Source organism: Biomphalaria glabrata, chromosome 6 (assembly GCF_947242115.1).
Source record: "Biomphalaria glabrata chromosome 6, xgBioGlab47.1, whole genome shotgun sequence".
In the NCBI taxonomy this organism is placed as follows: domain Eukaryota; kingdom Metazoa; phylum Mollusca; class Gastropoda; family Planorbidae; genus Biomphalaria; species Biomphalaria glabrata.
In genome coordinates this window covers 14,175,887-14,464,244 of record NC_074716.1, presented here as the reverse complement: position 1 = coordinate 14,464,244, position 288,358 = coordinate 14,175,887, and the positions used below count along the sequence as shown (strand labels likewise).

The following is a 288,358-nucleotide window of genomic DNA, read 5'->3' as shown; positions in this document are numbered from 1 at the left end:
TAGTCATTGAATCTGTGTTCCTGTTTGGTACCTGTTCATTCTTGTGGCGGATGTCATAATAAGGAAACTCGCAATTGTAATACACTCAACAAGGTACGCACGCACTTAGTATGATTTAACATCGTTAGAAATACTTCAACTACATCTGATTTACATATGCCTCCGTTACAATACGCAATTAATGTGTACATTTTCTCCTATAGTCTAATAAACAATCAATACTGTTGGCTTGCAGTATTTTTATGGGTAAAAAGGGGAAGTCGGACTTTTTTTTTGTTTTGAAAATGGCTCTAATGATTCTCCTAGAAAATGGATAGTTTATTATACTAGTCGACCCGCGGCGTAGCATACGCTGCTATTTGCAGGGTGGTCTTAGGCCACTGCAACCAATGGGACCGAGGGATCCGCACTTTCATGGGACCCGCGCTAATTCAAGGTGTATACATTATTAAATTAAACCCTTTTATAACTTGAAAAAGGTTTCCCGCGCCCTCCTGTCGATTAACCAGGAGCTCCTGGAAATCTCCCGAAATTGCAAAATATACGAAAAAGTCCTTAAAATATACGGAAATATATAGAAAAAAATTGTCATTTCGGGGTGTCATTCAATATGGCAAACGCCAATCCTACGCGCTATTACTAAAAACGGCATTATACATTAGCCGTAATTGTGTAATCAGGTGAAAGAAGCTTCTCGCGCCTCAAACTAATGAAGAATTACTTGAGTTCAACAATTCTTAAAGATTGATTGTAACATTTGGTAATCCTTGCTATTAAGCGGGATCTATGTAGGAAACAGAATTATTATGATTATGACACCCAAGGATCGTAAAGTAATTCTGTATGTAGTAAAAAATGAATAAAATGCATAGACGAATTTAGTTTCTAATACAAACTCTTAAATTTCACTTATTGTCTGCTTCCCAACCCAAACTTGGCCCCGCGAAATCCGTTTCGAATAGGGCCCCAGAATGCTTAAGTCCGGCCCTGCTATATAGTGTTTGTAAAATGTTTGTTTATAAAAAGTTTTACATGTTTCGGATGTTCCTTCAGAGTTGACGATAGTTTACATCCTAGTCCAAACCTCCCGCAAGACGAAGGGGGATGGGAGGGGCAGGGTTTGGCAGTCCAGCGCGCAGCCATCCGTAGCAAGCCGTGAAAACGTGAGGGAAGAAGAGAATTATATATATATATATATATATAGATAGATAGATAGATAAAATAGTTAACTGGCCACGCAGTGAAAACTCTGGTTTGACCGTTATAAGTGTGAGCTGGCGCTCCTAGATCTAATTTTTTATCTATTTTTATATGTATTTTAATTTGTAATTCATATAGGCCAGGGCTATGATGTTTGTAATTTAGTGTCTTTTTAGTTTATATAGTTCAGTGCTGAGTATTTTGTAGTTTCCGCTATTTATAACTTTCTGCTAGTTTTAGTCTTTTACTGTTATTTGTGTTTTACTCGTAGAGGAAAAGTAGTTTTTAAAATAGTTAACTAGTCTTAAAGCTGTCTGTGTTCTTTCCTATTTTTTGTCCCTGGTTAGTTCTGCTTATTTTTGTCTTTGGCATTAGTGTTGGATTGGTTGTTATTTTTTTATTTCAGTTTATGTGCAGGTCTGTAAACGGTATAGAGCCCCCATATGAGTTTAGAATAGAAATAACCTTTTATCTTCCTTTTTGTATTTTTGTAAAATTAAATTTTAAGATTTTCTTTTTAATGCTGTTTAATTTGGTATATAATGTTGTGTAGTCCGTGTCTTTAGTGATTTGCTAGATTTTATTATAGCTTACGGCTAGGTACAAATTAGGGAAATCAGTAGTCCAGTTTAGTTTTAGGTAATTAGCTTGACGTCATGCTCTCCGATATGTTCGCGCTGACCAGTTATAGCTTGTTCCGGAACCACGTTGAGCTCTCTTTTGTCTTGACCAGTGGTCAGTGCTGACAGTAGTGCCTGTGTAAAGTTAATTGTGTGTAGTGTGATTTCAGCTGGGACCGCCTGTAAGTTGGAAAATGTTTTTATTTTTACTTTGTTTAGTTTGTATTTATATTAATAATTCCTACATCTACTGTTATAGTCTAGATGTAGACTGATTAGCGTAGTGGCATCACTGGCTAGTTAATTAGCCATGATTACCTCTGATGGAACCGGAAGTTCCGTACTTGGGTAGCGTCACCCCCTTTTAGCCAGCCTTAATGATTGTTTGTCCATGTGTAAATATTTTATGTTCCCTAAGTATTTTTATTACTACAATATTGTTAGGATAATGGCTTTAGCAAGTTGGCAGGTTCCTAATTTTAATTTTTTTAATCTAAATGAGGGCTGCGTCCTGAGCATCGCTGTCATGGCGGCTTTGTTCAGTTTGTTGAGCCTAGACTTAGATTTATGTTATTGTTGTCTAGCCCAACTGGTGTTGTGGCACAGACATTAACTTTTACTCATGTATTGCTTTCATTAGCTACAGGCTGGTAGTGAATATTACCTTATGTCTGTATTATTTTGTATGTGTCTGTCTAGATCTAATTCATTATTATTTTGTTATTATGTCTTATATTTTATGTATTTGTAATTGCAGGCTATAATTCCTGCCTGACTGCCAACTGTTTGCCGCAGTTATTACTGCCAACTGTTTGCCGCAGTTATTACTGTCGCTATTTCTACTGCCTAACTGTGCGGTAGTACTGCCTGTCTGCCAACTGTTTGCCGCAGTTATTACTGTCATCATTTCTGCTGCTTTACTGCTGCTAGTAGCTTACTGTTTAGTGTTGGGGTAATTTAGGTTATTTGAGTGGTTTATTGTTTTGTAGTGGGTATATTTGTTTTATTACTGTGTTTTTTGTGTCCATGTAAATAAAGTGTATATACGTTTCTTTTTATAAATTTTAGTTGGCTGTTTTACTTTTAGTTAGCTAGTTTAGTTTAGTTTAGTCTAATTGTGCTGTCTGGTTGCTTAGGTGACTCTAGCCCCTTGGTCGCAGACCGAGGTGCACAGATTGGGCCCACCCAGTAGAGCTACCACCTGCCTACTGTTATAAATGAATTAATGTTGAGCAGCAGAAACAAAAAGGCCTCACTCAGTTGCGCCACCCTGACTTGCTCATATAAGGGATAAGTGAAGGGTGTAAGAGTAGATAAATATATAAACTTTCAATAATATTCTCCGCACCGTCTTATGTAAACACGAAATTCCATTAGCAGGACTGTTCCTAAAACTAGACTGTGCAAAGTTTACTGCAATAATGGAGCATCACAAAAAATAAATAAAATGAGAAATGATACACCGCCATTAACTTCATCAAGTTAGTATTAATTATTATGCAGTTGTAAAAAAGTACAATTAATTAGAATTTGATTACACGCAGTTTAGGTGTTATAGTAAGAGATGGTAATGTGGATATTTAAAATGAGTTTTACTTTACTTTTTTCAAACCAATGTATAAACATGATATATATATATATATATATATATATATATATATATATATATATATATATATATATATATATATGTATATATATATATATATATATATATATATATATATATATATATATATATATATATATATATATATATGAATTGATAATGTACATGTTATGTGACATATTTGATATCAAACAAAATAATTAATTACCGATAACTAATTGACTAATTGAGTATTTTTGCTTATTGATTCATGTTTTGTTAGGTACAATAAATAATTGTTTAAAGTATCAACTTGATCGGAGAATGCTTGAGAGAGAAACAGCGTTAACAATTATTTAAAGGGACTAAACCCAACAAATTTAGCCCTATCTGTGAATTTGAAGTATTAGTTTCCCTTGTTGCTATTAAACACAATAATTTATGTCTTATCTATGTTAATGAATAATAGTTTCAGCTTGATCCAAACATGGATGTGGGTACAATAATGTGTACACAGACTGACAGACAGACAGACAGATTGGGTGAGTTCATATAAGCTTTGAAAAAAATATTAAAGTAGATAATTATTTACTGGTGAAATAAAAGTAATAAAAAAAAAAAGAAGACAAAAGCTTAAATCGGCTTACACAAATTCCTTTCATAGCGTTTTTTTGCTTTTGGAAATATTGAAATTCAATGGGAGAACTCCTCAAGCATGTCGTCCTCAGGGATCAATTAGTTGTCTTTGCCATCAGGGTCTGACTCCTTAAAAATTAAAATCTAAATTTACATTTTTTTAAAGGTTTAAAAAATAAATAAATACCAAAGCTTGTCAAAATATGTTTTTTTTAAATCATAAGCTAGCAGTCTTGGTCACTAGGTTTTTAACTAATTTCGTAATTTTAGTTAGGTCTGTTTATTTCTTATTTTTAGCGGCTCCCGAAAGGGGAAAGGACGCTATTAGTTTTGTGTCGCCTGTCTGTCAGTCTGTCCGTCCGTCCCGTTTAGATCTCAGAAACTAGAAGATAAAATGAAAATCGGACATCATGATATTGTAGATTGTAGATCATTCAAAGTTCTGATGCAACGGCCACATTTTTCTTTTCTGAAAGCGAAAAATCTAATTTTTTAAATCAATTAGCAAGAAGTTTTTTCATAAAAATACACCATTTTTACAACTATTCACTATTAATAGTAACAAACACTGAAGGCTTTTTTTTAGAAAGGGAAACAATCATTCGCCATTTTTTAAACAATCGTTTTAGATTTTTGATTTAAAAAAATATTTTGTACAATTGTATTGCTAAGTTATGTAATTCTCTCATACTAAATTTTTTAAGAGAAAAAAATCTATTTACTATGAAAGTAAGTTGGACATAATTTAAAACAGCAATTAATAAGTAGTTTTTCACAATATCGCGTGAACTACGAAATGTACAGAATACCATGGAATACATAACTAATGGAATAATTTTATATTAAGGAAGCATAACATTCGTGAGTCTCTGAATAGGAGATTGACTCATTACAAAACAATTAGATCAATGAGATACTCATTATAAGACATCAGTTAGGCCAGGTTCACATCTAACATCACATTCACTTTCACCGATCCCTTGGACTGCTGGACCTTTTTGGGGCACCACACAGGATCTTTCAACCTTCTTTCTCCATTCTTCTCTGTCATTTGCCTTTGATAGAATTTCATTATGATATTCTTTCTGAAAATATTAAAACCTGCCTTTTTACCTGCCTGGGTGGATCACTTCTGATACAATTTAATACCAATATTCTTCTGAAAATATTGAAACCTGCCTTTTTTCCTGCCTGGGTGGACAACTTCGGGGGCCGATTTTAAGTTTGTGTTTCCACACAAACTGTTTGTGTTTCCACACAAACTGTCTTTGTAACCTTGTTCTATTTCGTTTGGGGCCTCCAAATTCACTTAGCTTCGGGCCTCCATCATCTAAAGCCTGCCCTGGTCCACGGTACGTGACGTTTTGGCGCCGCCGTTTTGGCGACGCCGTTTTGGCACCGCCGTTTTGGCGACGGGACGTTTTGGCGCGAGCCGTTTTGGCGACGGGACGTTTTGGCGCGAGATATCATTTGACGATAACTTAATAAGCACGTAGCTTTTTTTTAATGAACCCTTGAATTCCAGCGACTTAGGCAAATAACCATGGTGTCTATGTATACTTAACTTACAGAATTTTGAGAAACATGGTACATGTATTATATTTTTATTTATATTAGCAAGAGTTTGGTATGTATAGCTGGAGATACCATACAGTTATTAAATAAACCAATGTTAATATAAACAAATAATTGCATCAATTTTTAGTCTATCATCGTTTCATTTTGTCTTTAATTTTAAAGTAATATCTTTAAAAACTTTTTTGAAAATAAAAGTGTGCCTCTTAATAAACACACAAACACAGGCCAAAATGTTTATTAAAGAAAATGGTGTGAAAAATAAACACACATTTACATTTAGTACGTGAAAAATATGTCTTAACACAAACACTCATGCAAAACATAGATATGAATAATTCTTTTAAAAGAAATAATACAATAAACGTACATAATGTATTTCGCGCCAAAACGTCCCGTCGCCAAAACGGCGGGGCCAAAACGGCGTCGCCAAAACGGCGGCGCCAAAACGTCCTGCTTCGCCTGGTCCAATACCAATTGTGAACAATCGAGCGGGTGTGGGGGTTTGTCAGATATTTTGAGAGTTTTTGGTTTCTTTATACTCTATAGAAACAGAACTCAGTTCGAGTTAAACCACTCAAATAAAATACTAATTAGCCCACATCTATAGTCCAAATTCTCCACCTCTCTCTCTCTCTCTCTCTCTCTCTCTCTCTCTCTCTCAAGCTCACACTTTATTTTAGCTGGACCTCGAGGCGGTTCTATTGCTTTTGGTATTCTAAATCTTCGTATATTAGCATTTTACTATTAATAGTTTTTCTGTATAGCTAGCTAGCAATGTGTTTTTAACCAGCTCGCTGTGGAAAGGTATGTTTGAGCAGCTAGCTTTGGAAATGTGAATTTGACCAGCTAGGTATGGAAAGGTATGTTTGAACAGCTAGCTATGGAAATGTGAATTTGACCAGCCAGGTATAGAAAGGTATGTTTGAACTGAACAGCTAGCTATGGAAATGTGAATTTGACCAGCCAGGTATAGAAAGGTATGTTTGAACTGAACAGCTAGCTATGGAAATGTGAATTTGACCAGCCAGGTATAGAAAGGTATGTTTGAACTGAACAGCTAGCTATGGAAATGTGAATTTGACTAGCCAGGTATAGAAAGGTATGTTTGAACTGAACAGCTAGCTATGAAAATGTGAATTTGACCAGCTAGGTATAAAAAGGTATGTTTGAACAGCTAGCTATGGAAAGGTATGTTTGACCAGCTAGCTATTGAATGGTACGTTTGAACAGCTAGCTATGTCCATGTGAGTTTGACCAGCTAGCTATTGAAAGGTATGTTTGACCAGCTAGCCATGTCCATGTGAGTTTGACAAGCTAGCTATTGAAAGGTATGTTTGACCAGCTAGCCATGTCCATGTGAGTTTGACCAGCTAGCTATTGAAAGGTATGTTTGACCAGCTAGCCATGTCCATGTGAGTTTGACCAGCTAGCTATTGAAAGGTATGTTTGACCAGCTAGCCATGTCCATGTGAGTTTGACCAGCTAGCTATTGAAAGGTATGTTTGACCAGCTAGCCATGTCCAAGTGAGTTTGACCAGCTAGCTATTGAAAGGTATGTTTGACCAGCTAGCCATGTCCATGTGAGTTTGACCAGCTAGCTATTGAAAGGTATGTTTGACCAGCTAGCCATGTCCATGTGAGTTTGACCAGCTAGCTATTGAAAGGTATGTTTGACCAGCTAGCTATGTTCATGTGAGTTTGACCAGCTAGCTATGTTCATGTGTGTTTGAACAACTAACTATGTCACTTAGTGTAAATGATGGTAACATTCTGACTTAGCTTTTGACTTGAGCTCTATATTTCAAACTTATACTGTCATCTTATTTCCGAGGTGCGCTTCAGACAACTAAAGGGAAATAAATATTTAGCTCCAATTTGTTGGTGCCTCATGCTGGCAATGGAGCAAGTTGATTGGTGCACCCTTACGTTAATAAGACATTGGTAAGCTTAATTAATGGCACCCCCCTCTTTTGATTTCTCTGTCATCAACTCATGTCTAGTATTCTTTTCTCTTTTGTTTATATATTACAGACGTTGCTTCAAAACAGAAAATAATTACATCCTACGCCTATAGGCCTACATGTGACGACCTAGTAAATAACAAATAAAATATGTTAATAATCTATAGGCCTAATAAGCTATTAACATAGTTGCATCCTACTGTTATGTTAGTAGCTCTGTTTTGTATTGTTGGAGTAGTCTCTCCTGACTTTGTGTTTTGGTTTCGTCCTAAAATGGCAGCTGCTAAAAGAGATCTGCTAATAACCTGTTGTTCGTTTTATTCTAAAATTGTGTTTATTCAATTCTTACTTTTCTTGATAATAACATACCTAAGACTCGTAGGTAAAAATAATAATTAAATACTTTAGCTATTGATTTCCTTCTTTCTCAAGAACGTAGCTGATCAAGCTTGAAAATAATGGACATTTTTTTACGGTTTAATGTTTTCTTAAAGCCTTGGGGACTTTTGTTGGTGATTCTGTCAAGGCAGAGTAATTACTTTGTTTCTTTTTCTTTTTATTAAACTAATTACAGATTTAAAAAAAAAAAAAAAGTCCGCCTGTCAGAAGATCAACCACAACATAAAACTTGAGATTTATTCCCTCCCTCGCCCAAGCGCGCAAATTACCTCCCCTCCTTCTTAGTCTTCTTTTACGTGTGGTCTTAACCTCCCCCCCCCCTTTCTATGAGTTGATGGTGAATGGTGAGCAGCTTTGTTTGGGAGTGCACTGCTCACCTCCATAGCATGAGGACAGGGCTAGAATAGGTGCCCCAAAAATTGCCTGCTCTAAACTGCCCTAGCCATCCTACCGCAGTTGACGGGAACAGCACAAGATGTCGAAATTCAAAGAAAAAGACGAGGATAGTTCCTCTTACCATAGGAGCATGGAATGTGCACACACTTCTTGACAACGACACATCTGATAGACCACAAAGACGAACTGCACTAGTAGCCAGGGAGCTCCACAGATACAACATTCCGGGCTCACATAGGTCTCACCAGCCACACGAGGAGGCATAAAACCTCAGTGCAAAGCCCTCAGCCCCCTGGATGACAAAGTGGTCATCATTGAACCACAATGGATGAACTATACACTAGAATAGCAAGGTCGAGAGTAAAGCGTTTGACTTACAAACGGAGGAGTTCTCTGGTTCGAATCCTGGTGGAGAATGGAGTTTTGAAATTCGTGATTTTTACCCACATGATCCTGAAACTTAGCTCAATACTTGACTAATGCTATAGCATTAATAAGTTTGTCATGTCTGTTTAGTCTGTCTGTACTTGACTGAAGATGATGGACGCTTCTTTCATACACTGTCTTCTAGTGGTAGTAGTTTCCAGTTCTGTTTTTCCAGAAGAGAGATAATCTAAAGGGAGGTGATAGGTGCATAGTATTATTGAGAACACTCGATTTCTGAGTTTAAAAACTTATAAAGAAGCAAGACTTATTTAAGGGTAAAAAAAATCTGTCTGTTCCATTTATAAGTTTCAAATCTTTTATAAAATGTATTTTTTTAGTGTAAATGACGTGTTTTTAAAATTAAGATTTGCTTACACTAAACGTTCATTTCATCTCAAGTTGAACTTGTCTATATGGTAATAAAAGTTATATTTGTTCACAAAGAAGTCATTAAAGTTGTTTCAAGTTTTATAAGTTAAAATATAATACACCTACAAGCGGTTTAGTTGTCTACCAGCAGCTTGGTGCTACAAGTCAACGACCATCAACAACAATTTGGATTATCAGATTTAACTTCCAAATAAATACTGGACAGACATTGTGTTTGTATCTATAGTTCACTATAAATTGAAGTTAGATGATTAAATGTATCTCTGTAGTCAAAGTCTTTATTATTAACACATATTTGGTTTGTATATGATGTTACTTTGATGTATCGATATTTTTGTACTTGATAGACTGAATTGAAGTTAGATGATTAAATGTATCTCTGTAGTCAAAGTCTTTATTTATTATTAACACATATTTGGTTTGTATATGGTGTTACTTTGATGTATCGATATTTTTGTACTTGATAGACTACGATTACAACACAACTCTTTAACTACCTTCAAGTCTGCCACCCCAGTGAACCTTGGTATCGATCTACTTCGTCGCTTTAAAAAGAATCCCCAACAAGCAATGAATAGAAAGATGTTATGTCAGATATACTCTCACGTCTCGTAGTTTGCTTTAGCTCTTAATGGCCGCTCTGTATCAATGAGTGGACACGTGACCTCTGTATCAATGGGTGGACACGTGACCTTCAGCTCACATCCATTCACGTCTCTATTTCATACACGATTCTATTTTTAAATTCGGCATCTAAAAGAAAGCCACCTTAACAGACACTATAAAGCCTAGGCAAAGAAGCTTACATTGGGCAGACCTTTGGTAACGAAGAGCTGAATTTAGAAAACATCCTTTAGTAAGGTCCTTATCTTTTTGATGACCTTTGTTCTGCAAAGCCTGTAGGTCTGCATTGTATTGTGCACCAAACAAACTTTGAGCCCATTATAAAAATACCAACTTTAGACCTTCCACTTTTCTCAAAGCTGTAGCAACAATCTGGCTTTGAAATAAGTACTGCTAACTCTTAAAGAGTTAATCTACAAGACAGCGTAGAAACATGGGCGTAGAAACACGAGGAGTAAAAGGGGGCGCTGGGGGGGGGGGGCGTGTTCACAGAGCACGTTGTCCTGGGTGCAGGTGTGCACTATCCAGCGCCTCTTTCCTTACCCACACTTGCGTCCACACAACATAATTTTTTCCACTCCCGATGTGTAGTTGTCATTACTCGGAAATAGTAGTGTATTCTCTCTGTTCCATATTAAACTTCTCTTTCGACGACTGCACTTGTACCAGTCTTTGGTCCGATAAGTGGTCGTGGTCCGCCAACTCGTGGTCTGTTCCCTAGAGACCACCATCTAGAAGTGGTCGTCTAATGAGGAACAAGAGCTCCTTGAACAAGCTTGTCACCCAGCGAGGCTATGATCTTCCACCGACGTCAAATAGCCAGGAGCTTAAGTCCATCCTCATTAAAACATTTTATCTTTTTTAGCTCTTTTTCCCCCTCTATCTCTTTTCACCTCTCTCTCTCTCTCTCTTTTCTCTCTCTCTCTCTCTCTCTCTCTCTCTCATGTTGCTATTAATATTTATTTGACATTTTGAAATTGGGGTTAAAGAGTCTTTTTTGCCCCTTGATTTGTCTCTAAAAGGAAACTAACAAAAATATCGATCGATGAGGCTATTAACAATTATTGTTAGCCTATATTTTAACATCTAGATATAAACACCTAGATTTTAAGTTTTCCATATCTCATTTCAGCTTCTTTTAGTTCTAGATATACATTTAACAATAAAAAAGTTGACAGCTTTCAAACAAGCTGTTTAGACGTTAGTGTATAGATCTGTGTTCAAGTGTTCAAGACCTCGTGTATATGTGTGTGTTCATGTTAGGGGCGTCGCTAGGAATTTTTCATCGTTTTGGGGGGCCGGCGGCTTGACCTCTTTGTTGGCCCCTGCATTTTGCGTAATATTTAATTTTTAATGTAAAAAAACACCCATTTGGGGCCCGGGGGATTTTCTAATGCTCCCCCCCCCATCCTAGCTACGCCACTGGCTCATGTTCAAGACCTCGTGTATAGGTCTGTGTTCAAGATCTCGTGTATAGGTCTGTGTTCAATACCTCGTGTATAGGTCTGTGTTCAAGTGTTTAATATCTCGTGTATAGGCCTGTGTTCAAGTGTTCAAGATCTCGTGTATAGGTCTGTGTTCAAGTGTTCAAGATCTCGTGTATAGGTCTGTGTTCAAGTGTTCAAGATCTCGTGTATATGTCTCTGTTCAAGTGTCTAAGACAATGTGTTGTGTTTTTTGAATTTTTATTGAACTAACATACAATTTTTTTAGATTCAATAAAATCAAGTTGTTGTTTTTTTTTTTTGTGTGGATTTTTTCATGACATTAAATTGCTTTAAAATAAAGTTACTAAAACTCAAACACTTTTAAACACGCCCCAAAGACATGAAACAAAAAAGGGTCAAAAACGACAACTATGTATCTTCATATTGTCCAAAAAGTTTTAGAACGATTTCTTTTTTTTTTAGTCAAAAAAGATCATAACTTAAGCCAATCGATCACCAACGATCATAACTTAAGCCAATCGATCACCAACGATCATAACTTAAGCCAATCGTCACCAACGATCATAACTTAAGCCAATCGATCACCAACGATCATAACTTAAGCCAATCGATCACCAACGATCATAACTTAAGCCAATCGATCACCTGTGACAAGTCAAAAACTCGCTGTCAGAGCCACTCAAATTTATCACAGCATTAATTATTATTTTTCATTATTTATTTATTTTATTTTAATTATTTCCCCATCCTACCCCTAAATTCTCCACCCGCACCACCTTTTCCGCTCCAGGCTAGACTTAGTTGACCACATTGGAGATAGCTAAAGCGCGTCCTTTCATTTATCTGCCCTTGATCGGGGAAAGGTAAACACACAATCTCTTTTGTCTTGCCCGCCGGATGTCTGAAGGACGGTCGCGGTTGACACCACCTTGGTTTGAATGCAAGCTAATCCTTCTCCCCCCCCCCTTCTCTCACGTCTCTCTTTGATCTAAGAGATTACCCTGGTCAACACACCGCGTGATATTCCAAGGGGCGGCTCCCACCTCGAGTCAAATCCACCCACGTGTAAGATAAATCTTAGCCTAGGGCATTTCCTGTGTCCGCCCGCACTTTTCAGTCTTATATAAAGTAAACCAACTCAAATCAGACTCTCCTTCATTCTCATTCGAGGTGAGCTATCGAGTCTGGACTATATCATTTATTCTCACTCCTAGAGGAATACCTGGTGGTAAGCCGAACTTAATCGCAAGTTCCATCTTAATTACTCTGTGTATATTTCCATTGGATTTTATCATGTGTATTTTGCCTAGTTCATTTATATTTAATTAGTGCATTGTGTATTTCTCACTGGCGTAAGTAGAAAACATAAACATGTCCTATGTATTTATTTATGTATTGCATTAATCTATTAATGCTACGTTGCTCAATTGATCGTTGATGCAACCATGTATAAATTTGTACATCTTAGTCTATTTCCTTTATCTCGGCTGACAACCGTGATAATTTTACTAGCGCACTAATACTGCGTCTAGAAAAGAGATACGAGTTATCTCCCCTGTAGTGAATTGTCTCCCCTGTACTCATTTTACTCTAATGAGAGTTGCGCCGCTTGAAGGGACACCATCTCCATTCAAGCACGCTTCATTGTTCTCGACCCACTGTCATATGTAAACAAACCATCTGGGTCGCTGACCACCACCCATCCTCCCCCCTTCTTTCTCTATCCACCTGTGTTGTTTATTTGAGATTATTATTTCCCCTTCTATGTACATTTTTATATTATTATTTCCCCTTTTATGTACATTTCTATATTGCTACTATCTGCCATCTATTTTCCCATATCCCATTTGTCATCATCTCCTCATTGTGCTCTAAAGCAATTTCACCAATCTGACGAATGCACCTCAGTCGAGGGCATCGATAAGATGCATGAGAAACTATATCACCGGCGTCCCTCTATCCGCTAGAGCGCCACCTCCAGCTGCAGAACCTCAAGCCAGGACACAGCCAGCTGCGACATCAACAGGAATACCAGCTAAGTCAGAGGACAAAGTGACATACTCTCTTATTAGGTGCAAGAGTGATGATTAAACATAGAATATATTAGAGATAGATTGCAAACCCTCCCCCATTTTATTCTTATATGAAAAGAGATACGAGTTATCTCCCCTGTAGTGAATTGTCTCCCCTGTACTCATTTTACTCTAATGAGAGTTGCGCCGCTTGAAGGGACACCCTCTCCATTCAAGCACGCTTCATTGTTCTCGACCCACTGTCATATGTAAACAAACCATCTGGGTCGCTGACCACCACCCATCCTCCCCCCTTCTTTCTCTATCCACCTGTGTTGTTTATTTGAGATTATTATTTCCCCTTCTATGTACATTTTTATATTATTATTTCCCCTTTTATGTACATTTCTATATTGCTACTATCTGCCATCTATTTTCCCAAATCCCATTTGTCATCATCTCCTCATTGTGCTCTAAAGCAATTTCACCAATCTGACGAATGCACCTCAGTCGAGGGCATCGATAAGATGCATGAGAGACATGTCCTAACTTGTCTTTATTTATCCGCAGCCTCCCTCAGGTGTCTGCCTATTTATCTATTGGATTAATCACCTATTTGCTATCAAGAACTATTTACCTGCCTATTTAGGTGCTTAGTGCTATTCAGCACTGTATTTGCTATCGAGAACCTTCTACTGCCTATTTATTCATCGGATCAACGATCTATTTACCTGCATCTGTGCTTAGTGCTATTCAGCACTGCACTTGCCTACTGAGATCTACTCAACTCTACCACTTGGCGCTATCGGCATTGCCCGCCTATTCGACAGCCCACCTGTCAAGCTATTAGGTGCGACGTCCCTATAGATTCAGATCTGTGTGAGACGTCATAGCTACGCCAACCCTCTGCAACTCACTGGACATATCCTGTCAACTACGCTGCCCACGGCAGATCAGCTCTGCCCGCAGTAACCTTGTGCCCACGGTAGCCGGCCACCCGCTCTACTGTGCCCACTACAGATATTAGATTTTGGGGATTGAGACTCCACAAGAACTATATCACCGGCGTCCCTCTATCCGCTAGAGCGCCACCTCCAGCTGCAGAACCTCAAGCCAGGACACAGCCAGCTGCGACATCAACAGGAATACCAGCTAAGTCAGAGGACAAAGTGACATACTCTCTTATTAGGTGCAAGAATGATGATTAAACATAGAATATATTAGAGATAGATTGCAAACCCTCCCCCTTTTTATTCTTATATGTATATTTATGTAAATAAATATTCTTTATTTTAATTTTTGTATCTATCTTTCATTGCTTCGTCTCGTTGCGTGTCTGCTCCCGATTCATATGCTGATAGGTTGGTGTGTGATAGCTTTAAAAATAATCATCCCCTAGACATTAAACGCGCCAAACACACGTCACATTTCACCACATGTCACATCACCAACGATCATAACTTAAGCCAAACGATCACCAACGATCATAACTTAAGCCAATCGATCACCAACGATCATAACTTAAGCCAATCGTCACCAACGATCATAACTTAAGCCAATCGATCACCTAAAAACATATTTTAAATCCTCAATTCTTTTTTTTTTAATAAATAATTTACTTAACTTCCCTTCTGTTCCTCTCCTTTTTTTCTCTCTCTCTGATTTTCTCTCTCTTTCTCTATTTCTCCTACTCTCTCTCCTGCACTCTTACATTTTCTCTTGCTCAATTTCTTTCTCTCTTTCTGATTCTAACTCTCCTCGTTTTAACGTATCTGATGACATCTTCAAAACAAAACACTCTCTCGGGATGTCACTAAGCATCTGATGACATCTTCAAAACAAAACCATGTCTCAAGATGTCACTAGGCATCTGATGTCCTCTTCAAAACAAAACTCTCTTTCAGGATGTCACTAGGCATCTGATGACATCTTCAAAACACTCTCTCAAGATGTCACTAAGCATCTGATCACATCTTCAAAACAAAACACTCTTTCAGTATGTCACTAGGCATCTGATGACGTCTTCAAAACAAAGAATTTCTCTCAAGACGTCACTACGAAACTAATGTCGTCCTTAACACAACAATATAACGTAGAAAAGTATTTGTTTGCGACTGAATCGAAAGGGAAAAAAAATTACTTTGTACAAAACTCCTCGTCGTTTAAATCCCCCTCCCCCTAATCAAACCTTACACAAAGTTTTATTTTTGTTTGTTTGTTTCAAGAAAAACAATTCATCGTCACGTGATCTGCTTTCAACTGTCAACTACGCATCTTTATAGAAGAAGAAACAAAACTCCAAACTAATTCTCAAGAAGTAAACTACTTTAAGTGATGTACATAGACCCTCTACGTGTTTGTTTGTCTGTTTGTCTGTGTGTACATAGCATATTTAATAGCTACATACACTCCCACACACTCACACACACATCTCTCTCTTTGCCTATTGTTGAAATAAATACTCGATACTAATATCATTTCAAAAGTAAAAACAATTTTGATTCTAGGCCTTAGAAAACAAGACATAATAGGTCAAGAACAATTTAAACACTGGCTAGATAGTTACATATTTAAACACTGGTTAGGTCTGGATAGTAACATATTCAAATCCTGGCTAGGTCTAGATAGTATCATAGTAACATATTTAAACACTGGCTAGATAGTAACATATTTAAACACTGGCAAGTAACATATATAAACAATGGTTAGGCCAAGATAGTAACATATTTAAACACTGGCTAGATAGTAACATATTTAAACACTGGCTAGATAGTAACATATTTAAACACTAGCTAAATAGTAACATATTTAAACACTGGCTAGATAGTAACATATTTAAACACTAGCTAAATAGTAACATATTTAAACACTGGCTAGATAGTAGCATATATTTGAACACTGGCTAGATAGTAACATATTTGAACTGATTGAACACTGGCTAGATATTAATATATTTGGCTAGATAGTAACATATTCGAACACTGGTTTGAGGGCATAAAATTGATATATAGATGACAAATTAACACATTAGATCAAAGTTCTATAACTCTGAGGAAGAGATGTAGGTTTAGTTGCCTATAATTTTTGTGTTTTTTAGGCTGCAATTTACTCAAAATCTAGCAACATTTTTGAATCAAAGAAGTCCACACTGAAAGAAATAAATCAGTTCTAAGAACGGTAATGAGTAGTAACACGCTGAGATACACAAACATCTGCTTGTCTCCCTTCGATCACATCTAAAGAGTCGCTTTTGAGTAACCAAAGATTTTATTTTCACAAATGGATAGAATCCAAATAATCGTGCAGTCTGTATCCTACGGCTCTTTTGCAGAGATGTGGCGTTTTTTTTTTATAATAATTATTATTTGTTAATTTTTTGGTTTCGTTTTCGCTGTTTATTTTAATGAGACTTTGGTTTCATCTCATATCATTATGGAACTTATAGGAAAGACAAGCGAGGACTCATGTTCATGAAAGTACATGAGAAAGTGTTTTATGGCACAAAGTGGGTTTTAGTATATTATGTAAGATTTTAACGAAACTCGAAGTCCAAATCAAGTACCCCCTCTATGTCTGGTCCATCAAAGTCCAACAAGTCGGTCATTGTCAGTAACAATATACCAAGATTGTTCTGCACCTGTCGTCGAAGATTGGTCGGGAGGCGATGGGGAGTAGCAGAAGCGGTCATGGAAGCGTAAGGATTCCTGCCAGCAGCTGAGTGAATCACAGGTCTGGGTCTATTGAAATTTGGTCCAAGAACCGACGCCAACATCAACCAGCCAACTTTTCTCACGTGTTCGGGGTCCAGGAACCCCGAGCCCGAGCTGCTGACTACGTCACTCAGTTTCCCGGATGCATCTTTAACTCCATCGGCGACCTGGCCTGTTGCTTCTTTTGCAGCCTCAGCGACATTCTTCATGGCGTTGCCAGCTAACTCGCCAGCCTTACTCACAATCTCTTTCGTTCCGTCGCCAACATTTTCAGCCGCGTCTTTTGCCCCGGTGGCTAATTTCTCCGACACTTCCTTGGCTGCACTGCCCAACACATCCCCTGCATTCTTGGCGTCGTCGACAACGTCAAAGTCGTCAAGGGCGTCGCTCAACTCCAGAAGATCAATATCGGATGATTCTTGTGGATCCATGTCTTCAGCAGCATCAAGCACTTTCTCGGCGACAACGTCAAGGTCTTCAAGGGTGTCGCTCAACTCCAGGAGATCAGCATCCGATGATTCTTGTGGATCTATGTCTTCATCGGCATCAAGCACTTTCTCGGCGACAACGTCAAGGTCTTCAAGGGTGTCGCTCAACTCCAGGAGATCAACGTCGGATGATTCTTGTGGATCCATGTCTTCAGCAGCATCAAGCACTTTCTCGGCGACATCTTTGGCTGAATCCACAATGTCGTCAGAAACACTGGCCATCGCCGCGATAATGTCGCCAAGCTCATCCTCATCGTCAATATCCATATCGCCATCGACACTATCTGCTACACTTTCTCCCACATCAGGTATTGATTCCTTTATGTTGTCCCCAAGACTTGATAAAGTGTCTTTCACGCTGTCCCCAGCATTTGAAAGGGCATCATTTATATTGCCGCCAACATCGGACAAGGCGTCATGTACATCGCCCCCAACATCGGACAAAGCGTCATGCACATCTCCACCAAGATCGGACAAGGTGTCGTGCACATCTCCCCCAAGATCGGACAAGGTGTCATGTGTATCGCTCCCTGCGTCAAAAAGAGCTTCTTGAACACTTCCTAAATCTGGAAGGGCGTCTTTGATATTTCCTACAGCGTCAGATGCCGCATCCTTCACTGGATCAAGCTGCTAAGAAAGAAGAAATGCAAAGACCTATATTACTTGAGAATTAAAAAAAAATGTCTACAAAGATATGTGAAACCTATAAGACTAATAAGGAACTGCACAAAGTATCTAGGGATACTGTCATCCGGTGCGATACATTTATGATGTCGCTTTTCCTTTCAAATAGAAATGAAAAATCATGATACAAACGTTGAATTCTTTTTTAATTATTTTGTTTTACATATTATCACAGGGGTTCTCAACGTGTGGCTCGTGACCCCCTAGGGGCTCGATTGACGATTTGCCAGGGGTCGCCAGAGACCATCGAAAAAATAAATAGTTTTGTCTATTCTTCTATTGCTGTGTCTTTGAGTGGGGGGGGGGGGGTCGAGGCAGAGTGTGGGATTGTAAAGAGGGGTCGCCGAGCTTAAAGGGTTGAGAATCGCTGTAATAATTATCACTTTGCGGTCCGCGTCCTTTTGGCGTAGATGCTAGTGGTGATTTTTGTAATGAATAGTTGTTCCAATTAGAGTGAAGTACAAATCATTACATAGTGAGTAAACAAACTCGTGATTGAGAAGTAATAACGATTGACTCTGTTAATTAAGAGCATCCAAAATAAGGTGTTAATTCAATTATTCTATTCTTTGAAATTTTAACTATAAATAAATAATGGTCTTCAATTATATTTTTGTTACAAGTAGACGATTTCAATTTTCTTTAAAGATATTAGAATCTATTTTGCATTTCATTTACGAAAGTATTAACGTTAAAATATATATGAAATATATTATTTACAAAGTGTTTTTATTTACTGATGATAGAGTCAGTAACACTTGTACTAGAGTGGACTAGAACATTTCATTGGAAACTTAATACAAAAGGGCTGACACAAGGAATAATGCAAACATATAATAGATGTACAAGGCAGCATCAACATTGTGAAATAAGGGAGAGCATTGACCTGGACACGAACCAGTGACCCTCCGATTCACCTCCTAGTAGCAACGCAGAGCCAAGAAACTATCCGGATCTCAAAAATATATATAAAAAATCTTTCTGATCAATGGCGTTCGCAAGAAGAGCCTATCACCCAAAGGTCAACTGTCAAATGCCCGAGCCAGTCGCCAGCCCCGAAATAACTTCCTTCACCAACAATCCAAACAGAGCCAACACATACATAACCTTTAGGCAAATATTAGATTGTATTCCAATGCCCGGATTATAACACTTGTATTGATTGGTGTAACAATCTCCCCTAAATGTCTAGTTCTACTTTTTTTTTTTTTGCAATAGATTTTAAATTAATGTAAAAAAAAAAAAAAACGTGTTTAATGCCGTCAGTATATTTATTAAACACATTCAATTCTTCTAGACTTAGCTAAGGTTGGGCTGTCGCCGGTGCGACTGGCATATAATATCATTTCCCCCTCCTATCAAAACTAACTTTTCGTTAAATTCTTTTTTTAAAGCATAATTAAATATATAAATTTAATGAACTGTAATCATTTTGTTTTTAATTTCCTTGCTTCTGACATTTTTATAATTTGGTGTTACCCCCCTGTTACCATGTAAAGTCCAGATCGAATGGACTTTGAGGATGTGGCCACTGTCATTCTCACGCTGGATAGTTTGGTTTAAGACTGTCATAATTTTCACTTGAAGATGCGAACAATAACTTTCAGAACAAGGGGAAATCTTCAATCCAGAGGCGGTGAGCAAAACGTGCGCCCTGGGCAAGAAACTTTATAGACGCCCCCTTCCTCCCATGAACATCACATAAAAATATAGGCCTATAAATATAAAGTATTTAATAGTAATATAATACAAATAACCGTAGAATGTATTACCTAACTAAAATATCTACAATAATGTTTTGGCGCATTTCTGCTGTGTGGCGCCCCCACCCCTCCCCGAGGGTGGCGCCTGGTGCATCGTGCTCCCTTGCCCCCCTCACTACGCCTCTGCTTTCCCCTACCCCTTTCGTCTCTAGCGAAGCCACTAACTGTCATCAAATTCAATTATGATCAAACCATGACAAAGAAGAAAAAAAAAGTCTGAATGTACTTTTCTATTGATAACTAAATGAAAGAGTATGGACCGTAGTTCTGCTGTTTAGAACACTTACAGCAGCAATCAGCGCTGTGTTTATCATGTTACTTGCAGACTCCAATGGCTGGCCCTCGAGAGCAGATTGACTTCCTTTAGTCTGCATAATTAGGAGAAAAGAAAGGGGACATCATTATTATTTCATTTCAGGATTTTGGAATACAAGTCTATTTAAGTTAATAGGTCATCTGTTTTTTTTTTGTTTTTTTTTACAATTTAAAAACTAATTTAAACACACGCAATAATGAGTGCTTCTGTTGTTTTTCTTTTTCACACTTTATTGTAACAGAGATTTTGACCAAATATTTTACACAATCCTTTCCATTTTACCTTTTTTACAGTGCTTCTTTCGTGCAATTAAAGCTGGAAAAAGCAAAGTTCTCCATCAAACAAACTATACTGTATGGCTGATGATGTAATGGTCATCAGTTTCTGTGGCCTACGACTAACAAGGCTGTCATATGGCCAGCACAACGACCAACCACCTTTACTTTCCCCAAATAATGTCAGATACCCTTTAGAGCTGGGTACAAACGCTGTACAAAATGTCACTGAACTCGTTCTCCTTTTGTATAATGATAAACAGGAGAAAGTAACTCTCTATATATACATTAACTAATCAAAAATGTAATCTTAAAATATTTTTGATATGTGACACATAGTTGGCAAATTATTTACTACTAGTCGACCGGCGGCATAGCATACGCCGTTATTTTGCAGGGCCGGTCTTAGGCCACTGCAACCTATGTGACCGAAGGATCCGCACTTTCATGGAACCCGCGCTAATTTAAGGTGTATAAATTATTAAATTAAACCATTTTATAACTTAAAACAGATTTCCCGCGCACTCCTGTCGATTTACCAGGAGCTCCTAGAAATCTCCCGAAATTGCAAAATATACGAAAAAGTTCTTAAAATATACGGAAATACATAAAAAAAAAATGTCATTTTGGGGTGTCATTCAATATGGAAAACGTCAATCCTACGCGCTATTAATAAAAACAGCATTATGCATTAACCGTAATTGTGTAATCAGTTGAAAGAAGCTTCTTGCGCCTCAAACTAATGAAGAATTACTTAATGTCAAAATTTCTCAAAGCTAGATTGAAACATTGGGTAATTCTAGCTATTGAGAGGGATCTATGTGGGAAACAGAATTATTATGATATACTGTATGACTTTGCTACACGCAAGGTTCGTAAAGTAATTCTGTACGTAGTAAAGAATGAATAAAATGCATAGACGAATTTATTTTCTAATACAAACTCTTAAATTTGACTTATTGTCCGCTTCCCTACCCAAACTTGGTCCCGCGAAATCCGTTTCGAATGTGTCGCCACAATACTTAAGTCCGGCCCTACTATTTAGTGTTTGTAAAATGTTTAACATGTTTCGTATGTTCCTTCAGAGTTGACGATAGTTTACTTCCTAGTCCAAACCTCCCGCATGGGATGGGAGCGGGCAGGGCTTGACAGTCCAGCGCGCAGCCATCCGTAGCGAGCTGTGAAAACGTGTTCTCTCCCCCCCCCCCTCTCTTGTTTTTTTTTGAGGGGTGACTATCCGCAGAGAGTGATCTTTGCTTTACTTCTTGTTTGACCTGATTAGGGAAGAAGAGAATTATATATATAGAATAGATAATGCAAAAAATAAAGTTAAATATCCGCTTGATTTAAAAGTATAATTTATTTGCACAAATGTGTAAATAATATTTCCAGACGATCGAAAATGTAATGTTAACCCCGTCATAAAATAAACAGTGCAAGAAGCTGATTAAAAGACATACAGAAAGTTATTTCCTTGCCGACAAATTTTTACAGTTCAACCAACAAAGTCGACAAAAGAAAAATGGATCAGTGACCAATGCACTATAATGAGCAGTAGCTTGAACATTAGCAATAGCAAAAAAGCTTTAACTAACACAAGAGAAATAGTCTAGAACCACAGTCTTTGAAGGGACGAAGACTGAGCTGGTTCGGTCAGGATGTAAGACACGACTCAGCCCGAATAGTCAATTCTTCAAGGTACAGTCGCTGGCACATGCCACAAAGGGTCGTCCAAAGAAAAGAAATGTAAAAGAATGGACCCGGCCTTTTTCATCTTGCTATCCTGGTAAGAACATCTGCAGACAGGGACAACTGAAGGCATCAGTCACAGCATCACTACGACGAAAGTCAAGAGACAAATGATGATGATGAGGCAACAATCAGGGAAATTAAATTGACTTTATGAACAGGGCCGGATTTTGTTAAAACAGTGACTTACAGTGACTTATCTTATCTTATCTTAACTTATATAATACAGACGTTACTTCAAAAAAGAAGATGATTACGCCCTACGCGTCATGCATTCAGTCATGAATATTAACCAATGACTTAAATTCTGCCAAGTCACTGGTCTTCCTGGCTAGCTCAGGCAACCCATTCCATGCTCTAATAGCACTAGGGAAGAAGGAGCATTTGTACACATTTGTCCTAGCCTATGGGACGAGGAATGTGCCTTTATCTTTGTGTCTTTCTGGGCATCTCATTAAATTTTGTTCTCGTATTGCTACTTTTAATTTTTATTATTGTGTCATGAATTAACTAAAGTACTAATGGTGTTACTCCAGTGAAATGCCAATATTCATAATTAAAAGGACTGACATAGATCCTAAGTATCTATAATTTTAAACCATTAGAAAAACCATGCAGCCATAGAAAAATGTTTAAATTTAGCAGCACTTGAATAAAATATCTAAATTGTGACATGTCTTGTTAGAAGTTAGGACAAGTTGTTTTATATTTTTATTTTTAATTTATGCGATGGATGCTATTTTTAGTAAGGGGATTGTGACGTCATAGTACGCGTTCTTGTTTCGTCCCTTCGTGCTTCCTGTTTCCTAGATAATACTTACAGTTTCTGGTGTTAAATTTCCCGTGGCGTGTAGGCCCACGAGAACGCCCGCAGTGCCTAACAGGCCAACCAGTCCACTGATGATGGCCCACTTCAGGGCTGTGTTGGAGCAGGTACTAGCCGCTGCTAAAGCCGGGGAAGCCTTGAGTACAGCAAAAAAAAAAAGAGTTGAACAAATTTGATAATAATAACTCAATAACTCATAATATAAATCAAAATAAAGATGATTTTATTTTTATATCAGTTTCTCATTTTAATACTTAGCTAAGTCATGTGGGCCTATACATATCGAATTTAGACTACTATGTTACAATTTTGGTACTCCTCAACTAATGTAAACTTTGGGAAATTTAAACAAATGCGAATAGTCCCGAGGAGTCAATAACGAATAAATATTCGCATTTGAATATAGTTAACACCATTAGCATTTCAGACAGGAGAATAAAAAGCAAAATAAAAATAAAAAAATTTTTATAAGGAAAAGAACAGCAGATTTACAACCATATATCTCAATAATTGTAAGACTGGTTTCCCTTATTCTATATCAAACAAAATTAATTTAATTAACTAGTTTATTTTTTAAATGGTTCATACTTTGTCAGGGACGATAAATAATTGTGCAAAGTTGTATGGGAAGTGGGAGATAGAACTTGTACGAGATTTGTACCAGACAGACAGACGGAGTGAGATGGTATAAGCTTTGTAATTAAAAAAAAAAGTAAAGTAGCAATAATACATGAAATACTGAACCAGAAGTTGCATATACAAAAAACATAGCCTATCAAAACACTCAGACACTAATTTCGTAGCGTATTTATGTAATATTGCGTCGATGTATTATGTGTAAAAGTGCTATTTCTTCCCTATGGCCATTACAATGTGAAACAGGTTGCCTGAATCAGCCAGAAAAAACAATGATTTAGTAGAGTTTACATCTCTAGCTAATATGCAAATCTAGAACTTTGAAACACGTGAAAGATAATTAACTTTTTTTAAGAACGTCTCTAGCTTATAAGATAAGATGATTGATGGATAAAAGAAGATTGAAGTCTAGAACGCAGATAACAAATATTCTCCCCTTACAATTAACGTTCCCTGTTATAATAAAACGCATTCTCCCATGTGAAAGTCAAATATCTATTTCTTTTCACAAAACTAATATGAACTTTGTCAGCCTGGTAACACGTGATTTCTCCCACACCCAATCTTGGATCAGGCTGAAATGTTGCACAATTATTTTTTTTTACATTCCAGCGCATATATAGTTCGTCCATTGTGGTTCGATGATGACCACTTTTGTAATCCAGTGGACTTGACTAATAAGTTGGTATAAGTTGAATGAGTTATTGTTCGTAGAAAGAAACGTTTGTGAATAACTATAAAACTTATTTTCATAACAGCACCATGGCACAGTGGTTAGTGTGTTGGATTGACGAGGTCTTACCCCTCGAGTTCGATTCAGGCCATGCACTTTTTTTTAGAAATGCATTTAAAAAGCGATCACCAAGATACCCCCTTCTTTCTCCGACTGGTACAGACAAATGATAGGATCATAGTGTATTGAGAAAGCTAAAAGCATGAAACAACAAAAACAATTGGTACAAATATTTGTAACCGCACAGATGTATTAATGTTCTAGATCTATTACACATTTAATTACATCACTGATCCAAACTACTTCATACAATTACACTTTTAGTAAGCTTTGTTGTTGTTTTTTTTAGAAAGTATTTTCTTTTTTTAGTATTATGAAAATCTAAAAATCCACGTTTGATTCTTTGGGAGTGTTTTAGAAATTATTAAGATTATCGGAATGGATTATAATCTGCAAAAATAGAATTAAAAAAAAATAAATATAATATAACTCAGAACTCTCATTATCAATAATAGGTTGTTTCATTTTGTTTTTTTTTCAAGTGAATAACAATGCTAAATGATCCTTCATTATCAAGTCTCATTGACTCCACAATAATTCTTCATGGAAAAAGAAAAGAGGCAAAGTTTTGCTTCTATGATTTGTAATCAAAACAAATTCGCTTGAATTTGAGTTTTTTGTTTTGTAGCCATATTGAGCTTCTGTTACCCACCATAGGTTCGCCTCTGCAAAACATACAGCAATCTCTCAAGACGCGTCATTGCACATTATTCTTAAGTGTGAACAAATCAATAACAGAACTCTGTTTTTTTGGCCGCTTTGAAATAACTAAAGCGTAATAAAAAGTGTCGTAATAATAAGTATGTATTTACGAAACAATATTTCTGAATCTTAAAGCTAGTTTGATCTCCTTGAGCTGCTCGTGATAATCTGTTGCTTTAATAAATGTCGCATCTGTTTTCATTGTCTTCTGTATAAAGACAGAATGTAAATGTATTTGACTCACTTATTACAAGTAAAGTTTTCAAACACTACAGAGACTTCATTAGAAATCTACTTGTGACACTCATTATGTCTTTGAAAGTGGCAAACATTTTATTGATTTTTGTCCTATTGGTTTGCGGAGATACTGGCCAGGGTGTTGAAAAACAGAAGAGAGGCGTTCGCAGTTCACAGCCAGGCCTGACGCTACCTGAGATAAGTTTTGACTTGACGCACGTCATGGCGTTTTGCAAAGATCTCATTGAAGAAGTGCAGAAGTTGATCTATCAGCAATGTCCCATGATAGCCCCTGGAGGACAAGAGAAAGGAAAGACTGACAAGTCGGAGGGTTGCCTCAAAGACATGACACCTGACAACCCAATCTGTGGTCTGTTGAAAGCATTGAATGGTCTGTTAGAACAGGGCAAACAATCTTTGGGATGATTGTGACAAGAGAAACTCATTTTATGTAAAAAAAACAACAACACAGCTCTAAGTTGTTGTATGTTTATTATATCAATCAGAGTTGTCCACTTTTAATTAATGTGTGAATAATTTAGAGAAAACAAAAAGACTATTTCATGAAGCAATAAAAACCAAGACCTATTTACCTGTTGATGATATTTTTCAATTGTTGCCAATGCGAAAATTAATCCACTGATAAAAGTTCCTGTATTATTGTTCTTAGAGAAATACAAAATTTGTTTTTTAACATTTCACGAAACAAAACCTTAACAGTCTTTATAGAACAATAAATGAACCCATTAAAACAGAGACAAAACAAAACAAAAACATGTTGTCAACAAAAACAAAGCACACTAAAATTTACTCTGGAAATGATAATAGAGGTTTCTCTTTTAAATCAAAGGGTCTGACAGGGAAGGAATAAAACGCTTACGAGGAAGTCATGTGGCTAACACAATGACCTACAGCCTTTACTTTCCCCTACTTGTATCAGGTACCTTGTAGCAGAGTGGTCTTAAGGATGCAATGTTCCAAAACAAAAACTGCTATTATCGGCATTGGAACTCACCGGTTTTTAAGTAAATAGTGATTAAAACTTTAAACATTCTTTGTTTCTTCTGTTACATTATACCATGACCTATATACAAAACATAGCATTCATAAATAAGAATATACAATGATCTGAAATTAATCAAACTAGCGTGTAGAGCAAGCATCAGAGAACCAACTGTTACAAAAATATTAGAGCTTTGAAGTGCAGAAGTCAGTGAGCGTTTCAAAGTTTATTAAATTTTTCATTTTCTAAATTTAATAATAATATTTTTTAAGCTAAATACCGACCTCCCTTGTTCATATCTTTGTACATAGTGAATTTGGGATATGTCTCCTTCTGTCTTAAGAGACAATGGACGCGCACAGAATGTAATATATGGCTCCTTCTGTCTTAAGAGACACGCGCCCAGACTTTGAGACCTTTTCTAGGTACTATATATAGGAATCGTGGCTTGCCTATGAAGCTTTCTTAAGTTTGCTGGTTTGATCCTAAACGTTACTACGTCTGGCACCAAATCATTTTAGGAAGCCGATGTAGGGAATGCCTTTGTTAATAGCCCAAACGTCCAAATGGCTCCAGATTTTTCCTCGAAGTTGACTCTGGGAGTTTTAGCAGCGAAGGCAGAGAAGGTTTAAAAGTACTCCCTTTCTAGATGCATTGCTTTACTTGGCTGACAAGTTCTATAAGCCCAAATGTTCCGGTTTTAGAGAGCCCAGCGATCTATCTCACCTTTGTGCCTATCAGTACATTTGCCAGGTTGAAAATCTAAGCCACATAAGGAAAACAAGTTCTGAGCTTTATCATCAGAGGCTATATAATTATGTTTTGACTTTAAAAAGTCATAATAAAAAAAAAAAACATAATGATATTAACATAACATATAGCCAATAATGGTTTAACAAAGCTGCATCCCATAGACGCTTAAAGACCATCTGAGATGGACCAGACATCTAGAAACAAACATTTGAGACCAAAAACAAGCAAAATATAAGATACTTAAAAAACAAAGCTTCTCTAAGGGGATGTACTCCACATTTACAACTATGACTCTCAGTAATGTAGAATGTATTTCCCTGTTTCGATATCAATGACGTAATATATAAATATTACCATCTCATTAACGTACTATACTGTGTAGAAACTGGAAGCTACTAGAATGTAAACAATTTCATGTTTGTATCTTTAAAATCGGTTTCTTTTTTTTTTTGTTAATACTTCTTTGTAATTTTCTGTTCGTACCGACATTTCAATGGTCTTGAGATTAAGTACATTTCAGTACTTCGTCCCTCGGCGTCTTTGTCCCTCGGCGTCTTTGTCCCTCGTACTCTCTTATCTCTTTCACTGTTTCTACTTTCTTTACTTTAACTCTTTCGTTATTTGCTTTTTCAATCGCTCTATTCAAGTGAGAACTTCATGGAGGAACCTGAGTGGAACCTGGACACGGATCTCAAAAACGGCTCTAACGATTTTCCTAGAAATTTAACACCAGGTGTGTATCATTGGGAAAAGAATGACTAGCTCGTTGGCCACACATGGAAAGCTCTAGTGACCGTTTTAATTTTTCAAAGTAAAAAACAGAAATAAATGTAAATTTGGCTAGAGAAGAAGGAAATATTTATTCATTCTTCCCACAAACAAACGACATGGGACACCCAATACAGAATTGTCTCACGATACAAAACTCATGGCAATCCATCGCGTGTGTGTTTTTCTATTTATTTTTTTATATATTTTTCCAAAATAACTTTTAATGAACTACTATCGTTGTTTTTCAAAGGTACTAATTACAATCTATTATGTATTACACTAAACATTTATAGAATAAAGGTAATCTTGGAAAAGTCATATTGATATGGTCGCCACTTAAATGCACACATTGCACAATAGGCAGGGGCGGACTGGCTAAATGGGCATTCGGGCAAATGCCCGGTGGGCCGGTATTCAAATGGACCGGTAGAACCACAGTAACACTCTTCGTTTTTGAAGTCACGTCAGCATTTTGTAAGATAGGGGCCGTATGAATGCCACTATGGCACGTTATTCAAATCTTAAAGGTTTTATAGTATTCACTTACAAAAAGGGCCCTCTCTGAGCGACGTATTGAAAACAAAATCTTTTACAGACTCTACTAGGGCCTACTAATTTAATCGTACACATTTTCCGAAATAATGTAATAGCCTACATCTGTCGACATTGCTGCTAGTAGGCTTCATTCTGGTATGGACCCGATGGTACAGAAATGCCCTGGCCGAATTTTGACACCCAGTCCGCCCCTGACACTAGGCAGCGGCGACCCTGGTAACTGATAAAAGGAATAGTAAGTAGAAAAAGGGATTTTCTTTTAAAAGAAGAAAGATTAGGAATGAAAGGTACGGAGAGTATGCTTCCTATTTGTGATCTATCCATAACACGGTTTTCCCTTGTTATTTGTCTCATTTTGTTTGTTACATTGAGGTGAAAGGCTCCGGAATAATTATCTGAACATCCCTTTGTCTCTATAACACGTAGAAGTGTTGACTGTGCTATGAATACATTTCAAGTCTCCCTATGCCAATGTCGTAAAGTTGGTTGCGGCATTTGATTCATCGTGATGTCAATCTTGGGTTTAAAAATAGAACACCTCGTGTCAAGTGGAAACCAGTGTATACAGTGTTATTGTCTAGGTCAAACGACGCATTGCCTCCCCTGACCTCGTCGCTCTTGCGTAATTGTGTTTAAATAATGCAAAGTGAGGGGGAAAAAACCCAAACGCTGGATTTCAATGTATGCTTTATATTCTGAGCTAATTAATCAAAATTATGTCGACAGAAAGCAGAATGTTCAAGAAGTGAAGAGGCCGGCTTGCACTGTGTGTACGGGGACAACAATGGATAGAGCCCCAGGGAATTTTCTAAAATTTACAATTTGTTTCAAAAATAAGAAAATTGTTATTTGACAGGTTCATTTTTTTTTCTATGGCGTCATTATTTTTCTTGATCTAAGGTATGTGTGGCTGAGTGTCATAAACCGTTTGGCTGTCAAGGGGGCTCGAGCTCGAACCTTGACATGAAGCTTCTGCCAGATGCCCCTCCCCCTCGAAAGCAATTTTTTAAAAAAGGTATATGAAGCTACCTCTAGACTAGTTTGGGGTATCTCACTCTAGTCTAGATCTTCATTTTGTTTTTAAAAAGGTATATGAAGCTACCTCTAGACTAGTTTGGGGTATCTCACTCTAGTCTAGATCTTCATTTTGTTTTTAAAAAGGTATATGAAGCTACCTCTAGACTAGTTTGGGGTATCTCACTCTAGTCTAGATCTTCATTTTGTTTTTAAAAAGGTATATGAAGCTACCTCTAGACTAGTTTGGGGTATCTCACTCTAGTCTAGATCTTCATTTTGTTTTTAAAAAGGTATATGAAGCTACCTCTAGACTAGTTTGGGGGTATCTCACTCTAGTCTAGATCTTCATTTTGTTTTTAAAAAGGTATATGAAGCTACCTCTAGACTAGTTTGGGGTATCTCACTCTAGTCTAGATCTTCATTTTGTTTATCAACATCGACGCAATCGAGGCTAGTGTGGACTTACAGCGTGATGAACAGTAGAAAATAGTGCAAGAGTAAGCACTAGACTGGAACCTACAGGGTAAGAGAAAGCCTGGAGATCAGTTGAACAAGCGGCAGAGACGGACATGGACACAACAGAGGGGAATAACCCAGGATAGAACCCGATGGCAAGGTACTCTCGCCACTGTATGCTCCATTGGAAGTCTAAAGGATTAGTTCAAGCTAGTGGAGGTACAAGCAAAGCAGAACAGATAAACAGCTCTATATTTTATATCCCGGATTTTTTTTTTAGGTCTGTTGTCCAGATTAAGTTATCAAAATGTTGACTTACTTGTTCTTTCAAAGTTTGTTTCGATAAAACACAAACTGATAACACATAGACCATGCATAGACCATATAGACCATAGACATAAATAAATATAGACTGGCCGAAGGAAGTAACTTCATGTAACTTGAAAACATGTATATCTATTGTATTCTGATTTCCGAATTATGAAAAGTTGCATGATCTTCATTCTTAGAGATTAAACAAAACTATTGTAATACTTATATAGGTTATGGCTGAAATAGATATGAATACTTAACCTTTATACTGCTCATAAATGCTGTATAATAAAGTACACAAAATTGCAAGTCACAAATTTTCGTTTCATAAAACTCTTTAATCGGCCAGTCTATATTTATTTATGTCTATGATGTAGACATAATTCGTGTTTTGAATGGAAGTATTTCCTTCAGAAATGAAGATTATAACCTCTAACCTCAAACCTTGTCTAGGATGACAAGAACGAGAAATAGAAAGTATAGTTCTGATAGTCTGGTCAAATTTAATACCCTACAACTAATTTATATAACCCATGGGCGTAGCCAGAATTTTTTTTCGGGGAGGGTTTTGGGGGGGGGGATCCCCCCCCCCGACCCCGACCCCCGCCGCGGAAAAAATGATATATATATATATATATATATACATGTATGTGTGTGTGTGTGTGTGTGTGTACATAATTAATCTTTATTACATTCTGACCCTTTCGGAAGACGTTTCTTGTTTATTGTAGACTCCACGCAAGGGGGTCTGGGGGAGTTCGCAGCGCTCCCCCAGCGTGGGGCGAAGCCCCGCCGCCGAGCACTGTTTCTGGTATTGAAAGACAACAAAATGCATATTCTGAGGTATCTACAGTGCATTATCTTGCTATTAAAAAGTTTTATTTCAAAAACCTAATGTGCTATTCTTACTGACTTAGACCCTCTCGCGCCGTTCGGCGCATTTTCCGGCAAGCTCTCATTTTGTGTGAGAACATGTCCCGCAAAACCTCATGCGACGCTCTGTCACAACCTTACTAAGGATTCGACTCCCAGTTCGGCATATGATTTCTTTGATTTAGACCCGATCTCTATGACTGACTCCTAAAATCTGTCTTAGCCATCTTTGTTGGGACACATTTAATGATTTTCAATTTCGGCAGAAGACTATTCACACTTTATTAATGGAGCCCAAGCCACTGGTAGAAATTTGTAACCTTTCTTGACTACGCTCTTGGAATTACATGCCTGTATTTCGCTTTAGATTTTATATCGAAAAGGAAAGTTTTTTCGTCAAATCATCTGTTGAGGGGTTTTAAACTAAGAAATCTCTGGAGTTTTGTTTTGTTTTCAATTCAAAACCCCATTTAGCTACGATCATAGAATTTGGTGACTGTAGTTTGCTTTAAAATAATATTGAAGAGAGAGGTTTTCAACTCTAAACGCTCTGTAAGGGAATTTTAAACTCAAAACCATCTGGAGGGGTTTTAAACTTTAAAGAAAAAGCCATCTGGAGGAGGGGGATTTAAACTCAAAACCCCTTTGGCTACGCTCATAGAGTTTATAGTGTGTAATTTGCTTTTTTTTATATTGAAGAGGTACTTTTTAGCTTCAGACCCCAACTGGAGAGGGGGGGGGGGTTAAACTCAAAACCCCTTTGGCTACGCTCATAGAATTTTGAGAGTTTAATTTGCTTTTTTTATATTGAAGATGGGGTTTATCGTAAATTTTGGAGGGGGTTTTAAAATCAAAATCTTCCTCAACTGTGCTGTTGGAATTTGGGGATTGTTGTTTGCATTTTGTTTTATTTTGTTTTATAGAAGAGGGGGATTTAACTGCAAAAACCTCTGGTAGTGGGTTTAAAATTCAAAAACCCCTGTAGGGGGTTTTAAACTCAAAGCCCCCTGGTAGAGGGATTTGTATCTCAAAACCCCCTGATAGGGGTTTTTTAAATCTCAAAACCCCCTGGTAGGGGGATTTAAACTCAAAACCCCCTGGTAGAGGGTTTTTAACTAAAAACTGCCTCGGCTGTGCTGTGGTAAGTGATGATTTAGTATTAAAATCTCACCTAAAATAAACAAAATGAAAGCAAAAATCAGTCACTTAATTCCGTTCCCCCCCCCCGCAGGGGGGGGATTTCATTTCGGGGGGGGGGTTTGAACCCCAAGAACCCCCCCTGGCTACGCCCATGAATATAACCTATATATATAAATGTGGGAAGCGTGGTCGAGAGGCTATGTACGCTTGAACTTGGCTTGGATACCTATGAAGGGGGCTCGAGGTTCGACACCCGACTCGGGTTGTGTTTACTGAGCGCCCATAGGCAGCACGGAAAACCTTAAGATACTCCCTCCCGCCACTGCCACACAAACGAGATTGGACCAAAGCGCTCCGAGCATGCTATAAGCATGAAGTAGCGCTGTATAAAAGAGATAATTATTATATAGGCCCTATACCCTCCTTCGTCGTCGAAGATGAGCTAATCTCTCATTTCTCATGGACTCGAAGAATGCTATAAAGTCCAAGCCTAGTTTTAAAATGCCGGCCACACGCATGACCAGCATATTACACATGCGTTGTTGATCTATTCTATATAGATCTAGAATAATGTTTGACGTATCAGTAAAATTAGAGTTCTCCTTTATAAAAGGACACCAAAGTTTCAGACCCCAAATATTGCACAGGGGCGTGAAGCCAATATACCAACATGATTGCTAGATATTTCTAAGCGAAGGTCAGGTAAATGAATTGCTAGAACGTGCCACAATATAGATCATACTCACTGACGCATGTAAAAAAAAATAACATAAGAATTTTATTACGCAACAGTCCTTATATCTTGATATGTGATGTGATGTGTGATATATCTGATATGTCTGCTTAGGTGATAATCTCTGCCACTAATTATCGAAACATTTGGTAGTAGCACAAACAACAGACACTTGTATAAATACTGAGCGTATTCTTACAATCTTTACTCTGTCATAGAACTGAACGTCTCAGTTACACGAAACATTGGCAGCTCTGAATTTCACGAGTCAAGGTGAACATGTCCTTTGCCTTTACGACAGCACTGGTAGTTATCTCCCTGTTGGCCTGCTCTGATGCTGCGCCCAGTGGCCATGACGAGAAACGAGAAGCAGTGAGCTTACTCAGTGGCACACCACTGGAAAACCTTAACTTGGATTTGCAAAATCTTTTGATGTTTCTGAAGCCGCTGATTATTAAGGTTCAGAGGTTGATTCGTCAAATATGTCCTAAAGTAGACAATGGGGGCTACAATGGAATGGCCTACTACAGCTCAGAAGGAGGCTACAATCGACAAGGCGACTACAATCCACAAGGCGACTACTTTGGCGACTACAGACCACCGAGCTACTCCGAACCTTCCCGAACATACAGAGACTACATGCCAGACGGTAACTACAAGGTAGATGGCGACTACAATGTAGACGGTAGCTACAAAGGAGACGCTGGCAAAGAGAACCCATTATGTCCCCTTCTAGAAGCAGTGTATAAGGTGCTAGAAAATCTCAAGAACGCTCTCTCTTCTGGTCAGGGGGGAAAACAAGGCACTGGAAACTACGACGCCAAAAAAGTTTACTACTGAACTCAAACAGATGAACAAAATAGTTCAATTTAAAAGATGAACATGAATGTTGATGTTCATTTTAATTTTGAATGGAATGGAATGTTGAACAAAGAAACTAAAAGATTAAAACTGAAAACTTATCAACGTGGTGTTGTTGTTTTTATTTTTTAGATTTTTTAAAAACATATGTTTCATCTTAGTAAATAATGATTTCATTTCTGTGACTTTAAATCAATGTGTAACATTGGAATTTTTGGAGATGTAAATAGAACTTATTTATGTCTTGCGGGATCCACTTGTTTATCACATTCCAAATAGTTTAACAAGCTACAAACTATATTTTTAAATATAGTACATATATCTATGCTTATGTAATTAAAAAAAAAAGCTTACTCGAAAGACGGGAAAAAACGAGAAAAAATTTTTGCTAACATTATTATTTCTCTCTTTCCTAATCGACGATGCCAACGTTGATTTGATTCCCATTAAACTAAATGGATTTTTGGATTTATAAACTTTAATTTGTGTTGTGTAAAAAGAGCATGCATTCTGATATAATTGAATACCAAACATAACATTTTCTGATGACAAACAACAAAAAGTTATTGAAGCTTAATCCTAACATGATAGTGAAATATAAATGAGCAAAATGAATAATTCTATCGGAACGAGAAAAAAACAATAACGGAGAGAAAGAGTTAATACTTTTAGCTAACAAGGTTTGAAGGATACGTACATTGTGCAAAGAGAATTAGATGAATTACAGAACTGGGAATCAATGTCTTTCCACCCAGAGAAATGACAGTTATTGAGAGTAATAAAAAAAAACTAAAACAAATCAATTCCACTTATCTTATTCACGGTAAACCAGTAGCACAGACTAAAAACGCAAAATACCTAGGTGTTATAGTAAATGAAAAACTGTCATGGAATCCCCATATTAATGAAAATATTTTTTAAAATCAAACAAAGCATTAGGGTTTATTAGAAGAAATTTCTATAAATCAAATAAGAACATAAAACTAAAATGTTATTTAACCTTTGTTAGGTCAATAATAGAATATGCATCCTCCGTTTTGGACCCCTCAACCCCTCAACTCAAGAAAACATTAAACAAAATAGAGCAGAAAGATTCATAACAAACTAATATTCACATTTGACTAGAGTAACACCTTTAGTAAAATCACTAAATTTAGAAAGCCTTCAGGATAGAAGACTTAAAAGTAAAGTAGCAATTATACATAAAACACTGAACCATAATCTTCAAATGCAAAAACAAAATTTAATAAAATACTTAGAAAGACACAAAGATTAAGCCACATCACTTGTTCCTTGAGCTAGGACTAATTTGTACAAATACTCCTTCTTCCCTAGTGCTATTAGAGCATGGAATGGGTTGCCTGAGTCAACCAGGAAAATCAGCGACTTGGCAGAATTTAAGTCATTGATTAATATGCATGTCTAGATTGATCTAGGGACACGAGTAGGACGTAATAATCTTCTATTTTGAAGTAACGTCTGCATTTCATAAGATAAGATAAGATAAGATACAGCCATATGCAAATTTTCGAAAGCACTGAGAAACGAAGAAGAGGAACTCGGAAACAAGAGTTACACTAGTCAATTATTAATAAACAATTCATAATAGAATAAACTATAATTCCGTAATAGAGGAATGTTAATTTTGTCGTGAAACTGAAGTAGTAAAATATTGAAAAATTATAAATTGCAGTGTGAATTAATTGGTTTTATTGTTTTGTTTTTGTATCATGGACAAATGTTTGAACTACAAGATTTCACTGACTTGATTCAAAAGTAATTGTATATTTCAAGAGATAACGTTCAGATATCTCAAAGTTATTTGTCATGAAACAAAACAACATGTACCACGCATATGGAGAGACTTTGTTCAAATAGTTATTGAAACCAACACATTCATTGCCTGCAGTTTAACCCTTGCTGGACCAGTTCGAACATATGTTTCTCTAACATGAGATTCCGTCATACAAGATTTATAAAGACTTAAATCAGTGTTTATCAAACTTATGCCGGTGGCGCCCCCCACCCCCACCCCCGAGAGAAAAGAACTGTGTCCCTCTTCGTACCCCATTTTGAGAGGACACAGCGCTCCCCAAAGTCCCCGTATAGTTAAGGGGAGGGGAAAGGGGCTTTAAGGATGTAATGAAAATCTTAAAGCCATAATTATAGCAACATTTTGTAATTTTATTTTACATAAATATTGACAATAAGTTTACAATAAAAACAAGGTTACAAAGAGAGTTTGTGTGGAAACACAAACTCAAAATCGGCCCCCGAAGTGGTCCACCCAGGTAGGCTTCAATATTTTCAGAAAAAACATCCGAATGAAATTATATCAAAGACAAATGAGAGATAAGAATGGAGAAAGAAGGTTGACAGATCTTGTGTGGTGCCCCAACGGTCCAGCAGATCAAAGGATAGGTGCAAGTGAATGCAAAGTTAGATGAGAACCTAGTCTAACTAGATCCCCTTTCAGACCTTGTGGTCTATAGGGCAGATGATGTAAAGTTCATCTGTTTTTTGTGGCCTACGGTTAACGAGGGTGTCATGTAGCCAGCACAACGACCAACCGCCATTACTTTTCCCCAACTAATGTCAGGTACTGGGTAGATTCAGATTTTCACTATCTTTTCTAGTTTACGAGATCTATACCCGACAGACGGACAGACGTACAGACGAACAGACATTTCACACAAAACTAATAGCGTCTTTTCCACTTTTGGGGCAGCTAAAAATTATGTTCTTTACATCTAGTCCATTTAGACTTTTTTTTTCAGAAATAGATGATTTTTAAGTGTTTTGTTACAGAAAAAGGTTCTGCCTGGAGATAGTATTTTAGAAAAGCAGGTTCCCCCTCCATCTAGCAATGGAGACTATTGGAGTGTTGTAAGCTCCTACTGCGGGCTCAGAGACGGAGCTTCAGGGCTCACAATTTACAAAGAAGATCACAAGTAAAAAAAAACGTTAAAGTAAAAAAAAAAATTAAAATTAGACCTTGAATTGAAAAGAGGCCACTCAGCCAGCCCACTCAGCCCACTCAGCCCACTATTCCATCAAGTCAATCTATAAACAGTCAAACAGATCAAATGAAGTGATAATCGCAAGATCATCTTCATGTTAAGTAAGACGTCTTACCGTGAAACCTTTTCAGTTTGGTCACACATAACGACCTAAAACAATCGGGAGAATTTTGAGAATTCTATCATAAACAAGAAAATAACAAAAAATTCTTTTTACAAAACAAAACTCACTCTGTCTGTCTGTCTGTCTGTCTATCTGTCTATGATTCTGTCTGGCCAATCGTTTGTACACGTTATTTCTCCGGCACCCAATCTCGGTTGAAGCTGAAATTCGCACAGATATTTCTCTTACCTGACAACAATGAAATCAATTTTGAAAAATTAATTATTGGAAATAAATTACATTTGTTTGGTATCTCAAACAAGGGAAAGAAATAGTACTTGACTGAAGTGGAGGCTTCAGCTGAATTAGTCCCATTTATACAACTCCCCCAGCCCCCCGAAAAAAAAAACTGGCGATGGCCATGCTATGTGCAAAGCTGAGCAAATCTAAAAGGGAAACAACAAATAATTAATTGTCAATACTAATAAATTATCAATGCTTCTGTATTCTGTGGACACACCATATACTCCATTGATGACAACTTCTTATACTATTTTCTCAAGGCACAGATTGTACACGAGCTCATACACAAACACAAAACACACACACACAAACAACTGGCCAGTTGAGCAGTCGAAGAGGAACAGAAGCTCGTGTTTGGTTTTGAATGACACTGTGAATACGTGACGTTAGTTTTACTTCAGTTTGTTGACAGCTATGTCAGGTTGACCACAATTATTTCATCCTTCTGCTCGAGATTGACTTTTATTCTAATACAGACTTAAAGCGTCCAAAAACAAGACGATAAAATGGGACATTTAAAAGTAACATCTTGTGGTTTAGCAAGAAAAACAATTTTAAAATTCTTTTAAAAACAAGATTACAAAGAGAGTTTGTGTTACACAAACTCAGAGGCGGCCCCCGTCGAAGTCGGATCCGTGTCGGATCTGCATATTCGCAAATAATATTCAAGAGGTGATTTAATTTTGATGGTCAAAAGTAATAATGTTTCAAAGATTCAATTACCGTAAATTTAAATTTAAATTAAATAAAAAATAGTAGATTAGTTTTAGTTTATAATAGCATTGCAATATTGATCAAAACGTTTGGAAATGAAAATCTACACTTTTTTTTTTACACTTTAAGTTTAGAAATTAAAATTCTACATCTTAATCTAGTCTATTTTAGTCTAAAATAGATCTAGAAATTCTAGATCTAGACTCTAAAATAATTTTAATTAGAATATAAATCCAGATCTAGATATACTGTAATAAAAATCTAGATCTAGTTTAAAAAATCTAGATTAGATCTAAATCTAGATATCATTCCTTTTTTAAACGCGAGTCACATAACGAGGCTTAATAAACATTACTATACCGAGTTCTTTTTTCATTTCTTTTGAAGAATTAATTCCATATAACGTCAGAGGGAAAAAAAACAACACTACGTCACACGGCCTAGCTAGACTAAAAATCGCATTCATCAATACGAGCCATTTATCGAGTGTTCATAGACATTGGTGCACCGAGTGCGTTCTTTTAGCATTTCATTTAAAGAATTCATTCCATATGACGTCAAAGAAAAAAAAACACTACGTCACACGGCTTAGTTAGACTAAAATATGTTTTCATCAATACGAGCAATTTTTCGAGGGTTAATAGACATTGGTGCACAGAGTGCGTTCTTTTAGCATTACATTTAAAGAGTCCATTCATATGACGTCGTGGAAAAAAAATTCCATTACCTCACAAAAGCGTAGTAGTACCGGTACCATAAAAAAAATGTCTTTATTTACACGAGATATTTAACGAGGGTTCATAGACATTGGTGCACTGAGTTCTAATAGAATTTATTTAAAGAGGATCAAAGCCGCGTTGTTTTTGCGTTTTGTCTGTCAGTCAGTCTGTCAGTCATCTTGATATAAAAAAATCAACAACTAAAAGTTATTAAAAATTGATTAACCATTAATTAAAGTTTCAAAACATCGCAAAAATTTTTAGGTATGAACACAATTGAAAAGTTTATATAATAGATTGTTCCGGATGTTTGTATAAATAGTAAAAGAAAAAGAGAATTTCAGATAAATGTAATACCGTTAATTAAATTTTTTGGATGGTTTCGTATAAATATTAGATGTACTACAGCCATGTGGAGAGATTTTCATACCTTACTTTGGTGTTTGGATTCTGTTTTCCTTAAAAATCGGAACATAATATTAAAGATAATTAGATTTTTTAATGTTTTAGGTAGAAAGTTAAATGTACTGTAAGAGAGAAGTGAGTTAAAATATTTTTCATAAAAATCCGTAAAAAGATTATTTCGTAAATGAGAAGATTATTTGTTTATTAATTAGAAGAGGGAGTTCAAACAATTATGTGGCGTTAGTAGATTTTTAAATAAATTCGGAAATTTCTGGCGACGATTTGTAAGAAACAAAATCCGGAACATTCTTTATCGATTACAAAACTTCTATGTTATGTTTCAGCAAGAAAATTAAGTCTAAAAAGTAATTTTCAGTAATCAATTCTAGTAAATTACTTTTTTTTAAAGCCCTGAACAACCTATTGTCGATATTTTTAAAATTTGTTTAAAGATGAAAATACGGAACAATTTGATATTGATAACCAAATTATAGTGACGCATTGTCAAATAATATAAGTGTAATATTAATAAATTATGCGATTTCAAACAATCATTAGGCATAATTCATGTTTTATAAAACAATATCCGGAACATTTTTACACTTAATGAAATATAAAAATTATTGTCCATCTTTGTTAGCATATTGTAACATTGCCTCCCTTACATTTACGTAATTTTTTAGAATTGGTGTATTTTTATGAAAAAATCGCTTGCATAATTAATTTTATAAATTAAACGGTTTGCTTTTAGAAAACCAAAAGTAGCCGTTGCACCTAAACTTTTCAAGCCGCATTTAATGATGAAATAATATTTTTCATATCTCTTCTAGTTTTCGAGATCTGAGTGTGACAGACGGACAGACGGACATTTTGCACAAACCTAATAGCGGCTTTTTCCCCTTACGGGGGCCGCTAAAAAACAAAGCTTATACGAAGTGTAATTGTATGAATTACTTTGGATAAGTCATGTCATTAAATTTGTTATAGATCTAGACCATCAACAATAAATCTGTGCGATTAATAATACTTTTACCAATTGTTTTTATTTAGCGCTATTTCATGTGTTTAGCTTTCTCACTACGCTATGATTCTATCACTGGTCTAGACCGGTTGGGAACGGGAGGGGGGTGGAAAGAAAGAAAGAAATCTTTGGGTGAATTTTAAAAGCATTTGTAAAAAAAAAAGGGGGGGTGGGGACGGCCTGAATTCGAACTTATGGCTCACTGTAGACAGTGTAGAGTCTGTGAAAGATGTTTTTAAACACGACGCTCAGAGGGTCTTTTTATAAGAGAATATTATAAAAACTTTAACAATTTGATATATAACATAGTGGCATCAATGCGGCCATTTCGGTGGCCTACCGGCCCATTTGGGTACCTGCCCACCGGGCATTAGCCCAAATGCCCATATAGCCAGTCCGCCACTGTTTACAATTAAGAATTTTCTTTGGTACGGAATCACCAATAATGCTGCAAACCAGATTGATAATATCGGTAAATCTGTACGTAGTAACGTACAGCAGTACAGACGAGGTGATGGAGATGTAGGAATGGCCTTAGTGGAATGGAACTCATCATTAACTCCACCTTCTTTAGTACATTGGTTTTTTTTTTTAAAGATAGAAACAATTGGGGATGGCATTTCCATGCCTAGACTTCTAATGGTTGAGAATAATCATAGTTGAGATGTTCGACCACACTCCCAGTAGATCATACTCTACGGATAAAGTTTACATTTTTTAATTATACAAATTATCGTTAAATATCAAGATCGCTATTACATTAATGAGCCCTTTTTCCGATGGCCATTTTTTTCGCTTTGTAAAAAAAAAAAGTAATTTTTTCTTGTGGCCATTTTTTCGGAAGCCAATTTAACGTTGTCAAATTTTCTAGAGGTATTTTTCCAGACACCCATAAAACTACAATGGCAACCCCTGCAGCCACGTTAGGGACTGTGGATAAAGGTTTCGATGGGTCGATTATGTCACGCGGGATCTGGGGAACTGGTATTTATTTTTTTATAAATTACAAACATTCTTTCTAATCTTATCTTATAAATTACAGCCTTTCATTCTTATCTTTTCTTTTAAATTACAAATTTTCTTTCTAATCTTATCTAATACATTACAGATTTTCTTTCGAAGACTAAGACTGCTTTATTGATCCTTACGGAAATGTGTAGTGATTACAAGGACTCTTGTACCATATAAAGACAACACAACAGAAAAATACACAGAAATACAACAGACACAACAAAAAGAGTTCATTCAGCGACTACAAATAGTCATCTTGGTCCTTTTCATGTTTCCTGATCAACGAGTGGCGTTGATATAGTCTTATCTTATAAATACATTTTTTCTTTCTTATCTTATCTTTCCTTCAGAGAAGAAGATAGTCACGTCCAACGTGTATCCATGTGTCAATCTAGTCGCGCGTGTTTATTAGGGACTTAAGGCATTAGGAAATAGCTCCAATATCAATTATGTTTTCTATTGAACATCATTTTTTTAATTTCTCAATACATCAAATGTATAGAAGTCGTAAGTTTAAATATCTATTCTTAACTACACAATTTTAAAGTCTTCGCATCTTTCAAGTATCTGCAAAGTATCTGCAAAGTATCTGCAAAGTATCTGCAAAGTATCTGCAAAGTATCTGCAAAGTATCTGCAAAGTATCTGCAAAGTATCTGCAAAGTATCTGCAAAGTGCGTGATTTTGTATCAATGTTTATTTCACTCATTTCTATTTTAAATTAAATAGAAACTTTCGTCACAACATGTTGGCCTAATACTGTAGGGTAAGTAAATATACAACATGTTGGCCTAATACTGTAGGGTAAGTTAATATACAACATGTTGGCCTAATACTGTAGGGTAAGTAAATATACAACATGTTGGCCTAATACTGTAGGGTAAGTTAATATACAACATGTTGGCCTAATACTGTAGGGTAAGTTAATATACAACATGTTGGCCTAATACTGTAGGGTAAGTAAATATACAACATGTTGGCCTAATACTGTAGGGTAAGTTAATATACAACATGTTGGCCTAATACTGTAGGGTAAGTAAATATACAACATGTTGGCCTAATACTGTAGGGTAAGTTAATATACAACATGTTGGCCTAATACTGTAGGGTAAGTAAATATACAACATGTTGGCCTAATACTGTAGGGTAAGTAAATATACAACATGTTGGCCTAATACTGTAGGGTAAGTAAATATACAACATGTTGGCCTAATACTGTAGGGTAAGTAAATATACAACATGTTGGCCTAATACTGTAGGGTAAGTTAATATACAACATGTTGGCCTAATACTGTAGGGTAAGTTAATATACAACATGTTGGCCTAATACTGTAGGGTAAGTAAATATACAACATGTTGGCCTAATACTGTAGGGTAAGTAAATATACAACATGTTGGCCTAATACTGTAGGGTAAGTAAATATACAACATGTTGGCCTAATACTGTAGGGTAAGTAAATATACAACATGTTGGCCTAATACTGTAGGGTAAGTAAATATACAACATGTTGGCCTAATACTGTAGGGTAAGTAAATATACAACATGTTGGCCTAATACTGTAGGGTAAGTAAATATACAACATGTTGGCCTAATACTGTAGGGTAAGTTAATATACAACATGTTGGCCTAATACTGTAGGGTAAGTAAATATACAACATGTTGGCCTAATACTGTAGGGTAAGTAAATATACAACATGTTGGCCTAATACTGTAGGGTAAGTAAATATACAACATGTTGGCCTAATACTGTAGGGTAAGTTAATATACAACATGTTGGCCTAATACTGTAGGGTAAGTAAATATACAACATGTTGGCCTAATACTGTAGGGTAAGTAAATATACAACATGTTGGCCTAATACTGTAGGGTAAGTTAATATACAACATGTTGGCCTAATACTGTAGGGTAAGTTAATATACAACATGTTGGCCTAATACTGTAGGGTAAGTTAATATACAACATGTTGGCCTAATACTGTAGGGTAAGTTAATATACAACATGTTGGCCTAATACTGTAGGGTAAGTTAATATACAACATGTTGGCCTAATACTGTAGGGTAAGTTAATATACAACATGTTGGCCTAATACTGTAGGGTAAGTTAATATACAACATGTTGGCCTAATACTGTAGGGTAAGTTAATATACAACATGTTGGCCTAATACTGTAGGGTAAGTTAATATACAACATGTTGGCCTAATACTGTAGGGTAAGTAAATATACAACATGTTTGCCTAATACTGTAGGGTAAGTAAATATACAACATGTTGGCCTAATACTGTAGGGTAAGTTAATATACAACATGTTGGCCTAATACTGTAGGGTAAGTTAATATACAACATGTTGGCCTAATACTGTAGGGTAAGTTAATATACAACATGTTGGCCTAATACTGTAGGGTAAGTTAATATACAACATGTTGGCCTAATACTGTAGGGTAAGTAAATATACAACATGTTGGCCTAATACTGTAGGGTAAGTAAATATACAACATGTTGGCCTAATACTGTAGGGTAAGTTAATATACAACATGTTGGCCTAATACTGTAGGGTAAGTAAATATACAACATGTTGGCCTAATACTGTAGGGTAAGTAAATATACAACATGTTGGCCTAATACTGTAGGGTAAGTTAATATACAACATGTTGGCCTAATACTGTAGGGTAAGTTAATATACAACATGTTGGCCTAATACTGTAGGGTAAGTAAATATACAACATGTTGGCCTAATACTGTAGGGTAAGTAAATATACAACATGTTGGCCTAATACTGTAGGGTAAGTAAATATACAACATGTTGGCCTAATACTGTAGGGTAAGTAAATATACAACATGTTGGCCTAATACTGTAGGGTAAGTAAATATACAACATGTTGGCCTAATACTGTAGGGTAAGTTAATATACAACATGTTGGCCTAATACTGTAGGGTAAGTAAATATACAACATGTTGGCCTAATACTGTAGGGTAAGTAAATATACAACATGTTGGCCTAATACTGTAGGGTAAGTTAATATACAACATGTTGGCCTAATACTGTAGGGTAAGTAAATATACAACATGTTGGCCTAATACTGTAGGGTAAGTAAATATACAACATGTTGGCCTAATACTGTAGGGTAAGTTAATATACAACATGTTGGCCTAATACTGTAGGGTAAGTTAATATACAACATGTTGGCCTAATACTGTAGGGTAAGTAAATATACAACATGTTGGCCTAATACTGTAGGGTAAGTAAATATACAACATGTTGGCCTAATACTGTAGGGTAAGTAAATATACAACATGTTGGCCTAATACTGTAGGGTAAGTAAATATACAACATGTTGGCCTAATACTGTAGGGTAAGTAAATATACAACATGTTGGCCTAATACTGTAGGGTAAGTTAATATACAACATGTTGGCCTAATACTGTAGGGTAAGTTAATATACAACATGTTGGCCTAATACTGTAGGGTAAGTTAATATACAACATGTTGGCCTAATACTGTAGGGTAAGTTAATATACAACATGTTGGCCTAATACTGTAGGGTAAGTTAATATACAACATGTTGGCCTAATACTGTAGGGTAAGTTAATATACAACATGTTGGCCTAATACTGTAGGGTAAGTTAATATACAACATGTTGGCCTAATACTGTAGGGTAAGTAAATATACAACATGTTGGCCTAATACTGTAGGGTAAGTAAATATACAACATGTTGACCTAATACTGTAGGGTAAGTTAATATACAACATGTTGGCCTAATACTGTAGGGTAAGTTAATATACAACATGTTGGCCTAATACTGTAGGGTAAGTTAATATACAACATGTTGGCCTAATACTGTAGGGTAAGTTAATATACAACATGTTGGCCTAATACTGTAGGGTAAGTTAATATACAACATGTTGGCCTAATACTGTAGGGTAAGTAAATATACAACATGTTGGCCTAATACTGTAGGGTAAGTAAATATACAACATGTTGGCCTAATACTGTAGGGTAAGTTAATATACAACATGTTGGCCTAATACTGTAGGGTAAGTAAATATACAACATGTTGGCCTAATACTGTAGGGTAAGTAAATATACAACATGTTGGCCTAATACTGTAGGGTAAGTTAATATACAACATGTTGGCCTAATACTGTAGGGTAAGTTAATATACAACATGTTGGCCTTCTACTGTAGGGTAAGTAAATATACAACATGTTGGCCTAATACTGTAGGGTAAGTTAATATACAACATGTTGGCCTAATACTGTAGGGTAAGTAAATATAGTTTAAGTAAATGTAGTGTCAGTCACTATAGCACCCTACTGGACAATAACGTTTAGATATAGAATCTATATGATAACTATTAATGTTTTGAAGACACTCAGAAACAATGTCTGGAATCCTACTTATGTATAGTTACAAGACGCAACTTGCGAGTGTGTACATTCGAAACATGAATATGAACAATCGGAACCATATGCTTTTAGATGAATCAGTTTCAAAGTAACTTTTTACAAAAATGTCAACAAAATAGCCAACGTCTTTTAGGATAATACCTCTTTCACACATATTGCTTTATGCGGACTCAATTAGGCTCCAAGATTACTTTGAACTTTTAGATATACGTCAGTTAATAAAGACACGTCTGATGACATCTGTTTGAGTCGAGATTCGGCTCAATGATGTGAGCTAATATGGAATGATATCATTTTGTAATATTCCTTCTAAAGTGATAATCTCTGCCTCTAATTAACGAAACATTTGGTAGTAGCACAAACAACAGACACTTGTATAAATACTGAGCGTATTCTTACAATCTTTACTGTCATAGAACTGAACGTCTCAGTTACACGAAACATTGGCAGCTCTGAATTTCACGAGTCATGGTGAACATGTCCTTTGCCTTTACGACAGCACTGGTAGTTATCTCTCTGTTGGCCTGCTCTGATGCTGCGCCCAGTGGCCATGACGAGAAACGAGAACCAGTGAGCTTACTCAGTGGCACACCACTGGAAAACCTTAACTTGGATTTGCAAAATCTTTTGATGTTTCTGAAGCCGCTGATTATTAAGGTTCAGAGGTTGATTCGTCAAATATGTCCTAAAGTAGACAATGGGGGCTACAATGGAATGGCCTACTACAGCTCAGAAGGAGGCTACAATCGACAAGGCGACTACAATCCACAAGGCGACTACTTTGGCGACTACAGACCACCGAGCTACTCCGAACCTTCCAGAACATACAGAGACTACATGCCAGACGGTAACTACAAGGTAGATGGCGACTACAATGTAGACGGTAGCTACAAAGGAGACGCTGGCAAAGAGAACCCATTATGTCCCCTTCTAGAAGCAGTGTATAAGGTGCTAGAAAATCTCAAGAACGCTCTCTCTTCTGGTCATGGGGGAAAACAAGGCACTGGAAACTACGACGCCAAAAAAGTTTACTACTGAACTCAAACAGATGAACAAAATGGTTCAATTTAAAAGATGAACTTGAATGTTGATGTTCATTTTAATTTTGAATGGAATGGAATGTTGAACAAAGAAGCTGAAAGCTGAAAGATTAAAACTGAAAACTTATCAACGTGAGTTTGTTGGTTTTATTTTATTTTATAATTTGTTTTTTATTCATAGACAAATGATATTCATTTCATCTCTGTGCCTTAATGCAAATCAATCTGTAACATTTAGAATTTGTTAGCAGTAATTAGAAATATGTCTATATCTGCTTGATGATCACATTCAAAGTAATAATAATAATGAGGCTTGGCTTGTTTTTGAGTCCGAAGATTAATGAGGAATGCAGTATTTCCCGTGGCTACGCAGCCCCAGCTGCGACCAACATATTTTGCCACCTGTAGCGCAGGCATAACTATTGTCCGCCGGTGGTCGATTTAGATTTTTTTTCCCAAATAGTTCAACGAAAAATAACTACAAATTATATTCTAAACAAGTTTACAAAGACAGTTTGTACGGACATATAAACTCAAAATCGGCCCCGGAAGTGGTCACCCAGGCAGGTAAAAAGGCAGGTATCAATATTTTCAGAAAGAACATCAGAATTAAATCATATCAAAGACAAATGACAGAGAAAAGAATGGAGAAAGAAGGTTAACATATCTTGTGTGCTGCCCCATCGGTCCAGCAGACCAAAGGATAGGTGTAGGTCTATACAAAGTTAAATCGAACCTGGCCTAACTGATGTTTTATAATTGATAATTGTTTTGTAAATGGTCAATCTCTTATTCAAATCCTCAAAAAAAGAAAAAAACATTTCTGAAAAAAAAAAAATTCCTTTAGTTAAGTGTTCTATGGGTGTAATATAGCATTGCAATTCACGCGATAATATGAAAACCTACTTATTAATTGTTGTTTTAAATTATGTTTAATTTATATACACACTAAATAGATTTTTTTCTCTAAAAAAAAAGTAAACATTATTTATGAGCAAATGTAGCAGTTAGTAGGACAGAACTTACATAACGTAGCAATACAAATGTAAAAAAAAAATATTTTTAACAGAAGTCTAAAACCATTTGCATAAATGTGTTAAAAATATGGTTCCTATCTTAATTCTCCTACTAAAGAGCCTACAGTGTTTGTTACTACTAATAGTGAATAGTTGTAAAAGTGGTGAATTTTTATGAAAAAAAACTGCTAGCATAAGTGATTTAAAAAAATTAAAATTTTCGCTTTTAGAAAAGAAAAAAGTAGCCGTTGCATCAGAACTTTGAATGCACTAAAATATTATGATGTCGGATATTCACTATCTTTTCTAGTTTACGAGATCTAATCGGGACGGACAGACAAACAGACAGATGGACAGACATTTCACACAAAACTTATAGCGTCTTTTCCCCTTTCGGAGCCGCTAAAAATAATAGAAGTAAAAGATTAATCTGCGATTATGAAATTTTGGTCTTGGGTTCCTCTAGAAAAGAAATACTTGAAAGATGATACAAATCCGAGGGAAAATATTAAAATATTTAGTAACATTATTAATACTATTGTTAACAAAGATGCAGTCATATCCAAATTTTCGAAAGCACTTCGAAACATTATTTAAATTTTGATAGATATAAAAAAAAAATAATAATAGCATTTAGAAAAATACAAACGTATATAGGCTATATGTATATATATATATATATATATAATATATATATATATCATGGGCGTAGCCAGGGGGGGGTTCTTGGGGTTCAAACCCCCCCCCCGAAATGAAATCCCCCCGGGGGGGGGGAATTGAATTAAGTGACTGATTTTTGCTTTCATTTTGTTTATTTTAGGTGAGATTTTAATACTAAATCATCACTTACCACAGCACAGCCGAGGCAGTTTTGAGTTAAAAACCCTCTACCAGGGGGTTTTGAGTTTAAATCCCCCTACCAGGGGGTTTTGAGATTTAAAAAACCCCTATCAGGGGGTTTTGAAATACAAATCCCTCCACCAGGGGGCTTTGAGTTTAAAACCCCCTACAGGGGGTTTTGAATTTTAAACCCCCTACCAGAGGTTTTTGCAGTTTAATCCCCCTCTTCTATAAAACAAAACAAAAAAATGCAAACAACAATCCCCAGATTCCAACAGCACAGTTCAGGAAGATTTTGATTTTAAACCCCCCTCCAAAATTTACGATAAACCCCATCTTCAATATAAAAAAAGCAAATTACACACTCAAAATTCTATGAGCGTAGCGAAAGGGGTTTTGAGTTTAACCCCCCCCCCCTCCAGTTGGGGTTTGAAGCTAAAAAGCACCTCTTCTATATAAAAAAAAAGCAAATTACACACTATAAAATCTATGAGCGTAGCCAAAGGGGTTTTGAGTTTAAATCCCCCTCCTACAGAGCGTTTAGAGTTGAAAACCTCTCTCTTCAATATTATTTTAAAGCAAACTACAGTCACCAAATTCTAAGATCGTAGCTAAATGGGGTTTTGAATTAAAAACAAAACAAACAAAAAACTCCAGAGATTTCTTAGTTCAAAACCCCTCAACAGATGATTTGACAAAAAAACTTTCCTTTGCGATATAAAATCTAAAGCGAAATACAGCCATGTAATTCCAAGAGCGTAGTCAAGAAAGGTTACTAATTTCTACCAGTGGCTTGGGCTCCATTAATAAAGTGTGAATATTGAAAATCATTAAATGTGTCTCAACAAAGATGGTTAAGACAGATTTTAGGAGTCAGTCATAGAGATCGGGTCTAAATCAAAGAAATCATATGCCGAACTGGGAGTCGAATCCTTAGTAAGATTGTGACAGAGCGTCGCATGAGGTTTTGCGGGACATGTTCTCACACAAAATGAATTACGCAAAATAAGAGTTGCGGAAACAGCATTTATAAGATAAGATCTCGAATTTCAAGCCTGGCGTCGATATCTTGGTGGTTTTGCTGTGTATGTCTGCTTTGGAATGGGGCGTGCAAAAGACATTTTACACCTTAGAGTCGGATTGAAGCGCCAGGATTCATTCGACCAAAGGCCTCATCTCTCAAAAACTTTTTAAAACTTCTAGAAAACAATGTTCAGAGGGTAAACTGTGTCTAACATTCGGACAAGGGGACTACTACAAACGTCGGTTAAAACACGAAAGAAAACCTCTTTCACCTGGCAACCGTTGGTCATCAGAAGACTGAGTACCACCTGGACACTAGACTAAAGGCTTACAACCCCGAATTTACTAAGACTACATGTCAATGGATGACCACATTGAAGATGACGGCTACATGTGTCAGAGGTCACTTCATTAGCAGCCTTATTGACGGTGGGAAGAGGTAAGTTATGCAGTGCAGATAAACGGCATTGTCGTCAGTTGTCTTGTATAGGACAGACGACTCCAGAATGCTAGAGTGAAAAGACGTGTTAGACCAAGAGTACAGGGAACCCTTGTTGAAAAGTCCGACAATATCGGAGGAATGTATGACGGGAAAGTCCTGTACATCAAGTCAGTAAAATAAAAAAAAAATACTTTTTAAAAAAAAATCCTCACTTATATTGAGTGAAATTGCAACAATTATTTTAATCAATCGTGCTGTTAGTTTTTTAATACATCTAAACTAGCCATGGGCGTAGCCAGGATTTTTTTCGGGGGGGGGGGGGGTAGGGGGGGATTTTTTTCGGCCCCCCCCCCAGAAAAAAAATGTTTGTATGGATGGATGTGTGTGTGTGAGTACATAACTAATCTCTATTACATTCTGACCCTTCATTCTTTTGGAAGACGTTTAATGTACCCTAGAATAGGTTCTTCCTGGAGTAAGTGGAAAAATTGTAGACTCCTCGCCCTCGCCAGCAAGGGGTCTGGGCGAGCGCTGAGAGCTTGGGGTTTTCAAACTTAAAACCCCCTGGTAGGGGTTTTAAAACTCAAAACCCCTGGTAGGGGGTTTTAAACTCAAAACCCCCTGGTATGGGGTTTCAAACTCAAAAGCCCTTCGTAGGGTGTTTCATACTCAAAACCCCTTTGGCTGTGCTATGGCAAGTGATGGTTTAGTATTAAAATTTCACCTAAAATAAACAAAATTAAAGCAAAAGATCAGTCACTAGACTCCGACACCCCCCCCCTGCGGGGATTTCATTTCGGGGGGGGGGGGATTGAACCCCAAACCCCCCCTGGGTACGCCCATAAAACTAGCTATAATACATGTGTGCCATTTGTAATGGAGTGTGTGTGTATTTCTATGGTGACGGTGAAAAGAGGTTAGATTTTATTCAAAATATAATTTTTATATTATTACTAAAACCTATTACATTGATGTCATTTTATCTCAAGCTGATCTTGGTCTTATGAGAAAGAAGTTATTCAAGTTATTTAAATTTTTATAAGTTAAGATTTAATACGCCTAGAGCTGTTTAGTTTTCTACCAGCATTTTGGTGCTACAAGTCAACGACCGTCTACAACACAATTGGAAATATTTTATTTATTGTTTTTGTTTTGCACAACTCAGCTTTCATGCTCAGTGCGCTCTGGTCCAATCACTTTTGTGGTCCAGTTGGGGAGGTGGGAGTGCGCTCTGGTCCAATCACTTTTGTGGTCCAGTTGGGGAGGTGGGAGTGCGCTCTGGTCCAATCACTTTTGTGGTCCAGTTGGGGAGGCGGGAGGGGTATGTGGAAGAAGGTTTCCGTGCTGCTTTTTCAAAAGCTATTAAAAAAAAACGTTGCTCGAGTCTGAATTCGAACTAGAGCTTACACAATGGAAGACCAACGTGTTTGCTACTGAGCTATTCAAGTGCTCATAAAAACATAAGGTATATAGTCTATAATTGTTAGTTTCAGTTTTTTTTACCAATGCCCCAATTCTTTACAGAGGGCTAATCTCCCCTTAGCTAAGCACATTTTCTTTATAAAACAAAATTAATTAATTATGACTAGTTGCTTAATTGGTTACATTTTTATTGATTCGTGTGTTGTCATCGATAATGAAAAATGTTGGCAAGTCTCACCTTGATGGGAAGTAGGAGAAATAACGTGTACAAGATTCCACCCAGACAGACAGACAGACGGAGTGTTGATATAAGCTTTGTAAAAAAAAAAGTGGGGGGGGGGACTTTGATTTCTAGCGACTAACTCTTGAACGGAAGTTTAAATACAAGCACAAGCCAAAACACACTCGCAGACACACTTGAAGTCGTGTTTAAAAATAAAAGAATAGAAAAATTGGTCAACAGGTTATTGTAAAACAAAAAAACAAATAAGTAAAGTTCCCCTATCAGACCATGCGGTCTCTGGATGCATAAAATATTCATCTTTTTGTTTTTGGTATAGGCCTAAATAATTTAACATTATTTTGTAAATGAGACTAACGGGCAGATGGACACCCAGAAACTAAAATCGTTAAATGAATTGTTTACAGTACTAATACAGTGCTTGTTACATTAACACAATAATAATAAAATGTAGACATAGTTTTAAAACAATGGTCTTACCTCAACCTCTAATAATCCCATAATTCAAGAGTTCAGTTCTACAAGTAAGGTTGTATACTGCAGCAAAGTATTACGAATGTTTACAACCTCAAACTTAATAGTTGGCAGGTCATTTTGTTTCTAAAACTTTATCAGGGCATTCTTATTTTCCTATTTTCATAAGGGCGATGTATTATTTAGATCTACTATCCAGCTCAATGAAATAAAAAGCGTAACCGAGTTAATGTAGCGATTGACAGTTCTAGTCCTAAATGAGACAGCGGCGGATCTATTGTTTCTTACCGAGAGTGGGCCCACTGTCTTAAAAGGTCTATAAGAACACGACTCTGAAGAATAAAGGAAGTAAGAGAAATGACTTCAGGAAACATACTGTGAAACTAGGGCTTGGAGAAGGGGGGGGGGGGGGGTGTGAGTGAAGGTAAATGTGACGTCATAGCTTTGTCATCAAGTGGGGCAGGTAGCCTGTCATCTAACTAGGTTGATGTTCTGTCTTAAGTTGAATCCATTATTTTAAGTTTATATACAACAACTACTGTCTGGCTGGTTGTTGTCTGACGCATTAATGTTCTCTTTGTTTCATTTGTTTCAAGAGTGATTCCTCAGCATACAGCTTGAACTGGTATAGATTTATCTTTTTTTAAAGCAACCTTAACTTTTTAATCAAAGCACACAAATGTGAAATTACTTTCAAAATTTAACTGAAAGCAAATGTTTTTATGAATGTGTACTGACTGTTAATAACAGACATCACAAGCTGAATTTACCAAAGAAGATCGTTGCAACCAATTAGAGCCACTGTTGACATTTGCTGTATCGTACAAAAGATTCTTTAATGAGCATTGTTAAGGGACTACATCGTATTTCTGTCTGTAAGCTGACAGTTAGCCTCTTACCGGAGAAAAACTAATAGCTCAGCATTACAATATGTAGCCTTTAGTACAAAAAAAATAGTTTTAATATAACAATGAAACAACATCAACAGAGACATTCTATTGAGCAGACAAGTTTATTTTTATTTTATACTAGGCTGTAAAAGTAAAGTTTAAGTTCCTCTTTCAGGCCTTGTGGTGTACAGGACTACGGTTAACGAGGGTGTCACGTGGCCAGCACAACGACCAACAGCCTTTAATTTTCCCCAACTAATGTCAGGTACCCATTAGAGCTGGGTGGACTCAGAGGCACCCGAAGATTCCGAAATTAAAAATCGCAGTCTTCAAAGCGTGATGGCTGTGAAGACTGAAATTTTGAATTTCGGGATTTTAGGGCGCCTCTGAGTACCTGACATTAGTTGTGGAAAAGTAAAGGCGTTGTTCTGGCCACATGACACCCTCATTAACTAGGATGTAGAGAGAGATCAATGTTTCTAATTCGAATCTAGTAAAAATCTAATAAGTAGACATTATCGTATCACATTTTCGTAAGTGTGAAGAATATGTCAAGGTTCAGCAAACAATTTAATTGGGTATTCGTTTGTTTTGATACTTTACCGATTATTGAAAGTTCGACAGGCTAGTTAGAAATTTCGTTTAAATATTGGGGGGGGGGGGGGGTGTAGTTTAGTATCCATATTAACGGTATAGTCAAACACTAGGGCTGGTTAATAGGAAGAACTCTTCAATAAAGTGAAGAGACGAAAGCTGAGCTGCGGTCACATTGTAATACATGACTCACTATCAAAAGTCATCCTCTCTCTTGGTATCCTGCTATGAACAGCTGCTGGCCGGGAAAAGTGAAGAGATTTGGTTACGCGAACTGTCACAGTCAAGGTAGCCTTCTGTCAAAATGTGATTGTCTGTAACGAGAAATTGGTATTGTGGAGCTAAAATTAAAAATGTGGACAGATTTGCCCATTAAATACCATTGCAGTGTTTTGGGTTTGACAGTCAAACTCTCTCCACTCGAATCTATAGAATTCAGATGTTCGAATGTGCACATAGAGTAAATATTTGAAATGAATGCTATACATCTGCTCTGGTATCCTAGAATTCCTAGTTATCAACAGACCTGACCTTACGCATCAGCTTATCATTCGCCTACATAAACGTGAGGAATTGAATGTACATTTGATTCCCTTTATACCAAGGGAGAAGAATGACTCACACAATGAAAGAAACATCATGAGATTGATGAACCAGCCCCCCCCTCCCCCAAAAAAATAAAAATTCTAAAAGTACATGTATATAAATTCACAAAATGTTATCAAGTTATTAAAAGCCTTTTATTTCATTGGTAATTAACATTACACACACAAAAGTTTTCCACACCAAACAGAAACAAAAGGATCAGTTTGTGTACAATGTGTGATTGTCATCTACTACAGGCCAGTCCAAGCTTTATGGTGTATCCACTGTACACAATACTATACATTTAGTAAAACATATAAAAAAAACTAATTAGTTAATTATCTTTAAGAATTAATTATTTTGTTTGGTATCGAACAAGGGAAAGAAATTTTACTAGACATGTGGTGGTAAAAGTTGAATTGGTCCCCTCTATACTTTGCAGAGAGAAATAGGTGGCCACTTTAAAGTTTCAAACTAACAATAGATAACTATAAAACCTATTTTCATACTTCGCTGGCATAGCGGTTAGGATGTTAGCTTGAGGTATTTTTTATAAATGCATTTCAAAAGCGATCAAGGTATAACATTCACCCTGATAATCCCTTCTTACCCCCCCCCCCCCCTTTTCCCAACTGGTCCAGACAAGTGATAGAATCACAGCGTAGTGAGAAAGCTAAGAGTATGAAACTACGCTAAACAAAAACAATTGGTAAAATTATTTCTAATCGTACATATTTATTATTGTTAGTCTAGATCTATTACAAATTTAATTACAAGATTGATTTAACTACTCTAAATATAAACTGTAAATAAAAAGGAGATTACTGTGAATAACCTCTAACATAAAAATCTTTAATACTATTATAATGTCACTTCTATGTAGACTTATATCATTAGAGCAGAGATTGGTGATTGTTTCAACAAAAACAAAGTAGCAATCATACAGTCTGATCTATTGCATGTTGACTTAGTTATTTTTAATTAAGTGTATCAGATCTACACAACAGAAGGCAGTGAAAAAATATAAGTGTATTGAAAACATCAGTACATTTTTTAAGCCAGTAAAATAAATCAACATTATTGGGCTTTTTTATCCTTTTGGTATATGCCGCCTTGATAATCTGGATCGTCCCCCTTGTAGATCAATTCTTTCATCATCTTTTGTCACAAGAACCTCCATTTCTTTAGAGTCCATTGTTTTTTTCAAAGCCTTCTTCTTCACCATTGCCATCATCTCACCAGAATCTAGGGATGGAACCTGACCTTTGACCCAGTGTGTCTGACCTTCATGACCCTGGACACGTTCTGATGATGTCCTTCTCATTCTACTTGACCTTTCTTTTAGCTTTTTTACAATTCTGGAGACTCCACCAGTTCTGCTAGACTGAGACTTTTTGGTGTTAGCCATTGTACGTAATTTGGACTGATGTAGTTTTTCACCTCTAAGTGTCGGTTTCATTTTTGGTGATTCCCTTCTAAGAGGAGTCTCATACATTTGAACATCTTCAACAACCATTTCATCCTCAAGGTTATCTAAATTATCTTCCCCTTTTGGCTTGTCTCTGGAAAGCACTTCTGTTCTCTCGAAATCCTCATCATTATCAGCAGCATCAAAAATTTGGGGGCCATTCAAATTATCCTCTTCGTCATCCTCTTGAAGATCATTCACAGGTGGATTTTTTCCTTCAGTATTCACCTGGCCATTGACCTGAAGATTTCCTTTATCTGTCTCTAGCTCTTTCTGCTCTTCATCATCTTCATCCCCATTATCAGGCTGGACATCTTCAACTTCAGGCTCATTATCAAAGTCTAGGTCAGTGTCCTCTTTGTTGTAGTTCATGAAGGGACTTCTTTGAAATTCACTGCTCGACATCTTGGGGCTGCAAATGAAAGCCACAAAATATTAATGGATTAAAATATATTTTTATATCCATGACTTTAAAAATAACTAACTTGTAAAAGAAAGCTAAATATTTACATCCATCAATTTTTAAATGGTATGAGAGTTTGTTGTTTTATTACATGAATATATATTTTTAACATGCACTTTGATGAAACATAAAGGAAACAAAATTAATAAAATGACTCTTAACTGAGATATTAAAATTAAAACAAATACACCTATGGTATTTCTACATTTAAGGATAATCTCAAAACTACGCTGAGTGAATTAATGAGTGAATATTACTTGGAAAGCTTAGGTAAAAAACTAAACCTTACCCAAAACACTGAGAAAACATTAATATTCTGATATGCCTTCAAGTTCAACTAACTTTTTACACAGGTATGAAGCAACAAGCCCATTTATAATCAACCACAATAAACAGAAAGAGAACTAGACCTCTATCAAGTTAAACTATCAAGTCTACCACAATAAACAGAAAGAGAACTAGACCTCTATCAAGTTAAACTATCAAGTCTCGACCTCTATCAAGTTAAACTATCAAGTCTACCACAATAAACAGAAAGAGAACTAGACCTCTATCAAGTTAAACTATCAAGTCTACCACAATAAACAGAAAGAGAACTAGATTTCTTTCAAGTTAAACTTCAATCCCTTACATCTACATCTATACTATACCTGGCTGATGTTTCTACACAACATGAGATGAAATTATTGATGCACATTTTGTTATCGTATTCTAGACGAAGTCTCTGAATGTATTTTCCAGCACTATGGTCACACTCTTTCCTGGCCCGTGCAGCTGTTCTACTAAATACAGAAGTTCCAGATCGTTCTCCAGCTTCACAACACTGACTCTTAAGACGGAGTCGCTCTATTTGTCTCTTGATTTCTGTAAAACAAAATTTAGGGTCTAATTAAGACCATACCTTATTGATTTTATTATTTCAAGTCTGACCAACCTAGAAAAGACTTATTTGCTGGTAAAAATCCCCATTTGGAAATTACTTCCCACCCAGTCTTTGCCATTTTTTTAAATATTTTGTTTCTTCCTAAAGAGCTCTGTATAAAGCCTAAGCCTTGGTCGGAAATCATTCTAGAAAGTTTCTCTGCTGATAAGTTAGTATTAGAAAATGAAATAGAAAGAGAATTTGAAAATGTACACAATATAATAAAAATATCTACAATACTTGTCTATTACTTAAATTTTCTATCTCATTGAAAAGCTCAAGTATACCATATATTTGTAAAAATTGAAACATAAAATATACATAGCCAAAAATTAATATATATACTACTAATAAATTACATTATAAAAAGTAACTTTGCATTTATATAAATTTACTTTTTAAGGTCTTTTCAACGGATGATCCTCCTTCAAGATCATCTTTCAAGTAATCGCCTTCCATGCTATCCAACACACCAACTTTCTTTTCACCACTAGAGCGCTCTTTCTTTTTTCTCTCCTTGGACCCATAATAATCTACTGAACCAACTTTTTTCTCTGCGCTGGAAAGGCTCTTTGTGTTTTTCTCTGAAAACTCATCAAAATATTTGTCTGTAGACTTTCTTTCCGAGCTTGTGCGAGGTTTCAGTTTTCTCTCCAGGCCGACAGATTGTTCTCTGTGAATGTTCTTTTTCTCTGCACTTCCTCTGCTTTTGATTTTTTTCTCAATGCTGTCTCGGTTCAAAGTCTTAGGACTTTCTTCCTCTGAAGTTGAAAGACTGTTTCGAAGGCTGGCTGAGGGCCTATCCCCTGCGTAGTCTGATTCCCGACTGCTGCCACCTGGAATTTTGATCTTAATTTTGTGTCCTAAATCCTCTCTTACTGGCTGGTCATTGGTGGTGTCAGCATTCTTTGGTTGTGTATGAAATACCACCGATTTCAGCAGTTTCACTACCTCATGGTCCTGTAGCATAGTTAAAAAAAAAATATTCAGAAAACATTTAAAGCTTTCAAATCATGAGCAAGAAACATTTTTTTTTTAAATAGAGAAATATTTGTAAAATAGAAAATCAAAATCTCAAAATCTTGAAAGCTATCAAATAATTTAGACTTATTAAGGACAGCCTGAAATAAGTAGCTTAGCTTGGTAAATTTTTACCAATTGGTTACTCCTGTTGTTTTATCCAGCCTAAGGAACATCAAATGAAATATAGGGTATAGTTGATTAGAAAGTAATTGTTGCTTTTTAGTTTAGTGTTCTCCCTTTCTTTTATCTAATATATATTTATATGTATAAGATTTACTATCTTATGCATATCCTGTTTCCTGTCTGAAAAGTTAGTCTGTCTTGACTACTAGACACTCTGAGATAGATTGATCTCAAAGTACAACCAAATGGGAAAAAAAAAGAATCACCAAATTAAAGTGGTTCTAAGGTGCAAGAAAAAAGTTTTACATTTCATTGGCAATTTTTCTTCCTAAATGTGCCTAGTGATAAAAAGATCACTGTCCTCTTTATATTTTTTCTTTAAATCAATGCCCAGTGTTTAAAAGAAAATATTTTCAAAGCAAACCTTAGAGTCTGTGGTAAAATCAGCCAGGTCATTCACTGGGTCTGTATCATCCAATGAGTAATCTAAATAAGTTGCATTTATTGTTTCTTTGGTTATTTCACTTTTCTCACTAAAGCACTTGTACCTGTGCTCACCTGAGATAAATCAATGGGATCAAACAGTCCAAGTTAAGTACACACAATTTGTATTTATATTTATGGGCGCGGTGGCTAAAGTCTAATTAACAAATATAGGCTAATGTTTGAAACTAAATTTAAAACTAGATTTAGATTTAGTTTAGATAACCTAGGTTAACACATATATCAGTCACCAAAATGAACAATCACATGACAGCCATAAATAAAACAATTTTTAAAAACCATCATGTGATAAGCATTGTCGATACAAATTAGGTCGTAAGTTGTATAGAAGAGATAGGGAATAACGTTGCTCAATGTTGTTTGTTTTTTTTTTGTTTTTTTTTTTTTGTTTACAATTGGAGAGTGAGAGATATTGTAGTAGGGCTAGTAAATCATAGAAATCTACCATTTTAATGTAAAATTTTTCAATATTTTGTAGGTTAGTCAAAGCTGAATAAAATGTCCAAATCAGATGGGATGTAATAACTCTACTTTTATCAGACATGAACCTGTTAGTTTTAATTACTGTAGAAAGACAAAACATTTAGACTGATCCATGTAGATGTTACTTTGAGAATGGCAATACTAAATACTAAAATAGGTATTCTGATGTATTCTAGAAAACTTAATTGACATTAACATTATTCATGCAAGTTCTCTAGGTCAAGAGTCAATTATTTCTTTCTGTTTGAGAACAAAATTTGTTTACATGTAATCTAGCATTAAAAACACACTTAAATTTAGAGAACTTAATTACTAATGCATCTAGTATTGACCAAAGTGTATGTATCAGTTTACCTTTTATTTAATCGCCCTGTCTTGTATTATATTATTAGCCTACTAATATAAATTATTGTCATAGTTCTAGGCCTAGGGTAGGCTATGACTTATCAGATCTCTAGACCTCTACATGACACTACGTTAGTGACTAAGACTAAGTGACTAATGACACTTTTTGACAGACTGTCTATCACTCTACTATCAATGGCTACTCCTATGCCTATGCTATGTATGACTATGTCACTGTAGTCTGTGCCACTAAACATTTTGCAATTGAATTAGGTAAAGTAAAGATCTAGGGTGAAATGATAACAGTGTGATTTTATACCATTACCTAAGTGATAACAGCAGTGTGACTCTCTATTACGCATATGTGCATTTCGAAATGTAGCAAAAGGAATATCCACAGTGCCATATGCACAGAACTTATCAATACGTCTACGTCTGTTGTCACCCAAACACTCCAACCTGTCTGCCAGATTTTTCTGAAATTGAATGTTTAATATTTGAATTTTCATCACTATTTAAACTCTTTTTTAGACACGCTCTTGAAGTTGAACTAACTACAACAATGTAGACTATTTTTTTGTGTGTAGACTATTGGAAAGATAGAGAAAGGGGGGGGGGGCATTACAGATAAAGAAAGAGACATACAAAGAGAGAGGAATCACAGATGAAGAAAGAGACAGGCAGAGAGAGATAAACACACAGAGAGAAAGAGGGAGACAAAGAAGAAAGACAAGTTTGAGCCGAGACGAAAATGACTACTGAAAGCAGTGCCGCACCGATGGAAACGTAGGTGGTGCAGGACCATAGGGGCGCCAAAATGGGTATCAAAACACTATTATAAAATATATGTATATATTTATATATACATATATATTTCTGTCACATCATTTAACTTTGTATTGCTTTCTGGTGATTGTTCTAATTCAAGTTTGAATTATGTACATACATAAAAGGTGGGGACGCCGACATGCTTTGCTGCCCAGGGCGCCTGGAACCCTCGGTACGCCACTGATTCTACAGATAAATAAATAATGCAGATGTGTTTATCAGACATTTACTTTCCTAATACCATGCAGGAGTAAGAGCTTCTTTTATTAATCAGTAATGGAGAATCCAATGGCACTCATGAAAACTCAGGATCGGAAAATTACCACACTATGATCAGATTGAGAAGCTTTAAGAAAATCATCACGATTTAGTTTCCAACCAGTGTCCATAAGGCACGATGACCTCATAGTCAGTGCCAAACCAGCAAATGTTAAATAGGACGGTGCTTAGTCTAGTCACAAATTTACATATACAGATGTATCATAAAGAACGTGAATCTTGTTCTGATGCCATCAAGAAAATCGCGTTGTTTTAAATCATTTCCGGGGGCGCGGTCGTTTGGCTTCCGAACATGGGGTCCCAGGTTCGAATCCAGGTGAAGACTGGGATTTGAATTTCCGGCGCCCCTGGGGAAAGTATAAAGACGGTTGGTCATTGTGCTGGCCACATAACACCCTTCTCATTCACCACTGGCCAAAGAAACAGATGACCTCAACATCACCTGCCCTATAGATCGCAAGGTCTGAAAGGAGAACTTAACTTTACTTATATATCAACTCATTGTCCTGATGCAATGCACTGCAATACATTGTTGGAATTACATAAAATATGTTGCTAGTAAACCCACTTCCAAAATATTAGCTACTTACATCTTCAACAAAACAAAAATATCGTTAAGACTGGAACAAAGGTTCAAGACAAATAAATCAATACATAATAAATCTATTTAAAATGAAAGATAACTCTAACCTTTTGGCAGCACTCAATGTTGTGGGTTCTTCTAAACTCCATGTCCATCAGTAAGTTAAATTTGTCCATGGTCTTAGCGTCTAGTCCATGTCGGCTGAGGAAAGCTGGACTATCGATGACAGCTTGGGCATTTTTGAGATTGATGGCCGTGCACATTGCCTCCATGTAGTGACTTCTGGTAAGCTGAGAAACATTGTTAGAAACTACATTTAATATGCAGTCAGTCAGTAAAGCCTATGTATATATATAGATAGATAGACAGACAGACCGACAATAGTCATGCAATCTTACCCTCTCTTTAACACACACTGTCTGTGACAGTTGTCCATTCTTCGTGGATTTCGCGTCCATGTAGTAAACATTATTTTGATCAACAACCTGCACCCTGGAGATGAAGTTCAGTTCTGTAAAGTCTTTCATCTTACAACATAAAGCATACATTAAATTTTTTTTTTTACTGTTTGAGCCTAATTATTAGGCCTACTAACCTCGGAATGAGGCTCGGAATACCTTTTTTTTTGTTGTCTAATTTATGTTAAGTGATGAAATATTGTTGGCACCTACTTTAATTAGCTTATTGTGTAAACTGCTTAAGCACACATACACAATGTTTTTATCCTTCAAATGAGTGTATTAAGAATATTTAAAAGAAATTATTTCGTCTATTTTTTTTTGTATTTTAACCAGTAGGCCTATAACAAGCCAATTACTACTTTAAAAATACTGAGCACTGGCTGGAGGACATGCAACATTGAGCCAAGTGACATACTGCACTCCGTCCTAATCTTCAGATTCGAAGACAACTCCTATTATAGCCTATAGTTTTATGTTATTTAAACATGTTGACCTTGGTCCAATAGCTTGAGGTGTTTCTTATAATTTGGGACGCGCTTGCCCGGGGAGGGGAGCAGTTTGGTATTAATTACGGTCAATGGGGCGCGAAGGCGTTTCATTTATTTTTTCAAGAGAAAAAATTTATTTGCATTGTATTTACAATTCCATACTTGAAATATAACTCAAGTAAAAATCACGTTATACAAATGTTACAATTAAAAGAATTTAATCAATAGATATCGTTTTATATATATTAGGAAGGACCTTTTGTAATGTATATCTTTTTTTTTAGAAAGGTGTCTGTAACAAGAAAGATTTTCAAATGTTGTGTTTTTTGTGAAGAAAACTCAAAACTACGCGATTCTCTCCGTCTTTCAGATTGTTCAAAGTTACCCAAAGTGTTGTACACTCGTATTGCTGACGTACTTTGTTGGCAAAACAAACTGCTAAATGGCGCCATGTTTAACACGAAAATGATCTAAAACCATTCACGCCAATCACAGAAGTAGGCTTGTGTGCGCTCTATGTAGCTCGAATGTCTAGCATCGCCTCTTTCTTTGACTTACTTTGACCTGCGTATTTTTATTTTTTCTTTACATGCATTTCTGCTACTCAACATGCATGAGGGTCGCTGGGGCTTCGCCCTGAACTTACAGTACTACCCCCAAAATAAGGGTAAGGGGGGGGGCGTAAAATTTTTCGTCTAGGGGTCGTCAGAAGTAAACCTTTGAGAAACAGGCCTATAATGTTATTTTATTAAGACAAGTATAACCTCTAGAGCTGTTTTATAAGACTAGTATAGCCTATAAATAGCGTAGATTTGTTTCGATAAGTAACTGTAGTATAAAAAGTGTAGTATAACTTATAATTTTGCATTCAGCTCACCTGAAATGGACACAGCCACAAAATGGAGGTCTCCAAGTAAGAGATGGTGTGTCAAGAGTTGCCTTGTCTGTCGCGGTTTCCAGAATGTATGTGCACTGATCGTCCTTGTTGTCTGTGTAGTCTTTATCACTAAACACAAACTCCCCAGCACCGCACGCGTCAATGGTATCAGCTGTGATTTTGACGGACTGGAAAGGTCTTAGGGGATCCTTGCTGGACACATGAACTGAGCGCATGAAACAACAAAAATATAAAGAGTTTAAATAGAAGTATATATTCTTTAAAGTGGATTCTATTTAAATTTATAGATATATTTATGTGGCGCTTTCCGGCAAATAGATTCACCTTATTTGTTGGCACAAAAGTCATGGAGAAAAATTAGAAGGTTGACATTCATTTTATTAGGATCTACTGGGAGATGGTTTTTAAGTTACTCAACTAGCTTAACTGGCTAATCCATAGACTTATATATACTATGGGCTAATCTCTTACGAGATTAAATGAAGATTGTGAAGATATGTTTATTGTAAACTTTACTAGCTAAAAAAAATGGCTGGTCTACGAGGCTAAATTCACACGGTTGGGACAAAAAAAAACAAGCGTAGAAAGTATGAAAATATCTTCACAAAATTTTATGGCGAATTTAAACAATTTCATAACATCAGTGCAATTATAAAGATTAAAACATTTAATTCGGAATGCAACTTAAATTAATTAAACTCACAATCCCTAAAAATTGTTTCTAAATGTTCTAAAATTGAAGTTCTACTGAAATCCAGTTTTTCAAAATGGATTATCTCATGCTCAGAGAATTTTTGCAATGTTTGCATTTTATTATGCATCTATTTATCAAAAGTAGTTTTTCTTTCAACGATGAAGTTTCGATTCACTGTTTATGATAAGTAGTTCTACCTCCAAGCTAGACGTTCAACTCAGCATCATAAATCTATCAGTTTAATTTTGATCTCATAAAATTGTTTCCTCGCAAATTCAATAATAAAAAAAAAAAAAAACTAATTTTGGGCAATCAGTATTTTTTTCCTTTTAGTGTTCGACCGCTACTTAAAAATAGTTTTCCCTTGACTGTTGAAGTGCAGACGACAAAAGGTTACTGGCTTTTCGGGGGAATTCTATGAAAGTTCGTTTGTTTCATTTCTCGCCTAATGAAAAGACTTAGAAGAACAGTACTAAAAAATATTAAAGGTCTATAAATAACCTTGGTGATAATGACATTAATGACTGAAAAAAAAAATTAATGGCCAAGATTGTATAAGGGAAAGAACAACACAATTATTGCCACATTGTTTAATACTGCAAGCTTTATCTCCCTTTTTCTATATGAAAAAAAAAAAGTAATTAATGACCTCTAATTAGTTTATTCATTTTTTTTATTGATTCGTGTGTTGTAATAGACAATGGATAATCCTGCACAGTTTCATCTTGATCCAAGAATGGAAAGCGGGAAGAGTCATGTGTAGGCCTACAAGATTTCTACTAGACAGACAGAGTTAATTTAAGCTTTGTAAAAAGTATGGAGACTTTTGGTTGTCATTGATGACCTCTTCAGTCTTCTTTAGAGACAGTCCCATGGTCCTCTTTGTTTTAGAGATGTTTAGGTCAGTGCCTATCAGCCCTTTTTTTCCCTCCCAAATAATTCTTAAGTAGACTTTTTTAAAATAGTAGTTTCTCTTCCTTTCTACCACTCCTTTATCTTTAGCTCCTCATTCAACACACACACACAAGTACAGATAATGTTAAGATGACCTTCTTTTTTGTCATCACTTGCCAGTTTGCCAGTACTCCCCCCTCCCTCCCTGGTAGGCATTGCCCATATTAAAAAATCGGTTTGTTTGATTGGCCCCTCAGTTATCGGTCACTAAGAGGAGTACCCGATTTTTTTTTTTAAGTTGAGGTACGATCTCACCATAGACGTAGGGTGCAAAGTCTAAAAAACTAAAGCTGCAGGCGTCAGTAAGTTTGGTGTTCTCCAGAGCGGTTCGCACCCCTCCCAACCCTAGCGGTTCACTTGAGTAAAACGAATTTTTTTATCTAACCATTGTTATTTTTTTACTTTCTGAAATTTGTTTAGCTTAAGTTTGGAAAAGGGCATCCTCCTTGGTGCTTGTATCAATTCACTCTGTCTGTCTGGCCAAAGTTTGTACACATTATTTCTCCGACATCCTATTTCGGATCAAGCGGAAATTTTGCACAATTATTTCTTTTACCTTACAGCACAATCAATTTAAAAAATTGACAGTTTAGTTAATTAAGTATTAGTAATAATTATTTTGTTTGGTAACTCAAGTAAGGAAAAGAAATAGTACTTGATTGAAGTGGTGATATAAGCTAAATTAGTCCTCTTTATAGATTGTCGTCTGAGGCTCAATACAAATTTAATTACAAGGCTGATCCAAAATAATTGATACACTTACTATAAGCTTTTTTTTTTAAGTTTTTTTTTTATTTTGCTTGCTTTGTTACTTATATTTTTATTTAAAGTAATCTCATTTGCATTTCTTTAAAGTTTAGGTTTAGCGCATAGACTTATATATTATAGATATAGTATATAGCGTTTCTGCAGTTTTATTTTAAAAGTCTCTGCATGAAAGGTGTCTTTTGACATCAAGAAATAACTTCTATCTAGTCACTGTGCATTATGAATATCTCTCTCTCTCTCTCTCTCTCTCTCTCTCTCTCTCTCTCTCTATATATATATATATATATATATATATATATATATATATATATATATATATATATATATATATATATATATATATATATATATATATATATATATGCTACACCACTTTTAAGAAGAACATTAAGACCTACTTGTTTAAAACTTTTTTAGATTAACTGCTATGCTAGTATTCGTGCTTTTGTTTGTAATGTTGTTACAGCGCCTTGAGCCTACATTCTATCTAGTCACTGTGCATTATGAATCTCTCTCTCTCTCTCTCTCTCTCATGCACACCACCTCTATCTTAGGATGGCTGCCTGGTCGTGCGGTTTGCGCTGTGGACTGTCGTTCGTCTTATAGATAGTTCCGAGTTCAAACCCTACCCGCTGCCATCCCACGTCGTCCTGCGGGAGATTTGGCCTAGAAAGTAAATTATCCTCAACTCTGAGGGAACATCCGAAACATGGGAAACATTTACAAACATTTTATATGCTGTTAATATGAAGATATAAGATAGTTAATTATACCAAGAAATTACACCTCTATATTCAATGTTATACCTCTATTAGTATATGTAAAAATGAAAATATAAGACAATCTATTACACTATGATAACTATACCTCTGTATTGACTATGTCCCACGTGACTGTCTTTAAAAAAGTGTTCATCAAAGTGGAGGTGATACAGAGGCTGGTTTGGTTTGAGTTCATTGATACCTCGAACGCTTGAATTCGGTTCAAGAGATTCCAAACATTTCGATTCATCAGCACGAACTGAAAAAAAAAAAGATCTATCAGTAAATCTGAGATAAAGTCCATCAATGTCTGGGGTTAACACGATCACAATATATATATATATATATATATGTATTCATAATATTCAATGTATTATGAATCTCTCTCGCACCTCATTGAGTGACTGGGGGTGTGGTAGACGCTTTGGTCTGTCGTCAAAATGATCCCGAGTTTGAACCTGCCAGATTCTATCGTCCTGCAGGACGTCCGGACGTAATGATCTAAAATCTCTGAAGGAGTGTCCGAAACAAAGCCTGATTATTTCAATACCTCTATTTCACTTGAATCTTCCTGAAAATTTATAATTGGGTTGGAGAAACCTGGGTGGACACGGATCTTGAAAAAGGCTCTTAAAATTCTCCTAGGAATTAGAAAGTTGCTGTATATCATTGGAAACAAATTTCTAGCTCGTTGGCCACAATGAGAAAACTCTAGTTTAAATATTACAATAGCTCGAGGTAAAAAAAAAAAATTGGCAAAAGAACGAGAAAAAAATGTATCTTAAACGGTCTATACGTCTTTGAGTATTTTTGGCATTCATTAAAGAGTTATAGAGATTAATGTTCAGGAAAATTGTGCGCATCGTATTCTAAGTTTGGCTCTAAAGGCCTATCATTAGAATATGATAAGGTTTAGGCCAAGTAGATCTTTACATTCACTTTACCAGGATTCTTTCACGGAGGGAAGGGGGGATGGGGCGAGGCAAAAAAAAATATTCCTTTGTTTTTTAATCTAACATCTCTTAGTTAAGGGGGGAAAATCACTTTATAAGTTGTATAATGGATGTCTTTTTTTTTTTAAATGTATTTTTAATCTTTTTCTGAAAATTTCTCCCAGAGGTCAGGAGTTTAACAGCGTGGTACATCTTAATTTGGGGAAATTTTCTGATTTGCTTATTCGCTGTTGTCCATTGTAGACTACACCCAGGCCTATATGTTGAGATCAGTATGTCAATTTGATGTAAAGTTGCAGTTTAAAATTCTGATAGTTCTAATCTAAAAATGTATTGTTTGCGATTTGCTGCTAGCTCTAGCAGTTAAAGTAATTATAAATATAATGAAGTGTTTATGACAGCCTTTTCTGGCCCAAAGAGTAAGAGCTACGATCAAACCTAGTAGCAAACTGCTTGATTTTACTGACGTCTATATATTTTTGGTTTTCAAAGAAGCAATCTACTATATATTTGTACGTTACCAGTCACTGATTCATTGATCGCGAGATCTCTTCGTAGGCCTACACAGGTTTCTTTTACCTACTAGACGCTCACAAAGAACAGTTTTTGACAGAATCGCAACCTTGGGACCGCTATTCGCGAACAATCAAGATATAGATGTAGAAAGGAGAAAAGGAATGTGTATGAAGGACTTTTTGTTGTTGGCCGGGGGGGGGGGGGATAAGTAAAAGTGCTACTAAAATCAACGAGCCCAAAATATGAGAGCCTGTATGTGTCCGGGGCGCATTATGAGGTGGGTCTTTTTAAATCAAGCCTATGTGGGAAAAATTACGATGCGTAGGTAAAAAAAAAATGGGGTCTCCAGAGCTGATTCTCTATTATGGTAAAGACTTGTACATTTATTTATTTTTTGGCTTACAACAAATGATAAGAACAATAGCGTCATGAAAAAAAAGAACTTTTGTCATGAAGTTTTTAATACTAATTATCATTGACCTCCAGCTGTCTCCTTCTGAAGCTGCCTACAACCAGGTGCTCTCTTCTATGTCAGTTAAAGCAAGTTGGCGCCTAAGCTGGTCTTTAAAGCTTTTCTGTGGGGCACCTCTGTTACGTCGACCACCTTTCAGCTCACCAAAAGAGACTGCTCTGGCATACGTTTGTCCTCCATATGAGAAGCCTTATTATTATTATCATTGTTATAAAAGGAAAATGTAGCAGTTTGCAGGTAGCAGTTTGCATGAATGAATACATAAATGAATGTTTCAAATGAGTGAATTAGTGAACAAAGAAATAAAATTACTTACCGGTAACAACAAATGTCAAAGCTACAAGCATCAAAAACACTATCTTTAAGTGGAAATACATTGTTGGTTTCATCTGCTATTAAGACTACTAAATGTCACTTAAAACTTTAACTATCTCAGATTTGAGTGTTGTTTTTACAAGAACATGACCAAGTAGCGCTAACTAACAATGTGACTACCTCTAAGCTAGATCCCCCCAGCTACTATGAGGGTCATAAGATAGGAGCAACGCTGTGTTAATCTTCTACACTAAAGTTGAATGGAGCTAAACCTCTGGAATTTTATTGGTCGAGGCCTTGTACTAGAACGTCTGCACGGGGGAAGGGGGTGGAGTTGTGAAAGTGACCCCATTTATAAATATTGTTTTGCAGAGACTTAAAAAGAAAAAAAAATCGGTTGTGGAATAAGTTTGCAAGGTGACGTTGGGGCGGGGAGGGAGGTACGGGAGTTTATCAACCCTGACATCAGTGACGGCAAAAGGCGGATAATGTTACAACGGCGTTCACTTATGATAGGAATTTTTTTTTAACTTGTAGCGTCTTTTATTTTATTCCTTCCAGAATTACAAGGGCGGCGCATTTATTATATTTTTTACAGCCATAAAAATGAAAGTTTAGGAAAAAATACTTTTTATGCATTTTATGATGTAGTAAATTTTTTTCAACTCTATTTGTAGATTACACATTAAAATTAAATAAAACTATTTGCCTCTGGTTTTCTAAAAATCTAGAGGAATATCAACAAATGCTGTAAAAAAAATAGTTAAAATATCATCTATATGTTATTTGTAGGAATGCAAATTTGAAAAAGTAAAGTTCCCGTTTCAGGCCGTCTGTTTCTGTGACCCACGGTTAACGAGGGTGTCATGTGACCAGGAATATTCGAAATGTTGTGCATTTAAAAAGACAAATAAATAATACACAATTTAATTCATTTAAACTATTTTCACTTCTATATTACTCTGTTTGTCTCCTTTAAGAACTTATATCACGCCTAGTGTATGTAAATAAATTGTATGTAAATAAATAATACACAATTTAATTCATTTAAACTATTTTTAGTTCTATGCTACTCTATTTGTCACCTTTAAGAACTTATATCACGCCTATTGTATGTAAATAAATTGTATGTAAATAAATAATACACAATTTAATTCATTTAAACTATTTTTAGTTCTATGTTACTCTATTTTTCACCTTTAAGAACTTTTATCAGGACTAGTCTATGTCTGCCTAAGTGTGTGTATTGGGATGGGGGGATGAGATTTCGGGGGGGGGGGGGGAGGAGGGTTTCTGGATGCGCCATTATCGTGTCTTACTTTGTAGTTTGGGTCACTTGTTCACACTTAAGGGCACCAGGTAAACAGGTAACACATTGCAGACATGTCTACTGACAAGAAGGTCATCACTTATGTTGGTGTCCTAAATAGATCTGGACCAGCCAAGTGTGAAGTCACTAAGACTGTAGTTCTCATGGTCTTGGTGGGCGAAATAGGGTGGTATGATGATGAATGCAGACAAACTATAGAAGAGAAGAACAATGCCCGAATGATAATGCTACAGAGAGAAACCAGGAACACTAGACAGCAATACAATGAAGCAAGAAGAAGGGCCACAAAAGTTGTAAGAAAGAAAAAACGGGAATGGGAAAAGTCCAAGATTACTCAAATTGAGGAACTAACAAAGGAGGGAGACATGAGAGGAATGTATATGAAAATTAAAGATGAAAAGAACGGACTTCAAGCTAGATCACACATGTGTGAGAACAAAGATGGTCAGCTTATTTCAGAAAACAGCAGGGTCATTGAGAGATGAGCTGAATACTTTGAGGAGATCCTAAATACCACTGAAGATGGAGACAATGGAGAATATGAACTGCCACATGGGGGACCAGATCCCTTAGTGAACCCTCCAACACTCATTGAAACATCAGAAATAATTAGGACCATGAAGAATCACAAAGCACCAGGAGAGGACCAAATCACAGCAGAACTAATTAAATATGGAGGGAAAGACTTACATTCCCAAATACACAGACTAATATCAAGAATTTGGGAAGAAGAAGTAATACCAACAGAATGGGAAACGGCTCTTATAACCCCAATACACAAAAAAGGATCCAAGTTAAAGTGCTGTAATTACAGAGGAATCTCCCTACTAAATGTGACTTATAAGATACTGTCTAGGCTTATAACTAAGAGACTTGGAAAATATTCAGAAGAAATCTTAGGTGACTATCAATGTGGTTTCAGACCCAACAAATCCACAACCGACCACATCTTCACTAAGATGTATACTAGAAAAATGCCATGAATACAACATACCAATCCATCAACTCTTTATAGACTATAAAATGGCTTATGACAGTATCAGAAGGAAATACCTATATGACACTCTACAGGATTTTGGAATACCCAACAAGCTGACAAGACTTATACATATGACATTAAACAACTCAAAAAGCAAAGTCATAATACAAGGAGAACACTCACGGGAATTTAGGATTAAACGAGGATTAAGACAAGGACACGCACTTTCCTGCATGCTTTTCAATTTAACACTGGAGAGAGTTATAAGAAATATACACATAAACACAAGGGGAACTATTACTAACTACTTCAGGAGAGAAAACATGGGTCCACAACCAACTGGGACGATATACAGCCAACCTCTACAATACCTTGCTTATGCCGATGACATTGCCTTATTGGGTAAAGAAACCTCTGACATTGCTAGAGCCTTCATACAACTAGAAGAAGCATCTCGACCAGCAGGACTTGAGGTCAATGACAGTAAAACCAAGTACATCACAATGACAAGAGACAATCAAACAGAGGGACAAAATATCAAAATCAAAGACCACGAATTTGAAAACGTCCAAACTTTCAAATATCTAGGAAGTACTATTAATTTCAAAAATGACCTACTAACAGAAATAAAGGAAAGAATAGCAGCAGGCAACAGGGCATTTTATAGAACCCACCATTTACTTAAGAGCAAAACGATTTCAAGGAAAACCAAGAAAATAATATACAAAACCATAATAAGACCAGCAGCAATGTATGGAAGTGAGACCTGGACACTGACAAAGACATCTGAAAATTTACTTAACACTTGGGAAAGAAAAATTCTTAGGAAAATCTATGGTGCCATAAAGGATGAAACAGGGTGGAGGACACGCACTAACCATGAGTTATATCAATTATATGAAGACCCACCAATAGAGAACGAAATAAAAAAGAACAGACTACCTTGGGCAGGTCACCTTGAAAGAATGTCAGACAACAGAGGGGCGAAAATCGTATACAGGCAAAAACCAAAAGGCAGGCGACCCAAAGGCAGACCCCGAATGCGATGGATAGATGACGTGGAAGCAGATCTGAAGCAGCTTGGGGTTAGGGCGTGGAGACGAAAGGCCCAGGAGAGATCTGAATGGAAGGATGTGTTAAAGCAGGCCAGAGCCCTCCATGGGCTGTAGCGCCACTGGGATGGATGGATGGATGGTGGGCGATTCTTTACACCTGTTTTGTAAAAAATACAAAATCCTACTTTTTTTAACAAAATCACGAAAAAAAACACTCGCAAGCTGTGACGAACTCTTCTCTGGACTCTCCCCTGAGCCAGAAATTTATTGTACAGACACAGGCTATAGTAGTAGTTTTTTTTTTAGAAAATATAGTGTTAGACATGTGACAACAATGGAAAAACAAAATTGGAATCTATTACTGAGGATTTATTTTAACTGTTCTTTCTATTCAATTAGTCAATTAATTACTGGTACTGGTTAATAAATATTTTGATTGATACCAAAAATGGAAATTAATCCTTCAATATTCATGTACATGGCTAAATATGTATGGTTTTGTCCCCTTAGATAATTGCACATGTTACTTTCTCCCACACTCATTCTTGGTTCAAGTTGAAACTTAACACAATTATTTATTGTGACTAACTAAATATGAAATTAATTTTTATATTAACCAATCAGTCAATTAATTATTTTCAATAATTATTTTGTTTGATATCAAAAGAGTGAAATAAATTCTACATTGTTGAGTGATATAGTTGTAAATGTGGAGTTCTTCTTCACCTTAGAAATTTTTTTAAAAGTATTTTTATATTTTGCTTGTTTTCCACATCGGATGACGTGTCTTCTGGTGCAATATTTTCAGTTTGTATAGCAAAGGTTTTCAATGCTCTAGTCATATTAACTTATAATTACATATAATATATATGATATATATGCCAGGCATTATCTCCGGTATTTGAAAGTAAAAAAAAAAGCTTAAACTGCTACTCTTTTATGAAATAAATTGGAAGCCATAGGTCCAATCTGCTATTCACTTAATTAATGATGCCCAACAACTGGTAGAAATTGGTAACTATATTTATGCTTTAGTTTATTATTTGAGGATGGTAACCACAAAACATACTTTGGCTACACTCATGGAATTTAGTGACTGTAGCTTTTTCTTTGCATTCATTGTGTTAGGCACTTCCACGTTGTGTTTTAAGCAGATATGTCAAAAGGAGATAACTCTCAAATAACGAAATCCAATAACGCAGACGAAAGGCCAACAGTATAAGTTAGTCGACGCTGATAGTGAGTGTCGAACAAGAAGTTAAATAATATCGAAGGGAACCATCAAATGTCGTCAAGCTAAATCTCTACATCCTTAAAACCTGCCTCTCTACAAAGCCTATTCTTCCTAAAAACCTAGTCTTATTTTTACAAGTCACATCATTGTCTCTTAGTCAAAACTTTCCCTTTCTATGAAACAAATAACTAATTAACTAATGCCTAATCGTGCTATTTCGATTGGAAGAGGGGTTTTAACTTCAAAACCCCGCTTGGCTGCGCCCATGAAATGTAGTATTTGTAGCTTTGCTTTTCCTTTTGTTGGAAACCCCTCTTTGCTACGCTCATGGAAATAGGTGACTCTAGTTGGATTGAGTTTTATATTGAAGAGGAGTTTTTTAACGTCAAAAAACTTTGGAGGGGTTTAACCTCACCCCCACCCCCGGTTACGCTCATAGAATTTGGTGATTGTCGGTTGCTTTATATTTTATTGAAGAGGGGGGTTTAACCTCAAAACTTCCTGGAGGGGGATTTTAAACTCACCCCCGCCCCCGGCTGAGCTGGTGCAAGTGATAGTTTAACATTAAAATATCACCTACAATAAACAAAATTAAAGAAAAAACAGTAACTTGCACCAGTGCAGCGGGGGGGGGGGGCGGGGAAATTGAATCCCGAACCGCCTCTCGTCTATGTGTGTAGCTTATATATATACACACATAGACACACTCACACAAAATTCACTGATGATGCGGCTCTTCTTGACCTGCTCTCAGAGAGCTGAGACGTAAATGAGAATTTCAGAGAAATAGAACACATTGAAAAATACTGTAAAGATATTTTTAAATATTATATGTCAAGAAAACAACAAAGAAATGATAATGGATTTTTGTAGGGAAAAGAAGGTACATGATATTGTTTCTGTCGCTGGAGAGACCAATGAAATACTACAGACATTTAAATACCTTGCTACTATCTTAGACAATAAATTAAATTTTACTGCAAATACTGATTATATCAGCAAAAAAGGGCAGCAAAGATTACGATTACTTAGAAAAATGTCCTCATTTATTGTTAGCGAAAAGGCCTTGGCTATGTTTTTATCACGCTCGCATCTGCAATATTTTAAGTTTTAATATCACTGCCTGGTATGGCAATCTGAACATTCGAAATAAAAATAAACTTAATAAAATCCTAAATGCTGCTGGTAAAGTCATTAGCAAAAAAAAAAAAAAAAACATTTGGGCAGCTGTTTAATAAAAACATTCATGAGGAACCTAAAAAGATTTTAGAAATAAAAAATGTCTTTTTGGGTGACGATTTTGTGATTTTTTTATTTTTTTATTTTTTTTTTGTAATGCACAAATTGTAAGAGGAATTTTCTTATGGATAATAAGGCCTATATATTAAAACTTAATAAGAATTCATTACATGTACAGCCCCGCAGAGTTTAACCTCTGGCCACTTAATTCACTTCATGTTACGAGCTTAGCAAACTATAGATGTATATAGGACAGTATTTCCGAAACGGAACACTTTGCTTATTTCTTTAGAGAGATAATTCACTTTGTTGCCTACTAGTTGATTGTTCCAGTTCCTCGCGGAACACCTGGTCATTGTGTAATATAGATCAGGTAACTTTGATATAGGCTTTGATTTGGTAAGTGGATTTAAGATTTAAAACAAGTGTTTGAGACTCTCTGGTCATGAATTAGGTCGAGGTTTTTGAATATTCCAGAATTTTTTTTTTCTGTTAGTCTTTTTTTTTTTTCATGACTTTTCCCTGAACCTGGTAGAGCGTATGGCCTAGTCTGTGTCAACGTGACACAGTTTTTTTTTCTCATCCAGTAAACAGTATGCGGCTTTAAGATATCAGTTTTCGTAACACTGTCTTAATATCGAAGAAAGACCAAAACTGTAGGCCAGGGATGGCGAATTATTTTCAGTTTACGGCCACATATCAGATCCCATAGATCTGACATCGAAGAACGCGAGCGGAAAATAGATCTAGATTCTGTCTTAAACGTATTCATTCTTTGCTGTTAAGTTTTAGGCCTACTAAAAGATCTACATTACTCTGTTTGGCATATTCTTCTCCTGCCTACTGCATTATGCTTTCAACGACATCAACAAAGGCGTGTTTCTCCATACAAGATCTTCTGGAAAACTATTTAATGTATCAAGACTACGGGCAAAAACCAAGTTTAGGAAGATACTTATCAGGGAACTCCTGTATGCTGATGATGCAGCTATTGTGGCTGACAAACTATCTGCTGATTGCCAGAAGTTCGTCTTAAATATTAGTCAAAGCAAGAATAAGATACTAGTTAAGAACACAAATACTGCACATCAACTAAACGTTAATGGCCAACCACTAGAAATTGTGGATCACTTTTGCTATCTAGGCTCCATCATACCCAACAATACTCTACTGGATAAAGACATTAACAACAGGATAGCCAAAGCTATGGACACCATGTCGCGGTTGTTGAAAAGAGTGGTAGGACAACAAATTGATGACTAACAATACTTAAGCCTTAGTCTACCGGACCTGTGTGATGAGCACTTTGCTATACGGAAGTGAAACATGGTCAACCTACTCATGGCAGGAAAAAAAAGCTGAATGTCTTCCACCTCCGATGCCTAAGGCGGATCTTTAAAATAAGGTGGCAAGATAAAATAAACAATGAGGAAGTGCTACGAAGAGCAGGGTGCCTGGACATCCGCTTTGTTATCAGCAGCAGACGCCATAGCTGGCTTGGCCACGTTCGTAGAATGCCAGTAGGTCGACTTCCACAAGACATTCTGTATGACGATCTATTAGAAGGCAGGAGAGCCGCTGGTCGCCCACTTTTACGGTATACGGATGTATGCAAACGCGACATGAAGCTCTTCAAAATCGACACTAACAGCTGGGAAAAAGTAGCACTGAATAGATCCAAATATAGAGAGAGAGCATAAAGGAAGGGTCTCGGATTGCAGATGCCATACACAACAGAAGCAGAAGGAAGGGTGAAAATGAAACGGCGCCTGGTGATCACATATGCCCAACCTGCGACTGCAGCTGTGTATTAAGGATTGGCCTCTTTAGTCACACAAGAAGTTGCAAAGGGAAAAGATCGTATCTCGAGACGTAAAATGCCACAGATATATATATAGTAGCGGCCTTAGGGGGTGGCAAGGGGGGCAACCGTCCCAGGCCCCACGCCTGAGGGGGGAGGCGCGATCGAAGATTATTCCGTTGTCATCGTCAGCTTCGTAAACCAGATCAGTTCTCATAACATTTGATACCACATGCTTTGATATGATACCGATTAAAATACTCAGAAAGACACAATTGATATATATATATATATGCTAGGACTAATTTGTACAAATGCTCTTTCTTCCCTAGCGCTATTAGAGCATGGAATGGGTTGCCTGAGCTAGCCAGGAAAACCAGTGACTTGGCAGAATTTAGGTCATTGGTTAATATGCATGACTAAATGCATGACGCGTAGGACGTAATCATCTTCTTTGTATCTTTTTAAAAGCTAACACGTTGGCACAGTGAAGGGAGCACGAAGAAAGCGTCGTCCAAAGAAAAGCTGGCTGGATAACATCAAAGGATGGACCAGCCTCTCTCTTGATATCCTACTTAGAACAGCTGTGACATGGGAAAAATGGAGGGATTCGGTTACGTGAACTGTCACAGCGCCACCTACGATAAAAGTCAAGGGCAGATGATGATGATAATGATGATGATGTAGTGACAATTTAGGAGTTTTAGGACATCCATGGGAGTGGGGCAAGGATGCAATCTCTTTATTTTTTAAAAACATATTTTCTGAGCATATTAGAATAGAAACTCTAGAAGGATTTACCCCTAGCCTGACCATATCCAATCTTAAGTTTGCAGAAGATACAGACATCATTGGAGAAAATCCAGACCAAATACAAGATCTTACTTCAAAACTGGATGCTGCCGCAGTTGGCATGGAAATAAGTGCAGAAAAAAGAAAAATAGGCCTACTAGTTTGTGGTGGAGATAGTTCGACATGTTGCATTCAGTTGAATTGACAAACATTAGAAGAAGTTGACTCATTTATATGCTTACGTTGAAACATGAAAAAAGATGGAGAATGAATACGTTACATGAGATAAAAATCGTTTACGCTTGGTGTCCGCTGCCATGAGCAAACTGTGGAAATTCTGGAAGAGTAACATCAACTTCCAAGTAAAGTTGTATTCTTCACTAGTGGTCTAAATGGTTATGTAAGCTGGACACAGAACGCTGAAGCTGAAAGAAGAATTCTAGGCTTTGAGATTTATTGCTACACAAAACTGCTGAGTATTAGATATCTGGAAAAGAAAACAAATGAGTTTGTACTGTTAGGCCTACTAGTCAACACTCTGGCTGGCAAAAAGAAGGAACTCCTTAACTCTTTCTCTCCGTAATAATTTACCACATTCTGGTGGAATCAACGCTGATATCGTCAGTTAGGAGAGAAAGAGTTAATACTGTAACGAGACAAAAGCTGAGCTGGTTTGCTCGTGTTGTAAAACGTGACGTTATAAGTCACCCTACAAGGTACAGTGGAGAGAGCACGAAGAAGTGGTAGTTTAAAGAAAAGATGGCTGGACAATGTCAAAGAATGGACCGGCCTGTCTCTTGATATCCTACTGACAGGTAAAAAAGGAGGGATTTGGTTGGAGTACAGTCACAGCATACTTACGACGAGAGTCAGGGAACAGATGAGAGGATCTTTTTATTCATTTCAAACTACAGTAATAATATTTACATAGACATCATATATATATATATATATATATATATATATATATATATATATATATATATATATATATATATATATATATATATATATATATATATATATATATATATATTACGAATCTCACTATCCAGGCTCTCTGCAAACTGCACCATACACCACCAACTTAAAGGTTTAATGTCCATAAATAACAGCCAATACTGTACAATTGGCAGCACGTAGAACAGTACAAATAGCTCTGCGATAACAAATATCTCTCCGATAACACCATTTCGCCGTATCAAGTCTTGCACTGGCCTCTCCGTCTCGTTCCGGGCTTGCACTGGGTTCAACAGTTCGGGACTGACTTCACACACTTGGGCTCGTTGTGTCGGACTCGATCACAGACCAAGATCAAGACGCCGTTCGTCTCAACTGTACTTGACAGTACTCCGCACTGAACCGTCGTAATGCTCCGTACAGAACCACACAGTTGAACTGTGCTGTAGTCGACCGTGTTCTGAACTCCTGTCGTGAACCCGCTTTCTGAACCGTCTTGAATGCGTCGCCTCCGCTCTTATATAGGGTCCCTACTAGCCTTCTCGAACCGGACAGAACGCCGCTCGACGTTTCTAGGTGGTCAGATGACTACAACTCTCGTGACGCTCCTGAGCTCTTGTTCACGACGGCGATCCTTCCCGAACTGTCCTGTTGACACTCGACTCGGCTGACAGTCGTAACTCGTCACGGTTGACCGCTCGTCTAGCGCTGGCCTGGGGCGATTTGCGTCGTCTGACTACACACACACCACTAACCCTCTCTGTGCCACTACCAAGTTTATAACAATATATATATATAGTAAAGGAGCTGAGCATTGCGATTGACATGCTAGCACATGGGAAAACACCCGGAGGAGATGGCATTCCTGCTGAAGTCATTCAGGCTGGAAAACATGCCCTAATCAAACCACTCCATGAACTGCTAAGCTTGTGCTGGGAACAAGGAATGGTCCCCCAGGAATTGAAAGACTCCAACATTGTTACAATTTATTAAAATAAAGGCGACCGCTCTGATTGTAACAATTACAGAGGCATCTCACTGCTTAGCATAGTCGGAAAGGCTTTTGCTAGAGTATTACTAAAGCGATTACATATCCTGGCAGATCGTGTTTATCCAAAGTCGCAGTGTGGCTTTAGGGCAGGTAGATCGACAACAGATATGATTTTCTCTCTGCGGCAGCTACAGGAGAAGAGCAGAGAACAAAAACAGCCCCTCTTCATAGCATTTATTGATTTGACCAAGGCCTTTGACCTTGTTAGCAGAAGCGGTCTGTTTGCTGTATAAGAGAGAATCGGCTGCCCAAATAAGTTAAGAAAACTAGTGTCAGCTTTTCACGAAAATATGCAGGGCACCGTTCAGTTTGAAAGTTCTTCCTCCAGGCCATTCTCCATTAAGAGCGGTGTAAAACAAGGATGTGTACTGGCCCCTACAATATTTGGCATCTTCTTCTCAGTCGTACTAACCAGTGCTTTTAAATCCCTGGAAGACGGAATATATATCCATAGCAGATCCGATGGAAGGCTCTTTAACCTGGCACGTCTTAAATCCAAAACGAAAAGGCGTCGTATCTTGATAAGGGAGCTGCTGTTTGCCGATGACGCGGCACTCGTATCTCACTCACAAGGAGGTCTACAGAAGCTAGTGAACGCCTTAGCAGCTGCTTGTCAAGAGTTTAGCCTTACTATAAGTCTCTCCAAGACCGAAATCCTGGCACAAGACGTCGCAGAAATACCTATAATACAAATTGGGAACCACACCCTTTCAGTGGTGCAGGAATTTACCTACTTGGGTTCAACAATTGTCAGTAACCTAGACTTAGACATCGAGCTGACAAAAAGGATAGGAAAAGCTACCACAGCATTGGCAAAACTCTCCAAGCGCGTCTGGGAAAATGGTAAATTGACCACAGCGACCAAAATCCTAGTCTACAACGCCTGTGTTGTGAGCACTCTCCTTTATGGCAGTGAAAGCTGGTCAACATGCATGTACCAAGAGCACAGATTGAATAGTTTCCACTTGCGCTGCCTGAGACGCATAATCGGCATCTCTTGGAGGGACCATGTCTCCAATCAGTAAGTTTTGAGATTGGCCAATATGAACAGCATGTATGCTCTCCTGACACAAAGAAGATTATGCTGGCTCGGACATGTCACCCGCATGCCAGATGGTAGAATCCCGAAAGATATCTTATATGCTGAGCTTGTGGAAGGAGTCAGACCCAAGGGCCGCCCAAGACTAACATATAGAGATGTCTGCAAGCGAGACATGAGAGCCACAGGCATCAGCGAAAGTATGTGGGAAAACATAGCCAAAGACCGGAGTGCATGGAGACAGACTGTGCGTGCTGGGACAACCCTTGCTGAGAACAAAAGAATTGAAGCGGCCTTAATCAAGAGGGGAAAAAAGAAAGCTGCCTTGTCCGCTAGCCCTAAATCAGAGGCATACACATGTACGAATTGTGGCAAAGTCTGCCGTTCTAGAATTGGCTTGATTAGCCACAGCCAATATATATATAACCAGTGACTCATTTGGGCGCATCCATTGCCTTTCGAGACAAAAGGAGCCATATATATATATATATATATATATATATATATATATATATATATATATATATATATATATATATATATATATATATATATATTATCGATAAGTTATTTCGCTTTTATATGCCAGTAAAATAATTAAATAGCACTAAAAATACAAAGGTTTTAAGTAAAATTATTTAAGAATTTGATACATTTAAATCCTTACAGTCAACACCTTTTTTTTTTTATTACAAAGCTTATATCAATCAACTCTGTGTGGTAAAAAGTTCCTACACGTTATTTCTCCTACACCCAATCTCGGATCTAGCTGAAATTTTGCACACATATTTCTTTTACCTGATAACACAAGAATCAATTAAAAAAACAACAACAATCAGTTAATTAACTATTGGTAATTAATTAATTATTTTATTTGGTATCTCGATCAAGGGAAAGAAATTTTACTTGACTGAAGTGGTGGTATAAGCTGAATTAATCCCCTTTATAGGTCGCCGCTCTAAATTGAAACAACAATGCAGATCTAGATCTCTAAATTAACTATACAATCATAAGTAGGCCTACCTCACTAGCATAGCCATAGTGGTTTCTACGTCGGCCTGAGGACGTGTGAGCCACAAGTCGAATTTGGGTCGCTTTTTTTTTTTTTAATGCTTTTAAAAACGTAAAATATCCACCCAGATATCCCTATATTTCTTCTCTTCCCTCACCCATTTTCCCAACTGATCCAGATCAGTGATACTGTTAGGATCATAGCGTATTGAGAAAGTGTATGAAATAGCGCTATACCATGGCTATACTTTATGCTGTACAGTATACAAAATATTATTAATAATATTAATACAGGTCTATGGTTTAGATTTAGATCTAGAGTCTAGAGATGGTTTAGATATTTACTGCGGGAACATTGTTTTCCCGAAACTGTTCTGTTGCAGCGGAAGTTTGTCAACAAGTAATCTAAATTTGGTCTCCTGATCGACACACAAAAATAAACATCATGATCATGAGCTGCAGTGTTGATTTTGTATATCTAACACGATAACTACAAATCGAATAATTATGTTTAGATCTAGATCTAATATCAAAATGACAAGTAGAGTCTAATTAAGTTTGAATGCGTTGGACTGGGTTAGTTTTTCTGTTTTGTTGTTATGTATAACTATAACTATAATAATAATTAATAATAATAATGTATTGTTAGTAACAAAGATGATCATGAAAGAACAGTTACTGAGTTAGTTATGTTAGTTAGATCTAGAATAATCTAGATCTAGAACTGAATTAATTTTTTAAAGTGTTTAAGTTTAACTTAGTCTTAGTGAGTTAGTCTTAGTTAAAGTTTACTTAAAGTAAATAGATCTAGATAGATCTAAGTCTAAGTGTTTTAAACTGTTTACTTTATTTTTTTTAGTGTTTTCTGTTATTGAAATTAAAAATTATCTTGACTCTAGATCTAATTATATTTATACTCAATTATACTGACACAATTACTTATTACAATGTAATGAATGTACTGTTAATAACAATTAGATCTAGATCTATATACTGAGTGATAATCTAGATTCTAGATCTATAATTCTACAACTATAATAATTATAAACAGGTCTAGAAAAATGTATAGATCTAAAAATCTCTCTAGAGACAAATTCTAGTCTTCTGACTATAGAATAGATCAATCTAGCTGAGTATTTCTGAATTATGAATATTTTTGTACAGCTTACAGCAGTGTGTAACTTGTTATAGTTTACACTAATTACAGTCACAGTGTAAAGTGTAATATTATAAATGATTATTCATTAGTATTTAGAGTATCTTAGATTTTTAACTTAAATTTTTAGCTTGATTATACTTCACACTAAAACAATAATTTTTATAATTAGTTTCAAAAGTCTTAGTCTTAACAAAAATACAAATAAATCTAATCAATAAAAACTTATTCATTGTAAGTGTAGTGGTGGCTTGTAAAAGTTTGTTTGTGGGCCTTTGCTTTACATGATTGGTCTAATTTTTTAAAATACTTTAATCCATAGAGCTACAGAGTAACATTAAAAAATGAGCATGCTTACAGTAGAAGAGTGTGAACTTCTAACAGACTCAAAATACAGGTCCTACATCACACAAGTGGAAAAAGCCCTTCGTAGTTTTGAATACACAAGTGAATGGGCAGATCTTATTTCTGCATTAGGAAAACTGAATAAAGTAAGTAAATGTTAAGAGTATTGATTACTATATATACATTAGACAGAATGATGTTCTTATGTAAAAAAAGATAGTTTACCAATCATCGATGAAAAAAAAAAAGGGCTACATTCAAGAATAATTAGGATGTAAAATTTTTTTAAAAAAAGGACTCTTAAAAATTGATACATATTCAAAATATAGTTCGTCCATCATGGTTCGATGATGACCACTTTTGTCATCCAGGGGGCTGAGGGCTTCACATTGAGGTTTTCTGTCTTCTCATGTGTGGCTGGTGTGCCCTGAAGGCAGGTTATTCCAACTGGAGCTAGTGTCATTAGCCTTGCTTTTTTTCTCTTAAACTTTTCTTCTGCCAGTGTTGTTCTCTTTTCCTCTGCTATTTGTGCGCCAGTTTTAACAGTGTGATTCTATGATTCTCTGAGGTCAAAATAATTGTTTATGCATTACTTATTTTTAACATACTTGTTTTTAATAATATTTGGTTTTCAAGAACAATTCTCTACTATCTACATCCTACTCTTCACCTATTCGTGATTCACCCCATTTGTGGCCCTGCATTCTTGCAGATTTTGATCATGTGTTGTTTTTTTTCTTTCATAATTCCTTATAAACATACAAAACACTTTGAGAAACAAGAAAGAAAGCTGTCAATAATGTTCCTAATAAAGAATAAAAAAAAGTAGCCCAAGGAAGTACTACACTACCTCTGATTCTCTTGATTAATTTATCATTACTGTTTTTAATTTATTATTACTTCATGTTGTTACTGTATTTATGAGTGTATTTAGAATGTACTTGGGAAGCATATTTAAGTGTCTATAATATTACACATCACTATAACTTAGTCTGTTGAGCTGTTGGGGCACTACAGATGATCTGTTGACCGTCTTTCTCCAATTCTGTCTTTTGCCTTGAATAGAATATCTTTCAATGTCAGGAATGTTTATTGTTTAATGTTGTCTTCCCATCACTTTCTCTGTCTGCCACTTCTTCTTTTTCCCTGAAGGAATGCCTTTGAGAGCCCTGAGGACCTTTTGATATGCCCATGAAGTTTTAGTTTGCATTTTCGGAAACCCTTACCTCAGGATACTCTGAAAAAAATACCTTCAACATCATCAGAATATCTTTTACGTCTTTGTTGATTTCAAGAGGGCTTTTAACAGAGTTTGGCATGGGGCACACTGGGCGACATTATTACTAAAAACATGATTAAAGTAATTCAGAATCTTTTCAAGCAGGCTACTAGTGCAGTGCAGCTCAACAATAACATTAGGGACTGCACAGTTAGAGTGAGATAAGTCTGCCTATACTTTTTTAATATCTTCCTTGAAATGATAAAGGAAGATACTATTGAAGTTTATGAAGGTACTGTAAACATTGGAGGTAGAAGAATTACTAAAGTGTGCTTTGTGGACAACATAGATGGTCTGACAGGGACAGAAGAAGAGTTAACTGACTTTGTGATGCACATAGATGCACATAGACAAAACTTCCACAGTATATGGTAATGGTATGCATATCGTTGACAAAAAAACCCACTAATTATTACCTATAGTCAACAGGTCTTTGAAAAGACATCAGTATTGATGGCAACAAGTTGACAATTGTCAGTAGTTTTAAATACCTTGGAGCTATCATTTCAGAGTAAGGAACCAAACCTAAACTACTGCCCTGAATTGCAGTCTACAGCAGTACTTGCATAGCTCAAAACTATCTGGAAAGACAATGGATCCTAGCAATGGAATTGAGATGCTATGGAAGGATATTAGGTATACCCTAAAAGAATGTATCACAAATGATGAGATTTGAAACAGGATCACAATGGCAATAGGGCCCCAGGATGACGTGTTGATCACTGTAGAAAAGCGTTATATCTTGCATAGGTATTTTAAAACTGCATCAATAATTATGATTGTTTGATCTACTGGACTGGAAGAAATGTAACGCTTACAAATAGCAAGGAAATGTACTCTATTATTAGAGATATCTTTGTTGAACTTAATGTCATCAGACAGAATTGATTATTCAAGGCTATTTAATAGTAAATGTTTCATTTTTATGTTTTTTTACATTTGTTTACCTTTGATTAAAAGAATTTTTAGATGAAACTTAACATTATCACCCCTTGTTTTATTTTTCTTAAAGTAATTCTTATAGCAGAAGTTTTAAGATACAAATGTTTACTTCTAAATGATACTAGAAATAATTTTAAAAGCTTAAGATATTAAAAGAATATTTATCATAAACTCTCCAGGTGCTTCTGTCACATCTCAAGTACCCTGTGATACCAAAGAAAGTCACCATTGGAAAACGTCTGGCACAATGTTTGCACCCAGCCTTACCAAGTGGGGTTCACTTGAAGGCCCTGGAGACCTACGACATCATATTTAAATGTATAGGCACTCAGCGTCTGGCCCATGACCTCTTCATTTACTGTGCTGGCCTGTTCCCACTCCTGAGCCATGCTGCAATGAGTGTCAAGCCAGTACTTCTTACTGTGTATGAGAAGCACTTTGTGGCCCTGGGAAGGCACATTAAGCCTGGGCTGAATGGATTGCTGCTTGGCCTTCTGCCTGGCCTTGAGGAAGGAGCTGAATATTATGAAAGGTGTGTATAGAGTTAGCTGTTGTTGTTCTCTCTTTGGGGTGTGTATGGAGTTAGCTGTTGTTGGTTCTCTTATTGGTGTGTGTATAGAGTTAGTTGTTGTTGGTTCTCTTATTGGTGTGTGTATGGAGTTAGCTGTTGTTGGTTCTCTTATTGGTGTGTGTATAGAGTTAGCTTTTGTTGGTTCTCTTATTGGTGTGTGTATAGAGTTAGTTGTTGTTGGTTCTCTTATTGGTGTGTGTATAGAGTTAGTTGTTGTTGGTTCTCTTATTGGTGTGTGTATAGAGTTAGCTTTTGTTGGTTCTCTTATTGGTGTGTGTATAGAGTTAGTTGTTGTTGGTTCTCTTATTGGTGTGTGTATAGAGTTAGTTGTTGTTGGTTCTCTCTTTGGTGTGTGTATAGAGTTAGTTGTTGTTGGTTCTCTTATTGGTGTGTGTATAGAGTTAGTTGTTGTTGGTTCTCTTATTGGTGTGTGTATAGAGTTAGCTGTTGTTGGTTCTCTTATTGGTGTGTGTATGGAGTTAGCTGTTGTTGGTTCTCTTATTGGTGTGTGTATAGAGTTAGTTGTTGTTGGTTCTCTCTTTGGTGTGTGTATAGAGTTAGTTGTTGTTGGTTCTCTTATTGGTGTGTGTATAGAGTTAGTTGTTGTTGGTTCTCTCTTTGGTGTGTGTATAGAGTTAGCTGTTGTTGGTTCTCTTATTGGTGTGTGTATAGAGTTAGCTGTTGTTGGTTCTCTTATTGGTGTGTGTATGGAGTTAGCTGTTGTTGGTTCTCTTATTGGTGTGTGTATAGAGTTAGTTGTTGTTGGTTCTCTCTTTGGTGTGTGTATAGAGTTAGCTGTTGTTGGTTCTCTTATTGGTGTGTGTATAGAGCTAGCTGTTGTTGGTTCTCTTATTGGTGTGTGTATGGAGTTAGCTGTTGTTGGTTCTCTTATTGGTGTGTGTATAGAGTTAGTTGTTGTTGTTTCTCTCTTTGGTGTGTGTATAGAGTTAGCTGTTGTTGGTTCTCTTATTGGTGTGTGTATAGAGTTAGCTGTTGTTGGTTCTCTTATTGGTGTGTGTATTGAGTTAGCTGTTGTTGGTTCTCTTATTGGTGTGTGTATGGAGTTAGCTGTTGTTGGTTCTCTTATTGGTGTGTGTATAGAGTTAGTTGTTGTTGGTTCTCTCTTTGGTGTGTGTATAGAGTTAGCTGTTGTTGGTTCTCTTATTGGTGTGTGTATAGAGTTAGCTGTTGTTGGTTCTCTTATTGGTGTGTGTATGGAGTTAGCTGTTGTTGGTTCTCTTATTGGTGTGTGTATAGAGTTAGCTGTTGTTGGTTCTCTTATTGGTGTGTGTATAGAGTTAGTTGTTGTTGTTTCTCTCTTTGGTGTGTGTATAGAGTTAGCTGTTGTTGGTTCTCTTATTGGTGTGTGTATAGAGTTAGCTGTTGTTGGTTCTCTTATTGGTGTGTGTATTGAGTTAGCTGTTGTTGGTTCTCTTATTGGTGTGTGTATGGAGTTAGCTGTTGTTGGTTCTCTTATTGGTGTGTGTATAGAGTTAGTTGTTGTTGGTTCTCTCTTTGGTGTGTGTATAGAGTTAGCTGTTGTTGGTTCTCTTATTGGTGTGTGTATAGAGTTAGCTGTTGTTGGTTCTCTTATTGGTGTGTGTATGGAGTTAGCTGTTGTTGGTTCTCTTATTGGTGTGTGTATAGAGTTAGTTGTTGTTGGTTCTCTCTTTGGTGTGTGTATAGAGTTAGCTGTTGTTGGTTCTCTTATTGGTGTGTGTATAGAGTTAGCTGTTGTTGGTTCTCTTATTGGTGTGTGTATTGAGTTAGCTGTTGTTGGTTCTCTTATTGGTGTGTGTATTGAGTTAGCTGTTGTTGGTTCTCTTATTGGTGTGTGTATAGAGTTAGCTGTTGTTGGTTCTCTTATTGGTGTGTGTATAGAGTTAGCTGTTGTTGGTTCTCTTATTGGTGTGTGTATAGAGTTAGCTGTTGTTGGTTCTCTTATTGGTATGTACATTGGTATTGGTGTATATACATCAACAAAAATTATATTATATTAGAAAAAGTTATTAAGAATTTTGATGTTTTCAGAACCAACCAGTTGTTAGAAGATTTCAGTGATGCAGTTGGTCCACCATTCTTTTACACTGGGATCTGGGAGTGTATGTTGTCTTATCCTAGTGTCAGGCTGTCTGGGGCAACCTACTTACTCAACCATCTCAACAAGAGGCAGACTATGGAAGATCAGCTGCACATGATTGGCCTTGACATTGACCTCATGGTAAATTTTCTTATTTAACACATTTTCATCTTCTTGAACTTTGTCCCACATTCCCAGACTATTATTGGCTTGACAATAACATATCTAAAAGTTGGTCTTAAAACAAATACCCAGAAGAAAGTCAAAAACTCCAATTAAACAATCACAACCTACTTCTCATGATATTGAATTTCCACATGTAAACAATGAATCAATAATTTTTTTATATTATGAGTGATATTGAAGTTGTGAAAATGTATCTTATGTTGTATAGGTTAGTGTGAAGCAGTTTGGTTTTGCTTTAAATTGGTGAAAACAAAACTATGAACCTTTAGTCCTATAATCGGGTCAACAATCATGCACAGTATATAAGAAGTTTGCTGTAGATTCTTTAGCAAAAAAAAAGTGATGGTTTCTTCCTTATCAGTCCTGAGACACATTTTGTTATTTAAAAAATTGATTTTGAAAATTTGATACATAAATATATTATACACTGACATTAAATACAAAATTCAAAACCTACATCTGAATCCTTTTTAACATGCAATTATTGGAACAGGTTGCAGGTATATGTTCTTGTCTTCAAGACTCCAGTGTTCTAGTTCAGAGGAGTATGCTGGATTTCCTTTTACTGGCATTCCCTATGCACAATGGTCAGCTGACAAGAGGAGACATGGCTAAAGTGGTGGAGGCAGGGGTGAATGTTGTGCTCAGGCGTGACATGTCATTGAACAGACGTCTCTATGCCTGGCTCCTAGGTACTGCCACCACTGCTACAACGGCTACTGTGGTTGACTCACATAGGCAGCGTACTGACAGCTCTTCAACCATTAGTGAAATGGACAATAGTTACTTTCAGGTGAGACATTGTCTAAGCTTTTCATTTTGATTTTAAATTTCTATTACCTCAAAATAAAATTAAGATTTGAATCTTTGTTTGTGTGTATGAATATGTAGCCTGTGGGTACGACATGGCCAAAATTCTGCAGATGTACCAAAAAACTGAAAATATCAATTATCAGTGGCCTGTACCCACTGAAAGGTTTCATTTTTTGCTTATTATGGTGGCTTTGAGGCTTTGTTATGATCTTATTTCTTTTTTTATGATAATTATTTTAATTATGTAGGAGAAATTGATATGATATTTCTAAATGGAATTTAGCAAAGTTAGACTGAAATAATAGTTATAGTTTTTAATTTTCTTCTAATGATTGCTTTTTTATGCAGACTTATTCTAAAGACTTATTAGTGACAGCTCTGAAAGCAAAACTTTTGGAAGAGACGTCCCCCTCAACCATATCATCAGCAGATGGTTCTTACAACATGCTCAAACCATTCAGAATCCTCATCAGCCTCCTGGACAAGCCAGAAATAGGGCCTGTTATAATAGAGAATGTACTGTTATCTGTATTTCGACGACTGAAAATGGAGGCGACTTTACATGGAAATAATGAGTCTGTCAAACAGATCACCCTCCCACCTGATAGCAAACTTCCTCTAGAGACATTAAAAACAGCCAACCTCTTGTTCGGCTCATTTGAACCCTACTTTCTCTGGGATTACATTGCCCGCATGTTCAGTTTTGCATGTGAACAGAAGCAGAAAGAAAAGCTTGACAGTGAAAAGCAAAACGAAAGTTCAGCAGATGTTGTTTCTATAGAAGAAATGTGCAGCTTGGTCGGATTTCTACTGGATGTTATTTCTTTAGTAAGTTGTAGCTATATAGGGCTTAGACAAGTATCCATATTTTTTTTTTTTAAATGTGGTTTTAAAATATATATCATAACATATTTTTGTCTTTCTAAGTAAGAAGATATCTCATAACTGATCAATTGTTTGAAAGTCAATAGCAGTAGCTGTTGGTCTCTATACTGGGCTCACAATGCACCAATAATTTATTGTTAGTAATTAGTTGTTAGTTATTGTTGCATGGTAGTCAAGCTGTAAACCGATGCTTTTGGATTCAGACCTTGGGGTTGTGTTTAAATTCTGTTGAGAAAATGTATCTGTGAGTTGTAGGATGTCACTGATCTCCCCTGGGTCTGTTGGGGAATGGCAGCTGGCTGTGTACTGGGCTAGTTTTGAACCACTGGTGTCAGAAACAGGTGCTTTTTTTTTTCTCCATATGTATGTTCTTCAATTTTGCCATGAATCTCAACATGTGAACATCTTACTTTAAAAAACCAAACACAAGAGTGTCTTTTTGAAAAAAGAGAATTACTACTATTTAAAACTCTAAATAATAAATTGGTCTTACCAAATTTTTCCAATGTTCATATTGTTAGGCTGAGTACAATAATGTTGGTACTGTTGTATGTAAATTGTTTCATTTTTGTTTCTTCAGGATGTTTATCCAGAAACCACTACAGAGCATCTTCCTGACTTGCTGAGGCAAATCATTTCAGTGCTGACAGCATCATGTGATCATCTGACTGATATTGAGGTAACCACAACATTAAAGCTCTGCTCCAAGCTGCTGTCCCATGTCCAGCCCTCCATGGCAGGCAATGGCTTGGAGCGGTCACACTCAATGGACACAGGGGACAGTGTCAGTGTGTTCAGTAATTCTGATGGCCTTTTAGAAGGGCTCAGGGACCATTCTGGAAATGTTCATGTCAAGGTAGATAAATATCCTCAAGAAGACAATGTATTCCATGCAATGAAAGCTGATTTCTCTAATAACAAAGAAGAGGTATGTTCAGATGACTCAAATAAAAACTGTCCACAAGTTAATGCTATAAATTCAGACAAGCAGCTTTGTGAATCAGGTACCGAATCAGACAAAAGTAATTTGAATGACATTAGCTCCCCAACAGTGCATGTAGACTCCCCTGATAGCTTCAACAATAGAAATGACCAACAGACAGATAGTGAGAAAACTGGTATCTCATCTTCACTTAGTGACTCTTCCCTTGGCAGTGTCAAGACAAGCGTGGTTACTCTGACTTCCAACATTCGTGATAGTGGTTTTGGAGGCTCTGTTCTCACAGTGACCTCTGAACCTCAAGAGCTGGTAAAACAAGATGATCTTTCAGACTCTGCTGATACAGGAAAACTTTCTGATAGATTGTCCAACCTGCACAGTAAACACAGCAATGCGCCGTGTGTGATCAATGCCAACATCAATAACAAAGTATTTTCAGGTCACCTGAACCTAATGCAACTCTGTGTCCAGAGCTTCCAGCAGTTCTTTCATCGCTTTTGCCTCTTAAAAATGTTAAAATCCGAAGAGTTTTGCCAGTCTGCGATGAATAACATCATGACTGACCCAACTCCCCATTGCTGTTTAACAGATGAGCATGATGTGTGTGATTCAAACATGAGGGAACACAAACATAGTAAATTAGTACTTGATGGAGAGATGGAAGAAGTAAAACTGGCTTACAAACAAGCATGTCGTCTGCTGCTGGACTTTGCCAGTTTCCCTATCTACTGTACAGACTATCAAGCAATTTTAGATGAAATGGGCAGCAAAGGCAGGTTTTGTTTTTATTTGTTTTTAAGTCATTGTGTAATAGCTTTATAAATCACTTCTATGTCATTAATGCATTTTAATATCATGTTTATTGAATCAAATTTTACATTTTTTAAATCTGATTATTTTGTTTTAAATAATGTTGCTGTTTTTTGTTTTAATATGAAGTTGTTACAATGTTCTTAGGAGCTGCTAAAACATAAGTTCTTCCAATGTATATTTCTAAATATTAATGCTTTAGCTTAGAGTTTTATATCTGACAAACAGAAGAGAGTTCTACCCTCCCTCACTGGCTTCAAGACTTCTTGATGTGTAGCTGCTATGTGGATTGTTTTGAAGTTCAAAGTGCATCCATCTCGACACTATTGGATTTGATTCACTTGACTCAATCTGTGCAGACAGAACGTGAAAACAAAACACGCAACAATGGCAGACAGTCTATCAGTGAAGGCAATGTTTCTGTTGTCATACTGCCAGCTCTCTTGCCCTGTCACCTTATCTACATCAACACCAGGACTCAATTTTACCAGGTAAATGAACATTCCATGTTTTGTCATACTGCCAGCTCTCTTTCAGTCCATGTTCATGTTTTGTCATACTGTCAGCTCTCTTTCAGTTCATGTTCATGTTTTGTCATACTGCCAGCTCTCTTTCAGTTCATGTTCATGTTTTGTCATACTGCCAGCTCTCTTTCAGTCCATGTTCATGTTTTGTCATACTGCCAGCTCTCTTTCAGTTCATGTTCATGTTTTGTCATACTGCCAGCTCTCTTTCAGTTCATGTTTTGTTTCTTGATATACTTCATGAGTATCTTTAATTATAGTGTTGAACTATCATTATCCAGACTATTCTATTGCAAGAATAAAATACATTTGGAGTGAAGAAGAAAGTTTGTAATTTTAAGTCTGTGATATAAAGTCTATTTTGTTTCACTTAACATTTGTATGCTTATAAATAAACTGCATCCTTTTTGGGGAAATGCAGTAAATAAAATACAAAGGTTTAATTAAAAAAAGCTTGTAGTTTTTCACAAATTGTGGCATTCGGGCTGCGTATCTGTCAAAACCATGTCTTAGCAAGCACCTTAGAGGTAAACTGAACCTGTGTATTAAATTTCATGCAAATCCATATGGCAATTGATGAGATGAGATCTTTTGGTAGATACATCAGTCAGTGAGTGGTATGATAAAGATTTTTAAACTTTTGCATAATGAATAATGAGCTGATTCATCAAATAAACAAAATTCTGTTTCACTTACAGGTCGTAGCATCTGAGCTGTGGGAGTACCTGTGTGAGAAGCACAACTTCCACCACCAGAGATCAGTGGAGCTGTTCCACACACTCCACCAGGTGACGCCCAATGCTAACATTTGTGAGGATGTAATTGGTCAGGCTCTCATCAGTGACTCAGAGGTCTAGTCAGACACTTTGTATTACACTAGTTAAGAATTTCATTTCAAAACATATATACATTTGTATATTTATGTTCGGATTCATTTCTTGGATTATTAATTATGTGAGTTAACACATTTGTTATGTTGAAACAGGTGGAACGAATTTCAGCTTTTAAAAAGTTTAGTGTCCTGTGGCACTTGACACGGTCCATTAAAACTGAGCCCAACCCTTCCCGCAGCCCACGGACATTTGACAGGTTGTGTTTTTTTTTAGCCCACTTTTAGTTAGTCAAGATATTTATTGAAGATGGTTATAAAATTTTAGGAAGTCTTTCTTTTCCACAGTTTTAATTTATAATTAGTTTGTGATTGTGATAATTTAACAATTTTTAATTTTGGTTTGCTGTAGCTCATCTGTAGGCTACTTCTATGTCTACTAAACCTTAGTAATAAGTCTAATCAATAAGTTACATTTGGTCTTGGACAGATCTATGTTTGTTGTGCTAGACAGTTTGAAGGAAGAATCTAGTATCACCAAAACACTAGCTACAACATGGCTAACTCATGTCATACAAAGGGGAGACACCAGCCGAGTGCTGCAGCCATTACTTTTTATGCTCCTCCATCCAGATACTGCTAGGTATGTCTTTAAATGTGCATTTTGCTCTGTGGAACTTGCTGTAGCTATAACTTAGTTCAACTGTTTGTCTATGACTAGTGTAAAGTCAATTTTACATTTCAAAAAGTCAGTGGATACAGGTCATGTTTTAGGCAGTAGATTGACCAATATCATGTATTTTACAAAGCAGATATTCATTTAAAAATCCATTTAGAATAATTTGAATATTGAGATTGAGAGAAAAAGGGAGGAGGTCTTGATCTCATGTCTTACTTTACTTTTAGTTGTTTTCTTTGGCATCAGAGAAATGTGGTATTATCCTAATGGTACTGTTGAATTGTTTATCAACAGAATCTCCATTCAGCATGTCAGTGTCCACAAGGCCAAGAAAGTCTCAGTATCTGAGAAAGGGGAGGAAGACATTGAATCAAAAATTTATGCCATTAGTTCTGAGGGTGGCAATGTTATCTACCACCTCAGCCAGAACAAGGCATCGGGTCTTAGTAAAGGAAAGACACTGAAATCCTCTGATGATCTGAAATCCTACACCATGTCTGTGATGAACAGCAAGGGGAACCACAGTGTTGCCCCTGTCAGGACTCACTCTGTCACTGATCTTTCCTTCGAGAGGGTAAACCCAGAGAATGTCAAAATCAGAATTAATCCTTTTGGATCTGAAAGCTCTCTTGACAAACTCATATTTGATGGCTATGAATTTCCTCAGTCTGCATCCATGCCTAATCTGGAAGGGGTCAAAAGGTTGAATGCTGACACGTGCTTAAAAGAAGGGATTTTTTTTGATGGGGCAGAAGTAAATGAAGACCATTTCTCTAAAGAAGAGACGCCGGTGGAAGAACCAAGACAAGACGCGCCTGTGTTGGACGACAAAGAAGTTAGCTTAGATATCGTTAAGGAGACAAACAATAATATGAATGAATTTACTGCTGAGGAAATTGTAACCTGGATACTGGATGGTATCGTCACATCTGCTGTGGTCGAGGCTACTGGGGAAGAGTGCACTGCTGATGCAGATGCCAAAAGTAGTTCAGGTCTTGGCATGGAGCAGTCCTACATTTCTCCAAGTTTAGATGATCTCAGAAAAATCGATGTGGACTCCACCAGTGGGAGTGAGAATGATGAAGCAAAGGGTGTCTCAAGCAGCAACACAGAAGAAAGCATGAAGATGAGGCTGAGCCTGAGCATCAACAACCTGAAGGATGGTAGTACAGAGAGCCTTGACTCTGACCAGCCTCGCATGAAGGACCCCAGGGAGCTGGATCCCAGTACGGACATTCATGAGCTTCACATGCACATGCTTTTATACACGCAGCAGTTTGACTACCGCAGAACACTGTATGCGTTGACTACCCTGCGAACCATGCTTCACAACTGCCCACGTCTGGTAGTCACTGCTATGGCCACCACCAGCATTAGCTCTGTCCGAGCTCCTCATCTGGCCAAACTGCAGTCTCTTCTGGGTAAGTTTTTATCTAAATTATTCTCTCATCAAGAAAACAATTATTTTGTTTAATTATGAAACAATATATACTAAATTTAAATGTCATTATTCTTGTAGCAGGAAAAGTATCTACTATATAAATAAAACAAGGTTACTGTCACAGATGCCATTATAGATTTATTTGTATATTTCACATTTAAAAGCTTATGTGTAAATAGAAATATAAACCCTTGACTGAGCCTCAGGAATTACCCCACAAATCTAGATCCTTGACAGCGCCTCAGGTTTTACCCGAGACGTAATTACGATGTTACAAATCTATTGGTTGATTTGAAAATAAATAAAGACATTTTAGCGCCAGAGAATTGACGAGAGTAGAAAGAACGCCAGTTGATGAAAGAATTTCCTAGTAGACAGTCGCGTGTTCTGAGAGCTCTGATTTAAAGCCTTTGTAATGTTATTTGTGCTTGTTGATCTGTAACTTGTACATAAGCTGTACTTACGTTTTATATTTAAATAAAGTTCCAGAGTTGTGTTTTAACAAAGATATCTTTTATTGTGAATCCTAGATCGTCATTTATTCAACTATTTTAATTCAAGTGAAATCCCCGGCACCACAACACATGTTGTGACAGATACATAGACAGTTTGTGTGGAAACACAAACTTAAAATCGGCCCCCGAAGTGGTCCACCCAGGCAGGCTTCAATATTTTCAGAAAGAACATCCAAATGAAATTATATCAAAGACAAATGAGAGATAAGAATGGAGAAAGAAGGTTGACAGATCTTGTGTAGTGCCCCAATGGTGCTGCAGATCAAAGGATAGGTGCAAGTGAATGCAAAGTTAGATGTGAACCTGGCCTAATTAGTTCCCCCTTCAGACCTTGTGGTCTATAGGGCAGATGATGTAAAGTTCATCTGTTTTTGTGGCCTACGGTTAACGAGGGTATCATGTAGCCAGCACAACTACCAAACGTCTTTACATTTCCCCAACTTATGTCAGGTACCCATTAAAGCTAGGTAGACTCAGAGGCGCCCAAGGATTCCGAAGTTGAAAATCCCAGTCTTCACCAGGATTCGAACCCGGGACCCTCGGTTCGGAAGCTAAGCGCTTTACCAAGCCTCTCCTGGTGTTTACATAATGTAATTGTTTTGAAAATGCTTAGTCTTTTATTCGAATTCTCAAAAGCAATACATAAAAAAAATGTTCAAGAAAATGGATTTTATAAGATTACTATTCGTTCTAAATTAGGTCTAACTTATAATGCATACTAATTAGCTTTTTCTCTTTAAAAAACTGCTTGCATAACTGATTTTAAAAATTAGATTTTTCGCTTTCAGGAATTTTTCGCTTTCAGGAAAAAAAAAAGTAGCCGTTGCATCAGAACTTTGAATGGTCAAAAATATTGTGATGTCGGATTTTCAATATCTTTTCTAGTTTACGAGATCTAAACGGGACGGAAGGACAGACATTTCGCACAAAACTAATAGCGTCTTTTCCCCTTTCGGGGGCCGCTAATAAAATGAAGAATAGATTGGCATTGTGCACAATTTTTTGTGCTTATAATAAAAAAAAAATTTTGAAACTTTTATTATGCTTTTATTCTTAGGTCGTCATAGGAAATCTGTATTTGGTAAAAACTTTTTTGGTGATCTACCCCAGGAAGTTGTGTCCAGTTACCGTAGCAACATGCTAGTTGAGATAGTCATCTCTTTATGTCTTTACTTTGTCCGGGGTTATTATCCCAACCTGATGGTCAACAAACTGTCACATGAGGAGTTACTTGGAAACAAAATGGTAGGCACTGGACTATTTCTTCTTGTTAGATGTAAATTGTCTTATACTAGGCTTAGACATTGAATTTTGCTTGGGCGTACCTATTTTGTAAATTTATTTTGGTGCATCACTGCTGTTTCTTTCACAACTTTACACCAGTCTGTCCTCTGCTGATGTCAAGAAATCCTTTTTGCCTTTTATCTATCATCTCCTTTTTTTAATGTAGGATAATTTATGCTAGCCCATTTAATCTTATCCAGCATAACTCGATTTGCTGGCTTTTTTTTTCAGTTTATCACATAACTAATCTCTCACAAATGTCATAACGTGACCAAGAACTAACTGATGTAGTTAAAATAAAAATATAGAAAGAGTTTAATTAGCTAAATACATTTTTGTATTCGAGTAATAACTGTGGTGCTGGTCACCTCTATTTCCAGGTCCACATACTTGGTGTGGAGATACTGACGCTGATGGTCTCTGAACTTCTTTCCATTATGAAAGAGAGTGGCAAAAACTTTGTCTCCTACATCTCTGACCTCCTCTCCCGCTGCAAGCTGCAGAAGTCCCTGCTCCACTGCCTGCTGGCGTCTGTCTACAACCAGGGCCTTGGTCCAACCACGAGTGGTGGCAAGTCAGAGAGCAGGAAGCTGACAGAGCTAATCATTGAGTTCAATGAGAGTGGCCTTGACCCCAGTGTCAATGATGCCTTCCAGATGAAGCTTTTACAGCTGGTACTGGTAACTGTGATGCTTGAGGATCAGATACGATTAGTTCAGGGTACGGCTGATAGCCAGGCTGGACCAACTGAGAGAGCTCATTTAACAGTAAGTTTTGTTTCATGTGTATCTTCATTTCATATACATTAAATTAAAGTCTTTAAAATTACATACATATTACAATGATGGACCAAACTTAAATGAGAGAAAATAGTACATTAAAATATAGTGAAATTAGGGACTGTTCTGACCAGGGCATGAACAGTGAACCTTGGATTCAACAATTCCGCCCAGCAGCAACACAATGCAAAGTTTTTTCAACCATCCAGATTTCCAAAAAGAATATTGTTGATCGCTGCCTTTATATGTGTAATTACGTGTGCATCATTCATTGTTTCTGAACTTAGCTTAACACTTGTGTGTATTTACTTTAAAATAAATGTCAAGACTGAACTTTAGTTTGACTAAAAATAATTTAATTTATTTAAAGCTTTCTTTTTTTTTTCACACCTTCAGAGTCTATTATGTCGAGTCAAAAATTATTTGTGGAAGCAAGGATGTCTGATAATTGACATATAGATATAACAGAACTTAACATAACTGTTTTAATTCACCAAAAGTTTCTTTTTTCCATTGATATAACACTAATGAAAAGCAGAAATATCTGAAAATGAAAAACTTGTAATTAGTACAAATAAGACATTTTTTTTCCTTAAGAAATAGCTACATATTTCTTTAGAATGTATGGGGGTGGTGGATAATGTTTTAGAATTGTCCAGTGATAACACATTGATTTTAATTCCTTCTTTCATGAACCAGTCGTCGCTCCTAAATGTTCATTACAATGCCAGCCTACCCATCATTCAACAAGAGATGTTCCTGAGTGCCGTGTGGAGTGCCTTGAAGCAGCACCACCTGTGTCACCTCCACCGCCACTGGGTGGGACTGGTCACCTCAGCTCTTCCTTATATGGGCAGGGCCATGGCCAGAACAGTCATGTGTGTTGTCTTACAACTGTGTCGTAATTTGGAAATAATCGCCTTAGACTTGTCCAAGAAGAAGTGAGTTCTCTTGACTTACTTAAATACATATGTTTCTCTATGCAATATGAGGTCAAATGTGCTAGTCTATTAGTATAAATGAATGTTTCATATTTCCTGTGGTAAAAATAAATGTGATAAATGTCATTTTTTTTTAACCATTCATAACTTGGCTGCAAAATTGTGTAGAACTGATAAGAGTTTTTACTATTGCACTCTTATAAAATACAGACATGACTTCAAAAAAGAGGATTTCTTAATACCTAAATTCAAATGGAAATCTCTATAATTCAAATGAGAATCTCTGTATACATAAGTTAACTACAGGCCTTGTGATGAATTTATCCTTGCGCTCAGAAACAGCTTTGAATTGTCTATTGTACTGATTGGTCTATAGACTTTAAAGCTTGGCTGCTGACAAAACTAGCAACTTGGTGTGATGGTTTGTCACACTGAGGCTGAAGGCTACACTCATCTTAGTTAACTCCTATTGTCTCCCAAAATATTCTCCAGAATTATTGACTTTGCCTATTGATAGTGTACTACCATGTTTTGATTAAACTTTTATAACTTTTTTGTTTTTTTATTAAAAATGCTAAATTTAGTAAATATTTATAGGGAAACACTTAACCCTTTCATAAAATATAGAATAATTTTTTACTGTAAACATTTACTATTCAAACTCCCTGGCTGTGAGATAAATGTTTAATACATGTAGGATATTGATAAAGAAAGTATTTAATTTATTCAAATTGAAATTTTAAAATTGTATCCATAAATTCATAAAGCATAATAAAATACATTAAGAGACCCATAAAATGAAAAACTGGAGCACATTTTCCCATGTAACTACCATCTAGAAAAACATGTTTAAAAGAAAAAGATAAAATGACTGCATTACTTTGAACACTTAGTTCTCAGTAAAAACACTTTGAAAGAAAATAATTCTGGTTTTATAACAAACAGAAACTATTTTAGAATACATGAACAACAATTGAAACAAATTTTGAGAAGAAAGAAAATAATAGAAATTAGTTTTAAAACAACAAAGGAGCATTTGCCCAACTTAAAATACCTTCTCAAATCAATATTGTAAGTATCTTTCAAGAGACAGAGTATATTTGTAACAACTGACCTGAACAGTGTTTTCCTTGTCTGTCTGTGTGTTATTTATTACTCAGGTCAACAATGCAGCGTGTTCCCCCTGATCATGTGGTCAGTATGTTAGAAGGTTTGACCACATTGTGCCACTACTGCCTTCTGGACAACACCAGTCCTGTGTCTATTGGTCAGCCAGCCCCAACTAGCACCAACATCTCCACAGAGACTGCCAGTGCTGGTCAAATTCTAACTAATTTGATTCATGTCTTTAATCCAGTCACCAGTGGAAAGGTAGGATGTTATATTACTCTAGTGACAACAGCCTACAGTTTCTTCTGTTACAGCAGATCTAATATTTTACTTTCAGCATAACCAGTGTTTACATTTTGAAATGCTATGTTATACAATTTTGTGATTTGCAATATTCTAATCTTGTGTTGAGTAATATGTTGGAATTTCTCTTCAACTGTCTTGTTGACATTCTAATTCATAAAGGGAAAATTAACTGACTAATTCATACATTTATATTCCAATTAATCATTTCAAGTTGTTGACAAGTCTTCTAGGAGTTCAGGGTCATTATGTTCACTTTTGAGGTGTGTGTCAGGTGATTAAGCAAAATTATACTGAGACATGAAAACATAATACAATGTCTTACAAATGTCTTTATTGAACAGGAACCAAGTCCTGCCAGAGATTCACCTCCTGTTGCACCTGTGCTAGATGCCAGGACCAGACTGTTGGGAATTCTGCCTCGTATCATGGCCTGCATGGCCACCCTGTGGAAAGCTGTGGCCATCGTGAATGAGGATAACGTCTACATCACCAGTCATCCAACAGTTGGAGAGTTCAAGGTAAACTGCTCGACTATATTCAACATGTTCTTAAAAAGTTATTGAAAAAACTCTATTATGATAATTATCACCTCCAGAAAACTTTTCTCTAGTAATTATGCACTGAACAACTTTTATAGGGCTTTATAAGTTTTGATTGAATTTCAAGGAGATTTTCAAATTTTGTTTTACTTTTATTGAGTTTTAAATGCTACGTTTCAAGGTTCACAAAGACTCAACAATTAGCTTTTTCTCGAGACCTCACAGGATACACAATTTACTGTACAAAAGGGATTTTAGTCTAAGGAAATTGACTTGTTAAAACACTGTCATTACACGATGTTATGAAGATCTTTGTTTTTCTTTTCTTCCTTTATGTAAATCACATCATAAAAGAAATAGAAACATCTGCCACTAAAAGGCCACATTGCTTTTATTTTAACAGAAAATACTTCTCACGAATCTGTCATTAAAATAAATTATTCCCCTTGAATGAGCTTTTTGTTTTGTTTCAGGCTGTTCGCCAACACATTCTAGAGTTGTTGAGTCCAATCTCTCTACCACATGGAACCAATCTCTTGGCAGCTTTTGCTGTGGCTTGGAATGATAGAAGGCAGACTCCAAAAAAGGTTGGACTCTAATTAAGTTTTTGGACTTTAATGCTTGTTATCAGAACCCTTATAATAGGGGACTAAGGAACACCATGACTTTGATCACCACAGATATACTATTTAGCATATGAATATACACTAAATAAACCTCAAAAACTCCAACTATCCAGAAAAAAACTCAATGACAGCAAAAACGTAAGTCCTCTTCCCCTCCCAGAAACCAACCAACTCCAAGCACTCTTAAAACTCTTCTTCTCATAAAACAAACTGAAAACATTTAGTTCACATAAGGTGCATACCATTCACATTCATACCTTTTGGAAATATATAAACAAAGGGATATAACTCTTTCATACCCAAATAACAACAAAGAATGCATTTAATCTCTCCCTGCATTCTACTGACACGTGGGTGGGGGTCTAAATTCCCTTGCGTTTATCCATTTAAAATCAACAGAAAGTCTACAGAAACAAACTATTTGAAAATGCTTGATTATTATGGCTCTTTATATCTTGGCATGAAATGACATGTACACATCATATTTGATGTTGCCTAATAAATTTGTGTCACTCTACCTAGAATCAAGTCAGTCCAACAATATGTGAAGATCAACTGCTTCTGGTGGAACTGGTCAGCGCCATCAAAGTGTTACCCATGGATACACTTATACAAACTGTCAAGCAAGTCATCAAGCAGCCTCCACTGACCGAGTTGACCAAGGTAATATCTTGGCCAAGTCTATTTGTGCATTAATTTAAGTTACTTTGGACATGAAGTGAAGATTTAAGATCTAATTTTGTTTGTGTCTCTAGAAAGGTGTGCCTTTGGAAGTGAACCTCCTGCAGTTTTTTTTTGCCTATGTGCGTAACACCACCACAATTGCTCAGCTGTTAGATTCTTGGCCATCATTGTTGAGCTTACTTCGAGAATGTTTACAGATGAATCTCACTCCGCCAGCTTTGTTTTTACTTCTACAGTAAGTCTATTTTTTATTTGATATGTCACTGTAAAGTTCCCCTCACAGACCTTGCGATCTATAAAGCAGATGGTCATCTGTTTCTTTGGCCAATGGTTAATGAGCAGGGTGTCATGTGGCCAGCACAACAACTAAACCGCCTTTACTTTCCCCAACTAAAGTCAGTTACCCATTAGAGTTGGCTGGACTCAAGGGTGCCCTAAAAATCACAAAAATCAACATCCCAGTCTTCACTGAGATTCTAACCCATGACCACAGGAAGCCACTCTGCCACCACAACCTCATATGTTACTTTTGCATGTTGTTATTTGTTTATTATATGTTCTATTGTATGAATGATGTGTGGCCCCTCCTTCACTAGTTATACTATTTTTTTTCCTATCAATTATTATTTTTTTGTATATGCTCATGTAATTTTGAGCTAAAAATAAACATATATTTAAGGGATTTTCCTCTTTTTTATATATATTTCACATTTATCACCACCCTACTGGCATGTCTCACCACTATTTCTCAAAGTTATAGCAAACAGAATCTAGTACTTAAACCAATGTTTACTGTTAAGTACTTGTGAGTCTAGGGCATGTAGTCCATATGCCAGAAAATCACCTTACTAAACGACTTCTTTATGGGGAGCTGTGGGCAGGAAAGGGTCTCAGGGGGGTCAGAACAAGCATTACAAAGATACCCTTAAGAGCTCCCTCAAGGAGTATGATATTGAGATACACGTCTGGGAAACACTAGCTCTCGATCACTCCTCTTGGCATGAAGCCATGAGTGTTGGAGTCTCAAGATATGAGGCAGGGAGAGTTGCCAGCATGAAAGAATGCAGAGCCAACAAAAGGCTGAAAGAAGAAGCCATGTATGTGGCCAGTTTTATAAAGCAACGAGGAACTATATATGTGAATCTTATACTACTGTACTTTATAAGATACTGTGGTGATACAAGTTCCTTTAAGTCTTTAATTGCGAAGAATTTATACACAAGCAAAGCCACTAGATGTTTTCTTTCTCTTTGTTGACAATACACCCACATGACTTCTCTCCAGTCCACTAATTGGCCAGGTACACTCACGGTTGGCCACACATGCTATATTATAACTGTGTCCCAACAGATACACTTTCATAATAATTTATTTTTACAAAGTAATAAATGTATTTTCACTGGTTTGTTTTTTTTTTTAGAATTTTACATGAGTTTGTACAAAAAACACCCACCATGGAAGAAAAGAAAAACCAAAAAGATCTGCAAGACATTTGCCAGAAGGCCTTAGAGTCAATCTCTGCCATAGCTGGCTCTTCACTTGAGCAGACGACTTGGCTGAGAAGAAACTTTGCTGTCAAGCCTGGCCCTCAAAACTTTGGAGAGGAGGACCTTGAAACACATGAGGATGCAGGTTGGTCTTGTTTAGTGCCTACCTATTACAGATATAAGGGCAGCACTAGGGACCACATTTTTAATGAAAGAAAATGTTAAGTATAGCAAAATATGATAATGGTAGAGTCTGCTAGTCTAAAATAGTAAGGATAGTTTAGTTACAGACAACAGTGGTCTGAGTGTGTTTGCTGTCTCTAGACCATGCTACAGATACACAGGATGGACTCTCCTGTCCAACATTTGGTGATGAAGATGTGTCACTGGTTCACTCAGGTGGGATCATTTCTACAGGTGCTGTGTGGACTTGGTTGTAGATAAACATACCCTGTTCCTCCCCAACTTTGTATCAGCAGGTCTCTTCTACTTCTTTATCTTTTAGTTGTGAATTATTTGTTGTATACATTTCAGTCGTTAAGTCAGTTCATTTGACAAATATTGTTTCAAAGCATTTTTTTTTTTGCTACTTTATATTGTGGGAGGAAACTTTAAAGGGTTTTGAGGCAAAGGTCAGTTAGGTTTTTTTTAACTCAGGATTTGAGTATTTTCTTGAGAAAATTCTAAAGGTTAGGAGGCATCTGTTGGGGACAGTTAATTTTTTTTTTATAACTTATCTGGGAACTTAACTTTTTACCTTACTTGCTATGTTGTAGTTTACATAATACTTATCAAACTGAAGGTATTAGCTGTATTCAGTTTAAATGATAGAGCTCTGGTAATTACGTGAACATTTTTCATGAGATTAATGAAATAGAATTTGTTTTTCAGAATGTCTATTTTATTTCATCATCATTTCATTTTTTGCTTTCATTTTGGAAATATTTATTTGCAATTGTCTTTTGTTGTCTCTTCTTGATAAGAAATATATTTTGAGAAAATAGTTCAAAACCAATCCCTTTTACCATGTAGTCATTAGTTAGTATGTAGTCTTAGTTTTGTGATGGGTACATAGTCACCATAGCTTTAGGCTTTCTAGTGAAGCTAGAGACTGGCAGGTGGTGCATAATGTTTGACTTGACCTCTGATGATACAAACAGTTGAACATTGACTCCTATTAGGCTGTCATGTTCAAGAATTATTAACATTTTTAAATGTGTATATTAAATGTTAAAACAATATTTACACAGCATATTTCTTGCAATCTTATGTTTACAATGTCTTTGAAATTGATACTAAATAAATTTATTTAGTTTTTTGTTTTCGTTGTTGTGGTTTTTTTTTTTTTTTTTTTTTTTGCAAAAAAAAGTGAAAAAATTGACTGTATGAAAACAAGAATTTAAATGCATCAATTTTAATGTGCTGTCTGCTTAACTTACTTGACTATATAAAAAAAACAGCAAAAGTCTTAAATTACACACTTTGATTTTCTATAGATTTTTACTAAGTTCTCAAGGACTGTAAAGATTTACATGGCCATTAATTGTTTGTGGATTGCAGGGTGGGTGCCTGAACTCTCATTACAAGGTTAAGAAATTTAATATTATTGCCTGTAAATTTGTTTTCATTAAATGAAATTGCATTACTAAACAGACATGTCAGAAGTTAAGAAAGAAGCCTCTGCAGTGAAGGCTCCAATAAGAAGGAGTCAAGCCTCAGACTCAAAATACAGTGTACAAGCTCTTGGTTTAATGGCAGAGGTCAGTACAAATATTTGTGTCATTAAGATAGTCTCACCACAGACTCTTACAAATAAGGAAGAGATTGTATGTACTATAAATAAAAACAACTTAGGCTTAGCTTGATCTGAAATGTAGGACTCTAAAAACAACTTAGGCTTAGCTTGATCTGTAAATATACGAAACATTGACAACTAACTGATATATGAGAACAGTTTGTACTTAAACTTGATTTGCAAACTTTTGACACTTAGCTTTTACCTAAACCTCTCCAGCTGACTGCCCCAATCCTAGATGTAATCTACAGTAGTGAGGAGAAAGACAAAGTGGCCCCTTTCCTAACCACTCTTCTCTACAATGTGTTTCCATATCTACGGCATCACAGGTGAGAAAGAAATATTATAACAAAAAGTAAATAGCAGCCTTTTTAAAAGCCTACAAAAACCAAGTTTTGTTACAGTGAAGTAAAATGCTCTGTTGGAAATTTGACTTTCTGCATTACTAGTTTCATTAAAACAGTTGTAAAAATATTTAAATTACCATTGCTTGCTAGTCATTTCAAATTGATGTAAAAGCTGAAAGTTTTATGAGTGTAAGAAATTTGCTAATAAAGCATGCATTTATTTAACTCATTGAGGTTATCAAGTCCACTTATTTAAACCTGACCACTTCTGTCTAGCTCCCACAATGTGCCAAGCTATAAGGCCTGCAGTCAGATGTTATCCAGTATCTCCGGCTACCAGTACACAAGGCGAGCATGGAGGAAGGAAGCTTTCGAACTGCTGATGGAGCCATCATTTTTCCAGATGGACGCCAAGAGTATTTCTTACTGGCATGTCATTATTGACAACTTGATGACCCATGACAAAACAACTTTTAAAGACCTTATGGGTAAGAACTTTTGATTTTGTTCATGGTTTAAATTAAAGTTCTTAAACTTTTCACTGCAGTTTGGCAAGGAGAGGAGATATACTGAAGAAGTACAAATCTACTGAAGTATTTTAGTTTGTGATTTTCTATTGTTTTTGGAATTTTTTTCTTTTTGTGTAGGCCGGGTATCTATCACTCAAACTGGGTCACTGAATCTATTCAGTAGTAAAGAGCAGGAGTATGAACAGAGGACACAGATGATCAAGAGGCTTGCCTTCACACTATTCTGCAGTGAAACTGACCAGTATCAGAGAGCCATGCCAGATATTCAAGGTTCTCACATGCTTTTATTGTCTTTCATTTACAACCATCATTTTTTTATTATTAAATTTTGTTATGCTTGGAAATATTGTCACAATTACTTTGTTTTATGTACACAGAAAGACTTGCCGAGGGTCTGCGTCTGCCTTCTGTTGCCAATGTTATGTCATCTGTGTTTTTATGTTTCCGTGTGCTTATCTTACGAATGTCACCGCAACATCTGACTTCACTGTGGCCAACTATCATCACTGAATTGGTAAATCTCACTCACACACATCTTAGAAAGTTGTATTGATAGAAATAATACACTGTTCATATTAACAGAAACAAATTCTATTTTGAACATTAAACAGTTTATGTGCTACTTTTTTTGTTTCATAAAAAATACAATGGCAATTTTTTGTGTTTACATTTGTACTGTATTTGCTAGTTACCCAACCCAGTCACATTGAAATGTATTGAATTGTTTTGTGTGTTTGTCCAGGTTCAAGTTTTACTTCAGATTGAGCAAGAGTTGTCTACTGAAACTGATGAATTCAAGTAAGTAGACTTTCTCTCTGTTGAGGCTATTTTTTTTTGTTCATCCTTCTTCCCCACTGAACCCCTCCCCTTTTACACAGACACAAGCCCAGTCACTTAGTTGTTTGTTTTGGTCACTATTGATTTGTCAAATTAGTGCAAAAGATAAAAATATTTTTTTCAGATATTCAATCTCATGGTTCTCATTTTTGTTTGTGTAATAAAACCCTTTAAAAAAAAAGTACAAAGATTTTTTTTCCATTTCTAATTCATTGGATCAAATAAAATAGTTATTTACATAAGATCTACTATATTTATATATCTACTGTTATTTATGTTTTGTAGATTTCATAGTTAACCTTTTTAAACATAAATTTATACAACCTGTTAAACATTCATTTATATTACTATTAGAAGCATATTTCTTGGAAAACTTTTTTTATACTGCTTTTTTCTTTGCTGAAAAAAATTAAATTTGAAATTATAGCCTCAAGAATTTTGTGGCCAAACTACAAGACCAGTTTTCTTGTCTGCTACATTTGTTATTAGAAGTCATCAGTTCAACCCCATTTCTTTTTTTTTTTTTAAACACCTTCACTGCAAAAAAAAAAAATTAAAAATTCTAAGAAGCAGTATTACTTTATTCTTTTTTTTTTAAATTTCTTGGAATTTTGATGTTTCTAGTTTACCAGTATATATTATCACTTCTTACATTCAATAGAAAACTCTTTTTGAATATTTTTGGTTCATCTAACTTAATTAATCATTTAGTTGTTTTTTTCTACCTTGACCCATTTCATAAGAAAGTTTAAAGTACACAAGAGCTCAACATGTATTTAGTATGTGGGTTTTGTTTGTGTTTTTCCTTGCCAAAATTTCTGTGTTGTTTTGTGACTTCTTTAAACCTTCTTCATTCTATTTGCTTTTGTTATTCTGCATTATTGATTGATTTTTTTAATAAATCTTTCAAGCCCAGGGGATGAAGGGTGAGACTAACACTTTGTTCAAACACTTTCTCTGCATTTGGTTCAGTACAAAATGTACTATGGGTGATGGACAGTCTTTTTTATTTGTTCTTAAAGCATTTTCAATTATAAGAATTTAAGGAGAAGATATATGTGCATTTAGTTTTTGTCTGCAGCATTTTTATCATCATTTTGTTTTATGTTTTAAAATTGGTTTCCTCAAATCTACAAGCCCCTCTTTGAACTTAGTGTTTGAAATAAAAATAGTTGAATTTAGGGTTATGGGAGACAGCATGCAGTGTTTGGTATCTTCTCTGAAATACAAAACAGATTGGATTGGTGATTGCATGGGTGTTCAGATCAGGCCATGATATCCTAATAGCCAAAAAAAAGCTTTAAACTAATTTCAATGCCCAGCTGACATCTATAGCATCATTTGATCACTAATTCAATATTTGCTGACAATTTGCTGAAAGTCAAACACTGAAGCTCAGCTCTTTTGTCGACGATGTCATCCAACTCTGGTGAACAGTGAAGTTCTTGATCAAGGTTCTACAAGAAAAATAACTCATTGTCTTACATTCATTGTTGTTGTCCAAACTTTCAAAGTCAAACATTTTTTATAATGATGCTTGAATACAAAATCCAGAAAAGTATCATCTGCTAGGACTTACCTGCTTGTAATTTGAGTTTTATAATAGTTTTTCCACTATATTTTTTTGTTCCTGTTCATGATTTTAAGTTTTTTAAGTTGGTTCTTGTCCTCTTGATTTGTATTCTTTAGTTAACATTGTTTAAACCAAAACATCTGTCCAATTGTTCATGAAAATCAAAAGAATAATATTTTGTATAGAAATCAATCCACAACAGAAATATTATAAAACTATTATGTTCTTATTTGAATACTATATAAGTACTTATTTATTTCAAGTCAGCTGGTTTTTTGAAAAAGATGTCTTTGTCTAGCAAAGACTTTTCTTATTTAGATTATACTGTGCTAAATGTAACAATGCATTGGACTTGAAGGTTTGTTGAATAGTTTGATCTAGTTAGTCCTATTTCCAACAACGGCACAGAACTGCTTGCAGGGCGTGTTCAATTATTATCATTTCCATTTCATTTAGGCTGATTTATGTACGTTGCATCTGAAGTTGTACATTTAACTACAGATTTTTAAAAATCTTTACACATTGATATTTATTATTTTTATTTGGTTCTGGTTTAAAATTTGTTCTACACTAAAATATAAATACCTTGCACCATACATTTTTTTTTTTTTTTTTACCCTTTGCTAGTTCTTTCTTCTACAGATATGAAAAAAAAAATGTAAATTTGAAATACAGTTAAGAAAATGGTGACTTGGAAATTTATTTGTATCGAAGATTATTTCTGAAGCTATAAAATCTTGAAATCCCTAGATGTTAAGTTACCCCCTCCCGTTTAAATTACTCTTCCTTCCCAGTTGTGAGCTCTACACAAGTTGCTTTGGTTGTGATGTTCATTTGTTCAATACAAACTACTGAACTTTTTTCAAACTCCTAGAATTTGCTGAAACATTAAAAAGTTGACCAATTGTTTTCTCTTGTTTCCAATCCAAGGAGCAGGCTCAGCAAGTGGTGAGAGTTGTAGAGGTTTTTGTTTTTTTGAAAGCAGCCTGCAGCATCTTTGAGGATTTTCATTAGAATAATAGATTGTGTTGCTACTAACACATTGAGCTTGCAAAAAAAAAAATTTTATATTAAATTAGTAGTAATTGCTTTGACAATCTACTGTGATCTTACAATTATTGATCTATCTACTGTGACCTTACAATTATTGATCTATCATTACAACATCCTTGCAATACAAATGTTGGCCAAATTGCTAGTTTTTGCTTTAATCATTTATTTCACCTGCATCTCAAAATGTTTTGCTAGTGGGTTATTTCTTCATTTTTTTGTTCCTTTCAATTGCAAGTAAATTAAAACATTTGCACATTTTTGTTACCATTTTTTGTTTTTATTATTTAATGAATTGGCTTTTAATTTAAATTGATTAAAAAAAAAATGATTCACCACTGTGTTGTGACTCAACAAATTTATATTTGTATAACTTTCTGTAGTGAATATCTCCGGACACGCAGCAGGTATATTCAATCAGAAAACTATTTTGTTGTGTATTTTACTCTATGTTGTTGAGGTTTTCATCTGTTGAACACATTTGGGCTTAACATTTTTTTTTTACTATTATAATTATAGAGACCATATCAATTTTACAATGCTTTTCAGCTTTATATTATTTTGTAAATATATTTAATGATAACATAAAATAGTAACATCTTTTAAAATTCATTAGATTAGATTACATTAAAATAATTGATATTTTTATACAAATAAAAAAGATATGTAAATTTAGGCAGAACAGAAACAGTGTTTCTGCTTTCTTTTAATGTGTAACATGTAACACAGTTTAAAGCACTTCTTTTTTGTATTTCTTTTTAGTGGCGCACATTTAAAACTATATCAAGAAATATAACACACACACAAAAACTTAACAAATATCCAGATCACACCTTTGCTTTTTTGCATTTCACTTTGAAACCTAATTTTATTTCATGAAAAATAGTGAAGTACAAAATAAAAGTAAACTATATTTTGATAATCAATTGAAAAGAGTTCATTTAAGAATGAAATTAAGTTAAAATGCCCTCTAAATGTTTTCCTGTTATGAGCTTTCGTTATATTTCACTTAATCCTGAGTTTGTTGTTGTTTTTAATTAAATTTTTTTCCCCATTTAAAAAACTTTTTGTTGTTGTTGTTTAGACAAAAATTATCTTTATTGTTTTTTTTTTCATATCTCAAGTAGTTGTTATTTTTTATGACTATATGTATAAAAATATTTTTTGTTTATTGATTGTAGATTATTGATTTTATAATATTTTTAAAAATTAATTCTCATTAGATAAATATATTTGTTTTCCTTTGAAAGAATATTTCTGTCACCTTGCATTTTGTTAACTTGAGTAATAGTTTTGTTTGATTAACAGTAGATTGCTAGATCATATATAGTGTCAACGTCAGGCCTTTTCTAAATATGGTAGACAATTGTAGTTTATCTAAGTTGTTTCACAGCTAACCCCCATTTATAGATTCTCTGAAACTCTTGAGAATGAATGTCTTGTTTTATTTTTTGAGAATGAATGTCCTTCTGCTTGATGTCTGAATAAATGTCCTGTTTGATATCTTTAGAATTAATGTCCTTCTGTTTGATGTCCGAATAAATGTCCTGTTTGATATCTTCATAATGAATGTCCTATTTGATATCTTTAGAATAAATGTCCTGTTTGATATCTTCATAATGAAAATCCTGTTTGACGTCTTTAGAATAAATGTCCTATTTGATATCTTTAGAATGAATGTCTTTCTATTTGATGTCTTTAGAATGAATGTCCTGTTTGACGTCTTTAGAATAAATGTCCTGTTTGATATCTTTAGAATGAATGACCTTCTATTTGATGTCTTTAGAATGAATGTCATCCTGTTTGATGTCTTTAGAATGAATGTCCTGTTTCATATCTTAAAAATGAATGTCTTGTTTGATATCTTTAGAATGAATGTCCTGTTTGATATCTTAAAAATGAATGTCTTGTTTGATATCTTTAGAATGAATGTCCTGTTTGATGTCTTTTGGAATAAATTATAATGTTTTAACAGCATCTTTATTGTCTGTTGTCTAACAATGTCTTGCATGTGAGTTTGTTCTATAGATGTCTTTATAATAATAGATAGTGGAGAGAAGACATCTGCAACAAGTGAATGGCTTTCCATAGATATATATAGAGAGAGAGGACTAGGAGTTCTCTGTTCATGTAGATCTAATTAAACATCTCTGGAGTTGAGTTGTTCTAATACAGTACTTATTCATTTTAAATATGAATATGAATATTCGTATGCAATTTACTTTTTTCTGGTTGATGTATGAATTACCATATCCTTGCTGTGCTGTGATTTGGTTGTTTTTTTTTTTCCTTTGAAAACTATTTTTAGTTTACATAATAGAGATTTTCTTTCTCAACTTTTGACTTTTAAAAAATATTTAAATACCTTTTTTTTTTCCTTTTTTTTTTTGTCTTTTGTAGACAATGAGAGATGAAAATAATTTTTTTTTTGTTTTTCTTTTTTTAATTTCTAAGCAATGAATTGGTCATTGTATATTTATTGCATGGTCTGTTGACATGTGATCACTGTGCATGTCTTGGCTCATCTATTTCTGCCTTTTCAGTTGCATTATTACAGCATCACATTTTTTTTTTGGTAATGTTTGTTCTGTAGTTCTGTTTGACATTACTCACAGCTTGACACTAACTTGCAGATACTTGACCGCAACTTTGTAGCCTAGTTCAGTCAACCTGCTAGCAACAATCTCAGACCCCATATTATATACACTTGTTGAAGATAGACATTTTTATAATATACACGTCTTTTAAATCTATTAACTTATGTGAAGCAAAATATAATTTAGATTAAATTCTAAATTAAATGTAAAAGAAAAAATATATTTAAATATTACTTAAAAAGTATTTCTTTAGTTTTATTTTTTCATGTATTTAATGTTACAAGGAAAACAAATGTTTCCACAGTTAAAATGTCAAAATATACTTTTTTAAAAAATGTTTTTTGTAAAGTTGTATCTTTGTTTACTTCTACCAGGACTCAGATCCAGAGAATTGCTGCTCTGGACTCTAGCTGGGCACATCTTGGTAATGGCTTGAATGCCCACAACAATCCAGCCTGGCTGCAGCTGTACCTGAGCGTCTGTAAACTGCTTGATATGTGCATAGTTATGCCTGCAGACCAGGTGCCTCAGTTTCAGCTGTAAGTAGCTAGTTCACTTCTTAGGATGACAGTGTGGGTACTCAGTCAAATATGTTCACTACACCAATGGGATTCTTTAGAATTTTTTTAATGATAGTAAAAATCAGTAGTGTCAATAATTTAAGCAGTAGTATTATGTAGGTTTAAAGTAGTTGAATCACATTGACTATCAAATAATGTAGTCTTTGTAAATGTAGTCTTTGCATATCTATTGTACAACTTTGTGAAGTATGCCAGGAAGGGGCAGGAAATGTAGCTTGTATTACATTTTGAATTTGTAAACATTTTTTCCATATATACAAAAATGTAAAGAATGTTAAAATAATCCTTCTTAGCACTAATATTAATCAAGCTAACTTGTATTATGTATTATAGCACTAATATTAATCAAGCTAACTTGTATTATGTATGTGTGACCCAAAATTTTATATACCTTATATATATTGTTGCAACTCTCTAGTGTAGGCACTCAACGAAAAGGCATGCAACTCAACACAGTTTAACAGGAAATAAAGACAGGTGTTCATTCAGTAGGACAAACACATAACGTGATGATTCATCCTTCAGCTTCCTCAGAGTCTTACTACTAAGTATACCAGTCCTTTGCTACTTAACCCGAATGTGGACCAATGACAGCCTTCCCCGCTTCAGTCCAGGTCCCTTCTCCAACCTTCAGGCAGCACAAAAGTTGGCCTCTTAGTTTCCCAAACATTCAGACTCTTCACAATCCCTGATGCCCTGTTCTTCTCTCTATTCTAGCGTCTTCCTGTTTACGTTCACTAGTGCGCACCTCAAGCACTGGTGCAAGGCAGGGTTACAACAATATCATTATATATCTATATATTGTATGAAAGAAAATATTTTCATTATGTAACTTTTATCCTCAGGTATCGTTGGGCCTTTGTAGGGACCGCTGGAGAAGATGAGTATCCAATGGATGAAGACTGTGATGGCTGGCGGCCCAACCCACTTTTCACACCCCACATCATTCGTTTGTCTAGGCTTTTAAATAATAGGGTGAGTTAGGTTCAATCTTATTGAGGAAATGTGTCATTGCATGTTTGTGAGTCACACTTTGTAATAGAAACTGTTTTTCATGACTTAGATTTGTCTGAAGTAAGGTGTTATGGCTGTGTTCTAGTACTGGATCTGCTCTAAGAATACTTTTTATTTTCTAATGTTGACCTGAACATTGATTTTGTTGTTACTTTTTCCCAAGTGGGTAACTTTTTAATGACATGATTTTCAAAATTTGTTATTTATTACTTTCTTTTTAAATGAAGGGCTGCTTGAGGTCAAGGTCATATAGTTCAGGCCAGAGTTAAAGCATTTCTAATGGCTACTTGTTTTTTAAGCTGGCAAACAAAACTGAAGAGCAAGTTTTCTAAATGTTATAGCAAGAATAATTCAAAGAAAAGAAATAGTCTTTTTTTTTATTTGAATAACAAGTGCTCATATTATTTAACATGCTGAGTGCTTTCTTGTACAATCTCTTGTTCACCTGTGATGTAGGAAGTATTTGGGAAATTGTTTTCATTTATTTTACCATAGATGCTCTGCAGACGCAAGTTAAATCTTGAATAATAATTTGTCTCCATTGAGATTTGAACTTCATCCCCACTGTTAGACAGTGATTTAAGTCGGATATCCCAGTGAGATAGAAGCTAAACTAATTTTCTTTTGAAAAAGATCTCCATGATGACTCTTGACTTGGCTTAGTCCTTTTGACTCCCAGTGGAGTCAACACAACAGTACCAGTACTTTGCCATCAGATTCAGCAAATCTCCTTGGTCCAAGTTCATTGTCTGCCTTTGCCTCTTATTCGATTGATCTTTCTCTTTGTTTGCTTTCATCTCCCAGATCTTCTCTTCCCCTGTGTGTTCTACTCTAGACACTTCTTAGCAATATTTTTCATGTTGGCAAATCCAGCTCTTTATGATAACTCCGCCAGCTTTCAAATCTGGAAAGACTGGGACATAAAAATATTATTTGCTTAATTTCAATTTTTTTTTACCTTAGATGAAGAAGAAGCCAACATTAATGAAAACAGAACCAGGTCGTCCATTGCTGACCATGCCCAAACTGCAGTCCCTGGCTGACCTTCAGTCTTTCTTCTACACTGTCTGCCATTCCACAGAGGGCACCCACCACAGCAGCATGGGCGCCAAGCACAGTAAACCCCCAATGACATCAGCAGACAGACAGCACTTGATAAAAGTCACTTCAAGTAAAGATGACATGTCTGCCTTGTCCAATAGAGCCTATCTGGAACACTTGTTGGAGGTGGACTTCCTTGAACCTCTTAGCTGAAATGTTTTCAGTCAGTGCTCATAGCTCTGGGTAATATTACACTGAACAAAACTATCCTATTGAGAAATGTATTGCTTTCAGTATGTTACCTTGTTTCTTAATTGTGACAATAGATACAACTATTGGATCTTCTGGCTACTGATACAGCTAAGGTCTTTTAAAGACATGTATATACTGTTTGTGTTGATAGAGTGTTATATTTAAAAATTATTTATGGATTTTGCTTTATTTATTAAATGAGATGGAGATATTTGAATCCCTACTATGATTGCTGTGTACAATAGTTGACTAATATTTCATATCATTTGCTTCCTTGAGTGATCCATGTCTTTCAAATCAATGACATTGTTTTATGGAGCCATTCAAAATGTTCATTAGTCATTCACCAACTCTAGTTTTGTTGGGTGTGAAAGAGGGAGGTCATAGCTTGGTTCTATGTGTAGCATGCCATTCAATAGTTTGAATTCACATAGATGTCATTCATACAGGTTGACACTAGAATTGACAGTACATGAGGTGAAGACTGATTGCTGGTGAGGATAAAGTTTTACATTTTATCATCAGTTTCTTCTGACATAAGCTCATATTCCCACAGCAGCCTTTGGTTCCCCACAGCTTGGAGACATGGAGATTAAATGAATTCATCCCTTTGTTAGAAGTGACTGACCTGCTGGAGAGTGAAGCTTTAATGAACTGAAACTTCCAGCCCAATGTTCCCTTCATGTAAAGAGTTTCAAACCGCTAAATAAATTATGATACTTTTTTTTATTTCAACCATCATCCATTATTTATGAAAACACCAACTGGTCTGGACTGAAAACTTTCTAAAGATTTCTTTGGACATGTTTCGTCTTAAATGTTCAGTACATTCTAAAAGGTCTGCTTGTGTATCTTGTGTTGGTTTCCTTGTAAGCCTGTTCAGTTCAGTTTGCATTGAAACATCATTTAGATCAATCTGTTTCAATTTGAGATCTACAAAGCATTAATGGAAAAACTTTTGCTTGAAAGAACTTAAATAGTTTATAATTATTGAGTTCAAGAAAAATTATTGTAAATCTTTTAGTTTTCTTCAATAAAACATTTTTTTCTTTTCTTTATCAAGTCTTGTATCTACATTAGTTGCTGGGGGGAGGGGGGGGGTATTTTGTTTTGTTTTTTTGTCTCTTTATGTTATCTATGCTTCAGTTTAAGAGTCAGTGAGCAGAATGTTAAGAATTTCTTGTGTGACAGTATTAAAGCAATAAAACTATTCCATTCTTTCTTCAAGCAGAAGTCACACCTAATCATCCATTTTCTTTCTTGATAGAACAAGGCAGTATTGTTCCAGTGCAATAGCTATATATACAGCCACTCTAGCCAAGATTAAGTCCATTCTCTATCCAGAGAGAGATCTATTTATTAAGTCAATTGTTGTTTGTTATATTTTTCTGGTCCATTTGCAAGTCATTCTTCTGGTTCCAAAATTTGTAAATATATATATAAGCTAGCAAGGGCTTTGTACATTGAGCCAGCTTTTCTTGTATAACCATCCAGAGCTAGCTTGTTTTGTTTAACCATCCAGTGTTAGCTTGTCTTGTTTAACCATCCAGAGCTAGCTTGTCTTGTTTAACCATCCAGTGCTAGCTTGTTTTGTTTAACCATCCAGAGCTAGCTTGTCTTGTTTAACCATCCAGTGTTAGCTTGTCTTGTTTAACCATCCAGTGTTAGCTTGTCTTGTTCAACTATCCAGTGTTAGCTTGTCTTGTTCAACCATCCAGTGTTAGCTTGTCTTGTTTAACCATCCTGTGCTAGCTTGTCTTGTTTAACCATCCAGTGTTAGCTTGTCTTGTTTAACCATCCAGTGTTAGCTTGTCTTGTTCAACCATCCAGTGTTAGCTTGTCTTGTTCAACCATCCAGTGTTAGCTTGTCTTGTTTAACCATCCTGTGCTAGCTTGTCTTGTTTAACCATCCAGTGTTAGCTTGTCTTGTTTAACCATCCAGTGTTAGCTTGTCTTGTTTAACCATTCAGTGTTAGCTTGTCTTGTTTAACCATCCAGTGTTAGCTTGTCTTGTTTAACCATTCAGTGTTAGCTTGTCTTGTTTAACCATCCAGTGTTAGCTTGTCTTGTTTAACCATCCAGTGTCAGGTTGTCTTGTTCAACCATCCAGTGTCAGGTTGTCTTGTTCAACCATCCAGTGTCAGGTTGTCTTGTTCAACCATCTAGTGCTAGGTTGTCTTGTTCAACCATCCAGTGCTAGCTTGTCTTGTTCAACCATCCAGTGCTAGGTTGTCTTGTTCAACCATCCAGTGCTAGCTTGTTTTGTTTAACCATCCAGTGCTAGGTTGTCTTGTTTAACCATCCAGTGCTAGCTTGTCTTGTTTAACCATCCAGTGCTAGGTTGTCTTGTTCAACCATCCAGTGCTAGCTTGTACTTGACTTGTCTCCTATCCATAATGTTTCCAGTCTACAAATGTGTTTTTTTTCTTAGTTCAAGTTTGTAGGTGATGGTTTTAAGGTTTTTAAATGAATTTTAACAATGTAAACAATATTTATAACAAGTTGTAACTTTGGTTATTGTTTTAATTAAATTGGTCTGAGTGTTTTTGAGAAATAGTAATCAATGTTTAATATCTTTATGATAATTTATTTTTTGTTATAAATGGATGACATAAAATATTTTGTAGTTTGCATTGACCTGACTTCACTGAATCGTATTTGGATTTGGTTTTATGAATGTGACATGATGTACAAGAAGAAAATTGTCATACACCATTGTATGCTTCCAGCTTAATGTAACAAACATGTTTGTCTGTTGGTCATCACATAAATCTGTAATGGGTCTTTTTCATGTAGCTGTCTTCAGCAGAGAGACAGGCAGTATTTGAATAGACTAACTTGATTACATGAAAATAAAAACTTTCTTTTCAAATATCTGGATCTGGAGAATGCAAATGTTTTGTTTTATTATTTGAGGAAATGGTGTGATTGATGACAGAATGTGATGTTGGTTTGTTAGCCTTTTATTATGGCTCCAAGGTGAGATCAATGTGCCATTGTATTCTATGTCAGGGTTTTTGCAAATATTGTTTTGTGTTTTTGGCTTTGATTTTTTTTTTTAGCTTAAAATTTCCAACACTTATACTTTTTTGTCTGCAAATTGTATTGATGCTGTGATAGAGTGACATCTCTAGAACAGAATGCAAGAATAACTTATCAAATTCAATTAGATAATAAAGATGAAGGTATTAGTAAGTAGCTGAACTCCTGATGCTTTAAGGACACTGTTAACTGATTTTGACTCTATGTACTTATTCTAACAAATGATTTAGATCTAGTACAGAATTGACCTGGTGTTTTGTTTCAATGTATTTTTTCTTAGATTTTATTTTGTTCTCAAGTTGTCATCAATACATAGATATGTAGCAGTGAGTCTGCTTTTGATCTTGATTGAGAAAACATTCCAGTCACATTTGGTCAAATCTCCACTCACATCCATCTCTGTGTAATCTTCCTAAGGATATAGATACTTGAATCCACAAGTCCACAGCTAATGTACAGATTTTGTTTTATTTCATCAATCCAAAAAAAAAAAAAATTCTATAGAAGTGGGTGGTCAATAGACTTTATGGGAGATTCTGTGATGGAATCTGACAGAAATAACACACTCTTGTCTAAACAACCCCCCCCCCCTCCATTTTTTTCTCTTTCATAACAGATTAGAATCCAGAACCTGAAAATTATAGTCTGTGGGTTTATTGATGACATCAGTATTACACAGACAAGATATATGGAACAAAAGTTTATCCTGAAAGAAATACTGTGAATCGTTGAAATGTATGCACGCTTCATCCTATGATTATTTTTTAATGTTTTTGTATATATTGATATGAACCAAGTGATTTATGGTTTCATTCATTTTTTTTTCCTGTTAATTTAAATTGAAAATAAAGGAGCTCTAATGCTATGTATATCACAGAAATGTTTGTATTTCTTTATTTAAAGACATATTTACATGTCTATCTACAGAATGAATGGGATAAAATGATCTTAGAGAACTTTAGATCTGGTTGGAGACTTGGCTTTTGTTGGTTCATGCTTTGCTTTAAAAAAAAAAAAAGGGGGGGGGGCTTGTTTGTAATAAAGTTAGGAAGACCTAAAGACACCCCCCCCCCCCCCCCAGTAGACATCTTTGTCTGCTTCAGACGTGGAAAAATATGCAAGTTGGAACTGGGCTGGCATAGCCATGTGACATTGCACTCATTCTTTTATTGTTGGAATGGAAGACTGCCATTATTTTTGTATGCATGAAATGAAAAAGATTTACCATTCAAAAGTTGACTCTAATACAAATGAAAAAAACCCACCAAGGTTACATAGCCTAGCAGGTGCTGAGAGACCTAACAAATAGAACATGTATGTGTACAAAGTAAACTTGTCAGTAATTTATAAGAAACTTTCTTCTATTAGTGACTGACACCAATGAAGTAAATGCTGAGAGACCTAACAAATAGAACATGTATGTGTACAAAGTAAACTTGTCAGCAGTTGATAGGAAACTTTCTTCTATTAGTGACTGACAACAATGAAGTAAAAAAAAAATATTTTCTCTACTCATCATTTCTATTCTTTTTAAACCAAATATTTGTCAGTGGCTACGTATATCAGTGAAAAGAAAAGTGAACACCACCAGGACAAGAAAAAAATGAACCTCCAAATGCAGAGAAAAAGAAGCAAAAACTTTTAGATTACTACACTCTGTAGACCTACCATAACACAATGTAAAGCTTTGTCTTCAATCTAGATCTAATTACTAAAAGACATATCTCTATTACATTTAGAATTGTAAATCACAGAATCGTTAGATTGAATGTGAGGAATTATTCACACAAAATGTGTGTATGACAATGTGCATTATGCGGGCCACGGCCGTCCAAGGATGCATTTTTTTCCAATAACAGATAGGTCTTTCTCACTACGCTATGATTCTATAACTTGTCTGGACAAGTTGAGTAAGACAGGGAGAGAAAGGAAGTATATTTGTGTATGATCACTTTTTAAAAGCATTTTGAATTTTTAAAAGTTGTATGGCTTGACTTCAAACTGGAGGGCTTAAGTCTCCTCACTGTGCCATCAAAGTGCTTAGGAACAAAGGTTCTATAGTTATCCACACAAAGTATAAAGGGGACTAATTCAACTTATGCCACCACATCTGTCAAATACAATTTCTTTCCCTTGTTTAATACAAAAAAAAATATAAACAATAGTTAATTAACTAATTGGTTCATTTTTTAAATTGAGTATTGTTTTGTCAGGTACAAGAAATAATTGTGCAAAATTTCAACTTGATTCGAGATTGCATGAGGGAGAAAATAACATGTACAAACTTTTGACCAGACAGAGTGAGTTGATATAAGCTTTATGCACTTCTGGAATTCAACGACCCAAGAAGTGTGTGGATTGTTTATATGTGTGTAAGGGAGGGGTTGCCATTCCATTGGAAGATGCAAAAAGTGTGTGGTTGGGTGAGGAGCTATTCATTGGAGAAACACACAAATAAATTGTGTCTAATGTGTGGGGGCATTAAGAAGGCAGAGGAAATTTTTTATTTTAAGGACAACAGTCGATGGTCCAATGGGGGTGGGGGTCGTTTGACTGAAGATTGAAAGAGACAAAAAATGAAATAAAGAATTTGAGGGTCAGAAAATTGTATTGGGGTGGGGAAGCATTGTAATGAAGGCTATTTTAGTGAAAGACTAAAAAGTATTCTGGGTCAATTCTTCTAACATAACTATTTCAACCTTAGTGTAACATGCTGCTAGTTAAATTAAATCTAAATTAAAATGCATTGTTTGTTATTGGCTGACTTTGATGAAGCCTAAAAGATAAAGCAATAAAGAAACACAAGACAGTCAAACAACTTGATTTCTTTTCATGAAGTCATTTTATCAATAACAAACTGTCATAACAAATTGGTGCTTAGAATTTCTTCTAGTAAAGAGAAAAAAAACACGGAAATGAACAGACATAAACATTGAAAGATGATAAGTAGAATGGCATTCCATTCAAACACACATACCCACACCAACAGTTCAATAAACCCACATTCACAATGTTGTTGATGCATTCAACATACTTACAAGTAGATCAAAAATGAATTGTAATTGTAGCTGTCTTCAAAATAACTGAACAGTTGGACAAATAGTGAATCAGCCTTAAGGAAACTATAAACACATGTGTACATACATTTGGAATAGTGTTTGTGAAATTAAAAGGATCACCATGACTATAGGACTTCATTTTTTAAGCTATTGGATTAAAAATATGCATTAATAATCAAGTTAAAATCATCAAGATAATTTGTTATAAATTTAATATTACATAAAAAAAATTACATTTGCTTCTGAGCAAGTTACAAAAAAAATATATATATAATTTTAGGGGACATAAGCAAGCATATCATATTTATTTCTAACAAAATTTTTTTTAGCTGAAATTTAAAACAAAAATCTTAGATTAACAAGACCATTGATTTAAGTATATAAATAATGAAGAAAAATATTTACAAAAATAGTAAAAATATTGAAATATTCTTGAAAAGTATTACTAAAGAACAAAGCTATTTTGATTGGTTTTAGAGTTAAATATAACAGATTTTAAGAAATTGGATATTGTACCAACATCATAAGAAATATGTTTTTATCTGGCTAAAAATGCAAAATCACAGCTTGTAGCTCTTCGACTACTTAAATGTAAAAATGAATAATTTTTTTTTTTTTACTTTTAAAGCTGAATGATAATCAAAATTAAATGTCAGGAAATATTATCAAAGGACAATGTTTTCATCTAAATTATGTTAGTATCTAGTTGTTGCATCCTATTGAATATGAAACATATTATAATGTTCAAACAACTTAAGGTTTATAGATTCGCTGCAGCAAAGATAAATCCAAATTTAATATTAGGTTCACAGTACTCATTCACTTTCAGATACAAAGGTTTTTTTTTAAACCTGTAACCTAGGTTTTATACAAACATTACTAACTAGACCAACACCTAAAAAAAAGATGCACTTTGTGCTTGACAAAAGAATCGCTAAACAAAGTTGTTTGTAGAAAGCAAGAGGTGCTTCTTTAAGTTGGGTACAGCTAACTAACAGCTTGGTTTAAGTTTCAAGATGTGTGTTTTTGTCTTCTCAGTTCACATCATCACAGAATAACAAGAATGACCCAAGGCTCAAGTAGATTTAAATAAAACCCAAATACCAACCAATTCATAAATTGAGCTCATGTCCATCAGGTTACAGGTATTCCTTCTTAAAAGGTTATTATGTCCTAGACTTAAGCCTCAATGAAGCCTAAAGTAGTCAAGTCACAAGTTTAGAACCTCAAACAGTCAAATTACACATTTAAAACCTCAGTCAAGTGACAAATTTAAAGCCTCAAACAGTCTAGTCACAACTTTAAAGCCTCAAACAGTCACATTATAAGTTTAAAGCTTCAAATAGTCAAAGCAAAATTTTCAAGACACAAGTTTCACAAAAGTTCTAGAACCATCTTATTTTGACCTAAACAGGCCTACTACACAATTGTTTTGCTTAACTTGATTACGATAAATAGACCTAATAAAGATATACTTACACTACTTGTGCCTCAATTGTCGTTCACATTTCAGTATAGGCCCTTGCCCCCACGTTACTTGATTTGACTTAATTTGACTTGTCTTTTTAATAGCTTTAGATGTCAGAAGGATGTGTTTCTGCAGTTAAAAATGTCAGGGCTCTTGTTTTTATTGCCTAAGGTTGAGAACAGGGTTGCTACTTATTTTTCCAGCAAACCCTGAAATGTAACTTTTTCCTTTTTAATAATTTTTAAAAACCCTGAAACCGATCGGAACAGCAAATTAAGATTAACGGGGAGAATGTGAAAGAAATTTAGACCAAATCTAAATCTACTAGACTCTAAAAAGCAGTATTTTTTTAAATGAGGTGGGCAAACTCAGTTTACTGGGCGTTGGTTTGGAAAACAATCCCTCCCCCCTTCCTTTTCACTCAAAAGTTCTGATTCCGCTAGTATACAGAACTCCCAAGAAAAACACTGTGAGAAGAATAAGATCAACAGCATAGGCAGCCTACTATAAATGAACATAATTCTCTTTTTTTGTCCATTTTATTAAAAACTAAACATGATATTCCACACACCAAAAAAAGATACATTTTCTGTAACACTGCTGTCACTTCTACTTCAATTCACTGTTTTAATTGCTAGCTGTGTCATTCTTGTGGTAAAAGTGAAAACTAGCTGTAGATCTTTTCAGTTGCAGTAAAAAAAAAAAAAAAAATAGTCCGGGTATATACAAGTCCATACAACGTAACATTCAAAATAGTTTTCCATCTTCACGCCAATCTTTCACTAAACAAAAATCAGATGATGTACCAAAACATAAAATATTCCAAACAAAGAAATGGAAGAAGGTGAACAGATGCAGTACCACTGCAGATAAATTAAAATATACATGCTTTGAATAAATAAAATGTAAAAAAACAACCAAATTAATTTTCAAATCATTTTATGGTCACAAACATTTTCAGATAGTAAAGCCATTCAAAATGTACTGACATTTATTCCTATCCAATATTTTAAAGTAATTTTTGCTTACAACATCCGCCAATGTAGTTGTTTTTCTAGGTTTACTGCTCAGTGCAAATACTTGTAGAATGAAGAAATTGATTAATACAAAAAGATATATCATGTTGACAGACAGCAATTCAGTGAAAATGATACAAGGAGAACTAAAAATGTTATGTAAGAATAATCTTGACAATATAAGTTGTAACTTGACTAAAATTAACAACAAATCATTAAAATAAGAATTTAAAAAAAAATATATATTTTTTTAGGTTTTCAGGTTATTTCACAAAAATTTATAATTGTGAAAAAAAATAAGATTGCTTTTTATTTTCGCTTTAAAAAATAATTTAAGATCAAAAACTAACTTTAGATTCAGGTAATGCAGATATTGGTCAACAATATATTGATCTCTGGATCTCTCAAAGATGACTATTATGATGTGAACACTTGCAACAATTCTATATTTTCAACTTTTTCACAAACTGCCCAAGTTTTGTCCACTACGCATTGTTTTGATTTATTTCTGATTTTCTATTTCTGCAACAAAAATAGCCATCTCTTTCAAAAAGTCAAGAATTGTTTGTGTATATCTTATGAAAGCCCAGATTTGCATGAAACTTTGTTTCTGTATTGAAAACAAAATGTGTGTAATCCTTGTTGTTGTTGTATAACACATCAGGACACAAGTTGATCAGAACCTGGAGCAAACCAACAAACTCATGTAAGCAAACACATGTATGATTATTTGTACATTAAGAGAGCATTTGATATTGTGCAGTGACACCCTGCTCTTCAGAGATTTAGTTACAACACAAACATTTAGGATAAAATACAAATGATTCTATTAATACGTCTCAATTTGAGACAGAATTCACAATAGCAAAGCATAAAATGCAATTATTTTTCTTTCTATTCTTGACATAAAAAGGCAAAAATAAAATCTCTGGCTTTCTGTTCCATAGTATTCATGATCAACATCAAGACTAGGACATAAACAGAAGGAAACTACTCTCAAGTTCTGTAGTAAGTGATGCTGGCCACACACAAAAGTTAATCTCTACCAGGACAATTGTTTTCCTTTCTTCAGAATAAGACCAATAGAAGAGATGGTTGATGTAGAATGGAGTTTTGAAACTCCAGAAGAAATTATTTTCAAAACTGCTTCTGATTTACAAAAATTTGTGTTAATATATGTTAATTTTTCAAAATAATCTAATGTTTATATTATCTAGCTTTATTAACGTCTTACAATATTTTTGAGTACCAGTCAAACCATTTGGTAGACACTGTCAAAATGGCATAAATCTTACTTCTGTAGATATCTCTAGTATTTGATATATTAAAAAAAAACAAAAAACATTAAAGTAACAAGAGTGAAAGGGAATCACAGAATTCAAAACTTGTGTCTCATGACAAGCAGGCAAGTTCAAAACACTAGTCCGATGACATGCAGACCAAGTTCAAAATATAAGTCAGATGATATGTAGACCAACTTTAAAACTTGAGTCAGATAACGCACACTTCAGTAACAGTGAAATATTTGCAATAATAATGAAATGATTATATAACAAACACAAAAATGCCATGAAAATGAGATAAAAATACTTAAGGAGTAAGCTATAACTGTAACAATTTTACAAGTAGTTAACTCTTGTTAAAGTACAAACAAAAAAGGATTTAAAAAAGATTGAAGTAAAATGTATAAACATGAGAGCCTTTCATTGTGCCTGCATGTGAGGGATGTATAGAAAGTGGACATTCAGAAGAACACTGTTTGATGACAGTGTTGACTGATTCCACAGCTGGAGATACACAATGACTAATGAAGCATAAAATATTCAAACCAAATAATGTTTTTAAAGCTGCACATGTCAAGTTAAAACTGGTTAAATATTGTATGACTTAAAAAAAATTGTCACTCAAACAGATAATTTTGAGAAAATGGTTTTTTAAAAAAAAAAAAGAACAATCTGTTTTCATGAGGGAAAAAGAATATGGTCACTAATTATCTGCTCTAGTTCAAAAAAAAAAATAATTGCAGGCTTAAACAGATGCCAACTCAAACCTTCTTCACCAGGTGCATGGGTTTGTTAGACGTTCTATTAAATATAAGAACAAATAATATTGCCATGTCCATTGAAACAAGAAACTGAACAGGCTGCTTTGAATAAAAAAAGTGAATGCTGAAGCAATTGAAGTCCAATGCAAAGCTACTTCTCTCAAAAATATGGATAGGTAATTATAATCAAGTTTATGAAATACTTTGTGTAGCACTTGTGTATGAGTTTCTTTTACACTTATTTGACAGAAAGATTATTTGTATTTTGAGTTATAAGAATTGCAATGCATGAGAGGTAGTCATTACTTCAAACAAAACACAAGTAACACAAAACATAAAAAAATATCAAATATGATCAGTGAAATATAGGCCAGGTGGCTGTTTTTTTTTAATCTAATTATACTGGGTAATATTTAAAACTAAAACAGAATGACTGAATGATTGATTATGCATTAAAAGATACATTTACATTTGAAATGTGCTTTAAAAAGAGCAAAACAACAACACATATTTTCATTGTATATAAGTTAACTGGGTTTCTTAGAGGGTTTAAACTGTGAATACAAATGACTAAAGAAATACATGCAATCAAGTCAAGATACTAATTAATAATCATATACTATTCAATGCATTGTATTAGTTCTCAGCTTGCTTCCTTAAGATTTCTTAAGAATCATAATTAATTCTGTTAGAAAGCCAAGGATTTTCTTCACTAAGAACTGAATCATAACTCAAATGTTCAGCCATAAAAAGGATTCTGTAAGAAATACTTGACCATGAACTAGTTTCTCCAAATCGTTTAAGTAAAAAGATGGAAACTACCATCTTACTTATACCCAATGATTAGGTAACACTGCTATAAAGCAGCTGTTTAGCATATATTCTTAAACCGGTGGTACTGAAATATTACAATTTGTGAAAAAGTCATCTTGTAAGATAGCAATGGAAAATAATGCTTGAGAGAGAGTTGGAGATTACAAACAGTCCATTGACAATAAAGAAACAGTAGATGCTTTAAGGGAATATCTATAAAAAGTGATCACATGTATTGAGTGTCTTTATACATTTTAGCAGAGAATGTCCGAAGTATTTGTGGCTCCAGTGACAAAAGTATTTTTTAAAAACAAATAAAACTATAATGTATTTTGTTACTTAGACAAAAACACATTACAACTGTACAACTATTGAGCAGAAGCAGGGTTGACTCCTTTAACAGGAAGTGGGTGTGCCTCTGTATTAAACACCCACTTGTCCAGTGGTAGCAGGGAGTCTTCAGAGAAAATGAGGTAAAGATATTTCAATGTCTCTGCCAAAAAAAAGCTTTGCTGTACATCATCCAGCTGGGGAGGTACCTGGTAGACATCTTTAATACCAGTGAATCCTCCTTCAGCTCGACAAAATTTTTCCAAGGCCTGTGAGACAAGAAATATATTAATACAATTGAAGACAATAGAATATGATAAGAGGTTAAAAGGTTTCACCCACCATCTTTAATAACCAGCTTAAAACAGCAATAACCACACCTGCCGTTTGTTCTTTGATGAAAATGTATTAACTAAGTTTTAAAAGTTTTTTAAGTTTTTAAAACTTGTATTCTTTTAATGATACGATGGAGGCAGTGAATATTAGTGCAGGATTCAATAAGAGCTGAGCTGGGTTTCTCTAGCTTATTTGTACAAATGAAACCTCTCACAAATAACCCAAATAAATGTGTAGAGCAATGCTTCACTTTTAAACAGATTCTAAGTAAAGAAATCAAACATAAACTAAAAGCTACCACTTAGCTATGTATCTACCCTAGTCTCTAATGAATTGAACACTGACTGACCCAAGCCAGTCTTTATACTTTGTTTTATGTTTCCAAATACAGAATCACCAAATACAGTTGAAAAATTGTTTACTCCCTTCAGTCTCTATGCTTGTTGTCTTTTATATGTCTCCAGAATGTGCACTAACTGATTATATGTCTCCAGAATGTGCACTAACTGATTATGTCTCCAGAATGTGCACTAACTGATTATATGTCTCCAGAATGTGCACTAACTGATTATATGTCTCCAGAATGTGCACTAACTGATTATATGTCTCCAGAATGTGCACTAACTGATTATATGTCTCCAGAATGTGCACTAACTGACCTATACCATCTCCAAGGCCCAGTTTCTATGTCACAACAAGTCAAACTTTCCCCAAAAAGTTCAATAGTATACTAACTGACCTGTACCATCTCCCAGGCCCAGTCTCTATACTTGTTGTCTTTTGTGAGTCTCCACATATAAAACCAGCCTTCTACAACTTCTGGACGTAAAATGTAATATTTTTCATTCTGGCGTATGGCTTTGGCTTCAGTTTCTCCTTCAAATCTAAAGGACTCTGGACCTAGACCAGTAGCTGCAAAAGACATAAAGGGCAATATGTAACACATTTCCATAATCAAATTCTATGGGTTTATGGGTTATCCAGATGTGTCTAAATTGAACAGTTTCTAAACTAATAGCTTTTATGATTGCAAGTATCCAACATTAACTATAAAATCCATAATCTAGACTAACAGAAGAAATAAAGTTAGACATAATACAAGAAGACTGACTTTCCTAAGAAATGTGAATGACACTTTTAATGTAAGGAGTTTCACTCACCTGTCCTTATGTATGACTCATGACATGTATTGGCCAGATCTGCTCCAATAGACACATATTTCTCTTTGTTATCTGAGCCTTCAGCTCCAAGTGCAACCATGCCAGCTAGAATGTAAAACATTAACATTGAATAGCAGGTACTAGAGCAGGGGTCTGCACTATGCATAATGATGACTCAACCTGGTAATGGTTTGATACACTGTAAGCCTTCAGACAGAACTATGGACATCCCAGTCCATGACAGTCCACTGAGAGAAATTCTCATTGGTTAAAATTTGTATGGGGCCCATTTCACTCTGATACCACCGAAATGGAGTTTTTGGAAGGTGCAATTAACATTATGTAGTGTTTGATCAGTATTACTAACTCTTAAGTGTGTAAACATTTGTTTCTTTACAGTCAAAGTAAACTTGTAACATTTTTTAAAATAAGTATTTATAAATAAATTAAAATACAAACAAAGCAATGGAAAAACAATCTGAATAAAAAATGTTTCCAAATTAAGACTAGTTCAATGGTCACTTCACATGGCTGTGAACATGATATAAAAAGGATTAATAAATAAAGATATGAACTGGCCTTTAGGGGTTACAAGGCAGAGGAAATCTTAATGTTCACTCAACAATCTGAAGGGGAGAAAATAAAGCTAGTTTTTTTTCTTGGAACCAGTGGTGATTGATACAGTGAACTTTTCATCTTTAACACAGCTTCCTATTATTTTAATGGAAATAACTTCAACCATGATATTTATAAACATAAATATTATTTCTTTAACCAAATTTGAACTTTAAATCTGATAAAGTAAATAACATTCTGAGAAGCAAAGATTATGGCTCATAAAATGTACACATGGTTTTACTCTGTACAAACATAACACTCATCTCAACCTGAGTAAAAGCCTCCTACCTGTGAAACAAGCCAAATGATCCATCTTGTGTTCCAAGCGACCAGATTTGTATTCAGCAAAGTAGGTGAGTCCAGACTTAGACTTTACTAGCAGCTTTTCATATACAGTCTGACCAACAAAACAAGAAGTTGCATTGTGATACCAATTAGTTGCATTGCGTTACCAATAATTTACATTGCGTTACCAATAAGTTGCATTGCATTACCAATAAGTTGCATTGCATTACCAATAAGTTGCATTGTGTTACCAATAAGTTGCATTGCGTTACCAATAAGTTGCATTGCATTACCAATAAGTTGCATTGCGTTACCAATAAATTGCATTGCATTACCAATAAGTTGCATTGTGTTACCAATAAGTTGCATTGCGTTACCAATAAGTTGCATTGCATTACCAATAAGTTGTATTGCGTTACCAATAAGTTGCATTGCGTTACCAATAAGTTGCATTGCGTTACCAATAAGTAGCATTGCATTACCAATAAGTTGTATTGCGTTACCAATAAGTAGCATTGCATTACCAATAAGTTGTATTGTTTTACCACTTAGTTGCATTGTTTTACCACTTAGTTGCATTGTGTAACCGTAAGACTTTTTTCACAAACTTATATGTAAACAAATTGTGCAAGTCCCATCAGAAATGAGATAGAACAATGTTCTAACATTACCAAGGGTCTACTCTTTGATCATTTAGGACATTTCATTGTATGGATTTCATTGTTAATACTTTTTTTTCTTTAAGTACCAAGGCAATTATGAAACTAGGCAGACACATAGTCCAATCAGAAGAAAGCATCAGTAAATGGAGTAACTACACTCTGGGAGAAATAAAAGAAGTGAATTAACAGAACATGTTTCTAACTCAAAAGTTACGGTTTGCAGGCTTTTTCAAATCATAGAGCAAAGGTTTAGAACTCACTCCCCATTGAATTCAGACAAGCAACATGCTTTATTACATTCAGGAAGAACATTAAAGCCTATCTTTTCAAAAAATTTTTAGATTAGTTTGTCATTTTAACTCTTGTGTTAATGTTTATCATGTTATGATGTTGCCTTGAGGAATATTATGTTTGTTAAATTATAATTATTATTAACCCTTGTCTAATGTTTTCTACTTGTGAAGAGCAGTGAGTTGAGAAATACCAAGTACCTTCATGGCATCGTCATACATTTGCCTGGCTTGAGCATCTTCCTTGTTAGAGATCAACCATTCTTTGAGCAAATACTCATAGAAACTGTCACCCAGTGCTCCCATGCTCACATGAACTGAAATTGAAGTCAAGATTTATTAATACAGAATTGCATTTCAAAAAGTCATCAGAACTAATACTCTACTCTATTAAATGCAATGTTCCTTGGAACACAAGGGTAATCAGTTAATGTGATATCTAAAATTATATAAACAGGCATAACATTAATCAGTGTCAATGTTTGACCATGCTCACAGTTTCAGTACAGTTTCAACAGCTCTGCCTGGTTTGGCAATCTCAACATCAAAAATAAAAATAAACTGATTAAATTTTAAATGCTGTAAGTAAGATCACTGGCAAGAAACAAGCCACACTTGGACAGCTGTTTGAGAACAAAATTGCTGAGAAAGATTTTAAGCAGGATGTTTTAAAAATTTGACCATCATAAAGGAGAAATAAGACACAATAACTCTTTTGTTCCCTTGGCAATTCAATCATTGGACAAAATGTAACCTATTGTTGTAAACTTCACATGTTATGTTTAAGACAAACTGTAGTATTTTTTTGGGTGCTATCTTATAAATAGTTTGATCTAATAATGTCTTGTTATGTGCAATACACAATTGTAAAACAAATTTCTTAATAATAAATAATAAAGACTATTAACATTGAAACTTATTAATTAATAACATTGAATATATTTCCATACATCAAAATAATGTGTATATAATGGATATGAATATTTATACCAGTATATAATGGATATGGATATTTATACCAGTTTTCTTACAAAAATAAAAGTATTTCTAAATCAAGAATATTCAATTGTTTGGCTATGAAACAGAGATCTTCATATTTTTTAAATAGATTTGTTTGATTTGTTTTATTTAACTTTTCTCCTTGTTTTGATGCCATAGTTGTAGTATTTTGAAGTTGAATAACTTTTTTCCAACTCACCTCCTCCAGTCATAAAACCACTATAAATGGGTTGATAGGTGGGAATAAACGGAAGACCACCCTGTTGTATTCTGACAGTTAAACCTTAGTACAACATTAACTTTCTAGCAAAAAGTGAGACTCAGATCCTATAATTTAAAACTGTTGTGTCCTGAGTTTGTTATCAATTTAGAAGTAATAATCACATAATATATTTGCTGACAACTGGTGAAAACAGTCTGCATGGACATCAAATGATGAAAACAAAGGAAGTAGCTAAAGCTGTATTGAGATATTGATTTTCTATCATTTAATCTAGAGAATCATTTCTCAATCTGAGGTAGACTCTAAGGCCTGGATGAGAAATACTTTAAATAAACACTTGGAGCTGGGGTATGCTTAAAAAGGATATAATTAATTCAAGGGTATGTAAAAAAAATCATTGTTTATACAAGAGAAAATGAAAAGGAAATCAAGACAAAAGAAAAGAATTTTTAAAAAAAGGGCAGAGAACAAAATTAAGATAGATTTCACAATTACAATAAAATTATACTAGAAATTCTTGACCATAGCCCCACTTGTTTAAATGGACATGCCAATAATTTTTAATATATATTTTTTTTTACGAGAGATTTAACTGTCCCAATGTAAGGATATTGTGAAATGTAATAGAATCATGACCTATAATAAGACTACAGTGAAAAGCTCAAAATATTGTTAGATTAAATACAACTTCATAGTTCAGCTCGACTAAATATATTTTTATGAGCCCATCACCCCCAACCCATTCTTTTCCTCAAATCTTAGTGTGCAGCCTATTACTTTCATTATAACATTTCAGACAAGCAAGAGACAAAGCAGCATTAATAACAGAAGTGCAGAAGCTGGAAGCAGTATGAGACTGCAATGCCATTGGCTGGTAGGACTGAATAGGAAAGGTCCAGTAGAATGATAAGGGAGATACAGTTTGTTGCATGTAGAGTCTAGACTCTCTCATTAACCTATTTCATTTCTAATAAAGTAATACTAAGAGATAATCACCTCATTGTGGAGAGAAACATTGAGCCAAAAGTTAGAATATATTAGACCAGCACTAGAGATGGGCCTCTGAGTAACTTTAAATTAAAAAAAAATAATCATTGCCCAACTTTTAGAGGACTTTTCTCAAGTAAGGCAGCACTGACTTTATGGGAGTTGTAAAACAGACAAGTAATAAGCTTAACTATTGTCTAGAGAGAGCAAAAACAAAACACAAATATTTTCTTTATTTATGTTGGGTCTAAAAATGAGAACAAAAAAAGAAAAGACACATACGAGATTCATAAAGCTGTATGTAAGGCTTAACCTCAAAAGTGCTTTAGTTTTAATCAATTAATGAAACAAATTAAATGGATATTTTGATTGGACAAATTATTGAGTTCAATATGTCTCCTTTTTTTGTTTTGTTTTACTATTGCTATCAATTTAGTGAAGGCTTTCTTTAATACAAAGTGCTTGTGAATAAAAATTATAAATGAAAAAAAAAAAAGCCCTCTGCCACCATGTAAAAGAACATTAGAAAAGGTCAAGAGATAGCAATGAGTACCCCAGGAGAGTAGAATGCTTTGAAAAAAATTGAAGAAAGAAATGAAAATCACTATCTACAGCAACAGCAAGTAAAACATTTCTCACCATCTGAAATTCAAGATATTAACAATATTGATAATCATTTCAATTGGAAGGGAAAAGAAATCTATTTTCCCAATGCCATTAAGTGCTGCACAGTTAGCAGTTCAATAGCCTGCTGTAAAAACTGCACTGAACTCTAGGTCATCCACTATATTATTGCGCTATGTGACAGATCAATTTCTAATTACAATGCAACCTGAGATAAAGTATTTAACATTTATGAATGCATCATAAATCTCAAACCCAAATTTTTATTTTAAAATAATTTTAAAATAGGATTAGTACTTTTTAGTCCCAGTGTGTTTGTGAACAGTTCAAGAATTGGATAGGACTACAGTGTGTTTGTGAACAGTTCAAGAATTGGAAAGGACTAGTTGATACACCTACAAACAAAAAAGTTTTTTTTTTCAAGATTGCATATAAAACAAGGAAAAGCTGATTTCAGGTTTGGCAGAGGGAGATATTTTTAAAACTCTATTTTAGTGTATTGCTCTCTTTCTTTATGACCTGAAAAAAATCCCAAAGGAACAATTCACCATTTAATGAGGTTGTGAATGAGCGCTGTATGAGGTAGCCTCTGACAAAATGAATTGCATGTTCATGTTCCAAGGGTAGCAATAACGTGGGCCAATATGAGAAAGACGCAATCAGGAACATTCTCGTAAAACCTGGTGATGCAACTTTATGGAGGACCTCAGGTGAGTGAAGTACAGCTGGGAAGAGCCTGCAGATTGCAAACTGAATTCTATGGAGACAGCTTGTTTCCCAATGTGCCAAACAGCATGGGAGGATTTAAGTCAGTAATATTTACATTCAAAAATTATATATCACCTGAAACTTTTTAAAGGTAAACCTTTATAAGATTACAAACATTTATTTAGTCAAAGACCTGCTTTTTTACATTAAAATAAATATACTAGCAGACACTTAAAAAAAAAAAAGGTCCACATTAACATACTGTCACAAATGGCTGAAGAAAATATTAAATCAATAATATCAGACAAGTTGATCAACGTAAAATGTATGTACCAGTACCAGTTAAGTAATCCTGACAAAACAAATTTATTATGTGTCCTAATATCTCCACATTTTAAAAAATAGTTGTGTTAAGTTGCATAATTCTGTAGCTTCAATATTTCTATTGCAGCGTAATATATTAACAGAAAACGTCAGGCCCAACACGTTGAAGAAAACAAATGGTATGAAAAATATTTCACCAAGCTACTAACATGGATACTAAAGTTTTAAAAGAGATTACAGAAAGATATAACTTTCAAGTGGGGAAACAAGGAAGTTGCATGAATGAATGACGGATAGAGTTCAAACTAAGAATTATTTATAAAAACTTGCTGAGAAGGATCAGGTTTTATGTAGCAGGATGGAGTAAGTTTGGTCACACTAACAGATTAAGAATATTCTTTTATTATTGATATAAAAAAAAGGCATTTTCTGGAAGTTACACAAAATACAAAAATAATCAGGCCAAACATCTCTGATTGGTTGAACTAAAAGATTATGCTAAGTAAGAGGTCATTGGGAAAACAAAGGGAGATAGCATAGGTCAAGTAGTATCGTTGAATGGGAAGACAAAGTAAACATCTCTACATACTGAAAACCCAATTTCTACACATTTTCTTTTAAGTTGCTTGAGTCGAATTTGAGGTCTCAAGCCTCCAAGATAGATGGCCAACATGCTAGTTACCAGACAGACAGAGTTGATTTAAGCTTTGTAAAAAAATAGCATACATTAGCATATTTTATGCTAGCTAGCATCTTTTAAAGTGCAGGTTAACACAAAGCAAACACAAAATTATTGACATTGGAAGATGTGTTCATATCATTAACTCACCTTGGCACCATTTCCCAGTAGCAGGATGAATGTAATTGGGATAAAAACCTTCAGGCTTTTCAATAGTCTTCATAAAGTCTCTTATTTTCAGAACCTATAGTGTAAGAAATGAAATTTAAAAAAAAAATTAATACTTGAACTATTTGTCAATGATGTAAGAGAAACAACCTAAAAATATGGCATTTTTTAAATTTCTATTTATGTAGGTGCAGTTTTCAAAACATACCCATCAACTGTTCCAATCCTTTGATTTATTAAAGCTTGCAATTTTATTGAGAAAACGCAAATGTCGAATATTAAACAAAACATTTTTTGTACAGTGATGTTTGAACAAAGTAAACCATCTGAAATAACGAGCCAGCATTTACAATTAAATGTTAGCTTAATGTTTCTCAAGTAAAGTACTCATTTCAGACCTTGCAATCTGGTTTAAAATCTCTCTGTTTCTATGGCTGACAGTTAACACAGGTGCCTTTCCCCAACTATTGTCACCATTACGAGTTGGGTGAACTCTGAGGCGCCTTAAAATCCTAAAATTAAAAATCCCAGTCTTCACAGACTCGAACAAAGGACCCATCAGTTGGGAAGCCAAGTACTATACCAGTCTGACACCACGCCCCTCTTTCACAAGTTTAAAAAAAAAAAATTTTTTCTTTGGAAAGTATAATAACTCTTACCTTGTCTTTATAAGTGTTGTCATTTGTTACGGCTGATAAATAATCAAATTCTAGGTGCAGAGATCCCAATTCTGACAAAATGGAGCATCCCCCAGAAGCCCAGCCATAGTTACGTGATGAGCCACTAAAGAAGTAAGATTCAAATAGTTTTGTATGTGCTACAGATATCATTGCTATTATCAACTTAACTTTCTGGGTGTGACTGAATGTGCATGAAGTCAGGTAATATAATTCAGAACATTGGAGCTTTTGTTTTATTTATCAACAACCTCACATACATACAAAATGAAAATTTAAACAGATGGTGGCCAATTGTATAGAAGCGTAGGATTAAAAAAAGTAAGATAATAGGTAATGAATAAAGTTTGAAGGTTGCAGTTACTTACGTCTTCAAGTTCACTATAGCATAAGGTATGCCAGTTGGTGTGTTAAATGCTGGGAGGAGCTTATCTGTAATGATCTTGGCTTTTTGTTTAAACATCTGATCAAAAGAAAATATTATGGTATAGGTTTTGATTCTGGCTAGATTTTTCATCAAATATCTGGTACATTCAATAATATTAAATAAAGACAAGAAGTTTTGCTAAATTTGAATATTCTCTGGAAAATGAGTCTTTTCTAGTATTCTGACAAAATAATAATGGCAATTTTTTCAATTCCAAAGATTTAGGATGAGTGCAGTGTTTCAGTTGGCTACACTAACCAAGTTGCACGCTGCATATTTTTTCACATCTGATACAAAGCTGTTGTCTGCCAGGGGTCTATTTAAATTTTCATTAAATATAGATCTGGTACATTCAGTCCTATCAAAAAAGACAAGAAAGTTTTGCTTAGTTTGAATATTCTCTGAAAAATTAGTCTTTTCTTGCACTCTAACATAGGATGTTTTATGTTTTAAATGCTATTTATGTGCATGATCATATTATTCTTAGATTATATTGAAAATGTATAAGATTGTATTGAATACATAAAGCAATAATAACAGTGGGGAAAAAAAGCATTTCTTGCCTAGTTATTAAGCTCTTAATTCTCTTGTGTTATAAGTATACTCAAAACTTGATTGTTTATAAAATGATGGTTAAAATGTATTATTTTGACATTTTTTTGACACCTCTGACTTTATCAATGTCTCTATCTGACATACTGCAACCATAGACTCCTTTTGCTTTAGCAGATCATATTTTATATGTCATTGTAAGTAGTAGTTATTTGATATTTTAGCAGGTCATATTTTATATGTCATTGTAAGTAGTAGTTATTTGATATTTTAGCAGGTCATATTTTATATGTCATTGTAAGTAGTTTTTATTTGATATTTTAGCAGGTCATATTTTATATGTCATTGTAAGTAGTTCTTATTTGACATTTTGAAGATGTTAAACTAACATAACTTGCAAAGACTTTGTTACAGACCTGGTCACCAGTCAAGGCATATGCTGAAAGAAAGCCTCCAACAAATCTGATATTTGTTTCAAACACAGACAAATCAGCAGGCTGTAAAGAAACATGAAATTATCTTTCTAGGAATAAATAATAATAAAACATTTTCTTAGGTCCCAAGATAGAAAAAAAAAACATTTTAAAAGTATAACTGTCTAAATACATAAACCCAGATTCCTAGATTGAATATAAACCCAGATTCCTAGATAGAATATAAACCCAGATTCCTAGATAGAATATAAACCCAGATTCCTAGATAGAATATAAACCCAGATTCCTAGATAGAATATAAACCCAGATTCCTAGATAGAATATAAACCCAGATTCCTAGATAGAATATTTGTAATTTGTTTATCCCACAGTTATTATTAGGCCCGCTCTCAATAGAGAGAGTGGAAAGCCTGGACATTAGTTAAGGTCGGAACGATTTCCCCCCACACAGCAGTTCCCACCTCTCCCTGCAGCCATATGTCCATAAGAACGGCAAATATCCAATACAGTTTAGAATCATTAACATTGCAAGTTTTGCCAGGTTGCAGCACTATATGCCACAAGATGCCTATGTGTTGCCAGCTCCTGATTTTTCCTCAGGGTTGTCTCCAAAAGCATTTCCCATGTTTGGGTATAAGTCAGCGGAGATTTGGATTCAAAGTTTGCCTTCTCCTAGATGGAAAGCCAACCAGGGCTAACGAGTCCCCCCTGCCCGAAGCTAATTGGTTTAGGTACCAGTTTTTTGCTTTTGCCCGTTCTCCCTTTAGTAATAACATTTTCACCAGGCTCAATATCTGAACCATAGGGGAAGGCCACAGTTGGACTTAATGTCAGAGTCTATATGAGATGCAGACCATTGAAAGCATTTTATAGGTAATGGTGTGCTTGAAACCATTATCACTTTCAGAAATAACATCGTGAAATAGCAGACAAACATAAAAGTTTAATACTAAAAACAATAATAAAAATATTTTAAAAAATACTTTAAAAAAAAAAAAAAAAGCTTATATTAAGCATGATTGTATCAATACGTTTTGATCAGTCATGTAATTAAATTTATAATAGATCTAGACTATCAATAAAAAAAAAACATTTAAAAATTATTTGGAGAACCATATAGAATGGGTCATCTAAAGAAAAGCTGTCTGGATTAGAGTGGACCAGCTGCTAACAGGGAAAAGTGGAGAGCATTAGATGCAGATAACTGTCACAGCCCCCCCCCCCCCAGTGATATAAGTCAAGAAGGGATTGATAATGATGATTTGTGAAGTACACTAAAAAATGTAGATATTACAAATAAGTTAGACTAGAACTTTGTATAGAATCCAGCTCTACTGTTCAGCCAGGAATTGAGATGCCCTTTGAAATTAATAATACTTACTGAAAGGACAAATAATGAGGTTGAACTGTAAGGACTGGTCATTTTAACATTAATAACATAAAGCAAAAAAAAAAAAAAAGAAAACTTCATTTGAACAACATCAACAATTTACCATGTCAAAGTTTAAATTGAGTGCCACCCAGTCCCGTGCCTTCTTGAACTCTTCATCCAGCTCCATAATGTATAAAGTGTCAATGGCATCCACAATGGTAGCCCCAAGCTCTCCGGCTCCAAAAATGCTGCCAGAGTGAGCTTTTAAGCTGATTGGTCGATGCTCGTTGGCACCCCAGCCATATTTCTCATACCCGTGCCATGCATGAGACATCATCTAAAGAGGTTCAGAAATAGTTTAAACTACAATTAAATCCAAATATTATTATGTAAGAAAATATTTTTTTAAACACCTACTAGACTAACAAAAAAAAAAACCTTAGCTTTTTCAAATACATACAGTAGCACTGAAGTAAGAAGATCAAAGCAGAATGTTTACATGTAAAGGTTATTGTATCACATGGAGTTGATTAGCAAGAGTTTACATCAATAATTAAAAAAAAAAACTGTGACTTTTCTTTTTCAAGAAACCCCTTTAATAACTATTTAGCTCAATCAACAAGTTTTACCACCACATTCAGGTGCTTGAAGAGGAAAGAAAAAAGCAATTGAGACTGAAATAATTAGTATGAAACAACTGTTAAAAGTTAGAACTATATTTTTAATCAGTCTCTGTGCCCAGTTTTCAATCTACATAATTTTCCTCTCCATTAGATCTGGCTCATTCTTTGCCCATTCCTACTTTCCCTCTGAGTTCATGTGTTTATAATGCTTACTAACTGAACTGCTTATTTAAAAATGTAATCAGCTAAAGATAGGAAATTCTGTTTTTAAAACAAATGGAATAATTTACCCTTACCCAATTAATCAAACATTTCTTATACATCAACAGCAAGACAAAGTAAAATTTGATCTTTTAGTAGACACTTAAGTGCATTTCATTTTGAAAAAAACAGTTTTCAAACTAGCCATCACTAGATTTTCTTTTATTTAATTTTTTTTTTTAAGCATGTCATTATAATGTAAAGTTTTCTTTTATTATTTGTGATTTAAAGGAAGAAATTTATTTAATGAAGATATTTAGCTACAACTTCATTAACTTATTGTGTGTGAGTAAAAGAGACCATGCTAGAAAACTAAACCTACTTCCATAGTCAAAACTAAAAGTTGCAATATGATTAACCATTTTAATAGAAATAAAAATAAAAGTAACCATAAATATATATCAGATATATATATCAGTGAAGATATATATATCAGTGAAATACATTTTAAATTACAGATATTGCAAGCAATAGGGGTAGAGTCAAAATGTAGCACACTCCAGTCACTTAACCAGCTACTGATAAGCAATGACTGAATGGGAAGAAAAAAAAAAGTTTGAAACTATTGGCGTATGCTGGTTCATGACTAGAGATTATTTATTCATTGCTAAAGCACACATTAGTCCAATGGCCATTCAAAGGTTTAACAAGATCAAAGCTCTAAAGGATGGGCCATAGTAAAGGGAGATCTAAGCAGTGATAGATTAGTACTGTAAGATACTTTCCCTCGTATCTACTAAGAATTCGTACACCAGTTTAGTTCACAGATTTTTTGTTAACAGTTCTAACAATCTCTCCCAGATGAAAACTATATAGCAATGACACTGTGAAGTGTAAAGCTGACTAAGGGAAGCTTCAGCTTATCATATTGAATCAATAGCATAATCTTTTCCATTGAACATCATTCAAGGAGTTGATTCAGTCTTTCCAAAATCCATATATACATATTGCACCACCTGTTACCATATAGATCTATTAACATTGGATTTGTTTCCCCCTTTTTTCTTTACCAGGGTTGTAATGACCCTTAGCCAACAGTCCCCTGTTTACTTAACAGGCTTAATGTGATGCAGATATAATTAATTGTACACAACACCCAATATCATGATATCAATGTTTGGCAACTCAATCAAGGGCATCCCACTCTAGAGTTAATGCAAAAAAAATAATCACCCATTTCTAGCAACACTTCCTTGGTCACATTTTTTGTGGGTTATTAATTCAACCAATCAGTTCACATGAAATAATTTTTAAATTGAAAATTGGTTTGGTTACATTAAGAATACTCAAACTACAGACTAAAAGGATTTAATTTATTCCAAGAGCATGCTTTTCTTTCAATTACACTCATATGTAATGCTATAAGCCCTATAGAAACAAATGAAGGGATAAGGTTTATCATTTGAAAATTTAAAAATTTTAAATATTTCAAAAAATTGTACCATGTGGGCATGGTGGCTAAGCATTTGGCTTCTGAACCAAGGGGTCTCAGACTAAAATCTTGGTGAAGACTAGGATTTTTAGGATGTCCCTGAGTCTACCCCACTCTAACGGATACATGACATCAGTTGAGGAAAGTAAACACAGTTGGCCATTGTGCTGGCCACAAGACACCTTAGTTAGCCATCAGCCATAGAAAGATGTGGACTTTACATGGATCTGCCCTAAAGATTTGAAAGAGGTACTTTTCATTTCTACTTGTGTTTCCTCATTAGACCTCTAGACAGTGTCAACATGTCTTAATGTTATTACCTGTCTACCTAATAAAACTCAATGTGAAGGACCAAACAAATAGACAGGTAGATATTACAGTGTACTTTTAATATCCGGCCTACTATCCTGCAGTGATATCCAGCTGGATATGGCCAGATAGTGAACAAATGGCAGGATATTCTACCAAATACTCGACCATAGATGTAAAAAAGCTCCAGTGCAACCCTAATATACATTATATAATAGACAGAATGTAGACATTGGAAAGATCCCTGCTTTTTTTAACGCGCTTTGCTATTTTTTTGGTTCTGTTAATTACAGTCGTTTCAGTTTTAATTTTGATTTTTGGCCCATAGACACATTTTAGGCCTGGTCGTACCCTTTTCTCAAAATGTCAACACATTTTTTTTATTGTTTACACAATTTAAAAAACCTTGGCACTGATTGCTAGATGACAAACATTATCATGCACAGTCTTCCTTCACCTTAAAATACTTATGCTGTAACAGTAAGAGTGACAGTTGCAATCAGTTGAAATACAGCTAAGTGGTGTGTGTATTGATTGATTAAATAGCATACAAGTGTAACTCAGAAGAAGAAGAATGAAGAAAAGTAGTGACTAATTGCAGTGGCCTATATGTAGAGTTGGCATGTCAACCAAACTTTGTAAAATTATTTAAAGACTTAACTACTGAGAATGTGCTTGCATTATAACTGGACTATTGATGAGCTATTCTTACAATTATGTAAAATCTACAGATCAAGGCAATTGTGGTTTTAGTAGTAACTTAGTTGCTGTAAATGCTGAACAAGGATCACTATTATGTGTTAGAGTTCCCTATGCTTACGTAGAGTGCTAGCAGTAAAAAATCTAAGAGCTGAAGATGTGCCAGGTATAGACCCATTGAACACATCATTTGATGATAGTGCTGTTACATTAAGACACACTCAAAAGAAATAATAGTAACTTAATATAAATTTCTTGTTCCTTTTTTGACACATAGAATAAAAAATGTAAAAATCTATGACTAAAATCCATTCAGATGACTTCAAAATGTTAGAGAAGTCAAATTTTGTAAGATTAGAAAACATTCTCTTCTCCCAGATACCCCCTCTCCCCCCATGGGCCACAAATGAGATTGGACCATAGCGCTCTGAGCATGCTATAAGCATGAAAGTAGCGCTATATAAAAGCCATAATTTAAAGCATGCACCATCTCTCATGACTTAGCCTTAAATATATAAAATGTAAAAAAAAAAAACAACTAATAAGTTTTAACTTAATATTAACATAATACAATCTGACAGATTTCAAGTTAAAGTGAGAATGGACTATATTGCAACCAAAAGACTATTGTAGTGACTGCCTAGTAACATGGTGTATGCGCTAGGAACTGTCCTCTCAATGGTCTCAGTTAGAACCCCACCCACTTCCATCCCTTGCCGTCCTGGAGAAAATCAGACTAGGATGTAATTATCATTATTTATGAAGAGGAACCTGTAACTGAAAAATTGTAAAACAAAACAAGTACTGTGCCAGCAACAATAAAAACGTAAGTAGTTAGGATAGTAACAAAACAAAAAACATGTTTAAAATATCCTGAACATTTAAAATGGAAATATTGCCAAATAAAAAAGTTGTGCATGTATTTAAACATATGTCAACAAAATAAAATTTTTAATTTCTATATTTATCTGATTCTGACTATAAAATCATGAAAAATAGTTTTAAATTAAAGATTTAGATCATATCATAAAATGTAGAACATGTCAAAAGTCTCCAGAAAATTTGAATTAAATAAATTAATTAATAAGAAAGATCTGCATACTTTAGTAACTAATTGTCAAGATAAGGAACCAACTACTTTAAATGCAAAAAAAACAACAACATAACTTTGCTTCTAATGGACATAGAAACATATTTTTGTTATCTTTGTAATAAAAATATTTTAATAACAATCTCTATTTAATGATTGATCTCAATTACAAAACAATATTATCTAATCATCATGATTTCATTTTTTTTTTATTTGTTGAAGAACCTACAAGAGGCAGAATGATAAAAATTTCAAAATGTTACACAAATAAAGCCTACAATCATAAAAAGAATTGAAACAAATGTAATACAGTGTATTCAGTGTATTAGGTAGTATTAGGAGTATATATAGATCTATATAGTATAATATATACTGTAGGCCTATAGTAGTTAAGTAGTGTATAGCCTACCTCTTTAACTTTGTCTCTTTTAGCCTTAATCTGAGGATCAGTAGGTTCACCACCACGAGCACCTGGATGACCTTCGTGATCCTTTTTCACTTTCTTGGCTTCTTCATCTAGCTGAGCTTTTCTTTTCCTCTCTTCTTCTTTCTTTTGTTCTAAAAACAACTGCTTATCCGAGACCAGGCCTTTTTTAATGGCCTCAACATCTTCAGGTTTCAGAATCTTGCTTATTTCGGACATTACTTTTTCTTTTTGCCAGGTTTCTATTTTATTTTTAAGTAAATCATTGCTATTACTATTACTTAGCCGACCTGATTTATGTAAGTCATCATCAATATGCATTTCCAATGGGGATCCATCAGGAGCATTTCGCTGTCTAGGAATGAACAAATCGCCGCCTGCTTCATCAATTTTCTTACGGATGTCATATGAAACTTTATCCTGCATATTAGGTAAGAACATGAAAGCACATAAACACACAATGGTAAAGGTCATAAAAACTAACAAAATTATATATTTCTCCCGCAATCGTAATGTTTTTCTTCCTTGCGGTACAGGCACTCCATTGACATATCGCTGATAAAGTGGCAGCGTTGTGGATCCTTTGGCTGCCATGATTATGTCGCTATGTTTTGATAATGCAAAGCCAGCAGTGAATAAATATAGACAAAATAACAGGTCAGAAATTCATTAGGCTATTTTTATTCTTCGCCTGATGTGGCAGTCACGTGACTTAAAATGTATGTCACATGATATTATTTTCGGATGTTTATGTTCTTTTGTTTGAGGAAGTACAAAATGTGTGAGCTTCAACATTTGTACCCTCCCCTTTACACACAGTAGATCTACAGACCTAACATTCCGATGGAAGGGCATGCGCACAAAAATAAACACTAAACCAGTGCATGATCAACATGGCGTTAACACATTTTATCAGCTGACAGTAGACTCTATTGAAGTACAAATCTAGTAGCCTAAGTAGGTCTAAAATAGTAAAATGTCTAAATCTAATGAACAACTTGCAAAAATGTGATGATTAAAATAATAAATTAAATAGATGTAGATCTATACAAAGTGTTTTTAATTTCATTTATTTATTTAGCATTATTTTTTTTATTATCATCATTCATCTATCATCTAATGTCTAATGATCTATGACTATGACGACTTCTAAAGTAAAAGTCGACTTATTAGATCTATATATTATACTAGATCTGGATCTACTTATTTAGTTATTACTAGTAATAATACTAGTAACTAGTTATACTACTAATTACTACTTATTAGTGCTTAGTTATATATACTCAACTTACTATAGTCTTAACTATAGTATATAGATCTAGAATGACTAGATTGCTAGATATACGATATATATAGTAATATACTTAAAGATCTAGTACTTATACTAACTTATAGTTACATGACCGTTCAGGACGACTTCAAATGATTTCATAAAATATCTCATATATCAATATATTATTCAATATATGATATTAATAATATTATAAATATTATGAATGTATGACAATGCATCTTAATCAAATTTAGTCTTAATCATAATCTATAATCATTCTATTATGATTTTATGTGCATGACTGTATGTTGACTATAATGTCACTCTAAAGTCTAAAAGTATAATTGAGCAGCTATAATCATCAGATATAATTATTTTATAATCCTATGCTATATCTAATCTATCTAATATAGTATATAAATAATATATCTAGACAATAGTATAAAAAAATGATATAGCCTACTATATATATAATATAATATAGAATTATAGATGATAATTAGTACTATATTATAGTATATATTATTATTATATAATTATTATTAATAATATTAAAATTAAATAGATCTAGCTAGAAGTAGAATGCTAGATCTATTATTCTATTCATCTATTCTAATAATAATAGTATAATTATATTTAAAATTTAATATTAATAGTCTAGACCAGTGTTTCTCAAACTTTTTTGTCTGCCAGCACAGTAAATAAACTAAAAAAATTTTGCTGCACACCACGAAGAGCAACAGTTGTTTTATAATAAAATGAAAAATTATTTCTTGACCTGTTTTTAAGTATTACATTCAATGTGAAAGGTGTGTCTGTTTTTGAGAGAAAATGTGATCTAATCGAGACTCCAAAGTTGATAGACAAACTCGCAATTCATCGTCTATTGTAAGAAGTCTCTCTCTTTTCTTAGACTTGATTTCAATCAGTACTGAAAATCCAAATTCACAAAACCATGAAGATATAAACTGATTGCAGGATATAACTTGTTGATTGAAATCCAAAACTGCTCCTCCTGCTTCTCGCAAAATTGGACTTAAGAATTACATCATTTTTTAAATCAATGAGTTTCTCTTTTTCAGTTCTAAGATTTGTAGCTTCATTGTTTCCAAATGGATAGCTGACCGATCCATATTCAAGACTTCCAACTGTTGGAATGCATACAAGAAATGATGGATAGCCTAGATAGATTGGCACCCAAAATTGCCTCCGCATAAACATGTATAAAACTAAAATTGTTCAAATGGGATATAAGCAAAAGGGTGCTCCGTCAGACTTGGTAAGTCACAGCCTGAAGAGATGGATAAGTTCACATACCTAGGCAGCTTCATAGCAAATGATGTGGATGCCTACCATGATGTACCAAGATGTTCTCATATAACTTAATGCGACACTCAGAGCAGTGGACTCCAGGTGGGAAGAGGTTTAGATGTTGCCTTGTCACAGGAGGATCTTAAGTTTAAGTAGAGGCATTCTTCCCCCAGAACTCCTGAAACAGGACTAACACCATTAAGCCAATCTGTGAATATTGCCAAACTGAGGACAACAACAAAAATTAGAACCACCCAAGTAAAAGATATGTGCTATTTGCAGATGACACAGCAGTGGTGATTCACTGGCAGGAGGAACTGCATGAAGAAAACACAAGATCCACAGTTCCAAATTGAGGCTAGACCGTTACTTGAACCAGACTTTGACTTCCACTTGAAACATGAAAATTAAGTATTCTTAGTGAACACTGTATTCTTAGTGAACACTGTACAATGCTGTGACAACGTGATGGGGTCACCTGCTTCAAAACCACTTTTCCATTTATTTCTTTTGCTAGAAAAAAATCTTTCTACATTTTTTTTTTAAACCTTCCTGGTATTATATTTACATTTGTTTCTACTAACATGACTGCAAAACAATTTCTCATGATAATTACTTTTTTTTTCCCCTTTTTTTTTAGAGCAAGGGAAGTAAGTCTTGCATATTTATTTCATACCCCAAAAAACATGTCTGAAAGCCATCCCACGTCCCCAAATGTACAGCATCAAGGAATGCATAGTAATAAAACAAGTGATACTGACCTAAGTACCAGTCAGCCTGGCAGGTTAGACATTTTTAAAAGCTTTGTGTGTTAAATGTTTGTTTTGGGGAGACATCTTTATTTTTAGTGTTCTTAGATTTTTAAATTTAGCCTCTTTTTTTGTAAATATTTTGTGGTGATATTGCAAAACTTTTATTATTAAAGAAATTTAGTGGCTAAAAATGCTTCTAAAGTTTAAGTTCTATCTAAAATGAAAATGTATTTATTTATGAATATTTCACTTAAATCTTATTTTAGATTTGGCATTTTTCTGGCACCATTTTCTTCATGATTTTCTGTATTTTATTTGATAGCATTAATATTGTTGATGTTTATATGTGTTCTTTTTTTGTTTTCAGAATTAATATTGGACGGAGCAATTCTGCACCTAAGTCACATGGAAAGTTTACCAGTAAAATTTCCAATGATGCAGTCACAGGCCGCAGTGCTCAAAAAGTATGCCCTAATGGAGTGCAGGCTGTCCCTGTTTCTAAAAATAATTCTCAAGGAGTCAGTGTTGTCATGCGTCATGAGCCCAGGCCAAATGACGTCTGGCAGAGGAGAGCTAACTATATGTCCAGTGGTCACTCAGAAGATATTGACATTACTGATTCAACAAACAGCCAGACCACTGCAAGCTCCAGTCCAAGTAGCTCAGGATCTTTGGCTCAGTTCCACAAAAGTGGGACAGATTTAGTCAATGGTGAATCTCATTCTTTTCCTGGACAGCAAAACAATATAAGGTAATGCCCTCTGTATGTCACATCTGATAACAACCTAATTGTCAAATGTCACCCTTGCCTATTTGTAACTCTAAGAAAAGCCGAATATAAACTGACCAAAACAATGCTGTTACTGTTTTAAATAGTAGAAAAGTAGTACAGATGATTAAAAAAACTTGAATGTGTGTGTGATGAAAATAAGGAAAAATGTGTGACCTACTGATACAAATTTAAGCTGTGTGATTTTTTTTTTTTTTTCTGAAGTCTTAACTCAATGAGTGCGGAGCGTCTATCCCATAGACGGTCTGACTGCCCCTAAACGCACAGAACGTCTATTGCATTTTTAAATTAAACTTTTTAACTAACAACAGTGGAACTATTTTTACTTTATAAAAGAGTTCTTCATCCTTTGTTTACATAGAAATTAGAAGCTTTTGGCTTTATTTAGACATTTATTTTTACTTTTTTTATGATGTAAAAAAAACGTCACCATGACTACGCTAGTCTTAGACACACCCACGATGTTTACTACTGAAGAAACCTTATAATTATTATAAAATTTATCACAAATAAATAGTAATAATGAAGAATTTGATCTAGATAAGCTATAGAGATTAAATCCAGGTAAGTCTTAATTTAGCGTATTTATATCTATATTATTAGTATTTAGATCTAAATCTATTATTGTCAGTAGGCTAGGTGTAGAGTGTGGATCGAGATTGACTAGATCTAAGCTTTTATCTCTAGATGTAGACTCTAGATCTAGATATATCTCTAGATCTAAGCTTATGATAAATAAAAAGAAAGGAAATGGTAGATCTACATCAAATAATCATCCACTGTGGGCATTTTTTGCCCATTTTCTTTTTTTTTTTTAGTATTGTTTATCTGTAAAAATCTACAACATCATGGCTATGCTTGTCCAAGACACACCCACAATGTTTACTACTGAAGAAGCTTTATTATTGTTTTATTTATACTTCTATGACATCACATTTCTTTTTGAAAAAGATGTCAATAGTCTAATATGATGTTTCAACAGTAATGCAAAGATTAAAATCTATATTTAGGTCTCAGAAGTTCTAAAGCTGGCATCCATTTTTTTTTTTGAGGGTCATATTATTTAGATTATAATTTGTATCTTATATTTAAATCAAAAGATGTTTACATTTTCACATTCTCCATTCATTTACCTTTACTTTGATACCAAATATGTTACTATAGCTTCATTGGTACTTGAATAATAATTTTTTGTTTTAGGCATGTTTGGAACATTTTCTTTTTTTTTTTCCAAAAAAGTAGCATTTTTTTTTTAGAAAAAAAAAACACCGCACTCAATGAGTTAATGAGTACAGAATGTAAAAGTGCATTTTTTTTTCTTTTTAATGGACTTGATAAAATAATTTGTTTACAAAGTTATTCTCATCTGTAGATACAATACATTAAGAGGAAAAACATAACAAATATTTTTATTTAAAAAACAAAGCTTATACGAAGTGTAATTGTATCAATTAGTTTGGATCAGTATTTTAATTAAATTTGTAATAGATCTAGACCAATTGTTAAATGCAATTTCATACTGTTAGCTTTCTCAATACATGATGATTCTATCACTTATCTCGGCCAGTTGGGAAAATGGGAGGGGGGGGGGGAAGAGATTTCTTGGTGAATTTTACTGTAATTAGTTTTTAAAAGCATTTAGAAGAAGAAAAAAAAGGAACGACCAGAATGCTAGTGAGGTAGTTATGACTATAGAAGATTGTATAGTTATGTATTGTTTGTTTTAAACTTACTTTAAAGGGGCAACCTATAACCTTGTTCAAGATAACAAAATAATTAATTACAATTACTTAATTAACTAAAGTAGAATTGTTTCTTTGTTGTTGTTTTTTTTAAACTGATTATTGTGTTGTCAGGCAAAAGAAATAATTGTGCAAAATTTCAGCTTAATCCTTATAGGCAGACAGATACTGATAGACAGAGTGAGTGAGTTGATATAAGCTTTGTAAAAACTTATATTTATTTTATAATGAAACTGTGTGAGAACAATTGTTTTAACTTCCTGTGTTGTTTTTTGGCTAATTATAATGTCTAAATATAGATCTAGTCTTAATTATACAGTCTAACTGGGTTAATCAAAACAGCTACTTGTTCAGACTATCCGTTTGTTTGGATCAAATCCAGAACAAATCCAATTATTTATTTATACAGATAAATCCAGTTAATGGTTATTAGTATCAACTCAAGACAATTACATCCAGATATGGTCAGCAGATTAGACTGTACTAGCTTCTTTTTAAAGGATATTATTGTTACATTTGTTTTTCTGTCTTTAAAATATCTATTCATCGGTGTTCTATTATATGTCCTAGTCCTACAGAGACCAGTAATCCTGACATACACAAACACTATCAGCGCTATCCATTCCGACAGGCTCAGTCTGAAGTTATTTTGCCGAGTGCAACAGAAAGAAGATTGTCACTTGCACACGTGAAAGAGATAGGTTACGCCAGGCTTGAGGAAGAGCTGATGAAAGCCCAGAAGGTAAGAGCTATTAAACTGATTATAATTTATTTATACTTAGATCAAGGGTTTACTATTCAGCTACAAGAATGACATTGTATTTACACAAAACTAAATACACGTGGCATCATTGCAAATGTAATACATGTTAAAAGTCAAATGAAAATTAATTTATTGTTATTAAATTTTAAACTCTTAGTGGAACATCTTGATTATTTTATAATTTATCACCATGTAATATCTGAATTAATGCCAAAAGGTTATGATGCAAACAAACTGCTTTTTTTTTTTTTTTGACAATCTTTGTTTATAAGTGTTATTGTTATTGATAGTATAATTATGAAATAGATGCAATTAAAAACTATAAGATAACTAGAATTTGGTCTCCTTTCATTTTATCAATATACGTTCCTTTCAAGCACACCAACAGTAAACTATAAAAAGATCAATGATGAGCCCAAATATTGTTTTTAAATTAAAGTATGTTTTTTTTTGTTTTTCAAACCTTTGAATAAATTTAAAATATTTTGGGGTTAAATTAAAATTTCTATATTTAAGAGTGTTTCATGATTTATTTTCAACTGACAAGTTTATTTTGAGCTAAAAGAGAAATAATTATGAAGACATAAACAGAAAAAATAGGGGAAGAACAAATGAGAAAGTCATACTCAGGAGAAAAAATCTAGCTGTATAACTAAATACAATAAATTAATAATTAGATTTATTTTTTTTTAAATCTTCCCAAAATACAATTTATTTACAAGGCCAGTTCTTGGACAAGCTGTAATAGTAATGCCTGCATGTGTGTTATAAATCACTAGCTGTTTAGATTTTACTACCCAGTGAATGTCTACATTGGCAAATATTTCCAGGCATTAGAACAGAAGGATGAGGAAGTGGATGAATTGAAAGGGATCAGAGAGAGATTAATGAAGGAAGTTAGTGATTTCACAGCATCGTTGTTTGAGGTATCTACAAACTTAATTGCTTTTTGTTAAAAAGAAACTGATGGTTTTGACAATTTTTGATATAATATGTGTTTTGATTTACAGAAAATGAATATATTATTCTTTTTATTTTATTTTCAATAATAACTTAGTAATTGATGTCTTTCTGACGTAATTTTTCTGCACATCTAAAACGGTCACATTTTCACAGGTTTCTATGTGACGCCACACAAACCTATTAATTTGAGTCTATAGACTTACTGTATAACGGAAAACCATACAATAAATTTTACAATCTCGTTACAGAAATAGATCTAGGTCTATTCAGTTAGATGTAGATCTTGTAAACAAATAAAAAAAATGTGTAGCTCTACATGTTTGACTAACCATTGCACTATGTATTTTCTCGTCTGACCGCTCAACTTACAAGCACTATCGCATGGTTGACTTGTCATTACTTGATGACAGACTCCACTTAACCTAGGCTGGCCTTACACTGACCAGTTTGTTAGAATCAGGCAGACACATGATCTATTTAGTTTTTGGAATAGGAGGGGTGTAGATGAAAATGTTACTTTTTTTCTCAAGTTCGTTATCCTAATGCTTTTAGATCTATGTATGTGTAAATGTACCGTAGCTATGGACTAGGCTGTCACTATGCCTAACAGCTTCTGTAAGAATGAACTGATGGGATTGGTTAGCTTTATATTTGCTGTCAGTATTGAGGGAAGTGACATATGCCTAACCTAAAAACATAATATTTAAGAACCCTGTTTTTTTTTAAGATTCAAAAATTTAGTGTCTAATTTATTAAATATAAATGTTTCTAAGCATTTAAATAAGAAAGGTAAAATGCTTACTATTACAACTTTTTACATGAAATTTAAATATATCAATAACTTGAATTTGAAAAACCATTGGAGTTTCCCTTTAACATGTTTAGATAGTTACAGCAAGAGCTTGAAAACACATCTTAAAATTGAAACATTACAGCTTGTATTATTAGTGGTGCAACTTTTAAATGCTTTTGTTTTAAATGTGACTACTAATGACAGAAGTGCTTTACAGACCAATTAAGAGGCAACTGGCAGGTTTGTTGGAACACACACTGAATTTTAAATGTCAGATGTTATGCTTTGTATGTTCCTTTCAAAATATACCTTGTAACTTTATGAATAGCAATGTAAGACACTGTGACAGTTTATGTTTAAAAACATTTGAAAACTTGTGTTTTTTTACTGATGTCCAGGAAGTCAATTCACAGTTAAATGCTGCAGCTTTGAGTGAGCAACAAGCCAAAAAACAATTACAAGAAGCTAATGCCAAGGTACATTTTTGACACTACGAACTTCATTTCTTGCTCATGTTCAGAAGATTTTTACATGATCTAAAAATACAGATAGCATTGTAGAAATCAAATATTGTTTGTTTTATTTGGGGTCTTCACTTTTACTCATTTGTAGTGTATTGTAAGTTGGTAAAAGGAAAAACTATTAGTCTTTTTTTTTAATTGTTTTTTCTGAGAAAATGTCAAGTAGGTTTTTTTTTTATACATTTATATTTGCAATACAACATTGGTTGTTGTTTTTATCTTACTTATGTTGCTATGAATATTGAAATAAATGCTATGGTAGAGAAAAAATGTGCTCAGTTTTAAATTTTGTTGTTTTTTTTTCTAATGAATCAGATTGAAGTTTTATCTGCTGAAGTGGCTGCTCTGAAAGATTTAGTTTTAACGTCCACGCCCAGCAGCCCTAACAGGCACCTTCATCCACAAATAGACTCCCCAAAAAAAGAGAAAGGAGGAAAACCATTTTGGAAGACACACAGGCGCTCCACAAGTCATCACCAGTTTACAAAAGAGTCTAGGGAACTGGCTGAAGCCAGCCAACATCATGCACACCTGAAGGAGGTAACTAAGTTCAAGAGTGGTATAGTGTGTCCCTGGTTTTATACACTCAGTGCTAATGAAATTATTATTTGTTAAGAGAGAGTAAATCAGCTTGTTATTTTGGTCATGTGACTTGTCACTTTTTATAATATAGAAAAATATTTCCTAGGGATTAGCATCCTGTTTCAAGTCATAAAAAGGCCTACAGAGCTCAAAAACATTAAAATATCATGTCAGAGTTGGTTGCCTTCCAATCTCCACTTTGACTAGATCTAACATAATCAGTACTGGCTCTAGCATCAATTTTTTAAATTCATTTTCACTACTATCAGTCTTAAATGGCTCTAAATCACTTGCCCCAATCATTATTTCCTTATTCTACAGCTGAAACATTAATATTCCCATTAAAATCACAATTAACTAAAGCCTACAAATTATCCTAAATATGTTCCATTTTTGGTAGGCTAGCAAAAAAAAAAAGCAACTTAATTTTTTTTTAAATCTTAAAAATCCATTCCAACATTCTGCAGATACAAAAACACCTAAAAATAGCTTTAATATCGCTCTCTTGGGTCAGAGTTTGTAAAGGTATAAATAGTTAATTTAAAACTAGCAGTGTGTGTGTAAGCAAAAAACAACCCAAAATCTGCATTTGCCTGCAACTCTAGTTTTCTACAAATTGAGGCAACGACTCTAGTGCTTAACAACCAACTGCCTTTACTTTTCCCCTACTAATGTTAGAGCTGGGTGGCATCAAATAGGTCCTACGGATCATTAAATTCAAAATGCCAGTCTTCACCAGGATTCAAGGCTGGAAATCTCCAGTTCAGAAGCCAAGCACTGCTGAACCACTGCACCTCCTAGAGTTTAAAATAAACTTTATTTTCTACTCATAGAGAACAATCATATTGAGTGGTAAATATGTCTTTGAATTTTCCGACCTTAAATCTGATGTCCAAATATTGTATGCCAGTGATAGATGTTGAACCAACAGAATTTCTCTTGTCAAAAAAAAGTTATTTAATTTTTCAAGTAGTTCAATAGAATTCAAAGTCAGGATTAAAGAAGTAGACTCAACATGAAGCTTCAAACTTGTAGTCTTAACAAACTGATTAGAGCCCTTGAAACAAGCTTCTCTTCTATTTATATTTTTCCATACTTAATTCAAAATCAATAGTTGCTGAATGTTCTAGTAGGGGAAATGATTAATTTTTCATTTTGTAATTATCACCTCAACATTGCTTACCATACTTCGTAGGAACTCAAAGCTCCCAATAGCCAATGTGTAGCAAAACATCCTGTCACATTTCTCTGGCAACATACAGACATTCAACAGTATTTTCTTCTTGCAGTTACATTTTTTTAATCAATGTTTATCGTTAATATTATTTAATTCTTATACATATGGTTGAGTGGAAGGTCATATCATGTGGGGCATGAGTTATGTTTCAAATTGTTTTAAACCTTAAAGACCAACTGAAGAGGTTTTGGGGTCAATCACAGAAACCGTTTTAATACTTGTTTTCTGTAATATAATGCTTAAAAAAACGTGTATGCAAAATATTTTCTATAACTTTTCAGCCGTTAATGAGATATTAGCGTTTTAATGTGGGTTTTAGGGACACTAAAAAGTCTTAGTCTCGTAGCCATTCAAGATGTCTTTCTCCCTCACTACACTGGTCCGTGACGTCATAGTATGGAAACTAGGTCATGCTACTAAATTTAGAGGTAAGCGAATTAATGTTCGCTGGATAAGCCTAGATCCAATCAAGCGTACTAGTATCTAGTTTTAGTCCACCGTACAACGTGGATCAGTCTACTATACCTCTTGTTACAGTCCACGTGTGGTTTTGTATGACTATGAGTGTAAGCTAATCACAATTAGCAAGCCGGTTTAACTTAGATCCATTCATGCGTATCTAGTATTTGACCACAACACAGTGTTTCTGTCCACCATATCATGCAGTACACCTGCTATTGTTTTGTTATCACCAATCCTTTCAATTACCGGTATTTTTCATTCTGATAACGATGATAGTAAAATAGATCTATATGCTAGAAACTATGGTTGCAGAAACAGCTCCTTGACTAATGGAATTCACTTATTCAAATGCCCTTGGAATGATAATGTTTAATTGTGTGTAGAGATGGGGTGGGGAGAAACAAGTCAAAGCTTAATAGTTACTTGCACACTAAGTACAAATTCAGCTTCCTTAACTTATATGATTTAAAAATTTAAGAGTAATCCCCATATTGGAAGCAGTTAGCTCAATGAAAAGCTGATAGCAATGAAGAGCTCAATTTGTTTTTCCTAATGCTGTTATAAAGCAGAATTGCTAACTAATAGTTCACTTTTACTTTTTCTTATATTAACATATTTTCAAAGTAATAATAATAATCTTTATTGTCCAAACAAAAAACATTATAACTATTAAGAATATTATCAGAATACTTTAATTTAAATAAGATAATAAGATCAGAAACAGCTGAGGTAATATATTTGATCAGTTAGGTTCAAGCTATTAAATATTTCAAGTTCTAATATTAAATTATTTATCTGGCTAAATAACTTTTGGGTGCTAAATTTTCTTTAAAATATCTTTGTAAACAGTGTCTTACTGGAAATATTTACATTTCATTAACTAATTTATAAATATAAACAAACTATGCATTCCGCATTTATAATAATTTAATTTTTTTTCGTCGTCTGCGTCTGTCTTTAGCAAGCTCGTCAGAGCTTTTCAGCTGTTTCTTTTAAAGGCTTTCCTATATGCCAAAGAAACCACTCGTTTGTCTGTATAATGAATTAGATATGACAAAATATACAAGTTGCAACTGGGTTCGTGTAATCAAGAGAAATGCTGCATTCATCCTTAATCTTCGGAATCGAAGATAATGCCTTATAACTTTATGTTTGCATTAAATATAAAGGGCATGTCCCACAAAGTTGAAATTTATCCAAAAGAATATTTTTTCACTTTTGAGTATTTATAAAGAAAATGTAACATAATTTGTTTATTCTAAAAATTTAAGACAACTTTAGCTTAAAACAAAGCAACTGAAAATATGATAATAATAATAATAATCTTTACTGTCCTTGTATAAGACTTATTTATTAAAGATTATTGTCATAACCATATAAAACTGACAGGATTTCTTCTAAGCCATTGAGTGTCATAGCATCAGCTTTTAGATTCGTAAGTAAAAGATGCTCAACAGTCTTATAAAATAACAGTCCAGCTGACATAACACACAATCAGGCAGCCATCCACTGTTGGACGCGTCAGGTCATCTTTTAGCCAATGTCACGTTTCTACAATAAAATAAAATAAAATAAATTTATATATATATTTAGTAATAGATACATAATAGATACATAAATGAAAAATTAAGTAATATTAAATGAATATTGGTGGGAAGCGTGGTCGAGAGGCTAAGTGCGCTTGAACTTGTCTTGGCTACCTAGAAGGGGGCTCGAGGTTCGACACCAGACTCGGGCGGAGTAGCGTTTACTGAGCGCCTAAAGGCAGCATGGAAAACCAACTCCTAGATACCCCCTTCCCCCCCCCCCCCCCCCCCCCCCCCCCCACCGGTCCACAAATGAGATTGGACCAAAGCGCTCTGAGCATGCTATAAGCATGAAAGTAGCGCTATATAAAAGCTATAATAATAATAAATAATATGAACATTAATATCAGCCTAGAGGAATCTAGTGCTACTTTACTAGAATATAACTAGATTATATACTATAAAGGTCTTTAGTAGATCTATCTTAATTCTTTTAATTCTTGGAGTCTAATGATGAAAGAGTTTAGTAAGTCTAGATTTTATTAATTTATAAATCTAGATCTATACCTTCCTTAAATGATAAGTAAAAATTATATGCTTTCTAAAAACTATTGTTACTATAGACACTATAGTGACTATAAGTGATAATAGTCTTCTAAATCTTGTAGTAGGCCCTACTACAAAACAAGAATAGACTTTTATAGACCAACTAAAGTGTCTAAAGATTTAGACAGAACCTTCCCCAGGACATAGAATCTATATATTAATATTACAGACCACTAGTGAAGTGACCTAGCCCTATAGCCTATAATAGGCTAGTCACTATATAAGTCATAAGACTATATTTTTACATTCCTATTGTTTTTTGTATTTATTTTTTATAGTAATTTATTTAATTTATTTATACTAAATTAGATTTAGATCTACGACTAGATTTAGAATAATTTAGATCTAGAATCTACATCTAAACTAAGACTAGTAAAAAAAAAATATATGTAGCTAAAAATCTATTATTAGATATCTAAATCCATATATATATCTAGTTACAATCTAGTAATAAGACTAAATTGTCTACGTTAAGTTGGTCTTAATAACAAAAAACAAGATCTAGAATCCTCTAGGCGGTCCAGCTAGATCTAGAGTCTTGAGCTCGACATTTTTCCGTGATTTCCATACTATAACGTCACTTCTGCTTTCGGCCATGACAGAGCCATTTCAAATCTCGTTAATTTTTTTACACTTTCAAATGACTTTTTCTAGTATAAATATGTATTTCTTTTAACTCAAATTTTTAGGAACTATATTTGATATCATCTACTATCATAATCAATAGTTATCTCAATTTCGATAAAAACCTCTTCAGTTGGTCTTTAATCACCTTTGTCTTATGTCACTCTCTGTGTAACTTATAGAACTTTAATGTTTATTTTTTTTTTTAATATATATCTCACCTTTTGGGCTCAAGAGTTATGGAACTGTTATAAATGTTTTTTGCAAACATATTTAACTTTTATGAAAGTAATATTGTTTTTCTTGATTTTCCTAGATTGATACCAATGTGTTTGATGAATTTTCAAGATGGCGGCTTCAACCTACAATGGAATTAACTGGCCACTTTTTCACCCGGGTGCATGCAGAAGATATTCAACCTTGTCTGAACTTCAAGAATGTTAAAGTGAGTACTCCTAAGAAGCTGTAGATAGTTTAAATCAAAATAAAATAATCACTTTTTGAAAACTTAAGAGAACTTTTTTTTAAACACCATACTTTTACCTATCCCTTAGTCTGTTGGACTGTATGGGCACCAAGCTAGACTTGTCGACCGTCTTTCTCCATTCCTCCCTGTCTTTTGCCTCTTTAAATAGCAGGCCCATCCATTCTTTTATGTTGTCCTCCAATTGCTTTCTCTGTCTGCCTTTTCTTCTTTTTCCTAGTACTGTTTCCTGAAGGAAGGTCTTTGCAAGCCCTGAAGATCTTGTAATATGGCCATAAGATTTTGAGCTTGCATTTATTCACTATAGTTAGCAGGTCATCATGGGGTCTGATCACTGCAGTAACCCTGTCTCTTTTCTCAGTAAACACTATAATTGAGTCTAAAACTGTTCTGTTTCTAATAAATTAAGAAATATATTGTAAATGTCAATGTATATTTAAAAAACTATGGATTTTTACAAAATATTTGTTAATAGTATGATAATTTAGAATCTTGCATAATCATCTCAAAATAGTTTTTTACCTTAATGTTTGTGACATTTTCTATAATCTTTTTAAAAAAATGTATTTTATGATTTTGTTGTTGTTGTTATTGTTGGGCCTTCTAGCTTGCTAGCAGACTTCTAGACAGTGTGAAAAACAATTCCTTGTCTATTGAACCCATTCCTGGAGATCATTCTTATCCTCGGTAGGTAACTTGATTGATTTGTACATTTCAGGGGAAATAATGTTTATGTATATTTGTGCTGCAAGTTAATTAAATGGGCTAGATATAAGCTACACATCAGTTTGCTTCAGCAAGTTTTATTTTAGGCATTAGCTTTGTTAGCAAGTTAGTTTTTTATTCAGAATTTTTGTTTATTAGTAATAACAAAGATTTATATATATGGAAGTGTATTATTATTATTTTAAATTATTAGATATATTTGCATATAAATCTTTTTTTAATAGAAATTTAACAGCTTTGTTATTATTTGTAATTGTTCATATGATATTCTAATCATGGTTCTATTTCTTTAGATTTTAAACTAATAAGCAACTATAATTCAGTGTACATCTTAGATTATTCTAGAGTAATTATATTTATTAAATATGATTTGGGTTATTCTTTATGTACATTAGGTAAAAATTTGTTTATGAACATATATCTGCAATGATTTGAGACGTTAGTTATATTTATTGATTTAGCTTAAAAAAGGGCATCACTCAGTATTGACATTTTATCAAATATTTATCTGCAGTAAATGCTGCCTGTCTGAAACATCCAAGCTTTGTAACTACAAGATTAAGTTTGAAGGAGATGAGGAATGGTACGCTATTTCCCAGATGGCACGTAATAGGGTAGGTTTTGAACCAATTGTTATTGTATGTTACTTGATTGGTAATAATTTTCTTATAAAGAAAGTGAAACTATAATTTTGTGAAACTAAAAAAAAGTTTTAAAATTTTGTGCTTTTTTGTGCATTGTAAAAAAAAAAAACAAATAGGGCATAGCTAGATTGGATTACTATTGGATAGTTTTGTCAAAATTTTAGTGATTTTACTGCTCCCTTGACCTGAATGTCAGTCAGATATTTCTCTATTTTCTTTGAACAGATAGCTGCTGTGTGTGATTTTTTTTCATATGTTCGCTACATAGTCCAAGGTCTTGTCAAATGCTCAGGTGAAAAACATTTTTTTTAGCTCTATATTCTCTAATTTCAAAAGGAGCATCTACAATATGTTAAATACAACAGAAGTAAACACATTTTAAGTACCATTTTTTTAATTTTTCATATGTTATGCCCACAGGGCTGGTTTCATTGGTCAAATATAATGATGTCCTTTAAGTAATCTGAAGATTAAAAAAAAATAATTAATATCTGGTACAAGAAGACACAAGATTCAATTTTTTTTTTCAGTAAATTTTTTACTTAGATGAAAAGAGGTCAATGACATCATGTTGTTTTCTTTGATCTCACTTTAGATAAAGATATGTATGCTGAACTTGTCAAGCTTCGAGGGCAAATGGCTCAAGCCAGACTTGGTCTCATTTGAAAGCGAAGCAGTATGGAGTCATTAACATCAAATGTTGCAATCTTAACTAGTTGATATTATTGTACAGCCCAATTGGTCTCAGCTCCGGCTTTATGCTGTTGTTCTGGAATATCCTATGCAGAATATTTATTGAATGGTGAAAATAATGTTTTACTTTTCTGTCTAGTTACATTTCTTGTTCAAAGCTTCTTTCTCACTAAAATGATACACAATGCGGTCTATTTAAACCAGTTCACCTGTATACATTTTCATATGTTGCCTACTCAGAATAAACTAATTAGATATTAATCTCTCTTTAGGTTTTAAGTCATTCAACCAGCTAAACATATTGTCCAATGTTGATGTTAGTTTTATTTTTGTTTGTTAGTTTTATGGTTTTTTGTTATATTTTTTTTTTTCCGCACAATCACATTAGAATTGTTTTGTTGTCATGTTAGTCAGTCTAAACGAGTTTGGTTTAATATTTAAATACAATGAGGTAATAATTATTTCTTTTTCTATTTTGAGAATGTACAGTTTGGAAATGTTGATTATAATGTGTAGTTTACAAGTTGAGAACTGAATGTTTTGTTTTTCTGTAGGTCATATTTTTCTTTTTTTTTTTTTTTTGTTTTGTTTTGTTTTTCACAGTTGTACATAAAATATTTGTTTATTTTGACATATTGGAGGAAGGGGAACTTTTTGACTGTTTTTTTTCTGTTTTCATGGCAGTAAATTTAAACATAATTTTAGTTTAATTAATGTGCAATACAGTATTAAATGTAGGTTATAGCAATCAGTATGTGTTCTTGTGAACTAGCTATTAGGTTATTTCAGGATGTGTTTTTGAAAAGTAGTAACTTGCTAAGTGGCAGACAGGAATGAGTTGTATTTTCTTTTTCATAATTACTATGCACATAGAAAAAAAACAAAAGACCAAAAGTATTAAATTCATTGGTTAGTTTGTACAAAATGTATATAACTATGTCTACTTAAACAAATTGAGTCAAAATGAATATTATGGTTCAATGACAAATATTTTACTAAATTTTTTTTATAACTTTTAAAATTACACATATTCTTATTGATGGCATATAATGACATGTATACATATATGTATAAAAAAATGGTCTGGGTTGTATAGTCATTTTCAGTTTACTATTATTTAAAATGTATTTTAACAACACTATATTAGCACAAGGCTGTTAATGTAAATCTGGCCAGTTTTTATTTAAATTTTTTGGTTTTCGTTTCTTTTGTTTTCTTCTTTGGTTTCTCTAATCATTGTACTCAAGATTGTATCTCAAAAAAAAAAGTCAAGCAGCATTATTCATTCGAATGTGTTTTTCATGTCTGGCAATAGTTTTTTTTTTCTTCCTTTATGTAATTATAAATGTTTATTATTTAAAAATCAAAAATATTTTGCAACAAAACAAAAATGTGTTTAAAAAATACTTTTGTTATTAGCCCTGGATTACTGAGAATGTAAATAGAAAAAAAAAACGGGGGGGGGGGGTATGTTTGGGTTACATTTCACTTTTGATCCTGGTGACAGGAAGTAGTAATCTGTTTCAGTCTGCTTTGTCGCTATTGAAGTATTCCAAGTTAAGTTTATATTTTCTAGACTAGTGGCTTTTCTTATGGAATTAATAGCCCTCAATAGTTAGTAGTGTTTTAACTGCTTTTGTAAGGTAAAGCCACTCATTTCTTTGTGCTGCCATCTGCCATGGTTAGATTCCTTTTGCCTTTTTTTGTGCTCTAAGTAGGTGTTAAAGCAACAATTTATTCCTTTGATAGCATACCCTCTTAATTTTAAAATTAGATATGCACATGATATGCACTACATATAAACCATTTTTAAAACATGAAAAAGGGTGTTAGTATTACCCAGTCTTTAACTTATGTACATCACAATCGGTACTATATATGATAAATTCACCTTCTAGACCATGCAGTCTATTGGGTAAATGATGTAAAGGTCATCTGTTTCTGTGGCTCACAGTTAACAAGGGTGTTGTGTGGCCAGCACAACGACCAACTGCCCCCACCAATTTCACAATAATATTTATGTATTTAGAATGTGTCCATTGGTACCATGGGTACTAAAAGTGTGTCCTTTTGTTTTTAAAATTATGTCGATTCTATGCACTTATGTATAAACAATTTTTTAACAAGAAGAAAAACAGCTTTTCATTAGCTGTATGGGATTCAAGCTATATGCAACTCCAAAACAGATTACAAAAGTAGTAGACAAAGATCTCCATGTTTCTCCTACAAGGTCTGTTAGTAACAATGTTTCATGTTGGATAAATTGAGGTTAATGTCATGGATGTAGTTTAGATGTTTGCAAGATTATGTGTGAGCACGCCTGGTCTACATGGGTTTGCTCTATTTGTTTGTAACAAACTCTTCATCTTTTTTTTTATTATTAGTCTTTGCCTTGAAGAAATCAATCACTCTGGTATTATCCACTAGTACTAATGTTAGACTCTATACTGCTTGTTAACCAAGAGCTTGAAGAATGCTGGCTCCCCAATGCAATGTTCAGTTCCTAATGAATAACAACTGTTTTTATGTATCAATTTTTAATCTAGATTGTTAGAGTCAACTTTTTGTAAACAAGTATACCAGTAATTAAAAGGTGATAGTTCCTAATGAATATCAACTGTTTTTATGTATCAATTTTTAATCTAGATTGTTAGAGTCAACTTTTTGTAAACAAGTATACCAGTAATTAAAAGGTGATAGTGATTTAAATGATGGAAGGTGAGCTTGCTTTCCTAGTATAAAGTGGTCAACTTCTAAGCTGAAACTCTCCATTTCAGTTCTTAATGGGTAGGATTTCCCCCCATTCAACTCCAATTATTCTACCCTGAAATTTTGTTGTTGACTTAATCATCAGATGTTTAATAACCATTCGCTGCTACGCAGGTGAACTTTACATCATCTGTTCAATGGATTTCAATGAGAATATCTGTTTTAAATTAAGCTCAAAGGCATTGTGCATATTTGTAATAATATATTTTTAAGAATATTCTGTGGTTTACTTAGATATCTTTATTAGCATGTCATAATTGATAGGTCTGTATGGATGATAGTATGGAATAAGTGTTTTTCTGAATTATTTTATATAAAATTTCTTTTTTCAAATTAATAATATTTTTTTTAGACTTTTTATCTGGTCACAAGTTCTTATTACTAATATATGTACCGATATACCATTTGCAAAACATCACTATAACAAATAGGTTAAGCTTATGATTGTTTATTTATTGTAATACTTAATGTATTGGACCAAACTTTTGCACAAGGTGATTGTTGTTTGTTACCTATATTTAACAAGAAAACTTTGAATATTTCATTGAAATATTTCTCAATTATTTATTGTCATAACCTTGTAATTTTTCTTCTTTACATTTTTTTGTAAGTAAAATATTCAACTGAATCGAAAGCTTTTTTGTGATGGTCAGACATGATACTTAATAATTGGTATCATATATATTCTCTGCATCTATTACAGTTACAGAAATCAAATTTAAAATTGTGCTATCATTTTCAAAATTATGACAATTTACATAGCTCTAGAGAAAATGGGAAATTGACAAATGTTTATTGCTTTTGAAATGTCTAAAGAAAAAAAAATTAATAATTAAAAGGAAATGTAATTATTAAAATTAGGTAGGTACAAATACAAATAATTGACAAGTCAATCAAAATCCACATTTGGGCTTTTTTAAAAATTCCATTTGCTTATAGTTTAAATTGAACTTTGTTGACTTAATTCCATTCCATGCATCATCATCACATTTTGTTTTTAGATCTTTATTTTAAACAAGTCCCTATCAACAAATAACAGTGAGCTTATAATCAAATACTGTGTCTTGGTTGTAACACTATTTTGTTTTTTATTTATTATTTTCTTCACTTTTCAAAAGATCTTTAAAAAAAAAAGCTATATGTAGTCTCTCCTTATTGAGAGTTGTCTTTCAATTTAAAAAAATAATTTCCAAACACTAACTAAAGCAGCTGTAACTTTGTGCTGTAGTTGTTTAGCAGTAACTGAATTGTTACCAAAAAAAAAAAATGCCAGCTGTTTTTAGCAATGTAAATCTAGATTTTTTTGTTGTTGGTTTCTGTACTTTGTTACAACAGGAGGATTAAGTTTTCTTACTTGAGACAGAATACGGCATAGCCATAATTATTTTCGTAGATAACTGGGTGTGTCTAAGACTGACCAGCATAATATATAAAGAATGTAATAATCTTCTTTTTTTGAAGGAACCTGTGTAATTTATAACATCATCAGTAAACTTCTGTGGAGCTGGGTTAATTCATTCAGCCAACATTTATAGGTTCAGATATTTGTTATTATTAATTTTAGAATACTTTATCTTTATACTCATTTTTCTTTATAATTTAGATTTTAGTTGGGGAGAGAAAACTATATCAGTATAACTGCTTTGTGTTATGGGAGGGGGGGGGGTGAACAACTTTGTGTTTGTGTCCATAAGTATTTGTATATAGAGAGAGATTCAGTCTGGGGATATTCTTAATGAATGGATACTTAGACTAATTGTGTCTGTGTACATTTGTTTCTCTACTTTAGTTACTATGCAATACATAAAGATGTGCTAACAACCTTCTATCTGGACTACTAGATGAGATATGTACCTAAACAATGTCTATAACGTTATGTCCAATTAGTTTCAAATAAAGTCTACAATAATTTTGTTACATCAATTGAGTTGTTTGTTTGTTTGTTTTTTTATTTTCTACATGTTTTATTCTTTTTAAAATGTATACCAACTTAATACCAAGTTCCAGGCACTTGAGATTTAAACATTGGGCAGGATTGGAAAGTTCTAGAACAATTTTCCACTTTACCAAATGTTGCTTTGCAAGATTTTAATCAGTCCGTGTGGAAAATATGTGATTTTTTTTTTTGGGGGGGGGGGTAAGGGGGTCCATTTAGAAAACAGCATTTTATTGGCATTCTAGATTTAGTTGTTCTTTTAGAACTTTGGTACTGTTAAGATGTGAGCTGCGTAGAATCAGTGAGTCTGTCATCACACAAGAAACTGAGCACTTTCAGTATGTTCAGCTCAAAGATTTTTTTCCCTTAAAAGACGAGCAACATGCTCAGAGTTTGTCCTAGAGATCATCAGGCAGTCCGGCTACCGATAACACAAAGACTGACATAGATATTTAAAACCTAAAGAAAAACTTAAAGACAATGATATACTAAAGAGAGCTCGTGCCGACCTCCTGCCACAATGGCTGCAATTGCGGCAGATTTTAAGAAATCTGTCTCCGTATTTTTTTTTAACCGAAAAATCTGGACATAAAAGGTAGGTATAAATATTGGTTATAACGTACGCTACCTAAAGCATATATTTTTGGTCTAGAAGATATCTTAACCTGATTAATATTGATGCCTGAACAGAATTGCTTTTGGGTCTTCGAATGTGCATGAATGTTTATCTAGTATAGTTTAACATAGATCAATATTTTAGTGGCATATGTAGATCTAGTTCGTCAAATTATAAGATGAATTTGTCCACTAGCAATAGGTTATAATCGTAATATAGTCTATGCCCAAGTCTATGATTATAATTTCTTTTGGAAAAAAAAAAGGGGGTGGGGGGTTCCTTAAAAAAAAAAAAGGACAGACAATACATCTCCTCACTTATCTATTTGTTAATTGGAGTTATTTCCTCCTTTTCTCAGTAACTAATGTAAACATACGGCAAGCTGTAGTATATACTATATACATTAACGGCATAACCATAATTATTTTCGTAATGGTAGGTCTGGTGAATTTTAATTTTGTAGATTTGTTTCTGATAAAACTGCTAGATCGGTTATTGTAGACAATTGTTGTAACCATTTTTATAGCAATGGAATAAAGTATCAGATCAGATAGTGTACCGGTAACTCTTGAGTCTGAGGGCCTAAGGGCCTACTATATAATAACCGCGACACAATGCATGCTGCCAATGCATGATCATCTAGACTACATCGACAAATAATATTTTGAGGACGACTCCGAATATTTCAATTTAATCTGCCAACTAGGTCTAGTGGTTGGCAGATAAAATTGAAATTATTGAGGGGACATAGTCATAGGGGCCCTATAATAATACTCCTGAAGTACATAGATCTACCTACTCCAGATGTAGGCCTTATTAGAGTACGGGTATAGCCTATTTGGATAGGATTAGGATGTAGGCTTAGAATATCTACCATGATTTTATTGGGTAATTTTTTTTAAAAAATCTAGATTCGAATCACCTTAATTGTTAACAAAACATAAGTAAAAAAAAAAATTCTTGTTGACCTTATTTATTAATCTTAGCTACATTTTAATGATTTATTTTAATGTACAGGGCAATTCAAATGTGCCTCCGCAGTCTAGGTCAAGTCTACAACCGAGAAAGCAAAATACTAGGAATGGCAGAGGCCCAAGAAATTACTCAGCATGTAAGACACTGTGTTTAGTCTTATTTTTTGTAATTTTGTGAAAGTTTTAAAAATGTTTCTTGAAACCATTTTTGCAATGTTACCATATTCTGGTAAATTTTTGAAGAAGAGGTTTATATGGGGTGTAGGCAAAAAGTATAAATCTTACCAGCAGGGACATGAAATCAAGCCCTATATATGCCTCCTCACTCACTTCAGCAAAAAATCTTAAAAGAGCATATACAAAATCAAAAGTGAGAACTACAAGCAACAGATTAATAATCATGACTATAATTTATCAATTTATAACATGCATCATTTCTATCTGCCATCTTTGTTGCTATAGATATGTAGGGGCCTTCAATTGTTCTATTCAGGTAAATGTGCATCAATTTTAGACTAATTTAAGCAGTTTTTAATAAAACCGTTTATTTCTTTTCAATTTTTCTGTTGACTTTGCAGCCTTGGTGAAGTTGGTCTAAATCTGGTTCAACAGTTATGTCAACTTACTCATAGAAACTGTTTTTACCTGCTCTAGAACTTTCTGGCTTTCAAAAAGTTTTATTATGATGACATCAGTATAAAACAAGACTAGTACAATTTGAAAATAATGTGGCTGTTTTCTTTTTACCTATACCCTATATTACATCCTTCTTCAGAAAAATACAGATATGGTCACTTTGAACATAACGTTTTAATATCACAAAGTTTTTGAGTTTTTAACAATAGTAGTGATATTCTCAGTTCTTAACACTATCTTTCTTTTGATTTGACTAATAAAAAACTTTTTTTTTAATTTTGATGATTCGACTAGCATGTGGTTTGAAATTTTATGTTGAAGATGTTCTAGGTGAATTAAACTTTTACATGTTTTTAATTTTTAAAATGTATTCTAAGTAATAAAATTGTGTTTACTTTTTAGTTTCACCCAAACAAAAAGCAGCCCTTATGAAAAGATATCAAGCTTATGATCCAACAGACAAAGGAGTGGATGGAATTCCAATATATGTTTGTTTAGCGATGCCAGAATTTGTTGGAAACAAACTTATTGGAATACTGATTCATGATTTTGCCAACCCAAGAACTGGCAAGCTGCACCCTCAAGAGTTTCTCAATTTCTGTTCATTTTTGAGCCCATCCACAAGCATTGAAGAGAAGAAAAAAGGCAAGCTATTTATGTGTTTAGGAATAGAAACTAATGCAGTTCCCAAACTGTGCTTTGTTCTCCCCCAGGAGATGTAGCAACTTGCTTTCTGGGGTATCACTTAAAATTGTTGTTTCATGAAGCCTATATATTTCAATATGTTTTCTGAATTATTTTTTTTCAGTTTTATTTGACTGTTTTAATGTTTATGAAACTGACTGCATTTCCCATGATGAGCTATACAGGCTATATAAAGTTTTTCTTGGGCACACCATTAGTGATGACCACATCTTAGCCTTAACTTTTAAAGCACTGCAACATCCAAGTTTGCGAAGACAGGGTGAAATTCATGAGGATGAGTTTATAGAGGTAAGTATCATTAAAAAACATACTTAAGACATCAAATAATTTTTCGGCAAGCATTAAAAATTAAGAACTTTTAGCTGTTAATAACTCCGTTCTGTATGCTGTAGGCACAAAATAATTATCAATTTTTACCTTTTTGAAAAGTTTTTTTTAACTGAATGGTGGTGTCTAAGCAATGTAATGATATTTTAAAATATAAGCCAATAAAACAAATTATTTCAACATTTTCAGATGGCACCAGACAATGAAGTTGAACAGAGGTTAACTGTATTTTTTAATATACCACCAGAGTGAATGTGTTATGTCTACATTATGTCAACTAAGTTCATATAACCAATATATTATGTAGGAAAGTAAGTTGCCTAGTTTTGAGTGTAACCAAAACTTGTGATATTTTTGGTGTCAATAAAGTTTTCAGATTGGATTAATAGAGACTTTTAATTTATGTATGGTAGGCTCCTAATGTATTTTTATGAAGTCATAAGAAATCTTATATGTCAATGGAGAATTCTAATTTGAAAGTAACACAAAAATGTTTTAACAAATCTGTAGCATCAGTACATCTATCCCAGTGATGCCCAACCTAATTTGACCTGCGGGCCATTTTAACTTTCGACACGTGTTGCGGGCCACATCAACATAATGGTAAAATATGAAATCAAAGTTTACCTGAATCCATTTGAAACTATTGGATCTAGTTCTTACATTAATTAATGGGATAGTTAAAGTCTATCATTTTTACGCGTCTAAAAAATTGTGCTTCATTTCTACTTAAAATGAGAGCAGCATTGTAGCTACTTTTACCACCAACTATTTTCTTGTCTCTTTTTGGTCAAACCTCTAGGCGTAGTTACAACCAATCTTTTATACGCGGCTCAAACCAAGAAGGCCGTCATATTTGTTTTATAATGCCACTGTATTTGTTGTTGTTTTTTTAAACATCCAGACTTTCTTTACAATTAAACTATGTTGGCTTATTATCATGTTCCACAAAAAAAGATCCATTCACTTTTCCGGGTATATTCTACATTCAGAGTTCCATTTCACAAACTCATACTCCTTAAAGGTCATGGTACCAATCCATCAGAGAAACAAGTGAGGGTCCTAACAAAGGTAAAGATATATTTTCAACTTTTTTTGAAGGGGGGGGGGGGAATTTATTACTTTTTTGTGCCGACTTTTCGGTGGGCCGGATGCAACCACATCGCGGGCCGGTTCTGGCCGCGGGCCGTACTTTGGGCATCACTGATCTATCCTGATTGGAACAAAACGCAATGTCCTATGACAATTCAAAATGATGAAACAGAAATAAACATTTAGGTGTTAGTATTCTGCAAGTTTCTTTTTCTATAGATTGTTTAGTATTTACCCTATTGCATTTGTGACCATCACTATTGATTTTTTGTCTGATGTAAAATGAAAAACCTTCAAGTGCCTAGTCATTTTGTGCCCTTCATTTTTGTTACATAATTGTTAAAAGTTGCCAAAGATTAAAACATTGTGTAGAAAAATAAGTGAAATGTTGTCTTATATTTGTCTTATTATAAAACAGCCTTACAAAGTTAGATATGTACATAAAAAGCTCATTTCAATAATTTCCTTTTTTTTTTTTTTTAAATATTTTGCAACCTTGGAATTTGAGACTTTATAATAGCCTTGTTTCTTGCTCCACATAAGTCTAGTGCAAACACAGTTTCAATCCTAATGGTCAGAAAAGAATTGATATAATAAAGAAGAGAGATGATCAAAAATGGGATAGATATTATGTAAAAACATGACATTAAAACTCTGGGGTCTTTTTTTTTTTTCATTTCTTTTAGAAAAGCACAAATAAATTAAAATTTTTTATTTTAGTGTAATGGGGAGGATAAAATGTATCGGGATGCCAAACTTGACGTGCACTGTGCTACGAAGTAGCAGTTGACCTCTGCTCGGGAAAGGCTGCCAAATTAACTGATTTATAATGAAGAATGAATGTGGCCACTGTCCCTTTCTGCTGGCACCCTTTGCTGAAGCTTGTTTTCGCGTCTACTCCTTCATGCCAATTGGCCTACACCTAGTCTTTATCATTTATTCAATTCTGTGCCAAACCCACCACATTAGGAAGAAAAATACCCCCCCCCCCCCCCCAAAAAAAAAAAAAAAAAAAAAAAACATTAGATTATTGTTTAAAAAAATCTATAGAAAAAAAAATCTAAAATAAAAGTTTTGGAAAATATCTTCATATAAATTATACAGATGTTTCTTCAAAAAGTATAATTATGTCCTCTGCGCATCCATGTGGTAGATGCATGTTAATTAGAGGCTTAAACTCTGCTAACTCATAAATTTTTAAGCATGTTTCAGGAAACTTGTTCCATGCTCTAATGGTACTAGGAACATAGAGCACTCATACAGATTTGTCCTTGCATATGGAGTAAGAAATGTGCCTTTATCTGCATGTCATTTTGAGTATTTTATTAGGTTGTGATTTTTTTTTATGGTTTATGCATTATTGCTATCATTATTCATGCCGTTTTATAATTTACTAAATCAGGGATGAACACATTTTTCCACCAGAGGGCCATTGAAAACATTATTGCTATCTGGGGCTGCATATATTTTTTTCTAATTCAATTAGAATTTACAACATATTTAAAAAAGATAATAAATATAACTAAGTTATTAATAGTTTATTATTTTATTTTTCATTCACCATGCATTACATGTGCTCATTACAATTTACAAAAGGAACACATTTTTTTAGTTATATGTTTCACCCACAGCACAAACAATCTGAATATTATCTACCAATATTCATGTGCATTTAACAGTACAGTAGTCATGACAACCCAACATTAGTCCTTTATTATCTTTATTTAAATGAAAACATTTTTTAAAATTCTAAACAAAAAATAACTTTTTTGATCTGTGTTTCTATAAGAAACAGTTATAATGTAGAAATGCAATAACCAGTTTGACAATAAACAATGGTTACCCTATTCTGAAAAAATATCCTCAGATTGCAAAGCATTGTAAAAATATAGAAGGATCCTAGGTATCACCAACAAAGACAGCACCACAAATGAGGAAATTTGAAACAGAAGTACAATGGCAATTAGACCCTATGATGAACTGCTGACCACTGTCAAAAAACATAAACTTAAATTAAACTGTATGATCATGTCATCAGGGTTTGAAAAGACCCTTCTGCAGGGAACACTACCAGGGAAAGGAAGACAGCAATTGGAAGACAATATCAAAGAATGGACAGCTCTGTCATTGAAAGAGATAGTCAAGGCAAAAGACAGAGAGGGATGGAGAAAAATGGTCAACAGATCTTGTGTGGTGCTCCAATGGTCCAACAGACTAAGACATAGGCGAAGGTGAACATCAATGTTAGTTCAAGTCCACAAGCTGCTTGTATGATCAACTCTGTCCTGTACTAATATAGAACATGTAGATGGATTTCTCCAAAATGATCAATGATTAAAATAATCAGGTCTTATGAAAAGAAGTCTTCTGTTAAAAGCAAAAATATTTTTTAAAAGACCCCTTTTTATTTAAACTAAAATTACATTATAATAAAGAAAAATTTGTTTTTCAATATACTGTTATATGAACAGGTTTCTCTAGCATAAAAAAAAATAAACAAATAATATAGCAAACAGATTTAATATGTTACAACAAAAAAAAACAGAACAGATCATTTATTTCAATCATTTTTAAATGCTTGGTTAAGCTCATAGATCTATCTTAGATCTATCAAAAGATGTAAATAAAAAATAATATAGTATATAAAAAGAAACTCAGATAAACTGTGATATGTTTCATCCTATACAAAAGAATACTCTTGAAAAAATGCTTAACTGCCTTTTTGTTTTTTATTAGCACATGTTTTAATGTGTTAGCAACAAATTAATGACAGAAAAATTAAAAAGAAGAAGAAATTGTTATGGTGGCAGTGGAGAAGAATATATGGCTGCTGAATAAAAAGTGCCTAAGTTTGAATCATTGTTTAATATAACAAGATTGGAATGAAACTGAATGGTATGCTTGAGTATATTCAGTTCTAATGAGTTACAGATTTGTGTCATGGAACATAAAGATAAATGTGGCTGTGCAAGACTTTGATTTACTCAACAGACTTGTCAAAGGAGAAATTATTGTAAGACTGTCACAGAGTTCTGACAGATTTTGAACATTTTTGAGATAAAAACTAGAGTATAGAAACTTTTCTGGGAAAACCATACTTCATGCTTATGAAAAGATCTATATGTTTTTATCTATTGCCTCTTCCATGATAATAAAAGTGTAGAAATGTTTTAATTTAACAGTACAATTTTTTTTTTAAATGCATATGAAGTAGAATATCTTCAACTCTGAAGGAACATCTGAAACATAAATTATTTTGAAAACAAACAAACATGTTGCATAGGAAAACAAATGACATACAGTTTTTTTGTCTAACTATGTCAATAAAAATTATATGTTTCTAATCGTAATGAATGTTATAAATATTAATAATCAGTGCACTACTTTTTCATCTACCAAATCTTGTTTTTTGTGGGAAAACATAACAGCAACTTTCAAAGGTGCAGGTATTGGTAAAGCTAACACAGATTTCTTTTTTCTCTTGCAGTGTTGCCAAATTATATTGGAACAACAGTGTTGCAAGGTCCATGGTTCTTTTGTGACTTTGTCATATTGCTTAATAATTTGTAATAGCATCTGATTGTTTTCAAAATAAAATCTCTCTGTTATTTCTAATGTATTATTTTCTTTAGCCAAAGCTCTAAAAAACTCCACAGCATCTAAGAATTCTTTGTAAGCTCCAACTAGTGAACTCTGAGACATAAACTTTGAAATATAAATAAAACACTTTAAATCTTCATCTGAAAAAGGTGTCATGCTATGAGGATGTGTTATTGATTGGGACCACAATGACAGTGGAAGAATATTTAGTGCATATTTAATTGCCTCAACATAGAAGGGCATACTCCATGCTCCACAGGCATCAGCATTAATACCTGAATGCAAGAGAAGCCTCAAAACAGAAAATGAGAGTTGGCCTACTGGCCTTGTTGACATCATTAAATGTAAGCTAGTTCCATGGTGATATTCATCTGTGAGTGAACCCTCATTACTGGAAAATGAAAAAAACTTGCCAGTGTGAAGTAAGTCTGCACCATGTTTTAGAAGTAACTTAATGCAGTAATAAGAATACTGGTCTACAGATTTCACTGCTATTTGAGTGAATGATTCATTCCTTTTCAACACAGGTATGTTACTTAGCAAACAGTTGACTGCAGAAGAATATGGTTGTCTCCCAAATGCTGTGCTCTCTTCTGAATCCTTTGATTCTTCTTCCATCCTAATTTCATCAATGTTAGGATCAGCCCTAGCTTTCAGCAGTATGCGGACAATGTCAATAAGAAAATGAGAGCATTCTTCCATTCTGATTCCTGCTAAGGAATGACTGAGAATGCTGTATAAAGGGAATGTCCTTGAGGGCTGCATACTATTGACATTTTGATTGTGTTTGATGAGAACTTTAGTCGTCTCTACCATAGCTTCATACTGCTGATCAGTAAGACAACAGCTGTATGTGAATGTAACATGAAATAGATTCATTCCTTGAAAGGCCTTTTTAACTGCCTGTCCATCCATCTGTCTTAAGATAATATCAACACAATCAAATGATAACATTCTTATAGCACATTCTAATGCTTCCTTTTTCTCAGTGTATTTTGTCAACAACAACTGTAAAGCACTTGGTGAATTAACTTTACACGCCAAAGCTAAGTAGCCTGATGAGTTTCTAGTATTGTGTACAACATTGATGTTAGAGTTAGATCTCTGAATCTGCCAGAAATCTAGCAAAAGTTCAACACAATTGAGATGTTGAAAGATAGCAGCAATGTCCACAGGTGTAAACTTCTGATCTTTGAAATTTTCTATTAATACTGAAGTGACAGCATTTGTCTTTGGCAGGATGTACACTTTGTGAACACCCCAGTCTAACATACATGCTTCATTCTGAAAGTTAATTTCCTGAATAATAGTAGATATTAAGGATGCATAACCAAGACATGCAACTAAATGTAAATAAGGCCATGCAGCAGGGCTGTAAGGTGGTTTAAAACAACCCTGATTTAATAAAACCAAAAGTGCTACAATGTTGTTATGTAAAATGCAGTAGTGCAATAAATCCAAGGAATATTCATCTTTCCATGTAACTAAAGTGATCTTTAAACAGCCTCGAAGTAGAGCCTTTAATTCATTTGCATCTAAATGTTGTTCAATGGCCTTGAGTATTAGAGGGATTATAAAATCATTGTTCTCTTTCTCTTTGTTAATGTTAAGAGTCTCAATCTTTAAAGACATGGTTTGACGATTTGAAATAAAAGAGCTTTAAGCTCACATTTTCAAATTCAATTTATGATTCTAAATCAGCAACTACTAGGTTTAATTTTAGCAGGACTTTTCACATGCCATGCATTCTGGGATATGTTCATATTTCATTGTTGCTGTTAAACAATTGTCTGCAAAAGAATATCTATATATTATATTTTTTTTTTACACGATTGGATGCAGTTTTTTTTACCTCCACTCCTTGTAGCTCACATCCTTCAATTTGTTAGTGAATCTTCTGTGGCTTGACAAAGTGGAAATTCTGAGATAGTAGAAGTTTCACTCAATAAATGTGTGTCAATGTGCCAGTAGCAAATTTTCATACTAGTCTACTTCCTACTACCTGCACAAAGATTAAAGTATAAAAGACTAGCATCAATAATTCTTTAAAAGTAGTAAAATATCATAAAAGAACATGAAAAACGAGAGATGGTTTGGCCCCAACATCAACTTAATTTACAATTTAGTTTCTTTTTTCCTATAATAATAACTAAATAATTTGGTCACATTGATTTTGTATCACAGGTCTTTCATCCCACTGCAATCCCCCTTTATCCTGCAGGAGGTTTGAACTAGAAAGTAGATTATCTTCAACTCTGAAGGAACATCCAAAACATCATGTAAAACATCTTACAAAACAAACATTTCACTACATTTGAGTACAAACGGCTACATGTATGTTTTACTTCTCTTTAATGTTTAAATTCAAAATGATTGCCAGCTTCTTTATAACACAGAGCATTTTGAATGTCAAAATGTAAAAGATTTCACCAAGTCTGAGCACAACCTAACAGCGCTCAAGGAATTAGTGAACTGTTTTCTCAAAACCCATTACCCCAACAACCAATAGGTCAGAGTTCACACAGACAAATCCTCGAAAACATCCAACACAAAAAGAGGAGCTGGCATACTAATCAAATGGCACAATGAAGAAAGGCAGAAATGTCAATTGAAACTGGCAACCTCTCTGACAACCATAGAGCACTTGAACTAACCCTACCACACTAATAAACTACCCATGAAACCAAACAACCAAATTGTCTTACTGACTGATGCCAAACAGTCCTTCAAAGTCTGAAAAATTCTGATACTTCCTATATTTAAAGCAACTCAGGACAGTTCATGTAAACCTTAACACCAAAAGCAAGGAAACTGTTCATTAGATCCCACCACACTTTGACATCGAAGGCAATTAAAAAAACAGACATACTGGCCAAAAATGGAAGAATGATAAAACAAATGAAAATTCATCTCTACCCAGAAGAAATGAAGAAAATGATAGAGATAAATAAATAAATAAATAGATAAATTAGAATTGGACCAGCTCACATCCCAGTTACAAGAAAAAAAACACATGATAAAGATATGACCAAAGCATAATTTTTTGCCTCAGAACTGGACACAACAGAATGAGATAACATATATGTTCTAAAAGCTAAAACTCGGGACTAGTGAAACTTCCCTTTCAAAGCTGCACACTCTATCAACAGGCCTGAACAGACTCTGGCCCTGAAACCCTCCTGTAGAGAAAAACTATACAGAGAATAGACTGATCTGAAAACCACTGTGCAGTTCATCTCAGATATAGGATTACTGATCTGAATTTTAACCCTCCAACATGAAAAATGAGAAAGAAGAAGAAGTAGTCTCCAATCAAAGATAAAAATATCTTACAGTAATTTCCTCAACTCACTCATTTTTGTGACCTAATGTTGGTATTTTTACAGCTTTTTATAAATATACAAACTATACCAGATAAAAAAATGAAAAGAGCTTTGTTAAGAATAAGGTCTCCTATTTGAAATGTAACAATAAATGGCCTTGGCACCTTTGGATGTTACATATATGGTACTACAACATCAACTTGTGGTCAATTAATATCCTTATGGGTCTTATACTATACACAAAAGCACCTGTCATTATGACACAACTTCTGCTAGCACCCTTGCCCAAAATTAAAAGTCACAGATGTTCTTATTTTTCAATATCAAATTTTGTAGCCCTTAAAATTAACATCTACACTACTACTTGTTATAAAATATGATGTAATAAAGTAGGTTTTGTCTTTTTAAAATGTTTATTGTTCTACTAGAACGTAAATATATAAGTTAAGCTATTTATATAAGTATCTAGACAGTATAGATGTACATCTATATCAAATAAAAAATGGAATATCAAACAATTAATTTTCAAAATGAACCTGATTAGATTTAGATGATCTTTGTCTATTTTATGACTAAAATGTGTCTACAGTTACAGTAGTTGACAGTAGACCCTATATACTATAAGTAGTTTAGTAGTATTTTAATAAAGTATGAGGTAATCATGATATACTGATATAGATCTAGATCTAATTATAATGATATAATTGTATAATTAAATAATTTAATACTCTACATCTAATCTAGTTCTAGATCTAGTTTAAATAGTTTTTTGGTCGGTTCCTGTAGAGATAGTGAATAGAACAGTAGCTGCCTGATCAGAAGATAATTAAATTATGTCATTTGGCATGATGATGATAGTATTGATACGTTTATGATTTGTTACGATTATAGCAGATCCAATAGTTTATTAAGTTATATATATATATCTAGTAGATAATTATAATCCATGCCATATAGATTATATTATAATATATACGGATTATCATTATACGCACAATAATCGATAATCCACCACCATGATGACACCATGTCCATGTCAATGACATTTCAAGTCATTTGTCATGCCCATGTAATCATGTAGATCTAGTAACTAGTACTTTACTTTACTATGAGTATGATACTATGAGTATGAGTATATAGTTATTACAATTAAGACTACACTGTGACTGTCACTAAGTCGTCTAAGTAACTTTATAATAACTTACAGTTGCTATGCAAGTAAATTTTGTTTATATTTGGAGCAATACGGAAGTAGATCTAGAATTTTGTCTAGACTATTTGAGTCTCCACCACAAATGACCAGGGCTGGCGAGACGGTGAAAATAAATATAGATTCGTGATCTAGATCTAGTTAGTATTAGTAGATCTTATCAAGACGTAATATAGAGTGAAGATCTATTTTAAAATATTTAGATCTAAATTGAAATGGTTTCAACTTGATTTTCATATAGATTTAGAAAATAATGTAATTTTTAAAAAACAGTTATGAAGTACTTATTATTTAAAAATGGTTTTTAATGAAAGGGTTTATTAATTTTATTGTGTTAAGTAACTACCAGTGGTATGCCCGGTTAGCTCAGTCGGTAGAGCATCAGACTTTTAATCTGAGGGTCAAGGGTTCAAGTCCCTTATCGGGCGATTTTTTTTTTTATTATTTGTTAATTCCTATAAATTATAAGATTGGGATAAATGTAATTTCGGTGCTCAATGCTATCTTTGATTGAAATAAAAAAATCATAATGCAATATACTTTTAAAGCCAAAGCAATAATATATTTAGTGTAATGATTGTGTCCCTTCACAGTTACCTTCAACACTGGATATGGACGGACAGTTAAGATTACTGTTAGATCTTCTTATCTTATAAATTACAGATAGGTTACTTCAAAAAAAAAAGACATTTACCCATTTCATGTGTCAATCTAGTCATGCATGTTAATCAATGACTTTCCTGGCTGATTTAGGCAACCCATTCCAAGGCACTAGGGAAGAAGGAGCACTAGTACGAATTTGCTCTAGCGTATGGAATAAGAAATGTGCCTCTATCTTTGTGATTTTCTGAGTATTTCATTAGGTTTTGAGAAAGCTGTCATCCGTCTGAAGCGACCAGAAAGTGCAATTAAGAGATTCGGTATCCTGAGGTGTCTGGAATTAAGAGCCTCCTTTTTGTCCTTTTTTTTTGGGGGGGGGGGGGCTTGTAAGTGTCTGGTAACTATTATAATGGTAACCCTAAACGCAAGTAGCGCCTATAGGTGTTTAAACTTTAAAAAACAAACATGTTGGGTCGAAATTGCGAAATAAAAAATCGCTTTTGGTAAATTTAACCTCTACGGTTTCGATCCTGAAAATATCTGAGTTACCGTATCCTAAATCCAAGGTAAAAGATATAAATTTAAGTTCAATCGTCGTATTTGTTTTCGTCGACGGCAAATGGGAGAATTAAGCCTGTAAACAAACAAGAATAAAACACATTTTTACAAAACTTGCATCAACTTACTCTGTCTGGTAAAAGTTTATGACTTTGTACATTATTTCGCCTACACCTAATCTCGGATCAAGCTATATAATAAGATTTTGCACAATTATTTCTTTTATATGCCAACTCAAGAATCAATTTTAAAAAATTGGCCAATTAATTAATTTGTTTGGTATCTCAAACAAGGGAAAGAAATTTTACATGACTAATAAGGTGGTATAATTTATTGTTTTAGAAAGAAAAGTTTTAAATAACTATAGGCCTAAAACCTTTTTTCATATGCAGCTCCCTGGCACAGTGGTTATCGTATTGGCTTGAGGAGGATGAGGAGACCTTAGCCCTCGAAACAAGATCCAATTCAGATAGTTCTTTTTTTTTAAATACATTTTTAAATTTTAAAAGCGAGCACCCATATACCCCCTTCTTTCTCCCCTCCTACCCCTTTTCAACTTGCCCAGACAATTAGTGATAGGATCATAGCGCATTGAGAAAGCTAAAAGCATGAAATTGCGCTTAACAAATTCAATTGGTAAAAATGTGTCTAATCGCACAGATTTATCATTTTTAGTCTAGATCTATTACAAATTTAACAAATTCAAAATCGGCCCCCGAAGTGGTCCACCCAGGCAGGTAAAAAAGGCAGGTTTCAATATTTTCAGAATGAAATTCATTTAAAGGCAAATGACAGAGAAGAATGGATAAAGAAGGTTGATCCATTTTTAAATTGAAATTTTCGCTTTCAGAAAAGAAAAAAGTAGCCGTTGCATCAGAACTTTGAACGATGTTAAATATCATGATGTCGGATTTTCACTATCTTTTCTAGTTAACGAGATCTAAACGGGACGGACGGATGGACGGACAGACAAAACACACAAAACTAATAGCGTCTATTCCCCTAAAAACATGTTACAGCAATTTTAGATCTGTCTCGAAAGGAAATGCTTACTTTCCAATATACTAGCTCACAAATGATATGAGAATGAATAGAATGAGATTTTTTAATATTAATTTGTCTCAGCACATGGAATATATATTGGCCTCCTTCAGTCATAGAATGACTATGGTTCATCTCAGGGCACACTTCCTGTGGCTGGGGAGCCCTATTTTGGAGAGACACTCCCGTCCACATGGAATAACAAGCAAAATAAAAATAATGATAAAAAAACAAAAACAAAGCGTATGCTTATATTAAGTGTAGTTGTATCAATTAGTTTGGATCAGTCATGTAATTAATCCTCATATTTTTCTGCGTGTCGTAATATGGCGGTAGACACAAGACAAGTTCAATGATTATTATAATTACCCCCCCCCCAAGACCTTTTGTTTTGGACTTATATATCTACGCCACGAAGGCCAGAGGTCTTCAATGTATAAGAGACGACCGTAGATCAAATTATAGACCTAAATATTTCGGTCTAGTTTTAACGTTTGGTATAAGATAATACATAGGCCTACCATACTTTAGAGAAACAAAAAAAGTAGAAACTACTACACAGCTGGCTTATGAAAGATATGATAAGGAGATATGGTCATAGTTATAGGCACAATTTGTAAGACACATTTTCTCATGGATAATAAAATAAATATAATTAGGCCTATGAGACTATAATATTTCGCCGGCCGAAGTTTGCGCCTCTTGCTCACCTCTGAGACAATGATGCCTAAACCTGGATATGGCCTATATATAAAGCTAGCACTAGGAACCAAATTTTTAATAAGGAAAATGTTGAATTTAATAAATAACGAAATAATGTAGATACCGTAATATGTAGCTTCATGCTGTTAACACAAATGTGTGTGTAATATGTCTGCATCATTCTTTTTTCAGCCCTTAGCTTCACGTTTGTACCACCTCAGTGAAGCTTCTATATGTAGTGTGTTTTTGTTGTCCGATTGTTCTATTGAGAGATAAAATATATAGCCTACACTCCCACAATTAGAAAGGAGCTATTGTTTGGCCTATATGCCTATATCCATAGGATATGATAAATGTGCTCATCTTCGATCACGAAGGAGGAGCTATAATATATGCCTAAGAGTGAGGCTAAGAGCTTCTCAACTTAGCAGGTCACATTTTTCTTTCCAACAAGTACAATATATGGAGGCGCGGTGGCTGAGTCCCGCCGGGTTCGAATCTTTATGAAAACTGGAGTTTTTAATTTCGATATCTTTGGGCGCCTCTGAGTCCACCCAGCTCTAATGGGTACGTGACTTTAGTTGGGGAAACGGAAAGGCGGTTGGTCGTTGTGCTGGCCACATGACACCCTTGTTAACCGTAGGCCACAGAAACAGATGACCTTTACATTAGGCCTATATGCCCTATAGACCAAGTACAATATCTATATAGGCCTACAGTGGCCTACACCATTTTGAAAGATTTTGTTCTGCCTGCGAACGATGAGTAGTTTTTCAGTTATGTGAACTCACTATTCATCACTATTCAGAATCGTACTTCTCCCGATCAGCGATACTAATTCATTTTTTTAATACAAAAAAAAGTAGGCTACAAAATAAGAGGGGGATATATTTCTGAATTTATAGAAAATAAAAAAATATCAATACCGGTAATTTAAATTCAAGTAAAATAGTAGGTTCATTAAAAGAAAGAAAAAGAAGTAGGCCTACTGAAGTTTCTTCGGTGTATTTCAGTCATTTTACATTTCTCCGGCATTCGGTTTGTGCCATTATATATAGGCCTACACAAAGGAAGCATTACAAGCATTGTATTGTAAACGCAATCATAAATATATAATCTTCACAAATTAGATATACAAAAAAAAAAACAGTAATCGCCACAGGCCTCTCTATGGAGCTAGTATATGCCTCTATCTATGGAGCTAGTAGTCCTAGCCTCTATCGGCTACGCTCTACGCGTCATGCATCTAGTCATGCATGTTAGCCAATGATTCAAATTCTGTCAAGTCACTGGTTTTCCTGGCTGGCTCAGGCAATCCATTCCATGCTCTAATAGCACCAGGGAAGCTTGTATCTCTATCTTTAGAGCCTTTTTATAGGCCTCTCTATCTATAGAGATTGTATAGACCTATCCAATTATAGAGCTTGTATAGACCTCTATCCAGTGGCATAGCTACCAATGTGCGGGTGGTGCGGGCCGCACAGGGCACCAAGTGGAGAGGGGCACCTAAATTCCCCCAGCGTGTATTAATTTCCTATTTCCCTGAGCATTTCAGTAAAAATGACTAATTGTATGGACACGAACAAACATAAACTATGGTATTTTAATCATGAACTAACGATTTATAAACTAGTCATGTCGCTATTTTGTTTCATACAATGTAAGCTATGGAACAGTTTGAATCTAATTTACTACATTTATTTCGGACACACGGTACATGTTGTTACTACACTGATCGATGCTCTGTAATATAAAGAAGAAGAAGATAGGCCAACCTTTTTTTTCTTCATTGTTTAGTCCATTGGTTTAATCTAGATATTGAGTTTACAAATATATTTCTAAACTCTAGCTTTAAACAATTGTCTTAGTTTATTCATTTCTTTATGATTCTTAATAGTTTAATTTTGGAAATAATTATATTGTAATGTCAATTTTTTAAAATAAGCTAACCTTTGTTTTCTACGATTTTTTTTTAACTAACTAGTTAATTCTAATACTGTAACGTAAACAAAATGATGAACAGTGCTCAAGACTGACTAGTCTGGCTGGCGCCTCAAAACCCTTTTAAGCTCAGACAGAGAAATCGGCATCTCTGGTTCTGTCCAGTCTGTGTAGTCTATAAGGGCCCCATACCCAGATCTATCGGGGTCCCTCATTACCGACCCATCGGTGTAGCAGAAAATGGCATCTGATGGGTAGGACTTTAGTGTAGCTGATGCCAAGTTTTGGAGTATGGTAGGTGTTAATCGCCTCTTGGTGGCTCCCTCTTGCCCTATAAGGTACATGTTTATTTGTGAGGCCGGCATTCTACTCCACGGAGTGCAAGTATTAATTCTTCTAATAGGAATTCAATCAGTGGAGAGCCCAGCTGATTTTGACAAATTGGCCGCAATGTGGAGGAACGATCGCATTTTTATGCGGTTCCTCTCTCTCCACTGTTGCACTAAGATTGTGGTGGGTAGCCTAGAGTCGCCCCTTTTATAGCGCTCGTAGGCCGTAAGTACCGCCCTCTCCCTCCTTAAATGTAAAGGGGCCACGTTTGTTAAGATTTCATCATCTTCATTTAAATCCAAAGATGGATTCAATGAGTGGTGGAGGTTATCCCCGAAAATAGAAAAACATGAGACCAGCAGAGCTCACATTCAGTCATCGCTTGCTTGAAGGGAACTTGAAGTTCGCCTGAGAGTAGGAAACAATATGGACAACAAGGCCCAAGATTTGATTATACAAGAGACGAAAACCTGGAGAGTTAGTAAATTTACTATCAAAGTACGATCCACTCTTGAGGGAGCATGTGCTTCGAACTAACCTTTGTTCCAGACCGAATACATACATGTCTCCACAAATACAAAATGAATTTATTACAGAATTGGGGGATCACGCTAAAAAACAAATCTTACAGCAAGTAAAACAAGCCAAATATTTCTCTATTATTTTTGACAGTACACCTGACATCTTAAAGCTGAATCAAACTTCCCAAATTTTACGGTACGTTGTCATGGATAATGACGGGGTGCAGGTTCGTGAGTCTTTTATTGACTTCATCGACACAAAGGACAAGCATGCTGCTGGAATCGCTGAGATGATTCTAGAGAAACTGCGTCCGGATGGATTAGACATAATGGACTTCAGGGGTCAAGGCTATGATAATGCTGCGGTCATGAAAGGTCAAAACTACGGTGTCCAAAAACATATTCTAGAAGTCACTATTCATTGCCTGCTCAAACTCTGGAGACATTAACTAGCAGAGATGAAAATTCATCGACTAGATCTGAAGCAGGTGGATTATTGGTTGCTGTTCAGTCTTTTAATTTTCTTACCTAGCCCATGCCTAGCCTATCTCTGATTTTGGGCTCCTGTATTAACTGAAATTAATGATGCGCAATTCTACCTTCAAAAACAAGGATTGTCTATTCGAGACTGCTCACTCAAACTAAAAACATTAGAGACATTTTTAAGTAGTAATCGAGAGGACATCGCTGAAGCCAGCATTACCTTTGCCGAAAGCGTGTGCTCAGATCTGAGAATCAGTACAGAACCTCAAAAAACGTATTGGCCATAAGAAAAAGATGCCTGGTGAGAAAAGTGACTACTCTGTACTTACACACAAAGAAGAGCTACGAAGGGAAATTTATTCTACCTTGGACAGGATTGTTCAAGAAATAATCACCCGATTCGAGCAACTTCATAATGTAGCAGATAGATATGAATTTTAGCCGCCTTCCCAGCTATTAAATCCTCAGGTCGAAATCAATCTCGATAGTACTCCTAGCGACATTGATAAAAACAAATTTCTGCTGGAGCGAAAGAGGCTTAACGGTTTGTCACAGTTTCATCAGAAGCCTTCGAATTTCCAAAACCTGTTGAGCTCTTGAATTTTATAAATAAATATCAGCTAGATTATTCAGTCCCGAATATCGTCATCATGATTCGCATATTTTTGACTATTGCGGTAAGCGTCGCTACATGCGAAGTTTTTGCTAACTTAAACTGATCAAGAATTATTTGCGATCAACGATGACTCACTAATTTGGCCATTTTGTCCATTGAACAAAAGCTGGTGGAAAAAAAATGGATTTCGATAAAATTATTGATACTTTTGCCAGCAAGAAAGCGCGTAAAATTTATTTGTAGTATGTTTATGTAAAAGTGATTTTTTTTTAATTAACAATATTTGATTTATGAATACATATTATTTTAAACAGGTTTTGCAATGTTATTAATTAGTTAGTTGTTGTTTTTTTTTTGGGGGGGAGGGGGGGCATCAAGATGAGGTACCGCACCAGGCATCATATACTCTAGCTACGCCACTGCCTCTATCTATAGAGCGTGTATAGGCCTCTCTATCTACGGAGCTTGTAGGCCTATAGACTATGCCTCTCTATCTATAGAGCGTGTATAGGCCTCTCTATCTACGGAGCTTGTAGGCCTATAGACTATGCCTCTCTATCTATAGAGCGTGTATAGGCCTCTCTATCTACGGAGCTTGTAGGCCTATAGACTATGCCTCTCTATCTATAGAGCGTGTATAGGCCTCTCTATCTACGGAGCTTGTAGGCCTATAGACTATGCCTCTCTATCTATAGAGTGTGTATAGGCCTCTCTATCTACGGAGCTTGTAGGCCTATAGACTATGCCTCTCTATCTATAGAGCTTGTCTATATATAGAGCGTATGATATAATAACGTAACGAATGAGCACTATTCTGCCTACGTGGAGCTGTGTGCCGTACTACAAGATCTATAGGCCCTATTTGAAGATTTTTTTTTTTACCGGAAAACAACCATATGAACAATTTCCACGTAGCAGTGTTTTATTATGTTATAGTTGGACAGTTAAACTGATACGGCGAATACAAAGATCTTGCATGTCTGTGGAAAAAGTAACAGCTGCCTCTGCGTATCTTTTCTTACATTAAGATAAAGTAATAAAAAAAAAAAGATACGTTAGTGTGTGATATTGAAGCCCGGTATAAATATCTCGGAATTAGGCCTTTGATCGATTTTTCTCTTTAGTTTGTATACAAATCTAGATAGAATTGTGCATATTATTTGACTTATGAAGGCCTATTTGATGGTACCTGCTCTAGAAGACTAGATCTATAAGGCTCCTACAGAGGCTACATAAAAAAAAATATATATAAATTATTTCGCGCTGACAATTTATTTTATCTTATCCGAAAGAGTTATATACCCTTGTCAACAAAGTCAAAGGTGGCGCTATTGTTTACAATGGCTGTGTGAGGAAGAATCTCATTCTTGTTTACCGTTACAAGATGCTACAATTATTTCGTTAATTTCGATGATTTGGTCTGATATGATCTGCCGACAGGAACACAATGGAAGCGTTAAATGCGAATTATTTACATGCAGATGAAATATGTGGTTCGAAAAAGAATGTATCGGAAAGAAACCAGAGCAATAATGACGAAATTGCGGAAGACAAGAAGAATGACAATGAAGATAACGATAATAATAGAAACAAAGATGTGCCATTTTCCGATATAACAGATGACTGTCAAGAATCGCACGATGAGAGCGTTAGTGGAGGCTCGGAGTCTGATTTGACAGGTATATCTGATGAAGCCGTCTCTTCAAAGCACTGTTCAAATGATAATTCTGCTTTGTTGGATCACAATCATCATAACGGACCGGTGTTTCCTGCTCGCCATAGAGACTTACAGTTAGCCTTTTCTCATTCTTCCGTGGATGCCGTGGGGTTGTCATCAGCAACCAACTTAAATGATGACCAGTCAACACATGCTATGAAAAAGGCAATATTGTCGTATATTGATAAAGTTGAAGATAAATCAATTACCTCTAATTCTAAAACGCTGAAGAGATCATCTTCTGTTTTATCCAGTCAGGAATCAAACTTTACAGGCATTAGTCTTAGTAACAACAGTGTTAGTAATTCTTCCAGTAACTTAGAAAATATATCTAAAGGAGTGGGAGAAGCAGATAATGAAATATTGCCTCCTTTAAATGCATCACTTTTTAATTGCCAGTTTCAAACTCCTAGTTGGATTGATGATCCATTGATTGGAGTACCAGCAAGTGCCATGGAAAATAAAAATACACACAGGAAAACAGGTGCCGATATGAGAATTTTAACAGCATATATGAGATCACTAAATGAAATGAGGTTACCCGAGGCTATACCACCCAATGACCTGGATAAATATTTGTCATCATTTTTCCTAGTGGTAAGAAAAGCTGATGGCAGCGAGTATGAACCTTGTAGCCTACGTGCAATGCTTGCCAGCATAGAACGCTATTTGCGCTTTAAAAATTATCCTTTATCTTTAACAAGAGACTCTGCTTTTTCTAACATGAGAAATGTTCTAAAATTAAAACAGCAAACATTGCGATCTATAGGAAAGGGGCAGAAGACACCTAGTGAAGTTTCCCCTTCCACTTTAGCTAGAGAAGGGAAGATCGCTCATCTTTTCAAATCTCAGGAAATGGGACCATACACTCCTAGCTCTGTGGTTTTCACTTTATGTTTTTATTTCTGCATGTACTTAAGACTACGCAAATCAACAGAGAATAAGAAACTTTTATGGGGAGATATTGTTCTTTGTAAAGATGACAATGGCAGGGAATTTTTGACATTTTCTAGTCAAATGCTTCGACGAACACAAAGTTCTTCCAAGTTAAACTTAAAACAACGAATATTTCGTGTCTGGGCAGATCCCAGTTGTCCAGAAAAGGACCCTGTTACTATCTACAAATTTTATGCACAGAAAAGGCCTACATCTATGAATACTAATTTTGCTCCATTCTATTTGGGAATCAATGTTTTGTATCCAACCCAAGGGCAGCTGTGGTACAGACCAGCAGCTATGGGAATTAACAAGCTTAATGAAATGGTCAGACAAATAAGGGATATTACTGGTGTCCGCAGTACTTCAGATTTCAATAGTGAACTGAACATGGCAGATAGACATCCACCTGATCCAGATGGTCAAGAGGAGCACAGTCCCTTGCATGATATGACAGATCGACAAGAAGCAGAGTGTGAAGTCAAAATGGAAGCTGCCGATGAAGGAAATGAGGATGAAGGAAACTACAACTTAGCTGTAGATTTTAGCCAAGATCAGCGTGACCCACCTTTAGACTGCTCTCAGCACAATGGTGAAGGGACCTCTTCTGTTCATCAGTTAGGTGGAGGGCTATTATCTAATGCACACTCTGATGAGGACAACAGTAATGACAGTTCCTCGCAGCATTCATTTCCTTCCAACATAAACGGTGATGCCAGCCAGGATGTGAGAAATGGTAAAGACAATGACAAAGAAATAGACCTCACTCAGCGCAGAAGCCCTGAATTTCCTTTGAATTGCTCTACCAAAAAGAGGAGCTACACAGGCTCAGATGCTCTGTACCAATTTTTCTATCCTGGTTAGTTACACATTTTATACATTTGTATTTTTTTTTAAACAAATTAAGGCTAGCATTTGCCTTGATAAGGCCAATAACTGCTGAACTAAGTAATGAACAATGTGCCCTTTAATTTGTTTGTGCAACATTTGAAAAGTAGTCTTTAAGTTTGTGATTTGGTGATTCTGTTTCAACCATGTGGTCCTGTCTCTTTTTTTATTCTAACATTTTATATCCAGGTCAAGCTTAAAAAAAATGTTTTAATATAGTGACAGAATCACTTCAATGCGTATTTAAAGTTAGCAAAGACCAATAACTGCTTTTTAGTACTCTGTTAAAAGCTTTTAAACTGTTGGAACTATTATTATTTAACATTTTATTTAAGGCCTATTTCTTGTAATTTAGAAGAAACCTTCCCGAAAAATATGTGTGTGTGTGTGTGTTTTTCTTCTTAAAATGAATATATTGCTTAAATGTGTGTGTGAAAAATGCCAGGCTAGGTCACATGCTTTTCTTTTAATAATCCTTCTGCACAAATATTGGTTTAGAGGTGATGATGTCTGGAATTGCATTTCAGCACACTTCTTTGTCCATCCACAATGGTACTTGTGAAGACATTATTTTTTTTATTGTGCTGGCCACATGACACTATTATAAAAACTAGTGAAACTAACTTTACCCTGTCGTAAGTATTAGGTTTAGTCAATGTGCTTTTTGACCTCACCCTGCCCTTAAAGTTTTGGTTACAAATGTTTATTTTTATATTCATCAGGTGCTGGTTTGTCTGATATCTTGAGTGTAGATGATGCTAAGCAACACCTGATGAGTGTAGTTAAAAAAATGGACCTGCGGGACATCATGGAGTTTGAACAGTGGCTCAAGAGAGTAAAATTTATCGCAGATCCACACTCAGGTTGATTACTTTTTAAATTCATTGATAATTAATGTTAAACTTCTTCCTTGTGATTATCAGAACATTCCCAAAACATCATTCTTAATCAAATATTATAGTTACTTTTTTTTAAAAAAGTTATGAATACAAACAATGTCGAGTAACATAATTTCTCTTCTAAAAACACAAACAAATACTAATAAATTGCAATTGTAACTAAAAATTAAAATATTTTAAAAAAATATTTATATATGTGTATATAATATTTATTTATATATATCATCATTGGCTCTTTGGGGGAAAAAACATTTAAAACAATTATAAACAATGAATATAAAATCAGATATCTAGGCAAAGTAAGTGGAAACAACCCTACTTGGTTGAAAATTAGGTTGAATTTGGATAAAAAACATCTGCTTTTCTAAACACATAAATGTATACGAATTTAGAAATTTAGAAAATAAATAGGGACAATAAATTTATTTGCACAAAGCCATTAAAATGGAACATTAAAATATCACAGTAGTAGTATTCAATGCAATATATATAAAAAAATAATATTACCCACTATCTTTAAATAGTTAATAATGTTATTTACAAAGCTTTTTTGTGCATAATGAAGACTTCTTCTTCGTTCTGATTTTTTATGTTGGAGTGTTCAGATGACTAGACCAATACTTGAGATGAACTGCGCAGTGGTTTCCAAATCAGGGAGCTCTCCATATAGTTCTCTTTCTATTGGGGTGTTTTGGGGCCAGTGTCTTGTACTGGCCTCTTGGTAAAGAGAGCAGTTATTGAGGACGTGGTCGGCATTCTCACCACATGGGCAGACCTCACTGGTTCCAATTTTGAGCTTCCGGTACATGTGTTGTCGCATTCTGTTGTGTCCGGTCCTAAGTCGAAAGATTAGACGTTGATCTTGTCAGGATAGCGTATAGTAAGCATCATCTTTCTTGTGATTTGGATGAGAGCGCGTCCATTTCTCATTTATTTTATTTATGATTAATTTCTTCTGGATAGAGTGCAGAGTTTAATTGTGAGTTTGTTCTCCCACTCATGGCGAGTGTGTCAGCCTTCTCATTTCCTTCTAGTTGTATATGAGCTGGTATCCATTGAATTACAGTTTTTATGCTGTTGTTGTTGAGCTTTGTAAGTGCTGTTCTGAGATTTTTTATAAGAGGAATCAGAGTATTACAAGCTTTGGAGGGTTGTTTTCGTATAGAAGGTGAGAAAGACAATCTGACTGTGAGGGGTACTTGGATGATTTGCTAGTATGGTAGCAGCTAGTGCTTCCCTTTGTGCTCTGTGGCTGTCAGAGGGCTCTCCAGTTGCAATGGATTTTTCTAGTTTTTCTCCATCTGGTCGAATGGCCAGATAATGAAGACAATAATTGAGAATTATCCTTAGTAGTATTAGGTGCTTTGTAATAAATGTTATTTTATTATATATAGTTATCACTAAAAGGTAGAAGAATAATATATTCATATATAGCTGAGTAAATTCCAAAAATGCTTTGGTATCAACAGGATTTTTTTTTTTATAGTTGGAATATAACAGTGATTTTATTATCAATCAGAAGTCTTTAATCATATAGGATTATCCTCAGGGTGCATACAAATCAAGTGTTGACAGCACAATCTTCGAAAGCATAGAACTTCTTTTTTATTTTTATGTTGGAGGGCTCAGACGAGTAGTCCTCTGTCTGAGATGAACTGGGTAGAGATTTCCAGATCTTGCAACTCTCCGTTTAGTTTCTGTTTCTCTTATTTGGAGTGTTTTTGGGGCCAGTGTTTTGTTCGGCCCTCTCATTAAAATACAGCTTTGAAGGACATGGTTTGCATTCTCTGGTGATACTCCACAAGAGCAGATTTCGCTAGTCTCTAGTTTTAGCTTTCGGAGCATAGGCTGTCTCATTCTGTTGTGTCCAGTTCTGAGATGAAATATTATATGCAGTGCTGTTATAGGCATAATTTTTGTTGTAATTTGGATCAGACCTGGTCTGTTTTCTTGTTTATTCTTCTCTATATTTTTCTTCATTTCTTCTGGGTAGAGAGAAATTTTGTTTTCTTTCTTCCATCTTTGGCCAATATGTCCAAAACACAAAACAATTTAAAGAAAACATGACTCTTTATTTAAATCACATTAATGAAGAAAAGTGCTAATCTTATCATTTTTGTTATTCATCTCAACCAAGTTCATTGAATTAATAATAGACTCACATTGAAAAGAGTAGACTGAATCATTTTGTCTTTATTTATTCACCTGAAAAGAACTTGTAGATATCAATGATTTCCCGGTGGCATGGCTTAATGTGCATTTAATACAAAATATTTTTTATATTTAATTCTGCTTCTTTTTAGAGTTTAATAGCAATAACTCCATTCTTAAATGATTTTAAACTGTATGTGCAGCATATAAACTGCTTGGTACTTATCAAGGGGGTGTCGAGTTTAAATCTCAACTTGAGCTGAGTTGTGCTTGTTGAGTGCCTTAAGTCAGCAAGGAAATCTCCCAGATACCCCCTCGCTCCAAATGCTCACAAAAAAGATTGGGCATGCTGTAATAAATGCTTAATAAATGATGGAGTTAACTGGAACCGTCCTTGTTACTTCTTATTACATAATCTATCATCTCCAAGAAAGTAGCAGTTCAATTTGAATAAAACTTTGGTTTTGTCCATTCAGGTGAGGTGGTGTGTAAAGAAGAAGAACCAATGAATGTGAGAGCAAACACCATACCAAGTTCTCAAGGGGCAAGCATTACACTTAACATTTCACTGACTCCGCAAGCAATGCAAGGAGATGGACCTATTACTGTTACAGCACTTACTTCCATTCCCTCAGAGCAGCAACGAAATTCTTCCAGCAGCAAACCTAGCAATCAGCAAAGCAAAAATTACTCCTCTCTTAAACAGTCTTCTGCCTTCCCACTGGTTGGTTTGCCCCATGGCCTTGTCGGTTCAGCTGCTGGCCAGTCGTCACCAGACAAACCGCTTGACTTGGTCACAAGCCCAGTAAATAGAAATACCAAATCATCGACCTCGAGCTATCAGTCTAAAACAAGCAGGTTACATGGGGGTAATGGGATTTTCCCCTCTATGGCGTCAGGCAGCAGTTCTACTAGTTTTGACTCGTCACTGGCTAAGCGGTTGCGGATGTCAGCAGAGCAAGCTGAGGCCTACACCAGTGCTTCCATAATGGCAAGCTTAAGTTCGGCAAATCTGGTTAGTGAGAGGCTGCGTCTTCAGCTTATGCAGGCTGGCCTCAGGATGGGGGAATATGGCCTTGATGCCCACACAGCAGGTCTAATGGAGATGGCCAGCACTGAAGCTCTACGTTCCCAGTTGTTACAGCACTATGGAATCAAATCTGAGCCCAAGTAAATGACTCCAACATCTTGATATATATATGTAACATGTATGTGCATAAATGTGTGTTACATGTATAAATGTAATATCTGCTACCTCTCTACATTGTTAGCGCCTTTTAAAAACTATTTATTTATAATTGTGGGATCTAAACAAAAAAACAACTAAACTTATTTGACTGTTGTGTTTGAAATGATCATTGCTAACATGCCTGTAGCTCTTTTAGTTGGAGAGTAATCTCTTGACTGTCTACTGTATTGCAATGGTTTGTATTTGTAACAAAATGGTCACATTTTTTAAAAGACATTTGACTAAACGTTAAAAAAAAATCTCTAAATGATCTCTTGCTATGTGATATCTCTTTGATACATTTTTGACTTTTTTAATCATTGAATCTTTGTTGTTATTTTTTTATGTGTCACAATTTTCATAACAAAAAAATCAAAATTTTTATAAATTTTTGGTTGTAACCGATGGTATAATTAGACTCTGCTTACAATACTATTACAGATCTATTTATTACTCATTTTAAAAACATTAAAAGTAAATATTGCTGTGGAGCTATTGATTCAAATTGTATCTTGCCAAAACCTATTTGTGTAGAAATAATTTCTAATAGAGTAGTCTTATACTACCATACCATAAACATAAAAAAAAAACAACATAATATCGAAACAATTAAAAATTTCTGAGTAAACAAATTTAGTAATGGCTACCCCGAGAATGTTGTATGTCCCTGTCCTTTATTGGACATTTCATCTACGTTGAAGTAAAATGAACTTTCTTGACATACTTTTAGTTTTTTCTAAGCAGGTTTCTCTGCACTTTTTGTAGTACAGGTAATTTTATAAAGAAACAAAATGTAGAGTGATATCAAATAAGGAGCCTTTTTTTTTTTTTTTGCTATCTCCTTCAGCATAGTTGATTGTGTGATTATTCTTGCTGATCTGTGTATGTATGGCTGCAAACAACAGATGGGTTGGGACAGTAGTACCATATAGTTTGGTGGTGGGGTACATATATTTATACTTTTTTTAAAAGTATCCTTTTAACCTGAACTGGCAACGAAAAATATCTCCATAATGACTTCTCTGTTTGTTTTCAGTGTAACCTAACAATTTATTTTAATTATTGACACAGAAATTGATATTCAGCCTACAAACATTCTCTTATAGCAAGACAGTTTCACCCTCTTTTGTTGTGGGTGTAGTGACTTCCAGCAATACTTGAAAACAGAGAATTCTTTGAATACACCATATTGATTTTTTTTTATCTTCTTAACACAACTAACAAACTCTACTATGTATTTCATGTAATGCCTGTTCAGACCTTGATCTCTTCATACTTCAGGCTATTTGATGACACAAGTACTTTCAGGCTATTTGATGACACAAGTACTTTCAGGCTATCTGATGAAAGTAGATTTAGTTAGCGACACATTTCTTCTAGTCAATACTGTTTTTTTTTTAATTCTAAATTTTATGATGATGGAATAATTGTTTCCACTGTCTATGTGCAATGGGCTTAACTCTATACAGGGACAGAACTTGTTGAGATTAATGTACAGTTGTGTAAACTAGCCAGTAGAGATTTGGTTTTGCTCTGTAGACTTTTATTATTTTACATTTACATTATTATATTACTCATCAATATTTCACTCTTATTTATTTTTATGGCAACAAAAACAAAGGTTTTTGTTTTGTTTTGTTTTGTTTTTACTCTGATGTTTTTGTCTCATGTTTCTGACATTTCTAAAAGCAAGGGCTTAGGGTAGCGCTCCTGAATCTGTACACTATTTCTACTGCTATAGTTTGAACACTAGAAACAAAACCAAGGCAGCAAAGATAAATGGTAGTTTGTTATCCATCAGTTGAAACAAAACCTCACTACAAAGATTGTTTTGTTTGTTGTTTTAGGGAGTTCAAGAACAGGAAATGAAATGATCAATGCAATCTTTTGATGTTGATGAGTCTTTTCATTTGTTTCTTGGTTGTCTCTTGACACTAAAAATGTTTCCGTTATTTAACTGAGCATATCATTGTATATTCTTGCAAAATGCATATATGTAAATGTTATTTTTTTTAAACAAAAATCTAATATTTCTACTTGATCACAAACTTGACAATTTCAATTTTGCAAATAGTTCAAAATAACAAGATTGCATTTTTTTTTTTTAAATATTGATTTTTTAATGCTTTCCAATGCTTTTTACATATTTTTGGCTTATTCCTGTACGTTTATGAAATGCACATATTTATTTATACAAATATTATTTTTATAGATACCAGATTGGTTAAGTCCGTATGGACAGCTTTATTCCTTCAAAACATTCGCAAACTGTTTTTGTTGCTGCTATGCTATTGATCTTAGACGTATTTTGATTTTATTTCATCTACACTGTTTTGTTGTCAAAGCTCTTATCTTAGTTTCAAATGATACTACATCATCAATGACAATGTGTATGTCTGTCTTGTTATCTAGTAGAACTTCAAAGTTATTGGCACAAAATTCAGATTTTTTTGTTTTTTCTCATTGTCATAGTGGGCATGAGATTGTATGTGTTTCATTGAATCACAGTGTTTTAGTTCATTCGTTGTATGGTGATCTTAATGGACTATTCCATAATATCACTGAAATAGAACTATACTAAACATATCTTGTTGTAGAAAGCAGTTTAAAAAAAAAAAGCAATTGTTTTAATTGTTCAGCAACAACAAAAATTGAGCAATTTTATTTGGCAATAAAAATGTGTAAATTTATATTCATTTAATATGGAACAGCAACAAACTAATATGAAATTCTATTCTGATTTGACAAAGATATGACATTTTAGATAGATGGTACTTGTTGGAATCGTACTCTCATTCTGATCATGTGTAGTTCCTTCCATGACATAGTTTTACTATTCACATGTAGAGGTTAATACGTAAAGCTTGAACTGACAAAGGAATTTTTTTTTTCTCTAAAATTTTTTATTGCTTTCTTTTTGCCATCCTCTAGATCTATACTCACATGTAACAAACTTGGCATTCATCTTGTATTTGTGTAAATATGCTATAATAAAAAGCTGTTGCATGTGAGAAACTCTCCTACTGCCTGCTGTTTGTGATGTACAGTACTGTTTATAGTGTACAGAGGTCATGTTGACATGGTCTTTTGTTTACCTCACTCCAAACAAAAAATTGTATATCTTTACATATTGACTATATATGTTTACTATGACGATAGTATAGACTAAATCTACCAACGATTTGTTGATTAAGTGATCTCCTTTTCACATATCTCTCTAATTATGTGTTTGTTTGTTGTTTTTTTATTTATTATTATTTTTTTTTTTTTGCACTAAAATGTACGGCCATATATTTTGAAACGTTTTGATGCACATTTTTAGCTAATTGTATCTATATGCAGCCATATCAAATGTTAACTTTTTTTATGAAGCACCTTTCTAGTTATTCAATCTGTATGCAGACTCATGGATATATGATTTTTTTTTTTTTTTCAAATATCATTATAGCTAAATTTTAAGATATTCTAAAACAACGAATTTGTATTGTCTATTTCATTTTCCCAAATATTTCTTTGCATTGTCTTTATTTGTTAACATTTAAAACACTAACAGACATTATCAGATTATGACGTTACAAATTTCTGTTGATCTTGAGAGCTTAGGGATTGTTTTTAGCTTTTTTTAGTGGATAGTTTTAGAGAATAGTTAATCAATGAAGGTCTTGGGCAATGATCTAACTGAAAGTAGAAATTTGTGGGCGAGACATTTACCTCTTCACATTTACTTCTTGTGTGTGCTATGTAAGTCATAGATACTAAAACATTCATGGTATACAGAATGAGCAATCCCCCACTAGTTGTCTTAGTGTCAGTTGCCCCCCCCCCTTTTTTTTTTAAATCTTTAGTCACATTTAGTATGAAAAACAAGTTACAAATTTTCAATAACTATTAATTGTGTGGTGTAATACATTTTCAGTGAGTAATTTTTGTTGTGAAAGTTCAGATGTGATCTTGCTCATTCTGTATTCTAGTTAGTAAAGGGTTTGGACACTATTTGGGCCATATCATGCCCCTGTATTCTAGTCTTTATTCTGTCTTTGATGATGTTTCATCCCATGTTGCACATTTAAAACCTATACAGGCAAGTCTGTTATGTTTTATAGTGCTGGAGGATTGAATGTACAGTAGAACATGGATGCAATGTAGGTCTTGGGAATTAGAATAACATTCTAAAATGTTCAAACCTGAAAGCCCATCAACTTTTACTCAAGTATTATAAGTCTTCTCTAAGTTTTACTCAAGTAAACTCAGATTTTTTTTGTTTGTAACAACTGTGCAAGTTGTCTTTGCTAAGTCAAAGTATGCTAATATCACATGTTAATTGTTCTTTTCTAGGCAGTTTTTATTTTCCATCCTAGTGCTATTAAGGTTTTTTTTTTCTTTTTGAGATGAAGATTGACTGGAAACAAAATGGATAATTATTGTAAATAGTCTACACTTTGATGTTTTAAAAAGTGTTTCTTTTTAACATTTGCACATAATCACATGCAATGAGATAAGTCTTCTTGTATAAATATACCCTTTAAAAGTCTGTAGCTTATAACATAGACAATTCTACCACCAAGACTAACATTCAGATGAAATTTCAGATTATATACCAAAATGGACAAACATCATGTTTTAATTTGCTAAATTGAATGGAAGTTACCAACAGTTTCTTAACTTTAGTATGTGAAGGGCTCTTCATATTTAAAAACAAAAAAGATATAGATCATAGACTTGTATATACTAAATCTAGACTGGAGTTGGACTTTTTTTAACACTACAAAAATGCCGTGAAAATTTGTTAGAAAGCTGAAACAAAGTTTTGTAAAGTAGTTAAAAGAAGTAAAGTTGTTGGTTTTTTTCAACCCTAACCTATGTAACATATAATTTAATTTTTAGATCTAGATCTAGTAATTGAACATCAAAAATAAGAGTACTCTCGTCTCATAATTATTATTTTGCAATTTTTATATACATAATCTAGAAAGATCTAGGTAATCAATCTATTTAAATGTACATAAAATGATTTAAATCAGCATGAATTATTTCCATCTAGGATTTTTGAAACATTATCTCAATGGAAACAAACAGAAATGGCTTTGTTTCATATATTTGCGTGAATATCCGAGAAATGAGTTTGCATTATTTCTAAACTTTGAAAACTAAAGATCATTACTTTTCTAAGACAGAAAAGATTGATTGGGCGACTCCCTTTAGAGCCTGTAAAAAGGGTTTAGGTACATAAAATCTATAGTATAGGTCTGTGTATCGATCAATTGCGGATAAGAATTTATTTCCGGTTTCCAGTCTAGATATAATATATGTCTATGATATAGAATATACTTATATAGCTCTTTTTTTTTCGTTCTAAAAATTTTTAATGGAAAGTACTGTTACCTCATTGTATAAGGCCAATCTGGGAAATTGAGTTTATAATCATTTTTAAAGATATTGATAACTAATAGATTCTTTTTTAAGAGTTACCTTTTTTTTCCTTAGGATTTAGACAAGATTTTTTTAAGCAGAATATAGTAGCTATAGGTTAAAGACAATATACCATTGTCCTCTTGTAGTCTTGTGGAATTATTGGTATGTCTAAGTACTGAAATAACTTGTCTTAAATGGTAGCAGGAGGAAAGAAAATTGTAACTTGCAATGAATCTAAGAGTTTAGTTTGAAGGTGTTGTACTTTGAAGAAGCAGATCTTCCCTGACAAGCTCTACATTTTGTTTTCACTATGGCATCTGATTCTCAACATAATCTAATTCTTAATACCAACAGGGACTAGATTTGTCTTTATCATGAGATTACATTGAACATCCTCTATGTTGTATTGATATTCTACTGTAGCTGTGTTTTGGTTTGAAAGAAGGCTATGTAACAGTCTATTGACGCGTGCATGTCACTATTTTTTTCTGAAGGGCCTTATCTAATGGAATGTTCTTCTTGCATCCTGGTTGTGTTACTTCTACTTGCAAGGCACTGCAGTCTTCTAACTTCTCTGCTGGCTTGCACAGTTTAATGAGTCTGTAGTGCTATAGTATTGATTGATCTCTTCCAAATGCTTCAAGGGGTAAATGAATTAACAGCGACTCGTTAATTACTGTCATTAAATTAAGACTGACGAGAATTTTTTTTTAAGGTTGAAATTGTTGGTTTTGTATGTTTATATACGTAAGTCTACATTGTCACAGCCATTTTATGATAGTCTTTGTCCTTTTTTTTCCTTCAGTATGAAATATTAGCAAGACTTTAACAAAATAATTTAGCGTTTGATTAATGATAAGGGATATAACAGAAAATTGAAGGCATTTTGTATTTCATTTGTAGACTCTGCTTGTCAGTGATTGAGTTGAGTGACTTTGTAAGAGCATGTTACTTTGTTGTTGTTTGTACTAAATCTAAGGACAATGCAATTCACTTGTTGGCCACTTTATTTCTAGACACTATCAAAACTATTGTTGAAAACAGGAACAAAAATGGTTGTAAGATGTAGAACTATGACTTGTGCTGTAACACTGATTCAAAATCAAAAGGTTTGCTAGGTTTTTATCTTATCCTGTTGTTTTTTTACTTGAAAATGTTGCTAAACAATTTTTGGTTATCTTTTTTTTTTTTTTAAATTTTGTCCAAATAGTGCTTCTCTTTTTACTATTGTAAGTAGTGGTCAGCACTAACAACTAATTATCTCTTCTATTAGTTAAAAGTAAAATATTAATTTTAAAAAAAAAAAGGAATGATAAATATTTAGTCTTAAAAATCTATTATATATATATATATACTCTCTTTCATTTTCATCAGGGTCTTATTTTTTTTTAACTTGTAACATATTTGAACATCAAACTAGCACTTTGTATATATACATTCTCAACACTGATTTTCCAAATGGATAGCAGTCTGATCCTGCCAAGTAGACTTGCTATAGTTTTTTGTTTTTTTCATATTAATCTCAATTGTAATAACATTGCTAACTGCATTTTATATTTATGAAAACTTTGGTGTATTTATAGAGATATTTATTTCATATGGTGGCGGACACTAGTCATAATTTCTCATGTCATTTGATCTGTTTTTTTTGTTGTTTTTTTCATTTTCCAAAATTTTCTGCTTGTTTTGGATATGTGTTTATAATGAGCTAGATTTCTATGTTAAAACTTAATGACCTTAATCCTGAAGGCACTAGTCATAGTAAAAATGTAGATTTAATTTTTTGGTTCACTTATTTAGAAATAGGGCCTAGCTTTGAGAGTGTTGAGTAAGTAAAGTCAATGTCCCTTTGATACCCTTTGTTGGTGAAGTTCCCCCATTTTCATGGTCAATGTTAGGAGTCTGTCCCTAAAAAATATTTGGACCTTGGTGGACAATAAAACAACCTTCCAACTCTAGATCTTGACAGCAAAGTAATAGTTTTTTAAACTGATTTTGAATCATTTTGTGACTTAACAAACAGCAACCAAGTCTTCAATTGGTTTTAGAAACTTGAATAGAACAGTTTATTGTTTTCCAATGGCCACAAGTATCAGCATAATAGGAAGAAAACTGAAATAGAGAAACAGGGTGTTTTTTTTTGTTTTTTATGTTTCTCGTCAATTGATGTAATCTGTTTTTATTTACAATCTCCTTTGTACATAGAGAGATTTTGTTTTTCCTTGTTTATTATTTGAAAAAAACATTGACCTTTGTTTTTGTAAAGTAGCCAAGTGTTGAGCAACTAACATGACTCTAGAAACTATATGCTGTCTCTAAATTATTTTATTTTAAAACATTTCATGTATTTTGTATTGTGTAGATTGATGAATATCACGGCGGTGGGAAGATATCTATTTTTACAAGTTTTGAAGACATATTCGAATGATTACAGGACTACCATAAGCTTGTATAGTTTACTTTATTTTTCAAGAGAAAGAATTAGTCTACTTAGCCATTTGTTTTTCTGCATTTAAATTTTTAGCATTTGTTAATGTGATTATTTTTTTTTTTTATCTTGTAAAATATTTGATGAAAAAAAATGAAGAGATTATTCTACAGTTTATGAGTGGCAAGGCAGGGTGACATGATCTCTCAGGTAATGAACTTCTTCCAAAGAAACCTTTTTCAAATATTATGTCCTACCTCTCAAAGCTTGTATGACTGATTCATTAACAATATATGCTATTTATTTGTTGTGGACTTTTTTTTTTTGTTTGTTTCTTTGCCCACTGTACAATGCTTATTTCTTAGCATCTGATATTATTGTTATAATTATTACACTAATTATTATTAAAACAACTTTTAGAACTGCTGCTGTTAGACTCAGGTGGAAAAGAAAGTCAACTCAGACTTACGTTGAAATCAGCTGATGGATATACTGGCTATTGCTAGGCTGACCTAATTCATTCATGCAATCTTTAAACATCTCTTAACGCTTTTTTTAGAATTTCTAGATTTTTTTTGTTCTTATATTTGGGTTTGAAGAAAACACAAGAGGTTGCTTAGAAAGCACTTTGTTAACTTACGAGTTAGCAAGTTATTTGTTCTTATAAGGGGTTGAGTGAGTTGCACTGTCCTTGTAGACATGTAATGTGTATTTGGTGTTGGGAAAACACAATATGAACATGTAATCAAAATAAATATCTTTTTCAATTGATTTCCAGGAACTGCTGTTTTTTTTTTCCTTTATTTTTAGATAGCTATATTTTTGTAGTTTAGTTTTGGCTGCAAAGGTTTCTGGCAATTATTTGCCAAAACAAAAAAAGCTTTTTTTTCATACCATTTAAAATGTAAAACCTTATCTTGAGGAAATATTGTCTACAATAGACTTATCCCATTGAAAAAATGTAAGCATGAAGCAAAATGTATTTCTTATTCTACAGTATCACTCTTGAACTTCTACCATTGTAAGGGAAGGCTCATGCACTACAGTACAGTAGATTCACTTTCAGCATCTCATTAAAAAAAAAAAAAAGCTTTTAGGCTTGCCAGAGGAAATAAAACTTGCAACTGTTTTCAATCAAATGTCTTGTTTTATTTTATGTCACCAATACTTCAAGTAACAAAGTATTGCCAGGAATTTTTTTTTTTTTTCAGATTTGTGTCTGCAACAAAATAATCCAAATTGGTTCTGATATTCTGTAGAAGTGATACATCATTTGAGGCCCTGGTTTACTTATTGACCAATTGTTTCCCCATAAACTAGACAACTGAATAACAATGAAGAAATGTTTATTGAAACTGTATGTATGACAAAGAGTACAAAGAGATGTCTTAAAGAAACAAACAAAATGAACAACAATTTAAACCAGTTTATTGTGTGCAGAAAATGTTTTACTAGAGAATTTCAAAACTCATGATATAAAAATTACACTTAAAAAAGATACAAATTTCTACAAAATCTAAACTTGTCAGCATCAAAAATATTAACTAGTGTACAATGCTTTTAATATTAATTTTAATAGTTTTTATCCCATAAAAAAAAAACTTTTACTAAACTAAGTGTGCTAAAGGGAAATATTCAACAAGATTTTCACCAATGTAGAAACAAAAATTGAACACAAAAATGTTAACAAAATGTGCTTTTTATAAGATTTCATACTCTAGATTCATTATTAAGTTTGAAAAATGTACTGTATTAACTAATCATCAAAGAAACTTTATTTTGACTCAAGGATGCTAACAATGAAACAAATTTTGCTAAAAAGTGATGTGCACCTTAGAAATTACTAATTAAACAGAAACATTTTTTCAACTATATACAAGTGTATAGAGGCTATCATAATGTTGCTAAACCTGTGCACCATTGAATTCCCAGTTTGCTTTGACTAAAATTTGTACCGTATTTATAGGTCTTATTTTCTTCTCTAATATTCAGTCTAATATCAGTGCAAACTTGATCGTTTTCACAACTGTATTCTTTTATCTCAGCTGCTCTCAAATTTTCTACAGAGGATTCTCTGCCACTTACAAGAGATTTTAGAATGAATGAAAATGTAGTTATTTTATTATTGTTCATTAAAAAAGTGATACTGCCAACAACTTTTGTTTTCAATGAAAAGTAAGGATTGTTCTCATATGTACACAGTTCTGAAGTCATTAACACCTATTAGCTTGTAAAAAAAGAAATGAAGTGCTCTTAAAAGTGCAACTGTTTAGAATTATGAACAAATCACTCGAATCACTCTGTGAAAACAAAATGAATATTGTAGAAAAAATAAAAATCAATGATTCCACTGACTGAGTGAATTTACCAACATTTTCAAAATAAAAATTAAAACCAAAAAGATAAAGCATCACTGAGAGTATTGCACTTTGTACATTAGAACAACAAGATGGCATACAAGAAGTGGAATCAAAACAACCTCAGTGAATATGGCACCAAGACTTTGTGCAATGGACTCTTTGTCACTCAATTTCATTAAGTTGTGCCTACAAACAAATGAATACAAACCCATTATAAAACAAAACAATGCAAAGCTTTAAAGAACTTGTTAAAATGCTTACTAGTAAGATATTATGTGCTTCAGAAGTACATATACTAGAGATTTACATACAATTTACAATTTGATTATCAAAATAGTTGATAAAAAAAAACACAACTAAAATGCTCTGTTACAAAGTTTAGTTTCTGTTTTCAGAGAACAACCAGTTAGCAATAAGAAAAACTAATCAAACATCTTAGCACATCATGAATACATTTCTAACAATGGCAAAAACATTTTCATATCTGGTCTATGATAAAGAACAATAATTAAAAAAAAAGGAACCTTTTAGCAAATCTTCACCGGGCAGTTTCAACTGAGCATATAAAAAATAATCCAAATATTGTCATATATACACTAAACATTTCACCTGAAATCATCAAAAAGAATTTCCAGAAAATTATTTTTTTACAATTACAACTTCGCAGGAAAAAAATAATCCTTTTTTAGTGTTTTACAATAGAATACCAAAAGATTGTCTGATAATTACTAGCTAAAAAAAAAACATAACAATATATACATAGAGAAATGGACCAGTTTTGAAAGATGTTTAGTGACTGTAACCAAAGCAAAAATACTATTTCACAAAGAAATTATTTCACTATTGAAACAACATTGGAGTTGTCAGAAAATTTAGGGGAAAAAAAAAGCACATGAATTGCATGTCCAAAATATTTTTTTGAAACAATGGCAAAATGTATATTTGCACTCAAAATATTGGATGCCAAAGAAAAAGAAATCACAACATTTATGTATGCACACTAGTCAATATATTTGCATGACATCAAGAGTATATGGCTTTCAATTAGAGTAAACAAAAGAAAACAGAAAAAAATACAACTTTTGACATTAAAGATTTGGTTGAAAAATTGCCAAGAGTATAAATGCTAACTTCCAACAGTTTATCACAAATTAGTTAACAGGAAAAAAAAAGTAGATTATTGTACATAATCTCTATCTCTATCAATGAATCAGAAATATATTTCTCACAACTAAGTACACATAGTAAAGTACTATGATCCCCCATCCCCATTTCTGATCATTAGTTTTGCCATTAAGTACCTTGAGAGACAAGTAATGTGTCATTTGATAAAAGACCTGTTAACTACTTCAAGTGTTTGAAATGAAATAAACACATATATATTTTTTTTTTTAGATAGAATATCAAACAATTAATCATCATCACAAAATAATAAGCATAACACATGTTCAAATACAAGTTGTTTTTTGTCCAACAATAAAAAGAAACAGAAAACATTTTGCTGTAGTAAAATGTTACACACTATGTACCCTTAGCTGTGCCAAATGTTCTCAAGTTTAGATGTATGGAATGTAAAGTAACTCAATCTTCTCAACTAAATAGATAAAGTTTATATCACCATATGACCAATATCAATCATAATAATTATACTTAAGGATTTCTTAAACACTGAGGGCAGTACTAACTAAATATCTAAAGAAAATAATTTGGACACATCAGGAATTTTAAGCACCACAATTAGATTTTTAAAAAATTAACCATTTATTTCAAAAATACTTTATTTTTGTTTCCTGTAGGAAATTTAATTAGAACTAGATCTAGTATTAATATTCCAAATTTCAAGTAGCCAGTATATTGCTGAGAGTTGATGTGAAAACAAAAAAGTTAGTGAAGTGGAAACACAAATTGTTTAGAATAAAATGTTCATTCTGAAACAAAAGAATCAATGTTTACATTTGATATTGTTATCACAAGGACAGGCCAAAACTGACTTTATATGTGATAAATGTATATAGTTTTTATATATGTGTATGTATAGTATATACATTTTGATAGCAAGTAATAGGATGCTAACATCTAATGTTTGAAGAGTAAAAAGCCTTGGCTACAAAATAAACATGAACAAAGCACGCATATGATATTCACAAATCAGTTTGTTCCTCATGGACAAACCAAGTAACAATGCACAAGTGGAAAAGTTCAAAATGCCATGCCTTACGATATCACAAAACAAGACTTTCTTCTCAAAAGTGAAACAATGTCCATGATGCTATCATTTCAAAGGAAACTCTAACACCAGAAACCAAACCTGAAAATCTAACAATACAGTTGGTCAATACAAGCCTGTTTTTTTTTGTGTATGAATTAAAACAACCATAAAATTAGACCAACTTCAACAGAAGTTCGTAGACAATGGCATAATGAAAACAAATAGCCCAAGACAGCTTAGCTGCCAGGGGTCACAATTAGGCTCCAAACATGGAACCACAAGCAGCAGGGGTACTGCTTTAAAAAACTAGAGCCATCTGAATGCTGGCTGCTTACATCAACTGTATGATGTATCCAGAGGCTCAGCTTTCACCGTGTTGTTGACTGTGTTGGCATAACAGTGACGAAATCCTGAAAAATTTCTTTCACCAGGACGTTTGATCAGTGGAGAATTCTGAAGGATTTCTTGATGGTATCGGAGGGAATCAGCCAGCCGGTCTGCTCTGGCTCTTTTAGCTTCCTGGGATTCAGTCTTCTTGAAAGGTTTCATGGACAAGTTTGTAGCTTGAATGTCTTCTGTCTCTCGTTTGACAGTTAAATTCTCAGGGTACATACTACTATCCAGGACATGGGCCTGTCTCTTAAGAACAGGGGTCCCTGTACTGGAGACTCGCTTCAGCATTACTCCTTCTGGTAGGGTTGGGTGGGTGTCTAAACAACCAAGAGACTTGTTTCTATGATCTTTGAAATGCTCCCTGGCAGTGTGACTTGAAACAAGAGGTGTATGAGCTGCTGGTATGGTCACCATCACTGGATGAGGCTGACTTTGCAAGACAGTCAGCTGGTGTTTGTTCTGAGACTCGGCCTGGTAATTGTTGCCAAAGGTTGTTACTGCACTACAGTTGCTAGTGTTGTTAACTCGAGGCTTGGGTTTTTGTCTTTTTGTGCCTAGAGTAGCTACAACCTCTGCCACATCCATTTCATTTTCAGAGCAAAAAACTCTCTCAGGTAAGGGCTCGAGATTGTAAATTGGACCTCTCTTTTTGTGCAGCATCAGTTGTAGGTTCTCTGGTATCCCAGTAACTAGCAAGGTGTCAGGTGTGGGTATGCTAATCTTCAGTGAGCCATGGTCTTCAGTAGAACAATATACACCAGCAACATGAATGAACTCAACTTGCTTAATCGTTGTTCCTGTCAGCTCTGGCATTTCATATTTATCCAAGTGGTGATCACCATTAAGAGAATTCTCTTTTTTTAACAGTTGACGTTTTTCTGAGAGATCAAGACTACTTGCTTTCTTAAATGTTGGGTCTGGTGTACTTGTGCGGGATTGAATTCCATTTCTGTCTACCATGATATCATCTGGTATGGGCTCAACGTTACTTTTATCTACAGGGCTGCATAACACAATCAGTTCTGTAAATATATACACGAAAATACATAAATAATTTCAACAAAAGAATTTACAAAAATGAAAACAAAATTAAAAGTATTACTTTATTTTTAACTAAATGAAAAACTTTTTTTTTTACAAATGTAAATCTTTTTTTTTTATATCTAACACAAGCACTAAACAAAGACTACATTAGACAATTCAACACATACCTCCAGCACTATATTGTACTCTGACAGTTTTAAGCCAATCAACAAATTTCTGGATATCTTTTACCATTAGGCCACGAATAAGGTCCAAGACTTGAGTTTTAGCTTGCATTAAACCTGAAATAAAAAAGGAGGCATTAGACTAATTATCAGTGCCACAGAAAAAAAAAAACTAATTAAAAATTTTGATAATAGTTGTAATTAGTAATATTTCAAGTATACATAGTGAGATTTGGTAAATAAAAAATAAAAAAAGTATTTTAAAAAAATTACTACAATGCCAGCTAAGCAACTTTTGTTTTCACTTGAACATTGGCATTAGAAAAATTATCTCATGGATACAGAACGATTAGCAATTATATATTTTATTATTTCTTGTATGACAATATTAGTGGTCTTAAAAAAATAGTTTACAGATGACATTGGTCAATATTTCAAGTACAAATTTAAGTGCAATTCATAAATCAGTTTAGCACTGATGTGAAATGAGACTTGTTTTCTTATGCACTGTGCTACTGTTTATTTCCCAAGCATGTTTGTTTTATTATTTTATTATGAATGTTAGCTAGCTATAGTATGCTAATAAGATGACATGTAAGAATACAAATATCAGAAGACTTGAACAGAATTGAACCAAACATTCTAATTAATTTATATGAATCAATACTATTGCAGATTAGTCACAGCTGGGACTGCATAGCCATGTTAAATATTGTACTCTCCGTTAATCTTCAGACTGGAAGAAAAGCCTTAAATTATTATTTGCAATTTAGTATTTGCTTATAGAACACCATCAATAGTTTTAAGCATTCATAATAATGCTGTATGCTGTCAAAACTCATTTGCTTGGAGATAATATTTTTATTATTTGTTATTTCTAAACTGGTGTTTAAAGTCACTAAGCTGTAGTGAATTAAGAACAGTGCTGCAAGGATAGTTTTACATAAGTCAAGGCACCATTTTGTTACTGCTTTCATGTGTAGACTCTGCAAGTGCAAGAATCAATTACCAGACCACTTTGTCATAAGTGCATAGTTCGTAATGATGAAATGCCATTGTATTTTAGTGAACTAATCACTTCAAATGTCCTTCAGAGAGCCTTTTGCTTCACGGAGTCAATGCTTCTAGTTATGTCGTGTTTCCCCCTTAAAGCTTAAGTCTGCAGGCCTTATCAGTACATGGACCAAATGTTTGAAACTTGCTCCATAATGAGTTCAAAGAAACTGCATGCTTCAGTCCATGGACCAAATGTTTGAAACTGATGAGCTCAAACAAACCACAAGCTTGTGTAGACTCTATGCAATGCAAGAATCAATTACAAGACCACTTTGTCATAAGTGCATAGTCTGTAATGATGAAATGCCATTGTATTTTAGTGAACTAATCATTCAAATGTCCTTCACTTCATGGACCAATTGTTTGGAACTGATGAGCTCAAACTCAAGCTTGACTACATTATAGAAGAACATTAAGATCTACCTGTAATTAACATATTTAAATGATGTACTCAAAGCACCTTGAGCCTACATTCTAATAGTTAATAGTGTTAGAGAAATGATTATTGTTACATTAGCATTAATTTCTCTAAGTGACCTTATTAATGACCTGAAACAACAACAGAAACAAAATCTTCACACAAGTCAACAGTTCCTCAACAAATCTGTAGTCAACACACAATAAATCTCTGAAGTCAACACTTACTCAACAAATCTCGAATCAACACACAATAAATCTCTCAAAGTCAATTTACTCAACAAACCTCTAGCCAACACACAATAAATCTCTCAAAGTCAACACTTACTCTAGTCAACACTCAATAAATTTCTCAAAGTCAACACTTACTCAACAAATCTCTAGTCAACACACAATAGATCTCTCAAAGTCAACAATTACTCTAGTAAACACACAATAAATCTCTCAAAGTCAACCCTTACTCAACAAGTCTCTAGTCAACACTCAATAAATCCCTCAAAGTCAACCCTTACTTAACAAGTCTCCATCATCAGTGTCCATGCTTCCAGAGCCTACTGAGCTAGACAGTCCTGGAGCTCTCTCCCTATGGTCCTGATCTTTGTTGTTCTGAACTTCAGATGTATGAGACATACCATCATCACTGGACAGATCTTCAGAAGTGGAGTGGGACATCATGCCAGCTGCAAGGTTAAGGATTTAATAAGCTCCATAGAAAACATAAACCAACATGTCTAGTACCAAACAATTTCTATTGGGAAGGAAACATATTTTAACAAATGAAAACATATTTTAACAAATGAAAACATATTTTAACAAATGAAAACATATTTTAACAAATGAAAACATATTTTAACAAATATGTTGCATTTTAAAACAAAATAAATTGACTACTTTATAAAAGCAAGGACTTGAGCTGCCTATATTTTAAGAGAGCAAGAGAGAGTCAAGGCAAGTAACTGAAAGGGATGAAAAATGTCTAAAGAGGTACCTCTGGCTCACACAATGGTTTAGGGTTATGTATGGTGTTGACTAAGTTTACAATAAACAAATTTTTTTTTTTAAATTAATTTTTCTATGATTTTACTGAGCCTATTAACTAGACATCTTGAGTTTGAGATGTTAAATCTCAATTTTACCTTGTGTTTTGTTAGTGTCTACAGAAGTAGGTTTCTGAGCTCCATTTTCTGACTGCATGGCAGCTTCACAAACAGCTTCGACCAATGGAATGCATGCTGAGCGGATAGAGTAGTTGGTATAATTGTCACTTAAACCTGGGGAAATACATCATGAAATTGTGAAACATAATACTGGCATTAATTAATCAGCAAATTATCATTTTACTTCTAAAAGAAAAAAAAGTAATGAATGGGGTGATAATTTTACTTATCACATTTGTTAAAAAAAAAATTATGACTTGTGTACATTAAATTCATGTATGAAAACACTTATGAAGTTTATAGACTACCTTTCATTAAATTCATGTATGAAAAATTACAGAATGATCTTATAAATTACAGACATTGCTTGAACAAGGAATATTAGGTTTCCTATGTGTAGGCTAAGATATTTTTACAATTTGCTATAAAAAAGTGACACAGAAATCAGAGAACATACAACTAGTAGTTTCCAAATTGCTGTATTGTTGACCATTTAAAATGTAAAATGTCTCCATGACTGCACATTGTTCAGTAAAAAAACTAAAATATTTCGGCATTAATGGTCCATAGCATCAGTGGATTAAAGATTTTCTGATAGGGAGAGAACAAACTGTAATAACAAATGGCTTTAAATCAACACCAATAACAGTAAACTCAGGTATACCACAAGGAACAGTCTAAGGTCTACTACTATTTTTAATTTACATAAATGATTTACCAAATTGCATTAGTTCAGGAACAAAAGTCAGATTATTTGCAGACGATTGCATAATATATAGAACAATAATTACAACACAAGTCACAGATATTTTACAAAGAGAATTAGATGAATTACAGAAATGGGAATCAATTTGGAGCATGTCTTTCCACCAAGAAAAATGTCAGTTGTTAAGAGTAACAAAAAAACTAAAACAAATTGATTCCACTTATCTTATTCATGGTAAACCAGTAACACAGACTAAAAATGCAAAATACCTAGGTGTTATAATAAATGAAAAACTGTCATGGAATCCCCATATTGATGAAACTATCAAAAAATCAAACAAAGCATTAGGGTTTATTAAAAGAAATTTCTATAAATCAAATAAGAACATATAACTAAAATGTTATTTAACCTTGGTTAGGCCAATAATAGAATATATATGCATCCTCTGTTTGGGACCCCTCAACTCAAGAAAACATTAAGAAACTGGAACAGTGAGAATAGAGCAGTAAGATTCATAACAAACGAATATTCACATTGGACTAGAGTAACATCTTTAGAAAAATCATTAAATTTAGAAAGCCTTCAGGATAGAAGACTTAAACTTAAAAGTAAAGTAGCAATTATACATAAAACACTGAACCATAATCTTCAAATACAAAAACAAAATTTAATAAAATACTCAGAAAGACACAAAGATAAAGACACATTGCTTGTTCCATATGCTAGGACAAATTTTTACAAAAGCTCTTTCTTCCCTAGCGCTATTAGCGCATAGAATGAGTTGCCTGAGCTAGCCAGGTAAACTAGTGACTTGGCGGAGTTTAGGTCATTGGTTGATATGCATGACGCGTAGGACTTAATCATCTTCTTTTTTTTTTGAAGTAACGTCTGTATTATATAAGATAAGATAAGTTAGTGCCAGTCTCATTGCCTACTGAGTCTCTGGTCAAACCTGAATCATGTTTGAGTGAGAAAACAAGTTACTCGTTTAATCATTTCGTTAATGTGTCAGATAAATTTACCAATCTATTTTGTTTTACATAATTCAGATTGTTCATTCAGAGTTGAAGATAAATTACTTTCTAGTCCAAATCTCCCGCAGGACATACGGGGATGGCAGCGGGCGGATTATGAGCCGTGGACCGTCAAGACAGGGAACAACAGTCCAGCGCACATACTGCACGACCATGCAGACATTTTTTAATTCCTATTTACTCCATCAGACAATATTATTAAAATATATATATATCACTTTTATTTAATATTAAATTAGCTTTAGGAAAAAAAATATTTTTTTAATGCTTTAACTACCTGCTTGCAAGGATATTCTTTGCATTATCTTGGTCAGTGTGCTGCTGCCCAATGGAGCATGGTCATACCACACATAATCATTCTGAGAAACATTTCGCTTGGGTCTCTGCCAAAATGCATCAGTCATTGGGTGTAGGTGAGTAACATATTTCAAGAATGAGGATAAAGGGCATCTGGGGTCACCTACAAATCAATTAAACTAAAATTATTGGCAGAATGTACAATCTTTGCTGATTAACATAACTAAAAATAGACTTTAAATGCTTCAAACTAAAAGCTACTTTATTTGAATACTACAATAATCTACAAGCAGAATCAAGGGTAAAGATTCAAGCAACCATGATGTTGAAAGTAGTCTACTACTACTATTAATAGTCTAGAGATAACATTACTATAATGTACGTTTACATTTATATTTTAGGTATAATTTGTATCATTTATAAGTTTTAAGTGTTGTTTTTTTAATAGAGACTAGACACTAGTTTATATGGACTATATTTGTCAAAGATTTATTTTAATAGTTAAATGTAGAAAGAATAATTTTAATAAATGATGGTTAAATGATAATTTATATTTGACAAGTCTTATAAATATGTGTGTATTGATAAAATCTTTAATTACATATCTCTGCATTTCAAAAAGAAGGAAAGTTACAGGAGAAAACATTAGAATTGAACTCATCTCTACTAAGACAGATCTAGTTAAATCTAGCATGTTTAACAAGTCAAATCTAGTGTTCTATTACAACAACATTATTAATGATCTGATCTGGTGATAGTAATAATATATAGATCTATCTATAACTGTATAAATTAAACTATAAATAAAACAATGTCCATCTATTCAATGCTATAAAATATATATATGATTATATGGTTATGGTCATTGTCAAAATTCCTATAAAGATAATAATATATAGATCTACTAGATCTAACAGTGACAGATCTAGATCTATATCTCTAGAATCTAGGTCTCTAGGTATAGGCTTAAATTTACAAATCTAGGAGGTGACTAGTCTAGGCAGAGATCTAGATTAATCTAAATCTAGAATCTAAAGAGATCCTAGACGTCTCATCTAGACTCTGTCTACTCTACAGGCTGAAAGTGAGATTAATAGCCTGAGACTATACACTCTACAGTCTACATACTAACATAGTCATAGATCTAGATGAGATAGAGATGATAGAGTGAGTACAGGCAGTAGTCTAGATCTTGTCTTTAGACTAGATAATAATATCAAATATGAAATATTTGAAATATGTAGACTCTAGATCTAGACTAGTTAGACTCTAAATAAATATTAAAAGATCAATCTTAATATAATAAGTTTAAGTTTAAAAAGTTGATATCTTCTGGACTCTAGTCTAAGTCTTAGTCTATGATGTCTAGAATCTAGATCTGAGTAAGTAAATCTCATCTGATCGACTGATGGTCTAAAAAAATACAAAACCTTAGATCTACCTGGTCTCTCGTACATTCTTTCCCCAACTTGGTAGGCTGGGTGCTCATCTTCAGACGCTCGTTTCAATTTTAACTTGGGTGGCAAGTCCTCTTCACGAGGCACTGTTGTATCTTTCAACCAAACGTAGCGACGGCCGTGAATGTCTGTTGATACGTCGAAATCATTCTTTTTCATGTTCCGAAAATAATCTTTCCCTTTGTTACATATGTAAAGGCTTATGTCGAAAAATACTTTGTTCTGCAGCGTATCAGGTTTGTTGGTATCCATGGCATCACTCAGATAAATCTTTTTCAAATCTTCCATCTCAATCCTCATTCTGTGGCACTTGCGTGGGTTGGCTCGCAATGCCAGATCAAATGTTGCGTTAGCCAGCTCGAAAGTGCGATCACGCAAAATATCGATGCTGACCTCGTCTAAAAAGAATTTATGAAGACCCGCACGTAAATCTTTTAAAGTGAATAAATCGTCGTTCTTAACTTTGACTTTGCCGTAGAAATCCCTCAAAAAGTCCGCGAGCTGCGTTCGAGTCATATGCGTCACACTGTGTATTGTGTGTCCTTTGGTCACTGCAAACTCGAGCAAGTTTTGAGTGGCCTCGTTCAAAAGAACATCTTCCCCAGATAATGTCATTGCTGAACCTTCTATGTCTGCTAACTTGGGATTTGATTCCTTTTTTCGAGTCTCCATTCCATTTAGTTTCTCAGTGTTATCGGGAGGTGACGGATCCATGTCGCTAAACCTGATGACGTCAATCAACAACAGAAGTCCGACTCTGACCTAACTGGTTCAGTTCAAACCAAAGGGGAGATGGGTTTATTTACACATGAATCAATAAGTTTGAAAACAAATGTTACTATATATACAATCACTAGAACGTTGAATTATGAACACAATCCAAACATTGTGAAAATACACCAGTAGCACAGCACTAGACCCGAAATGTGTCAGCTTAAGGAGGTTAACAATGCGAAAGTGTACTTCCCTGCCTGGTTTCGCTGAACTTCAGTGCAAGCAGTCGTCATCCCATGAGTCAGCCTTAACCACCGACTTCCGGCGTAAGGAAAAAAAATTCAACACAACGACGTCACTTCTTTATTGCCGCGGCTCCGCTAAGCTTTGATATTTTGGCCGAACGATCAGGCGTTGAGCTGGATTCGCTGACGTCATTCCGGTATGGATTGCAAAATAGTCCCGTTCAACTGTTTCCATTAATAAACTAAGGGGTTTTAATTGTCAATTTATAAAAAGGTTTTCAACGTAAACTCCTCTTTTGTCGACTCTATTTTCATTAGGTGGCTAAAAATAAATCACCCACGTAATAAGGCAATCAAACTATTCATTCTATCGCTGTCAGACACACAAAAAATGGAACAAAACACGTAACGTTTGACATGTTATGTAATGTGTATTTACATGTAGATCTATTTTTGTAATGTTAACAACAAAAAGAGAAGTGTAGTTGTGAATTACAACATTGTTGGTGTTTCTACTAAATAAATAATGTACATGAATATCGTATGCTGATAATGTGGACCTGTTATGCCCATTGACACCCACACACATTAGATCCACATCAACAACAGATAAATAGGTCAGCTGTGAGCGTGCGTGCGTGTGTGTGTTTGTAATGGTGGTCCACAGTTGCTTCTTTCATTCACAAACTCGTTGGAATTTCCGACTGCTGAACAGCTATTAGCCAACAACTAGTTAAAGATTTCGGGTCTTTTTTTTTTGCTACGTTACACCAGTTACTGGCTTGTTTTTTGTGCCATTAAATATAGCATTTTACAGTATCGTTGCTAAAACAATCTTCACCCTTCTCATTATCAATATTGAAGGGTTCAGATAACAAGTAATATATCTGTAGCCGCAGTGGTTCTTAGATCAGGCATCTCTCCGTCACAGGCGGATCCAGGAAAAGGGGGGGGGCGTAGTGGTGATTTCCCCTCTCCCCCATCCCACGGCGGACGAATTTTTGTATAGAAAATACACAATGTATATGCCAAGTTTTTACTTATCTTAATAATAGATACTAATTATTTATATTGTTATCAATGTTTATATTATATATCCTCCATTCTAAGGGGATACGGTGGGGGGTAGAGGGGGGCATTCGGATCAAATCTAATTCTTTGCGTGTGTGGAATGGGGGCGTTCCAATTAGTTTGCAGAAAACACAGTTTATGAACATTTTTTTAAACTATATAATAAATACTACTTAGTGATATAAATATATAGCCCATTTGTATATTACGTCGCATAACGCACTTTAATCTCAAATTCAATCAATAGTAAATATAAAATGAAAGAAGATGGTCGGTACCCGCTGGGGCCATGGGAGGTGCGGTAGATGCAATTTCCCACCCCTCTCTCCCGAAAGACCCTAACCTTTAGGAAGGGTGCTATTTTAGGAAAGAAATTGCACAATTTGTGTATAAAAATATCACTGCTATTAGTTATCATATAGGCCTATATACAATGTAGTATTACAGTCTAATATCAAGTCGCACCCTCTCTGATGTCAAATGCAATCATTGGTACTAAATATAAAATCGAGAGATGACCCGTACCTGATTTTTTTTTTCACTCTACCGCCCGCCCCCTCCCCCCTTCCGTCTAAAACATGACTTCTGAAACAGGATAGTCAAATATGGCGATAGTGTTTGTACGTAATTCCTCAGGTTCAATAATTTTAATATTGAGGCATGAATTTGTCATAATTCTTTAAAGAAAGACTGTTTACAACAGCTTAGTAGACTATCAAGAGAGATTCGAAGCCGCTTGACCAGCCAGATTTTCTTTGGATGACCCTTCATTTCGTGTTCCCTCCACTGTATCTTGAAGGATCACTTTTGAAAGTGATTCATGTCACAAAACCAGCTCAGCTTTCATCTCTTCACATTATTGATGAGTTCCTTCTTTTTTCTTCTTAGCCACAGTGTTGACTTGTTACAGTACAAACTCACTTGTCTTCTTTTCCAGGTATCTGACACCCAGCAGTTTTCTGTAACATTGACTCTCAAAGGCTTGAATTCTTTTTTCAGCCTCAGCATGCAGTTTGTCATTGGTAGGGGCTTTCAGCGGCCTGTCTCCATGGGCTGACGAAGAAATATGCATGCGCAATGTTGAAGGAAATGATCTGCAGTGTTTGGTGACACTCCACATTATTATTTTTTTAACTTGGGGCTCATATGTATGAACTTAAAAATACAGGTATATCATTTAACAGTGATGTATTCAATTAATGAAACTATTATCCTTACAATCACTTGCTAGTTCGCGATTTAGACTGTCGACACAACATAGAGGCCTACCGTCATATCGTAGCGCTTCTGTGTTCATTGCGGCACGAGTCTGGTAGATCTCTAGTCTTTCTAGTGATAATAGGTTCCTTAACTTGCTTTCTTGTATTAGTACATGGCTAGTCATTTGATTTTGGAATAGAAACAGAAACAAACAATGAGATTAACGAGCGTAGGCCTATGCCTGGACCTTTTTTTAAAGAAGCTTCGATCTAGATCTAGATTAGTAGGCTACCGGTATAAACTTAACTTTTCTTTCCGAGATTTGCATAGTAGGGAAGGGACCAATTAGTGTTGTTGTTTTTTTTTTCTTTTTAGGCCTACGTGTTTTGGACGTTCCTTCAGAATGGAAGATTATTACATCCAAGCCAGGGGCGTAACTAGGGATTTGGGGGCCCGGGGGGATTGACCTCTTTGGAGGCCCCTTGCAATTTGACATTCGACATATGACATGGGATAATGTACTCAAAAATATATAAGCCCCAAATCAAATTGATTCAGTATATCAGTAAACTTAACAAAAAGTAATCAAGATTCTTTTAATGAATAATACCTTTGTTTATTAGTTAAATAATGCACAAGTGACAAATCTAAATTGATATCGCTTCACGTCGTGCATTCTGTGCAGCAAAGAAATCTATAACATCAACTACATCGATACTTTCTAGTATTTGTGACTTCACTGACATTAAAGCCATGATAAGACTTTCTTGTGTCGTTATGCTCCTGAGATAGCTTTTGATGAACTTGAGCTTTGAGAATGATCTCTCACATGACGTAATGGAACTGGCCTGAGTTAGCAGTATTCGGAGCACACGTAATTCCCATACGAAGCCTGTTTCCTCAATATGTCTATTTGTGATTGTATTACTGGTTTGTTGATGAAAAGTGCTCGTGCATCAATGACATCATTGAAAAAGCGATTTTCCATTTATTTCATCATACAAACAGGAAAAGTAGCACAGTTTGTCACAAGCGTGTCTTCATCTAACAGGTGTCTTGGTTCAAGAAGAAACCCAAAGGTATCCATTTTCTTTCCAGCCTTTGGAATCTGCCCTTCATCTCCATATGAAATCTGTCCAGCACTTCTGTCGTAACACGTTTGAATTGCAGTTCTATTGACAGTTCTACATTAGAACTCAACTTCCCATTAAGTCTTTTCTTTCTTCTGGTTATTTTGATTACAGGGAATCCACAGTATTCACTACCTTCTTTTGCTTTTTCGATGGATTGGGTTTTTGTCAGTTTCTCATCATTTTGCAGAAAGCATGAAAGGGTACTAATTTCTTTAGCAGCTTCCCGTATATGCAGTCCAGACTTGTGTAGTTTCTTCTGAACTATATTAATTGGGCGCAAGAGCTTTGACCACAATTCAAGATAGGCAAAAAATTCTTAATTTTCCACTGCATTAAGAAGATTCTGTGCTAATATTATATGGTATTACGTCATAAGTCGTCATTGTTGGTTGTTTATGTTTTGTGCGCAAGCAAAAGGATTCAGAGCATACAAAAGTGGGAAAGATCCATATCTCGTTATGCTCGAGTATAGAAATACTCCGATAAGTGGACTGCCGTATTCACCATCACAACTGCTGACGAGTAGAAGACTCAGGGAATCATTCCAACTGATCCCAAACTATTGAAACCATCGGTAGCTGAAAATGCAGAGACATTACTCAACGAACGACAGATGAAAAGCAAAGTGAAATACGATGCAAAAGCTAGACTGCCTAAAGATTATTCTGTCGGAGAGTTCGTCTAGGTCAAACATGGCAGAAAGCAGTTGTCATAAAAAAAACATTCAGCACCCAGATCTTACATCATAAAGACAAACGGAAAAACATACAGAAGAAATCAACGCTTTTTAAATAAGAGTTTCGATGAAGACATCTCTGGGTACTATGATACCAATGGAGACAATGAACTGCAAACTGTTGGAACAAACGAAACAGACAGTCATAGACCAACGTCTAGAGAACTTGTGCCAGTCAAGACAACCAGAAGTGGACGAATTCTTAAAGTTCCTAGTAGACAGGGCCGGCCTTAGGCCACTGCAGCCTATGCGGTCACAGTGGGCCCCGCGCTTTCATAGGACCCGCGCTAATTCTAAGTGTACATTATTAAATTAAACCATTATAACGTATATAAAATAACAGGGTTTTCGCGACCTCCTGATTTTCCAGGGCCTCCAGGAAATCTCATGAAAAGGCAAAATATACGATAAAGTCCTGATTTTTTTTTAAATTTATTCAATTCTCCTGAAGAATAGACGAAATTGACATTTTGGGGTGCCTATAAATAAAAAGTGGTATTGCGAGCTTTCATTTGATAAAAATTTATTGCAAAGACGAAAGTAGGCCTATTTTCTAATTCAAAAAAAATAATAATTTTGACATTATGCTCATCCCTACCCAGACTAGGCCCCACGCGATCCGTTTCGCATAGGGCCCCGCAAATGCTAGGGCCGGCCCTGCTAGTAGATATCACTAACTTTAAAAGGAAGGGTGTGATAATAACTTCAAAAGGAAGGATGTGCTAATATTATATGATATTACGTCATTGTTTGTTGTTTATGTTTTGTGCGAAAGCAAAAGGATTAGATGGAAATAAAATTTCCATTAAATTGAGGAAAGATGAATAGAGGGGTAATAACTCGAGTGTGAAGTTTAATTCTGAAATTATAGACGCCAAACCCGAATAATGGACTATTTTAGCATTGTTAAGAATAACTTTTGAATCTGTTATACTCGGTTCTGTAAATTTTGCTTCAAGGTTAATTAGTGTAGCCATGGAACTATACTAATGGAACACCAGCTTCGAGATTTTATGATCAGAGTGCCGTCGCGCATCTTTTTTCGCGCAACATACCAATTTGAAAAATCGATGAGGATGCCAAAGAAGAAATTTACTCCGAGAGCCACTTGGATTGACCTTCATTGAGAGTAAAACTTCCCCACACTATATTTCATTAGATCTGTAAAAACTTTATCCATTTTCTGACTATCTGATAAAATAGATACAATTTCCCTGAATAATGGATCGTCACAAAAGATTTTTTTTTAAGGCCACTTCATTAAAATAGGTGTTTCCAGTACTTCCTCATTTGGGTATTTTACACAAAATCTGGATTTTTTTTTATGTACATGTCATTTTTATCATCTGTCCCGCGCAACCAAACCATCCACTTTTCCCGGTCACCAATGTTCTTAACAAGATATCAAGAGAGAGAGGCTGGTCCATTATTTGCGTAGTCCAGCCAGCTTTTTTTTTTTACAACCTTTTTTCGTTCTCTCTCTTGAAGGATATGTTTTGAAAATTAGTCTTACAAAATACAATTCCAAACCAACTCATGCAGTTATCGTCTTTTCACAGTATTGAGGAGTCATCCTTTTTGCTAGCCAGAGTGTTAATTGGCAAAAGTGAAAAATTCATTTTCTTTAATTTTTTAAAGTAAATATTCATAACTATATCTTTTATATAATAATATATTTTTAAAATAATAATCTTTTATATAGACATGCTTTAATAGATCTAATAAATGATTAACTCGGACCTACCAATATGGGTATATAAATACTTAAATCTGGGTATTTAAAATTTCGAATGCGAATTTTTAAAAAACCGAACTTTTATTGATCTAGATCTCTTGTATAATATCTAGAATAATATAGATCTACAACACCTAGGCCTAGACTAAAGTTAAAGACTAAGGTCTAGATTTATTTAACGTTTTAAAAAAAAATCAATAGATCTAATATAGACAGTCATGAGATCCACTCTATTTTATCTAGATCTAGGCCATACATCATGACATGAGATCAATAATTGTCAATATGAATATAGATCTAATGAATATTTATAGATCTAGTCAAATCTAGTGACTCTAGTCTAGATTCTAGATCTATCGATCATCTATGATCTAGTCTGTCTATAGCTATACTTACTATTATACACTTTTACAGTATATGAGTATACTCATACGAGTCATACTGGCTATACTATAGTATAGACACTATAGTTAGTATATTTAATACTTTTTAATAGTAGATCTATATAGATATTCTATAATCTATGACCCTATCAATTCTATCTAAATTATTCTAAATCTAGACTTCACTTTCACATCACATTCAGTCATTCACACGATATTTGATACAGACAGTGAATGAAACGAATGCAGTAGTTATACTGATTATACTTAAAGTGACGATACTACTTATAGATCTACCAGTTGATAAACATCATCATCATAGATAATAATCTACATCTATAATCATAGTGCCCTTTATTTAGTCAATATAGTCAAGTCAAGGTAGTGGAACGTAAACTCGAAGGTTTAATACTATATGGTATGAGTCTATGAGTTAGTATAAGATCTAATTATTTTGTTACTTTGTATGTGACAGTATGTCAATGTCTCAATTAAAATAATTAATATCACCAGCCATATCATTTTAAATATTTAAAAAGTAGACATAGATTTTTATTATATTATAAATAGATAGATTAGATCTACATATAATTTTACAAACTTTAGAAATGATAGATTTTAGTTTTTATTGATAAGCCTTCTAGACTAGATCTAGCATCTCTAGCTAGACTCTAATATGTAGATTGTAGATCTTTGAATTGGATTGATATTCACCTTCCTAAATTGTCTCTAAAGTCTATAGCTGATTTGAGAGGCCCAACAAGGCAAGACGAGTCTATTAGTACTCTGTCTCTTGATCTATCTAGTAGGTCTACTAAGGTAGTGCATTAGCCATAGTGTAGTCAAATCTTGACAACTAGTCTTCTAGATCTAAGCTTCTAGAATAATTAGATCTAGATCCAGTTTAGATTTAGAGTATAAAAGTTTTTACTACCTAAAATACTAAATCTACTGATCTAAATTCTAGATATATAGATCCAGTTCAGATTAGGATATAAAAATATTCCACTAGCTAAAATTCTAAATCTACTGATCTATACTTAATATGTTAGATATTATATGACATCTATCTACAAAAATTATTATTAAGATATAATTATAGATTCTAGACTAGTTATTTATGTACATAAAATATATAAATAAAAGATAAAATTTATGCAGGCCTAGGTCCCATAAATGATAAATGTATAATTGATCCAGATCTATCAGTAAAAGTTACCTTCGATTGGCAGTTTTACCCAATCTAATCTATACAAGACAATTTATAATCCATGCCTTGCCTACACCCCATATATATTAGTTTCCATTCCATGCCATACCCAGACCCATGAGTTCATGAAATAATAAATGATGTGGTGTCAAGTTGGATCTATCCCCTGAAATTCAGTACTTTAATATAAAACTCACATATCTAGTTAATTATTTGCTGACACTCTGATAAACTTGGACTTGTGTGATACATATGTTTCTTATCAGATTTAATTAATGAAGTTTAGGTGCATTTTAACCAGTAATAAGGCTACAAAAGTAGCATCAGGTGTATTCTAACCATTGGTATTTTTCCCGGCAACATTTCTATTCTAGTCTGTGATGAATTATAAATAAAAAAAAATGTTTGTAATGTTTCAGTTATTAACAAGTAGAACCATGGCAACCAGTTCTGATGATGTACCAGAATGGCTCAAGGATCATACTTATACTATTTCTACTCTCTGGGCATCCATTCAATATTTAATGTAAGTACTACTATACAATTTTTATTTTAGTTATCTAATAGATGTTTTATGAATTGTGTGATTTTCATGGTCAAGCAACATCCAAATATCTGGGATGGAATTTAACATTTTTTTTTTATTTATAACACTCTTAAGCACATTCATCTTTCATGAATGCCTAATATACCTTGGCTGTTGTGCAGGCCATTCCTTTACAATAAACTGTTAGATGAAATTAGGCAAAATTGTCTGATAATTTGTATGTTTGATACAACGTTTTCAATTTAATAATATTATTTTTTAATTGTAATGTTTTCAAAAGAAATTAACCAATATGCCTAATTGTATAATTACAGTTATGTTTGGAAATGCAAGAAAAAGGCATGCATTCCTGAAAAGTCAATGATTGGTTGCACCTCTTAAAGGTAAGGTACTGCAATTTTTCCCATGTACTTTTCTCATAAGCTGAAGTACTTGTATTTTTGAAAAACTAGTTTTCCATGAAAATGTAAATCATAATATATGTTATAGTTGCTTTTAGATTAGTTCAATGTGCATCAAATTAACTGAACATCTGCCTTCACCTATAGTAATAATTCATAACTATTAAGGTCAGGGCCATGTCTACACATTAACGCAGTAGCTCCTTTTAGGTACAGACTATTTTTAGAATGGCAAAATTATATAACTATAATTAATAACATATATACGTTTAGCATGGTCAACACATATGTCACACATATTTTTTTATTTTTTTTAAAATCCTTTTATTTATTTTTATAACTAGATAACTTTCTGTTATGAGAAAACATGAGATTCTTGGACTCCTGCATAGCACCACCAGAAAGGAAAATCCCATCATGTTGCAAAATAAAAGTCTTGGACCAATTTTAATTTAAGATATATATATTATACTGTAAGCTGTATACATATTTATGTATATCCTGTCATTCAGCCAACAGGTTTGGATTTAGTATTTCTTTAAATCTGTTTGATATTGTACTTGAAAACTATTAATCTGAGCCCCATTAAAACAAGAGGGAGTGCAGTGGATGAGTGGTAAGGGAAATTTTACTTTTTTAAAATTAAAATAAGAATCTAACAAAAGTAAACATATAAAATATGGTGCATTCTCCTTAAAACTAAAACCTGGTGCAAAGGTTTAAAATGTTGGCAAAAAAAAAAAGCAACATCAATTAAATATTCTTAATTTCCTTTGCAAAACTTACTGAGAAGAACATGCATGTTGTTCCCTCATAAGTTTCTTGACAGAGGAAATCTTGTTTATATTAGATTTGAATTAAGCAAATTAAGAAAAAAATTATAATCATTATTTCAAATGGTTGTATCTAAACCTTATGAATTATTTTTCAGTTATAAGTATATTGAAATGAATGGATAATCATGAAATTGTTAAATAATTGCTGCTATCATTCCATTGACTAAAGAACCATAATTTTTTTTTTTAATTAATTATTTTTATTACCCAGAATATTTTAAAAATGAGTACACTATTTTCATGTAATAATGTAACTTGGTATTCACACATCAAAATACGCTGTAATCTTTAGGCCATATAGATTTGTATAAATATAAATTAACTTGCTTAAATACATTGTAAATGCATATTGTTTGGATAAGAATAAAGTTTTTCTGTAGACAATTATTGTTCAAGATTTGTTGATGCTCCTGCTTAATAAATTATATACACAGGTCATTAGCACACTACTGACACAAGAAAAACTGGTCGCCCCCACTTCCATTACATAGATGTAATAAAACGTGACCTCAAATCAGTGAACATCAATACTGACAATTGGGAAGACATAGCTTTAGACCGCAACAGATGGAGAGACAGTGACCAAGAAAGCTATGGACAGTGAAAGTACATAGGTCTCAGCTCAGGAAGAAAAATGTACAATCCGAAAAATGGCCAGCTCCTCTACCACCGAAGTAAAAACCACCTTAACCTGTGCTATCTGTGGATGGGAGTGTCTCTCCGAAATAGGGCTCCACAGCCACATGAGGAAGTGTGCTCTGAGATGAAACCTTAGTCTTTCTATTTCTACGACTGAAGGAGGCCAATGATGATGATACAGGTCATTAGTTTTAACACGTCTGATAATAAATGACAGTACAAGTTATTGAATGAAAATTTGTCATTATTTCAGGTGCTTTAGGCCTACATCAATGTGAGGTACCAGTACTTTGATTGTGTCATATAACAATTTAAAGCAGCATTTTGAAATGAATAGTGTGTAGAATTGACAGTAAATACATTTAAGTGATGGGCTGTGATCTGCATGAATTGAATTTGTGTTTTTTATCTTTACTTCAAGTAAATGTTAATGAACAATTAATTTTTAATGAATAAATAATTTAAAAATAAATACAAAGAAACCATAAACATCTACTTTATTTTAATAATTTTTTTTCATCAAAACAGAATTTCCAACTTTGCATTCTTAAAATAAAATATAATTTATTTAGAGTAGAGTCAGAACACAAAATCATAGTTTTGAAATTAAATAAATTAAGCTTAGCTGTGATCTCTTATAAACATTTGTATATAGACTACACACAATTTAATTATAATTTTTCATCAAATTGCAGGAACTAGTACATGTACTTATGCATATTTGACAATAAAAAACCTTAGTCAATGAAATAGTAATACTAGTAAATGAGATAAAAGTAAACTAAATATCATCAATGCTATTGAAGCCACACTTGTTTCTTTTTATCTTGTTTGGTGGACTGCAATTAAAGTTGCTATTAATTTTACTGATTGTCTTAGCTGAAATGCCAGTGTCGTCTCTTTGAATCCTAAGCTTATTTTCTTGGTTACTGGAAGTCCAGATGTTTGGAGTTTCATTTTAAACACCTATATATTCTGAAATGGCCTTCCGATAGGCAAAACCTATTTGCCTAACATGTCATTTGCACTTAAAGAGGTACCACAGAAATGCTTTAAAGACAAGCTTAGGCGCCAACTTGCTTTAACTGACATAGAATAAGAGAGCACCTGGTTGCATACAGCTTCAGAGCAAGACAGCTGGAGGTCACTTACAAAGGTGTGGTATACACCAATGAAAATTAATTGCCGAGGGTAGACGGCATAAAGAAAAAAAAAACAACTGATTCTACCACAGGTGGACAATGGTTATGCCTGTGCTCAGTGTGGCATAATATGTAGGTCACAGCTGGGGCTGAGTAGCCACTGGAAACATAGCATTCCTCATAAGTCTTCGGAATCAAAGACAAGCCTATCATTTTTGTAGAATAGTTTGTAGCTTCTGTAAATGCATGAAATGCCGTCACAAATGACACAAGTCCTCTGTGAGTTTGATCATAGTTTGATGGATTATAAACATCTTACTTCTTTGCCTTATATTAAATGTTCCTTCTGTCTGTTCCACTAGGTTTATCTAAATATCATTGATATATCGTAACATGTCATCAAAATAAAAACTAGAATCTCTGCAACTGGTTCTAGATTCTAGATCTAGAGTCTAGTAGTAGAGAGAGTAGGCCTATCTGTCATATCGTGACAGTAGGTGGCTGAAGTTTTATAAATCTATTCCATGACAAAAACCCTGGCTAGATTTAGATCTAGTGGTCTAGACATCTAGATCTAACTAGAATTAAACTAGAAAACTGAATTAGAGAAGTAGCTTTCTGGATCTAGAACTAGAATCTATATATTACTAATATTAGATCTAGTTGCGTCAATCGCTTAATTTTTGGTTGTTGTTTTTAATAAATGCACATAAAATACATTGTATTTTGGCAATAAAAATACCCAGTTGGTAGTCAAGTAATTCTAATAATTAATTAATGAATGACTCTATCAGTATTTGTTTTAGATCTATCAGATTCATATGACTTATTATACTTATTTTATATCATTCGTCCAAGAAAATCTAGCTCTAGATCTATTTCATTTTAGATTAGGCTATAGTTGTTTTGTTGTTGTTTTTTTGTCATTTTATTTAGGCTACAATATTATCAAGATTAACTTTTTCTTTGTTTCCCACGAGACGTGTATGCCTATAGCCTAGTCCTTTCGATAATAAAAAAAAAAAACGATTAGAAATGCGTAGCTTGGAGTGTCCAAACTGTATTAGGCCTCCTATTTTTATTTCGTGCAATTTAGTATATCGTAACAAATACGCATTTGGCGGAACGGTAGACAGGTCTTCATCCAGATTTAGTGTAAATAAACCAAACACAGAAACACTGAAAGATTGTATTTTCGGAATTTAGATTCTATTTTTTGGAAAATAAGTGGCATTTTATAGGGTGATCGAAAAAAATAACTTTTGTGACGATCTCTTATTCAGGGAAATTGTATCTATTTTATCAGATAGTCAGAAAATGGATAAAGTTTTTACAGATCTAATAAAATATAGTGTGGGGAAGTTTTACTCTCAATGAAGGACAATCCAAGTGGCTCTCGGAGTAAATTTCTTCTTTGGCATCCTCATCGATTTTTCAAAATGGTATGGTGCGCGAAAAAGATGCGCGACGGCACTTCGACTCTCTTTGTCTTTGTAAAAAACTCGAAGCTGGTGTTCCATTAGTATAGTTCCATGGTGTAGCCATAAAATACTCGCCATTTAGATCTATTATTAGTAAAGGTAACAAGATACCTGGAATTCGTTGTATATCATGCAGTTTTATTCGTGGCAACAAAGTTTAAAATGTAAGACTGACTTTAAAAAAACTTTGATCTCTGTGGGAAAAAATATTTTTAAAATGTCAACAGTCAACGTACTGATAGACATAGATTTAGGTTTAGTCTTTGTGATAAATTTAATCCATAAATGTTGAAAAAAAAAGACACCCGTTGACACTATTTGTCAATCAAATATATTAATTTATGTATTTACAAATAAATTTCGGACACCCATTTGGGGGCCCCCCCTAGGTGGGGGCCCGGGGGGATTTCAAAATTCTCCCCCCCCTCCCCCCCCCTTAGTTACGCCACTGATCCAAGCTCAGATCTCCCGTGGACGGTGGGGGGGGGGATACCAGGAAGCATTGGGACGACTTGAGTTCATAGCACTTTACAATTAGATTTTATATTTTAACTAGCAGTGTCCTGCCTCTTTTAAATATCCAACAATGGCAACAATGCATATTGAAGTTTCATATTCTACACACAAATGAGTTGTAAACAACCTACATACTTCATTAGAAAGGAAATTTAGACATCTATTGGCACCACATCTCTTGTGTCTAATTACTCTAAAAAAACAGGAGATGTAGGCTATCTTCATAGTCAGGGTCGGCCTTTAGCCGATTTGAACGATTGCCAAAATTGGGCCCCGCGTCTGGCAGGGGCCTCGTAATTCTAAATTTAGCACATCACTATCAGTCATGTCTCTCGTCACAGGCTAAGACGTAGGACTTAAAAGGCTATTACATTTAGTGAGGTAGATTTAATTAACCATTTGGTGCCTAGTCAATTTGAGGCGTTCCTATGAATGTTGTATAATAATAAGGCTTGTCTTCGACTCCGAAGATTAGTGAGGAATGCAGTATTTTGCATGTTGTATATTAGATGTTTATATAATGATCTATTTAATAATAATAGTTATCATGGGCGAAGCCAGGGAGGGTTTGGGGCTTCAACCCCCCCCCTCGAAATGAAATCCCCCCCCCCACACACACACAGGGGAGGGGGTCGGAATTCAGTGACTGATTTTTTGCTTTGATTTTTTTTATTTTAGGTGAGATTTTAATACTAAACCATCACTTGCCCAAGCACAGCCAAGGAGGTTTTGAATTAAAAAAACCCTACATGGGGTTTTGAGTTTAAACTCCCCTACCAGAGGGTTTTGAGTTTAAACCCCCTACCAGGGGTTTTTGAGTTTAAACCCCCTACCAGGGGGTTTTGCAGTTAAATCCCCCTCTTCTATAAAACAAAACAACAAAAAAATGCAAACGACAATCCCCAAGTTCCAAGAGCACAGTTAAGGAAGATTTTGATTTTAAAACCCCATCCAAAATTTACGATAAACCCCCTCTTCAATAAAAAAAAAAAAGCAGATTACACACTCAAAATTCAATGAACGTAGCCAAAGGGGTTTTGAGTTTAACCCCCCCCCCTCTTCAGTAGGGTTTGAAGCTAGAAAATACCTCTTCAATATAAAAAAAGCAAATTACGCAATCAAAATGTTATGAGCGTAGCTAAATGGGTTTTGACTCAGTTTTGAGTTTAACCCCCCCCCCCCAGCCACTTTAGTGTGGTTTGAAGGTAAAAAATAACTCTTTAATATTAAAAACAAAGCAAATTATACACTCAAAAGTCTGAGTGTAGTCAAAGGGGTTTTGAGTTTAAACTCCCCTCCAGTAGAGTTTCAAGCTAAAAAATATCTCTTCAATATAAAAAAAGCAAGTTACACACTCTAAAATCTATGAGCGTAGCCAAAGGGGTTTTGAGTTTAATCCCCCGCCAGCGGGGTTTAAAGCTAATAAATGCATCTTCAATGTAAAAAAAAAAGCTAATTACGCACTTAAAATGCTATGATCGTTGCCAAAAGGAGTTTTGAGTTTAAATCCCCCTTCAGAGCGATATAACGCTAAAAAAAATACCTCTTCAAAATAAAAAAAGCAAATTACACACTAAAATTATTTGAGCGTAGCCAAGCCAATTGGGGGGTTTGAGTTTAAACCCCTCTCCTACAGATGGCTTTTTTTATAGTTTAAAACCCCTCCAGATGGTTTTGAGTTTAAAATTCCCCTACAGAGCATTTTTGGGTGGAAAACCTCTATCTTCAATATTATTCTAAAGCAAACTGCAGTTACCAAATTCTACGACCGTAGCTATTTGGGGGTTTGAATCTAAAAAAAAACAAACTCCGGAGATTTTGTAGTTTAAAACCACCATCAGATGATTTTGACGATAAAACTTCCCTTTTCGATATAAAATCTAAAGCAAACTACAGTCACCTAATTCCAAGAGCGTATTTAAGAGAGGTTACACATTTCTATCAGTGGCGGGGCTCCATTAATAAAATGCAGTGAATAGTCAGATGCCGAAATTCAAAAACACTAAATGTGGCTCAACAAAGATGACTAAGACAGATTTAAGAAGTCAGTTATAGAGATCGGGTCTAAATCAAGGAAATGCTATGCCGAACTGGGAGTCGACCCCTTAATAAGATTGTGATAGAGCGTCGTATGAGGTTTGCGGGACATGTTCTCCGATAAAATGAATTAGGCATAATAAGAGTTGCGATGACATCCTAGTAAAACTTGGCGCCACACATTCATGGAGGTCATCAGAGCAGGTGGGAAGTGGCTTCAGACATTACCAGTGACAGATTTTTGTGGAAACAGCTTGACGACAAATGCTTCGAACGGCGCGGGAGGGTCTAAGTCAGTAAGAAGAGCAGATTAGGTTTTTGAAATAAAACTTTTTAATAGCAGGAAAATGCACTGTAGATACCTCAGAATATGCATTTTGTTGGCTTTCAATACCAGAAATAGTGCTTGGCGGCGGGGCTTCGCCCCACGCTGTGGGGAGGGGCTTTTAGCGCTCCTCCAGACCCCCTTGCTGGCAATGGCGGGGAGTATACAATTTTTACACTAACTCCAGGAAGAACCTATTCTAGTACACAAAACGTCTTCCGAATGACGGATCAGAATGTAATAAGGATTATGTACACACAAACACATATATACATATTTTTAAAAAATTCGCGGGGAGGGGGGAGATTCAACCCCCCCCCCCCCCCCGAAAAAAATCCTGGCTACGCCCATGCCTCAGAACATGCATTTTGTTGGCTTTCAATACCAGAAATGATGCTTGGCGGCCCCGTGCTGGCGGAACTCCTAGCGCTCCCCCAGACCCCCTTGCTGGCAATGGCGGGGAGTCTACAATTTTTCCACTAACTCCAGGAAGAACCTATTCTACGGCACAAAAAAGCGTCTTCCGAAAGATACATACATACATATAAATATATTTTTTCGGGGTTCCCCCCCCCCCCCCAAAAAAAAAAATCCTGGCTACGCCCATGATAGTTATTATTGTAGAAAAAAAGAGGGGTGTCGCAAACATCCATTAAATGTTGCTCCTCTATTCTTAAGGCCTCTGTTCATATTGGCTAGATGATACACTTTATGAGAGCTAACTACGCAAGCAGGTCATTTTCCTATCTAGGCTTTACTTGCCTGACCTCAATTGGAGTTCATCTAAATAAATTAAATTATAGCTTTTATATAGCGCTACTTCCATGCTTATAGCATGCTTAGAGCGCTGTGGTCCAATCTCATTTGTGGACCAGTGGGGATATGGAGTATCTGGAAGAAGGTTTTTCCGTACTGCCTTTAGGCGCTCAGTAAGCACAACTCTGCTCGAGTCGGGTGTCGAAACTCTAGCCCCCTTCATAGGTAGCCAAGCCAAGTTCAAGCGTATTTGGATGGCTGCCTGGTCGTGCGGTTTGGACTGTCGTTCAGATTTATCGATGGTCGAGGGTTCAAACCCTGCCCGCACCCATCCCCCGTCGTCCTGCGGGAGGTTTGGACTAGGAAGTAATTATCTTCAACTCTGAAGGAACATCCGAAACATGTAAAACATTTTTACAAACATTATCCTCTCGACCAATTATCATCAGAATTGGCAATTATCATCAGAAGCATAGGTGTCATAAAGGTTAAGGTCAGGTAACAACAACGAGAAAATACATGTTTTCTTTGGTCATTTACCCTTGTTCTAATTAGTCCCTAAGTCTTCCTCAAGTGTCCTCAAGTCACTACGTCGTTCTCTCCTATGGGGCTGTTGTTCCATTGGCTTTCCGGCTGCAAAATTGATGGTGCATAAATAAGAACATAAATGTGTAAGAAAGTGTTGGCAGTCCAACATTTCTTATAAAGTACAGACGTTTCTTGAAAGAAGAAGATAATTACGTCCTAAGCGTATCTATGTGTCAATCTAGTCGTGTATGTTAATTAGAGAATTAGCCTAAACTTAACGAAGTCATTTGGTTCTCCTGGCTGATTCAGGTAGTCCCTTCAATGGTTCTAAATGCACAAGAAACGAAAGAGCACTTATAAGAATAAGACCATAAAGGTTGACAAAGATAGGCTAATGGTATACACTAGAAACATCAAAGTTGACCAAGATAATGGTATTCTTTCTTCTTCTTCTTCTAGCCAGCTTTATCGCTGCTGAGCTGTGAGCTCTTTTGCAGATTGTGCCAAGGAAAATAAGTGTGATGTTTAAGATAATGGTATACACTAGAAACATCAAAGTTGACCAAGATAATGGTATACACTAGAAACATCAAAGTTGACCAAGATAATGGTATACACTAGAGACATCAAAGTTGACCAAGATAATGGTATACACTAGAGACATCAAAGTTGAACAAGATAATGGTATACACTAGAAACATCAAAGTTGACCAAGAAAATGGTATACACTAGAAACATCAAAGTTGACCAAGATAATGGTATACACTAGAAACATCAAAGTTTACCAAGATAATGGTATACACTACAGACATCAAAGTTGACTAAGATAATGGTATACACTAGAGACACCAAAGTTTCCAAAACATCAAAGTTGACCAAGATAATGGTGTACACTAAAAACATCAAAGTTGACCAAGATAATGGTGTACACTAAAAACATCAAAGTTGACCAAGATAATGGTGTACACTAGAAACATCAAAGTTGACCAAGATAATGTTATACACTAGAGACATCAAAGTTGACCAAGATAATGGTATACACTAGAGACACCAAAGTTGACCAAGATAATGGTATACACTAGAAACATCAAAGTTTACCAAGATAATGGTATACACTACAGACATCAAATTTGACTAAGATAATGGTATACACTAGAGACACCAAAGTTGACCAAGATAATGGTATACACTAGAAACATCAAAGTTTACCAAGATAATGGTATACACTACAGACATCAAAGTTGACTAAGATAATGGTATACACTAGAGACACCAAAGTTGACCAAGATAATGGTATACACTACAGACATCAAAGTTGACTAAGATAATGGTATACACTACAGACATCAAAGTTGACTAAGATAATGGTATACACTAGAGACACCAAAGTTGACTAAGATAATGGTATACACTACAGACATCAAAGTTGACTAAGATAATGGTATACACTAGAGACATCAAAGTTTACCAAGATAATGGTATACACTACAGACATCAAAGTTGACTAAGATAATGGTATACACTAGAGACACCAAAGTTGACCAAGATAATGTTATACACTACAGACATCAAAGTTGACTAAGATAATGGTATACACTAGAAACATCAAAGTTGACCAAGATAATGGTATACACTAGAGACACCAAAGTTGACCCCTGGGTGCTTGGCATATTCGACTAGTTAGCAAAACTCATGAGCTCAAACTAGAGCTATGTGGTCGTGTGGTAAGCGATACAGACACGATGGTCAAGGGTTCAAACGCTGCCGCAATCCCCTGCCTTCATGGAGAAACTTTGGGACGTAGAAATCTTCACTCCTGAAGGAACCTCAAACAACAGATTAATAGACTACCGGGTACTGATATGCAGGGCCGGTCCTACAGATTGCGGGGCCCTATGCGAAACGGATTTCGCGGGGCCTATTCGGGGTTAAGGATAATAAGTGAAAATTAAGATTTTGTATTAGAAAATAAATTCGTCATTGCATTTTATTCATAATTTACTAAGTACAAAATCACTGTCAAATTATCTCTACGAGCCATCTACAGTATATTGTAGTTTACCAAGAAAAAACCGATAAACATTCAGATCTGCTTTTTAGATTACTTTCGACTATCAAAATATCGCTTTTGTTGTTTTTTTTAAGAGGTTGAGATAGATTTAGATCTATATTCGCGCGGGGACTATGAAAGTGCGGGGCCTACTGCGGCCGCATAGGTTGCAGTGGCCTAAGACCGGCCCTGCTGATATGATACAATTCATTGCTTTTAGTTTCTTATAAAGCCATTCTGAGAGGATGGGGTCGGAGAAGAGTTACTTCTGATTGTGGTCATCAAGAGAAAGTCTTCCTTTTCCATACATCTTTCGAGGGCAGTGGCGTAGCTAAGAATTTTCCATAATTTGGGGATCCGGGGGGCTTGACCTCTTTGGGGGCCCTGCATTTTGCGTAATATTTGATATTTAATGTAAAAAACACTCATTTTGGGGCCCCCCTCTCAAGTGGAGACCCGGGGGGATTTTCAAATTCTCTCCCTCCCTCCCCCACCCTAGCTATGCTCCTGTTCGAGGGTTTGCTTTTTACAAAGCTTATATCAATTCACTCTGTCTGGTAAAACATTTGTACACGTTATTTCTCCAACACCCAATCTCGGATCAAGCTGAAATTTTGCACAATTATTTCTTTTACCTGACAACACAAGAATCAATTTTAAAAAATCAAACGATTAACTAACTATAATATCTAATTAACTATTGGTAATTAATTATTTTGTTTGGTATCTCGAACAAGGGAAAGGAATTGTACTTGAATGAAGTGGTGGTATAAGCAATTGGTCTCCTTGTAGGTCGCCTCTCTAAATTGAAACAAACAATATATAACTACGCAATTTTCTCTATTACATCACTAGCGGAGTGGTTAGAATGTCGGCCCGAGGAAGCGTGAGCCACGAGTTCGAATTCAAGTTCCCCCCCCCTTTTTTTTTTTTGTAAATGCTTTAAAAAACCAATTACGGTAAAATCCACCCAGATATCCCTTCTTCCCCCCCCCCCCGGCCCCATTTTCCCAACTGGTCCAGGTAAGTGATAGGATCATAGAGTAGGCTACTGAAAAAGGTAAAGGCACGAAATAGCGCTAAAAAAAAACAATTAGTAAAAATAGTATTTATCGCAAAGATTTATTGTTGCTGGTTTAGATCTATTAAAAATTTAATTAGGCCTACATAGCTGATCCAAACTAATAGATAGGCCTATAATTACATATAAAATAGTGTAAGCTTTTTTTCCCAGTATTTTTAAAAAATGTTTTTCTGGTTTAATAACGTTCTTCAGGTTTTTGACTACACGAGAGCTCTTTTGAGCGAGACAAAGCAAGAGGAATCTCTGCTCTAAATTTTTATCCTTGAACATGGTCATGGTCTCTCGTTGACACAATTATAACTTCAACTTGCATCAATTATTTCAATAACCGCCCACCTTTACCCCAAAATTACATCGCAGGTAGGCCTACTAGATCTTATGTATCAAATCCCAATCACCATACGGTGACTGCTTCTTTAAAAAAAAAAAGTTTACAACTAGATCTAGATCTAGGCTAAAATTCCAGTGATTGCACATCCTGGTAACAAAGTAAATATGAACATCGTGAATACCGCTAACTACTAGCATTCAAGTCACCGCCCACTGTACTAAAAATAGGCATCGGGTTTCCACCGACATTGCGCAGTAATCGGCATTTCGACATAATGCCAACTCTGAAATTCTAAAAAAAAAAGAGAATAAATCAATAAATGCAACTATCCGTTCGAAGTCATTGAAAAGGTTTTTCACCTTGCTAATATAAAAAAAAATGCACTCCATTTAATCGTTTCGTCATTATATCAAATTCGTGCTTGGGGGTTGAATTCGATAGGTTGAATCTATAGCCTCCTCGTAGTTTTAGACCTTTGACAGCTTTGATTAAAATTGTCACGAGAGGGCGTGTCGGGTGGGAACTTGATCAATGAGAATCTATGTTGCAGGCTTATGCTGCTTTGGAATTACATAATGGGCTGATCCATTGGTGTGTGTGCGTGGGGGGGGGGGGATTACACAAGGTCGACTAAATCTAGAATTCTAGATGTTTTAAAATTAAATAATGTTATCAATCCGTAGGGCTTCCAGACACAGAGGCGTACCTAGCAATGTGCGCACTGTACGGGCAGCATTCGGTGAGGGGCATAACATTTACCAGCCACATCCAGTAGGCTATGCATTTATAATGACTATTCCTTTTCGGTTCGATTAACCGGTCTCTAGCACCTTAACCTACAGACAGTCTGTAATAAAAAAAAATCTAGCACTCTGGAATTCGAATGTCAAAATGAGTGAAATTACTATTCAAGTAATAATCAGTCCTGCTTCGAACCAAGATTGGTACCGGGCCGACTACCTACACGTCACTACAAGTGCTAAATGTGCTAAACGAATTTATTGTATTATTAGGTGATCACGTTAGAAGATATACTGCAAGCAATATAAGCGAAATGTTTCGCAATTTATCTTCCAAGTAGCCTACAGTTTGCAAAGCCTTCAATAAATAAACACCTGTTCATGAAAGCGCTTGTCAACTTTGAATTGTTCTAGAATTTGAAACTAGAAACTATTAAGCATTGAATTCCACTGATGCCTGATAAGCTACTGAAGTAAAACGCAAAGTGAAAACCGGACTATATCAGTTGAGGCCTATACCTGTTGGACGGAGGACATGACTCCAGTGAGGATCACTTGTCCTCCTTTTGCCGGATATCACGGGACATGTAGTAATCCTATCCAAACGTCATATATGTAGCCTAAACTATATCAACTACTAAGTAAACTACATATATTAGGTAGGTATAAAGATTTCAATATTAAAGGGCAATCTAAATGAGAAAACGCATATGTTTTCGGTGCTTGCTAAAAAGAAATAAAACTCATTTGTTCTATTATAATGAATGAGCTGAAATGAATTTCAGTTATAATTTAAACTATTTTTACCCAACGACCTACGCATAGTCCTATGAACTTCTCATTTTTCTTCTGACAACCGGGACTTTTCTATCTCTGTATTTTGCCAAGATAAGTCTCTTCCACTGAAAAGTCGCCCATTTGTTGTTTTTTTTTTCCCCTCCCATCGCTTCCACTGTCTGCCTCTCCTTCTTTTCCCTGGTACTGTTCCCTGAAGGAAAGTGTTTGAGAGTCCTGAGGATCGTGTTATAAGCCCGTTCAGTCCTTGATTTGATTTTAGGCACATCGGCACAGTTTAGGCCATGTCGTGCCTGTTCAGTCCTTGTGTTGTTGTGCTGTTTTTTTTTGACAGTGGTCAGGTCATCATGGTGTTCAGTTGCCATTGGGATCTTGTTACGCATTTCCACATTTGAATGTGGCACCTAGAAACAGTGGCACAAATAGTTGAACCAAAAGGTTTTCTCACACATTACACAAGTTCCATTGCGTTAGTAGGCCCCCCACCCTCTTTCCAACTCCTTTACGATTAGGCCTAGATCTACTAAATTGAAAGAAATGTAATAATTATTTTTTATATCCGGGGAGTGAACACATTACACTCTAGGAGAATTTTAATATCAACCTCTCTAATCTCTATCACAGTTTTTTTTTTTTAATCTTGGAATTTAAAGTACTTCCCCTAACCCTATTCCCTAGAAAAATTAACAAAGCATTTACTCGCTAGCTGGCAAGTCTAGTAGGTACCGGTATCATCTTTTATTGAAGTCACGTCTGTATTTTATCAGAGGCAATTCTAAATGTCTCCTTTTACTCCCTTCTGTCATTTTATTTTCCCCTCCTACACCTCACATTGCCCGCCACCCTTCCATTACCGGTACGCCGGTACCTCTCTCTTCCCAAAAGCTGGCAAGGATTTCATTTTTTCCCCACTTTCTCAATCGATACGGTACCGGTATGGGTTCTGAATGAGCAACATGGCTGTCGTTGTTTTGTTTTATAAAATTATATTTTGATGTAGCCTACAATGTTGACTTGATATAATATTGTTTCTTTGTGTCCAACGTGAAGTGAGGCATCGGAATGAAAAAAAAAAAAGTGTACGTGACTCGTACTTCCGTCTTTATATGTACCTGGGTATCGCAAGGTCTGAAAGGGAAACTTTACTTTTTACTATACCGGTATATATTTATACCCAGGGCAGGTCCTACAGATTGCGGGGCCCTATGCGAAACGGATTGCGCGGGGCCTATTATGGGTTGTGATAAGGATAATAAGTGAAAATTGAGATTTTGTATTAGAAAAATAAATTCGTCTTTGCATTTTATTCATTATTTACTAAGTACAGAATCACTGTCAAATTAGCTTTACGAGCCATCTACAGTAGATAGTAGTTTTTCAACAAAAAGCTGATAAACATTCAGATCTGCCTTTTAGATTTACTATCGACTATCAAAATATCGCTTTTTTTTTTTTTAAGAGGTCGAGATAGATTTATATCTATATTTGTATGCGTGACTATTAAAGTAAATTAAGATTTTGAACTTCTTGTTTTGGTTAAAATTCGCCTTATTATTACATTTTTATTACATGAAAGCTGACAATGCCGTTTTTTTAAATTGGCGTTTTCCATATTGAATGACACCCAGATATGACAATATTGTCTGTTTTTCAGGAGATTTGCATCAGTTTTCAGAAGATTTTAATAATTTCAGGAGAGTTTCAGAAACCCTTTAATAATAAGTTAAAATGGTTTATTTTAATAATTTACACCTAGAATTCGCGCGGGGCCCACTGCGGCCGCATAGGTTGCAGTGGCCTAAGACCGGCCCTGTATATACCTGGGTATATATATATATACCTAGTATAGGTAAGGAGGGTGTTAGGCTTTACCTAAAGAGGTGTACAATCAGGGCCGGATAAAGTAAGCGGAGACCCTGGACAGAATTTTGTGGAGGCTCCTACTTTTTTTTCGAAAGCTTGAATACAAATCCACTAATTAATATTAAAATACTTATAGCTTACAATATTTTAGAAGAAAGAAATAAGAGTACCTGTAAAAATCTAATCCCATTTTCCTTCTTATAAAAAAAAAATGAGTAGCATTTTTCAGTACAAAAAAATATATAAGGGCAAGGACCTGGGCGGATCCTGGCACTCATGACCACAGGCTAGTAACCGTTTCTGGAATTGAAAGACTATTTCAACTCTAAGGCTAAGCTGGTATAGGAGGTACGAGAGAGTGAACACTAAGCTACTTGCATCTTTTCACTCCTACTGGATTACATCAATATCGGAGTTTTACGATAGAATCATGATCCTGAATATACACAAAAAATTGTCCAGACTTGTGAAAGATCGAGAGTAACTCAAGAACTAATTGATAAATGAAGATCCAGAGAACTCACAGGACAACGTTATTCAGTGGCATAGTTCAGCCAGGAATTCACAACTTGTGTTGCATATTATAGTGTGTGTATGTTCGTTATACCGTAGTGCATTCGATTTACACTTTTTCTTTTTAGTTTGCAAATTCTTCATGGGTGGAATCTAGAACTTGGGTTTGGACACAGCTCTAAACGATTTTCTTAGAATGTGGGAAAATGACTAGCCAGGCAGGGACAATTCTGGTTAGACCGTTGTAATTTTTGAAAATATGATCATCTTAAAACTAAGTTTGGCTCACAGACCTATATATATATATATATATATATATATTCTATCTCTATAGGTCTGCGGTTTGGCTTATGTCTTTTTATTTTGACCCCAAGTGGGCATTACCTGCAAGGTATTCAATCAAGAGCAGTTGACTACAGAACATTCTGGCACGACCATTGGTAGAAATCAGGACTGCTAGAATAAATATGTGACAATTTTTACATGTGTATAATATTAATACACAATATGTGTATAATATTAATACACAATATCAATACTAAATCTCTAACTAGATACAGTATGCTAATCTTATCTTATCTTATATAATACAGACGTTACTTCAAAAAAGAAGTAAATTCAGCCAAGTCACTGGTTTTCCTGGCTAGCTCAGGCAACCCATTCCATGCTCTAATAGCACTAGGGAAGAAGGAGTGTTTGTACAAATTTGTCCTAGCATATGGGACAAGGAATGTGCCTTTATCTTTGTGTCTTTCAGAGTATTTTATTAAATTTTGTTTTCGTATTTGAAGATTATGGTTCAGTGTTTTATGTATGATTGCTACTTTACTTTTGAGCCTTCTGTCCTGAAGGCTTTCTAAATTTAGTGATTTTACTAAAGGTGTTACTCTAGTCAAATGTGAATCTCGGCTAATGTGATTTACTGTTCCTTAGACTGGATCTATATGGTGATATTTGAATGTTCTAAACTAAGTAGATTTATTCATGGGGCCACCGGGATTTTGTTCAGGAGTTTAAAAACAAAAAAGGGGGGGGGGATTGGGCAGGGTAACAAATTGTCCTTTTTTTTTTGGTTTAAATCTATCATTCATTACTTTTATTTAGTTTTAAGGAACAAATACTTTTGTTGTTGTTGTTGTTACCAGACTGCTCTCCTCCTGACTTTATTTCTTAGTACAATTATAATGTCCTTAGAATCTTTATGAAGATGTGCACAAACACATACACACAAAATGATCAAAGTCTAATCACCAAGTCATGAAACAGTTTCTATTTCTGTAGGAATATTGCTCTATTTTCTTCCTTGCTGTTCCCAGAGATCCAATAATTACACACAATCACAAAGGGAGACAATACATTTCTTGTTCAATGACATTCAACCTTTTTAGCCGAGCACACAAAAACTTATTAAGATTTTATAACTTTCTGTTGTGTGTGTGCTGCCAAACAATAGTTTTAAAAATGACATCCAATAAAACAAAATGGCCAGCTCTTGTAACAGCCTATCAATTTGTTATAATGATATGAAATATAGACCAACTGTACAGGGCAAAATGCATATTGATCATCTGGGTTAATATTAAATACAAAAATATACAAGTCCAATGCTCTAATACAAGATAAAATGAACAGCAGTACAGACCAGGAATGTGTCACTGTCTTGTAGCCCCCCTCCTGATGATAGGTCAATGTCATTAAAAAAAAAAACAGTTGTCTCCCCTACAGTCAAGCATTGAATTACCTGCCTTACCTTAAAACAACAACTCAGTTCTTAAATTAAGCTTAAAAACAGTTTCTGTCCATTATGTAAAAACATTTGCAAACATTCTTTCATCTACACACACGCATTTCAATCATGAATATTAATATTTAAAAAAATAAAAGATTGTTCTTATATCTTTAGTCTATGATTACGAAGGATGCACACATGATCCCCCCACCTAGAAATACACTAAATGGGAAAAAAAAAAAAAAAAAAAGAAACATGTCCAACAAATGGACCTGTAAAATGGTGCCACAAAAATAAAGCCTTCCCTCTTTATTCCTGTCCACTATTTAGCTGGGTCAGATATTGTTTGCTTGTTGTCATCAAACAGTGATACATTAAGTTTGAGAATTTTCAGACTTGGATAAATAAAAGCCCATCAAATAAAAACCGTTGCATACATAACCAGTAAACAGATGACAATAGATCCAGGCAAATTTTGCATAGTGTCATTAAACAAAAAGATATTTTCAAACAGTTTAGAAAAAAAACAAATAGTTAAGTGACCTAAATATCCAACAGAACAAGTTGCAATTCAAATTCATGGTGACTCCATTATTTGTTCTTCTAACAGTATATAAGTATCATTCCAAAACAACATTTGAATAAACAAACACAAAAAATTCTGACTTAAATACTTGCTGCCATTTTTATCTTTACACTTTTTAAGTATGCATTCATTTCTTGTGATCAGACATTTGGAAGTTACCACTGCGTTGAAAATTCTCAAAATGTTTACCTCTTCAGGTCTAGAGGCTTGTGTTCAGATAGGCTGGTAGGGTAGGGGGGAGCACATGATGAAATAAACCCCTGAATAAAGTAAGGAAGAAATATAGTGCTGATCCCAAGTAGTAGACATAAAAGGCACAAACTGTCATTAGATCTGCAATTATTCCTTTAAAAACTTTCTGTTGCATCAACAAAGAGAACGAAAGAGAAAAAAAAAGGGGGAAAAAAATTCACCTGAAGAATACAAATATTGAATAAAAATGATTATCACATATATTTAAGTCTGCAATGTACAGATTGTTTGTTCAAGACACCTTATCCATTTTAGAGTCTCATGATCAGAATAAATTAATTGTCCATATGTTACATTATTAGAGGTTTGGTATCTATATATCAAGTCAAGTTTAGCTTACTTTTCTAAGCACATGAAGTATCAGCCGAGAGTCAGTAAATTGATCATTAAATCACATTTAACTAAACCTTTGCTTCTGAAAACAAACTGTCCAACTTTTGTACTCAAAAACACATATACAGTCCTGTTTTATTTGCGTTTGTTTTATAATATTCTATGATGCCCAGCCTATAAATAGGCTGTAAGTGAAGAAAGACATTGCAGCAGCGAACCCCTCACAACCAATCCCAGACTTGACAACTGTGGTGTCCTTGTCACAAGATAGATATATATATATAATATATATATATGTATGCATAAAAACCCATCCATCATAGATCTGATAAAATTATAAAGCATATGATTTATCATCGTAATAGAGAGTTCAAAAGAAAGAGCATATCTACACCAGTTATTCTCTTCCCTTCCAACTGAATATGTTACGATGCAAGTCTGGTGTCCAGTTGTCAGAGGTTCAACCACTTGAATGAAGACTTAGTGAATGTACGAGTACATGAGCAATGTGATCTACACATACACGGGTGAGTTGGTTTCTTGATCCTGTTGAGACGGTAACGAGCAAGGATGGCCACCATCATCAAAAAATCGCCGAAAGGTAAATTCAAAAAAGGCATGTTCTGGATGTTTGCCGTTCTCCAGCTTAGAGTCCACTTTCTTACAACCTTCTGAGTCATTTGTCCTCAACTTGTCTGGGTCCACAGGGTCAAAGTTGGAAGTATCTGTGAGATAGCGAATGGTTGGCTTGAAGGGTGCTGGCTGTCGCCGTAAACCCTCAAAATTTAATCCAGCAAAAAACTGATGATCTTTGACCTCTGTGGCACCATTGCGTCCTAACCTGGTTTCAGGACCTTGAAGGAGTTGCACAATCAAGTCTCTAGTAGATGAAGATAAATTGGTGCAATGGCGAAAGGACAACGTCTCTTTCCAATTTATCACCTAAAATGAGAAATATAAACAACAGAATAACTTCAGTTTGAAATACTAAATGATAACAAGCTTATTGACCATGAGGTATTCACAAGAGTAAATTTCATTGCTATGAATTTCAAATGTTTTACCTTATACTGTGTTTCTGCCGGCGTATTCGCATAAAATGGGGGTTGACCAATCACCATTTCATATAAAATAACACCAACACTCCACCAATCACAAGCTTTAGTGTAACCTTCAGATAAACCAAAAAATGTTACAATTCTAAAAGTTTTGTTTCTTTAAATGGTCTTGTATAAATGTATAAGTTAAATGTTCCTTAAACTGCCCTTCGGGTACAAAGTCAAGTAAGTTAAGTAAAAAGTACCTAAGCGTAGAAGAACCTCTGGGGCAATATAGTTTGGTGTGCCCACTAAGGAATGTGCCAAACAACGCTTTTGTTCACGTTGCCGTCGTCTCTCTAAAGGTTTGATGACATCACAACGACACTGATCATCTAATTGACAACTGACTTCCATGGAGTCCTGACGAGCATGTGTACCATCTATTAAAAAAACAACAAACTGTTAGCTGCATTTCTACTCAGATTTTTTTCAAGAGAAAGTTTCAAATCCTTGTGAATTTTGAACTTAACTTTTTAAATTTTTTGTGCATATAGTTCACCCTCTGCCAGACCTGTAACTTTCAATGTCATTCATTTGAGGACATTTTAAGCCACCTGGGGCGACCACAACAATAAAAAATAAAACCAGCTTTAAATTACTAAATAGTTATCAACTTTAAAATGTATCCTTAGACATAATGGGGTAGAACAATAACTGTATTTTAACAGTAAAACAGCTGATAGCAGCATTCTGTATAACTTTTTGTCTATTTATCTACAATCAGCTGAAGTTAGTTTTAGAAAAAATCATATAAATTGAAAGTCTGCTGAGCTTAAAATATTCCTTTTTTTTTTTTTTTTTTTTTTTTTTTTAAAATTTCAATAGATTCAATGAAATATTTATTTTTCAGTAAGTGTTTGTGTGTATATATATATACACCAGCACATGCAAATATTTATATATATATACACAGGGCTTTTTTTTTGTGATGGTACACACCGGTGGGGAAATGTGGGGAAAAAATTATTAGGCAATCCATCACTGAGTACCGGCACCTAATCACTGAGTACCGCACCTTTTTTTTTTTTTTTTTTTAACAAAAAAAGCACTGTATATACATATATATATATTTATACACATACACACACATATATTTGTAGTTTTTCTTTTCTTGTACACTCTGCAGTGGATTTATATGTCTAGATCTAGTCATTATTAACTAATTCTAGAGAATTTACATTTTATATTGTATATATTTTCTACACACACACCAACGCTGTTCAGAAAAAAAGTCTGTATTATAAAACTTGTATTTGAGTTTTATATATACACTGCAAAGTTTCTGGGATGTACCAAAAATTAAATATAAAGGTTTAATAGAAAGCTTGTAATTTTTCACCAATTGTGGTGTTCAGACTACGAATTTATGAAAACCATTTCTTAGGGAGCACTTGTGTACGAAATTTCATACGAATCTGATCAGCAATTGCAGAGTTTTCTTGACAGGTCAATGAATAAGTGTTATTTTATGAATACATGAATATATATTGTTTTTTTCAATGACATGTGTTTAAAAAAAAAAGATAATATGAAATATTAAGGATTATACTTTAAATATAAATTTAAAAAAAGATGGCATAGTGAAAAATTTCTTTTGGTTGTTTTTTTAAATAAAGATTTTATAATTATATCTCCACAAGGTAATGGAATGTATCTAGAGACATCTGACCCATGAAATAGGCTTAGTCGACCATATGATAAAAATGATGATGAAGATATTAGTTTAAAAAATGTGTGCATTGACCTAATTCTCTACACAAAGTATAAAGAGGACAAAGATGTAGAAAAAAAGCAAATATACTGTAAACATTTATATTTATATTAGACATTTATTTTTTACGTTAAGAAAATGTCATGAATTAAAAATATGGGTTGGGGGGGGGGGGGGGAGAGTTGTTTTGTACAATTTATTAAACAATATTTTCTGGCAGTAAAAATCCTATCAATAATAATCAAAGGAAAATAAAAATGTCCAGTACATCAATTCGTTTTCTCAGTCACTCTGTACACTGAAATAAGACTTAAACTAAACAGAGATGCCTTTATAATATTTATGTGGGACAAAAATTAAGTGGTGGTCAATCCACTGACATGTCTTAAGAAACTCTCATTATGATAACCAATAACCAAACATATCTGTGACTAAATGGCTGTAAAAACATTTTAAAGCATGTCCCTTTGATGTGGAAAGGTTCATTTGTTGTGACTTCTTTTATCACAAGACTCACTGAAAGACTGTTAAGTAGTGGGGATGATATGATGGAATAGGTTTGTTCTCAGGTGCTTTAAATGTGTACCGATTTGCAAAAAAACAACTTTTCACAATGGGCCTGCGAAAGACACACAAGTTAATTCTCCTCATAAAGTTCTCTGGTCAGTAAAATAGACTGGCACATGAGCATGAGTATTACTTATCCCCCCCCCCCACCCCAACTATCTGACTTAATAAATAGTCTTATCAGTTTTTCAGTTTTCAGTTTAAAAAAAAAAAAAAAGAATATTTAGTAACTAATAGAATTAATAAAGATAAATTACCTTTCTGATAATATTTTGAGTTGTGTGTCCATCTGAAACCTGTACATAAGCCAAAATCCGTGAGTTTTATGTGACCATCCTTGTCTATAAGAATATTGTCAGGTTTAATATCACGGTGGATAAACCCCATGCGGTGCACACTCTCAATGGCTAAGACTAGCTCGGCTATGTAGAACTGAGCTAGATTCTCATCCAATATCTCTTTGCGAATGAGCAGCCCCATGAGGTCACCACCTGGTACATAGTCCATCACAAAGTACAGGTTGTCCCCATCCTGGAATGAGTAATACAACTTAACTACCCATTCATTGTCAGCCTCGGCTAATATGTCCCTCTCTGCCTTAACATGAGCCACCTGATTACGTTTGATAACATTAGACTTCTTCAAGGTTTTCATGGCATATAGTGAGCCCACATCTTTTTTTCTAACCAACGCCACTTCTCCAAATGCCCCCACACCCAGAGTCTGAATTTTTTCAAACATGGAAGAATCCATTTTGGCACGCTTTAGTCGGATATAATTGGACTCCTTCTGGTGGAGCATTTTCCTCATCTGTTTGGCTGCTTCCTCTGAAAGGTTTACCTTCGCCATCTCTTTCTCTAACTGCAGACGTCTATTGATTCGCTGTGTGTGTGATTTGAGCACATTTTCCACATGCTGCTCCATGTAAAACTTAAAGGCCTGGGGAGAATACATTTTGACTTTTGTGTCACACCGCAGTCTGTCTCTCTCCTTGGCCTCAAACTTACGCTCTGGAAGTGGAGACATGCACCGATGCTTTTCATTTTGTGCACTATTATTAGATGAACACTTGTTACTTATGTTTCCCTGGCTTGTGTCTGTGTCTGTCTCGTCAGTCTCTGAAACTGGGGTACTACTGGCCACCTGCGGTCCAGGTAAATTCAGGGAATTTCCATTTTGAGCACTAGTAATGTTTACATCTTGCTGTGATTGTATATTTATATTGATGTTTGAATGAATAGGCATGACAGACAGTGGCATGCTACCAGGGAGGGGTGTGCCAGGTGATGATGGGGAAGGAGATGAAGACGCAGAGCTAGGAGTGAGTGGGAAATTAGTAGACAACTGTGAAGGGGGATATTTGGGGAGTTGGGAAGATAATGCTTGCTGAGACAAAGAGTCTTGTTCAGTTATTATGGGGGGAGGAGGAGGCGGAGGCTTCTCTTTAAGAGGAATACGAGGTGGAAGCAAAGGTGGGTTAATCTGTGGTGACTGTCCCATCACCAATCCAACTACTCCCCTTCCAGGATAAGGAGGTGGTGGTTTCTCTGGTATATCAGAGTTAGTGGAGGGTGATGAGGCTGAAGATAAAATAGACATGGGAGACTGACTGGTGACACGAGACACTGGTGAATCTGAGCGGGTCGTGGACATGGATACATCATTTGTAAACTGTGGGTACATGCTGTTGGTCTGCGGCCGAATGCCTTGAAGGTGGTTTGGAGAGAAGGGGCTGTTGTGGTGACGAGTTTGAATAGTGGGCTGTGCAGTTGCATTGATGAGCTGTTCAGCTGTGTAGTTGTTGCCTCCATTTCTGAGCACTTGTGGCATCTGATGTTTGGGATGAGAGTACGTGATCTGAAACCTAACATCTCGAATGGAAGTTGGAACTGCCGTGGCTGACTGAGGCACCGCTGTTGGCGCTGTGTGCTGGTTTTGCTTGAGGTGTTGTTGGACTGAGTGGGTTGAGATACTGTGAGTCTGGACCTGCGAAATGTAGCCTCCATTTATGATATTTTGTGAAGCTGGAACCACTGGAGCTGTGGCTGTCTGGGGTACCGGTTTCTGAACTTCTTTGCTCCGCACTAAAGGCATGATAACTGGTAAGTGACTGGAACCCATGGGTGTCCTAGTGGCAGTCACAGCTGCAGACGCAACCAGCTTCTTCTGCATCATCTGTTGAGAATCATTCATGATGCTGTTTTCAAGGCGGTGGAGGTCTTGCTGTTGGAGGCCTTCTACATGCCCCACAGCACCGCCATTTATTCCTGTGATTGTGGCCACTCCTAGACGAGCAGCCTGGAGTGACTGAATCTGAGCTTGAGCTTCACTGTAAGGTGGTGGGGGAACTTGCGTGTACCCCCGCGGCATGGTGGGAGCTCCATTGTTGGAAGAAGCCGAAGATGAGCTATTAGAGCTAGAACTTCCTGGTGTCCCAATGATCATGCCCTGGAGCTGCTGGGAGATAATAGGGCTGGGAGATGGCGTGCTCCCACTGGTGTTGCCTCCCAGTAACATTTGTTGCTGGGCACCTAGAGATGGATTGGGGCTGACTCCTCGTTGACCAACTAGACCCCCAACTTGCTGCTGCTGTATGAAGTAGCCTTGGCCTGTAGATATTCGCTTGACAATCTGTTGAACATGACCCTGTGGTACAACAGTATTCTGACCAAGCAACTGACTTTGTGCCAACAAAGCAGCCTGATTTAAAGTTTGACCATGATTCATCTGTAACAAGCCAGAACTCTGAAAAAAAAAAAAAAGAGTGCCCTATTTACTGTTGTTGTACAGTTTTACAAATGTGTAGAGTATAAAACATTTTTCAACTAGAGTACTATAGTAGCAATAACTATACCTAATTGAATCTACTGGCTATTTGAACGAATTTAAAGTGCCATTGCTTCCTTAGAATTTAACTACACAGTAACATTTTAAAACAATTATTTTATGACTTATTAAAGATACTATTTGTTTTGGACAAATAATTGAATTGAATCTCATGACACATTTCTATAACATTAGTAAATGGTAAGAACTGGTGCACAAATGAACAGGAAACAATGAGCCTATAACATTACAAACTTCAACTCTGAATTATCAAAGGTCGATTATCATGTCAATTTTAATGTCAAATTTTCTTTCCTTTTTTATTCAGATTTCAGAAGTACTTTGGTTGGTTTGAGAAAAACAATACTGGTATGTTATTCAGTTCTTCTTTTGCTAATGTCATACATTTGACAGAATCATAACGCTTTAGCATAAAAATAACATAACTAACAAAATCTAAATTCTATTGAAAACATTTATTATTTAAAAGAAAAAAAACTTGCTTAATGCTTTTAAAGGGATAGTCCCAAACAAATGAAATTGATGCTAGAACTGTGTCCTTTCGAAATGAGTTTTAGAATTTCAATTAATTAACAAAATGCAAACTACCAGAACTTTGATATAACTCTTTGAATAAGGATGTTAGGCACTGAGTATTTACAAATAAATACCGTCAAAAATTAATACATAGTAATAAATACTGTTTGACCTATGTACAACAAACTTTCCAATCATCACCTGGCACACCTCTCCCTAAAAGTGAGACTATCCTAGGAATTTGGGCAAATGTTTGATCTGCATATTAAAATATTAATATAACCATGCCAGTTTATAAAGAATATAAAACAATGAGAACAATACAATTATTTGAACATATGGTTCAAGATGACACCCACCTGCTGTTGTAAGCTGTTACCAGCTTTCATGGCACTGTCAACACCATCTGTGACAGGAGGAGGGGTTTGACCACGAGGGGTGTGGTTTGCACTCAGAGTTGAAATGGGGGCACGAGGTGGTAAAGGAGGAGGAGTCTGAATTCCATTTACTAAGATGGGTCGATGTTGGGTGGAATTGAGGCTTGGACTATCTGACCTTACACTATTGGTTTCTGACGCCGCTGGACTGCTCGGACTAAAGGTAGCTCTTGAAAGACCTGAATAAAGAAACAAAATTTTTAAGCAAGACAACTCATAATGAACATGTTCTGCTACACTTGAACAAAGAATGTAACTTCTTTAAATTCAACACAAATTATACTCACATTTGTGAATATGTACAATGCCAAGATACATAATTGAATTATCACTGCTATCAAATTTGAAGATAACATATAAATACTGGAGTCAATCATCGCTCCAGACAAGTACAAAATGAACTATTTACCTGTGATTTTTCTTCCTCCATTCAGCTTGTCTTCCATAATGTGAATCAAGAGCTGCAGTGCTGCTTCCACACTTTTGTTGCCACTCAATTTCAAGGCTCTCTCTGCAATGTCCTACAAAGAGAGATAAACACTTTCAATACTAGTTGTCCACATTTACTCTGAACACAGCTCAAATGTTTTAATTAACGGATACTTGCAGCTCATTTCAAACAGGAACAGTTCCATCCAGTCAATCAGACTTCATCGTTTAATCTTAGCGTAGTCTAAACCAGTCAGCAATTTTTTTTTTCTGTTTAAAATACCAAAAACATTCTCGCAAGACAGAAAATGTTTGTAACTATACATTTGTTTTCCTGTATACATCTAGCGATTGTATAAAGAACTAAGTGTGTTTGATACAATGTCTTACGCTAACTATTTATCCCATGACAGCAAATGTTTATAGAAAGATCCTAAAGACTGAGTTACATCCCCCAGATTTGACACATGTTGAAGAATGTTTACTTCCTGACGTCAACAAGTGTATGTCGCATCATTCCAGTTACTTCAGTACAAACTCAACACAGGTTAATTATGGTATCAAATCTTGACCATGTCCACGGGAGAAAAGTCCGAGGAAACAAGTTGAGCCCAGTGCACAAGTCAGGGTTAGTAGCACTTTTCCATGACAAAATTTTAGGAGATTTTAGGAGGTTTTTTAAGGATGAAATGTATGATGTGTGTGTGTGTTTCCTATCCGTTTGTGTGATACATAGTAAAACATACACAAAACTAAGCATTTATCAAATCATTATTGTTATTTGATTTTTAAAATAATAAATATCTTGCCAATATGCCACAGAAACAATGTTATCAGCTGTGGTATGTCCACAGAAAATGTAATGAAAGTTATCTTTTAATCTAGTAACAACTTGACTGTCATCCCAAAACCTCAAAGAACCTTTTTTTTTTCAAAGATTTATTTAAAAACATTACAAATGGTTACTTTTCCATTTTTTTAAAAATAAGAAACATTCTTAGAGATGCTATCATAATGTGTATTCTCTGTGATGGAAATGTACATTTTTAGTTCCTATGTGTATCTTATAGATACTAGAGTCATGGTGTGCATTTGAGGTAATGTTTTATTCTTTTATTAGTTAACTTAAATCCTTTTCATAAACAGGGCCAGTAATATATAGGGCAATATTGGCCTATTTGAATGTTTAGTTGACATTTGCTTACTAAAAAATGGCTTTTGGATTGGGGAGGGGGGGGGGGGATTTAGACCTATTCGCGTTTTTTTTCCTAGCAGAATCATTTTCAACCATATAGTTTCCCTGGCTTTTTACGAGTGAAATAATTTTTACGGACTTTTCACAGCTGTATGAGAAATATTTTCGTTAAATCTACAGTAGATCTAGACTCTTGATCTAAGTCGCTAAAATTCGCGGACTTTTCACGGCTGTGAGAGAATTATCTTCACTGAATTTACAGTAGATCTAGACTCTTGATGTAAGTCACTAAAATTCGCGGACTTTTCAGGGATGTGAGAGAAATATCTTCACTATATATATTCTAGTGATTTAGCGTAAATCTAGTGTCTAGATCAAAGTCACGAAAATTCGTGGACTTTTCACTGCTGTGTGAATATTATCTTCACTAAATTTACAGAAGATCTAGACTATAAAGCTAATTCGCTAAAATTCGCGGACTTTAAGTCACTAAATTTTGCGGACTTTTCACGGCTTTCACTAGATTCTAGTGATTTAGAGTAAAGACTAGACATAAGTCACTAAAATTCGCGGACTTTTCGCGGCTGTGTGCGAATTATCTTCACTGAATATACCGTAGATCTAGAGTCTAGATCTAAATCACTAAAATTTGCGGACTTTTCGCGGCAGTATGCGAATTATCTTCACTGGATATACCGTAGATCTATAGTCTAAATTTGCGGGCTTTTCACTTCTTTGTGCTAATTATCTTCACTAGACTCAAAGTGATTTAGCGTAAATCTAGAATCTAGCGTATTTCTAGAGTAATATAGACATTAGATGTATCGAGATCATTAAATTGACAAAAATTCACGGAGTTTTCAGGTTAGGTGCGAATTATCTTCAATAGATCTAAATTAGATCTAAATCTAAATACTATTACAGTTACTAGATAGGCCTACTAGCTAGATCTAGAAGATTTACGGACTTTCCACGCGAAGTTACTCTTAGTCTTACACTTACAACAAGAAGATTTTAGGTGAGGGAGGGCCCGGAGGAGTGTAGCCTACAAATTAGTCTTGTAGTTGCTCTAATTATAGGCAGTAGTCACTACAGACTAGATCTAGCGCGTCTTTAGTGGTAACAATAAATGACTTCAGAAAAATACTGCCAGGTGAAATGCTTGCTTGAGCCAAGGCCATCTTCAATGACGAGGTCGCGCTTCACAAGTGGGTGAAAGGCGGTGTAGACGCGTCACTGGTCAGCTCATTAACACAGCCAGCCCGTAAGGCCATGCGATCAGAATGCCTAGTTACGCTGTTGTTTTTTCCCTCACATTTTTAGCAAGAAATAAGCAAAATTATATTAAAAAAAAAATATTGGGTAAAAATTCTAGGAGAGTGGATAAAATTTTAGGAGACTTTCGGCAATTTTTAGGAGAATTTTAGGATTTTAGGAGACTTTTCATTTTTTAGGAGATTTTAGGAGTTTTTAGGAGCGCTACGAACCCTGACAAGTGCTAAACCAAAACTCACGTTCTCTTCCAGTCTGAATGATCAACACCATGTCACACCACCTGGCAAGGTGCAATCGATTAGCGCGCAGCCACACCCACTTGCACACTGAGCACTTTCGTCCCTGCTGTGATCGGATGGGGCAGTGGGTGAGATCATGCCAGAAACACAAAACTGGTGAGTAGTTGGTACAAACTGCTGTGGGGGAATCGGAGGAGAGAGGGTTAGTAGCCATACGAATTCACCCTTTACAATCTTGTTTTACCAGTCTCTTAGATCGTTATTGTGGATATCATCTTCATTCCAGTCATTGTCGAGAGCGAGTATAAACTCAACTAGTAGGAGTAGCCCCCTTTTATCCCAGAAACAAAGCTAATAATGCACTCATGGTAAGAAAAATAGAATGTCAAACAAGCTAACTGGTTAAAACTAAGTACATATTTAGAAAATTAGTCAATGATCTTAGCATAAAAAAGACACTGTCACTAAATAAAATCAACAACATGTTGATGACATTAATACATATCTACCTCCCTAACACCATCACCAACAAACCAGCGACTATCTATGTGTCAAACGTATTTTCCAAGATCGAATGTCCTCCCTACAAACAAACACACACACACACACGATGTAGGCTACAGCCTATGTGTAAGATTCAGTGTACAAGTATTCTATATGGACTTATTACTACCGGAGGAGGGGGGGGGAGAAATGATTAAGTATGCACAAATTGTAAGACAAATTTCCTTATGGATAATAAAGATTATTATTATTATATTGAACGAATTAGTCTTTTTATTTTACGTATGAAGTTTTAAAATGATTCTTTTTTTTCTCTATTGGAATAGGAAGCCCATTCAGACGTACCCACATCACGGAGTGTCTGTCACTTGACCTAGACACATTAACAACAAGAAAACCAGCACACCAACGTGACATTCTGGTTCAAATCCGCTATCTTTCGATCAAAAGCTAAGGGGAAAAGGGACTATTTCCAGAAGAAATGAGATCAAACCATATCTCTGTTCCTAAACTGGGTCAACAGCTGATGGTCTGGTGACGACCTAGTTTGGTTCAAAAACAATGCCTACAAAAAATGAAAGTATGTTCGAGCGAGTCCATAGGAGGTTTCATCAAAAGCTTTACTTTGAATTACTTCCACTAGAAGTGACTAGAACATTGGATCAGTTGTTGAGTAGTCTCTCCCAATCCAACAAGCAATAAGACTAAGCTTGATTTAATTTGTACAAAGCCTGTTTAAAGAAGATCGCGTAATTCTATATCTTGAAGACCACAACCAATGTAAATCTTTATAAAATCGTGAGATCTGAAAGACCATATCATCGCAGATAGACTAGAACACTAGACCTTAAGTCTCGATCTAGTTGCTGTATGAGGACCTTGAAGCGGAACGTATGGCGCAACACATCATTGCAGTTTGATGCCAGTCAGATGGGGGCAAAGATCTGGTTAGAAGCAGATCTCAGGTAAGAATGACTCACGACCACCATCAGAACTTCCCCCTTCTAGCTTTTTTTGTTGTTCATTCCGTCCGTCCGTCCCCCCCCCCCCGTTCAAAACCCGCCACTTTCTTTACATCGCTAGCACATTTGAAAGAGAGGGGTGAAAATGACAACAAAAATTTATTGAATGTGCTTATTTGCTTGAATTAGGTAACCGGAGGAGGGAAGCTTGGGGGGAAAGGGGGCAATGTTTGAGGAGATTTAGGGGAGGGGGTATCTAAGTCTAGGTTACATAGGTCGCTTTTTTTTTTCTCTCTAATTTATTTCCGTGCATGCATACCATAGGTCTAATGCTTAACATACGTTAATGGTAGACGCATGTCCGACTGTAGACTTGCAAAACACAACGAGGTAACACAGGACATGTAGGACTCGCTTTTAGCTTAGACTAAATAGGAAATACATATTTAGCCTGTGTGTAGATAGATAGATAGATAGATAGAGAGAGAGAGAGAGAGAGAGAGAAGGGGGGAAGTTATAGTGCTCCGTACACTATTTAAATTATTTCTAAACTATCATTTTCTTAAAGTCCTTCTAGTAGTGTCACTTCTATCTCTATCCCAGAGCTATTAAAGCACGTATCCCTATTTGAAGCAGCCAAATGTAGCAGCCTAAAGACGCCTCTTCCCTGCTCATTGTTTAGGCTGCTCACAAAGTAAAGACAACAAAAACTATGAGGTGACGAAATGCATGCTTTCTGTAACGCTAGTCAAAGATTGGGAAGCGATATTGAGACCATGTTCATTGACTTTGTGTTTCCCTTAACAGAAAAAAAAAAGTTATTGATTGTTCGGCAATATTTCCAAACTTTTCAATGATTTTCCAAAATTGTATTCTAAAAATATAAGTTTCCAGAACAGCCATGTCGTTAGCCATTAGTTCTGGCATTTCCCTTATTTCGACAAACTTGCGCCGGACATACAATTCCCTATTGGCAGTTTTATAAAGCTCACAATAATTTTGTTAGACCCTGTTTCTGAAGAAATTTAAAGCTTCAGCTTAAGGGGAGGTTTTACCTTAGAACCAAAGTATGTCTTAGAATGGTACTACAGCCATGAAAGTTTCCAAATAGTTTGATAAACACATAAAACGAGTAAAAAAAAAGTCAAATGTCAATTTTGACATTTAGTATGACGTCACCACTGCGTGTTACTATAAATAGTAACAAACATTTGGGAACAAATTTCTCAAAAAGTATAAAAGATTTTGAGCTGAAACTTTGCAAATATGTTTATACATATATTATCAACATGCCCTACTAAAATTATTATATTCTGAAGTGTATTACCCTTTGAAAATATTTTTTTGTTTTTGGGTGTTTTTTTGTAAGCAAAAATCTCAAAATAACATTTTATAAATGACCATAACTTTAAAACTTTTCATTCAATCAAAACCAAAGTAGTAGGGTGTGTTCAAAACATATCTCTCTTGATATGTGCCAATTTTCATGAAGATACATAAACAACTTTTGAAATAATTTGAATCCATGTCAAGAAATTTGTCAAAAAAATTAAAATGGAGAAAAATGAAATATAAAGGGAAAAAATCTTTTTTTTTCAATGAATACTAACTTAAAAGCCCCCCCAGAGATGTGAATCATCAGCCATGGCCTTTTATTGCACTTGCATTCTTTTATCCTGCCTTTTTGCTGTTACTTAGTGTATTTTTCTATGTTTTTGACTCCCCCCCCCCCGGCTTTTTTCTGCCTTTTGTTCAACAAGTGACTTCTCTATTTACAATAGTGTCCAAAAATGAAACCCCTTTCAAGGAAGATTTCTGATGAAAGTATTTTTTTTAGGTTTGGTAATAACTAGTTAAACATAACCTAAGAATGTAAAACTTTACTGGCTTTATGAGGATTGACAGATAGAACAGTTGCTATTCCATTTTTGCTTATGAAGCCTCTTCTCTGCCATATACCATCACATGATGCGGTTATCTGTTCATGTTTTTTTTTTTCACTCCATTAGCTGCTGACAACATGCTTTCATTAGCAGTACTTTCAGTTGGGTTGGGCTGCAATATTCATATGGACTAGGGATCTGTGACTCTGTATCTCTGTTGATAACTACACTATAGATAGCTAGTTGAAAGCTCAATTTATATTTCATAGAGAGAAGTTTCAAATAAAAACTCATCTGAAGAATGGCGGCAATGAAAACTATCTTACTTGACAAGCCTCACTTTCTTTCAGTTACTGAATAGTCTGGGGATATTTAGATCTAGTTTACACGTGGTTTTCATCCTGATTTTATTTTTATAATTGATTAGCATGAGTATGTGATATTGTAATAGTTGTACCAAGGAAATAAATAAATAAGGGCTTGAATGTCAACAAATAGATATCCTTTTAATTAGAACTTCAGTAGGTCTACTCTCCTAAGTTATAGATACACTATATTTTAGTTTTTAACTCGATAAAGAAACATACATCAATAACATCAGTTTCACGATAGTCTCCTTCATTAGACCTAGACTAGTAGTCTCAGCTGTGTCTTCAACATTAGGTTCCATACCGGTACTAGATTCTAGATCTAGTACTAGTAATAGCATCGCCACTAAGTCTAGATCGTTTTCATCTTCCCCAGTATATTTATTCCCTCTAAATTTACGCTTTTATTGGCTTCTTCCTTCTTTTATTAGATCACACTTTATCATTATATCCATAATATTGAAGAAATAAACACTAGACTAGCGATGTAAACAAAAGCATGCGCCGGAACTGTTTATGATAAGGCCACCCTAAGCTTTTGCAAAGAGCTCGCTGATTGGTCAGAATAATTGTTACTTACAGGAAATGTGTTTATTCGACCAATGGTAATTCATTTTACAACTAATTATACTGTTGATTCAAATAGGATTCTAGCATTTCAGATGAGAATGGTAGTGAAAAAATTTTGTAAATCGGACAAAAAATAAAAAAGTTACGTTATTTTTTATTTTTTGCATAATTAATGAGCTAAATTAATTAGAACACTTGATATTTTGTAAAATTATTTTAAAATATTTTAAAACATCTAGTATAACTAAAAATAATGAAAAACTGTAGAGAAATGGATAGATAATCATTTGAAACCATATTTGAAAAATGTAAAAAAAATAAGAAAATTGATATAATTGAGGTGAATCCTCCCCTTAATTAAAAGAATACCGTATTCCACTAAGTCCTAAAATGTAAATATCATACATGTACATGCAAATTGTTTTTTTCCACTCGCAAACCAATAGCAAAGCAAAGTGGTGACCTCGTGACGTTGTCATTCTTCTCCTACACAACGGCATCAATGGGTTCATGCATATAAGCTTTAACTATGTCAGTTCCAAGCAATGCGATGGAAGACAAATCAACTCCTGCGACTACATTGCCTGAAAGCTATTTCTCGCTCTCTGTATACCACGGTCTGTCCTGTCCCTTGGCAATTATGGAACCAAAACCCTTTGTATGTGTGTTTGTCTGGTAAAGACGTGTGCAAACAAGAACGGTGTGCACCCGAGAAAGAGAGACATCTTTGATGGTTACAGAGAATGTTTTGATGTTGACTAAGATTCACAACTGAGCGCAAACATACAGTGCCACTCACACAAGATTGGAGATCTAGATTTAATAGCCCATACAAATTACCCGGGTGTCTCTCCGGTGATATGTTCTGCAGTACCCAAATGAAGCTGAGATATAAGGGGGGGGGGGGGGCTTCGACCATAAATTGTAAAACTCTAGTAGAGTAACCACGGTGCATGCACTGACATTACGTAGAACCGTGCCATGAGGTCATGGGGTGCTGATGTGTTGCACAGCAGATAAGAGATATCTAATCTGAGAGGCCAGGAATGTGACACAAATATCTCCGGTTATTGATCTAAACCTAAGGACACATACATACAGCTCAAGTCCTCTTCCCCCCCCCACACACACATTAATACCTTCAGCAAGTCAACACGAACAGGTCACAATCTACTTAATAAACTCGACTCGCTCTAGATCGGAGGAAGAGAGAGAGAGAGAGAGAGAGAAAGAGAGAGAGAGAGAAAACTGAGAGGAGTGATACGAAAGAAAATGTGTAAATAAAATGTTGACTTGTAGCTCTTTTTACTGCACCCACACATCTACACAGTCATACTGACAAGTCTATAGACTTGTTTTGGTTGAGAAATTGGACATTTTGGGTACCCATGCGAAGGTCCCTCAATTTAATCCATCTAAAGGCATAGAACCTTTTGAAAACTGCCGGTGTTGGCAACACTACTCCCTGGTAAGCCACTGAACTTCCTTTGATGACGAGATGAACCAAAAAAAAAAAAAGGTCAAACTTGAAATAAAAACTAAAATCATGTACCATGTCGTTCTATTATCTTCAAAACACCCCCGAAGAGAGAAGGTAACTCCATACAATGTATGACCGAGTGGATACAACTGCACATTAAAAGCTGTGGCAACCAACAGCCCTATCTACATAATTTTCTATATCTATAACATAAATCTAGTATAGTCAAACTCAACGAAAAAGTAAACTTATCAAAGCGAATTGATTCATTCATTCGTAAAAACAGTATTAAGCAGTAGCCTGGGGTAGATCTAGATTTGTTTTAAACATTGTATGAGCTAGTAGAACTTCATGTGATCAATTCAAGCGGGATACCTTCATCACTATGCTTTCTATACAACAGAAGAAGTCTTTACACTCTAAAAGAAAGAGACTTGTTTTCATTGAATGGCTAAAACTAAAAGACTGAACAGCTACAAGTTCTATTGAGCTACAATCACAGCTCTAGGAAAGACAAAATCTCATTCGGAGATACAGACAGTAGGTTACGTTTTATTGGTCACTAGATAATACAAATTTAAAACTAAACCAGGTTTTCAACTAAGGTTTACAAGTACATTCCCTACTAGAGACTAACTCAGGAACGTTAAAAAAAAAATAATGACGCAATTCCTTGCTTACACTACTAAACATGGAGTTGGTTCAAGGGGAGCATGTTAAGGCACTACTGACCATGGAGGTTCAAGGGGAGCATGTTAAGGCACTACTGACCATGGAGGTTCAAGGGGAAGGCACTACTGCTGAAAACCGTGTGAAAATGTGACTGTGCCAAACAGTGAGTGCATGTACCGAGGTGTAGACTACCTAACAACGTTGTCTGAGCACATGTCCACGCCACGCACAAGCTGCAGTGCTCACTACGTGCAGTCTTCCTCCCACACGAAATTCCTCATCGTACTCTAGCCATGCAATCTGTCTCCTTCCCTCCCCATCTCTTTCTCTTCCAAGTTCTCCCCTCTCCTGCCTTCTTTAAGTTGTGTAAACAAGCGACTGAAGGAACAATTCCATTTCCTCTCCCGTGCTAGTCATTAAGACACCTTCCTGGGGAAAGAGGTGGAACACAAAGAAAAAAAGCAACAGGGTGCACCTGTCCCATAACGCGCAGTTTAGTGGATACGCCTATGTAATGTTGGGACAAATGCAAAGAAATAAATAACCTTCCTTCTGTCCTACTTGTTTCTTTCAGAGAAACCATTTAGTGCCCACTAAACTTTTAACGTTCCGATCAGAGACATGACGGAAGAGTTATATTTCCAAACAGGCTTCTTCTTCAACTAGCCAACTCTTTGCATCTCTTGTGCAGTCATTCAAACTGGCTACAGTGGGGAACAAATCAAACGTTTTGTCAAATCTTATTGATATAAAAAGTAGGCGATTAGAATAGACTGAAACGTCTATCTGTATCAATCAATTGATCAATACTTGGAGACATCTCTTTGATCCCACGAAACAATAATAACCAACAGAAACAAAACAAATATGACTATGATTGTGAATGATACGCAAGATTCTTGTCTTCAACGTGACAATTCATTTTAATTTATAAAGACTAAAGACCTATTCCATTCTGACAATAAGACGACTTGAGGCAACTCAAAGAGGTGATTGTGATGAAAACAGCCCAACACGACTTCATTATGGAGCCGGTGAAGGTGTTCATGCGAATGCTTTTATGTATGTGCCACGTTGCAGTTTAGTCAACTATGACAGAAATAGTGTTGATCAGGACTAGTCTGGTAAACAGAACAAAATGGTTGAGCGGGACACATGCACTCTTGTCATGTCAATGATCCTTCAGACTAGCGGTTCCGTTAGCCTCACGTTCTTGAGCAACGAGTCTTGAGGAACACTAATTCAGTTGACATCTATACTGCAAGAGTGGAATTAGCAAACAAAACGGCGCCCAATTAGCCTCTTATTAGAGGAATCCAAAATAGAGACAAAAACTTCCTACATGAAAAAGAAAACATTAGCAGAGTATCGTGAAGAAGACAGTGTAGAAATAAAGAATTATGACATCTTGAAGTGTTATCCCACTGAGACAATTGAAGGCGTAAGAAACCCTTTTAACCGGTTAGGTACTTAGGAAGAATACCAATCAATCGACTAGTTCTCTCTCTCTAACCGATTAGGTATTTAACAATCATTTAACCTGTTAGATACTTATCAAGAATACTAATCAATCGACTAGCTCTCTCTAACCGGTTAGTTAGGCACTTGGAAAGAATACCAATCAATCGAATAGCTCTGTTATCTCTCTAACCGGTTAGGCATTTAACAAGATAATCAATCAATTGACTGGCTCTCTCTAACCAGTTAGGTACTTTGCAAGAATACTAGCTCTCTCTCTCTCTCTTTAACCGGTTAGGTACTTAGCAAGAATACCACTCAAGAATATTAATAAAAAAAATCATCTTCTATTTACAGACGTTCCTTCAAACAAATTACGTCCTACGCACGTCCATGTGTTCATCCGCGAGCATGTTAATTAGTGACTCTGCTGTCATTGATTTTCCAGCCTTATTCATGCTCTAATGGCATTTGGGATAAAGGAGCACTTGTTCGAATTAGTCCTATGTAATTAAAAAAAAATGTGCCTTTATCTTTGTGTCTTTCTGATTATTTTATTAGGTTGTGCTTTTGTATTGGTAAGTTCAGGTTCAGTGTTTTATGTATTATTGTTGATTACTTTGTAGTCTTCTGTCCGGAAGGGTTTCTAAAATGAGTGATTTTACCAATGGTGCTACTTAATCTAATGTAAAGATTCGTTTGTTATGAATCTCAGGGCTTTATGTTGTGTCTGTCTTTTTTTTTTTTTTTTTAAACTTGAGCGGTCCTAAGAGAAATAACATGTTCTAATATTGGTCTAACCAAGGTTAAATAGTATTTCAACTTTATATTCTTTTATTATCAGTATTATTATTATTTTTTTATATTGAAATTTAAGTTAAAAAAAACAATGAAGTCTCCAACAAACACGGCAGTGACTAAATGAAAACAACTTCTACAGAGACTCAGTTCGTGAGATCAACTTGTGTTAATACTGAAGATCACAATGTCCAAAGAGAGAATGCCGGAAAAACAACAACAACAACAACAACAACAAACTATTAGAGACAAATGTGAATGTAGTGAGAGATAATGTGTGGACTTTGTTTCGTCATGTCGCAGGATACTATACAATGGAATATCTTGTATACGAAAGAAATGACGACGCAATAGAGATTAGTACAAGCTGTAACTAATGAGACCTTAATAAGACAGTTGTGTAGAGAGTATTAAACTTATCTTTCGGATCTTCGCCTCGTTTTCGAAATGAGCTTGGTAGTAAAGTTCCCCTTTCAGACCTTGTGGTCTATAGAGCAGATGATGTAAAGGCCATCTGTTTCTGTGGCCTACGGTTAAAGATGGTGTCATGTGGCCAGCACAACGACCAACCGCCTTTACTTTTCCCCAACTAATGCTAAGTACCCATTAGAGCTGGGTGGACTGAGGGGCGCCCAAAAATCCCAGTCTTCACCAGGATTCGAATCCGGGACCACCGGTTCAGAATCCGAGCGCTTTACTGCTCAGCTACCGCGCTTATAATGAGCTTGGTGGAGAGTAGAAAACCAGTGGCTTGATGACTTAGGCACAAAGTTGCACTTCAATCCAATGTACAGTAGAAATCATTGCCCTGATTATTGTTTTTTCTAGTGTTTCATGGACATGAGCTTACCTTGAGAACACTAATCTGACTATGGAATAGTTTAGTAGTGGAAACGTAAGGCTAAGGACACCTCATCACTTGGCTCCAGACATGTAGGGAAATCACCAATGGCCGGGGGGGGGGGGAAGAGGAATGCCCCAAAGGTCACCAGGTCTCTCATTGGGTAGGGACTTTGTTTAGACCAAAGACTGACACTGTATGTGTCTTCGTGTGAGTGGGTCTGGATTGCACAGATACGTCATTACGAGCGTGTACAAGTGATCCCATCTACACATCGCTAACACCTGCATCTGGAACAAGCATGGAATCGGTTAGCGCAACCTGAACACTATCTCCATGCTGTGTCTCCTATTATCTCCCATGTCTTCATTTAGGTTTATATTTCAGTCCATGCCCCCCCCCCCTTCTTTCCTTTTCAAATGATAGGTGCACAAGCAGCTATAGAGATACGGGTCTAACCATTTCTAAATTAATCTCTTGCAAACAACTCAAAGAGGTTTTCTTCCCCTCTGTTTCGAGATCACTTGTATGGGCCTACACTACTTTGTTTACTAGTCTATTTTACAGAAAAGCCAAGAAGTAAAAAAAAAAGGGGGGGGGGGAGCTTTACGGAGAAATAGATTTATGAAGGAGAAAGTGAGGAGTTGTTTAAAACTTTACATTTATAACTTAAATGTTGAAAAAAAAGTACTTTTAAAGTACTAAACAAACATTTCGATCCTCATGAGTATGTTTTTTTTTGTTGTTTTTTTTTTAAGCCTGCCTATAAGATGGGTGTCCATGATTGGAGAAGGAAGAGCAATGAACACTCCCGCGTTAGATCGTATTGCGAACTGACTTGAATTTGATCACATTTCGAGAAGGAGTGTTATAATAAAAATATACATCAGACCCATCTAGTGAAGTTAAAAAAAAAAGTACACCACTGCCAACTCTAATCAGTAGAGTCACAATGACAATTCACGAGCACAAAGATTTGTTCCCCCTTTAAGGGGGGGTTGGCCCACGGTAATTGATCGAACAGATGTGAGGCATACCACGGTGTTGAACAGGACGGGGAGAAGAAAAGACTTCCACATTCCTATCCTGTCAGTGATCCGTGCGAAATACGATTGCAGTCCTCACCTGCTGTGTTGGCTCGTAAAGGCAAGAATGTGATTCGACTGGCCGGGGGTACTTGACTTTAGTGTAGGGACTCAATGAATCGAACACCATCTTCAACACAAAATATTTGCGGGTGAAAAAAAAAATGTCTTTTAACGAGAAAACCTTGGCGTGTCTAACTTCCGATCTGAGTCGATGAAAGAATCTAGATCAAAGAATTCAATCGCAAAGTAAAAAATTATTGCCATGCAAGGAGAAAAGTTGGCAACGATGACGACTGAGATCGACTAGAGGTGACTGCTACAGAAATAGAAGCACCATAAAGAAACTGTGTTAGCTAGCTGCAGTTCTAGAATTCCTCTCAACACAATGGAGACCTACGCCAAAAGCAGTGGAGTGGAAATAAGGAGCACCAAAGTACTAATGATTCTAACAGGATAACTAAGGATCATTATTTGAAAAAAAAAATCTTATCTTATAAGTTACAGACGTTTTTTTAAAAGAAAAGTTAATTATGTCATACCATGCTATCAAGACACAGTATAACCTCAGACGGTCTAAAACAAACAATAAACTCAATACTGATACAGTTTTGATGATACTATATGATGCAATAAAAAAACAAATTGAATAAAAACATCACCAATAGGGAATGTTGGTTGAAAATGTGAAACAGTTTCAATGAATGTGTCAATGTAAAAACAAAACACACCATGACTAGTTCCTTTGAGAACTGTTCTTGATTTGAATTCAAGGTTTGTGCTCATATTTGTCTTCAATAGAGAAATATATATGAATCTGTTATAAGAGTCAGTATGATTATTCTCTCTTATGAAACCACAGGGATTTATTATGTTAAACTGTGACATTTCAACTATTTTATCAACACTCATTGTGTATTAGCAAACAAAAAAAAGTATCAAACTAATTTTAAATCTGTAAGTGTTGATTAGAAAAACAAGACTACTTGTTCAATAAAACTGTTAAATATGGTTAAATAAAGTAATTGAAACATCATAACTTGCTTTTGAAAACAACACACACACACAAAAACTATATAGATGGTAATCAACACACAAAAAAACAACTATATAGATTATCAACATACAAAAAAAAAAACAAAAAAAAAACAATTATTTAGATAATCAACACACACACAAAAACAAATAGAAAAATGATTGAAAGTAAATAGAACAAGAACAACAGGATAGAGAAAACTGTTACCTCATCAAAACCATATTGAACAAGCTGCTGTACTCTCATTGAAGTGGCATCTGCATCACTGGCAGCATGGGAGCTGGTGGAGCTATTAGTGCTGCTGTTATCACTGCCACCAGTGCTACCTGCACCCGAGACACCGTTGCTTGGCCCATTTGTGGCATTCTGGTAAGGTCTGAGGCTATCACGTATCTCTGCAAGAGCTTGGTGATGCTGGTTATCCCGCCTGGTCATCTTGCTACCAGCAGATTTCTCCAGCAAGTTTGGAGTGCTCTGAGACAACTCAGGCTTATGCTGGAGGTTGGACAGATCAATGTAGCCCTCCAGATCATTTTTCCGCAGGTGACTAAGGCTGTCTCGAATTTCATTCAACATCTGCCGGTTATTACCGACAAATGTCACCAGCAGTGGTCTTCTTCCGCCTGCACTTGGTCTATCTGGCTCCTTTCGGATCATAAGTAAAATTGATCTGTGTACCTCGAAACTTGATGAATAATTGAAGATACAAGTTTACTTGGTGCCTCATAGGAAAATACATCAAGAGCCTCATTTAATTTTTTTTTATGTTAACAAATTTTTAAAAACTTTATTCTCTTCTTGGTATTAATAACAAGTATGTATATTTACATACTTAAGATTTGGTTATTTTAAACCACCACTTTTTGGAATTGGGGAGTCTTGAATGGTAAATCAATACAAAACTCGAAAAAGCACAACATAATCCAGATATTTATCCCATTATAGAATCCAGTGAAAGAAAAGCTTTACTCCATTTGCTTTCTGCTATAATCCACTGAACCTTTAAAAAAGAAAAAACAAGAAAAATGATTAAATTTGCGAATAATTTCAGTACTGGTATTTAAAAAGTCCCAAATGAGCTCCATGCAAAGTATAATAAATGAGCTTTTTCAATCTTCAAACAAAACTATGGTGGTCATCTTGTTTGATACAGCAATCTATAGTTTCAATTCAATCTAGATTAAGAATAATTAAGATAGTGGTATCCAAAATAAATACAACCTTTAGTCAGCTCTATTATAAGCATTAGAGTTTAATAGGATGGTGATCCCAATAACTCTCCCATTTAGAAATCTATCCTTCCAAATCAGCACATATAAGCAACAACAAAATACTTCATAATCAGCCACAACTCACATTAATAATATACTTTTTTTATAATTCTTTATATGACATCTTGTAAATATTCAATAAATCATATTTATAAGTAAATAGTGTACACAATGAAGGCCTAAGTTAATTATTATTTATTTTGGACAGCATTTAGGCCTGGAGATGATTGGATTCAAGACAAGTCTGTCTCAAAACATGAAAACGTGGTGAAATATTAATGAAAATGCATAAAATTTCTATTCATTTCATTGAAAATCTGTAGTCCAACAAAAAAAAAAATTGTTCGTTTCAAGCCTATAGTATCAGCCTGATTAACAACACAGGGAAGTTAAAAAGACTCATTATATTTAAATTTCACATATTATGTGCTTCAACAGATCTCTTACAATTTTAATATAAAGACATTTTTATAATGCCTAAGTTTAAAGAAAATAAATTCTTGAAAATACCTGATTAGAATATATTTTTTAATTTAAAATAAAATGGGAACATAATCACTCATTATGCAATTTTAAAGAGAAAGTAGTACAAGTTTAATTAAATTAAATTTATGTTGGTGAAAATATACTTAGTTAATTAGAAACAGGCCCTTTACATTTCAAGTCAATAAATAACCATACGGTCTAATGCTATTTAATTTAAGAGCCAAATAAAAAGAGATAATTCTAAAGTAGTTAAAGTAGATATTTGATTGTTAAAGAATTAATGTTTATTCTATCAGTCCAGAGATTAATCTACAAAAATTAATACACATATTGTCCTACCTAAATATGTAATAAAAGCATGATCATAATAGATCTACATCTAGACCTATAATAAGTCTATAGAATTCATTTTTATTTATAACTTTAAATCATTCACAGTTAGTGAGTGTGAAAATGTTATTTAACTTCTATGGTTTGCTTACCAGGTGATGACACCATATAAATCTATGTATATTTATTATAGTATTAAGATCTAAAATTAATCTAGATTATTCTTGATCTAGACTCTATATGTCATTATAGGGCAATCCTTGCCTCTTGTTACTCTTGTACCATAAAAAATATGGTTATTGAGGTCAATAACTTGACAGCTGCATCTTATACAGATGTTACTTCAAAAAAGGAGATGATTACGTCATACGAGTGTCCCTAGTTCAATCAAGTCTGCATATTAATCAATGACTTAAACTCTGCCAAGTCGTTGGTTTTCCTATTCAGACAACCCATTCCACGCTCTAATAGCACTAGGGAAGGAGTATTTGTAGAAATTGGTCCTAGCATATGGAATATGGAGCAAGAAATGTGCCTTTATCTTTGTGTCTTTCTCAGCTTCTGAGTATTTATTAGGTTTTGTTTTTCTATTTGAAATTGAAGAAATGAAGACTAGCAGAGTAAATGTCTACTCTTAACTAGACTAGATCTATATGATATATCTGGAGTCTAGATCTAGTTTACATTTCTAGTTGGGTGAATAAGGAGTAGGGAGGGAAGTACCGGTATCTAGAATTCTTATATATATACATTTACATAATAATTATATAGTAGACATCTATAATCTAGATCTAAAATCTAAATTACTGTCTAGTCTATTCTAAATCTACTAGATCTAGAATCTAGATTCTATATTATTTATTTATTTATTATAATTTTATTTTATATTCTAGATTGTCTAGATCTACATCTAGATATACTTTTAACTTTTTAAGAAGGTTTACGTTATAATCGTAAAATTGGGGTTAAAACATTTTCTGACACCATTTTCCAGCCAGCATCTCGATCTTCCACTAGCCCTTACTAACTCTGTATAATACAGGTAGCGCATACCTTTGGGTAGGCTACGCTACACTAGTACATTGATACACACAAACCGGGCTTTGCGACCTCGAGGACTTAAATTCTTTTGTGACTTGCTAGACTAGACTAGATGTAATACAAACAAATGTCGATTACAAGAACTTTATTACAAACGAAATTCGAATACTTTTATCATACCCATTATAATATAATACGGAATAGTGACATGAATAAAATACAGTGGTGAACTTTAAAATTCTACAGTAAATGTTGAAGGTATGCGACCTTCGGTAAATAGACTGTAAAGTAAGCACTCGACAAACTCCGCCATGTTGCTTCTCAAAACAGACTTGTTAACCTAAGATTAACAGTATTCTACCTTCTTTTTTCAACAAAAATTTAGTTTAAACCATTGGGGTCACGCGATTCTTTACTACAAACATAATTAAATGATTTTAAAAATAAGAAAATTAATAACTTACTCAAAAATCAACTCGATTTTTTGCAACACTTGACTCCCTAATACCAAACGCCGCGGAGGATTATACTGTAAATAGGGATGTCAGGTTTAAATCGTATAAACAAACCTCTTAGAATTTTCAATAAATAAAACAAAGTTTGTGTGTAATTTTACACATAAAAGCTTATATTATTTTTTTCAATAAAAATGAATACATAGAATTAAAAGGAAAAATTATTTTAATTAATATTTATAAAAGTGTTGCCAACTAGCCTGCCACCCCTTGAAAACAACGCAACCGACTGTTGAAGACACACATTCCAAGTTAAAGCGTGATTGACATAGGCCCCGCCCCTATGACATTGTTGACATTCCATGATCATGTGTTTTATCTATTTTTCTGGCAGAGAGTCGCGTGGACAAGGGTTGTACCGTGTGCGTGTCGCAGAATTATTACACACTTCTCTTCAGGCTGCCTAGAAAGGGGGGAATTGAAAAGTTTTGAGGTGAAACCTATTAATAATAATACGCTTTATACTTTATTTTTGTAGAGGTACTCAACAAATAATATTTGTTAAAATCTATCAGGCTTACATAGTAATAATAATTTCTTTGTTACTGTAGTATTACTATAAGGCCTATATAAAGAGTTATAATCAAGGAATGCTTCTTTATCTAATCCTCTAATCATGCTAGAGTAACTAGACCATTGAGCATTTTGATTTTTAAATGTCTGATCATTCATTTTTTTTCTTTTTGGTTCACACAAACACAATTTTTTTTCTTCAAATTAGCGTGTGTGCGAGTGACCTACTTTCTTGAATATTAGCAGTGCTGTACTTTTTTTTTTTTAGGGTGGGGGAGGATTGCACTCTATGTGAGGTCCAATATCTAAATAAATATAGATCAAAATGAATAAAAAATAATACATAGAACTAAATTTTTATTTTACATTTGAATACTAATAAAGGCAAACATCTAGATGTGTTATAAGCTTTGAATATAATCTAAACATAGACTTATATATAGGCCCTAATATATAAGTCTATGAATCTAAATAAACAAATCTGCAAGAAACGAAACTAATGAACCGATGACAAGTCTTGTGTATGAGGGACTATATTATCTCTTCTAAAGTCTAAACTATTTTAGAGCAAACCAAAAGCGTTTCATCAATATTGACTACTTGAATTTACATTATACGGCCAGAACGTGTGTTGCAGTGGAGGCATCATTGTCTTGTGGGCTGCTGGAGGATGCATTCAACTTGTTTCTTTAGGACTACAATTACTAATGGGACAAAGGAATATATAGGCTTCTTTGTGTGCAAAATGGGGTAAGCCTTTCAAAGTGTTCCAAATGGGAGCCTAAGATAACACACGAATATTGAGTAAAACTACTACAGACACTTCAGGACATACGTCTAAAAAGTAAATTTGCAATAATATGCAACATAAAACACTGAACCATAACTTAAACACACACACACACACACACATATATATATATATACACACACATAGTGTTTTTAAAAAAAAAAAAACAATAGGCGCCGGTACTCAGTACCGTGATTAGGTGCCGGTACTCAGTAGTTGATTGCCTAACTTTTAACTAATAAAAATTAATAATATACGTTAAAAATACAAGAAAAGTAGGCCTAATAATTTTTTCAAAAAGGTGCCGGTATGCCCATGGGCGCCCTGGATTCTGAGCAGCCAAATTCTTGCCATTTTTTTTTTTTTTTTGCCACATCAAATCAATCAAAATCTAATTAACAACTGAACAAGTAGTGGTTCCACTGGTGACTGAAGTACAGTTGTAGTAGACTAGCCTAGGCTTATCAGGAATTGATGGCTGACCATGTACGTGCACCCCTCTGAGTAACCAACTTTTAGCCAGTTTTTTTTTTGAAACCTTCGAATCAATTAACGTCTGCTAGGAAGCAACTTATCATGCAGTGCTTCCACTTAAATAAATTTAGTAAGGATAAGCTATTATTGTAATAAACTAAAAATAGGCTAATCTGTAGTTCATGTCCGACCATGTGCGCTTTTTATAGGTTTACAATGAAATATTTTATAGCATGTTAGTCGTGTGCGCTTTTTATAGGTTTACAATGAAATATTTTATAGCATGTTAGTCGTGACGATTTGTTTTCACTTGCACACTATTATATAGTTATCATTATATTTAGTAAAGGCCAATAATATGATAAAAGTTTTTTTTTTTTTTTTGTCTTGGAGGACAAATCCTTGCTAGCTATCTTTCGATTTGATATATGGGAAGGTTTCTTTAAACAAGATTGAGGAGTGCAGTTATCTTGATAAATGTATTTACGTCTTGCGGAGTTGCGCTCAATAAAATAGGTTAAACACGTCCAACAGTTTACGATAGAAGAGATATAAGGATATAAGAAAGTTCTTTCCATGCCATCTGAGTCAAAACGTTGACTTGTATCGACGGTGCACTGGCAACAGCATGAATTAAATGCGTTTTCTTGGTATTTTGGTAATGAAAATGCAGATATCTCTGGCACTGTATTGGTATGTTAGAGCGTTGGATTTGTTGATGGCGATTGTATTCGAGAAGAATTCATTGTTTTTTGGTCCCTGTTGTTAAGAGAGTCCCACTGCATGTGCTTAACGTCATTGTCAGCGAATACATTAAATACAGTCTAGACATGGACAAACTACTCGGCCAAGACTACGATGGCTGCCCTCGTGATGGGTAGCATTCAAAACTGTGTTCAGGCTAGGATTCGTGAAAAATATGTAAAAACAGACCTTGTCCGTTGCGTGTCCCACAGACTTAAACTTGTTATCATTGACCTGAATGACGTTTCAGATATACGTAAAACTGTTAGTGTCATCAAGAAGATTATCTATTTCTTCCGTAACAGTCCCAAGCGAGAGTGTTGGGGCTAAATTTACCTCTTTTGTGTGAGACACGATGGACAGAGAAACACGAATTAATTCGCGCTTTAAGTCACAACTTAGAGAACATCTTTGACTGTTTTGAAATAACGATTGTAAGTGAAACCAGACACTCTGCATATACGTGTAATCAGTGCCTTCTTCTCGTGTGTTTCTGATTGGCCTTTTAATGTCTTCAATTATTCACTCCTTCTTGAACCAGTTTCCGTGATGTTGCAGTCTTAGCACAAACGGCCGCTCAACAGCACATCAACAGTCACATTAATGACATAATATAAAACCAACTTGACCATGCCGAGGAACACTTCAAGAATGGCATCCTGAGTAAGGTGACACTGCTGGCAGACAAACTTGGTAATGATTTGTTGCTGCCGAGACTTTGCAGTCGACAGATACACCGATCCAAAACCACATGTTTGCATTTTGGGATTATTACAGAACACGACTTTACATTCCGTACCTTGATTCGTTAGTTTCTTTATTAACGTCTCGATTTTCAAGCAATACTAATGCTCAGTTCAACCTGTTTTGTCTACATCCTAAAACGATTCGAGAATTGCTACGTACAGAACAATATCAGAACTGCCAGATAAGCGTTTATCTTATCTTTTCTTATATAATGCAGACGTTACTTAAAAAAAGAAGATGATAACGTCCTTGGCGTCATGCATGTTAATCAACGACTTAAATTCTGCCAAGTCACTGGTTTTCCTGGCTGGCTCAGGCTACCCATTTCATGCTCTTATAGCGCTAGGGAAGAAGGAGCATTTGTACAAATTTGTCCTAGCATATGGGACAAGGAATGTGCCTTTATCTTTGTGTCTTTCTGAATATTTTATTAGATTTTGTTTTTGTATTTGAAGATTATGGTTCAGTGTTTTATGTATAATTGCTACTTTACTTATGAGTTTTCTCTCCTGAAGGCTTTCTAAATTTAGTGATTTTACTAAAGGTGTTACTCTAGTCAAATGTGAATATTCGTAAGTTATGAATCTCACTGCTTTATTTGGTGTCTGTTCCAGTTTCTTAATGTTTTCTTAAGTTGAGGGGCCCCAAACAGAGAATGCATATTCTATTATTGGCCTACCCAATATTCATCGCTGGCTTGTCCATCGCGACGAGAAGCAATTCAGTAGTAAAGTTATTGACAGTTTTGGCAGCGTCGGCATTTTTTGTTTGATCGACCGTTGGGATGCACGGGCCGCATGGATAAACAGCAAATAGTTTTTTTCATAAAACAAATATTTGCAGTGAACTTAATATAACATAAGTAAATGGGTACGGGGCGAGGGGGGCACCATTCTTTTCTTTAATATTCCCTGTAATAAAAAAAAGTTGACGCTACGACTTTGAGCAATAGGTTGCGACTTGCACCCCCCTGCAAAAAAATCCTGCGGGCGCCCATGGGTACGCCGTACCGGTGCGTACCGTCTTAAAAAAAAGCCTTTTTCAATGTGGGGAAAAATTATTACTTTTCTTGTATTTTAACGCTTATTATTAATAGTTAAGAGTACAGCAACTATTTTTTTTTACACAAAAGCACTGTATTATATATATATATATATATATACAGTGCTTTATATTTTTTTTTATTATTAATCACACAGATTTATTGTTGTTGGTCTACCTAGATCTATTTAAATTTTATAACAAAAGTGATCCAAACTAATTGATAGGCCTACAATTATTACACTTTGTCTAATTTATTATTTTTAAAAAATGTTTTCTTGTTTCTTTCGTCTCAGTCTGGCACTTGATAGCTAATAGTAGGCCTACATGTGCTTCGCTGTGCATTACTGTCGTATAGGCCCAGGGCCGGCCCTAACTATTGCGGGGCCCTATGCGAAACGGATTGTGCGGGGCCCAGTCTGGGCGGGGATCAGCATTATGTCAAAATTAAGAATTTGTATTAGGAAATACATTCGTCTTTGCAATAAATTTGTATTAAAGGATAGCTGACAATGCCGTTTTTTTTTTAATCGCGCGTGTTATTGGCACCCCAAAATGACAATTTTGTCCATTATTCAGGAAATGTTAAATATTTTCAGGACTGGCACTTGATTTCCAACATCAATTCGGTCCAACACCAAGCCGTGTTTATGCCATCTCCCATTTAGCTCGAGCCTGTCACACAAATCCTGGGTTGGATCCCCATACTAAAGGAAATAAATGTTAAATGTTTTCTTGGAGGTTCAGCGAGTGCGTATTTAAATTATTCCGATAGCGGATTCCAGCGGTGGTTGATTTTGAAACCAATACGATGCCAATGCCCATACATTCTCATCGTATGACCTCAAAACCATCCATTCAAAGTTTGTTTGTTTGTTTTTTTTTTTTTTGCGGTGGTTGATTTTGAAACCAATACGATGCCAATGCCCATACATTCACATCGTATGACCTCAAAACCTTCCATTCGAAGTTTGTTTGTTTGTTTGTTTTTTCTTTTCTAGCGGTGGTTGATTTTGGAACCAATACGATGCAATGCCCACTCATTCACATCGTATGACATTAAAACCATCCATTCGAATAACTTATTTTTTAAAAGTGCGGTACTCTTTACATTGGAATGTCTTTACATTTAGATTACTCATTTTTGTCACACACTAAATTTGTCTTATTGGCTGTAGTGGGGCCCACCAAGATGTTCTTGAACCCGGGCCCACGGGTACCTTGCTACGCCACTGCGTATAGGCCTACATGTGCTTCGCTGTGCATTACTGTTGTATAGGCCTACTGATATTCTGGTCGTCTGTTTAGAGATTTGGATTGTCGTTTTAATGGCTGATCTATACTGTTTGAACTCAACTGTCTTATTATTGTTTTGTTTGTTTGGACTAAAGGATTTCGTACATCTTTTCTGTTATATGACCATCTGTTAATTTAAAAGACAAATGTATTAAAATTAACTATTTTAACTATGACTCCATCGCATCCATTTTATAATTGACTTTTGTACAGAATTGTACTGAATGAAAAACTTCGTCCCATAACTTGTAGACCTATCATACCAAAACATATAGGCCTAATCTTGTTGAGGCTTTGAATGATAGTCTCTTTACAAAACAATGAAATCAATTAGATAATCATTAAACAGCATCAGTTAGGCCATGTTCACATTGGACTATATCTTCATAAATATCAGTTGATTGAATACATATGAATTTTAACAATGTAATAATAACATTAATCAATCTCCGCATCCTTTGGTATCAAGTTGTTAGTCGGACTAACAGTAGGCCTATCGGCAAAACTTTCGACACGCGCAAAGTGGCGTGGCATTCTTGGCGCGAAGAAGTTCAGTGAACCCGGGCCCATGACCAATAGGGCCCACAAGTGCACTTTAAAATATAGATTACAAAATGTGTTGAATTTAATAATTTAAATGTATTAAATTAGTATAGATTCTACTTCACATGCATTATGTTATTATATTATATCAAATAGAACACAAATGCTAAAGAACAAATCCATTTAAATCTCAATAGCATGATGCAAGAATAACGAAAATGCCTTAGCTATGATATATTTGATTTCCAAGTTTGATATAGTGTTTGAAAAACTTCTAAAACAATTACAAAAAGATCACATTTGTTAAACTGCCCTAAAACCAGGTCATAAACCTTTTGGGCAATGCAATTGTTGCCAAAAATCAAAACAAATTGCAATTCAAATTTTCTCTGTAAATATAAATTTGGACAGCATAAAAAAAGGGTGATTTGATTAACATTAGATCTTGTTTCCTGATCTCTGTTCGCGGAATAATCAATATGTAAGGAATGACGTTTTTAGAAGTACTGATGCATTCTTCATGACTAGATTTGTTTTTATCATAACCTTGGAGAGTGGGCCCACAATCATATTCTTGAATCCGGGCCCACGAGTAGGGGGCCTACTTTGCTACGCCAAGCGCACGTCTCTTCTTTTTGTATCGACGGAGATAGGGTTGTAGTTGTTGATAGTTTGTAGTTCATAGTTTCTATAGTTGTTGATAGTTTGTAGTTCATAGTTTCTGTAGTTGTTGATAGTTTGTAGTTCATAGTTTCTATAGTTGTTGATAGTTTGTAGTTCATAGTTTCTGTAGTTGTTGATAGTTTGTAGTTCATAGTTTCTGTAGTTGTTGATAGTTTGTAGTTCATAGTTTCTGTAGTTGTTGATAGTTTGTAGTTCATAGTTTCTGTAGTTGTTGATAGTTTGTAGTTCATAGTTTCTATAGTTGTTGATAGTTTGTAGTTCATAGTTTCTGTAGTTGTTGATAGTTTGTAGTTCATAGTTTCTGTAGTTGTTGATAGTTTGTAGTTCATAGTTTCTGTAGTTGTTGATAGTTTGTAGTTCATAGTTTCTGTAGTTGTTGATAGTTTGTAGTTCATAGTTTCTGTAGTTGTTGATAGTTTGTAGTTCATAGTTTCTGTAGTTGTTGATAGTTTGTAGTTTATAGTTTCTGTAGTTGTTGATAGTTTGTAGTTCATAGTTTCTGTAGTTGTTGATAGTTTGTAGTTCATAGTATCTGATATTCTTTCTGAAAAGATTGAAACCTGCCTTTCTAAGTGCCTGGACGGAACAGTTAAGGGGGGCGATTTTGATTTTGTGTTTCCACACAAACTGTCTTTGTAACTTTGTTAATAGCTTAAAAAAACAAACAAATAATAATCATAATTTGAACTCTACACATTTTTTTGTTCAACCACGTAGATGTACACAATAATTCTTTGGCATTTGAAGTAGGCCTTCTATTTTATTACGTCTATCTTCTGTTAAAGGAACGTCTGTAATTTGTAATTTGTGATTATATTTAGATGGACATACTATAGATCTAACACTAGAAATCCAACAAAGACTCACAGTAGCTTTTATTATGAAGCATATTAATCTAATTAACTTTTTTTTATAGAGCTGTTCTGAAAAAAAAAAGGGGGGGGGGGGTTATTTTTTTTATTTTTGGTCAAAAAGCAACATAAAGCCTAACATTTTTATTTCAACAGAATAGTACATGCGAGAGTGGAAAGATGCCAACGATGCAAAGAAAACAAAAGGGATGGCCCGCGGAGATGGAGGTTTCTACCTATTCTATTTTTTACAGTATGAGAAAAAAAAGAAGGGGGTTGTATACTCAGGGAAAAAAAACAAAAAAAAACGAGTTTAGCCGGTGTTGATTGCTAATATTAATTTAAAAAGAACTACTAAAAAGAAAAAAAAAACTTAAAGAATATAAAAAAAATTACGCCCAACGTGGGGCTCGAACCCACGACCCTGAGATTAAGAGTCTCATGCTCTACCGACTGAGCTAGCCGGGCAGGTATCTAATTTTGAAAATAAAATATTATATTGTTAAATTCACTTATAATCAGGTCTATTACTATTTTATTTTATTAAAAGTTTTGTCTCTAAACATTAATACTAATACATTTATTTTCTAATCTAATATCTTTAAAGTCATGTTCATATATTTTTAAAAATTGGCCGCACTCTTTTCCCCCTTTAAAAAAAAAAAAAAATCAGGGGAAATAATAATATTTAACAAAAAGGCTTAAGTTTCAAAGAACATATGGATTGTTCTCCCTATGCCAGTATCAAAATGGTATAATTTCTAAAGCCAATCATGAATATGCCTATTATATAAGGGCCTACTTTATTAGTTTAATGCTATGTCAAGTCATATTAATTGAGAAGCATTATATGGTGTAACGAATAACTTCACCTGTACTAAGGCAAGCCACGGTAGATAACTTAACCCACTCTATTAGATCAGGTTCCTTCTGTTTCTTCACTTCCAGAAGAACACGAGAAAAAGCTAGTGAAAATAATTTGTAGAGTCTATAATACACTTGAGGTAAAATAATATCTATTTGATTTCCTTATTTTCAATTCCCTCTTCGTTTTCTTGAAGGATAATCCGGACCAATAATCAAATTCATATGCAGTGGCGTCACTAGGGTAGGTGTCACCAGGTGCGGTAAGCTCTGGGTGTTATTTCCCCTCCAAGTCAAGAAAATATTTTTAGAAAACTAACAAATATAGTTTATTCTGTTTCTTTTTGATGATAATAATCAAATTCTTATATGCAGTGGCGTCACTAGGGTAGGTGTCACCAGGTGCGGTAAGCTCTGGGTGTTATTTCCCCCCCCCTCCCCCCAAGTCAAGAAAATATTTTTTAGAAAACTAACAAATATAGTTTATTCTGTTTTTTTTTTGATGATAAATAAAACTGTAAGCTAAGTTAATTGATGATTGCACTAAAAAAATGGTTTTTGATTCTATTTTTAAAAGTCGTTACATTTGCCACCGAACTGGTTAGATAAGATGTTTTGGGGAGCACCTTAAGCTCACTCACAGTTGTCCTTGATGAAGCCCTGGGGTGCCAAGTGTTTTTCAGCATTTCTGAGCTTCAGAAACTCTTTACTTCCTAGTCTATACCTCCCGCAGGACGACAGGTGATGGCCGCGAGCAGGGTATGAACCAGGGACCATCGAGAAGTCCAGAAGACTGTCCAGCGCGCAAACCGCAGGATCAGGCAGCTATCCTATTATTGTGAATTGGTTTTATAGTAGGCTATTGTAGTGAGTTATACTTAAGTTGGTGGTAAGCCTATTACAGTAACCCTATATGAATGCATGTTATTAAGAAGTAATTTTTCTAGACTTTACTGATGGTTTAAGGTCAATTTTTGTCTATTTCCCACTACTTATCCCATATTTATGTGTCTTTAGGTATTCTTTTCTCTGATAATCCTATTTTTATGTGCCCTTAGGTATTCCTATCTCTGATAATTCCATTTTTATGTATCCTTAGGTATTCCTATCTCTGATAATCCCATATTTATCTATCATTCGATATTTATTATCTCATGTAGGCCTACCTTTCCTTCTATATACATTTATTTTCTGTAAAGTTATGGATACATAACTTTTGTTTTTGTTGACTCGATGTTACTAAAACACTTGTTTGCTATAGCGGCTGAAGATAAAGTAGAACGCTTATCATGTAACGAAACGAAGGCTAATAGAATTAATACGGATACGAACCAATGCGATGAATTAAAAAAAAGTAGTGTTTGTATATTTTGTGATTCAATGGACTATATCAAATTGTTAAATGAAACTATTTTTGCCAAGTTAACGAGTTTGGCATTGCTTATCTCCTCTTCGCTTCATATCTATTAAAAACTTGATGGGGGTTGTAAGGTTCGACTATTCAGACAGCTTTTGTGTTCTTAATATAAAATAGCATTTACTTAGTAAATGGAGATGTTACCTAGGGTCAAGGGTAGAAATGTTTATATAATGAGGATCATTGAGCGCAAGCGACCTAGCTTCAAATCTAAGAAAAATCAATACAACAAACATAATCGTTATAGCAATACTTTTAATCGTCATTATTCTTTGTTGTATCCATTCAATATTCATGAGAAGTACTGTTCATTTACACTAATGATACAATTTGTGATTAAAAACAACAAACACTATATCATTGTTTTCAAAAGAAACTGAAAGAAAAACTGTTTTCAAATGTCTCTATTCCAAAGTAAAACATGATCATTTCTTGTTATTGAAACATACAAATCAAGACTTAATGACTCAATGCTGAGATGGTCATAAACATGAAGAAGCTAATTTCTGGACCTGGAGAGCTGACGATTTGTTGACTATTACCAAGCAATCAGATCAATGTCAGCGGGTGGTACTAGTCACACTAGAAGCTACACACAAAGCGAAATCAGCAATTAACACAAAGGAAAGGGAAAAGAGTGAACACATTCAATGTTTCAGTGCTAAGTTCTAATGCCCAAACCTTATTTCGACTTTTGTTTGAAAACACTCATGGACACTGGGATGGCCACAGGGAGCAGACAGAACCAACAGAGAGATTGCTTTGGAGAAAGATTGTAAGATACCATTGACCTGTCAACAAAACCAATGGTATGGACACTTGATAGAGCGAGTCTAACAAATCCATCACTTCTGTTGGAACAAAAAACAAATTAAAGCACAACATGTCACTGACTCTTCAATGGCAGAAGAAATCTATGTGTCATACATTCAAGACCAAATGGTTCAGAACTAGATATATATAAACAAAAACAAAAAGAAAAGACAAGAGGTGGTGGGTAAATGAAATCCAAAAGTTATCTGTCCAATAGAAAGAGACTTGTTTTCTCCCTTTTAGCATGCCAACACTGTGTTGAAAAGCAGGACCATGTTAAAGCATGAATATATCTACACAATCATTTTGTTAACTCATACAACTGTACAGGCTTTTATTTACATGAGTAGGACACGAAGCTGATATATACGTGGGTAGACACTCACACACACAATAAAGGGATGACCAAATTTTGATCTCCCCCAATCTTTTTTTAAATGGATCTCTAGACTGTACAAGTTATGAATACAAACAGACAATGGTTTTGTGAAACTGTTGCATAGTGATGCTCAGGGAAATAGGATTAAACATAAGAAAGAATGAAACGTTTTCAAATGTAAACAAGGCCTTGGGCTTAATAAGAAAAAACTAGTCATTTGTTTCTAAAACAATAGTTTCATACTTAATACAGAAATTGTTCAAACATTCACTGATGAAATTTCAGACAAAACTGTCTATAGCAAGCAATATTGAATGCATTGGAGCCCTTCCTTTGGTTGCCTAGAACTCTCAGGTTAATGCTGTTTTACTAGTCTATGATGAACTGCATAATGAACATGCTCCTGAGATTTTGTTCCAGCTCAAAAACAGTTTTTTTTTAAAAGACTAATACAACATTTTTATCAGGGTAATCCAATGACAAAAGGCACTAGGTTATGAATTGTCAATGGTAAAATTTGGATCAATGAATGAAATGAATCAACATATAAGAAAATAAACAAAATCACTTATCACCAAAATAACAACAAAATACAACATTAATTAACACACAATTCTAGTAGCACAATATAACATGAGATAACATTTAATATACTTATAGAATATAAATGTTTGTATATATATTTATGTATATATGTATATATATATATTTATATAAAATATGAGATTTCTCACATTCACTTAAACAACCTTTTTGCAATACATAATCACAATAAATTTTTAACATTGTAATATTTCACAAAAAAAAAACATTTTTATATAAGATAAACAACAACTTAAAATCTTCTGCAAAAATAGTCCATTAAAAAATTGTCACTGACCATAAAAATAACAGGAAGGGTTAAAATAGAAAAAAACTGAAACACAATGCACAAAGTCTGTCCCAGTCAGCAGCTTCAAATGGTAAGACATATATAGAGAGAGTATGATTGCTAATGGTGTTATTACTTGAATGTAATCCCAAGACAAAAACTAGTTCCTGGAAATAAAACACAACCTTAACAAGGATGTAACTGCACTTGATTGTGGACGGCAATACTTGTTTTAAAAAAAAAGACAAGGTTTATCTTACATACATTCAGCTCTAGCTACTTAGTGTGCAGTAGAATCCATGTAGCTTGGTGTCTTCAACCTGATCTATTGGTCATTTCAGGATTGAACAGTAGGTCAACTGAGAAATGTAATACTGAACTCACTGACCTGTACCTACTATAACACATGTTGGTCTAGAAGTCAATAATTAGCATCAATTGAGTTCAAAAGGCTTAGTTTGTTCTTAGAACTTTGTTTCAAAACATCTCAAATATTAAACAATTTACAAAAAAGAAAAATCATAAAATCTATCAATTTATAATACCACCCATTTTGTACTCTGCACAAATGCTACATAGTTACTTGAGTTAGTGTGACTACATATTTCAATACCCACAGCATTATATCTTCAAAACAAGTGAGTCATGTGAGATTGTCAGTAAGCAAAGTTGCCCAATATTCCTTTAATACAAATCCTCACAACAGCTATTGAATGTTTAATTGAGAGAATTCTACAAAATGTTTCCACTTTGAAAAAAATGCTGTAAAGTAGAACAGCTGTTAACATTAACAATAAGAAACTGGAATCATTTGAAGAAGATGCTGACTCTATAGTATATACTGGACATGTCTTTGGTTTTAAAGTTAGACAATACGGAAGCTCAAAACAATACAAACTTATTCCTGAATGTATTCATATAAATATTTTTTAAGCCATTTTAGTCTATAAGGATAACGATTTCTATAAAAAACAATCTGTACACCCAAATAAAGAGTTAAAATTTTAAAAATTATTTAGAATTTGCATAAGTTTTAATGCTAAATAGTCATTAAAAATGTAGCATTGCCTTGAACAAAATAAAATAATTGCTCTTTGTGAAATAGTTAAAATACAGATAGATAAAAAAAAAATTGTGAAAAGCAGATTTTGTTTTCTTTCAAGGCACAGGAATATATAGAAATAGATGTGAAAACATGTCAGTACAACAAGGAGTCGTGCAAGAATGTCATATGCATCACTGAGTCCTAGACTGGCTTATATTTATTGCAATACAAATAAAATGATTTTTTGTCTTCAGTGAGTAGTGGATCCAGGAAGCTGAGAACTAAACTATTATGAGAGTTAATCTGATGATATGTTACATTTCTTACAATATAATGTAATGGCTGAGTTTAATTCTGGACAGTCCTCATAACACCAGCAAAACTGGGGAACTTTACAAGCCTGATCTATGAAATTGACTTCACATGCCTTCCTTTTGAACCTCTATGCCTCAAAGGCAGACTTTGCTTCAATTTTACCAATGTAAGAAAAAAAAAATTAATTAACAGGCTTAAGTACTTTGTATTTAAACAAGACACAACACAACCTTTGATAAATGGTAGGTGTCACATGGTATTTACCTTTTACTAAATAGTCTTAACCTATTTCTCAGTGTTAAACTACTGTAAGTGTGAGATTTTAACAAAAAAAAAAACCACCAGGACTATGTTGTTAAAAAATGTACCTTTAAAAACATTGAAAATAATGCATAAATTAAAACCAAAAAAAATCTGGATAAAGTAGATTATAATTATAATACATCACGTTAGTTAGCATTAACTCTACAAAATGAGCTAAGGGTAAAGACCACATGTTAGTCTAATGTATAGCATGAACACAAAAAAAAAAAAACATAAACAAAACTGAACCAAAAAAGATATTGTATGATGACTATTTTGCACATGCCAGCGCTCGCACTCCCCCCCCCCCCCCCCATAAAATAAGTATATTAAGATTAATATAAAAGTGTGAACATGCAAAAACATTTTAAAACTTCCCTTGAATGAAACAATTTACAAATGATTTGAGTTTTGGATACAATGAGAATAACAAACAACATGGTTTCATATCATCTACATGTATACAAGAGAAATATCTCACTCAACCATAATGTCAACATATAATGTTGAGGCTATTTCACAATCAAGTATTGTTTTAGTATATATAACTTTAGCATACAGAATCACAGGACGTAAAAAGAAATATGTTAGCAGTTTTTTCTCCCAAGACAAAACAAAAGCTTTCTACAAGTCACTCAGTCTTTGACCAACTTGTAGATGTGATGCTGTGCCCCATGCTCACTAGTTGAAACTTCAAAAACAAATGCTATACAAAGTAGTGTTTCTTGAGTATCTCGATTTGTGACAACCTGAGAATTAACACATAAACACATGAAATTAATATGCATGTATTTGGTGAATGCATACATTTTTAAAAAGGTTTTTACACTTCTAATAAATTAAAATATTTTTTTTCAACTTCAAAAAAAATAATGTGAGTTTGAAAGCTTGAAATTATTTGATCAATTAGCAGTGTATGGGATATAGTTAACTTGTATATATGGTACAAAGACACTGTGCCCCAAGGAATGTCCAGATGAAAAGAAGGTGTCCTAGGAGGCATACATCATGAATTCAGATTGTCTCGTGATTTAACTTTATTTTCTAAGTATCTAACCCATCAGCTCTCATGTTCAGCTGTATCAGAAGTACATCCAGCCAGCTTGAAGCAATGAAGTTATTTTATTTATAAAACATTAAAATTTTTAATACAAGGATCAAAATTGCATCTTTCAATTAAATAATTTTATTTTAGATACTGGATGTTGAATTTTATAATTTACATGCATGTTTACAAAGTAGAAAGCTTTGGGAGACAGACAGCGACATGTAGAGATCTTAGAAAGAAAGTGGAGATGGATTGGTCACACCCTAAGAAAAGATACAAATAACACAGAGCTAGGCAAGCTTTAGATTGGAATCCCAAGGGCACAAGACGCATAGAAAGACCAAATATATGGTGACAAAGTTTACTAGATGAAGCTTAGAGGACAGGAAAGAGCTGGGAAGCTATTAGCAAGACACTGTGGCGAGTGATGTGTTTTACTGAGGCCCTATGTTCCATGAGGAACACAATAACAGATGATGATGCATGAATGTTTAAATGAATTAAATTTTAACGTACAAGTTTATAAAGAATTTCTAAAAAACCTGGATCTAAGCAGCTTAAAATAAACTATTTTGCGATATTTTTCCAAAACTTCTAAAGAGTATTCTTGGATTCATAATCCATTGACATTGACAGCTAAACCAGTAGGTTTAAGCATAATTGACTGAAAATGTGACTCTTTATATAAAAAAAAAACAAAAAAAACACGAATAAGCCTTCAAATAAATTCTGGGAAAGTTAGTTGAAAGAGTTCTTTGCTATTTCTAAACAAGCTGAGTTGTTCTACTTCAGCTTTCTACAAACTATTTTCTGTGAAACAGGATTTCCTTTTATATTGCAACTAAGTGAAAGTGCAGACACAAGCATCACAGATACAGCTCACAGATAAATTGTTTGATATAAAGATGATGTTCAATTCAAGGATCCAAAATAAGTCATTAAGTCTTATATTTTTATATTTAGTTAAATAACCAAGTTAAGGAAACCCTCCCTGGTTTACAGCAACAGACCAGAACATTAAATGTCTCAAAAAGCAGCGTACCTGTAATATTGTAAAGTTTTCTAGCACACTGTTCATCATGTACTTCTCCGGCAAGTGTTTCAGTTTGTGTATAAAGTTGATCATGTACTCACACATGGGAGACCGATGTATTCTGTAGATATACCTGCCATTTTCTACTCTTGCATATTCTGTCTATAACGAGGAGGAGATAATATGAATTTAACATTTGTCATATGTCAATGCAGACACTCTATTAAAATTTTTACATTTTTAATTCATCACTCTGGCGTTTGTAGTTCTATAGAACCCCCCCCCCCCCCACGTACTAACTAACTAGAAATGAGCCAATCATTGCAAACTTACTTCTACTTTCTCTACAACTTGTTTTCCAAAGGAACAAACTTTAGTGGATACTTGAATAGTTAAATTGTCATTGTTTTCATACCTGAATTGGTAAAAAAAAATACAAAAAATTGCAATTAGATTTTTGAAAAAAAAACAACAAAAAAAAACAAATAACATGCAAGTCTTTGGGCTCAGTTGACTGAGTAAAGCTATCTTCTACTAAAAATGATTTTGAATATTAAATATGAAGGATTTGGCAAAGTTTTTTTTCGTAATTGATTAACAACAATACAATAATTCTAACTAGATCTGTTTCTGTTTCAACAATTAGGAGATACAAATCTTAAATACTTAAGAGTAGTAAGAAGGATTAGAGGAATGATAGTCACATTGTATTTATCTGAAACTTTGATGCATAGCTCTGCCTACTGTAAACATGGCAAGAAAACAAATAGTTACATCTATTCATTGGAGTCGACAGACCTATTAATAAACCAATATGAAGCATATTGGGTAGATAGGGCTCCTCAGCCTAGTAAATCATTTAAACTTGAATAGGGGTCATGCTGATAAGATGTGTTAAGCTTAACGTTTAAAAAATTCACAAAACATGTTTTTTATTCTGACACCTCCTTCACATGAATTAGTGCAAAATAAATATGTCTAGCATTCTTTGGGATCATGAAGGCAAGGAGGAGAATGTAATGCTCCCTAAAGAGGAAACTCTTTAGGATTATCAGTGGTCTCTACAGACAGGAGGAATCATTCTAGTTACCAACAGAAATTTGAGTTTAATTAAAGCACTTAGGATTATGAGTGAGAGATTAAGGAAGACACTATTTTAACAGACTTCTAAAGAAAAGACCTAACTAAATAATCCAAAGACAGTGTAATTTTCTCTGGCATCAATAAGGATTTTAAAATTGTTGGCAACACAAAGTCATTCCAAGTAGGAGACAAGGAAAATCAACATCAGCTTCACTTTTTAAAATCATACAAACCATAAAGTTGCAATGGAATTATTTGTAATAAAAAAAGTATAAGATGACTTGCAAGCAATAAATGCTAAGAAAAATCTGATTATTTTAAGACAAAACATATTATTTAGTAAAGAAACAGCTAATAGCTATTGAATTGTAACAAGTCTAAAAATGCCAAATACGACTAAAAGCTTAAGTGAAAGGCTTTAATAATGATTGATGAGATAAAGACACTCACTGGCTAGTCACACCATAAAATGCACCATTTTCATCTGTGAGATTTGTGTTAATATCAGCCTAAAGACAAACAAAATATTACTATGTCAGCTTATTATTATTATTACACAATGAACACATCAAAACCCGCTTGTAGTAATTTTCTTCTTTCTTTGAAAAGTTAAGGTTCTCTTAAAAACTTTCTGAACTATGACAAAAGAATTTGGAATATTTCAATGGAAATACTTTCTTCTTCAGAAAGTTAACATTTTCTTACAAACTTTCTAAACCTAAGTAACAGATTAAGGGCTGTTTCAATGATATTCCATGCAAAGTTTTGAATTGTACATTATACTGTTTAAAACTACTTGAGTGAACTACCCTCTTTTTTTTTTTTTAACAAAGAAAATATTTGTTAAAGTTACAAGAATTATAATATAGAATGTTTCACTACACCAGTGATGCCCAACTTAATTGAACTTGCAGGCCATTTTAATTTACAGGACTCGAGTCGCGGGCCACATGACCATAAATGTACAAAACATAACGAAATTGACCAGAAATAAATTTATTAGAAACTTGTGGATCTAGTGATTACATTAATTAATAGGACATTATAGGTTCGTCTTTTTTTTTTTACACGCCAGAAATTGGCTTCAATACTCTACTTAAAATGTGAGCAACCTTGTAGATTGCTTTACCAACGACTAACTTTATTGTCACTTGCTGTTAAATATTCCCATCAAGCCTTCAGGCATAGTTTAATAATTTTTAATTCGTGTCTCGAACTAAGAATGTTTTATAATCCATTTATATGTTGTTGTGCTTTATAACAGCCACACTTTACAAAACAAATATGTTGGCTTATTATCATGTTCCACCAAAAACTAAAAATCTGTTCACTTTTCCTGATAGATTCTAAATTCAGAGACCACTTGTACTTTCTTCGGCTCTCCCATTTCATAAACATACAAATTTTAAATGTCATGGTACCAATCCATCAGTGAAAAGTCAGGGCCCTAACATAGGTAAAGAAACATTTTTCAAACTTTTTATTATTTTTTTTTTAAAAAAAGGGGGAGGGATTTTTTAAATTGATATTTCGGCGGGCCAGATGAAGCCACATTGCGGGTTGGTTCTGGCCCGCAGGTCAGATCTTGGGCATCACTGCACTACACTTTAAGAGCTGGGGATCTTCAAAGAATGTGTTCTGAGAAAAACATTAGTGGAAGACTAAACAGATTTTCTTAAACTGAAATTATTTAGAGAATCACTGAGCCCTCAGCACTAAATTAATAGAAATATTTCTTGTTTGTTGGATAGAACTAATCACTACCAACACATCAACAAGACCTTCATCCAAACTCACCCAAAATTTGACTAAAAAGAAAGCAGATGATGGTCCTTTATCATAGAGTTCTTTCAAGCCACCTTTTTTCTCAGGAAATTTGTCATAGATTTGTCTGATGTCTATTGCCTGAAATAATGAACAGAAGAATACAATGTGGTGTACTTTGAACCATCTACTTCATAGCTACAATTGTAGTTCCAAAGTTTAAAAAACAAAACAAAAAAAAAACTCACTTCCAACATTGGGTCGTTGTATGTTGCAGTTGATCCTATATGCACAAATAAATGCTTTTGGTACTGAAAAAAAAAAAAAAGGTAAAACTACTGTGGTAAACAATATTTTGGTTAAATGAATTAGGAAAACATTATGTAGATGAGAAGATTAAAAGTTTAATGTGTCAACATAAAACTTATGTACGCCAAATAAGTTATGCGACCAAATCAAATTATTTCTGAAAAAGATTTTAAACTTAAGTAGTACAAATGAACATCTTGCTATGTTTTGTGAATTTGGTGAAATGATCAAAATGTTTCTTTCCTACTTAGCTCTATGAGAGTAATGCTAAAAACATCATTATTGTCATGTTTAATTGGATTTTGAAACAAAATGAGTGAAGGAAACATTACTCTTCCTGTAAACCTGGACTCTATTGTATAAGTGAAATGTACAACATGATTGTTCATGTTCACCTGAAAGTTTAGTATCACTATTAGCCTACAACATACAGGAGTGTTAGCTTAATTTTCAAGTTCACCTGGTACTGTAAGATTCACAACTTTTGTTGAATAATTGCAAATGACATGTCAAGATAAGATCATTTTAGCCAAGGAATAAATCACTCACTGAATCTGGATCTCTTTGTTGCTCTAAGAAGGCTGAGAATTCCACAAGCCTGAGTTTTGGACCAGCAATGGATCTACCCTGCCATGGTGGTGCCATCTCACCAGATATGGACGGAAGTTTTGATTCAAACCCATAACCATGAACAAATGGCTTGACACTAAACAAATTTAATAAAAAAGAAAGATTAGAACAGTCATATTATAAAGAAAAAAAAAGGGGAATGTGATTGACATTATGTACTACATAGATGAACTAATAAAGCGTTGACTAATTTCACTTACTCTCCCTGTGAAAGACCTGGCTGCCATATCTGTGGGGAAAAAAAAGGAAAAAGCAGTAAGAACTACATAATTGATCACAACAGAAAAAAAAAATTAATTGCTCAAAGTGAATAAGATTATATGATCAATGTAAAACTTATAAGTAAAGAATAGCAAACAAGAAACTTATTATTGCTCTTTTCTTTTTCACTACACAGGTAAATAAAAAAACAAACAAAAACTTTGCAATAACAATGAGCCCTTACAGCAGGTGTACTTGTATATGGTGGCCTGACAGGGCCACTGGCCATGTTTGGTGGGAGACCTAAACTTCCAGCCAGTGCTTTGTTATGTATTGCTGAGGCTGAGACAATTTGAGCTGAGGACATGGAGGCCATCTGTTGGAGTGCCTTATCCCTTGCAGCTTGATCTTGTAAGTTGGTCTACAGAAATTTACAAAACAGACATTAAACATTAAATTACTCTGTTGGTATGGTAAAAAAGAAAGTAAGAATAGAATTAAAACCTAATGCATTTTTTTCTACCAATATATAGAAGAAAAACAAATTAGTAAAAAAATTATATAAAAAAATTTAAAAAAAAAAAAGACAACAAATGGAAAAATAAGACAAGATAGATAAGATATTTTTTATTGATCCAATCAAGTGGAAATTTAGTTTGACAATTGACAACCTCAGCGTAACTACTGTAAAATTAGACTTCCATGTACTTCTCGATGAGGAGAGATGATCTTGTAACACTCTGACCGAAACTTTCAATACTTTTAGAACAAAACAAAATTTTTTTTTTAGAAAAACAATGTGATGATCTATAGACATCCAGTTTTCACCATAAAAGAGTCACCAAGATTGATTTGATTTTTGATTTGAGGCACATCGGCACAATTTAGGCCATGTCGTGCCTGCAGTCCCCTAAGGATCCCTCTCTCTCTAAACAACAAGGGCCAGATTCTATACAGTCATATCATTAAAATCAAGGTCTATTCAGTTAAAATAGTAAAGGTAGTAAAAATTTAAATATTTGGTAAAAATCTAATGTAAATAGTGCATGTCACCAAGATACTCGTCACGTTAGAAATGAGACGTGATGAGCTAGCTCTCCTTATATGAAAGTTTAAGAAAAGGTTGGTAACTTGCTATCGCATTGCACATTATAAGGCCTCTACCATAAACAGTTTATCCTATTGCAATAGGACTTATTGGGCTAATGACTATAATGGAACGTGAGACGCCAAAGCCAGTAAAAAACAAAACAAACAAAAAAAGCTGAAGAAACTAAAACAGAATTAGTATCACTCACACTTACTGTGACCTTGAGTTGGGCCTGGATTTCTTTAGCTTTCCTGCGAGCTAATACTTGTATGTGGCTGGATACTTGCTTACGTGTCCTTGTCTTACCAGTGCGCAGCTTTATGTAACGCGCTATCAACTCATTTCGACCTGAATTATAGAAAAAATTTACTGACAGTGACACAATACTAAACAGTAATTGAACTGTGTATGCACAGGTTCAAGGAATGTAGACAACAAAATTTGACTCACACAAGAAAAAAGTGAAAGAAAATTTGTTTATTTATTTCTTCAAGTTTAAAACACAAAACAACTTTGCTCCTTTGCCAAAAGCTCAGCGCCAACCAGTAAAACTATCAACTTTCATTTCTTTTAAAAATCAACAATGTCAGCTGTGTTATCAATTTCAATAGATGACTGAAAACTTTGTCCTAAGGTTTACACATCATCATTATTACTCAAAGAAACATATAAAACTGTATGTGTTAATACAAAATTTAAACATTTGCAGCTAACAGCTTTACAGGTCCTGGTTCATGTGTACCAGGGGAGGGGAGGTGTACAATTCTACTATTCTACCTTTTGGAACCAACATCCAACCTCTGTGTGTACCATCAAGATTTGTAAACAAACCTATTTTGAATAGGTTACTATTTCTAAGCTAAGTAACTGATACCCTAAAAGCAATTCATTCAGAGGATCAGTGCAAGAATGAAATGAAAGCAAAATGGTTATAGAGTCTAGTCATTATGTCAGCATGACCCAACACATCTTTCATTTCAACAGCAACACAGGCCTTGCCAAGCCTACTGCCAGATGCTGGGATCAGATTTTGTTTTATTTATAGAATGTAAACAACAACTTTAAAAAGTACAAGGGATTCTTTTCAAACAAGTTTCCAGTTGTTAAAAAAAAAGCTGATAAAAAGCTGTGTTTAATCACTAAATAGATGGGAAGATGATGTCTCAATTATAACGTGGGGAAAAAAAAGAAGGGGGTGGGATATAAATTTCTGGCTGCTAACTTCCTTTTCACCCAGTGTCAAACTAGATCTAGATCTAGGCTAGTTGTAGCAAGCCAAGCCTACCTGTACGAATGGCAGACAAGGGAAAAAACCACACACACACACACTACTTTATGCTTTCCCCCACTCTTCCACTCTAAATAGGTTAAGGCGCTAAGAGAGATAAGTGACTCATTCTAAGTTTGCGTAATATCCGGTTTACTTTGAGTGGGGGGAAAAAAAAGGCTCCTTTTAACCTACAAATGATTGGTTTGCATTGACAAATTGAAACAAACAGAGCCAGGCTAGGTTCACTTGGCTTGAAATAAAGGATCTAGATCTAGAAGAGAAGAAAAATCTGCATGGGAAAATACAGACAACGTATGCCGCCAAAAAGTGACGTAAGCCGGGAGAATGATAATGTATGCCTACTAGATGGACAGGCGAGAAGTTGACTTTGAACAATCTAAATACAAATGAAACACACCTTGATTACGATATTAAACATTAGCAGGATAGAGGCCAATATCTACTCGATGTATGTTCAGTGATAACAGCACACTCATAAAGTAGCCATTCAGCACTAATGCTAGATCTATCACTAGTTCCTAAAGCAAATAGAGCAAATTAGTGTTGTACGTTTGGGGGGGGGGGGGGGGTGTCGCGATACATTTTTCTTAAGAATGATTTCCGCTAGGCCTAAAGCCATTGTTCCTACTGTCAGAGAGCCCGTCATAGGTACATCCATTTCACTGTCAACATTTGCTCAGCTTAACATAAAATATGAAGCCAATCTCTAGTTGATGATCTACACAATAAATAGCGTGTGTCAGACTTGACTCAAACACAAGAAGCTATGTCAACCCACCAACCACAAATCTGAATTTAAATAAATAAATTATAGCGTATACATAGCGCTACTTTCATCCTTATAGCATGCTCAGAGATCTCATTTGTGGACCACTGGGGGAGAAGGGGTATCTGGGAGAAGGTTTTCCGTGCTGACTTTAGGCGCTCAGTAAATACAACTCTGCTCGAGCCCCCCTTCATAGGTAGCCAAGCCAAGTTCAAGCGTACTTTACACCCCATAATCGTTATTAGTTCATGTCTAAAATTTAAAAAAACTTCACTAATCAGAACCCATCGCTTGTTTTGAACAAAGATTTGATTCACTGCTGTACTATCGCTCCCTTGTGGTGTACGGCTGGGGAAGGGGAGAGTTTATAAAAAAACAAAACGCTATCAATTGAGATGACAAAAAAAAGTTGGCCTTCAATAACCCTCAAGTGGAAATCTTAGCATAAACCTATAAAGGCGTTGCTTCAAGACACCTGATAATTTGACTCCCGGCCCGTCATTGTTGCTAGGACTAGAGTGGACGTGGGTCTTATTTGCTTAGCACACCTATCACGTCCAGAGTACTTCAAACCCAGATAGTCACCTCACAAACAACCGAGAAACAACCCGTAGCTTAGCCTTCACACAATGGACCCCTATTGTTAAATGTGCTTCCACAAACGCTATCGGTGATTGGCAGACATAGTGTTTACGGCACGAGGTCGCGTCTCAGCGTATGCCATTTCACCTTTAAACTGTGTTTGAAAATCAGTTGGATAAACACAGTGTAGACTTATGTTGGTGAAACGTTTAAACGGCTTTTTTTTTTTTGTTAAACCCGAAGACTACACGGGCAGGTGTGTGAATCTCCCTTGTAGCATAACATCGATGAAGTAGTTGGTCTTACAGATAGCATTAGCTAGTGCAGTAAGAAAGTTCATTGTATCCCCATGAGTACCAGAGAGTTTTAACACTAAAACGGAACTGTTTTTATTGTAGCCTTGTGACAGTGACACAACTTCCACA

General features: G+C 34.6%; 11 protein-coding genes, 3 long non-coding RNA genes and 2 other non-coding genes across 31 annotated transcripts in view; 7 read left to right on the top strand and 9 right to left on the bottom strand.

The window, feature by feature from the left end:
* Positions 1–15,752: 15,752 nt before the first annotated feature.
* On the bottom strand, positions 15,753–52,507 carry LOC106052656 (uncharacterized). Of its 2 annotated transcripts, none has more exons than XM_013208084.2 (4): positions 52,137–52,507; positions 23,085–23,225; positions 20,211–20,291; positions 15,753–18,106 (listed from the first exon to the last, which is right to left on the bottom strand). In XM_013208084.2, exons 1-4 carry the CDS (start codon positions 52,155–52,157, stop codon positions 16,811–16,813), a joined length of 1,539 nt encoding a protein of 512 aa, XP_013063538.1. In that variant the 5' UTR covers positions 52,158–52,507; the 3' UTR covers positions 15,753–16,810. The 2 variants fall into 2 exon arrangements, with proteins under 2 accessions (XP_013063538.1, XP_013063539.1); XM_013208085.2 differs by having other exon boundaries at positions 15,753–18,103.
* A 1,825-nt stretch (positions 52,508–54,332) lies between these two features.
* Positions 54,333–68,777, bottom strand: LOC106052649 (uncharacterized). Its single transcript, XM_013208077.2, has 10 exons — positions 68,502–68,777; positions 66,351–66,503; positions 63,047–63,272; positions 61,619–61,712; positions 61,328–61,510; positions 59,856–60,006; positions 58,623–58,756; positions 57,448–58,012; positions 56,781–56,994; positions 54,333–56,079 (listed from the first exon to the last, which is right to left on the bottom strand). The coding sequence occupies exons 1-10, from the start codon at positions 68,572–68,574 to the stop codon at positions 55,290–55,292; spliced, it is 2,583 nt and encodes an 860-aa protein (XP_013063531.2). The 5' UTR covers positions 68,575–68,777; the 3' UTR covers positions 54,333–55,289.
* Positions 68,778–81,361: 12,584 nt separating this feature from the next.
* Positions 81,362–118,272, top strand: LOC106052647 (protein dopey-1-like). Of its 6 annotated transcripts, XM_013208070.2 has the most exons (32): positions 81,362–81,567; positions 82,470–82,638; positions 84,893–85,245; positions 87,316–87,505; positions 88,044–88,343; positions 88,712–89,191; positions 89,829–90,960; positions 91,227–91,489; positions 92,221–92,373; positions 92,508–92,611; positions 92,842–92,994; positions 93,325–94,451; positions 96,044–96,231; positions 96,651–97,037; positions 97,749–97,990; positions 99,151–99,361; positions 99,748–99,924; positions 100,419–100,532; positions 101,094–101,234; positions 101,327–101,490; positions 102,676–102,887; positions 104,396–104,502; positions 104,757–104,866; positions 105,161–105,372; positions 105,532–105,684; positions 105,792–105,928; positions 106,157–106,212; positions 107,163–107,177; positions 109,258–109,281; positions 111,846–112,010; positions 112,898–113,027; positions 114,030–118,272. In XM_013208070.2, exons 2-32 carry the CDS (start codon positions 82,492–82,494, stop codon positions 114,318–114,320), a joined length of 7,638 nt encoding a protein of 2,545 aa, XP_013063524.2. In that variant the 5' UTR covers positions 81,362–81,567; positions 82,470–82,491; the 3' UTR covers positions 114,321–118,272. The 6 variants fall into 6 exon arrangements, with proteins under 6 accessions (XP_013063524.2, XP_013063525.2, XP_013063526.2 ...); XM_013208071.2 differs by lacking the exon at positions 107,163–107,177; XM_013208072.2 differs by lacking the exons at positions 107,163–107,177; positions 109,258–109,281 and adding an exon at positions 108,755–108,772.
* Positions 118,273–120,210: 1,938 nt separating this feature from the next.
* LOC106052638 (mannosyl-oligosaccharide 1,2-alpha-mannosidase IA-like) lies at positions 120,211–143,165 on the bottom strand. The gene is made up of 11 exons (XM_013208059.2): positions 142,480–143,165; positions 137,778–137,993; positions 136,267–136,347; positions 135,240–135,334; positions 134,854–134,977; positions 134,177–134,270; positions 129,684–129,799; positions 128,534–128,642; positions 127,628–127,732; positions 127,207–127,379; positions 120,211–126,400 (listed from the first exon to the last, which is right to left on the bottom strand). The coding sequence occupies exons 1-11, from the start codon at positions 143,086–143,088 to the stop codon at positions 126,170–126,172; spliced, it is 1,953 nt and encodes a 650-aa protein (XP_013063513.2). The 5' UTR covers positions 143,089–143,165; the 3' UTR covers positions 120,211–126,169.
* Positions 143,166–143,291: 126 nt separating this feature from the next.
* On the top strand, positions 143,292–163,672 carry LOC106052658 (guanine nucleotide exchange factor for Rab-3A-like). Of its 2 annotated transcripts, XR_008778305.1 has the most exons (13): positions 143,292–143,451; positions 145,719–145,862; positions 146,198–146,581; positions 148,933–149,104; positions 149,956–150,051; positions 151,280–151,357; positions 151,718–151,942; positions 156,756–156,884; positions 157,531–157,610; positions 158,164–158,263; positions 158,519–158,585; positions 158,889–161,579; positions 161,680–163,672. XR_008778305.1 is itself a non-coding variant. In XM_056031538.1 (12 exons), the coding sequence occupies exons 2-12, from the start codon at positions 145,765–145,767 to the stop codon at positions 158,957–158,959; spliced, it is 1,500 nt and encodes a 499-aa protein (XP_055887513.1). In that variant the 5' UTR covers positions 143,292–143,451; positions 145,719–145,764; the 3' UTR covers positions 158,960–163,672. The 2 variants fall into 2 exon arrangements, 1 of the variants encoding a protein (XP_055887513.1); XM_056031538.1 differs by having other exon boundaries at positions 158,889–163,672.
* Positions 154,992–156,509, bottom strand: LOC129926602 (uncharacterized). Its single transcript, XR_008778306.1, has 2 exons — positions 156,257–156,509; positions 154,992–155,234 (listed from the first exon to the last, which is right to left on the bottom strand). It is a non-coding gene; the product is annotated as an uncharacterized LOC129926602 (long non-coding RNA).
* Positions 163,673–164,657: 985 nt separating the features above from the next.
* LOC106052659 (uncharacterized) lies at positions 164,658–168,421 on the top strand. The gene is made up of 5 exons (XM_013208088.2): positions 164,658–164,742; positions 165,325–165,418; positions 166,320–166,562; positions 166,726–166,910; positions 167,139–168,421. The coding sequence occupies exons 1-5, from the start codon at positions 164,740–164,742 to the stop codon at positions 167,199–167,201; spliced, it is 588 nt and encodes a 195-aa protein (XP_013063542.2). The 5' UTR covers positions 164,658–164,739; the 3' UTR covers positions 167,202–168,421.
* A 1,144-nt stretch (positions 168,422–169,565) lies between these two features.
* On the bottom strand, positions 169,566–176,289 carry LOC106052664 (uncharacterized). 2 transcript variants are annotated; one of them, XM_013208091.2, is made up of 2 exons: positions 176,170–176,289; positions 169,566–173,643 (listed from the first exon to the last, which is right to left on the bottom strand). In XM_013208091.2, exon 2 carries the CDS (start codon positions 173,271–173,273, stop codon positions 171,414–171,416), a length of 1,860 nt encoding a protein of 619 aa, XP_013063545.2. In that variant the 5' UTR covers positions 173,274–173,643; positions 176,170–176,289; the 3' UTR covers positions 169,566–171,413. The 2 variants fall into 2 exon arrangements, with proteins under 2 accessions (XP_013063545.2, XP_055889855.1); XM_056033880.1 differs by having other exon boundaries at positions 169,566–173,639; positions 176,166–176,263.
* A 240-nt stretch (positions 176,290–176,529) lies between these two features.
* Trnak-uuu (transfer RNA lysine (anticodon UUU)) lies at positions 176,530–176,602 on the top strand. The gene has a single exon. It is a non-coding gene; the product is annotated as a tRNA-Lys (tRNA).
* Positions 176,603–183,891: 7,289 nt separating this feature from the next.
* On the top strand, positions 183,892–199,396 carry LOC106052657 (uncharacterized). The gene is made up of 3 exons (XM_013208086.2): positions 183,892–186,478; positions 187,230–187,370; positions 190,034–199,396. The coding sequence occupies exons 1-3, from the start codon at positions 184,414–184,416 to the stop codon at positions 190,729–190,731; spliced, it is 2,904 nt and encodes a 967-aa protein (XP_013063540.2). The 5' UTR covers positions 183,892–184,413; the 3' UTR covers positions 190,732–199,396.
* Positions 199,397–200,036: 640 nt separating this feature from the next.
* On the bottom strand, positions 200,037–211,968 carry LOC106052650 (uncharacterized). Its single transcript, XM_013208078.2, has 6 exons — positions 210,904–211,968; positions 209,443–209,625; positions 207,405–207,539; positions 206,781–206,948; positions 204,799–204,912; positions 200,037–204,609 (listed from the first exon to the last, which is right to left on the bottom strand). Exons 1-6 carry the CDS (start codon positions 211,631–211,633, stop codon positions 203,531–203,533), a joined length of 2,409 nt encoding a protein of 802 aa, XP_013063532.2. The 5' UTR covers positions 211,634–211,968; the 3' UTR covers positions 200,037–203,530.
* Positions 211,969–217,065: 5,097 nt separating this feature from the next.
* On the top strand, positions 217,066–221,333 carry LOC129927023 (uncharacterized). Of its 5 annotated transcripts, none has more exons than XR_008778740.1 (5): positions 217,840–217,916; positions 218,316–218,554; positions 219,766–219,872; positions 220,208–220,276; positions 220,639–221,333. It is a non-coding gene; the product is annotated as an uncharacterized LOC129927023 (long non-coding RNA). The 5 variants fall into 5 exon arrangements; XR_008778742.1 differs by having other exon boundaries at positions 217,847–217,916; positions 218,340–218,554; XR_008778739.1 differs by lacking the exons at positions 217,840–217,916; positions 218,316–218,554 and adding an exon at positions 217,066–217,655 and having other exon boundaries at positions 220,639–221,330.
* Positions 221,334–231,907: 10,574 nt separating this feature from the next.
* Positions 231,908–257,577, top strand: LOC129926628 (uncharacterized). Its single transcript, XR_008778339.1, has 4 exons — positions 231,908–232,048; positions 245,363–245,403; positions 249,977–250,615; positions 257,401–257,577. It is a non-coding gene; the product is annotated as an uncharacterized LOC129926628 (long non-coding RNA).
* On the bottom strand, positions 237,186–264,545 carry LOC106052651 (serine/threonine-protein kinase LATS1-like). 2 transcript variants are annotated; one of them, XM_056031726.1, is made up of 8 exons: positions 264,396–264,545; positions 261,011–261,803; positions 246,418–246,529; positions 245,931–246,187; positions 242,466–244,953; positions 240,134–240,310; positions 239,895–240,001; positions 237,186–239,772 (listed from the first exon to the last, which is right to left on the bottom strand). In XM_056031726.1, exons 2-8 carry the CDS (start codon positions 261,458–261,460, stop codon positions 239,344–239,346), a joined length of 4,020 nt encoding a protein of 1,339 aa, XP_055887701.1. In that variant the 5' UTR covers positions 261,461–261,803; positions 264,396–264,545; the 3' UTR covers positions 237,186–239,343. The 2 variants fall into 2 exon arrangements, with proteins under 2 accessions (XP_055887701.1, XP_055887702.1); XM_056031727.1 differs by lacking the exons at positions 261,011–261,803; positions 264,396–264,545 and adding an exon at positions 246,828–247,020.
* A 7,979-nt stretch (positions 264,546–272,524) lies between these two features.
* Positions 272,525–272,597, bottom strand: Trnak-cuu (transfer RNA lysine (anticodon CUU)). Its single transcript has one exon. It is a non-coding gene; the product is annotated as a tRNA-Lys (tRNA).
* Positions 272,598–274,647: 2,050 nt separating this feature from the next.
* LOC106052635 (transcriptional enhancer factor TEF-1-like) overlaps positions 274,648–288,358 on the bottom strand; it is a 19,676-nt gene continuing 5,965 nt past the window's right edge. For 2 of the 3 annotated variants that reach the window (XM_013208055.2, XM_056034011.1), the window contains exons 3-12: positions 285,503–285,642; positions 284,449–284,625; positions 284,204–284,232; positions 283,923–284,079; positions 283,313–283,375; positions 283,098–283,205; positions 281,751–281,809; positions 280,551–280,632; positions 280,227–280,379; positions 274,648–278,885 (exon numbers count right to left, since the gene is read on the bottom strand). In XM_013208055.2, coding sequence (XP_013063509.1) covers positions 278,772–278,885; positions 280,227–280,379; positions 280,551–280,632; positions 281,751–281,809; positions 283,098–283,205; positions 283,313–283,375; positions 283,923–284,079; positions 284,204–284,232; positions 284,449–284,625; positions 285,503–285,642 — 1,082 coding nt within the window. In that variant the 3' untranslated portion in view covers positions 274,648–278,771. The remainder of the gene's footprint in view (positions 278,886–280,226; positions 280,380–280,550; positions 280,633–281,750; positions 281,810–283,097; positions 283,206–283,312; positions 283,376–283,922; positions 284,080–284,203; positions 284,233–284,448; positions 284,626–285,502; positions 285,643–288,358) is intronic. The other variant, XM_013208056.2, reaches the window with a different exon arrangement.

Bases quoted from the DNA above. Each gene is read 5' to 3' on its own strand.
- LOC106052664 (XM_013208091.2), bottom strand. From the start codon at position 173,273: ATGTCTTTAAAGATTGAGACTCTTAACATTAACAAAGAGAAAGAGAAC.
- LOC106052647 (XM_013208070.2), top strand. From the start codon at position 82,492: ATGAGCATGCTTACAGTAGAAGAGTGTGAACTTCTAACAGACTCAAAA. The intron at 85,246-87,315 runs GTGTGTATAGAG...TGATGTTTTCAG, and splicing joins GGAGCTGAATATTATGAAAG to AACCAACCAGTTGTTAGAAG. The intron at 104,867-105,160 runs GTGAGAAAGAAA...ACTTCTGTCTAG, and splicing joins CCATATCTACGGCATCACAG to CTCCCACAATGTGCCAAGCT.
- LOC106052658 (XM_056031538.1), top strand. From the start codon at position 145,765: ATGTCTGAAAGCCATCCCACGTCCCCAAATGTACAGCATCAAGGAATG. The intron at 150,052-151,279 runs GTATCTACAAAC...ACTGATGTCCAG, and splicing joins TCACAGCATCGTTGTTTGAG to GAAGTCAATTCACAGTTAAA. The intron at 151,943-156,755 runs GTAACTAAGTTC...TGATTTTCCTAG, and splicing joins ATCATGCACACCTGAAGGAG to ATTGATACCAATGTGTTTGA.
- LOC106052657 (XM_013208086.2), top strand. From the start codon at position 184,414: ATGGAAGCGTTAAATGCGAATTATTTACATGCAGATGAAATATGTGGT. The intron at 186,479-187,229 runs GTTAGTTACACA...TATATTCATCAG, and splicing joins GTACCAATTTTTCTATCCTG to GTGCTGGTTTGTCTGATATC. The intron at 187,371-190,033 runs GTTGATTACTTT...TTGTCCATTCAG, and splicing joins TATCGCAGATCCACACTCAG to GTGAGGTGGTGTGTAAAGAA.
- LOC106052649 (XM_013208077.2), bottom strand. From the start codon at position 68,574: ATGAAACCAACAATGTATTTCCACTTAAAGATAGTGTTTTTGATGCTT. The intron at 60,007-61,327 runs GTTAGAGTTATC...ATTCAATTTCAG, and splicing joins ACATTGAGTGCTGCCAAAAG to AAAAATCTGGCAGACAGGTT. The intron at 56,080-56,780 runs GTATAGTATAGA...TTTCATTTGCAG, and splicing joins TGTGTAGAAACATCAGCCAG to CCCCAAGATGTCGAGCAGTG.
- LOC106052650 (XM_013208078.2), bottom strand. From the start codon at position 211,633: ATGGATCCGTCACCTCCCGATAACACTGAGAAACTAAATGGAATGGAG. The intron at 209,626-210,903 runs GTAGATCTAAGG...ATTGATTTGTAG, and splicing joins AAGAATGTACGAGAGACCAG to GTGACCCCAGATGCCCTTTA. The intron at 204,610-204,798 runs GTATGTGTTGAA...ATATATTTACAG, and splicing joins AGTACAATATAGTGCTGGAG to AACTGATTGTGTTATGCAGC.
- LOC106052638 (XM_013208059.2), bottom strand. From the start codon at position 143,088: ATGGCAGCCAAAGGATCCACAACGCTGCCACTTTATCAGCGATATGTC. The intron at 127,733-128,533 runs GTAGGAGGCTTT...TTTACATTCTAG, and splicing joins TCATTTGGCTTGTTTCACAG to CTGGCATGGTTGCACTTGGA. The intron at 126,401-127,206 runs GTCAGTTAGTAT...CTTGTCTCACAG, and splicing joins GGGCCTGGGAGATGGTACAG to GCCTTGGAAAAATTTTGTCG.
- LOC106052651 (XM_056031726.1), bottom strand. From the start codon at position 261,460: ATGATCCGAAAGGAGCCAGATAGACCAAGTGCAGGCGGAAGAAGACCA. The intron at 246,188-246,417 runs GTAAATAGTTCA...TTCTTTATTCAG, and splicing joins TGGAGGAAGAAAAATCACAG to GTCTTTCAAGAGCTACCTTT. The intron at 240,002-240,133 runs GTACTTTTTACT...GTTTATCTGAAG, and splicing joins AGAGGTTCTTCTACGCTTAG to GTTACACTAAAGCTTGTGAT.
- LOC106052656 (XM_013208084.2), bottom strand. From the start codon at position 52,157: ATGGGATTATTAGAGGTTGAG. The intron at 20,292-23,084 runs GTAAGTATTATC...CTAATTATGCAG, and splicing joins GAAATTTAACACCAGAAACT to ACTAAAGGAAGTCAATCTGC. The intron at 18,107-20,210 runs GTAAGTGTTCTA...CTTCTTTCTTAG, and splicing joins ACACAGCGCTGATTGCTGCT to CAGCTTGATCCAGTGAAGGA.
- LOC106052659 (XM_013208088.2), top strand. The intron at 165,419-166,319 runs GTAAGACACTGT...TTTACTTTTTAG, and splicing joins CCCAAGAAATTACTCAGCAT to TTTCACCCAAACAAAAAGCA. The intron at 166,563-166,725 runs GCAAGCTATTTA...ATTTTTTTTCAG, and splicing joins CATTGAAGAGAAGAAAAAAG to TTTTATTTGACTGTTTTAAT.